Raw genomic sequence first — 288,358 nt, forward strand, 5'->3', positions numbered from 1 at the left:
TGATATCAGTAACAGTATACTAGTTCTACCTTCCCACTAGCAAGGGCTTTATCAGTAATCAGTAACTACAAGGTGCACCAGGTCTAATGATCCCGCCATTAGCTACAGGATTCATCAAGGTCTACTCCCATTTATATTTTTCTTGTAATCAGTAGAAACATTTCAAAATCGAACAGAGCATTTAAATCTTATCAAATCATATCATTTCAAAGTTTAACAATCACTTATCAAAATACTATTTCTCAAATAAGTGTAAAACCTTTTCAATAACAGTAATCATATCTTGTAAGAATAAGATCATCTCAAATAATCTTTTCAGTATCATATCCCGTAAAAGACTTGTCCCACATGCAAGTTCAAAACAGTCGGTAACACATTTACTTTATAAACCATGTAAAAATCATGAAGTTTGTGAAATACAAATTGTGGTAAGATTACTACTCACAGTACTTGTGTTGAGTTACCAAGCTTGCCACTCGATTACTCCGTACGAATTCCTTTGGTCAATCTATAATCACATTCATAACAATTTCGTGTTAACTCCTTCATTTAGGTAATTCATACTACATTTAAAAAACCCAGCCCTAGAGGTTTCATGGCTGATTCGAAATCTGCCCAATCACATAATTAGTGCTTTAATCACACACATTAGTCTCTTCTTGGTCAATTCTCACTGTAAAAAGATCAACCTAACCTTATTGCCCAATTACTCTTATTGCATACAAGCCCAATACCAAAGTTTACAGTTCAAATCATTGACTATATTCACTTGGTTCATAAGAATGAAATAAATTTCCTCTTTTTCTTCTAAACCCATGTTCCTCAACTTCCCAATTCCCAATCTTTTAGTCATGGAGGATACAAATTCAACCTTTAGACTATGTTAAGAAACTTACCTTCTTCTCGTTCTTCTTATTCTTCCACCTCTCTTTAGTTTGAGAACTAAGGCTTTCAATTTAAATTTATTTTCTCCTTCGTTCGTTCGCTCACTCTAGAACAAGAAGAGTCCTTTTTTTTTCTTTTGATGCTGAAGTTGCAGCGTTGCTGCTGCTGCCTGCTTCTGTTAGGGCTTTCAGCCCTTTTTATAAAAAAAAATTCTGATCTTTTCTTTTTTTTTATGAGAGCTAAATGACAAATATGCCCTTATTTTAATATAGGGTATTACATATCCAGATGGGAGAGAGGGGATGGAGGCAAGAGAGATTTGTTATGTATCTCAAATATATGCTAATCCACTTAAATATAAATATACAATTACATTTAATTTTGATCCCATGTATACCGAGATACATGCATATGGACATATCTAAACATATCTGGATGCGCCAAAATCTAGTAAAATACGTAATATTACAAATTGGAGTGTTTTGTAGATTAGCTCCTAAATTGATAGGATATTTATATATATATATAATTGCAGTATGGAAGGTGAATGATGTCTATTGTATATTCATAATTTCCCAACAACTCGTTATCTAGATAGTATACATAAACTTTCTACGTATTAAAATATTTAATATGAATTAGTTTTAAAAGAAATAATATGTGGTTTAGATAGTTTAATTCTTTGTAGGTACAATACAACTAGTTTCAAGTATAATTTGTTTTCTTCAGCAACGTAAAAGAAGTTGGAGAAAAATGACTTCTTGCCTATTTCTTTCATCAAAAATAACCGCCAAATAAGATCTGAACATCAAATGTTATTATGGTGTGTAACAATAACAATCATTCGCTATAGCAGCCAAAAATGTCCGTCGTTATAAAGAGGTCCAACTTTGTCTTTCGCAATTACACTTATAAATCTCAATCCTGAACACTCTCAAAGACAACATAGCAATATTTGCTACTTCACCTTAACTAAGATCTTATGCATAACTTGAAATAACATCATACATACAAAATAAAATTCCATCTGATGCTTCAAACTCGCGCACAACAGAGCAATATCGTGGATGGAAGTATTACCAAAATCGAGCACGACACCATCTGGACATATCAACTTGACCTTGTAACACTGCTGATCTAAATGCAGGTTAAGCATTTCAAGCGTAAGTCATTCTTTGAGCCAGAGAAGCACATTTTAGACATACTGCTGGAAGGAAATCTCGCGGTAAACATGTTTACCTGTTGAAGAAACAAAATGATACAATGGGGATTTGAGCAATTACAGTTTCTCAATTTTGAAGTGCAGCTGGAGCAGTGAAAAAACATCAGAGTTTCATACGCGAAAAACTCCTTGATCAATATTTCCTTCTCAGACTGATGAAAGAAAAAGTGAAATTCGAGAGAAAAGATAAAGTACCTTTCTTCACCTACACTCTGCTGACAGATCACATATGAGCTGATATTTGTCTATTCAGTAGAGAATTTTGGCACAACTGACGAAAGAAAGAAAAAAGATGGTTAAGTTGAGATCAGATAATAAAGTTAAGATTATGTTTAGGCTTTTAGACAGAGGCAGAGCCAGAATTTTCAATAAGGGGGTTCAAAATTTGTAGAAATAGACACATGAAGTAGCCGAAGGGGGTTCAACATCTACTATATATACATATAAAATTATTTTAACCATGTATAAATAATATAATTTTCTGCCGAAGGTGGCTCCGCCCCTGCTTTTAGATGTTAAGTTATGGGAAGACAAGCTTTCTGTCTCGTGTGCGTTTGAACTCTCTCAGTAGAAATATCAAAAATCAAGAGTTAAACATGTTCATTACTCTAAACTCTAAATCATCTCCTCCTTCCTCAACCCACGGGAAGAAGAAGCAATACGTTCTTTGATGAAGTTAGAAGAAAACCTGGATGTAGTCCATTTCAAGTGAACATTTTTAAGCCTGTGAACTTGGTAGAGCAATTGAATGTTAATCAAGGTTGAACTGTACAATACAAAGAACTTGTGTCAGCCTCAGCTATAACAAGCCAAGCTAATATAAAAAAAAAAGGAGATAGGAAAAGAAGACTCAGAGCAAGTTTAAAGATTACATTAGTTGCAATGTATCACCTTATAGTCATCTAAAATTAGAATGAAAATGCTTCGCTCCACACAGTGGCAATAGATGATACACACTGTTCAACACTACTAAGAAAAACAAGAAGAAATAACAAACAAGGAAAAGGAATGTAAACAGGAAAACGGAGATAGGAAACAAACTTTGTGTCTTGTATACCTCTGAATTCTATTAGAGCTATGCATTTATGAGTGACCATGTGCATTACTCTAAACCTCCATTCTCCTTAGTCCTTTGATCAACTAACTCACTGAAAAACGGAAAGAACAAGAATACATGAAGTGCTATCAACTTTCCGAAGCAAATAATTTCAATTCCTACATATACCAGCTTTCGGTTTATCACCTTTTTTGCTGTCATCTAAAATTAAATTCATCAGCTTCACAGTGGCAATAGACGCTTTGTGCTGCTCAAGGATTTAACAAAGGAAAAAAATTAACAAGCAAGAAAAGGGAAGTAATCAGAAAAATAAATGAAAAAATAAAGAATTTTAACTTACAATTTATCAGAGCACCATTTTTTTTTAATCACTACTGGGATTCCAAATCAATATATATGGTGGGAATATGAGCAATTTTTGGCCAGTAATCCCCCTTGTTAAATTCTAAGAGTGGTTTGAGCAATGGGCATTTGGAAATATATAGATTAGAGATAGAAGGGGGCATCCCCGATTCGGGAAGAGATTGGACATTAGAGCAATTCCAAATGCGCAGCTCAGAGAGGGAGGAGGGCAACCCCGATTCGGGAAGAGATTGGAGATTAGAGCAATGTTGGATGGTCAACTTAGAGAGGGAAGAGAGCATCCCTGATTCGGGAAGAGATTGGAGACTATGGCAATCCCGAATCTCTAGATGTTGAAGCCACGTGAGACGCTGAAGACCTTCGGTCGGTAGTGAATGAAGATCATGATTGCTAAATAATTTTAGCTCAGAAAGAGAGGAAGGAAGCCCTTCTTCCAGCAATGACTGCATTTGAGGTAAATTATTAGCAAATAGGTACTCAAGAGAGGTGAGGCTTTTGAGAAGTTGGCTGCTTAATGTTTTCAGATTCCATATGCTAAGCCTTCGAATAGAGCAAGGCAACTCCCATTTTTCATCAGCAAGAACCACTTCGTCGCTACCATCATGGTGAATAGTTAAATCTCTGAGACAGGGGAGTCTCTGTAAATACCACTCTTTTCGGCCATTCACCAATTTCTTACAACAGGAGATCCAAAGTTGTTGTAAATTGAAGGGCAATCCTCCTTCAGGAAAGGACTCTATTTGTGAACAATTAACCAGTTTCAGTTCCTTAAGAGATGGAAGGAGTTGTTGCATATGTTCTGGTAGCGACTTCAGCTTCTTGCAGTTGTAAATATGCAATGATGTCATCTGAGTCCCACATGCCACTGAAAGTATTTCAAGATTATCACAATCTCTAATACTGACTGTTTCAGTGGCAGTAGGAATCAAAAGCCTAGTAATGTTGTTGCAACTTCTTACACTCAAAGAGAGTGCTCTTGGGAGAAACTCAGGTGAATCACATCCTACTAGAGACAATTCCTTCAGACAAATAGCATTGATCGGCGCCTCCAATTTCAGTTCCCTACAACCAGAGATTCTTATTCTCTCAAGGTACTCGGCAGAATGCTAATAGGTAAGGAGGTAAGAGACTTACAATCAGTAATATCTAATTTAACAATCTGTTTCATTCCCTCAAGTTGAGACGTAAACAATTGAGCATCATCAAAAACAACTCCAACCTTAGGAGAATTAGTAACTTCAAACTCTTTTAAATTTGAAAGTTGGATAGGTGTCTCCAAACTGAGTTCAGGGCATTTTGATATCCTCAATCTTCTCAGAGAAGAAAGATTTTCAGGCAACTTCCCAATCAACTTTGGGCAACCATCAATCGAAAGTTCCTCAAGTACAGGGAACTCTCCCTTCCCCAGTACACCCCACTGCTTCCACGCCAGCATCTCTGCGAATTCAAGCTGCTCAAGAGAATTAAATGGCTTTGTGGAGGATGAACTACCATAGAACTCTTCAGTCACCTCTGTTACTTGATGCATCCCTATAATGGTAAGGAATTTTAAACAAGGAAGCTGTCCTAGCGCTGGCAAGGAATCACAGTCGTTGCCGTTGCTAAGAGACAAGTCTATTAGCTTATGAAATGAAGGATCACCTAGCCAATTTGGAAATTTTGTTCCTCTATAGCCAGTGATTCGGAGTTCTTCTATGTTTGTATTTGGTTGTAGCTCATCAAGTATGTCTCTTTCTGTTTGTGAATTGTCAGCATTACTTCCGCTCCACTCCAAAGATAACCTTTCAACATGTTTCTTTTCCCTCATGTTTGCCTTCAGAGATTCCCTTCTATCTACCACATGTTGCAACCCTAGAATTGATAGAGATCCATACAAGTTATGCAGTTTACCCAAATCTTCCATTCTTGAACCACTACGACCACTTAGAAGAAACTTGGCTCCCACTAGCACATCGAGACTTTTCAACTTGCTTAGATGTAGGGGTGTCGTCAAATAAGCTTCGCTAATGTCAAGGTGACGCAAGTTGATCAATTTTTCCATATGCAGAGGTAGCTCCTTAAGATAACTACAATATGACAAGAGAAGTGTCTCTAAGTTGTACAGTACACAAATTGAATCTGGCAACTTTTTTATATTTGTCCAAGAAAAGTCCAAAAACCTTAGGTGCTTTAATTTAATAAACAAGTCATTTGGAAACTCCTCATTCTTATAATGAGACAATGATAGTGCCCTCAAAGATGTTAGTCTTGGCAATATGTCATGCAGCACCCTCTTGCTAAGATGGCACCAACGCAGCTGGATATTGATGGGAAGCAATGTCCTCAATTGCTCCGAATTGTTGAGGGTTTTCAGTTTACCAAAATCACCATCACCCATTGAATATGACAAGTGTCGAGTTTGTTCCAACATATGAGATCCTTGGTTCTCTTCCAACCTGTTACACAGATTTGAAGATGCAATTTGGGCCAAATCATTGATAAGGTCATGCATTAAGAATTCCCCCGGATTCCATTCAGAAGACTCTCGGACCTTTTCAAACAATGATCTCGATCTCAACTCGAGAAAGTATTGGTTAGCTGAATGCAACTGCTGTACAAGACCATTAGCAATCCACAGGTGAATAACTTGTTCTTTGCTAAATAGATGATCTTTTGGATATATTGCACAAAAAGCAAAACATTGCTTCAAATGTGGACGAAGATCATTGTAGCTCAACATCAACGCTGGTAAGATTCCATTCGAACAACTTTGCAGCTCCCATATTTCACTTCTTAAAATGTCTCTCCACTCATCCACCTCTGATTTGGAGCGTAAAATACCAGCAAGTGCCTTTAGAGCTAAAGGCAAACCTTTGCACTTGTGTGCAATTTGTATTCCAATCTCTTCAAGTTCTGGATGTTCCTCAGGATCCCTATTTTCAAATGAATGTCGCTTGAATAGATCCCAAGAAACTTCACTAGACAGAGTCCCCACATTGATTGCTCCACAACCCATCATCAAGGCAACACTCTCCTTACGTGTCGTCACAATGATCTTACTTCCTACATCTCCTTGTACAAAAAGATTTCTCAAGTCATCCCACTCTTTATAGTTTTCATTCCACACATCATCTAGGACAATAAGAAACTTTTTTCCCTTTAAGCCTTCCTTCAATTTGACTTGAAGTTGATTCAGATTGTTATCAACCATTAAGCCAAATTCTTGAAGTAACTCCTTTGTTATTCTGAGAATATCATATGGTTCAGACACACAGATCCAAGCTTTGAAACCAAAATGGTTTTTTACTTTCTCATCATTGTAAACAGCTTTAGCAAGTGTTGTCTTGCCCACACCCCCCATTCCAACAACAGGAACTACAGTCGGATATTTTCCATTTCCATCCTCAGACAACAAACGGTCAATCAATTCCTCTATTTCTTTCTGCCTACCTAAGATATCAGATTCATCAACAACAGAGGTTGAAGATTCCCTTGTTTCTTGTTTACCCGAATCAAGGTATTTTGTTAGATCAAGGCGGCCAATTTGCTTTTCCAACTCCTCCAATGTTTCAATGGTGTCTTCCAGTTTCTCCTTTATGTTAAGAAAAAAATCATCACTCAAGCACAGGTTGCAGTCACTTACCTTTTGATTGCTTGTTTCTCCAAGATTTTGATGCTGACCTTCCACCTTAAGCCTCAACACTTCATAATTAACTTCTTCTATTAAGTTTTCAGCAGAGTCCACAGCATCTCGAAGCTCATTAAGCCAGTCTCTCACTGATGGATTTGATGCCTGCTTATTCTCTGCATCACTTAGCACAATCTGAAGACTACGCAAAGTCATTTTCAGCTTCTTTAAGAGCCGAACATCACACTTGTCCCTCTTAAACATCTTCAGCAGATCACCGTTAGGAGCAAGTCTGTCAAAGAGAACATTCAAAGCTGAAGAGAGAAATGCACAACCAACTGCTAAGCCAATCTCCATTTCTGAAATCTGCAAATCAAAATAGGAAACCACAAAATGATTATAAGAATTTGAAGAAGATTACTGTTTCTTTACTAAAAGCTTTATTTTACCTGTTGAATGATTAAGAGTAATTTGCAAATATGAATGATCACTGATCTCTCTCTCTCTCTTGCTAGTGGTTTTTTCTCTTTTCCAAAAGTATGACTTTTGGATTAATTGAGAACAAGTTATGTTAAAATAAAAAATCATAGGTTAATATTATATAAATTGTTTCAACTGCATGTAGGATGTATATTATGTTATAATAAAAGAATTTGAGTGTATTTCACGTGAATTGTCACGTAAGATGAGTTATTTACTTGTTCGTATGAACTCAATAGCTTTTGTCCAGATCCTACACATACATAGTGTATATTAAGAATCTAGTAAATATATGACCTCAAGTGAACCAAGTTATTATTGTAGTATTAATTTGAGGTCATTGTACGAATCCGTAAACTTCAAATTTTGTGGTTATCTTCTTACTTCATAACGTTTGTGTACATTCTATCCTCTGCAAACTTCACTTTACAGAATTACACAAACTATATTATTGTCGTTAATTATTATTGTCATTCAATTTATGTATACTTCTCGATGAAGTTTGGCTTTAAGCCCCGATCTTGTTGAGACGTCCTAGTTACATACCTAACTTCCTAAGATTTTGAAATCATCACGTGCACTTACGAGCATGCCAACTAACATAAACATGTTTTCTACTTCTAATGTCTGTCTGCTGCATAGGGACATCACTCCTCATACCATGGCATTTATTTTCACAAATTACATCATAGATCATGTGATGGCATACTATATAGTTTTAGCAATCTTTAGATATATACGTGTGGAAAGAATCATAATTTAAGGATCATGTGTTTTTACGGCAATTTGAAGTTAATATATTATTTCTTTCGTTTCAAAATAAGTGATTTAGCTCATTTCGTAGTCTTGGAAATGAATAGAGAAGTGGTGGAATGTGCACAACCACATACTAAATTACTCAAGTGGCAAAGTAAAAAATTTCTTTAAGGGTACTTAAGATTTAAAATATATGTAATTTTTTATCTATAAACTTCGGGGAATCTTAGACGCGCAGTTGATTTGCTACATGAACTCAATCTGATTACCCATATTGTAATCCTCACCCCTTCCCCTACCCTCAATTTTTAAAAATAAAAAATAAATCTATAAACTTCATCTAATTTTCAATACATATATAACATAAATTTTCAACGAAGGGTGTTCAACTGACCACTCTTCACTGCATGTGGCTACGACACTGGATTACTCCAGTGCGGCAGAAATTCGTTGATGCCGAGCAGGCTCCTTTGCCACTAGCTATGCCCTGCTTGGTTCCCCTCCCTCCGGCACGATGGATGTTCTATAGCACGTCATGAGCACCGAACTATGGTGCAATTGAGCTATTCAAGCGACCCACATGCCTTACCATATTCCAACATAGGTACGACGGAAGGGAGAAGGTTGTGAAGGTATTAATGCAAAACACACACACAACACTAATGTCAAAAGTTTACTTAAATCTCATAGCAAGCTTGCTACACTAAAGTAACCAAAACAGCCTCAAAACCAAACTTAGATAGTTTTGGAATTTAATAAATGAAAATACACCACAATGAATACAAGATTTACAATCTGTGTTTTCTTGGGAACAAAATGACATTTAGAAGTATAAACAAAGACTACTAAAACTTACCAAAACATAAAAATACATTTCAAGCTTTACTCTGTTGTGACTCTTTTAGAAGTGTATCCTGCTAGGTTGAGTCTTCTCCATCCTGGTTTCTCCATAAGGCTCATCGTTATCGATCCGTTTGTTGTGCCTAAACGCCGCGATGGCAACCATATACATGATAACAAGGAGGATCAATATGACAATGTTGATAACAGACACCTTTCTCCAACTCTTTTTAAGGCTAGCAAGTACACCAGCTTTGCAAGAGTCACAATTGTAACAGAGTTGTTCTTGATCATTGCTCCATTTAACACAATCTGGATCAGCTCCAACTAGTCCTCCTCCGGGGATCCAAACCGTCTCGTTCTGATAAACGTAGCCACATTCTGTAGGAGGCTTGCAGCAACCAGACTACATTGGACAAAAATTTGAAATTTTGTTAAGAGCGTTGAAATGAACTTATATGTTGCTAGGACCCTTCAAAGACGATGTTATCACACATTTGTCAAAATCTGACATGCGTCCATCGACATTTGTGAAGACTACATCAGAGCAACATAGGCTCAAACTGTATATACAAGCACATAAAGATTTACAATGATTACACTGCTCATTCTAAACCCCCGACTATAGATTCTAGATTCGCCTCTGAGTGCAGTAATAATTTTACCTGTGTAGTAATTCAACGCACAATATGTTGAAGAATGTACTTCAATCTAATATTTTGGAGAAGTTTTGCAAGTAGAACAAACATATTCCCATAACGATACGTGCATTAAGCATGTTGTACCACATGCATGAATGCTTGTACTTTCCCGCGACGAGATATATATTACCCTAGCATTACTAGTTCAGACAAGTCCAACTCAAGAAAGAAAGGGGAGGAGATCTATTAGGGTTAGACTATATCAGGGGTGAAGCCACATGGATGCAACTGGTCAGCAAAAAATTATACTATATATCAAAGATTAGAACTATTTTTTTATTATATATATATAGTAGATATTGAATCTCTACGACTTTTTCATGTGTTTACTTTTTTGTATTCTAAACTCTCTTAACGAAAATTTTGATTCCGCTACTCTCTAAACATATGCTTATAATTATTTAAGTTCAAAAATAGGTATAGAAATATCTAAGACACACATGGCCACGTGACTATCCCATCAAGATGTAAATAATTGGGGGGCCTATTATTGGAGTCTTTTTAAACATGTTTGGCCCCTATCTTTTTCCAATCAAGTATAGTCAAATTCATTCACATCATCATCAAAACAGTAAATACTTTTCTTTATTCATATTATAACAATGAAAGATGCTTTTTTTTTTAACCATAAATTACTAGAAATTGATTGAAGCAATAAATTTTCTCAAGAAATAAAAAAATCCCTTTCTGGAAACAGTATGACTTGCACATGCATGCACTACAAACAATTTTCTTGACATGTTGATCCATGTTACATCAAGAAGATATTGTTTGTACAAATCAAACCGTCGATAAAAAATAATGTTAAAATAACTAATTCAAACATTGCTAATTCAGTATTATCCTTATACACACTAACAAACGAATGGTAAGTTGCTTGTAAACTAGTATAATTGGGTAGGACCACTTTTAACAAATGACAAAAAAAATTGCCCATATGGCCATTTGTTTTCCTAAATAGCAAATTTGCATAATTTAAGTCCACCACCTACCAAGTTTTTGGTCCTGTATTTAAAACTCATCAAAGAAGAGATCATAAATATTTATTTTTTTTAAATGGAGCAATTAATTTTCTTGAATGGTTCATAAATATGAAAGGACAGCCTATCTGCCAATTAAAAATTAATTTAGGTGTGAACTTATATTATGGGATAATATTAATGAGGACCCATATTTTGTCAGGGGAAATTGAAGGAGTAGGGCATGGAAGGTGTTATTGACCATCACTCCAACATATCTAACGGTATGGCCAAACAGTCAATAAAGTGGATAAAAATTATGATAGATCAACGTTCAAATTCTGATTGAAAAAAAAATATCAAATGGTTTTTTTTTATTTGACTAAATTAATTCTAGTGTACAAACTCATGAGATATATGTAATACATGTATCGATGAAAAGTAATAAATATCCGGTGAAATAGTAAGGTGCACAGTCTTAGCGCACAAAGTTACAAAATATATGTACTTGTGAAAAAAAACAACAAATTAAGTACTCGAATAAAATAACTAAGGCGTGTGCAAGTTAAGTCTAGACATCATGATCCTTTCTAATAATTATGGTGTATGCGCTAGCTTGTGTATGATTTTCATGAGATACTAGTTATCCTTTTACTAACTAGTATAGGTATATAGTGATTCTGTCACCTTAGGCTTGAGCATATGAGAAGTAGTACTTTTACCTTTGCTAAAATTTAAACTAGATACTTATAATTCTCAATCCATTACATTGACAACTAGGTTACCAGGTGCAAAACATCAATGTTTTAAAGAAAAAAGGGAAAGCAAGTTAAACCAAAAGGCAAAAAGGCCAAAAGGTTTTTTTCCCCTTAATTGTTAATGAAAAATACATAAATTTTAAAAGGGTATTTAATAAAAAGCAATAAAGCAAAAAATAATAATCTGAATAATAGTCCAAAAGAAGCCAACCTCTCTATTATCACATAAAACACATGCATGGCCTATTGACAAAAATTATTGTTTTGAGCTGTCACCTTTCTTCTATTTCATTAATTATATTAGGCCAAAAATATCACTTTATTGTAAGCAAAATGTTCTACTTTTTAAAAGTGTGGAGGAGGTATTATTTTATTAAACGACAATTGATATATATATTGGTAAATTGTCCCATCATTTGTATAAACTTGTATCACATTTTCACATACATTGAGTATGGTGAATTAATTTGATGTAAATATCGAATATTAATAAATTATTTTGATAGAAACAAACAAGGAATACTTAATTGTAACTCACAAACTACTTATAACTTTACGTCTTTAACTTATGTAAATGTGTTTGACTGATCATTAAGTATAAAAAACTTGTGATTCCAAATAAGTCATAATAAATTATGGTTTACTAAATAACGAAAAACAATGTCACTTAAATTGAAACGAGAAAACGGAGAAACTAATGTAAGCATAGAAAAGTGAAACATTCTTGTACTGTTGCTGTGGCATAACGTTTATTTTCCGTAAAAACAGATCTATATTGGTTTCCAAGGACGTTCCTAATCTTAATTCATAAGTTATGTGAAAATAAAGTTGTCACAAGTGTCATATAATTTCAAGTGCAAATAAAAAAGAAAAATTAAAATTACAAAAGAAAAATGATATCTTTTAATACTATCTTATAATAGATCAAATTTTATTTCCTCTAAAAGTTGTTTATAATAGATACTTTTATTTTATTGATTTAGACATATACATTTAAAATTTACTGATTTAATTAATTTAAATTTACGTCGAATAAATTTACGAGGTAAAATTCCATCTATCTAGATGTACGTTCTTAATTTTTAATGAGTTTAAAGAGTTTAGGCATAATTTTTAGATGACTTTTTCCTCTTAACCTCATTACAATGGACAGAATTATACGATTTTTATATCTAAGTAATGGATACTTAATTAAATAGTTGAAATACACACAAAGTTAATCCAGACATTACTATCATATAATTCCCAACTTTCAAGTCGTTTCTTCTCCCAACAAGAAGGGATTGTTCAACCAGTAACTATCATTTACTTCTACTCTTAAAATTACGAGTTCGAGCCATTATGACTGAACTGCCTTTCCTTTCGAACTGAACTATCACGACTCTCGCTAACTGCATCGGATTTTTAGAAAATTAAAAAAAGACAAACTCATAGTAAAGAGTAAAGAAAACAAGAAAGAAATGACTATTTCTTGAGTACTAATAAAGTCGAGATATGCACAAACTAATGTTTAGCCAAAAAAAAAAAAAAATAGAGTCAAAATATTCCAATTTCTTTTCTATAAGAAGAGATTGCTTAGTCGATAACTATCCTACACTATTAATTCTACAACTATGAATTCGAATAAAAAAAAGTCATTTCTTTCTTATTTACTTAAGTCTATACGTATCTATCTATACTAATAAAGTCGAAACACACACAAATTAACCTCGATAAAAAAAAAAATACAAGAGAGTTTTAGCTTAACGTACCTCGATAGGACTAAGTTTCCTTAGATAAAACATCTCAACACTCTCCGGAATCCCATTATAAATCCTCCTCATCTTACCACAACCACGCGAATCCCTTATACACGAACTTATCTTTTCCCAGTAGCTTTGGCTCGAAACTCTTTCTTCCAACCAACCGGAATAATCATGTAAATAATATTCCGAATATGCCCGATTCATAACGGGTCGACCCGACCCTTTATCAGTAACAGCAAAAGCAAAAACAACAAACCCAATTAAAGCAGCAATGATAAAGAACATTGCCCATAGATAAATGTACATTAAGAAAGTGTTTCTGTAACAAGCACCAACAAATCCAGCTAAAGAAACAACCATTATTGAGACCCCAATTATTATTAATGGCCATTGAAGGAATTTTAAGCAATCTGTGTTGTTTGCTCTGCTGCTTAACCAGATTCCACCGCCTAAAATTGGGATTGATGCTAAGAAAGTGAAGAAGTTTAGTAAACCTATTAAGTGATTACTGGTTCTCATGGTGATTTTTTGAGGTGTTATGGGGGTTTTTTGATGGTTTTTTTGGGTTCTTGAAAACAGGGGAAAACAGAGGAAATGAAGTGATTATGAAGAAGATGATGAAGAAGGGGGAGGGGGTGGGGTGGAGGTGTTTGTTGCATTAAGTTAAAGACAAAGTGTATAGTGAAATTACTAAAGCACCCTTTGTTTTTGTTAGTATTTTATTTTTGGCTTCACACTCGGTGTTCGAAATTCATATTAGAGCTCTAATTAAGTTCAAATCGTGTATTACAGGGTTCATTTGGATATTGGTGCTCCCAATAAGTCTTCATACTTAATGCTTGAATCTGAAACCCCTAGTTAAGAGTGAAACAATTCCACTACTGCAATATTCGAAGATGGTACTCCCAATAAAATTATCTCCATACTTAAGGCTCGAATCTGAAACCTCTGATTAAGAGCGAAGCTACAAAAATTATTTTTGTTAGTATTGATATGACATAGTTGAGAGGATTTTGAGATGAGGATTAAGAATATTTTATATTATATTTTATATTGTCTATATTTGTCTATTCATTTTTCATTATATGTTATATCCTCTTCTTTTTTTTAGTTTGTTTTTAAAAAAACAATTTTAATAATTACTTTATAATAATTGAAAATATTTTTTTGTTGTATCCTTGATTAAAGATTTACACTCATATAAATATTTAAGAATTATTTTAAATTATAAATTTTAAAAGTTTTTTTTTACACTATGTCATGTTAAATAATGTCAAATAAAATAAAATAGGGGATTATTTTCTTTTAGGAATATTAAAATTTATATAAAAAAATAAAGAACTTGAGTCTCACCTAAGATAGTGAGAAGATGACGTACAAACAAATTGCTTTATAATAACATTATTTAACAATAACTATAACATATTGACTATAATTTCACTAAATAAGACATGAAAAGGGTATAAAAACATCTTATTTCTACCTAGATAGAGACTGACTTCAGATAATAATAATATTCACTTTTTTATAGTATTTTTTATTATTATAAAAAAAAAAAAAAATATATATATATATATATATTTAATATAATCTAATAGATATAATTTATTTATTTTTAAAAAAATGTACATCAATCTTATCCTTATATCCTTTATTTGACTTTTAAGGTGAAAAAATTAAACTTGTTTGATTGAGTGAAGTGAAATGATTAATTTAAAGGAATACTTAAATGATAATATTACTCAGTCAGTAATTTATGATGCCACTTATATCTCATCATCTTATTTTGGCTAATTTTAAATCTTGACCAAATTTTCATTTATATATTTCCTTCCTCTGTCTTCTTTTGGAAGTTCATGTAAACAAGTAGCATTAGAAAATATAATAAAAATAAAATTATATGTAATATATAAAACACACAAAAATATTTATTTATTTATTATTATTATCTTATTTTATATATAATTAAGTGATACATTATTGTGCATTTGAGGTGTTTTTACAAATATCATAAATTTTTTGTGTCGTTTGAGAGAGTATATAAGAACAATGTAGAATAAAGTGTATTAGTAATTTTATGTTAGTAATGCTTGTTATTCTAAAATTATTTCTTATATAGTTTATGGTATGGTATATTAAAAATAAATATATACAACAGAACTTCTATAAAAAAAATATTTATTTATATAAATACCTTTCACACCCTTTAGCTTTTAGAAAATGAAAAATGTTTTGAAAGGGATTTGAGGTATGGTTCTGTTATTAATCAATCTAATGCATGTGTTGAAACTCTTTATATTAAAAAACATAGTTAAGTAGTAAAAGAAATATAGTAATATGATCATATGTGCTATTTACCCTAAATTAATACATATTATAAAAAGAAAATCATAGTTAATATAATTATCATTCTAAGGAGGTAAGTGCAAGATGACATCAAATAATCTTTTTAGAAGATCAAGTTGTACACATTATCTCACTATTTTACTGTTTTATTTTTCTTACGATATTGGATTGTATTTCTTAATAAAAATAATTAAAGGCATTAAAAAATAAAAAGGTGGGGGGCATGGATTCCAGTATCTACCTATCAAGGCAAATCTATCTTTCTGACCAAACTACCTCTAGTCAGTACATTAACTATATCCAAGTAATTGTTACTTCCTCTGTCCATAATTACTTGTCTACTTTTGAATTGACACACTTATTAAAAAATCAATTAATGACATAGTGAGTTTACCATTTTACTCCTATTAATTATGAAGTGGATGAAAAGTTCTGCATTTTTCAAAGTAATTAGTCTTTTAATTGAGGGTATAATAGGTAAAAAAAATTGTCCTTTCTTGATTTATCAAAATGGACAAGTAATTAGGGACAACTATAAAAGAAAAAGTGGACAAGTAATTAGGAACAGAGGGAGTATTTTATTGGACTAAAGTTTAAGCTGACGTTTGATCATAGATTTTTAAAATAATTTTTGATTTATTTTGATTTTTACGAAGTTAGAGTTGAATATTTAATTGAAAAACGTTTCTTCTCCTTTAAGTTTACAAAACTTGAGCACAAATTAAATAATTAAACTAAACAAAAATAGACCAAATAATTGACTTAACAAATAACCACACGTGACTTGCACATGAAAACTCTTTTCCACACATTAGAAAACAAATATTTTTGAATTTGACCTCGATGAAGAGTAAGATTCCATCAACTTAGATCTATAATTTAATAATTGTGCCATCTGAATATTTTACATAACTTTAAGTATAAAGATGACAAGGATAATTTGGGGATTCAATTAATTATCAATGCAGTTCAGATTCAATTTTTCATAAAAATAGAAATATCAAAAGATTTATCGTTCTTTGTCTTGACTTTGAAAGTTAAAGCTATTGATGGAAACAGAGGCGGAGCCAGGCGGGGTTTATAAATTCAAACGAATCCACTAGGTTTTTCGTAAACCCTATATTTGTATTAGAAAATTAAAAAAATTATGTATATTACCTTGTGAATTCCCAAATAAATTAATTTAGAACCCCCAAACTTCTAATCTTGACTCCGCCTCTAAATGGAAAATAATAAGAATTCGGTGAGAAAATTGAAGTGTGGTAAGTATATTATTCGATATTTGTACTAATAAAAGATTAGATATGTATAAGTTCCGATCAAATAGTTAATATGTAATTTATTATCATTTGTTTAAATCTTGATAGTCAAATTATATATTGACAGAACATAACGCATATTCAATGAAATAATTAAATATTAATCAATAAAATTACTTCATACTCATATCGATAAAATATTAGGCAAGTGAAATATCATATAAATAGTTAAAGTACACTTTAGGGATAAAGATCTGAAAAATATCTCAATTTTGACCGAATTTGTTGTTACGATATCAAACTTTCATGAGGACCTATTACCCCCTAGACTATTTAATACCATATTTTAAACATATATATGTACCCACGTGAACATAAAAAATATTGCATAATTATAAATACTAATGTGTCCACGTGGGCACATATATATACCTTTAAATACATTATTAAATAGTTCAAGGGGTAAAAAATACACTATTAAATAGTTCAGGGGATAAAAGGTCCTTCATAAAGTTTGGTATCGTAACAGTAAATTCGGCCAAAGTTGGAGTATTTTTCAGACTCTTATCCCTACACTTTAAATGTAGAAAAAAAAATCACTTAATTGATCTGAGAAATCAGCCTTCTAATAAGGTCGGTTTCGCTTAAAAATCGACCTCAAGTAGAGGTCGACGAACATTAACTTATTTATAATTTTTTTAATATATATGTAAAAAAGAAAATGATCAACTAATATGAAATGTAAGACGACCTCAAATGGAGATCGATATAAATTATCTTATTTATATATAAAAAAATAATTAACTAATATAAAACGATGAAATATGGAAGTTCGAATTTGAATTCGAATTAAATAACGTAAAACGTTGTTGAATAGCGTGTGCAGACAAAAGCTTACGTAGAGAAAGATTCCATTTGTGGTCGGTAGTTGGATAGTGCACAGACCACCGCCCTTTTACTAATGTACTACGAAAAATTTACGTATTCAAATTTCGAAAGTTAAATAATTTAAATTTCATAAATTTTGATATAATATTTTTATTTGTTAACATAAAATCTATATATTTATAAATTATGCAGAAGAAGAATAGTATAATCACTAATTTAAATTATTTAAAAGGTATATAAAAATATTACGGTCAATAAAATATGTGTTTGAATTTTGAAAATTAAAAAGTATTACATAAATTTAAACAGAGGAAATAATAAATCTCAAATGATTTTAATTTTTTTTTCCGGTTATTACTTGAATAAATAATAGAGGAAAATAAGTCTACTATTGAAAATTAATTTTTCAAAATATTTAAGCCAATCGAAAATGAGAAAATCAAACTTTTTTCTTATACCAAACACACCCTCAATAAGAGAGGTTCCTACACATTTACATACTTCAAATGAATAATCAATTCATTTAAAAAGGGAAAGTAAATTGAATTGAAAGAATAACCGTAAATTCTACCTACTTTCACTCATGTCTTGCATATGTATACTAACATATTCCTTAATTGAGTATAAGTAAAAATATAGAATCAATAAATCATATGAATTGTGGTTTAATTCCAAAATTAAATTCATAAAATTCAAATCACGAATCCACTTATATCTTAATAAAGAAAAAATTGTATGAAATAACAAACTATTAATTCAAATTAAATGTTATAGCCATAGTTTCTTTTATTTGTAATTCGCAACAAACATTCCATGTTTTTTGTCATCTCATTTGTATACCGAAATATACAAATGGAAGACCCATTTGTATACCGAAATATACAAATGCAGAACTCATTTGTATATCGAAATATACAAATAGACCCAAATACATATTTTTTATGTATATGTATACCGAATTATACAAATTAATAGCAATTATACAAACTATAATTATAACATACAAATATGATTTTTATGTTTACTAAACCTAATATTTACTCAATAATAAAAGCTTTTAATATTTGGGCCGCTAGCCCAATACAAGTGATAAGAGATGCTGAAGTTTTTTGGGCCGGTGTATTTTAGCCCAATAGACATGAAGGAAAAGTTTTATGGGCCCTCATGTAGCCCATGAGGACGTGTGTCCATTTGTTAAGAGTACTCTTCTCGGAATGATTTTCGAGGTAGATATTTTTGAACTTTTGATCTCGTTTGCTCTATGGGTAAAATTCAAGTCAAACATATATATTTTGCGGTTGGACCTTGAAAATTTACCTACGAATAAACAGATGTCAAAGATTCAAGATCACTCATTTTCAAAGTTATTAATGTAATTTCCTGCTCTTCTTGACTCAAAAATATGTAGTATAAAATGATAACATGAAACCATTCATATTATTTTTTAAATAATCATATAGTGTGGATCAACTTTTGCGAACTTTAGCTAATTTTATAAGATACGTGCTACCTTATATCAAAATAAATATCAAGTAACTCTGTCATCAAAGCTTGGACAAATAAAAATATATCATATAGTAGTTGTCGTTTTCTAATTTGAACTTGAAAGCTTATGATCCTTAGATACTTATTATCAACTTTTATACCATGTGGGATTTCAACAAGTCATGTTAGTGCTTAAAATTAAAACCCTAAAATTTAAATAGTTTCCAATATAAATTGGTATCTTTTTTTCCCGAACAAACTAAAAAAAAAAATATTACATAAAAGTACACAACAACAACAGTATATCTGTCCTTCGGGATGACTCAGTTGGTTTGGAGGGTGGTTGGTTATCCACACGGATAACCCGGGATCGATCCCCCCTCAATGCCTTTTGAGTCCTGCCACATAGGATTTGCCTAGTGCAGTTTACATCCCTGTGTGGTTTTCAGGCTATTACACAGTGAAGGATTTACCTGGTTCCAAAAAACAACTACAATATATCTTATACGTATTTTCTTTTTATGAAATATATTTACTTTCTTTATTTTGGATTGTTTAATTGAATACCTACTAAATTTTAAATACAATTGTTCATAGATTCCTTGAGCTTAATTTCAACGCCTTCGAAATTTTTTTATCAATATAGAATGGGGTAGATTACTAAATATTAATTAAAATATATGTGGAGTGCCTAACCAGTAGCCAAAAATCCAAAACAATTATTACTTCTTTAATTTTGTAACTATTCATGGAGTCAATTAAGCATCTTCACTAGTCAACTTAATTATCACATAAAAAGTTATTAGTAAGCCATGTTTAGGCGCAATATGTGGGCATGGATGATAATTAATCTTGAGTTTTTAACTTTTATACAATATAAAAAGTACTCCTATAATATAATTGGGGTCTTTGATTGTTGATTAGAAAAAATAGTTACTTATATAATAAAATTAATATAATCAATATTATGTTTGATATTTTTTTAATTGCTTTATATGAAATTCAACATATTAAATATGATGTTTGATTATTATGAAAGTATATTTGCCATTTTTTTTTTGTCTAATATGATATTATTCATCAAAACTTTGTATTTCTGATATCTGTTATTGAAGTAAAAGGTTTTACGAGATTTTTGTTTTACACGGGATTTAGAGTAAGCCGATCGATGATAAAAAAAAATTTGTCCTTCTATAAATAAGACTTTCATGATTATGCGCCTTTGAGGATTGTTGAATGGTTAATCTTCCTCACAAATTTATTTAAATGTGAGTGATTTTCACTTATTCTACTACATTTAGTGGCGGTACTTAATTGTCATATTCTAAATAATATTATTTGTCTCATTTTTGTGTAACAATTTTTCGAACAAGTTAAAATGGAGAATATGATACATATAGTAGGACAAATGCAATAATATAGGGCTATTCTAAAGTTTTACTAGCCATTAAAAAGCAATCCATTTGTAAATATCTAACTAATACGTAGACAATTTTTAAAGTTATATGAGTAAATTTTATAGACATTAAAATTATTGCTTATTTTTTAATGAATATATATGATGAGACATTTGTATTACCAACTTTAATTAAAAATTTGAATTTTTTTCGTGTGTTTACTTAAAATATGTCTTCTTCTTTTTTTTTGGTTATGCACATTAGTTTTAATGAGTTATAAAGCCTCAATCATATTCCAATTAAGTATGATTTGTATAACTAAAACAATATATTCAAGTGATTAATTTATCTATGTAATAAGCATTTGAAATTATGCACAAAAATAATTTTTAAAATTTGAACTGAAAAAGTCTAATAGAAATAGTTTATTATATTCTATCCATATGGAATTTTCGAACAAATTCAAGGAATTTTGTTAAATATCTACAACTTATTTTAGATAACAAATTTCAGAAGTCTTTTTTTAAAACTCACCATCAAGTCATACTAACTCATGGAGAAAGTATGTACTAAGCAAATATCTTAGTTTGAAAACAAACCTGCAAATCAAAGTGGTTAAATAATGACAAAAATTCCTTAAAATATTAAAGCAGGTAGTGTGAAATCATAATCAAAAGAACACAAGTGTCCAAAAATGGAAATAAAAAAAATAATTGATGAAAAAACATCAAAATAGTACGAGAATTTGCAGAAAAAAGGCCCCCACATTCACCCAAAACAGCATTTCAATTTTTAAAATCAAAATTTTATCCAAAGATAACGTATACTTCCACCAACACTTGTGCTGAAATAGTAAGATCATTCAAAATTTCAAATTCAAAGTTTTGAATAATTAGAAAAATAAAATTTTAACAAAGACTAGTTTTCTTTTAAATAGCTTTATAAAGTGGTATGAATTTAGATTAATTGGTTTCCTATATTGGTATTGAACATCGAATAGAAACAAAATAAAAAAAAATCGTTTACCTATATAATTAAATTAAAAGTAGTCCGCCGATATATACGTTTGACTATTCGTGTATTTATAAATATTGACTAGAAAAAGTAAATAGGAGTAATAAATACGTTTGACTATTCATGTAAAGATTTTTTTTTTTTTTAACTTCTTACATTTTATTTCAACATACTCTTCATTGCTTTCGCAAGATACATAAGACTGTATACACATCATCTTCTTTAAACCCCTTGTAAATTATGTTATTGGTGTATCTTATTTTCAATATATTCAACCTCTTTACTTTTTCAAAATAAATAAAATTGTATACACAGTTTTCTTTAAACGCTACTTGTGATTTGTGAACTATGTTATTGTTATTGTCACGCCCCGAGACTACACCCTAGACGTGGCCGGCACTCGAAGACCATTGCTGGTCCCCAAGCGAACCCTCATCCTGGCTGACTCCAAGCGGAATACTAACTTAAGCATACAAGAGCTTAAAACTGAAAAAAAAGTTTATAAACTCAACTTTACAAATCTTTAACTCAAAAGAAAACTCTGATAATAGAATATATATACAACTCGCCATAAAAGGAAACTTTAGTCTTCAAAACATTTAACAAAATAAATGAAGAGACTTTTGAAACTCTATTGTCTATCTATGAAGCCTCTAACTGATAAAGATGGAAGCCGGGACAAGACCCACGACCTCCTAACAACTGATACAACTGAAAGGTAAATGAAATCCTCCGGAAGCAAAGAGGCTTGTCATAGCTAACTGGAACTCCCGGATGTATCAACGAATCTCCTGTTGATGATCTTGAATACCTGTGTCTGCATCATAAAAAGATGCAGGCCAAATGGCTCAGTACGTGGAATGTACGAGTATGTAAGCTGGAAATCTAAACAACATAGGCTAGAAGAAACACTGGAATAAACTGAATAACTTACCTCTTTTTCAAACTTTCTCAACTCAAGGAATACTCAAAACTACTCAAACTTACTCAACTCAAAAGATAGATACTGGACTCAAAGACAGATACTCAACTCAAAGATATATACTCAACTCAAGATATATACTTAACTCAAAGATACTTAACTCAAGGATACTCGACTCTTGAATAACTGAACTCAACCTGACTGACTTCTTTCAATATAAGGTAATTTAAAACAAGTGCGATATAAAGAAAGACTGTTTAAAACATGCTATAAACTCTGTGTGTATACAAGGATACAATAAGCCTGAGATGTATATAGAAATACAAATGAACTGATGTATATAAAATACAATAATTTCTGTGTATAAAAATACAATAACTGTTGTGGGAGTTTCTCTAACCGACAACCATCACATAAGAGCTATAGTGATGATACAGCGATCGACCTCACGCTGCCAGAGCATCTTATACCCGGCCAAAGGTATAAGACCTGAACTGCCTAATGGATCCACTAGTCTAATCTGAAAAGGATTCATCTAAAAAGTATGATCATTTTCTACCCATGGTGGCTAACATGGTTCTATGGGGGCTGTGGGTTCTTTGAACGCTCCCCCAATTCGGTGCTCAATACTACTCCCAAAAATGTACTGGCTCTTATATTTTTAAAACATATGTTTTCCTGCTGATATGAGATAATTACTCAAAAACTAGCCCGAAGGCTCTTCTGGAAATCTCAGTTTTCAACCTTGTTTAAATGTAAAAACATTTCTTTAAAACTTCTTTGGGAATACATAGTTCCCTAATAACTTTGAGAAAATGAACTCAACTCTTTACTATTTACTTTACTTGAACTCTTGGCTTGATGTGAAATTCTTAACTTAACATGAAACTCTTAACTTTTGACTTGACTTGAAACTCAATACTTTTCACTCGACTTGAAACTCTATACTTAACTTGGAACTCTATACTAACTTGGAACTTAAGCCTTAGAATGAAGTTAAAACGTTCAATGAAGACTCGTGAAAAGTTTGAAGACTTGCTTTGACTTACTTAACTTCTCTAAGCTTAACTTCTAACTTCACTTGACTTGGAAACTAACTTCACTTGACTTGGAAACTAACTTCACTTGAATTGGAATCTAACTTCACTTGAATTGGAAACTAACTTCACTTGAATTGGAATCTAACTTCACTTGAATTGGAAACTAACTTCACTTGAATTGGAATCTAACTTCACTTGAATTAGAAACTAACTTCACTTGAATTGGAATCTAACTTCACTTGAATTGGAAACTAACTTCACTTGAATTTGAAATTTGGATTGATCACATGTTACGGATGAGTTCTTGACTTTTAGAAGTACCTTGGAGTGTTGGAAACAACTAGGAAACATAGGTATAATACCTAGGAACATGTATGAAAAAAATGGTAAATGAAAGGGAAGGATTGGTGTCCTTGGCACTAGGAGAGGTGCGACAGCCCAGCCCCTTTTTCCCCAAAAATCCTTCTTTTTCCCCTTGTTTCTTTCCAATTCTAAACCCTCTCAACCTCAAGGTTTCAGCAGCAATACTTAGAATCATAAAGACCCTTATTATACAATAGATTCAACTCAAAAATCACAGCCAGAAATCTGTACTAAATCAGCAAGAACTTCAACACAACACCACTACAACTTCAACAACCAATAAATCTTCTCTTGGAATTGAAAACGAGTTGGTGTGTGGGGGTATGAACCAACCAACACTAAGGATCATCAATCTCTCAACATACAATAGATCACAACTCAAATACACAGCCCAATCCTGTCCCACAACCAACAATAACTTCAACAACACAACTAACAACATCAACAACAACTAACAACTTCAACAACTTCAACAACAAATCCAATCTCTTCTCAAATCATAAAAACGAGCTTGGTATGTGGGGGGGAAGGATAAACCCACACTAAAGACTCACATACCTGATTAGGGATCACCCCCGATGAAAATCCACGACGATCCTTAGCTTCTTCTTCTCTTTCTCCTCTTCTTTTCCTCTTCTTTCTCTCTTATCTTCCAAGCCCTAACTCTCACTCTTACTCTCACTCTTTAAAATGGGACAAAAATGATCCAAACATCAGTCTAACACCTCAATATAACCCAAAGAAATTATTAGGGAAAAGACCAAAATACCCTTAAAATTTTCGGACTAAACAAACTGCACTGTGCGACTGTGCGACTGTGCCGACAGCCCAACTTCCAAAGGGCATAACTCACTCATACGAACTCAGAATCAAGCAAACTCGGCGGCGTTGGAAAGATCATTCCAAGGGCTTTCCAGAAATAACTGGAAATTCGCCTAAATCATTCTGAGCTAGGAGTTACGACTGCTCAAAGTTGACCAAAAACTCACTTTTTTTCCATAGCCAAATTTTCCAGATTCTTTCCAAAATGACTATTTCCAATTCAACTCTTCTTGGAACTCAATGTGCTACATCTAGGGATCTTAACTTAACACTCAAGAAATTTTATTCCTCGGTAAAATCTCACTCCACATAAAGGACGGCTCGAGTCTTAGTTCGAAAATTCTCTAGGGTGTTACAGTTATCTTATTTTCAACATATCAAACCTCTTTATGTTTGCAAGATAGATATGATTGTATGCGCGCCTCCACCTTCTTTGAACTCCAGTTGTGAAATATGATATTAGTGTATCTTATTTTCAACATATTTAGCCTATTTATTTTTGTAAGATAGATAAGACTGTATATACATCGTCTTCTCTGAACCCCACTTGTAAAATATATTATTAGTGTATTTTAATTTCAATATATCTAGCCTTTCTACTTTCGCAAGTTAGATAAGGTTGTATACACACCATCTTCTCTAAACTACACTTGTGAAATATGTTATTGTTATATCTTATTTTCAACATATCTAGATTTCTATTATCGCAAGATAGATATGACCATATATACATCACCATTCTTTGGACTCCACTTATGGATAATATATGTTATTGATGTATCTTATTCTAATATATCCGACCTCTCTACATTTGTAAGATTGATAAGATTGTATACACATCGTCTTTTCTAAATTCTACTTATGAAATATGTTATTGGTGTAGCTTATTTTCAATCTATCTTACCTCTCTAAGTTTGCAAGATAGATAAGATTGCATACGGTACACCATCTTCTTTAAACTCCAGTGTGAAATATATTATTGATGTATTTTATTTTCAACATATTCAACCTCTCTATGTTCGCTAGATAGATAAAACTAAACACACACCGCATTCGTCTAGACCTATCTTACACATGTGTTTGTTATTGTATCTTATTTTCAATATATCTGACCTCTCTACATTAACAAGATAGATAAGACCGTATACACATCGTATTTTTGTGGACCCCACTTGTAAAACATTTTGTATCTTAATTTCAAAAGTTAGCAAGAAAAGTTTGAGCATATATCCTCTACACTCTCTTTTGTAGTCCACATTACACAGCTAAGAGCCAAACAAATAGAGAGAAAGAAGCCAAAGTCAGAAAAAGATTAGGTACTTCATCAACCAGAGCAGGTGACCTTGAATACTGTGCCATAAACACTAGTTCTACTACTTTTTTTTCTTCTAATTCTTGTTTCTGTAATGAATGAATGGTGGAAAATTTAAATGTTCCAAATTCTAACTCCCTTTTTGTATCTTTTCTTGGTAAGACCAAAACCCCAATTACACATTTTCTCTTTTTTCACTTTTTTTTTCTTCTTTTATGGTTTTTTCTTTTGTGGGGTTTTGAAAAGTTTCATACTTTTGATTTTGTATATGATAGAGTACTACAATGTCATGATGACAACTTTTTTTGAACTTTTTGGAATGTAGCATTATGGTTTTTTAAAACATTTTTTTGGTTTAGAAGAAAGATTCAAGAGTGTTTTGTCTATGTTTTGAGCTTGATGTCTCACTAAAGTTCTCAGCTTTACAGTTTGCAGGGGGGTTTAGCTTAAAAGTAAATAAAATAAGAATCTTGATGAGTTTCAAGAACTCTTTCTGATTGTCTTTTTAAGCTTTTTTTTTTAGTGTCATGTGTGTTTATTCCTTTTTTTAAAAACTTGAATTGCATTGTTTGTTGTTTGTTTTTGAGACATTTTCTTCTTCCTCTTCTGTTTTTCATTTTATTATTTCAGTTTTGAAGCATTCATGTTAAGCTTATCTGGATCTGTCTGACTTTAAAGATTTTGCAGAGAAGCAAGATGGGGTTTTTTTTTTAACACTATTTTTCAGTAATTTTGTTTTTCTTCATATTTAGCTCCTGTTTGACCATAGATTTTGAAGAACTTGAAAATTTGAGTTTTTGATGTTGTGATTTTTGGAATTTAAAGTTGTGTTTGGATGTGTATATTAGTTGGAAAAAAATTTAAGTTATGGTCAAATGCTAGCTTAATTTGTTTCAAGAATCTATATTTGAAGAAGATGATAGTTAGTATACTGTAGCCTGTAGGTGCCCCTTCATTAGGCTAAAATGGAGGATAATTTATGTCTAGTTGAAGACTGCCTTAAATTGAGGAGTATATGTTTTTACCCTTTGTCCCTACTGTCCATAGCCTCATTAAAATAGTCCTATATTTTGAATAGTTTGTGAACTATGAAGGGTAAAAAATCTTATGCAACTTGTCCCATGTACTGTTCACTGTATGGTCCTTGTGACTGCAATTAAAATTTGTACCAAACTCACCTTATTTTTGTTGAGCATTCAATGTGGCTAAGTGAACCAAGACCCCCTTTTCTTTTCTTTAAGTTATTCCCATGTTACGATGATAAGTTTCTGTTCATCTATTTTTGGAGGGTCAATTTTCTTGCCTTAACATAACTCGTAAAGTTGTTGTCACGTGACTAGGAGGTCACGGGTTCGCCCTTCTCTGCACTCACGTATCGCGAAGGAGTCTTAGTGCATTTATTGTTTACTTACATTGGATTCCCTTAATTTCATTCTACTATATGAGTGGTCTTTAGTTAGAGTATAATGTTTATGTAATCTTGCAGTGTTAGTGGGGCAGAGGGCATTGAACAGGAAAAATCTTCTCACCACCAAGATTTTACTTTTGTGGGCCTAAAGGTTGTTGAGATATGCAGACCCCAAAAGCAAGGTAACTTCAGTTGGCATTTATGATTATTTAGTAAATAAAAAAATGGACTTATCCTGGCTGGAATTCATGGAGTTGTTCTTGTAATGGTAATGAACTGGGGCCCCTTTTGAAGCTATAAGTTTTAATGGTGACATATAAACTTTTTTCCTAGGGAAAAAATGACAGCTTTTGTTTTTTGATATTTTCTTGTAAAGTTTCTGTTAAGGGTGTGTTGAAGGTTAAGAATGGCAGGGTGAGTTTATGATTATAAATCTTGAATGTTGTGACTGAAAAAAGGATGTGCTTTAAATGTGTTCATATCATTAAAGAATTCTTGAAACTGATATCTTTTTGCCATTAAATATAGATAAGAATGATATAATGATTTTTCTATTTGTGGTTAAGTGATTTATGATAGTAGTAAATGTTGTGCAAAAATTTTGTACTATTTGAACATTGCAAAGTAGTCTAACCAATATTCTTGTTTCATTTCAGTAGTTGTGTTCTGAACTTTTCTTTTATTTTTTCATTTGGATAACAGAAACAGTTCCTCTGAAGTGCCACAGAAGAAATCTCCGCGAGGCAATTCGTCAGAAGTGCCTCTAAAGATTTCTCCTCGAGCTGTGAGATCTCGAGAAGTGCTTCAAAAGGTATCTCCTCGAGGTGTTCCTCAAGATGTGCCTCATAAAATTTCTCCGAGAGTTGTGCGCCGCCTGAAGACGGGGGCATCGGATTCTGATTCTGCATCTTCTCCTCATGTTAATGGTAGGACACAAAAAGAGAGAAGGGCTAAAGTCACCGAGCAGAAATCGCCGAAAAATTTGGAGTCAAAGGTAAAATTCTACAAATTGACTTGGCTTAAACTGAAACTTTTTGGAGTTGCATCTTTATAATTTAGAGAATAGAATGGAAAGATGTTGAAAAGAAATGATTGTTTATGTTTGAATAATTTTTAGAGTGACAAAAAGGGTAATTGAGAGAAGGGGGAGGGGCTTAATCTCTACTGTGGTGACGAAGTTTTCATTGTGCCAAAATTGCCCTTGCTATTAAGAATGATAGATTATACATTTCTCTCATTTGATGCACTTGAGTCGGCGGTCTTTCGAAAACAGTCTCTCTACCTCCACGAGGTAGTGGTAAGGTATGCGTACATTTTACCCTCTCCAGGTCCCACTTGTGGGATTTCACGGGGTATGTTGTTGTTGTTGATGCACTTGAGTTTAGGGTTTTTCGGAAACAGCCTCTCTACCTACATGTGGTAGGGGTAAGGTCTGCGTACACTCTACCCCTACACTGGGTATGTTGTTGTTGTTAGTGCCAATAATCTTCTTCTATTTATGATATAAAGATTTAGAATTGACAATACTGATGTGCAACTCCTACCATTTTGTTTCCTCTAGATGCTGTAGTTTCTTTTGTCTGTGTTTTATCCTTCTTTTATTAAAAAATCATGACAAAGAAGTTTGAAAATGCATTTCTAGTTCTGTTTGAATTGCCAGAACACAAGTATTGAGTCATTGACCATCAACTTTGTGCTCCAGGGCTGTGTCCATTTGATAAGATAAATTTAGAATCTTAATTCTCATTTGCCTCAGTGTCACCGATAGCTTTTTTGTGCCCTTATTAGGCTTTTCGATATCTTTAATACTTCACAGTTAATATTAAGCGAGATTGCTTCAGTGTAATAGCCTAAAATTGATCCTTGATGGCCATCAAACTGAGTAAAGCTATTACATGTCATCTTTTCTTTATCCTTTTATTACAGATATCATATACTATTGCTACTCTAGACCATGCTCACCAGTTCACAATTCTGGATTTCTTTGAGTGGTATCGAATCTTTTGTATGCTGCAACTTTTTCTTGATGTTGCTGTCCTCATTTGATTTTGAAGGTTCAATTTTTGAATGTATTTACTTGTGGTTGTCTGGTTGACAATGAAGGTTTAGCAGAAGTAATTTGTCACTACTCGATATAAAAATCGTTAAGATTTGTTCTCTCTTCTGCTGATAATGTGCTGCAAGTGTGACCATGTTCAACAACATGGTTTCATATAGTCGGATTGGCATTAACGTTAATCACATTTTATCAAGTTTGTTTTGCTCGATCCTGTGTTGTTTTATAGTTTTTTTTTTACCTATATGTGCATCTATATCCTAAATCATTTTCTTTGTTATTTAAAGAAGAAGGGCTCAAGCAAGGTTACTGAATTGGAGTCCCAAATCACTCAGCTCAAAAATGATCTCAAAGACAAGCTAAACTCCTCAGAAGCATGCAAAAAGCGAAGTGAGGTAGAGGCAAAGGAGTCAAAGGAACAGTGTGCAGTATTGTCCTCCGAACCAGACCAGTCCCCGAAACAGCTTGTGAATCAGCCTTCTTCTGAGAGTACATGTCCGACTGACCACCAAAAGTCTTCCGAGGATCTGACATTGCGTTCAGAACTAGAGACAATCCAGAAACAGCATTCAGCTGACTCAGCTTCATTAGCTTCTGCCTTGAATGAGATAAAGGTACTAAAGACTCAGCTGGAAACTGTTGCTATATCTGAGGCTACCAAAATCAAGAACGCGGAAGCATCCCAAGCGGAACTCCAAAGCTTGAAACAGAACTTGTCGGATACACTTGTGCTTCTGGAAGACATGAAAAAACAACTAAAGGATAGCAAAGATTCCGAAGCTCAGGCTCAAGCACTTGTTACTGAAACTCTGTTGCAACTGGAATCAGCAAAGAAGATTGTGGAGAGCCTAAGGTCTGATGGTAATAAAGTTGTGGAAGCATACAATGCTTTATCTTCCGAGTTGGATCAGTCGAAAACACGTGCAAGTTCACTGGAAGACCTTGTTTGCAAACTCCAATCAGCTACTGGTAATGTTGGTGAAAGTGAAATTGTCGAAATTGATGAAAGTGAGGAAACAATTGAGGCAGAACTGTCTTCTCTGAAATCTGAAGTTCAACGTCTGAGGGCTGATCTGAAAGCAGCTGACATCAAATACAACGAAGAGAAAAATCGAAGCACACTTGAAATAAGAAGTGCCTATGAGTTAGTGGAGCAAATCAAGTCAATGTCGAAGCGTAGGGAAGATGAACTCCAGGGAGAATTACAAAACTTCAAAACACAAATAGAGGAGTTGAAGGCGAATTTGATGGACAAAGAAACTGAATTGCAAGGTATTTGTGAGGAGAATGAGAATCTTATCATGAAACTAGAGAACGCACGATCTGGAAAAGGAGAAAATGTACTCGAAAAGGAGCTTCAAAGATCAAGACTTGATATCGAAACTCTGAAGGCAAATCTGATGGATAAGGAAACCGAACTACAGAATATTTTAGAGGAAAATGAGATCCTGAAGTCGGAAACTGACAAAAAAGAAAGCAATAGAGGAAAAGTGAAGGATGAAGTTGCTGCTGAACTAGAGGCTGCAAACACTGCAGAACGAGAAGCTCTCATGAAGCTCGGGTACATGAATGAGGAGGTTGATAAAAGTAACCGACGGGTGGCTAGAGTAACTGAGCAATTGGATGCAGCTCAAGCTTCCAATGCAGAAATGGAAGCTGAACTAAGAAAGTTAAAGATTCAGTCAGACCAATGGAGGAAGGCTGCAGAAGTAGCAACCGCGATGCTATCAAATGGCAATAATGGGAAGCTCATGGAAAGAACCGGATCAATGGATAGTCCTTTCAGTCCTTGCAAGATTAGCTCACCTTACTTTGAGGACATGGATGAAGATCTAATGAAGAGGAAAAATCCAAATATGCTTAAAAGGATCGGCGAGTTATGGAAGAAGCCACTGAAATAGGAAAAAGTACGCGGAAAAGGTACTTATGTGATGATCCTTGAACTTAACCTCTTAGTTTATGTATTTGAAACAAAATCAACTGAACTTCTTACTTATTGTAATCATATAGAAGCTCTGCTCAGCCTAGAACTGAGTCTAATGATTGTTCAATTCTGTTGCTCTTTCTTTCATGTTTTCTTGAGTATCTATCTAATGCAGTTTGTTAATATTATTTCTAAATGCTCTTTACTGATTTTGAGCTACTGCGATTCATGCTGAATGGTTAGTCATTTTTTAGCATAATACATCGATAGACATCTTAGTTTTTGCCCTTTACAACTGAACACTCCAATTTTGAGAATGCACGTCTAGACATCTCAACTTATCCCACAATGTGTCTTGTGGACACCCGGTGCTGATGGGGCATAAATTTTGGTGGTGTCTAGAAGATCAATATGTAAGTTGGAGGGTTTAACTGACATAATGGAAACAAGTTGAGGTGTCTAGATGTGCATTTTCAAATTTGGAGTGCTTAGTTGTCAGTTGAGGCCCAGTTAAGGTACTTCATCGATTGCAATGTTGCATCTTACTATACAAACATTGAGATGAAGTATCTTCACTTCTATGTTAAATTGCACTTGTAGCGCCCTAAAAACTACAACTGAATGAGTATTGGATTTAACTTATATACCCCGAGAGTGCAAAGAATTTTTACACTTGATCCATGTATTTTCAGGTTATTAATTCCATTTATTATGAACGCTTAGCTCAAATTATTTTCAGGGGATTTTTGTATAACGTTTTGTTTTTAGACTTTTTTTGTATGGAAGTTGAACTAGCTAGGAATTTGTAGTTGAAACACCAAAAGCAACAAGTAGAGTATAACGAAACTAGATCTTACTCGTGGGATTATATTGGGTGTGTTGTCGTTGGTTAAGTTTGTCTCGTGTTCTATCTTGTTTCCTTGACATGCAAGAGTATGGATTAAACAAAACTTTGAGCTAAAAGCACACTTCATGTTAAGCCTAAAATTCGTTTATTAGAAAAACCAATTAAATTTATTTGGAAGATAACGGTGGTTATCGTCTACCCCGGTTATATACGGGGAAAACTACCTTATTAGACATGTATCTATACTAATTCTTTCTATACTTTCAAATAATTACGCTAATTAAGAGTTTCCTACCATATATTGCGTAAGATACATTTAGATACATGTATTTTTGCTATCAAATTCACTAAAATAGGGAGAGAGGCGGGCGAGATGGTCATATATCTCAGATATATTCGAACCACACTAGATACATGTATTTGTACGTATCTGATGTGATTTTCATATGCATTTGGGATACCATATAGATAGGAGAGTGGGGTGAAATAGAAGAGAGGTGAGGAGATTTGTCTTTATATCTCATATACATGCGAATCTACTTGGATATAATGTATCTAGAACAAATCACACCTAGTTTTGACCCAATATATATCGAGATACGTGCATCTAGACGTATCTGGACGCACTAAAATTTGATAAAATTAAAAATATTACAAACTAGAGTGTATCAAAACTAGTAGGATTTCTGTGAGTTTTACAAACTAGAGTGTATCAAAACTAGTAGGATTTCTGTAAGTTTTCCTTGCAGCGAAACACTAAATAATTTACAAGTGTTTGAACACAACTTAAATAGCGGTCCTAAAATGGCTACGTGATGACATTTCTACCATTTTAATGTCATACAGAAGCCCATAAATTGGGGGCCCAAGAACAGAAGCCCAAAAGTTTCTCTTACTTTTAGGATTCAAGGGTTCTTTAATATTTATTTGTAAAAAAATAATTATGGACGCTTTAATTTGATCGCCTCATTTAATTAATATTCGTAGTGTGTTATTTTGCATAAATATTAAAATTTTAGATCATTTTAGGTAAGAATTTTTTTTTTTTTTGCCTTCTACTTTGCATTTATATATACATGATTAAAATTTTAGTCAATTTTAAATATGTGTTTCAGTTATGTATGATGAAACAGATATATACATGAAATTTTTTAAAAAAAATACTAAATGAATTTGTTAGAATATCAACCTTTAAAAATTAAATTTCAGAAACAAAACTCAAAATTCAAGATTCAAGGCATAATACAAGAATTTTTGTTTAAGTTTTTATTTTATTGTTTTAATTATTTTTTTAATAGAAAACAAGTTAGAATTTGCAATTGAGGTACTTTTGAACATGCATGACAAAAATCTGAATTAACTAATTGGGTCAATGAATTTGAAATACCAAATAATTCAAAGTTAAAAAGTAATTATCTTCTTATTTCTAAAATAGACAGTATCTTTCAACAAAAATGACGTTCAGAAATCAATAAATATAATATGTAGTTTACTAAATTATTCTTATTTTTTAATAAATATTTCTTGACAATTTGCGCCAGTAAAAAGATGAAGTATATGCCTATAAAGATAGAGTTGAAAAGGACTCGATATATAATTAATGTATCATTTAACTTAGCTTTACTGATATTTATGTCCTCTAATTTAAACAAGTATACACACGCATAACACAATCTATCAACATAATACATGTAAAATACCACGTAAAATACAAATTACGATATAAAATATTCAATATATTATTTTCTATCTTAAATATTCAGAATACCACTTATTTTGAAACGAAAACAATATACGTATTACAAAAACACAAACAAGAAAGCACTCTTATCTTTCTCAGAACATTCTTTGGAATGTAGTGTTATTGCTAACGGCTCATTTGTATGTACGTATTTATTAATTGAGTTTGTTTCATCAAACTGACCATGACATAAAAACATGTGGCACGTGACTGAACCAGCTTTTGTCACGTGTATATCTATTTTTACGTAAAATATGGAGGTCGAGAATTATGATAGAAGTCTAATAGATAATTGTGTGTTTGTATTTCGATATTAGGAGTAATAGTAATAGTATATTTAATATCTTATTATTTTCGGCATTCTTATGTTTAGTTTTCTGTTTCTACTATTTGTTGTTTCTTGTGCTTCAATTATTTTATTATCTTATTGTTTTTACGCAGTTGGAGGTCTATTTATAATAACATCTCTACCTACACAAGATAGAGTTCAAAATCTACATATATGTTATTCTCCTCAAATTTTATTTGTGAAATTTTATTACATATATTATAATTGTTGTTGTTGTATATGTTTTCGAACGACCATCGCCCATCACATTTTATGTTGTCCACGCTCTATTTGATGGATCCAACTTTGGGAGTGTTGAGGTTGTCACACATCAATTGTGAGAAGGAATTTAGTCTTCTTACGAGATTTTGAACGATTTTCACCTCATGAATTAATTGAAATTGAGTTCAACCTCATTTGTTTGCATTTAGTGAACATTTGAATCTTAATCATTTAAATCTCAACCATTAAATCTATCTATCTTTAGGTCTGATTCTTAGTTATTGAGTTCTTAATCGTTAAATGTATTTATATTTTTTTCTTGTTACAATCATTTGATGAGTCTGAATAGATAGGGATAATCAAAATTTGTAATAAAGTCTTAATGTTATTAAGATGTCTATTCAAGAATTTCTACAAAGATGATAGTTCTGCAATTCAATTTATTCGCCAATCACCACTATTTCCATCACCTATCATTGTGAACTATCCCCCCCCCCCCCTCCCGTTGTTGTTGTTCATTGTCAACTACCACCAACTCCAACTCCAACCCCAATCCAAACCACAATTACTATCTTCAGCTATAACCATCATATATTTGTCAATTCTTACAACCTGTTGTTACAATCACTGGCCATAATATACCATCATCACTATTGATTACTATTATTAATCATCACTATATAAGACTAATCACTGTTATCATTTATCATCGTCAATCACTATTGTTGATCGTTACTGTCATTTACCATTACTTTTAGCTACTATCCATAACATCTACACTATCCAAGACTACCCTAAACAATGCCCATAATTATCACCAGTATTAGACATCAACACTATCAACTGTCCTATATTCTATCAGTCTATCTGTTCTGTTTATATGACTTATTTTCTTTTTTAGTCACAAAAAGTGTTATTTTGTAATAATTAGAAATAATTTAACTTTAAAGTTCCTCTTTTATTCTTGATAAAATGATTTATAACCACACAAATATCTAAGAATTTTTTTAAGCCACAAATTTCAAAAATCTTTCTTTTTTCTTAAACACCGTGTCAAGAATAACGGGGTCACTTAAAATGAGACAGAAGAAATAACAATTTAACTTTAGAATACTTGTTTTACCCTTAATGAAATAATTTATAGCAACACAAATATCTATCACTTATTTTAGACCACAAGTTCTTAAAGTCTTTCTTTCTTTTTAAACTCCATACCAAATCAAACTAACTAATATAAAATGAAACGTTTCGATTCATTTAAATTCAATCCGACCCGCTCATTTCACACTACTTATATGTGTGGGGCCCTTGTTGAAATGGGGAATTATACCTTACTTGAAGAAGGAGAATTAAGGTAGGGCCAAAAATCCACTAAGAGAATGATATTTCATCAGCTAGCCGCATTTTATATGCCACGTGTCTTAATACTCCAAAAACACGTAGGGTCCACAGTTGCCGACCACCCACTAACGTATGTTTAACTTTTTTTTTTTCTTTTTTAGTTTAATGTTCAATATTCATATTAAAACACAATAAAATTTAAATTCATATAGATTATTTTTAAAAAATTTCAATATCTCAAATTCGAAATAAATGATTAAAGTGTGTTTAGTAGTAAGAAAAATATTTTCTTAAATAAGTCAATTGGTTTGTTATTTTCTTGTATTTGTTATGAGTAAAAAATATTATTCTTTAAATATTTATATATAATTCAGATAAATAATATGAGTGAAGGGGTTGGGGTAGGGGATGTAGGGCGGTGGAGATAGACTTATATGGGGGGAGGTTTTATGAAATATGTTGTAGAATATAAAAGACAAAATAAATGTATTTTTCTCATTTTAAAAATAATTCTAGAAAAATATTTTAATTTTTTTTATTAATCAAATATAAACAACAGAAAACATTTTTATGAAATGTTTTCCTCCGTATAAAATACACTCTTAAAGAATTAATAACTTTTATTTATCCCATCAAAACTCGTATTGACCTAGTTCGTTGGCCCGTAAGTTTTAATTTTCCTCGGCTCGTATAAGTAAGGAGTTGAAGATAAATTGATTACTACAAAAATATTTTGAAAATTAAGATATTGTAATTAATTAAACAAACCTTATAAGTAAAACTTATAAGAGTTACCTGTATTAAATAAATATTATTAATGATATTTTGAAATTTTAAATTTAAGTACTATTATTTTATATAGTTGTTTAATACTAAAAGTAGTAAGAAAAAAATTACTTTATTTAATAAAATAGAATATCTATTTTTATAAATAGTATAAGTATAAGAGTTAAAAAGATATGAAACAAATAGAGTATCTTGAATAGTGTAGAACTCTTTTATTATTGTAACTTATCGTAATTGTATTTGTAATAAATTTTGAACGGATGAAATAGAGATTTGATGAATATTTTTTAGTATAATATTATATACGTTATTGATTATATTTTCCTAAATTTAATCTGTAATTTAAAATTGTTGTTTGCATTATTTTCAAACGTAGGATGATGCATATCTACTTATGAGCTCAAGCAACACTTTAATATTTCGAATTGATTTCGATCATTTCGACTTTTAAAAAAAAGTGTAATATTTTTTAACACCATATGTGCCACAAATCAAAACAGCACTGATTAGAAAAACATAATAACATATGATTAGCTAAAAAATACTACACCAATTATATTATAGTATTACCTTGAAACTTTAGAATTAAGTGATGAGACCATAGACAGACAATTTCACTAACCACTAATTATTAGTCAAACACATGTCAAGGAATTGCCTAACATAGTTTCTTCAAATGATCATTGTTTGACAAAAAAACAACCAACATGATAGTGATATTCAGATTTGATTTCTTATTCGGTTTCTGATATCGTTTTTAAGTATCATTAAAGTCGAATTTGTCAGAAAGTCTCACATTAAAGAGTAATACAATTTCAAAAAGAAAAAAGCAACGGCATATATACTCATCGGTCAATAAAATTTGAATTCGAAATCTCTAATTAAGAATGAAGAAATATTATTATTCCACTACAACTCTTAATTGATAGATACCTTATAAATTTGGGATAATTTCATAGACCTCCCTCTACATTTTGATGTGCAACACAAAACAAAGGAGATAGACGTAATATCGTAAACCAAAAAAGAGGTGAGTGTTATAGAGCGAAACCTGAAAGGAATTTTTTGGAATTATTTCTATAAATTACTATTTTTTAATTAATTAGGACAAAAAAGAGGATCATGGTTTAATTTCCTAGTCAGACACTTGATTTGTACTATGATTATCCCATGGATGAGTTGTTATTAATTAGTGCATTACCTAACGTGTGGACAAACTATGATTACATTTTGTCTTTTAACATAAATTTAGTCATACATGTGATTTGTGAAATCATAAATATGATTAATTGGAATATATATAGTTTACTAATTAATCTTAGACACATGCAACATTAGGTTACTTTCTTGTGATGTGAACACAAATAGTATTAATTAATTAAAGATGATATGATGATTTTGTTTGAAAAAAAGGGGTAAAATTTCCAATGCATCCAATTAGATCAATCAATTACAAATGAAGCTTGTCAAATAAGGTTGGAATATTTATATAATAGAATACTTTGTGTTGAAACAACCTACCATGATTTGCTCCTTCAACAAACTATATAATATTGAATAGAAATGACTACTAATAGGATCGAAATGGGGCGGAGCGAAATTTATCTTATATAGAATGAGTTAAAAATGCTAAAAAATATTATACGAGACAGAACAAAACAGGTCAGGATGGTGCATGACGATTTTACTTTTTTAGGGTAAGCTCAACTCGCCTTGCACCTGCCAATGACCACCCTAACTAGGAAGAGAAATATATATATATATATTGAATAGAAATGTTTAAGAAAAAAAATCACTTTAGCCACACATTTAATAACTATGAACGATCATATTTCCCAATAAATGAATTGAGCTTTGATATGTATATCATATTAAAATTATTGAAATATTCTAATATTCAATACACTTCAAATAATTCGAATATTTTAATATTTCTAAAAAAAATTATGAGTATTTAACTGAAGATCAACTATCATTTAAGAATACAAACCACAAACATGGAAACCTAGGGGACCATAGTGAGTTTGTCATAACACCCCAACCAAATTCTTTTTTGTTCTTGAGCGCTATAACGACCTCGGCGATCATGGTACGTGATGGAAAAACTTGTTGAACTTAGAAGAGTTCACTTAATATATATGTCGTACGCGTTGGATGCTAATCTCGGATCTCTCCCACCCCAATTTAGGGGCATCGTGACAAATCCACTCTTGGAATTTGAGAGTTGGTCATTCCTTTCTCATATAGCGGATTATATCATTACATTCACGATAAATCAAAACGTCCTGACCAACCAACTATTAAAAATGAAAGTAGACAAAATTAAAAAATTTAATTAAAACATTCTCAAAGGCCAATGAGCTCAAAGCACAAAGCAAATCCTTTATTTGATTTTCTTATAATGTTTGATTAGAACCTTCTGCCTAATCTGAACATGACATTCTTTTTTTTTTTACACTATAGTTTTTACTAATTTTTATGTGTTTTATCAAAAGAGGAAAATAGGAATGCAAATCCTTGCAGATTCTTTTCTTTGTTAGTACTCCCCTTCTATTATTTAATTTAATTTTATATTTGCAAATTTGAGGCTCAATTTCCTAAACATTCCCACAAGCAGTCCCCACATTTTACTTTCTTTTGTCAGTATTAATGTTTTATTTTGACTGATGGCAAAATATTTGACCAGTCAACTTATTATAAACTTGACTAATCCCTATGGCATAGTGACTTCATCATCCACTATTTGTCTCACTTTAATTTGTCTTCTATATATGTCCATCACTAAAAGTGGAGGTTGTTAATTATTAAAAAAATAAAATATCACCAAGATTAATTTTTGAATTTTTCCTAAGATATTATGGAAATATTCTCAATTAATTTATTGAAATGAGTTAATAATTTGTCTATTGTCAAGTGATTATCATGAGGAAGACTTACGCCTTGTTTGGATGGTTGTTATGATGTGTATTGTATTGTATTGCATTATATTGTGAGTCTAAATATAATGTTTGATTTGATTGTTACTTAAGTTTTATTGTATTGTATTGTTTAAATTCATCGTTAGGTAACGACGAAAAGAACAATTTCTGTAACAATCGATTTGGTGTGCTTGCATCGTTACTTTAGTATTTTCTTCTCATTTTATCTTTCATTATTATTTAATAATTCAATTTTATCATTTACCATACATTTTCATAGTACGTAGCTCTACCCCGTACACCACAATTTCTTATAATTTTGTCATTTCAATTATGGATATGTGATATTATGTAATAATGCAGGACGATATACAATCTAAACATTGTATTCAACAACTTAATACAATACATTATGAAACAAGAAACAAAGTGTTAGGATATGTCTAATACGGACCAAAAAATATTTTTCAATCGTTCGAAAGAAACGTCCTTTATTAAAGATTTTTTATATCGTGAATTCAAAATCGAAACCTAAAGAAAAATAACATCACATCATTTGGTAGTTGAATCATGTAACAACTGATAAATAGTGAGTCATGCATTTTCAGTGTGTTAGTCTTCATATTTTCTTAAATTCAAAGTTTGAGTTCTCATGCACCTTTAGAATACTTTTTCTACACAGTTTCCCATATTTATTTTTTCCTAGTTGTTTTTTTATTATTAGTCCTAAAATAGAGTAGGAACAAAAATATTTAGCCATTTGCATAGGATCCAAAGATAATCAAAGAAAGTGGTGGGATCAATAATTGATTGATCTTTTGATGAAATGATGAATTGTATCATTATGTTATTTGAGAGATAATGAGTGGTTAGAATATTTTTTTGGTTGCTGTAGTTAGGTAACAAATATTACTTCCTCCGTCTCAAATTATTTATCAGAAAATATTTATGATTAATTAGTTATTTTTTCACTTCATTTGTAATAGTAATAGTTCTTGAAAACTGTCAACACTTCAATAGAATAAATATTTAGTGAAGAGAGACTACTCTTTCCATTCAATTTTACTTTTTTTCTATACTAAAAATAGATTATTGTCTACTTTTACTTGTCTAGTTTAAAAAAACAAGAAACGATTTACCATTTTATTTTTATTTTCTAACAAGTGAGATGATTTATAATAATTAGGAGTGACATAGTAAAATAATTATTTCATTTATTATTTCTAAGATGGATATGTCAAGTTAAACATGGATCAAGGGAGTATATATATCTTAAGACATAAATAAATATAAAATAGTCAGAGTTTCCTTCTTCTTTTTTATAAAGAAAAACATTTTTTTAAAAGAGTAAAAAATTCAAATATATCATCGAACTTTGAGAAAAAACTCTATTTGGCTCATCTATGTCATTTCGATCCATTTGAGAAAAGACTCATATGTGCAATTATTTGTTAACTGTAATAACATATATGAGCCAAACTTTTAACGGATGACATATATAAGCCTTTTTCTCAGACAAAAATGACATATATGAGCCAAAATTTTAATGAATGACATAAATGAGCCTTTTTGATTCATTCTCACAATTCAATAACATGTCTGAGATAAATAATTTGAGACGAAGAAAATACTACCGGCTATTGATGACATTGATTTCCCACCACTCCAAGAATCTAGGTTCTAAATTAGGTAATATTGGAAAAAGAGAGGAAAAGGAAAGTTAATTTGGCTAAGTACTAGTCCTCTCTTTATTTGCTTTTAATTGGTTAATTATTCCCTTCTTGTATATTAGTGGATTGCATGTGCTCTTCATTTGCTATCTTAATGGATAAGAAAGTCATTAAAATTAATTCATTTTTATAAAATTCCTTTCAACAACCACCATTAACATTTTCATTGAGCTTAATTAATTTCCATGTAAATCCTCTTCTTAGATTTATATATATTAGCATAATTAATTCAACTGATAAATTTTATATTTCAACAACCACCTCCACTTTATTGTCATTAATTGTGCAAAAAAAAATTTCTTCTTATTTTGCACTCCATTTTCTTTGTTTCTCATTTTATGGTTAATATCTAAATTGAAGTCGACTAATCTGAATTTATATCTAGTAAGGTCCATTAAAGATATTAAGATCGACTAATTTGGATATGTGTTTAGTAAGCTTCGTTAAAGAAAAAGGCCTTTTTAATCACATTTTTCATTCCACGATTCAAATTAAAGATATCTAATTAATTACGTAGAAATCTTATCCATTCAATCATAATTGCATTTCGTAATTTTTTTTAATATTCAAACTATATCACATAAATTGAAAATAAACCGTATTTTCGATTGATGTAGTACTAAATTACCAAAAATATTCACATTAAAAAAAGGTAATAAAAGAAAACTTTGAGAATAAGAAATGTCCATATGAGATAAGGTACCATAATTTGATGATGAAGCAGTGCTTCAAACAGAAGTAGGACAGTAAATAATTAATAATTGTCCATAGATAAGGTAGCACAATTTGATTATGTCCTCCGTCTTAAAATAAGTGTTATTTTCATAAAAATTACATTTATTAAAAAAATAATAAATATAATATATATAAAAAGATGAAAAGGGTATAGTTAAAAAAATATACGACTAGTTTTTAGCTTGAATTCCTAAAGTTACATTTATTTTGAAACCAAAAGAAAAATAACAAAATACTTATTTTGGGACGAAGAAAAATATTCATATAATTTTGTGTCATTTCGTTTTCTTCAAGCACAAACTTGTATAATGCAATGTGGCATTAAATAGAGAGTAAACTTTGTTTGTAAACAATGAGTGGGCAAACATAATAGAACAAATGAATTATGTATGTAGTGCTATAATGACAACACCTTATACCATAAAAAATATTCTAGTGGAATTTAAGTACTCAATTCATTTTTAGTCATAGATTTCAAATTTAAATTTTATAAAGATAGCTATAATATAATGATATTAAATTCATCAAAATTTAGTATTTTTAATATGGATGATTAGGTGTAAAATATTTATTAAAATTATAATAAATAAGTCTAAAATTTTAAAATTACAGTGAATTCAATGATAAGAACCTTAGAGATTGCTCCTCAAAGTGAGACTTCTCTGCTTAGTTTAACTTCAGATTAATTAGGTTTCAAAATAGATATTATTCGAAATGTAAAGTCATTTTTAGGAGAAAGTGTTTTATTCTTTAAAATTATCTTTTCGTTGTAAATTCAAAATTAGTCATTCTGCAAATTGCATATAGATATTAAGTGGGAAAAATATAAAATAAAATATCTTATCATGACATATTTTTTTAATTTATCTAATAGATGGTCGTGTATAATCATTTGGAATCGCACATCATTCTTGTACTCGAATTTTCTATGACTGAGAGGTTACCTACCAATTATAATTAAAAGTTTGAGTAGCATTAAATTAGTGAATTGTTTGAATATTTGTTTTAATTTTGGCGGGAAGTGTTTTTCTCTCTAAACTAGTCTATATTTTAAAATCAGAAGCGAAGCTAAAAATTGACATGAGTTTGGCCAAATCTAGTAACATTGGTTCAAACTTTATATTTATATTTAATTACGACTTTAATAACTGTCACTTAATATCAATATTTAAAATTTAAAATTTATAAAGTTTGAATTCTAATTCCGCGTCTATATCGAATGTGAGTTGCCTGGCCAAATGTGGCCAACTTTGCCTATTTTCATGATCATCATTTGTCCCTTTCATTTACCAATCTTCAAGTACAAACATTATTAACATTCTATTGTTTTCCATGGACCCCATTATTTAGTCAACAGTTTTTTTCTTTTTCTAACTTTTTTTTAGTACCGTTATGGTAAGACTTAAGTTATCGATTCAAATTTAATCATAGTTTGACGATTTTAGAGTTTTACCCTAGAAAATAAACACAAATTGAAATTATTTCAACGTAAAAAATAATTAATTAATTTTTATATTATTTGAAATTGGACTAATTTTATCATTCATTGAACTACTAATTCAAAATTATCGAGATTTTTTCCAATAATTTTTATTGAAATTTCAATCTGAGGGCAATTTTAAATCATATAGACAAAAGTTGAAGGAAAAATCCAGACTTTTTTTTTCTTTTGAAGCGACATGTGGAATCTGTCTATTTAACATCGAAATTAAAAAGGATAAATACAAAATAATTTTATTTATTTTTAAATTAACAACCTCAAAAAAAAAGATTTCTTGGCTTTTTAATTCTTTTCACCTTTTGGGTGAATTTTTAAATTAACAACACCAAAAAATAGAATTCTTTGCTTTTAATTCTTTTTACCTTTTGGGTGATCAATTATTTAGAGCAAAAATGTTGTTCCATCTTTCTGAGAAAAAATATTATTTTCTTTAATTACTTTTTTACTAGAAAAGGAATTCTTGATTGTTAGGTCTTTTTAAACTTTATGATCATCATATCATTTAAATGATAAAATATACTTTCCTTCCTTTGGTAAATAATTGATTAGAAATACTAAATTAAAGTCTTTGGACTGAGAGATTTAATCATATAATAAGTGTACTTAAATGTAATTCTAAAAATTGTAGTAGGATGATAAGTGTCATTTCAAAAAGTATTGGGGTTTGAAATATGAAACAATAGATTGCATGTCATCTTGATTTGCAATAACTTATAATATAAACTTCAGATAGTGGTTAAACATTTTTTCATGACTTTCGATTTTACTCAAAAGAAATCTTTAGATTATAATCTAAGAAATCTTTTAAAATAAATAAAATAATAACATTTACTATTTAATTATCTCAAAAAAGGATAAATGATAAAAAAATAATCACAATAAATATTATCGAGCCCAAAGACTGATGCGCGTCAAGCTATAAAGGGTATCATGATAATTGATACAACCTGAAGCAGAGGAAAAAAAGATAAAGTACGTTATTGTTTAGTCTAATTTTTATGAAAGCTTTAATAATATATGGACTGATTATAGTATGAGTATTTTTATTTATAAATTCATTTATTTAATCTTAGCATAGAAATATATAAAAAAAAATGCATTTATCATATTCTATTTTCTTCGATTTGCCATTTGCTTTTCAAATTCTATAACTAAATATTGAATACTGAATAAAAAAAAGGAGAAAAATGCATAATAATCCAAAACTATATACAACCAAAATTTGTATGATATATATATAGAGAGAAGTAGAGTGCAAGAAAGCTTTGGTAGTTAGCATGCAAATTAAATTTTGCTGTTAAAATTATTCTTAGCCTAACAGAAAAATGACATGAGCAAACATAAGGTCATGGCTCATGACCTTTCAAACAGAACAAAAGAATCACTAAATAATTAACTAAATCATGATGCGATGACTGAAATTTCTCTACTTTAAATTAAAAGTTTTGAAATTAAATAAACCATTAGTCATCGCATTTTTCTTTTATTAAGAGTGTCACTCCGAACTTGACATATAAAATTCAGATTTAATCGGATCTGAATTCAAAAGTGCGAAACTGGTGTATGGAAGGGATCTTTATAGTGTTTAAGTGGGGACCAAAGAATTGGACAAATATAAAGAGGGCCCCACTATATGTATAGTTGCATTTTCACACATGAATGGGTCCTACAAACAGATGGAAATCATTCTCCTAGTTGAATGAATAGTAACGGAAAATATATGCGGAGATCTCGAGTTTAAGTCTTGGATATAAAAAGATTTTTGATAGGGAACGCTTTCCTCTGAATGAGGCCCTACATAATATAAATTCAAATATAGTTGGACTTCAATATAAATATCATACATTGAATAAAAGAAACAAGAAATAATGTAAAAAGTATTTATACAATTACATATTACATAGTAGTAAATAGTAGCAAATCTATCATTACAGACAAATTAAACTATAGTATTATGTAAAAAAGAATAATCTATTCTAGCTTCTTCTTATTTTGGTTAAAGTGTTGCTATCATTATTTCATAAATTGAATTTTTTTCTTTAAATATTAGGAAAAAGGATAAATATACTCCCAAGCTTATATAAATGGTTTGCAAATACCCTTCATCATATTTTTGGGACATTGGTGTCTCTACCGTTGAAAAACTAGAGCATATATGTCCTTCACTCTAACAGAAAACTAGGGACATGTGACACAATCTTATCCATCGATCTAATATTTAATAAATATCGAATCAGTAGATAAGATTACGACACGAGTATGTCCGTTAGTATAAAGGGTATATATGCTCTAGTATTTAGACGGCAGGGGCATCAAAGTTTCAAAAGTATGACGAAGGGTATCTGCATATCATTTACAATGGTTTGGGATATATTTGTCCTTTTTCCCTTAAATATATGTTTGATTCTGAAATTTTATCCGATTTCTAGTTTCAAAAATTGTCTCAGATCAGTTTAGTGTTTTTAGGACTTCAACTCATAAAACTTTGTTAAGAGTGTCACTCCCCACTTCCCTCTTAAATTTAGCAAGTATTATAGACAAATCTAAATTTAATTAAGCTTTAATATGATTGCTCCGCGCTTTGAATAAGAAACCAAACGAAAATTCTTGTTACTATGCACTAGAAATTTCCATTCATCTTTTTTCTGTGTGTATTACTATTAGCTTTGTTTGCGTGCTAAAATGCCTTGATAGATGCACACATTTCTCGTACACCCTTTTGTAATCATTACACCATTCGTTTTTCTCGCTCCTGCACCGCAATCCATACTGTTATCGACTAATGGATACTATACACAACCCCACCCCCCACTCACCTTCTTTCCATCCTTTTATTTTCTTCTATATATACAATTGAACTTAGAGAGAGAGGGCTATAAGTTTTTTTTCTTTTCTTAAAGCTTTTGTATTACTAAAATTCTTCTCTCTATTCATATCATCCAATCTCTTCTACTTTTCTTCAACTTTTATACATTAATTTTGGTTTCAAAATATATCCAGAAACTGAAAATAAAAATAAAAATTGAGTTGCTAGCTACACACAGCTGATTAATGTGCATAATGGATCATCAGCAGCAGGTAAATATAATAGTAAAAGTGTTTGTTATCTTTTGGTTATTTTTATTGGGGTTTTCTGTGTTTTTCGTAAGTAAATTGCTCGTGGTTGTTCAATCATTTGATTTATAGTTATAGAAAAAAAGAGAGATGTAATAAAGTAGTTTTGTTGTTTTGGGGATCTTCTATTCTTTGATTTTTCTTTTTCTTACTCTTTTTTGTGTGTTCATGTTTTTTTTTTTTTCACAATTTTTCATTTTTTTCCCTTTTGCACAAAAAACTATTTGACTGATGTTTTGCTTAAAATACAAGAGATTTTTTTAAAAAAAAAAAGAAGAGAAAGGAAATCTAGAGAGTGTACTATTTAGGTTTAGCAAATTTGGTACATAAATAACATTTAGGTTTAGCAAATTTTGTCAATGATTTTAAGCAACATTGTTTAGGTACTTTGAATTTTATTTACTTTACTCAATGATACTATGAATTAGTACGGCGTATTGTGAAAATTCATCATAAATTGAAAAGTTTTACAGTTCTTTATCTGGATTTGAAACCAACAATGTGAGCGGCTGAGTTAAGTTCTAATCTAAAAAGAACAACTCAGAGCATCATTATACATCCCACGTGTTCCCACTAGGTTCAAAGAAGCCCGCACCCCAATGGATGTGATGCTTAGTATTGTTTTCATAACTCAAACTCCTCATGACTTGATGACAATTTTGGTGTTTGCTTCAAGGCTTGCCCACATTTGAGTTCTAAATCTCACGTTTTCTTAATTTGTGCCCTCCAGGAAATGTCTTCACAAACACTAGAAAGCATGTTGGTTTGCACAAAACCAGATCAAGATCAAAAGAAGCCAAGGCCAGCAGAACAACAACCTCAGAAATGTCCAAGATGTGACTCTGCCAACACAAAATTCTGTTACTACAACAATTACAGCCTCACTCAGCCCAGATATTTCTGCAAATCTTGCAGAAGGTACTGGACTAAAGGAGGTACGCTCAGAAACGTTCCAGTTGGTGGTGGTTGTAGAAAAAACAAAAAATTATCATCAACAACATTAGCAAAGCGATCAAGTCAAGATAACATTAGCCCAAACATCAGTAATCCAATACCTTCCTATGATTCCTCAACTGATTTGAGCTTGGCATTCGCCAGGCTCCAGAAACAGACAAATGCACATTTGGAGATCGATCAAGAACATGACAACAACAACAACAACAACATGTCAATGATGTACAATACTGGCAACAACTGTACTAGTACTGCCTTTCTTGATGCACTAAGAGGTGGATTTCTCGAAAATGCCCCAAATCATCATGGATTGTTTCATCACAACATGTATAATTACGCGAACATGGGGCAATTAGTAGAGAATGGAGAAATGGGGATGAGTTATGATCAAGATCAAATGAGTATTGGTACAAGTACTACAATGATGACAGCGATAGTGAAGCAAGAGATGTGCAACATGGCACGATCAACAGAAGGTCATGACCTGAATAACAGTAATAACAACAACAAAGTCTTGTGTGGATTTCCATGGCAACAAATGAATGGAGATCATCATGTTAACAACATGAATACGAATGATTTTGAATATTCAACTAACAAGCAAAGTTGGAATGGATTTGGAGGTTCTTCTAATTGGCATGGACTTATTAATAGCCCTTTAATGTAGATGTTTAATTAGAAGAAGAAGAAAAAAAAGGTAGTATTTTGATTATTAATTCTTAGATTAGACTGTTTTAATTTTTAAATTAAATATCTAAGAATTTTCTGTTTAGATGTTTTGATTCATCTGAATTATTAATCCCTATGTTGTTTTTTGCTTTTTTTGGTTTCATGGGCTGTGTATCTTTTTAGTTTGTTTGTCTAATATTGATTGACAAATTAATGAAACTTAATTTTTGTTTTCTTATATTCTATTGCAATTCCTTTTTCTTTTACCCTTTTTAAATGACAATATTTCATTTTTAGTTTTTGTTTAAGAAAAAAAAAAACCTTTTAACTTTAAACTTTCCATTTTAGGCTTATTGGAATAATAAGTTTAGGGGTTAATCTGTTATAGAATTTGAGATTAACTTTATTTTGTGTTTTAGATAATTCTAATTATAATCGTAGAATAACATGATTTTGAATCGAACAACCCCTTATAGTCATAGAGATGTCAAAATATATTTAAGATCACAAATTTTAGAATACTTTAAGTATATAACAAAAGTGTGTTATTTTTTTAAAAAATTATTTTTAATTAAGCACTACAATATAAAATGAAACAGAGCAAGTATAACTAACACTCATTTATCTAAGCGATAATTTTATTTTATTTTTGTATTTTATGTTTGATGTTTAACATCCACATTAAAATTCGACTAAGTTGAATTCATATGTTACATGACTTATTTTTTTGAAGACGATGCTACTAGAAAGATTTTTTTAATTTTCAAGACTCGGACTCGAAATCTCCGAACCCATATGAAATTCATGATTCAGAGTTGGATTTATGATTTATGATTTATGATTTATGAACACTATGTTTCACATACAAGCTGGTACTATTGTACTTTGTCTGCAAATAAAATATAAATATTAAAATGAATAGTAGCTTGTTTTCAAGATATTCTATCATGATTATTTATTATTTTAAGGTAAGATCCGATGATTATTTATAACTGAAATAGAATATTATGGAGGAATAATTAAATAATAATCAAAGACACAATTTTCGTAATAGATTTTCCTCTATTTGCCAGACCAAATCTTACTTCAAGATTTGGGCGTGAGAGGTTTTGTAATATTTTATTTTATACTATATGTTATATGGTAGTACTAATTTTTCTTCTATATGTCTGATATTGACAATTGGGAGTTTGCTTTTGGACAACTTGACATATTTTTTTTAATGCCAAACATATCCTTCGATCTTATCGTTTCTGCACCCACCCCACCCCACCCCACCCTTTCAGGTGGTGTTTGGGGGGGGATTTTTTGTCGGAAAATTATACTTTCTCCGTCCCATTTTATATGTCACCTTTTTCATATGCACTTGCATTAAGAAATGAGATAAGTTTACCCTTATGCCCTTATTTAATGTTTTCTTAAGACAATTTTATAATAAATGATGATGAATATGTTAGAGTTCAAAAATATAAATGCATTTGGATGACTATTTAAATTTAAGAGTTTATTTTTGGAGCCAATTTTTTTCACCAATTGATCCAAAAAAATTTAAAAATCAAGTTTTTTCCACCTCAATTTTTCTATATATTTTGTGTAAAATGTTTTTTTATATTTTTATATATAAATTCTTAAAGCAAACATGACAACATCACAAAATTCCTTTGAACTTTTTGAAATGCCATCTTCCTTGATAAAATTTGTTGAAGCTTCAACTTTCAAGACTATTTTTGATTTTTTTTTTCATCTTTTATTTTTAATTTGTTTGTTGATATTTTTTTTTCAAAATCAAATTTTATAGAATAAGTAGTGAATAAAGAAAGTAGTTAATTAATGAATGAAGTACTCTCCCAATGAGATTAACTACTTGTAGATTTCCTAGGTTAGTCAAAGTAAATACATTTTCAAGATTAATTAATTTATTTATCAAGGGTATAATGGGCAAAATATGATAATTTATGCATAAATTTTATAAAATGACAAATATTGTGGTTCAACTATTTTTAGAAAGGGATAACATATAAAATGGGACGGAGGGAGTAATAATACATATAAAGGGTTAAAAATATAAGTATTTTGTTGTCATTATTTTTTAAATATCTTTGATTGTATTTTTTTGAATTGAGTCCATCGAGAATACACATTTATATAGACCACTTTCCGGGAATATATGGAATATATTATTTTGACTTGATATGACATGACATATTATTTTGAACTTATAACATTATTTCTTCGACGTTAAGTTTAATTGAAATATCATGTCATTGAGTATGTGGCATGTCTCAAGAACTTGGAACCTCAAAATAAAGTGGTGGTTGAGCTTATAAAATAAACTTAGTTAATTCATATAATCCGATTTATTGTTCAACCCTAATAACGTTTAGAAAAAAATAAAAATTCCAGCAATTCACTGTACAGTTGAAATATATAGTTTAAGAATGTTATAACTTATAATTATGTTGAAGGTCTCGACTTTCGAGTTCAAGGTATGAAAACAACCTCTTGCTGAAATGTAGAATGAGGTGTCGTATAATAGGTCCTCGTAGTCCGATCCTTACCTGGACCCCGCACTAAACGGAAGATTATGGGATTGAAGCATGCTCTCACGCATTGAAGGAAGATGATATTAATGGCGGATCTACAACTTTAGAAAATTCATAAAATATAGAAGTATATTTGGACAAACCTTATCGACTTCACTTGCATTCATAAATTACCTTATAAATCTACTTGCGATACCAATTTCATGTGTCCTTCAAAATAAGTTTATGCTTGAAGAAAACGAAATGACACAAAAATAGTAATCCATACTCATAGCTTAGACATATTCCATGTTCACATGAAAACAATCATAACAAATTCGAGCATAACATAATTTGAAATTCATCCTGTCTTACATAACATATTGTATATACATATGCATATTATATGTATATATATGTATATTTTATGTATATGTATAGTATATGGATACTTTGGACATTTTTTTGGTAAACTAGATGGCCGAATGGTATATATGATAAGTTTGTCTAGATTGTGGTAGTTCCTTTTGTCTAATTTAGTTTCAAATTTCTTATTATAGCAAAATATGATAAGTTTTCTCTAGATTGTGGTATTCTTGTAACTCTGTTTTATGTATGATATAATCTGCTTTAATATAAATTAACATGATTTCACATTATCTTGTTGGTGCATTTGGCTCCTATGTACTGATAATTGAGAAGTTATATATAATATATTGCACATGATTTAAAATTTATCCTGTTCATTTGATTGGTTTATATTACAATAGTTAGAAGCTCCCCTGCTGAGCTGTATATGGTGGCTTATTTTCAAAGATTTTTTTTTTTTTCTAAAATGTTAAAAGTTTGATTTTCAAAAGAAATTTATTGTCACGCCCTAGATTAAAACAAGAAGTCTCACATCGGTACAAACACAAAAGAGATCGACGTTGAGTATATAGTAAGCATATCTTATTAATTAGTGACACGTTATAAAATCATACTGACCTAGGCCTAGAAATAGACGAAGTATGTGAAAAGAAGAAATGTGTTGGTCTAATTTTAAGCAGTGGCTGAGCCAGAATTTTCAATAAGGGGTTCAAAATCTGAAGAAGTGAACACATGAACTAACCGAAGGGGATTAAACATCTACTATATACTCCCTTTGTCCTTAATTACTTGTCCATTTTTGAATTGACACACCTATTAAGAAAACAATTATTGATATAGTGAGTTTATTAGTTTACCCCCATTAATTATGAAGTGGATGAATTAAAAACTTAAGGTTTTCAAAAAATTTTACATTTTTCAAAGTAATTAATTGAGGGTATAAAAAGTAAAAAAATTTGTCTTTTCTTGATTTGTCAAAATGGACAAGTAATTAGGGACAACTAAAAAAGAAAAAAATGGACAAATAATTAGGAACAAAGGGAATATATATAAAAATAATTTAAATCATATATAAATAATAATATTTTCTGTGGAAGGAGATTCGGATGAACCCCTAACAATATGCTGGCTCCGCCCTGATTTTAAGTTCAATGTTTCTCTCTCTATATATATTTTTTGTTCCCATAGCACAATAAAAGCTCACTAGGTACTCCCTCAGTCCACAATTGTTTGTCAGGGTAAGATCATGCACATCCCTCAAGGAAAATTTAATACAAGGTGTAATTTGACTAATATAACCCTACTATATCAAGAATACCAAAAGTCCACATAACTTTTCAATTGAACTACACAATCATTAAGGGCAGAATTGGAAAAAAAGTGACTAATTATTTCTTGGTTGTTTAAATTGACAATTAATCTTAGACATCTATTTTTAGTATACTTGCCAAACAATTGTGGGGGAGGGAGTAATTAAGATTGAGTCAATTGAAAAGTCAAATACCTATTTTCGAGATAATTAGTAATGCAACTCGAAAGTTGTTAGAAGTTGAAACACCTAGCTTCCTCTCCACCTCTATATATATACACACACTTGATATTATTTTTAAAAATTAAATTTGTATAAACAAAAAATAATATGAATATGAATATAACGAAGATTGGGCCAATAGGAAATCAAAAGGGAATTAATTGGAATGAAGGAAGAAGTGAAATAGCAAAGATTTTTGTTTCTCACATTGAAGACAAGATTTGTTCACTTCAATTCCCCTTCTTTGAGAATCAAGACTTTGTTTTGTCTAACATACATGGTGACACTAATGATTTTTGTCGCAACAAAAACTTCGATATAGTAAGTATCCTTTCTTTACATATATAATTTGGAACATTACGTAGAGTCTGTTTGAATTTACTAATTATAGATAGCAGATAAGTTTAAATATTGAAATAAGTGTTGAAATTGATTTTATAAGTTAGAAGTTACTTCTTTAGATCTTAGTGTTGAAATTGTTTGGTAAAATATGTTGTTAAGTTGTTCTTTTATTAAAATGACTAAAATATCCTTCTTTTTTTTTCTTTCAAGAAAATATTAATTCGAATAGTATTTGTATAAACGAAAGGAGGGATGATAGATATAGAGTGAGGAGGAAGTTAGAAATTTTATTTTGAAAAAATATTTTGAGAATAACTAATCAACATTTTTATTGATTTTGGGGATAATCTATTATTTTTTTTGGTTGATCTTTGCTTATAATCTCTTTGTTGTTAACCTAACATATAGATAAGTTAAAAGGTTCTTAAGTCAGTTCAGTTTGATCAATTTATAGTGAGACATCCTCTTGATTAATTTTGTTGATTGTAATCCATATATATTATATTGAAGGTTGCATTGGATTATCCATCAGAGTTTCTTACGGGTATAAAAGGTTCCTTTGGTGGAGTGCTTTTGAGCTCAATAACATTTAGCACCAACAAGCAGTGGCGAATTTAGAGCAAAAAAATAGGGCACCGGCACCTGTTGGTCTCTTCGTAAAATTAGATATTTTATATATATATTTTTTAAGATTTTATATAATATTATATTCTGGCACCCGTACTACAAGAAGTCTAAATGGTCCACATGGTTAAATGTTGAGCTTTTGACCTTGAGGATTAAGGATCAATTCTTACTTCAATATATTTTACTTGGTGCACCCAATGGCGGAGCCAAAATTTCAACTAAGGAGTGTCGAAATATAAAGAAGTTAAATTGTGTAGAAATCGAGGAGTGTCAAATATGTAATATATATATAAAAAAATATATTTTTATCTAGCTATGCAATATAATTTTCCGACGAAGGGGTGTCGGTCGACGCCCCTCAATTGTATGTGGCTCCGCCACTGGGTGCACCCATGTTCGAAAAATCCTTGATTCGCCTCTGCCAACAAGGGTTCCTATGGACCACATGGCTGCAAGAAAGCATCACATTACATAGAGTTCAATTTTCATATAGGAAATGATCGTTCGTTTGGTGGATTTTATGGCACCAAATATGGTAATTTCATAGAGAGTATTGGACTCTATGTAAAGACCATCACACCCTCCATGATCAAATTCAAAGATTCTCAAGTGAAAGTTAAAAAGGAAGAAGAAAAATGATTCAAGATGCTCAACTATTTATTTTTTTTAATTTGTCGTTAAATTGCTTGTAGATGATAATTTCTTTTTGATATTCTATCCCTAATCGTAATAGAGGGAATCAGAAGGAATGTTTATTCTTCATTTTGTAATGCGATGGATTTAAAAGTTTCAGCATATGCTTCTTGATATATTGTGGTGGATTTTATTAAATTTTTTGAACTTTGATTTGATATTTTTTATTGCAATCTAAATATCAATATAAATATATGGTGTATATCCATATAATTAGTGGCGTACCTATTGAACCAAGGATAATCACTCAAATATTCCTCGTTGCAAAATTATAATGTGCATATAAAATATAATATTATGTATAATGTTTAAAAATAACTTCTTAGAGATATATATTAAAGTTTTAAACATAATCGACAAAATTCATACCTAGTTTCGTCATCGCATATAATAAAGTGGTATTGAGCTTGATATTGTCGATCCAATAGCATAATTAATTGCCAAATTGTTGAATGGTGAGCTTATTCAACATATTTCAAAATTAGGCAACTCGATGATGAGGAAAATTTTGCAAGTGAGTTATGTAAATATTAAATTATGTATAAGTAATATGACGTATCATGTTTGATATTTGTTAGAAGATAAATTCTTCATGTATAAAATCAATATGATATTTGGTTTGCTGTACAAATACATAATTAATATTTGCATAAAATAATACATAAATTCTATCATAACTAATTGTTATATTATTTATATTTACATAATTCTAACTAGCTACCAAACACTTGGACCCTAATTGTGTGATGTGTGGTGGTGTTTTAACGTCATGTTTATGATTATTATTTTTATGCATCTATGTAACACTATAAATAGAGGTCTTAAAGATTGTGTTGTACATACTTGAAGATTTGGAAAACATCTATTTCTAGAAAAGATCATAAGAAAATCATAGATAAATGATATCCAACTTAAATGGTCGATTTTTAGTTTAGAGTTTCATACTCAGACACGAAGGTCACTAGTCCATTAATCCGGGTTAATTTTTATTGCAGAATGAACAATCTAAGTAAAGAACTAGCTCCAGAAAGATAGTTTATTGACCCAGTTCGATGAGACCTAACTTAGCTCTTTGAAGCACATGTTTAAAGAAGTTTCAAAATGTTTGTTCGAGACACCGAAAGAAAACTCTCCTCTCTTGTTTCTCTGTTGTAGTAGTCATTTTTATATTATTCTGAACTTAGTTTTAACACAAATCAAAGTTTGATAAATATCGAAGAACATAGAAGATATTCATTTTTTAATAAATTTAATAGACTAAAGTATTTAGAGAATATTTTGTTTGTCATTTTGTCTTCATTTTTATGAACAAAACTCAAATAGATTGGTATTTTTCTCATTGGATAAAGAATCATAGGTAGAGCTTATTTTCCCCCATTTTCTTCTTTCACTGATAAACTCAAAGGCATTTTCCGGTGAAGCAATTTGAACTGATAAAAATGGCAAACGGAGAAGGTGAAGTTGTGTGTGTTACCGGAGGCAGCGGTTTTATTGGTTCATGGCTTGTTAGTTCTCTACTTGACCGTGGCTACACTGTTCACGCTACTGTTAAAGATCTAAGTTAGTTGCTTCTTCCTTTGATCAATTTCTGGTTCGGATTAAGTATTTTTTCCTAATGTTGTTGATTTTTGTTTTTTTTTAGATGATGAGAAGGAGACGAAGCATTTACTTGCTTTAGAAGGAGCTGAATCTCGTCTTCGTCTTTATCAAATTGATTTGCTTGATTACGATTCAATTGTTTCTGCGATTACTGGTACTGTAGGTGTTTTTCATCTTGCTTCTCCTTGCACTGTTGATGAAGTTAAAGATCCTGAGGTGGGTTCGAGAACCCCTCTTTATTTTTATTTTTTTACTACTATTACTATTGGTCCTATGTGAAGCCAGAATTTGACTTTATTTGTTCTAAATTCTAGGATAGCGATATCGAGTCAAGTGTTTGGTTAAAAAATGTCCATTGTCATTGTATTTTTGGCTCAAAAATACTAAAATGGCTAAAAAGTATCAATCTTTCTAGGGATTGCTCCAAAACAAGAAAAAATGGTTCAATTTTGCTCTTGAACTATTCAAATTGTCCAATTTTGAGTAATTAAAGGTCAAGATTGAACCATTTTTCTTTGTTTTGGAGCAACGTTAAAAAAGAAGATATTTTTGAAGCATTTTGCTAGTTGGAGGATGTTCTTGAGCCAAAAATGTAACATAAGGTATTTTGAGCCAAATAACAGTACGGAGAGTAAAAACTGATCCATTTTGAATGGTTGAGGTATATTTGACTCATTTTTAATACAACTATGGTGTTTGAACTAAAGCTACACCGAACCGGTGGACTTCTAGTCTGGCCTCTGCTATTGCTCATTTACTTGTTCTTCAGATTGATTTGTAGTTTTGGTATTAATTTGCTACTCTGTCTGTTATCTACATGGGGTTGTGGTCGTGTGAGTTATAGAATGATCTTCTGTCACCAGCAATCAAAGGCACTAGTAATGTACTTACAGCATCAAAGGAGCTCGGTGTTAAGCGTGTGGTAGTGACTTCATCTGTATCGTCCATCACCCCAAATCCTAATTGGCCAGCTGATCGTATCATGAATGAGGATTGCTGGACTGATATTGAGTACTGCAAACAGAATGGGGTACATACATTTCCCTTTTTTCTGTTTGAGATTGGCTTTGCCCTGCCTTTGTATCTTAACATTTCGTATAAGTATCCGTTTTTTTGTTTTTGTGAGAAAAAAATAAGACAACGAGAGAAGATTGAGTGAAAACTTAGCTTGAATATTCCCTCGAACTGTTGGGTTTAAATACTAATGTAAATTAAGTTAGGAAGAATCAACTTGACTAATCCTAAATGATACTCACTAGTTTTTACAATATTTTTAACAGTTTCTGTGGCTTTGGATTAGAAAATAGCATGATTTTAATATTGGTATATAACATAATGTGATTTTGAACTTAGTTTGAAAGAATAGATTTTGTGAACATGGTAAGACAAGTCTAGTGTCATGTTATCATATTTGGGCACCATGGCGTTAGTGTGTAAGAGTGCTGCCGCACTGCCTTCTATCATCGTAAATTATCTCCAATTGTCGGGAGAAAGAAAAGATAGAAGAATCAGCTCCATTAGCCACTCATCTTATCACAAGTTCTTTTTTCTCTTATTCTTTTTAAGTTTGTATTGAAATGAAAATGGCCCAAATATCCTAGTATTTAGTTTGGTATGAGGTGTAGTTGACTGATTAATTGATTTGTTATAAAGGAACGTAGTTTTCGTTGGTTTTCTTCACTTGGATTTTGGAGTAAATTATGTACTTGGGTGTGAAATTGAGCCATGCTTGTTCAATCGTACGTAGAGATTTTAGTGATTCCAGGGTTTTGGTTCAAAAGTAAGGACTCAGCTGCTTACAAGAGGTCTGATAATTAATTGAGGTAGAGAACAGAAGCAGGTCCATATTTTCTCGAGTTTCGAACCATGGGTCAACTAGGTTTGGCTGGCTAACTCACAGGAAATTTCTCGGCTTTAACTAGAATTCGTACTATGAGATTTGAGTTTCATATTTGTTTCTATGAATGCCTATGTTATACATAGTGTCTCCATCCATGTATTGTGTGAAGTTGCTTAAAATGAGGTTATGTTTAGTTGTACTTGAGCAAAAAGAAATTAACAAGAAATCAAATTAGAGAAGTTGGTTGATTCATGAATATCAAGTTATTGTTAAGGTATGCCATAATTTTGATTAAGCTACCCGACAGGAACAGTAAAAGGCTTTGTTTGCTACAAATAAGAGAATTCCTTAAGCCCTAAAGCATCTCGGAGTAAAATGAGAATCTACTCTTGAGAATATTCAGGGCTAGGATGATACCATGGATTGTCAAAGATGTGAAGCTTGGTAGTTTAGAAAGAAGAGACAGAGAAAACTCCTTTGGTGCTCATATGGACAATATGGAGGAGTGGAACTGAAGTGCTTTTGAAGAGTGAAAATAACCTTGTAGAAATAAATGGAACTTAATGGTTCCTTTGCACTTTGAAGCTGATGATATGTTCCAATCTGTGTCTACGAATAGGCGTTTAGTGGAGAATAATGCTTGTGTAAAATGCTCTACTCTGGTTTATGTCTTGTATGTGGGATATCCTCATCAAATCAATGAACTATTAGCTTCATAGACAGAAAATATTGGTACGCATACCATTGATTAACCTGCTTTAACCCTTTGACTTTACTATAAAACTAAGTAGACACAACAGCACTGTGAAAGCCATGGAAGATGAAGAAAAAATTACCTTTGTATGCCTTATGGTTAATATCTTATTTGGTACTGATTAAATTAACTCAAGTCTTTAATCAGTTACCTGTTCAAAAAAAAAAAATTAACTCAAGTCTTTAATTCTTAATCAGTAAGTTAGGCTAAAATATCAAAAAGAAAATAGAAGCAAAAGCTCGACTAAATCTGGACTTGCTTGGCTTTTGCATAGACAACAGGCATTTCGTGAAAAAGACGCCTACTCCCTTCTTTTGATTGATGCTGAATTTCTTGTACAGTTAGCATTTCTCATCAGCTCCCTTCAAATGACATTGCTGTCAATCTTATGATTTAGGTATGGTATCCTTTGTCAAAAACACTTGCTGAAAAAGATGCTTGGAAATTTGCCAAGGAAAAAGATTTGGATATTGTTGTGGTGAATCCGGGAACTGTAATGGGCCCTATTATCCCACCAAGCCTTAATGCTAGCATGCAAATGATTCTTCGTCTTCTTCAAGGTAACATTGAGTAATGAGTTCCATTTTCCTCGTGTCTGCAAGGAAAGCCCTAGGATGGGGGTAGATTGTTGTTCTTATTTTTCTTCTGTTCAATTTGAATTCTTGTTGAAAGAATCAGTTCATTAAGTTATATTGCCACCTACTGATCTCTGCTGTACCTTTCTCTCAGAATCATATTTTCTAAAGCTTTTAAATATCTTTGATGGATATTAGTTATGAAACTTTGTTGCTTGTGTCCTCAACATGCCTTGTCACTTTGTTTATACTCAGGCTGCACCGATACATATCAAGATTTCTTTATGGGATTAGTCCATGTCAAGGATGTGGCATTGGCTCATATTCTTGTTTATGAAAACAAATCAGCAAAAGGAAGACACATGTGTGTTGAAGCCATAGCTCACTATGGGGACTTCGCGGCTAAGGTTGCAGAGCTCTACCCTGAATATAACGTTCCTAGGTAATACTCTTTTAATCTGACTTTTTTATGCGTAGTATACTTAAGGAGTGAGTATTTGTATTATCCTAGAGGTGCACTGTTCGGGGTTGTTTGGTAGAGTGTATTAGCAAAAATAATGCATGCATTTGCTCTGGTATTAGTAGTCCCTTGTTTGGTACATTTTTTCATGCTATGTATAACTAATATTACTTAGACACTCTATTGTATTACTAATACCATGGATTTCTAGGAATTAGGAATGCAAAGGGATTTAATACATGCATTAGCATGGTTAAAGACCCAATTACCCCTCAAAAACACTTTTACATCTTTTCCACCATAATTGTGGAGGATATTTTTGTAAAATAAATATTATACAATGCATACTATTTTTAATACACTATACCAAACAATGCATATGAAATAATCTATGCATAACTAATACAAGCATAACTAATACAAACATTACTAATGCAAGCATTACTAATACACACTATTAAGCATTATTTTTATACACTCAACCAAACAACCAGTATTACCAAGCATTCCTTATCCCTCTTCATTACCTTGGCTGTCTCCACCCTCCACAAAAAGAAATTTCTGAAACCTCCTCGGTAAGTAGTCCGTTTTGTTTTCAAATGATCAATCTAAATGCTTTAATAATTGAATGACTTTCTGAATCTAAATTTGTTCGTCTTTCCCACTCGACGTGTTTGTTTCTTTGATGTTCTTCTCATCAAGACTATTATTATCTGGGGATTTCTCTCAAATGAGCTTCCGTCTTCTTGAAGCCACTTGATCTTATTAGAGTTTGAATACCGCCATGACTTGCATAACTTACTGCTTATTGACAACTTAGAGATGTTAAGTAAATAAGTAATTTCTTCGGTATCTGTACTTCTTAGTCCTGCTTCTTCTCTTTCACCTTGTTATTTTTTATGCATGACGACTACAATTATTGCAGATACTCTTTTATCAGTTCGAGTTTCTTGTTTAAAGTATACTATGTAGTATTCATTTTCTCTGTTGTGTTTTACTCATTCGGATCAGGTTGCCAAAAGATACTCAACCTGGACTATTAAGAGCCAAGGATGGAGCTAAGAAGTTGATGGATTTGGGACTGGAGTTTATTGAAATGGAGCAAATAATTAGGGACGCCGTTGAGAGTTTGAAGATCAAGGGATATATTTCTTAGATGTCCATAGTTGCTGTGTAGATAAACTATGTTATCGATCCTTTCAGCGCCTTATTATGTGAAACAGACACACTTCAGGTTCAACTTGATAAGAACTTTCTAATAGAATTATGTTTTTCTCTCTTTGGTTTCTTGTTTTCACAGTTTCCTGTAAGCATAGCATCTAACTGTTGGACAATTTTCGATACCATCAGAAGTTGTAGCAACGAGCTACTAATGAATGACTATGTTGAAGTTTCAAATGTAGAGTTCGATACTTTCCATTTCATGATTGTATTTCAGGCTGAACACAACATCTGTTGGAAAAATATTTTTAATATCTCAAAAATAAAGTTATGTCTGAGAGATATTCCTACAATTGATTAGCATTTATGGCTTTCATTATAAGAAATTGACAGTTACCAAAACTTTGATATTTTTCTTTCTTAAATAATATTATTTAACTATTTTCTAAGTTCCTTTCCAATTTAACAAAGCATATATTTGTGTATTATTCCTATTCATTAACAATGATTTTTCTTAATTAGGTAAAATAGTTCTTTGGCTGTTGAAGTTTTTTAGAAAAAAAGGTTTTTCCTTTTGGGTAAAGATACAAAATGTACATCAATCTATTCTCCTCTTACTTGTTGGTTTTTTAAATCTTTGGTTTGATTTTAACTCCTAATTTTATATAAGAAAAAATGGTTGAATTTTTGGAGTATATCTATACTAGTTGAAATATCTTAAAGAATAATGTCAGAAGCTACGAGAATTTTCGTTATTTTCAATATTTTAATATCTTTATGCACCAATTTCATATCTTATCTTTAGCTTCAATTAGTTAAATTAAAAAGAAAACGATAAAGAATCACAAAATCAAAATAAAACGACTTGAATCAAACCTAAGTATGAAGACAAAAATCAACAAACTCTTTTTATTTTTTTCTATATCATCCTCCATATAGTTAAATCGAAAGAAATTGATAAAAGTCATAACAATGAAATAAAGCAATTAGAATCGAACCAAAACATGTATCATGACATAGAAGAATTCTACTATTAGACCACTTATACTATTTCACCTAATATTTTTTTTTCTCTAAAATTTATGTGAAACTAATCGAGAGACATCTTCTAGTTTTTGTATAAAAAAGATAAATTTTTGTTATTTTTTCATTTATACGAAATTAACCTAGAATGCATTTTAAAAAATTTCTATTGGTATATACATAATTTTTTTCAAAATTTTATACTCGTAAGAATTCCTGTTAATAGGTAATCTCTCAAATGAATGTCTAACATATTCGAAACCTCTTGCCTACCTCCTCAATCTATATAAAGTTTGGTTAGTGTCATTTTCGTTATGACGGACTATTATACTGAAACAAAAATTATTGTATTCGTACCCTTCGGGGTGGCCCAGTGATTTGGGCGTGGGACTTCCATGTTGGAGGTCTCAAGTTCGAAATCCCTTGCCAGCGAAAGCAAGGGGTTTGCCTTCTGGGTCGAGCTCGTCGCACCAGGCTTGCCTAGTGCGGATTACCTCTCCTATGTGATTTGCGAGCTATTGCATAGGAGCGGGAGTTTTACCCTATGCGCACCCAAAGGATAGTGACTGCGGGTTTCCCTTGTCATCAAATTTTTTTTATTGTATTCGAAATAAAAAGAGAGAAGGTTTATAACTTACCTCTTTAATCGCCTACAATTGTGGTAAATTCTACACCAACAAAACAAGGACACAAGAGCTAACACCATCTCTCTCTCTCTCACATGCAAAACACACACAGAAAAGAGTAACAAGTGAACAACCACAACCATGGCGGCCACCATTGTTAGGTCACCCAAGCTCTCCCTCTCCCTTCCTCCACCTGAATCAACCACCTCAAATCTACCATCTCTAAACCAGAGCTTCTTCACTCCGTTACCTAAACGACGTCGTTGTATCTCGATCTACGCATGTACCGCTGGTGATCAAAGCAACAGTGCATTTGGAGGTGAAATTAAGAAAGGACAAGCGATTGAGCTTAATAAAGTTAATGATGAGAATCCTTATGAATTTAATGCTAAGGATTCACCTAATCCCTTGCCTAGTAAGTTGCGGTTTTTTTATAAAGGATTAAATTAGGGGTTTTTTGTGACAATGTGATTGTATTGATTGTTATGTGTTGAAAATTGAAATTGGTGAATTTCAGGGCCATTAACTTCGGCTGATTTGAGCAATATGGCTTCTGAAGGTTCTCGTCTTCGGGTTGCTTATCAGGTATGAGCGGGTTTATGCGTGCATTTCCTTTTTTTGTTTGTACTAGTTGATTAACAGAGGTAGTGGTGGATGTAGAGTTCAGTTATCTGAATCTATAGTTCTGATCCGAAGCATAAATTTATATGTAAAAATATAAGTAGTAGGTCTGACCACTTGATTTTAAAAGTACAGTGGGTTCAATGCTAAGGACTTAAGTATTGAACCCATAAAGTTTAATCTTTATTCCACCCATGAACAGAGGCAGATCCAGAATTGATGGAGTGGGTGTTTTGGGCTCGGATAATTTATTTTTGCTGTCACTAGTTTCAAAATTTGTATGTGTCTCTGCTAATGAGGTTGCTCGTTTTCCTCTTGTTGAGGTTTCTGATTGGTTGATTTTATTGTGTTTTCAGGGTGTGCGTGGTGCTTATAGTGAATCAGCTGCAGAGAAAGCATACCCCAACTGTGAAGCAGTTCCGTGCGAACAATTTGATACTGCTTTTGACGTGAGTTCTCCTTTGTATTCTAGAATGTCCTGGATTTGTTTGTCTTGATGAAGTATGCATATTTTTAAATCCGTGTAGGAGTGGATGACAGTTAAATCATGAACAACCATACCTTTCAAAAGAAAAAGTAAAAAGTTAACATTATCTATATAATAGGACGGGTGAAGTGGAGGAGTGCTATAGGGTTATAAGCAATAGGAAGTTCTAACAAAATGGCAGGTTTTGTGAACGGATGTGAGACAAGCAATGTTATATGAGAGTGAAAATTGGATCTCTAGACCCTACATGTTATGTAATTGAAATATAATGTTGCAATAGATGTGTCATTGGGTATGTTGTTGTTGTATTAGCAATGATCAGACCTTACAGATGGTGCAAGTAGCAGGCAAAAAGGATAAAATAAATTAAGGTTGACTATTTGTCCATGTCATATGTAGACCCCATATATACCTGGTTTGTAGGTGTGTCAATATGATTATATAATGTGTTGAAGGGGAAGAATTTCTTATCCAAAAAAAGAAGAAAAAGAAATGGATAAGTAGACATAAAATAACACGAGGCATCTGTCTAAAAAGATCTATAATCTCATGGAATCATGTGGATTAAGTTAAGAATAGAATGAAATGGAAGCAAAAAGACTCAGTTGTTATAGCACTTACTTTGGTTCTTCTGGTTGTGAAACGTCTCTTCTTCTTTTCTTCAGGTTGGTGACATGTATGTTCGTGTGGGAATAACTTTGACATTTGGAAAATGCATCCTTTTAGAGATCTTCTAATTTCTTATAAGATAAAGTATTTAGTAAACTGTATGTTCTGGCCATGCTGGGTTGCATTACTCTAAACCTGTGCTTGTAGGTGGTCACATACCGCATGGTTGATTAGTTGAGGAGAGGGCAAGTTTGTTAGTACCACATTGTCAGGAAAAGGGGACTGATTGCTTAGTGTTGAAATGACATTGACCTGAATAGAGAGGGATAGATGCAAAGTTTGATACAAAGGATTCATAAGTCTGACATCAACTAATTTGGATTGAGGTATAGTTAGTTGATTGAAAGATAGTTTCGGAAGTGTAAGTATATTGAGCTCATATGTGGCGTTAACCATGAGCTACACACTTGATGTTCTAATTTTAGTTAAAAGCAAGGAGTAGTATGTACCTTGCAGAATCGTTGTTAAATAGCCTTAAATTAAAAGAAGAGCTTAAAAAATTGTCTTTTATAGTAAGATCTTAAGAAATAGCTACTGTTAAATTATTATATTATCTTTAATAGTACATTCCTTTATGACGAGTTTCAAATCCTGTTACTTGTGTTGACATTTGTTCCAATCAGAGGCAAAGGTTCATACTTTTTAACCTCTTGAAGGTACTCAATGACTGATCCGTTCCTTGCATAAGATATTGTTATTATGTCCATGTGACCAAAATGGTTAAGACTACTTATCACAAATAAAAGGTTTAGAGTATCATACCATTTGTTAAACTGTTGACCGACTTTTGTCCTGAAGCAATTTCACTTTAACTATAACTTGCTAGATTCCTAATATATGCCTTAGTCATAGATTATGGACTCTTTTTCTTTTTTCCTTTAATAAATAAATAAATAAATACTGGTGGTCAACAGTTCAATTATAAGCTAATAATTGATTTATGCATTATTGTCAATATGGATATGAACAGATCAGTTAGTTAAACATAGAATGTACCTGTGTAAGAAATTTCTGATATTCAAGAACAAGCTGCCCAAGCTGGGAAAATGCTTATTGCCTTGGAGTGTTATGTGAAAAATGCTGTTATACTCCTCCTGTAGTTTTCTTTTGTTCACCTATAGACTTCATCATACTCCACCCCGCTATGTTCATAATACATCTCTATAATTGAGTTCCTCCATTCCTGTCTCTACCTTTCTTATGCTTTCTGAATGCCTCTATTTTGGGGCTTGGCTTAGACCATGAACTCGATATTGGTTTCTTATTGTATATACCTAGAGGCAGTCAAGTGGTGTTGATGAAAGATATATACTTTTGAAACTAGGAGAGGAAAACACTCTCAGCCATTTATCAGTTTATTATAATATTTGCTTGGCATATCTATCTTGGGTTGGAAATTGGTTGGTTGTAGTGTGCAGGAATAGAAATACTAGTGCATGGGCAGAATATCTGGTTGTAGTCCCAACATTTTGTGGATTGAATACCTTATTTGTTTCTAAAATCTAACACAATGATTTGCGACCTATAGCAACAGAAATTATCTGATCACAAGTACCATCCGCTCACTCTTGATCGGAAGAATGGTACCAATTCCCCTTTAGCTTGTGACTGGCCCAAGCAGCTTTATCTGATCTCTTTAATGTACCAAATCCCAAAATTTATACTGCCTGTTTAGCATTTCTCCTCAAATTGTTTCAGTCATTCTTGGTGAATTAATTTGGTGAGGCGAGACATAATAGCTCGGGCCACAATGATTCTTGAACTAAAATCTTGTGTGATTTAATGTTTCTTGAAGGCTAAGGACAGTAAAGATTCTTTTTCTTTATCAAGTAGGTCACTAAAGATTTTTTTTTTTTTTATCAAGTAGGTCACTAAAGATATATTTTTTTTTTTAATCGAGTAGGTAACTATAGATTCTTAGCAGTAAGTTTTAATTGTAGCAGGAAGTTAGTTTCAATGCCCTTTGCACTTATGTATATAAAAACGGATCATGATTTCACTTTCCTTTCCTGTTTGATAGGCTGTTGAAAGGTGGCTTGTTGATAGAGCAGTTTTACCAATAGAAAACTCTTTAGGGGGGAGTATTCACAGGAATTATGACCTTTTGCTGAGATATCGTTTACATATAGTTGGAGAAGTCAAACTAGCAATTCGACACTGTTTGCTGGCTAACAATGGCGTCAAAATCGAAGACCTGAAAAGAGTTCTTAGCCATCCGCAGGCATGCTTCTTTTGCTTTCTAATTATTTATATGGTTTGAAACATATATTTACACAAAACCTGGTTATACATCAGGCTCTTGCTCAGTGTGAGAACACATTAACGAAGTTGGGATTGGTCAGAGAAGCCGTAGATGATACTGCTGGTGCAGCCAAGGTTAGACGAGATATTCCAACTGTTCCACTTTTGTGATCTAGAAAATTCCACTATTTGCGTGGTAGATTAAAATAGATTCAACAAATTATCTTTAGACTTTTAAATCATTATATGTTTTTGTTTGACTATTTCTGCAGTATGTTGCTTTCAGCAAACTCAAAGATGCAGGAGCAGTTGCAAGTTTAGCTGCATCTAGGATCTATGGTTTGAATGTGCTTGCACAAGATATTCAGGTTTACAAAAATCTGATGTAACAAGCTAGTTGTCTGTCATTATTTAAATCATTCTTCAGTTTCTCATATGTATGTATATTTCAGGATGATTCTGATAACGTCACCCGTTTCCTTATGCTGGCTAGGGAGCCCATTATTCCTCGTACTGATAAACCATTCAAGGTTAGTCCTGCATTTAGATACTTTTTGTCAGTGTAGCAAAACTGTAACTGAATTGGTAGATGTTTTTCTTGGATGTCTTCAAAGTTATTCTCACCTAATTCTGTGGTTTGTGCTTATCTATTGATCATGACAGACAAGTGTAGTCTTTTCACTTGATGAAGGTCCGGGAGTGCTTTTCAAGGCACTAGCCGTTTTTGCCATGCGGAGTATTAACCTTACCAAGGTTAGTTCGACTTTACTGAAAATTTGCTGGTTATTTCTCACGTCACACATTAGATATGCAAACTAAACCTTTTGATTTAAACTCCAAATCTTGGCTCAGATTGAGAGTCGTCCACTGCAAAAGCAGGCTTTGCGGGTGCTTGAGGATAGTGTAGATGGATTTCCAAAGTATGTACCATACAACTCTTCTCTTTGCATTTGCAATTTCAGAATAGAATTAATACATACTCCTGATAATATGTAACCCAAGGGTGTGACTTAGTGGTGAGAACCATGAGGTAGGTTCAAATCAGCAGTAGCAAAATCACTAGGTGATTTCTTCCCATCTATCTAAGCCTTTGGTCTATAGAATTACTCGGTACTTGTACTGGTCGGAGGGTAATAAATACCCCATTAGTCAAGGTGATACATACACACACACAACAATAGCATATCCAATATATTTCCACAAGTGGGGTCTAGGAACTGGGAAGGTGGGGTGCATGCAGATCTTACCCCTTACTTTTGTGGGGTATAAAGGCTGTTTCTGAAAGACCCTCGGCTCAAGAATTTTGTTTTTAGAAAATCGTTTGAAATAAATGTAAGAGTGAAGCACCCAAAGGTGTGGCCTGGTGGTCAATGAAGTGGGTTGAACATCATTTTTGAGGTCTCAAGTTCAATTCCCAGCAGAGACAATATTAGGTGATTTCTTCCCATTTGTTGTTGCCTTGGTTGACAGAGTTTGGTACCTTTTGTTGGTGGAAGGTGCAGGTATCCTGTCGAATTAGTCGAGGTGCACGCAAGCTGGTCCTGATGGCTGAAATAAAAAATGCAAGAGTAAAGAAGAATGATGAAAATATTGAAGAAAGAAAAGTACTGACAATAATAAATATTTAAGATAACCAAAGTAAAGGAAACAACAGTAGTAATAAGATTGAAGCATAAGATAATGCTAGCATAGTAGTAATAGTGCAGTAAGGGAACAAATAGATGCTCCAAATTAGAACCCTGCTCTACCGCTGTGAATTGGGAAAATGCTCTACTGCCTACTTATTGTCTACCCTAATCCTCAATCTCAACCCTCTCCTATTTAATGTTATTTCCTCGATGAGCTAAAGCCTAAAAATGAGCCATGCCCGCTCTATTCGCCTCTCCCCAATTCTTCCTCGGTCTTTTCTTAACCTCTCCAAACCTATCATCGCCAACCTCCTGCACCTCTTCCTTGGGGCATCTGTGTGTTCCTCCTCTTCACATGCCTAAACTATTTCAACCTTGCTTCACGCATCTTGTCTACCACGACAGTTATTCCCACCTTGCTCCATATATCTTCGTTCCCAAATTTTGTCTTTTCTAGTATGTTCACACATCCATCTAAACATTCTCATTTCTGCTACCTTCATCTGTTGAACATACGAGTTCTGGACTGACAAACACTCCACCTCGTACAACATAGTCTGTCTAATAATCACTCTATAAAATTATCTTTAAATCTCAGTGACACATTCTTATCACATAGGACACCGTATGCGAGCCTCTATTTCATCCGCTTTACTCCAATACGATGTGCAACATCCTTGTCGTTCTCCCATTTTCTTGGATTATAGACCCAAGATACTTGAAACTTCCTTTTTTGGGGATGAGTTGTGTATCAATCCTCACTTTCCTATTTGCCTTCTCGGATGCGACACTGAACTTGCACTCCATATACTCTGTTTTAGTCTTGCTTAACGTGAGGCCTTTAGAATCTAGGGCCGATCTCCATATCTCCTGTCTATCGTTAACTCCACCACGTGTTTCGTTGATCAATACTGTCATCTGCGAATAACATAAACCATATACATATACCACAAATTATGTATAAGTGCATCATTCTTACCAAGTATCATCTTATACTCAGAAAAATAGTTTGTCATAATGTCATCTGTGTGCAGGTACTTCCCTTACCTTTTCTATGTTGATTTCGAAGCATCAATGGCTGATCAAAGAGCTCAAAATGCTCTGGGACATCTAAAGGTACTTTTAGACATTTGATGTTTTAGTATTTTATTGGTCTTTCATACAGGGAGGAGCCAAGTAAAACCACTCATAAGGGTTGTCATAGTGGTATAGTTGCTCACAGAATGAGAATTGTTTTGTCCTTGCAGGAATTTGCTACCTTTTTGCGAGTTTTAGGAAGTTACCCTTCAGATAGTGGAATAGCTTGACATTACAAGGTACCACTTATATATTTAAGAGTTTTTCTCAGAGATCCCTTATAGATTTTCCTTGCTCTTCTTAGCAAAATAAATAAATATTTGTTTGCTCAAGGGTCTTATTTGCCTGTGGCCTGAGGTATGAATGTTACTGTATTTTTCCCTTTTCGTGTGGAAGTAAATTACTGTCAATATGGAAAAGAGGAGAACGGGACTCGAGGATAGAGAATCCTCAAATTAAGGATATAACTGAAAGAGGAGACAGATATTCTAGAAAGTAGCAGACTTTTTGTCTCTTAGTTGAGACTGAGCCATTCAATGATAAAAGCACGAATCAGACAACTTGCAAGGGATCTTTACCTGACAACATAAAATCATAAATTAAGCAGTCTCTTTTCTATGCGACACTGGACTTGTACTCCATGAACTTCACAATGGGTTAGATAACATGCTGTAGGGTTGATAACCATTTTTTTTTTCTGTTAAAATGACTTAAATGCCCTTACAATTATTTACAAACAAAGTTGAATTAAATAGTACTTTCTCAAAGAAAAGGAAACAGCCTCTCTACCTCCGAGGTGAAGGGGTTAGTTCAGCGTACACTCTACCTCTCAAGATACCACTTTGTGGGACTAGACTTGGTATGTTGTTGTTTCTCAAAGAAAAAGGAATAATGTCTGAAATGGAGGTAGAAGTTTTGTTTTGGGAAGGGTAGTTAGGGATACAATAGTAAAATTTTTGGTCAAACTGGAGGTGCTTATAAGCCGAAAAGTCATAATTTGGCAGGGACCTACTTGTGGCTTGTAAGCTCATTTTGGCTTATTAACACTTTTAGTGTTTACCAAAAACGTAGATAGTCTTAAGTGCCAAGCTTTGTGCCATACACCTTGTAAGTGGTGATCAGAGATGATTAGCAATGAAAATCTCAGAAATGGTTTTGAGATGTTTTAATTCATTCTAGTATCCTCCTCCTCAGCTGAATGGATGTAGGACTGGTTGTTGCTTTGCGAAGCTCGTATAGGTGAATTTCTTAATAAAATAACTTCGGATTTTGATCAAGCTGTATTTAGCATCTCCAGGCACAAAACTATATGGTTTCTGTGACTTCCAGAAAAGTCGTCCTCCTCTTTGTGAGCTTTATTCCCCTCCTCTCCTCTCCTCTTGTATGTTTTTCCCGGACCTCCCCCTCACCCAACAACCCTATAAAACTTAATGCTGCTAAGGGTTAATTGCTATTGCAGGCAAGCACCTGAAGACGCTCTTATGAAAGATGCACGATGGTGAAATTGGTGGTTCCACTCTCCGATGACTGAAATTCCATTATAGATACCATGCAACACTACGATTTGATACGTGTAATTACTAAGTTCATCTTCTTTTCTTGTGTTCTTTATTTTCTATCCCAGATTTGTTCTCCTGGGTTCACTGGTCCTGGAGCATATTGGTACTGAAGGAGTGAAATGTAGATGATCAGAGTGATACATGTTCTGTAGAATCTTTTGCCTTTTAATTGTTTACTTATGAAGAACAGTGATGATTCTTTATTGCATTTGGCAACTTTGCGATAAATTTAAATTTTAGTTCCGTCTCCTTCTCGCAGAGTTTATGCCCAATGGCTTAATGTAGGAATAAAAACGAAGCATGGGGCTATAGTGGGTTCATCACTCTTTCCGATTCATTTTACTTGTCATGTTTTATTTTGCAATCCCTTAAAAATAACATTAACTAGAGAGTAAAAATATGTGTAATTCAAGAAAGCTATCCTTTTTTTGTTTCCTATGTTCGATATTCGCATTGAGATCTGACTAAATTTAAATTCTAGCATTGCATGACTCATTTTTGTGAGTGACACTATTAACAAGATTCATTTTCGTTTCTTAAAATCCATACTCGAGACTTCTAATTAAGGATACATCGTTATTCTACAATTTGTACATATCTTTGAAATGTGCTATTCCACATTTGATCCAACAAAAACTAGTCAGCATAAAATAACGTGCAAGATAACACTAGAGGTTGCGTTTCCTTTTTAAGTCCAAAATGCACTCACCTTTGAATTATTTTTTCTTTTAAAAAGTTAACATCACTACTTTCGAATTTCCACTACACTTATGCTTCGTATAAAACAAGAAAGAGACTCGATAAAGAAAAAAAAAGACTAATTATCATGATCAAATCCTAGGTACGAATCATTCGTTAACGTACGAACATAAACCGCAAGTTATTTAACATAGCTAGTGATTAAAAAAATATAATTTCAAGAATATTTATATATAATCTAATAAAATATAATCGGAGTGAAATAGAATGGTCAAAGAAATTATAAATATCACTTATAAAACTTATTTTCCATTATAAAAAATTTAAAAATATTTTTTTCCATATCGAATAGATCATTAATTAACTTTTGACTATTTGATAATGACAAGAAGGTAGCTTATATTACACTTTCATGTCTATTTTTTCCCCCTATTTTTACCATTTCATCCCCTTCTTCTTCTCCATACTAAAAAATAATTAATTAAAGCCAAAACAGAATTTCAATTCCATTTCCATGGCAGTTATCGGTTCTCTTCAGTGATGGCTCTACACAGAAAAAAAATTCAATAAATTACAAATGAACTGAAATATCAAAATCGGTGCCGCCATTAATACTAAACAAAAAAATATAATTGCCAGAAAAAAAAGTTGTGTATTTTTGCGTGATTAGATCTGAAGAGATTTGAATTTTGTTTTTCGGTGTATGGAAAATGGAGTACATAGACAACTTGCCTCCAATGGATCTGATGCGTTCGGAGAAGATGACTTTTGTTCAGCTTATTATTCCTGTTGAATCTGCTCATCCTGCTATTACTTACCTTGGACAACTTGGCCTTCTTCAGTTTCGCGATGTACAGATCTATCCCTTTCTCCTTGTTTATTATTTGCTCAATAAGTTTTTTTTTTATGGTGTTGTGATTCACTGAGATTCAGCACTTTGTTGCTTCGAAACATATTCTAATGAGTGATGTTGTAGCAATTTTTGGTAGTGTTAAGCGAGAGTGATTGATTTGTTTTGTGTCGGTTGAGAGGGGACTTGTGATGTCGGTGCAATTTAGTGATAAAAAATTGATCTTTATTTATTTTGAGCTTAAGTGTTGTGATCGCAGTGGGAAATGAGTTGAGTTTGAATTAGTTTTGATCACATTTTGATTTGCAATGGATAGATCACTAGCTACTAGATCTGGTTCATTTTGTGTTTGATAATCTTTTCATATTATTTAGCTAAGTTGCTCGGACTCTCCAAAAATGTTGCCGCATCTGTGTCGAATCCTTCAAAAATGCATTAGTGTTGAAGGGTCCGACACGCACCCGATGACTTTTTTGAAGACTTCGAGCTATATAGTTTTTTAGAGTTGTCTTCTTTACTACAATTTCAGATTTATTTTAGATGACAATTTCCAGTGGACAGTTTTAGATAGTTTGATAGAGAAACTTGAATGGCTTAACTAATTTGAATTCTTGAAAGCTATGAAAGTTCTATAGAAATGAAATGGTGTCATATAAATTAGGATGGAGGAAGGGAGTAGTGTGAAGAAATTAACCTCCGACCTAACTCAACCACCAAATCTAGCTCACGAGGGGAGGATTACCCAAGACCATAACCCATTCCCGAGACCAATGTGGAACTCAACCCTCCTTTACTCCACACTCAAAATTGGACAACTGGAGTGTTGATAACATAACATGGGGGCCCAACATTTAGAAACACTACAACATGATCAATAGGCCAGACTCTAATACCATGTGAAAAAATGGATCTTTGGTCTAACTCAACCTTAAAAGCTAGCTCATATAAGGAGACCACAACCATTCCCTCAACCAGTGTGGGACTTAATAAATGTGGAGCTTAACAAGACTGATGATACGGAGCAGATCTCTCGAGAGTTTTGTCTTTAGTCTTTTGAGGCTGGTACAGTTCTTTAAGTTTACATCCTCCACCCACCAACAACCAGATTGTGATGCTCTCAAAGCCCTAAAATGCTACAAGGCCTCTTCACCCTTGTCATCCTTTCAATCTGCACAAAAACTTTTAATCTTAATAAACATATGACTAATGTTATAATGTTCAAAGTCAGCTAGATGGAAACAGCTGTAAATGGTAAAATAAGGTAGTTCTATCTACCGTGTGCGCTCATTAAAGTTGAGTGATGGCTGATGATAGCATGTTAGAACCTAAACAGATTTTGTTAAAGCACTTCTTTTTCTCTCGCTGCGTACACATGATCATGCTTCCTAAGTGAGGACAGATTGTTAATTCCCAATGTCTTATCTGGGCTCATGAGAAGTTGTCAGCATTCATTTTCCTTTGTTTTATGAATTTGGTTTGAAGAAGTAGCTGATTAAAGCTTATGAACCTTCAAGTTGTGATGATTTCTATAATTCAATAGTCACATTTGGAACAGTGACTATTGATTGGAACGTCATTTGATATATAAGCTTGACAAAACTCATAGCCTTTTAAAAAAAAATCATCCTGATTACCGTAAACACATCTCAAAGGAGATAAATGAGTTCTAAATTTTTGGGGGTTTTGCTTCTGATTATGCTAATGAAAAGAGATACAAGGAATTAATACGTGTTTTCTATCTGACTACTCATTTATAGATATTAGATGCTCTATTTGTACATTTCTGGGATAAAATGTGTGATCAATCCCCTATAAATGAGCCACTTAGCAGCTGAATGATCTGTATGAGACAAAGAGTTGAAGAAATCTGGAGAGCCATTCTAGCATGTGTTTTATGGACAATTTGGAAAGGAAGGAACCAGAGATGCTTAGAACGGAAGGCACCATGAATACATATTCTAAATTATAGATGCTTATGTAGTCTATAGGAAGGCTTCTTTTTTCTTATGCTTATGAATACATGAATTGGCGATGCTTATGTTGTTGGTAGAAGGCGGGCTCCTTTTTTCTTTTGTAGTAGTATTTGAAAGATAGATTCCACTTTAAATCTGTGTGTCCTAGTGAAACAGAGTCCAGTTTACTTCTATCGAGATGGTTTGTTGTTAAGAAATTGCTGACCAAGAAAAGTATATGATAATAGTTTGATCTTGAAGGATCAAAATGAAGTGTGTTCAAAATAAAAAACAACACCTATGCCTCAATCCCAAACAAGTGTATTTAAATAAAGCAGACTTTAATGTCATTGTACTGATTTGTCTTGGTGCAGCTTTTGTACTGATATTTTTGAGAATGAAAGCTTTTGTACTGATTGTATTGATGTTTTAAAGGAAAGATTTTTGTTGTGGCCAATTTATGGCCTTACTTAAGGTGAATGTTTTGTGTATAATACAAATGTTTGTAATTATTTTCTGCTTCACCTTCTTTGATAGTGTTAGGTGGGAATGTACTCACTATCTAACTTTTTCTTTTGACAGTTAAATGCCGATAAAAGTCCTTTCCAAAGAACATTTGTAAACCAGGTATACACTAATAGTATATACAACATCTTTATTTCGAGGATTCTAGATGTGATTACCTCACTGAAATGTGCTTCCATCATTAACTTAATTTGTTGAATTGTTAATCACTTTTAGCTTGTGTTTTTGACCAATCATAATCATTATTAACTTTTTTTCTGGAAACTGTCCCTTGAGAGTTGATGGAAGTCCATTCCTTTAGTCAAGATAAGAAGTAATTTTGTCCAATTTCAGCTTGTAATGGTAATGTGAAGTTACTCGAGGTTAGTAATGGTACTTGTTGAAGTGTGTGAGTAAAAGCTTAAACTATCAAAAGGATCACACTTTTAATTACTTAATTATATTATGTCTAAACCTTCCCCTCACATGCAGACCTGATTCCTTTTCATTGGTCTCGCACACGTAAATTTTCCCCATTTTTTATAATGGCTGGTAGTGAGGAGATTGATTACACTGGGTATGTTGTTGTTGGGTGGTAGTGAGATTTGAATTCAGGATTTCTGCCTACTGTGATACCATCTTGAAATATGTAACCATCTCATCTACAAACTGAAAATATTAAAGAGAACACTTTTAATTACTAATTATATTGTGTCTCAACAGTACCATACGGTGATATAGAGGTTTATTATAAGATATTGGAAGTTTTTGCAGTAAATAACTTTTCTGCTGTTATTTATCTTCTGATTGATCTGATTTAAATGATAGCATTCCATATGTTCCTAGGTTGATGCTAGTGTGGTGATTGGTAATTCATATTTAAAGCAACCTTAGTTTACATGAAACATCTGATTGCTAAACACCGTACGCGCTTTCATCTTTTTGGTTGCATGCTAAATATTTGGTGGCCAGTGGTTTATATTTATCTTTTCATTGTAATCGTGGATGATTTTTCATAGGTAAAAAGATGTGCAGAGATGTCAAGAAAACTACGATTTTTCAAAGATCAGATACAAAAAGCTGGGATGCTGCCTTCTCCGCGTCCTGCTTCACAACCTGATATTGAACTTGAAGAACTGGAGGTGTCTTTATAGTATTTTTCTTCTTGCTGACAGATGAATTCCCTACTATATTGTCCAAATCGGGTTTATGCGTATTTGTTTTCTTGTATACTTCTCGCTCTGAGTAAAGCTCATGCAGACTTATTCTGAATTTCAGATACAACTTGCAGAGCACGAACACGAGTTAATTGAAATGAATGGTAATAGCGAGAAGCTAAGGCAATCATACAATGAGCTGCTTGAGTTTAAGATGGTATTGCAGAAGGTACAGTTTGACTTCTCTTTTTACTATATCATTAATGAGCACTGGTTCACATTTGAGAAATTGGTCCATGCCAGACTTGTACTGTTGTCTGAATATTTCATCAATATGCTTACGTTTGTTATGCATTTGCTTCTCATATGTATATGTGCATGGTATTGGCTTTCATTAATATCCATCTATTATGTTTCTTCTGTCCTTGCACTAAACCATTTTAGTCATGATTACTGGGTAATGCTTTTACAGTAACAAAATCATGTATGTGTCAACCATTACTTGGTTTTCTTGGATGCGAACATAAAGATATCAAATAAATTGAAGGTATACTAAAGACGTGAAAACTACCTTGGAGCACTCAAAGGGAGAACTTATGAGTGAATTCTTATGTTATTCTTCCATAGTGGGTGTCTTTTATTTCGGAATGCTTTATCTCTGATCAATTCATTTATGCGCAAAGCTTTTAATGGCTTCTCAGATGACAGAGTTAGTTGAGAAATTGATTTCTTAGTACTTGATCTGTTGTTATTAATCCTGACATTGGTGGTTGCCAATTAATATTTCTCCATGCATTTGAGACTTCAGACTAACTCAATGGACTTTATGGTCATATTTTTTCTAGTAAATTGTAGCTATTGGACCAAAGTCATCCTTTTTTTTTTGGTCAAGAAATACTTTCCCTTTCAGATCTATTTTTCCCATTTCTGCTAACTGTAACTCTGGAAACTTTAGGCTAGTGACTTCCTTGTCTCAAGTAGAAGTCATACAACAGCTCAGGAGACAGAATTAAGTGAACACGTGTACTCCAATGATAACTATACAGATACAGCATCGTTACTTGAGCAGGTAATTTATTCTTCTTGCTATTAGACTGATACTGTGCAAGATAATTATTGTTTGTATCTGCCATGCATCTGAGATAAGGTTTTTTCCAATCTTCAGGAGATGCAACCAGAACTTTCAAATCAGTCTGGAGTAAGATTTATTAGTGGCATTATCTGCAAGTCCAAAGTTCTACAATTTGAGAGAATGCTATTTCGTGCAACGAGGGGCAATATGCTTTTCCACCAGGGAGTTGCTGATGAGGAAATCTTGGATCCTTCTTCAAATGAAATGGTTACATTCTTTCTTCTAAATTGCTCTTCCGTGAATTTCAGTCAATAGTTTTCTACACTGTTGCACTAAGAATTATTTTCCTAATTAAGGAAAGTCTCCATGAATTATATTTTACTATTTATGCTGTATGGTTTCTTCAATACTCTAATGCGCATGCATATTCTTATTTGTTTTCTCCTTGCTTACAAAATGGCTTAGTTGATAATTTAGTATGTGATTAACACCCAATTTTTGCTTCTGCAGGTTGAGAAAATAGTCTTCGTAGTATTCTTTTCAGGTGAGCAGGCAAGATCGAAAATACTGAAAATTTGTGAGGCGTTTGGTGCCAATTGCTATCCTGTTCCTGAAGACATGACCAAGAGGAGGCAAATAACTCGAGAAGTATGTCAAAATATTAATGCAATTTTTTCTGATTACTGGAAAGGGAGTTTCATAGACATCATTGTTGAACAAGCTTGTATAACTGCACATCAGTCAGTGTACTTTGAAATATACTGCTAGCCGGTCATGGAAACAATTTATTTTTCTTCTTTCTGTGTAGTATGGTTTGTGTTAATTTATATATGAGGTCATGTTATGCTTGGAAGAAAGTAATCATGGAAAGAGGGCTAGTATATTGATTTTTCAATCTCTAGCAAGAGCTCCGTGTGATGTAGCTTTCACATTGCTCCAGTTCGTTGAGTCTAACCGTAGACTCTTTTGTATACTGTTCGTATGTATATTAGCTAGATTGTAATCATTTTCAGTTTCCTGGCCATAAAAGTATAAGACTGACCATTGAGATGAACATCTTGACTGCAGGTTTTGTCGAGGCTATCTGAATTAGAGACCACTCTGGATGTTGGATTACGTCATCGAGATAAAGCTTTGACGTCTATTGGATTTCACCTCACAAAATGGATGAACATGGTAAGAGTGAAGACAAGAGTATAAACTGACATTCTTATAATGTAGTTAAATTAGTGGCTTGTCAGAGCAAGTCTTCCAGTGAGCCTGAAATACAAGTTGAATTCAAACTCTTTTTTCTAGGTTAGAAGGGAAAAGGCTGTATATGACACATTAAATATGCTGAATTTTGATGTCACAAAGAAGTGTCTAGTTGGAGAGGGCTGGTGTCCAATATTTGCAAAGATTAAGGTACTCTTCTTTGATGTTATTTATGTTAACGGTTACTTATTCACTGTTTCCATATCCATTTTTTATAATAGTATCGCCATGTACTTGCTTTTGACACCTTAGATACAAGAGGCTTTGCAACGTGCAACAATGGATAGCAACTCACAAGTGGGAATTATATTTCATGTCATGGATGCTGTAGACTCACCTCCAACATATTTCAGGACAAACTGTTTCACAAATGCATATCAAGAAATTGTAGATGCTTATGGGTAAGTGAATGTGTAGTAGCATGTAGTAATCTAAGAAACTGATCTACAATGTAATGAGTTAGGTAATGCTGTTAGGTCATGGGGATAGAGTGTATGTTGATGATATTATTCTTTCCATGAGTCCTTATCAAAACTAGTTGCAGCAACTGCCTTAATTTGATTTATGTTTGTCTATATGAATCATGATTCAGTCATCATGGGTCACCTCATCTTCTTTAAAGTGTCATAGATTTTCATGATAAAGAGTATGTGTGCTTCGTGGAGTCTTTGTTCCTTGTTTTCCTGTAGTTCATATAGAGGACTTTGTTTGCAGTAAGGTGTTTATTATTCCTGTAGTTTTCTATAGGCAAAATGTGATCTACTTAAAACGTTAAACCTGATAGTCCAGCTTTCTTCCTTTTTATTGTTTTTTTTACGTGTAATGCTGTCAAATTGGGATGCTTCAGCTCTTCGAATAAATTTTCCATTTACATACTATGAAAAGTATGTAAAGTTATATATTATGAAAAGTCAATATCCATCTCTGATACTACTTTTCTTTCCCTTTTGGCTAAGATCAAGTGTAGAATCTATATTTATTTTTATCAAATTGAAATATCCATGACTTCTGTTGCTTTGGCAAAACAAAGTACTTACTACTGTCTACATTGACAGTGTTGCTAAATACCAGGAGGTAAATCCTGCTGTCTACACCATTGTTACATTCCCTTTCCTTTTCGCTGTGATGTTTGGAGATTGGGGTCATGGAATTTGCTTGTTGTTGGGAGCATTAGTTCTTATTTCTAAGGAAAGCAAGCTCAGCTCTCAGGTATGTTGTCCTCCCATTATTTCAGCCTCTCACTCAAAGTACTTAACATCAGAATTATGCAATTTTATAATCCTTTTGTAATCAAATGAAATTTTCTGACAGAAATTGGGCAGCTTTATGGAGATGCTTTTTGGCGGTCGCTATGTACTCCTGTTAATGTCAATATTTTCAATTTACTGTGGCTTGATATATAATGAATTCTTCTCTGTTCCATTTCACATTTTTGGTGGCTCTGCATACAAATGCCGAGATGCTTCATGCAGGTATGGAATTATAACCTTGTTAAATTTCCATATAGAATTACTTAGATTTGTGATTTGTCAAAGTAATGATAATGTAATCTCTTATGTGCTTCTGATCTAGATTGTGGTTTGCATTTTTAAGCTCCCTCTCCCTGGCCTGGCCTTTAGAATTCAAAACCAAACTAAATCAAATACCGGGTTTTTTGATTGCTTTGGTTTGTTTTTTCAACAAACCATGAACACCCCTAATTATGTACTAATGGTGAAGATTGGCCAAGTTTTTATTAGATTTCAACATGATTTCCCATTGCTTTCCTGTCAAGTATAGGAAGTTGTAGTAATGCAATCAAACAGTCACTATCCTCTCCATATTTCTTGGACATATTCAGATCTGCTCTTCCAAATAATGGTCTTGATGGTTCTCTTGACATTCATCTACATTGGCACCTGACTCTTGCCTCCCCATTATTGAATGCACGTAGAGCTTGAGTTAGTATTTAATGCGCAGTTTCCGGCCACCTTTTTTTGTTTGGATTTTTAGCTGGAATTTGATGTTTTTTTTTTTTGCAGTGATGCGCAAACAGTGGGGTTAATAAAATACAGTGATCCTTATCCTTTTGGTGTGGATCCAAGCTGGAGAGGTAGCCGTTCGGAGCTTCCTTTCTTGAACTCCCTTAAGATGAAGATGTCTATTTTGTTGGGTGTGGTACAGATGAACCTTGGAATCATATTAAGTTACTTCAATGCACGTTTCTTCAACAGCTCACTTGATATTAAGTGCGTATTCCTTTTCTTCTGTGTCGTTGATGGTTTTCTTGTTGAGGGTATTTATTTTGTTATTGATTTGTTATCAGGTATCAGTTTGTGCCACAAGTGATCTTTCTCAACAGCCTGTTTGGATACCTGTCTCTCCTCGTTGTTGTTAAATGGTGCACTGGATCTCAGGCAGATCTCTACCATGTTATGATTTATATGTTCCTAAGTCCTTTCGAGCCTCTTGGTGAAAACCAGTTGTTTTGGGGCCAGAGTGTGCTTCAGGTATGTGGCATTGCATCTCTTTCTGTACTTATCTTATAGGTAAAACTGTGATACCACTAGATTACACGGTAGGAAATGATGTAAATAAATGGACTGTGGATAAGATTGTATACACTTGTATCCCATGTTTGGTACAGGGATTTTAGATCTATGTGACAAAAATGTCCTTGGCCTAAATGCATTAAATAATTAATGAAGAATAAGGACTAATTTGAAATGAAGAATCAGTAGAGGAGAGGCTTGGAGCATTCCACCGTAGAATTTTTTTCTTTCTACTTTATTTCATCATTCTTCCTTGTATTATTCATGAATTCTTGTACTTATGCTAGAATCATGAGTGGCTAAACTCATTACTTCTAGGGTTTATAAGGAATACAAAAAACAGAAAATAAAGAAAGGTTGGTGGCAGTGTGTGTGTGGAAGGGGGGAAATGATCTATGGAGTAAAAACACCATTTAATCCCTATCTGGTAACTTTGTTGCTTCTCCCCTAGCAGATAAGTTTATCCAGGATGGGAGGTGGGGTTTTTCATGATTCTGTCCTTTATCGAACTCTACCAGACAGCCAAACAATGGATCATCTTTGTATCTCTAATCCCCCATCCAATAGGCCATAAATTATCTCTGTTTCCTTGTTCTAACAATTATTATTGCAATTTGCAGGTAATATTGCTGCTTTTGGCACTTGTTGCTGTTCCATGGATGCTATTCCCAAAACCTTTTATTTTGAAGAGACTTCACACTGAGGTAGTGCATTTGTCTGCCTTTTTCCTTTTCTCATCCTTCACAATGAATGGAATACTATAATATCTTTATGATTCAGAGAAAAGCATAAAGGAATGGATAATCAAATTTAAAGGAAAGGGGGACACAAAGACTGGAGAGAGCTCTTATGTAGGGAGGTTGGGAATTTTTGAGTGTTAAAACAAGTGAGTCAACAAACTGGTCATGTTACAGTCCTCCAAAAATTTGCTTGCGCAAGACTGGATTGGTTAATTTTGGCTAAATAATAATTTGTTTAATCATCAAAGTTAGTACTGTTTGTTTTTCATTTAAAGAGAAAGAGATGGTGAATAAGTATAAAGAGGAATGCAAATTTAGTTCTATTTTTGACAGTTTTCTTATGGTTATTTTTTGGCTAAATAATAATTTGTTTAATCATCAAAGTTAGTACTGTTTGTTTTTCATTTAAAGAGAAAGAGAGGGTGAATAAGTATAAAGAGGAATGCAAATTTAGTTCTATTTTTGACAGTTTTCTTATGGTTATTTGGGCTACCTTATTGTGATTCTTAGAGATTTCAAGGCGGAACTTATGGCCTTCTTGGAACCTCCGAGGTGGATATTTACGAGGAACCGGACTCTGCCAGGCAACACCATCATGAGGAATTTAATTTTAGTGAGGTTTTTGTGCATCAAATGATACATTCTATTGAGTTTGTTTTGGGTGCTGTCTCTAACACTGCATCATACCTTCGTCTGTGGGCTTTGAGGTGAATCCTTCATTTTACTTGCTTATTCATAATCAACAGCAAACTTGTTTTGTGTTTCAAAATTTTTTACATGTCTTTGATGTTGATGCAGTTTGGCTCATTCTGAACTGTCTACTGTCTTCTACGAGAAAGTTCTCCTCCTTGCTTGGGGGTAAGATTTCATGACTTTTATCTGTCTTGCTGTTCAGATTTTTCTTGTTTTGACATTGCTCAGTGTCTTCACATGGGTGTTCATAGTAGTGAACTTCAAATCTTATTCCTTTTGAAATGTCTGTTGAATTCATTTGGTTCCTGATTTTTTTCTAGCAATGGTAAGTATTTTGAGTTGGAACAAGTATTCCCTCGAAACCAGCTCAGTTTTCTTCTGCAGCTCTGATTTGTTTAGCAACATTTCATCCAAATTGTTTCTGGTCTTATGCTCAAGTATTTTGCGAAGATTATATGCTCTACTGTATTCATTGAAGAAAGACACAGATGACAGGTCAAATTGACATTAAGACTATGCCGAAAAGTGGAAGCATGAAAATTGAACAGTGTGTCATTTGTACCATTAGTAAAGCTAGTGAAATCACCATGGTTTCTGCTCAAGATCTAAATTCATATGTGCTCCCATGTTCCATTACAGATCATAGGGCTTAACTTGTAAAACTGCTTCGGTCTCACTAAACTCCACTCTCTGACTTTAACCCGTTATGTCCTTGATATATCTCCTTCAATTTTGCCTTTTAAAAGCTTTTTAAAATATTATTCCACTCGGAATTATAGCCAATATACATGTCAATTACAAAGATTATCTTAGACAGTATGCACCCTCCTACATTGTGCCATGATTTCTGGTGCTTATAAATTATTATGTTGCACGATGCCTGGACTGATGTCTTAAGGTTCTTTATGGGGCAGGGATTACACCATGTCTTGGTCAAGGGCAATTGATTGCGTCGTTTTAACATTTTGCCCTTGACAACATCATAGCTATCAATTTATCTGAAATGCTAATTACTTAATAATTGCAGGTATGATAGCCTGGTCATACGGCTCATTGGCCTGTCAGTTTTTGCCTTTGCAACAACCTTTATACTACTCATGATGGAGACTCTTAGTGCATTCCTTCATGCATTGCGTCTTCATTGGGTAGAATTTCAAAACAAGTTCTACCATGGCGATGGCTACAAGTTCAACCCATTTTCTTTTGCTTCATTAGCAGACGACGATGATTAGTACATAACCCTTTTCTTTTCCTTCTTTCTGGGGAATTCTGCAGAGAAGAAGAGTTACCATATAACAGGAAAAAAAAAACCCTGTCACAGAGATTTTGAAAAAGGACACAATTTTGGCTGACTACTATTGCTCACTTTCTTTTGATGAAGCAGCTGGTTTTAGCATAGAGTTGTAAAGTTGTGGCACACATAATATTTCACTTATAGTTAGCTGTTAAAGAAGAGATTTGTAAATTTTTTCTTCATAGATTATTTTACATATTTTCCCAAACACAAATGAGTCAATTATTTGTAAAGAGGGAAAGAAATCATTATAGTAGCATTTATCTAAAGTGTGTCATTCTTTTTTGGAGGCAAATTTACACAATCAGCAAATAGATGATTCCTTGTATACATTTTGAGGGTTGAGTCTTATAAAGTGTTTTGCTCCTCATCCTTAATCTCTTTAGAATCACCAAACTTTTGAATTTTGAAATAGTATTCCTACTATCTCAATTTATGTGACACGTTTCGTTTTTCGAGAGCCAAATAGTTTAAGTTTGGTCGAGATTTATTCGTGGAATTTTCAAAGATAAATTTGTTTGAATTTTAAAATTCGAAATGTGTCACATAAATTGGGACAGAGGAAGTATTATCTATGGCCAAAAGATGATTAATAAGTATTATACTTAGTGCCTGTTTGGATCGACTTATTTTAGGTGCTTTTAAGCCAAAATAGCTTTTAAGCAGTTTTGAAGTGTTTCGGTAAAGTTAAAAAGTGTTTATAAGCGCTTATTTTAAAGTCAAAATAACAAAAATAAGTCAAAAGTCATAAGTTATAAATCATAACTTATGGCTTATAAATCATAAGCCAAAAGCCAATCCAAACTGGCCCTTAGTTTCATCTATAATCATATAGCCCCACTAAAAATAGTGTATAACGATTAGACCTTTTTGTCCTCTGAAGAAATTTAAACTAATTTTCCCGTGAAAATATTGAAATGTGAAAGAGAGGGTTTTCATTTTATTCTTTGTTCGAAGAGTGTAAATGATAAAACTCCTTAGGTTTTTTTTTGTCGTTTGACTAGTATATAAATAAAATGGGGAAAAGGACAAATATACCTCGAATTATCGTAAATGGTATGCAGATACCCTCCGTCATACTTTTGGGACATTGGTGCCCCTGCCGTCTAAAAACTAGAGCATATATGCCCTTCACTCTAACGGAAGACTAAATAGGGACACACGATGCAATCTTATCTGTCGATAAATATCGAATCGGTGGATAAGATTACGACACGTGTATGTTCGTTAGTATAAAGGGTATATATGCTCTAGTTTTTAGACGACATGGGCACCAATGTCCCAAAAGTATGACGGAAGATATTTGCATACCATTTACGATAGTTCGGAAGTATATTTATCCTTTTTCCCAAATAAAATTAATAAAATTTTAATTTGTTTTCGTAAAGTATGAGTATGTTATTGTAAATTGGATCAAAACATAATCATTTCCCCCTTTAATACATAAAATTATATATTTAGGAACTATTTTATAAACTATAATTATCTATTAGTAAAAGTTAAAATGGTAAAACTAAGGCAAAAGCCACGTAAATTCCACTAGGAGTCCCACAAAGCCAGTGGATAGAAGGTGTAGATAGTCCACTTTACATATTTCATCTTAAATCTTCGTTTGGTACCACAGATAAAGAATAACTAATCTTGAAAATATTTTCAAGATGAATTTATTTTATATTTAATTGGATAAAATCATAGAATATAATTCAAAATTTATATTTTTGGAAGATGGACATGATTAAGACAAATAGACGAGTAATTCATTATAATGTTGATTTTTGTGATTCACCTCTTTCCAACTAAGCACATAGCAAAGAGTTTAATCTACTATCAATAATATATTCTTATCCATTCCTTCCCGACTCTATGCATAGCGAGAATTTAATGCACTGAATCGTCTTTTTTTATTTATATATTTTTGATTCACCTATTGGTGAAATAAAAAAGAGAGGTAACAAACTCAACTATTATCAAATTGTGTGAGGCATAAAATAATGTAAAAAAAAATGGTAGGTGTCTCTGATAGGTGTGAAGTGTCAATCAACCAGGTGCTTCCCATATTGTTACATCCTTTGCTGTTTCACAAAATTTGTCATCATGCTTTTACTTTACTCTCTGCTAAATCCCACTACTTCAATTTCTATAGTTCATCATCAAGATTGATTAAAGAGGTGTAGCAAATGGAGAAACTGTACAAGGGTGATTTGATGGAGTTTTATAAAAGAGAAATTGGGTTTTCTAAGCCTAGAAATTTCTCTAGAGGAATTTCTGCTTCTGAGGTTTGAATTCTTTTTTTTTTTTACCTAATTTCTTGTAGCTAAATACATATTTCTTTGGATTTGTGATTTTGGGTCTGATTTTCCCTTTTTGGGTTTGAACTTGTTGTGGGGTGTGAAAAAGTATGAATTTTGAGTAGTTTGGAGCTATTTTGTGATGAATTGTTAATGGCCTTGTAATGAATGGATAGAGTTTGATTAAATTTGTGGTCAAGAATCACTTGAACTGTACTGATGTACTACTCTATAACGACAACATGCATAGTATAATCTCACAAGTGGGTGTACGCGGACCTTACCACTATCTTGAGACTTGGGAGGTAGAGAGGTTGTTTCCGACTCGGTTAATGATGTACTACTCTCTCCTTCCCAATTTATGTGATGTGTTTGATTGGATATGAAGTTGAGAATGGAAGTAAAAGGGTGGTTTTTGAAACTCGTGGATTAAAATAAGTCATAGATATTTGTGGGGTTATAATCTTATGAAGGTAAAGTAAGAAGTTTGGAATTAAAAAGGAAGGGAAAGAATGTCACGTGCTTTGAGGAAATAAAAAGTTATACATAGGATTATCGTAGCTGACTCAACTAGCTCGGATTGAGGCTAACTGATATAATCGTGTATCAATTTACTCAAGAAGCTCTTAAAAAGACAAGCACAGAGTTATTGTACCTGGTAAGGTGTGGTCATTTTATGGATGCTTAAAGTCTAACAATCATGATAGAAGGGCACTATCAGCGTGAATACAAAATAGTTGTAAATAATAACAAGAAAATGATGTAGGAAAGCATAAAGGGTCGTATTGATGACAGTGATAAGCTTCGTTAGGTATTAAGCCTTTAGACTTAATACAATAGTAGATTGCTACCCTCTCCGTTTCAATTTATGTGAACCTATTTGATTGGGCATGGAGCTCAAGAAAATGAAGACTTATGAAACTTGTGGTACTAAACAAGTCAATTCTTTTGAAACTTGTAGTCTAAACCTACCATACTATTTGTGTGGCTCTAAAAGCTTCTCATTTGGGAAGGGGTCATTTTTTTAGGTAAAGACTGAAAAGGAAGTAGGTTCAAGCAAAATGGAACGGAAGGAGTAGTAATAAGTCTGAGAAGTAGTAAACAGATAGCATGCAATGAAGTTAAGTATTAGCTGGATGTGAGTGAATCCAATTCATTATCTTGATAATTGGCAACTACTCTTTGATACGTAGGAAATGGTTGCTAGAATCTTAGAGTTTGTTGTGGGATGCGGTGTCGTTGCCATTATACTTGAGCTGATCCAAAATGGACTATGCAAAAGATGTACGATGATCGTAAGTGAGGTACATCCGTTGAGTGATAGTTATGGGCTTGCGGAGGGGGTATTAGTCTACGGATGGAATTAAGTTCCATCAGTTTATTGGCACATATCATATGCCAAGATTAATAAATAATGATGCCTTTGCACCCACAGATGTGGTCTAGTAGTCAATGGAATAGATTGAGAATCACGAGGTCTCAGATTCAAATTCCAGATTCCTAGTAGTGGCAAAAACACTAGGTGAGTTTTTCCAATCTGTCCAACCGTTGGTTGACAGAGTCACCCAATACCTGTGCTGGTGGGAGGTAGCATGTACCTCATGGAATTAGTCGAGGCGGGTGCAAGTTGGTACAAACATGATTATTAAAATAATAATTAAGTTAAATAAATAATTACGAATTTCACATTGTGTAATGGTCAAGTTTCTTTGCTACTTAATTTTCTTTGTAAGTCACACTTTAGTGTGCACAATTTCATTTAAAGTAAAGGTAGTTCAATCTATGTAGGAAATTTGTTCGGTAAATAATGATACTATTTATCTTCAAATAATGTGATTTTTTTTTCAAAATGTATGAAGATAAAGAAATAATGATGTCTTTCATATTCTGTGATGGTTAATAGTATCTGCTGCTACTTATTTTCCTTAGTCATACTTTAGTATGCAGATGTTTCCACACAAGGTGTGACGGTAATTAAAAATCTACGTGGAGTTCTATTTTTCTATATCTAAGATGTTTGACAATTCATGTACCCTAGAATTGTAGAAGCTGATATATTATGAGCTGTTGAAGTTTGCTTTTAGTTACTGCAGTAACTTTTAGCAAAATAAGTTATTTAGTTTGAATAAATTTGAATTTTGAATTTTAGTTAGGTTGTTTAGTTGTTGAGATATTTTAGGATTTTTAAATTTTAAATTATGCAGATTATGTGTTTTATGTTGGCTATTTAAAGCCTCTTAATGCTTAATAAAATTATTGAAAGCTATTAAAAGTCATTTTAATCCATTGAGAGACATTTTCAATCTTTTTGTGCTGTCCCATTTTTAAAAAACACCAACAATGGTATCAAGAGCTTCATTGATCAAGGGATCTGTGAAATCTTCCAAAGAACTACCATACATTTTTAACCCGCAAGGGCTACCTTTTTAACCCGTCAGGGCTACCCATTTTAACCCATTAGGGCTACCTTTTCAACCCGTGCATTTTTCAACGCACAGGCTTTTCTAAATCATTTTTTAACCAAAATAATGGCAAGAAGCCGTCTCTCTTTGAATGCCCAAAAAATTTCATAGACAAACTATCAAATTTGGCCTGTGAGAATAAAGTCATATTTTGAAACCTATGTTATATGTGATGTTGTGATAGAAGAAAAACCCTTACAACCTCTCTCTGCAAATCATGCAAAAGTTCAGATTAAAGCACTTTCAAAAAAACTTCTACACAAGACAATATCATCGCATGTGTTTTTGAAGAACAAAATCAAAAGAAGAAAAAGAAAAAAGAAGAAATTTTGCAAGTTCAATAACAATGAAAAAAATCCAGCATCAACTACCAAAGCAAAAATTGAGGAGGAACATTTTTTTCAATTGCAGTAACTAAAGCAAAGGAGGAGTGTTGAAGTTTGCTTTTAGTTACTGCAGTAACTTTTAGCAAAATAAGTTATTTAGTTTGAATAAATTTGAATTTTGAATTTTAGTTAGGTTGTTTTAGTTGTTGAGATATTTTAGGATTTTTAAATTTTAAATTATGCAGATTATGTGCTTTATGTTGGCTATTTAAAGCCTCTAAATGCTTAATAAAATTATTGAAAGCTATTAAAAGTCATTTCAATCCATGGAGAAACATTTTTAATCTTTTTGTGCTGCCCTATTTTTAAAAAACACCAACATGAGCCACTGAAAGCATTCCTTTTGTGATCTTGTGGGGCAGGCTATGGTCAAGCGTCTTGATTTATATGGCAAGTTAACCGGTCATGAAGGATGTGTAAACACGATAGACTTCAATGCCACTGGTGATGTTCTTGTCTCGGGCTCTGATGACAGAAGGGTAATACTATGGGACTGGGCAACGTCAACCTCAAAATTTTCTTATCCATCAGGTCACATGGACAATATTTTCCAGACCAAGTTCATGCCCTTCACGGATGATCGTAAAATAATAACTGCATCTGCTGATGGCCAGGTGATGTTCTCCCGTCCTATGCGCTATAATATGTGGAATATAGGAGACAAAAGATGTAGAGCAAATGTTTTATTGAAGAGGTCTACTGTCTGTTGCTGTCATGATTTCTACCTAATGGGGGAGTTCTCTTGTTGATAATATAACCAAATTCATGGTCTTAATAACAAAGAATTTGTAGCGAGTGCCAATAAATTGTGGACTTGAATAAAAAAGGAAGGGTCCTGTCATATTGTGGAAGAGGTCATGCATTCTAAAGATATTCAATAGTTACCTACTGGATTCCTTATGGCATCCTCTGTGCTTCTTTTGACTATCCTCTCAACTACATAAACTATGATTTGTGCACTCTGTTCCGAACACTTGGTTGTTTATAATTTTATTTCATTAATATCAGTATTAGTTGATCTGCTCCCTAAACATAGTAACTTCTTTGAATAGTTCTGGCATTAGTCTTTATGTGACATTTTCTTTTGTCCTCGTATTAATTTATAACCATATTTTATCTGCATATATACATGTACATCCATCTGTAGTTTCTGTATTATTAATCAATAGCTTAGACCTCTTGATTTGGTAGTTGAGAGTTATCTAACTTAGTGCCCGTTTGGATTGACTTATTTTAGGTGCTTTTAAGCCAAAATAGCTTTTAAGCAGTTTTGAAGTGTTTGGGTAAAGTTAAAAAGTGCTTATAAGCACTTATTTTAAAGCCAAAATCCATTTTGGCTTATAAGTCATAAGCCAAAAGCCAATCCAAACAGGCCCTTATTCTTCCATAATACTAGTAGTTGTAGTATTATTCTTGTACTTGTTTGTTCTTCGATTTCTGGTACTGTCTATTGTTTCTTTTACTTCGATTTTTGTTACTATTTGTTGTTTCTTGTACTTAGATTATAGTATTATTATGTTGTAGTAATTGTTCCTTTCTTCAGAATGCTTTGTCATGCTATCTTTAGTATTTTGTCGTGGCTTCTTCACTTCTGTTATTTCTTTTCCCCAACTGCTTTGATATGCCTGTCCTTGAGCTGAGAGGTAGTGGTAAGACCTGCGTATACACTACCCTTCCCATTCCTTAGACCCCACTTGTGGGATTGCACTGGGTATGTTGTTGTTGTAGTTGGCCCGCACTCTCTATTCTGTGGATACGCTATTCCTTCCAGCTATGGTATGGGGAAGGGGAGGTGAAATCTGCTCATTGATTTTATATTAGATGAGCGGCCGTACTATGATCGTTTGGGAGACTTAGACCTGCCGAGTTTGCCGCTTGATACTCCTAATTTGTCAAAGGCCAAAGAAGATGATTGTGGCTCTGACTTGTATTTGCTTATTTTTGATGTATTGCAAACACTGCTGCAGGTGAGGCTTGGTTTAGTGCTGGAGAATGGTCGGGTAGAAACAAAAAAAGTAGGTAAGCACCAAGGTCGTGTACATAAGCTTGCTGTTGAACCAGGAAGTCCCTACATACTTTATAGCTGCGGTGAAGATGGTTTTGTTCAACACGTAGGTTGCCACGTGCAGTACCTTGTTACATTGTTCTCTTTTCCCATGTTAATTTTCCATGACTTGCATTATTTTGCAGTATGATCTGCGAAGTAATTCTTCCTCAAAGCTTTTTCGGTGCTCTTCATTCACGGAAAACAATAAGCAGTCGGGCAGCATAAGGTTGAATGGCATAGTGATAGACCCAAGAAATCCAAATTATTTTGCTGTAGGAGGTTCCGATGAATATGCCCGTGTATATGACATCAGAATGTACCAGCTGGATGCAAGAACCAGTGCTGATAGGCCAATCGACACATTTTGTCCCCATCACCTGATTAAGACACACGATGTTCACATCACAGCACTGGCTTACTCAAACACAAGTGAATTGCTGGTCTCATACAACGACGAACTGATATACTTGTTTCAGAAGAACATGGGGTTGGGTCCAGTTCCTTTGTTGTTGCAAGGTGAAGATTTGAACAAGCTAGAAAAGCCACAAGTTTATTCAGGGCATAGAAATTCACAAACAGTTAAAGGAGTGAGTTTCTTTGGTCCCACCGACGAATATGTGCTGACCGGGTCTGATTGTGGGCATATATTTATCTGGAAGAAAAAGGACGCCAAGCTTGTCCGCGTGATGGTTGGTGATCGACACATTGTAAATCAGCTGAAACCCCATCCTTGTATCCCTGTTCTTGCTACATGTGGAATTGAAAAGACCATAAAGCTTTGGGCTCCAACATCTAAGGATGTTACTCCTTTGCCTCCTGATGTTCAAGAGGTGCAAATCTTAGTAGTTCACTTGGAAATTTTCATGTTTGAATATCTATAGTTAAGGTTTGTTCATGTCATCTATAGGGGCAGAGCCAAGTAAGGCCGAGGGGGTTCGGAAAATTACATTGTTTATACATGGTTAAATTTTCTTTTCATGTAGATATAATAGATGTTGAACCCCCTTTGGCGTCTTCCTTTGCTTACTTCTTCATACTTTCAACCCCTCTAGTAAAAATCTTGGCTTCGCCACTGGTTGTCTAATATCTGACCGACTCTTATAATTTCATTGCTTTGTCTTGATGTGAGCAGATAATGGAAGCTAATAGGCGTGGTCGAGAGGACCATTCACGGGTAACACTCACCCCGGACATGATAATGCATGTTTTACGTCTGCACAGGAGGCAAGCACTGGCTTATATTGAGAGACGAGAGAATTTGGGTTATGTCGACAGTGATGATGATGATGATGACGGAGGAGGAGGCGCTTACGTGTTGGGGTTTTCAGATGGTGAGGAGGGGGAAAATTCTGAATGCAGCATTAGCTAGTCATCATACTTCTCTTACCTGCCAGCGCGATTTTCTTCGTTCACTTTGTACCCCTTTGCTGAGGCCTTGTTTACATGATGGTGCTTGCTTCCAATTCTCAACAAACATGGTTAATAAGGTGAGTGGTGTCATCTGTAGCCACTTACCAAATTGAATAGTTCAATATGTAAATTCTTCTATCCTATATGCTGACATGTAAGAAGTAATGGTTTAATCTTTTTGACAAGTTGTTCCCTTTTCTTTGAACTTCATTATCTGGTGTCAATTTAACTTCAAAGCTACTATATAATGATGTGTTCTAACTAACACCAAGTGTTTAGTTACCATGCCCCAAAAGCCCCATGTCTTTCTTGGTTGGATAAACGAACCCAAAGTTAGATTAGCGGAATGCAACTTCTTGACCGATGAGCTTCAATGTGAGCTTCGAGAAAAGCGTGCAAAGCACACTAACCTAACTCAATGATGGACTTTTTATGGGGATTCAAGTTTGCGAAATGCTTTATCATTTTTACTGAAGAGTAAAACTCAACTGGCTTTTGACACAGGTGCAAAGCAAGTCTATACGGAAATGGACTTTGATATAGCCATAATTTCTTGATCAAACTTGAACAAAGTCTTTGTATAAATCGAACCTGATCAAGAGACGACGAAACCTTCAATATTACAATCACCTTTTAATATCGAGTTACTTCAGAATAACCTAATGCAACTCATGTATCATATAAATTTTAACAGAAGAAATAGTAATAATTCACATTACATGTTTGTTCCCTTTTATAAAGAAGGGAAAACCTAAGGAAATAATACATTACATAATCAAAGACAATATAACATATATCTAAGATTATTAAAACCATATACAACCTTTGACATAATAAAAGTAAAAGTAGCCACCATACATCTTTGTCCATAAATATATTCTCAACATTAAGAGTTTGAAAACAACCTAAAACTGTGAATGTTGTTGGAGTGACCTCTGTAGTGTGAACAAGATAAGAGAAGGGAGACTGAGATGATCCAGAAATATGAAGAGAAGATGTATTAATGTCCCAAAATAATAAGGAGGCGTAAGAGGTTGACAGTAATAAATACAAGTAGAAGTAGAAATTAGTCAAATCAAATACATGGAATAGTTTGACCAGATACTACATATCGTCTCATTACAAATAATTAATCAAACCTAATTTTAAGAGATGTGTGTATCTGATAACATCTTCATTAATATATGGTACAAAATTGAAGGAGAATAATTCTTATTAATTCCAATAAAATACATAGATAAAAATGCAACAAATATTGCAAACTACACCCTTTTCACATTACATATTTGTTCCCTTTGAAAAGAAAGGAATAATTAAGGAAATAGTAGACATAATCAAAGACATTATAACATATATCTAAGACTATTAAACCCATATACCACCCAAGACACATTAAAAGAAAAACTAACCACCACACATCTTTGTCCATAAAAATATTCTCAACATTAAGAGCTTGTACACAACCTAAAACTGTGAATGCTGTTGAATAATAAACAGAAATAATGATTGTACAAAACTTGATTGGCAAAGCAATGTAGAAATCATCAGAATCAAATTTTGAGAGTAGTACTGATAACACAGTTCCCATTGTGAAGACTGAATCATAAAGTGCTGCACCTATGAAAAACATCAACATCCATAACTCTGAATATTGTGGTTTTGATAGTAGAATAGGTAGTCCAGATTTGTCATCAAAGCCTCCTGGGATTGTGAAAACCGCAGCGAAGTTGATTGTGCATAGAAGTGTTGATAGAATGAGAGCTGGATTTCCTAAATCTTTGATTGCTTTCTCTGCTTCTATGCATACATTTGAATGATTTTGATCAAATAGCTCTTTTGGAGTCATGTTTTCATCATCCTTCATTGTCCATAAACGTGGATGAACACAATATTTTACACGCTTCATAAAAAAATATTCATTATAAGCCACTATAACCATAAAGATTTAGCGATTATGGATGTAATGACATTAATGATATTTTTACGGCAAAGATAAATCTATTGGCACTAAATGTAATTTCTTGTTGTAGTGAGCTAAGTGACTATGAAGGTGTAATTTGTCTGATTTTTGAATCTTATGGTTATAAACTAAATATATGTAGAATGTAATAACATGCATCTCATTTAATCGTGTGGTCTTAAATACATCACATGGAAAGTTGGAATTTAAAAGTTGTCAAAAAAAGGTAAGACAAACAAATTGAAACGGAGTGAGTATATTTTAGGTATAATACATAAATATGTTCTTTTAACTTGGTTTTAACTAACATACATGTCCTCCAACTTTAAGTGTGCACAAGTAGACACGTAAACTTGTATAAAATGGAACAAGTAGATACACACGTCCTATGTGACATAATACATGTATGACGCCACGTATGACATAATATTGTCATGTAGGATGCCATAGGGCGAATGTGTTTATTTGTTCAATTTTATACAAGTTTAAGTGTCTACTTTTGCACACTCAAAATTGGAGGGCGTCTGTAGAAGTCAAGTTAAAAGGCATATTTATGTATTATGCCTATATTTTATCATTCAATTATATATAAGATCAAGACTTAATAATCAGAAACACACCTAATGTATCTCGATTTAACGAATTTCTTACTTGAACTATCAAGAGTGGGAGTTTTCTACTTGAACTATCACCAATTTATTATCAGAACATATCTCAATATGCAACTATCAATTGTTCACTTTTTCTACCTAAACTATGTTGATATATCATGTAGAAAAAGTAAACAATTGATAGTTAAGATGTGTTTTGATATTAATTCAGATAGAAAAGTCACAAGTATGTAACTCGAAAAATCGAACCTTCCTGCTAAGAGCAAGTTAGAAAATACCTTAAACCATAGTACACCCCATGCCATGAGTATCAATGTTTTATAACCCCTTGTTGTTTTTTCAATTGGTGGTTCCTCTGTAGAAAATTTGAATGGTGATCCAACACTTGCTGCAGAATGCAATATGGTCTTTCCATGATGATCAATATCAACAAGCAACCTATCTATGTGTGATACATTTTTCATAATGTAATCAAATATGAACCTATTTTTTTGTTCTACTACAATATGTAGTATATTTTTTCCCTCTTCATCTATGGTTTCTATTGTTTGAGGGTAATTTTGTATAATTTCAATGATTAACTCATTTATACCAAGTTTTGTTGCTTGTATTAGTGGATTTTCTACACAATTATTTGCATAGAAATTCCAATCTTCTTCCTTAACCAATATTCTTGCTAATGTTAATGCAAGAATATGCTTTTGCTTTTCATCATCCATTACTCCCAACCATGCATTACCTACAAAAGCCAATGGTCAAAAACATATCTCAATATATTATTATGCAAGAATTAGTAATACATAAATTGTAATTCGGGAATTAATAGTCCAGAAAAAACCTTCAGAACGCCAGACATTTATATAGCGGCACTTATATTATAAGTAAAAAATAATTGTCACAATTTTTTTTATTTGTTGTAATGTACCATCCTTGTATGTAGTTTTCATGGAGATACCTTACCTAGTAGGAAATTAACAAATGAAGATCTTTTTCTTTTAATGAGAGCATGATCAATAGTAGTAGTCTGTGGATCCTCCAAGTTGTAATTAGGTTTTGACTCTTCATACATTGCTGGTATGCCTGTTCCATTATCAAAAGAAGAAACAAATTAATTTATATAGTTTAACTTATAGTCTGTTTGATCAAATTTTCAAAAATATATTTTTAAAAACACTTCTCAAAAGTCTCTTATTTCTTTCTCAAGTCAAATGATGTCACGTATATCGAAACGGATAGCATAATAGTTATGAAAATGTACTTATAGAAATATATAAAATAATGTCACATATATCGAGACAGATAGCGTAATAATTATGAAAAAATACTTACAGAAATATATAAAGGTTTCAAGGGTTTGCATAGGAAGAAAAGGGGCAGTCCCCATTTGTTGGAGTGCATAAATGGATCCACTCTTAAAAGACAAATGCTTTGTGGCCAATATATTTAATGCACTCCAACCCTTTTTGTCATGTTTTCTTGCTAATTCTGGATACATTTTCCACAATTGTATTGCAAAGTCTGGTCCTCATGCAAAATAAAATCATAGGTTAAAAATTATCTTTACACGATATCAGAGCTAGAGTTATGAAGTTAAACTTAAATAGTATATCACTTACAGTAACACTCGTGAGCTACGGCTGCATGAAGTACGTTGCTTCCATCGTTGTCATAGTAAATTCATCGCACAAATTATTATCCGCTAGAAAAGTAAACACTTCTTTTTCTCCATGCGCAGCCGCAACATAAATTGGTGTCTCTCCCTTACTATTCCTCTCGAATAAAATTTCGCTATCCAAACTCACCATCACCTTCATAATTTCTAATCGTCCGAACCTAGCAGCTTCGTGCAAAGCCGTGTTTCCATCTTTATTTTGAATCTTTAAATCTTGACCACTTATTGGTCGTTCCTCAATAAGTAATTTTAGCGCACTCACATTGCCATGAATGGCCATAAAATGGAGAATCGTGTCACCACGATTATCGATTGGGGAAACAACTTCTTCTCTCCAAAAATCGCGTAAAAGTTCAATCGATTTTGGATCGTTACACTTAGTTGCAGTGTAAGCTGCAGATTCACGATGACTTATTGAATTGGTGCGATTTCTTCCCATTATAGCTAACTTGCTAGTAGTAAAAAAAATTAACGAGTAATAAATAAAATAGAATATTTGGGTTTAACATAAATAAGTAGTCATTATGGAATAAAATTTTAATTATTTTACAAGTAACATACAGAATATTATTTGCTTAAAATATTAATATCTTCTAATTGAAATTTGGAACAACATTAAGTGTAGTGCAAGACGATTCCCTCCCTGTGATAAACATGGACGACCATGTTTCAATTTACGTGACATATATAAAATTCAAAAGTTAATTAAATTTTTATGCCTTTTAACTATTTTAAATTATTAATTATTGTAATTATAGTGTTTTTTCTTCATTTTCAAATAATATATGTTACTATTTTTTTTTCTCCAATTTGTGCGACTAATAAAATTTTGAGAGAATCATTTTTTTATGTCTTTTCAAATATTTTAAGTTATTTATTATTGTGAGTTTTTGTCACAAGTTTTTTTTATATTGAATGAACTAAGTCTATTTTTCACATCAAAATAGATTTGAATTCATTTCGAGGTGTCTATTACAAAATGCACTCATCTTGTAAGGAGGTTGGTAGAGCAATATAGAGAGAGAAACTTACATATGATGTTCATTAACTTAGAGATACACCGAATGAAACACACTAAATCATGACAGATAGATCATGACAGAAAGATCTCAGATACATGGTAGAAAACAACTCGTATATATTTAATAAAAAATACATATACATTTAATAAATAAATCAGATACATGAAATAATCTGACCAGATACATATATGACATCACCATCTCACATACACTAAATGAAAAATACTACATACCATCTCATTACAAAGCTTTTCTATACTCTTTTTTGTCTTTCCTCACTCTTCACAGAAAAACAATACATTAATTATTTTACAAGCAAGATTCAGAATATTATTTGCTTTAAATATTAATATCTTATCTTTGAAATTTGGAATAAATATTAAAGTATAGTGCAAGCCAACTCCCTCCGGCTGAGACAATGAGGAAAAACATTTATGATACTAACAATTTTAGGGTCATTTTTAACATATGCATGATACGGCATGCTATAATAAAAAAGAGATTGAGGAGGTTCATAAGAAATGAGCTGAAGGTACTCCATTAGAATTTAGTTAATTATGTTCTTGTATGGACGAGATGTTCCACTTTACTTGGGAGTGTTGTTGTTCGAGGCTTTTTGGTCTCTACTTTAATGTCTGATGTAGTTCTTTATAAGTTCTTGGAATTTCGAAAATTTAATTACTTCTGACACACTATTTTCCATGGATATTTGCTTACACTTCTTTTTTATACTTAAAATCTCTCTATGAATCATATTTTTTGTATAACAAAAACGAAAATTTAAAAATATTGCCTTTAAGATTTTAGAGCAACGCTTTGCCTTAAGATAAAATGTTCTTAACAATGTAGTGTATGTATCAAAAATACGAATATTACCAAATGATCATATGTAATCTTAATAAAATAGTTCAATCCCGTGCGAAGTACGGATAATTTACCTAGTTCTTATTAATTCCAACAAAATACATAGATAAAAATGTAACAAATCTTGCAAACTACACCCTTTTCACATTACATATTTGTTCCCTTTAAAAAGAAAGGAATAATTAATGAAATAGTAGACATAGTCAAAGACAATATAACATACATCTAAAACTATTAAACCCATATACCACCCAAGACACATTAAAAGAAAAACTAACCACCACACATCTTTGTCCATGAATATATTCTGAACATTAAGAGCTTGTACACAACCTAAAACTGTGAATGCTGTTGAATAATAAACAGAAATAATGATTGTACAATACTTGATTGGCAAAGCAATGTAGAAATCATCAGATTCAAATTTTGAGAGTAGTACTGATATCACAGTTCCCATTGTGAAGACTGAATCATAAAGTGCTGCACCTATGAAAAACATCAACATCCATAACTCTGAATATTGTGGTTTTGATAAGAGAATAGGTATTCCAGATTTTTCATCAAAGCCTCCTGGGATTGTGAAAACCGCGGCGAAGTTGATTGTGCATAGAAGTGTTGATAGAATGAGAGCTGGATTTCCTAAATCTTTGATTGATTTCTCTGCTTCTTCGCATACATTTGAATGATTTTGATCAAATAGCTCTTTTGGAGTCATGTTTTTATCATCCTTCATTGTCCATAATCGTGGATGAACACAATATTTTACACGCTTCACAAAAAATATTATTCATTGTAAGCCACTATAACCATAAAGATTTAGCGATTCTAGATGTAATGACATTACTGATAGTTTCGCGGCAAAGATAAATCTATTGCCACTAAATGTAATTTCTAGTTGTAGTGAGCTAAGTGATGATGAAGGTGTAATTTGTTTGATTTTGACTTGGCATGAGAAGTTTAAGAAAGTAGAGAAGATTTTTGAATGTTATGATTATAAACTAAACATATGTAGAATGTAATAACATGCATGTCATTTAATCGTATGGTCTTAAATATGTCACATGAAAAGTTGGAATTAAAAAGTTGTCAAAAAAGAAAAGTAAGACAAACAAATTAGAACAACGTGAGTATATTTTAGGTATAATACATACATATGTCCTTTTACCTTGACTTCAACTGATATCCATGTCTTTCAACTTTAGGTGTGTGCAGGTAGAAACTTAAACTTGTATAAAATGGAACAAGTAGATACACACGTCCTACGTATCATAATACATGTATGACGCCACATATGACATAATATTGTCATGTAGGATGCCACGTAGCACGAATGTGTTTATATGTTTAATTTTATACAAGTTTAAGTGTCTGCTTTTGCACACTCAAAGTTGAAGGGCATAAAAGTCTGTTGAAGACAAGTTAAAAGGCATATTTATGTATTATGTCTATATTTTATCATACAATTATATGTAAGAGCAAGACTTAATAATTAGAAACACACCTAATGTATCTTGATTTATCGAATTTCATACTTGAACTACTACCAATTTATTATCAGAACATATCTCAATATGTAACCTTCAATTGTTCACTTTTTCTACCTGAAATATGTTGATATATCAGGTAGAAAAAGTAAACAATTGATAGTTAAAATGTGTTTCGATACTAATTCAGATGGAAAACTCACAAGTATGAAACTCGAAAAATTGAACCTTCATGCTAAGAGCAAGTTAGAAAATACCTTAAACCATAATACACCCCATGCCATGAGTATCAATGTTTTATAACCCCTTGTTGTTTTTTCAATTGGTGGTTCCTCTGTAGAAAATTTGAATGGTGATCCAACACTTGCTGCAAAATGCAATATGGTCTTTCCATGATGATCAATATCAACAAGCAACCTATCTATGTGTGATACATTTTTCATAATGTAATCAAATATGAGCCTATTTTTTTGTTCTACTACAATATGTAGTATATTTTTTCCCTCTTCATCTATGGTTTCCACTGTTTGAGGGTAATTTTGTATAATTTCAATGATTAACTCATTTATACCAAGTTTTGTTGCTTGTATTAGTGGATTTTCCACACAATTATTTGCATAGAAATTCCAATCTTCTTCCTTAATCAATATTCTTGCTAATGTTAATGCAAGAATATGTTTTTGCTTTTCATCATCCATTACTCCCAACCATGCATTACCTACAAAAGCCAATGGTCAAAAACATATTTCAATATATTATTACGCAGGAATTAGCAATACAAGAAATTGTAATTCGTGAATTAATAGTGAAAGATATAGAAGTTTGATTATTACTAAACTCCTTGATCTTCTTTAATACATGGATATTTTTTGTCATATAGTTATTATTTTTTTGGTTTCCCACCCGGTGTTCGGATTCCACATTGGAGCTCTGACTAAATTCAGAGTCATATAATTAATTGTGTAAGTCATGTATTTCTAATACACGTGTATTCTTATTTCACATTCGATAATGCAAAACTTATGCATTCAAAATATATATTTTTTAAAAAAAACTTTATGAGGACATCCATAATAAGTTGTGGAAACATTACGTATAGTCCCATCATTTTAAAGGCATATTTTTGCATTTAGGGACCTCTAAGTTGGCCCCTAAATACAAAAATATGCCTTAAAAATAGTGGGTCTATACGCAATGTTCCCCAACTCATTACGGAGGTCCTCATAAAGTTTTTTTAAAAAAAATAACTTTTGGGTGCCATTAAGCCGCCAACATCCATGGGCTAATACACACGAAAAACCAAGAAATTCGGATAATTCTTAAAGTTGGCCCCTAAATTCAAAAATATGCCTTAAAAATGATGAGATTATACGTAATGCTTCACCAACTCATTACAAATGTCCTCATAAAGTTTTTTTTAAGAAAAACCTTCCGGGCGCCAACATCCATTGCTAATTTATACACATGAAAAACCAAAAAAGTTGGGTAAATATTCTCAAAATTAAAGTTGGCCCTTAAATATAAAAATATGTCTTAAAATGGTGGGACAATACGTAATGCTCCCCCAAATCCAACTCATAATTGTCACAATTTTTTTTTATGTGTTGTAATGTACCATCCTTGTATGTAGTTTTCATGGAGATACCTTACCTAGTAGGAAATTAACAAATGAAGATCTTTTTCTTTTAATGAGAACATGATCAATAGTAGTAGTAGTATGTGGATCCTCCAAGTTGTAATTAGGTTTTGACTCTTCATACATTGCTGGTATGCCTGTTTCATTCTCAAGTCAGATGATGCCACATATATTGACACGAATAGTGTAATAGTTATGAAAAAGTACTTACAGAAATAAATAAAGGTTTCAAGGGCTTGCATAGGAAGAAAAGGGGCAGTCCCCATTTGTTGCAGTGCATAAATGGATCCACTCTTAAAAGACAAATGCTTTGTGGCCAATATATTTAATGCACTCCAACCCTTTTTATCATGTTTACTTGCTAATTCTGGATACATTTTCAATAATTGTATTGCAAAGTCTGGTCCTCATGCAAAATAAAACCATAGGTTAAAAATTATGTTTGCACGGTATCAGAGTTAGATTTATGAAGTTAAACTTAAATAGTATATCACTTACCGTAGAACTCGTGAGTAACGGCTGCATGAAGTACGGTGCTTCCATCGTTCCTCGTCATAGTAAATTCATCACACAAATTATTATCCGCTAGAAAAGTAAACACTTCTTTTTCTCCATGAGCAGCCGCGACATAAATTGGTGTCTCTCCCTTAGTATTCCTCTCGAATAAAATTTCGCTATCCAAACTCACCATCACCTTCACAATTTCTAATCGTCCGAACCTAGCAGCTTCGTGCAAAGCCGCATTTCCATCTTTATTTTGAATCTTTAAATCTTGACCGCTTATTGGTCGTTCCTCGATAAGTAATTTTAGCGCACTCACATTTCCATGAATGGCGATAAAATGGAGAATCGTGTCACCACGATTATCGATTGGGGAAACAACTTCTTCTCTCCAAAAATCGCGTAAAAGTTCAATCGATTTTGGATCGTTGCACTTAGTTGCAGTGTAAGCTGCAGATTCACGATGACTTATTGAATTGGTGCGATTTCTTCCCATTATAGCTAACTTGTTAGTAGGTAAATATTTTAATGAGGAATAAAATACTATATTTGGGTTAAACATAAATAAGTATTGTCACTATGGAATAAAATATTAATTCTTTTACAAGCAAAATTCAGAATATTATTTGCTTTAAATAGTAATATCTTCTAATTGAAATTTGGAACAACATTAAGTGTAGTGCAAGACTACTCCCTCCGTGTGATACGCATCATCCGCTAACTCCTATTTCAATTTACGTGACATATATAAAATTTTAAAAGTCAATTAAATTTTTATGTCTTTCAATTATTTTAACTTGTTAATTATTGTAATTATAGTATTTTTTCGTCATTTTCAAATAATATATGTTATTATTTTTTTCCCCAATTTGTGCGACACTAATAAAATTTTGAGAGAATCATTTTTTTTATGTCTTTTCAAATATTTTAAGTTGTTTATTATTGTGAGTTTTTGCCCAAAGTTTTTTTATATTGAATGAATTGAGTCTATTTTTCACATCAAAATAGATTTGAATTCATTTCGAGGTGTCTATTACAAAATGCACTCATCTTGTAAGGAGGTTGGTAGAGCAATATAGAGAGAAAGAGACTTACATATGATGTTCATTAACTTAGATATACATGGAAGGAAATACACTAAATGACCATAAAGATTTAGCGATTATGGATATAATGACATTAATGATATTTTTACGGCAAACATAAATCTATTGGCACTAAATGTAATTTCTTGTTGTAGTGAGCTAAGTGACGATGAAGGTGTAATTTGTCTGATTTTTGAATCTTATGGTTATAAACTAAATATATGTAGAATGTAATAACATGCATCTCATTTAATCGGGTGGTCTTAAATACGTCACATGGAAAGTTGGAATTAAAAAGTTGTCAAAAAAAGGTAAGACAAACAATTTGAAACGGAGTGAGTATATTTTAGGTATAATACATAAATATGTACTTTTAACTTGGTTTTAACTAACATACATGTCCTCCAACTTTAAGTGTGCACAACTAGACACGTAAACTTGTATAAAATGGAACAAGTAGATACACACGTCCTATGTGACATAGTACATGTATGACACCACGTATGACATAATATTGTCATGTAGGATGCCATAGGGCGAATGTGTTTATTTGTTCAATTTTATACAAGTTTAAGTGTCTACTTTTGCACACTCAAAATTGGAGGGTGTCTGTAGAAGTCAATTAAGTTAAAAGGCATATTTATGTATTATGCCTATATTTTATCATTCAATTATATATAAGATCAAGACTTAATAATCAGAAACACACCTAATGTATCTCGATTTAACGAATTTCATACTTGAACTATCAAGAGTGGGAGTTTTCTACTTGAACTATCACCAATTTATTATCAGAACATATCTCAATATGCAACTATCAATTGTTCACTTTTTCTACCTAAACTATGTTGATATATCATGTAGAAAAAGTAAACAATTGATAGTTAAGATGTGTTTTGATATTAATTCAGATAGAAAAGTCACAAGTATGTAACTCGAAAAATCGAACCTTCATGCTAAGAGCAAGTTAGAAAATACCTTAAACCATAGTACACCCCATGCCATGAGTATCAATGTTTTATAACCCCTTGTTGTTTTTTCAATTGGTGGTTCCTCTGTAGAAAATTTGAATGGTGATCCAACACTTGCTGCAAAATGCAATATGGTCTTTCCATGATGATCAATATCAACAAGCAACCTATCTATGTGTGATACATTTTTCATAGTGTAATCAAATATGAACCTATTTTTTTGTTCTACTACAATATGTAGTATATTTTTTCCCTCTTCATCTATGGTTTCTATTGTTTGAGGGTAATTTTGTATTATTTCAATGATTAACTCATTTATACCAAGTTTTGTTGCTTGTATTAGTGGATTTTCTACACAATTATTTGCATAGAAATTCCAATCTTCTTCCTTAACCAATATTCTTGCTAATGTTAATGCAAGAATATGCTTTTGCTTTTCATCATCCATTACTCCCAACCATGCATTACCTACAAAAGCCAATGGTCAAAAACATATCTCAATATATTATTACACAGGAATTAGTAATACAGAAATTGTAATTCGGGAATTAATAGTCCAGAAAAAACCTTCAGGACGCCAGACATTTATATAGCGGCACTTATATTATAAGTAAAAAATAATTGTCACAATTTTTTTTATTTGTTGTAATGTACCATCCTTGTATGTAGTTTTCATGGAGATACCTTACCTAATAGGAAATTAACAAATGAAGATCTTTTTCTTTTAATGAGAACATGATCAATAGTAGTAGTCTCTAGATCCTCCAAGTTGTAATTAGGTTTTGACTCTTCATACATTGCTGGTATGCCTGTTCCATTCTCAAAAGAAGAAACAAATTAATTTATATAGTTTTACTTATAGTCTGTTTGATCAAACTATTGAAATATATTTTTAGAAATACTTCTCAAAAGTCTGTTATTTCTTTCTTATGAAGTCAAATGATGTCATGTATATCGAGATGCGTAATAGTTATGAAAAAATACTTACAGAAATATATAAAGGTTTCTAGGGCTTGCATAGGAAGAAAAGGGGCAGTTCCCATTTGTTGGAGTGCATAAATGGATCCACTCTTAAAAGACAAATGCTTTGTGGCCAATATATTTAATGCACTCCAACCCTTTTTGTCCTGTTTTCTTGCTAATTCTGGATACATTTTCAACAATTGTATTGCAAAGTCTGGTCCTCATGCAAAATAAAATCATAGGTTAAAAAATTATCTTTACACGGTATCAGAGCCAGATTTATGAAGTTAAACTTAAATAGTATATCACTTACAGTAACACTCGTGAGCTACGGCTGCATGAAGTACGTTGCTTCCATCGTTCCTCGTCATAGTAGATTCATCACACAAATTATTATCCGCTAGAAAAGTAAACACTTCTTTTTCTCCATGCGCAGCCGCAACATAAATTGGTGTCTCTCCCTTACTATTCCTCTCGAATAAAATTTCGCTATCCAAACTCACCATCACCTTCATAATTTCTAATCGTCCGAACCTAGCAGCTTTGTGCAAAGCCGTATTTCCATCTTTATTTTGAATCTTTAAATCTTGACCGCTTATTGGTCGTTCCTCGATAAGTAATTTTAGCGCACTCACATTGCCATGAATGGCGATAAAATGGAGAATCGTATCACCACGATTATCAATTGGGGAAACAACTTCTTCTCTCCAAAAATCGCGTAAAATTTCAATCGATTTTGGATCGTTACACTTAGATGTAGTGTAAGCTGCAGATTCACGATGACTTATTGAATTGGTGCGATTTCTTCCCATTATAGCTAACTTGCTAGTAGTAAAAAAAATTAACGAGGAATAAATAAAATAGAATATTTGGGTTAAACATAAATAAGTAGTCATTATGGAATAAAATTTTAATTATTTTACAAGTAACATACAGAATATTATTTGCTTAAAATATTAATATCTTTTAATTGAAATTTGGAACAACATTAAGTGTAGTGCAAGACGATTCCCTCCCTGTGATAAACATGGACGGCCATGTTTCAATTTACGTGACATATATAAAATTCAAAAGTTAATTAAATTTTTATGTCTTTCAACTATTTTAAATTATTAATTATTGTAATTATAATGTTTTTTCTTCATTTTCAAATAATATATGTTACTATTTTTTTCCCCAATTTGTGCGACACTAATAAAATTTTGGGAGAATCATTTTTTTTATGTCTTTTCAAATATTTTAAGTTGTTTATTATTGTGAGTTTTTGCCACGAGTTTTTTTATATTGAATGAACTAAGTCTATTTTCACATCAAAATAGATTTGAATTTGTTTCGAAGTGTCTATTACAAAATGCACTCATCTCATCTCGTAAGGAGATTGATAGAGCAATATAGAGAGAGAAAGAGACTTACATATGATGTTCATTAACTTAGAGATACACGGAAGAAAACGCACTAGATCATGACAGAAAAATCTCAAATACATAAAATAACATTCTCAGATACATTATGGTAGAAAATAATTCATATATATTTAATATAAAATGCAGATAGATTTAATAAATAAATTAGATACATTTAATAAATAAATTAAATACATGAAATAATCTGACCAGATACATAAATGACATCACCATCTCACATACACTAAATGAAAAATACTACATACCATCTCATTACAAAGCTTTTCTATACTCTCTTTTGTCTTTCCTCACTCTTCACAGGAAAAAACAATACATTAATTATTTTACAAGCAAGATCCAGAATATTATTTGCTTTAAATTATTAATATCTTATCTTTGAAATTTGGAATAAATATTAAAGTATAGTGTAAGATAACTTCCTCCATGTGATACGCATGTCCGGCAAGAGGGGAGCCACTAAGGCCCAGCAAAATTGTTTAGAATCACAACATAATCACATAAGTGAAGACTTAAGTCTAGAAAAATAGAAAAATTTACACAAAACTATTTTCAATCAATTGAACCCAAAAATTATTTATTTTATATGTTGTTTGCATATATAGTAAAATTATTAAATCTATAAACTATGAAAGGAAGTAGTTGAGATGACATTGAGGAGGAGTATGTCTATTTTTGAGAATCGGTTCGAACTCATGTCAAAGTGTTCTACTACAAAAGACATTCATCTTATAAGCAAACCGTGGAGCAATATAAGAAAGGAAAAAGAGACTTACACATGAAATTCATTAACTTAGAGATCGTTTATATGACAAAGTTCCAAGAAAGATTTTATCAGCATACACTAATTAAGGCAATTAATTAAAGATAAAAGCGATATTGATGATCTGAATAATTAAAGAAAGTTGGATGAGACTTATAGCAATTCCAAGTAGTGGTCGGGTTGCACCAGGGAGTAGGAATCAACTCTTAATCTATTTTTATTTATCTTGGTGATCGATGAAATGACGCAAAATCTTATTCGACGAAAGGTGTCATGGTACATATGTTATTTGGGGATGACCTAGTTCTAATTGACGAGATTTATGATGGAGTTAGCGCTATATTGAAAGTGTGAGACAAATCTTAGAGTCTAAATTAGGATTCAGATTGAACATGTGACAACAAGGGTATAAATAGACTCTTTTTTTTAATGTAACATATATTTACTCTAAATCATATAATTTGAACCTTTTCCTTTAAATATTATTTCTGTTAGGATTCTACAAATTTTTTTGTTGAATTAGAGGTTACATAAGTATAATATATATTAGTATTTATATATTAAATGTACCACGTTTTTGCATATTCCAATACTCTATAACAGAAAAAATTGAATGTCGACTACTACTTGGTAGGTTCTCAAATTAAAAAAAATAAATAAAAATTACGCGGTAGGTGACTTAATACTTTAGTTAAAAAAATTTAGGCATTAAAACTCTCAAGAAAATTGAAATTTCCACAAAAAAAAAAAAAAAAAAAAACTTTCACTGATTTAATATTTTGCACAAAAATATTAAATATGAGAATTATACAGTAAATATAAATTGTTTTTAATAAATATTTCCTTCATTTCAATTTATTCAACCTGTTTTTTTTTAGTCCGTTTAAACCATTTTTATAAGTAATTTTTTTCATTTCAACTTTTCACATGATATATGTAACATCACAAAATTAACGATATATTTGTCTTATATCTAGTTTACGAGTTACGACCATAAAATCGATTATATTTAAATATTTTTAAAATTTCGTACTAGATCAAAATAGGCTAAATAAATTAAACCGGAGAAAAGTAAATCAATGTGAAGTTGACCATATTACGTTTCTAGATTCCAATATAGAAAAAATTGAAATGGCAACTACTACTTAATAAAGTTGGTGATTGAAAATAATAGTAATAATAATTAAAAAAAAAAAAAAAAAAACTTGGTTGGTGAACGCGTAAAAAAAGCAAAAATAAAATAAAATAGAGAAAAAAAAAAGGGAATTTGTAAAACATCATATCAAATAAATAGCCCAGAGGATTTGAATACAAAATTGAGTCGCACTATAAGAGTGTGAAAGAGAGTGGTTGAGATAAATTTGAGGAGTGTGTCTTTTTTTGAGAATCAATTAAATTTATGTTAAAATGTTCGTCATTTCATCGATCACATAAAAACGAACTAAGGGTTGATTCCTACTCCCTAGTGCAACCCGACCACTACTTGGAACTACTACAAGTCTCATCTAACTGTCTTTAATTATCTATGTCTTGTCATCAATATCGTTTATGTCTTTAATTATCATAATGTACATCACATGTATATCTCTTTATCTCCAAATATCTTCATAGAACCTTTCTTAAGACGTTGTCATATAAGTGATTTCTAAGTTAATGAACTTTATATATAAGTCTCTCTTCCTCTTTCTATATTACTTCGCCAGTCTCCTTAATTACAAGATGAATGTATCCTAACAAGATAGAATATTTTTTATAGTAGATATTCAACGAATGGTGTCATGGTGCATATGTTATTTGGGGGTGATATAAGTTTAATTAATGAGACTTATGATGGAGTTAGCGTTAGATTGAAGGATATTATAAATAGACTAAGTTTTTTTTTTTTAATGGAGTAACATATATTTACTCTAAATCATGTAATTTGAACCTTTTCCTTTAAATATTATTTCTGTTAGGATTTTATAAATCTTTTTGTTGAATTAGAGTTTACATAATATAAAATATTAGTATATATATATACCACGTTTCCATATTCCAATATTCTATAGCAGAAAAAATTGAAATGTCGACTACTACTTGGTCGGTTCTCAAAAAAAAAAAAAAAATTACGCGATAACCGTTAATTATTATAATTTCTATTATTTTTTACATCATTTTCAAATAATATATATTAATACTAAGTTAATATTTTTAGGCATTAAAACGCTCAAGAAAATTGAAATTACCACAACCAAAAAAATAAAATACTTTCACTGATTTAATATTTTGCACAAAAATAATTAAATATGAGAACAAAAATACAGTAAATATAAGTTGTGCTTAATAAATATTTCCTTCATTTCAATTTATTCAACCTATTTTTTTAATCCGTTTGAATCATTTTTATAATTTTTTAATTTTCAACTTTTCACATGATATATGTAACATCACAAAATTAACGATATATTTGTCGTATATCTAATTTACGAGTTACGATCATAAAATTGATTATATTTAGATATTCTTAAAATTTCGTACTAGATCAAAATAGGCTAAATAAATTGAACCGAAGAAAAGTAAATCAATGTGAAGTCGACCATATTACGTTTCTAGATTCCAATATAGAAAAATTGAAATGGCAACTACTACTTAATAAAGTTGGTGGTTGAAAATAATAATAATAATTATAAAAAAAAAAAAAAAAAAAAACTTGGTTGGTGAACGCGTAAAAAAAGCAAAAATAAAATAAAATAGAGAAAAAAAAATGGGAATTTGTAAAACATCATATCCAATAAATAGCCCAGAGGATTTGGATTCAAAATTGAATATAGAAATTGAAGAAATTGGAGTTTTGAAAATGTCTTGCCCAGCAGTTTTGCCTGTGAAGGAGACTTTTTTCATATCACATGGATCTCCTACACTTTCCATTGATGAATCTTTGCCTGCAAGGACTTTTTTGAAAAGTTTCAAAGAAAGATTTATGATTAATCAAAAACCTAATTCAATTTTGGTGATTTCTGCTCATTGGGAGACTTCAGAACCAACTGTTAATTCTATTCGGGGACGACAGGACACTATTCATGATTTCTATGGATTCCCCAAATCCATGTATCAGGTTCGTGTTTTTTGTTCATAATTTTTAGATGATAATTGTACATACTTCGGATTATACCCAAACTATCGTAAATGATATGCAGATTCAGTCATACTTTTGGATATTTGTGTCTAGTTTTTGAACGGCAGGGCATCAATATTCCAAAAGTATGAAGGATGGTAGCTGCACACTATTTACGATAGTTTGGGTATATTTATCCTTTTTCCCTTTTTTTTATCATTATTATTAGTAGCTCAGTTGATTGGCTTGATGTGATTGCGTTGTTTTACCTGTTATTAATTGATGAATGTTGAGTTTACTAAATCAGAGCTATTTTTAGAGGTGAAGTCAAAAAATTTAGGTTATGGTTTATGAACTGCAATTTTTTTTTGTGTGGGTTTTGAATAGGTGTTTTAGAAATAAAAGAATAAGATTTGAGCCGAAGTTATTGGGTTTTGTAAAACTTGTAAATTGTAACAATAACTGTGGTCCTGCCCTTGGCTCTGTCCCAGTATCTGTACAGTAAAATGACAAAAATGAAATGATAGTATGAGACACCACATTTCCAAGAATTGGAGAATATGGTGATTTTTTTATTTTAATCCGTAGTATCGGAGAATATGATCATGATTTATAACATCTGAGTTATCTCTAGATCCCTATATACCTCTCTAAGCAGAGGCAGAGTCAGAATTAGGAGTTTGGGGTTCTAAATTTTAGGATAAAAGATTGATAAACACTAGTGTGAAAGGCATTTCCACCGCCCCTTTCCTTATCACTAAGTTGTCAATCAATTGTTAGGGGATTCATAAGTTAATATACGTATATATTTATTTAATTTTCTAATGCAAATACAAAGTCTACAGAAAAGTTAGTGGGTTCGGACCCCCACTTAGCTCCGCTTCTGTCTCTAAGATGTAGGGGTTAAAAAGGATTACCTAACAGATTGATTGTAGCTGAAATCATCTTTGATTTACCTGTCTCGTGCCTTGCTTCCTTGTGTCTTGATTAAGTTTCGTTGGTTAGTGGAGCTGGATGGTTTTGTGACATCTCTGTATATGTCGAAGTAAGTTTCTATAGTTAGAGTTTTGAGATCCTACGTTCTTTTATATTCATTACGACCAGTTTGTGGTTGAGTTTACAGATTCTTCTTTCCTTTAACCTTAACAGTTAAGAAATAAAATGAAGCAACTTTTTGGGTGTACTTGCTACAAAACTGTGATAGAGTGTGAGATCGATTAGTTTGTTGCATTATTTTTGTAATCGTGCAAGCGGGATATGTTTATTTTTTTGAAGTACATAACTAGGACTTGCATCCCTTTTAAAAAGTTCCCTGCTTTTCTTGTAATTGTGTGATAAGCATGAAACACGCTAACTCCATATAATCTGGTTGTGAGATAAAAGCTTACCAATTCCTTATGCAATTTCTCTCATTTTCGATCTTCAGCTCAAGTACCCTGCACCAGGATCTCCAGAATTGGCAAAAAGGGTGAAGGACGTTCTCATGGCGTCTGGGTTCCCGATAGTGCACGAGGACAAAAATCGTGGTCTGGATCATGGTGCATGGGTCCCTCTCATGCTCATGTATCCAGAAGCAGACATTCCAGTCTGCCAACTTTCGGTTCAACCCAATAGGGATGGTACTTATCATTACAACTTGGGAAAAGCATTGGCTTCCCTCAAGGATGAAGGTGTCCTCATTATTGGTTCTGGATCTGCCACTCACAACTTAAGGGCTCTCGGTCCATCCAAGAATGTTTCTTCGTGGGCTCTAGAGTTTGATAACTGGCTTAAGGACGCCCTTCTCAGCGGAAGGTACATTCTTATTATCCACTTTTTGTGTCTGATTATTTGGTGAATCGAAAACCAAGGTTTTCAAAAGCTCATTTAATTCAAGTCTGTCATAGTTCGATAAAAGTACTACGTTTAAAGAAGCACTGCAAAGGTCAGTTAAAACGATAGTGTATTTCTATATGTACTTGAATGATGTAGAATGTGAATACAACAATGATAACCTACCTCTCACGAGGCTTGACCTTAACCCTACCTAATGTAGAATGTGAATGTTACTCTAAAATCATCTTTGGAATGCCCAACAGAAATAATCAGGTTTTATTTATCCATTGTAAAGCTTACGGAGATATGCTTTAGTTATTCTTCCTGCTTTCTTTGCTCATCTTTGTCCTTTTCTTTGTGTTCCATGATTCTTGCCTTTTTAAATTTCGTTAGTACTGTACTAATAGTACAAGTTCATGGTTGCAAGCATAAGGATTCTCAAGTAAATAAGAAGTTTCCTATTCTCCTGCTTATACCGGAGTGATTTTATTCATTATTGCGTTAAATTATATGTTATTTTTGAGTAATATACTCTGTTATGCATATTCATTATACTTCAGAAATACGATAATGTCATAATGATAACTAGAAACAGTCTTGCTCTACATTGTTAAATGAAATGTACTATAATACAATTTTCGTTTTTCTCTTTTAATACATATTTAGTGTTTTTTTTAACACATATACAGGGTTTGAGTCAAAGCTACTAGGTTTTTCCGAACCTCAGTATTCAAGCTTACATCTGTCCATGTAGGCATTGTAATTAGTATACAAGTAACTTTGAGAGTTTCAGCTGATGTAGTAGCTATTTCTGTGTAGGCATCAAGATGTCAATAACTATGACATGAAGGCGCCGCATGCAAAAGTTGCACACCCATGGCCCGAGCACATCTATCCGTTACATGTAGCGCTAGGTGCTGCTGGTGAAGGCGTTAACGGAGAACTTATTCACCACAGCTGGGATCTTGGTGCACTTTCGTATGCTTCCTACAGGTTTCCTAGCCTAAATAGGTCTTCATAGATGAATGTTTGTGTGTATTTATAGTTTCTGATGGTGTTGTTATATGTTGTATAAACTTCTCAAAAGTGAATTTGTTATTTTATAGAATAAAATGTAAAGACTAAATTTGATGTGTGATCCAGAAGGAGGAGCTGAAATGTGATGAATGGTTGTTGAGTTAATTGTTACAGTTCTCTAGTTGACAGTTGTGTTTTAGGAGGCGTTTGACGATGATTTTTTTTTTTGGTTTTCCACCTCGTGTCCGGAACCCACATTGGAGCTCCGACTAAATCCAGATCGCGCACTGCAGGGCCTATTTGGGGGTGGTGCCCCCAACAAGATTTTCTCCATACCCAGGGCTCGAACCCGAGACCTCTGGTTAAGGGTGAAACACTCTCACTAGTGCACAACAACCCATGTTGGTGTTTAACCATGATTTTTTCAATGAAAAATAATTTCCCTTTAACAAAACACACCCTTCAATCAAATATTATTTTCTCTACATTTTAAAATGGTAACACTAGGGGTGTACATGGACCGGATTGGTGCCATTTGTGTCGGGTTTTTTTAATTTGGTATGATTTTTGGTTCGATTTTGTTTACCCCTAGGTAACAACACTATTAGTTTTTTCCATATCTTAATATAAATTGTGCAAGAGACTTTGTAAATATCAACTATTAGAGCAAAAACATATTAAAGTTTTTTTATCTAAACTATCACAAATATTTATCGAAATACATCTCAACTTTCCTACCTAAAGGAAACTCCTGATAGTTCAAATATAAATTCAAAACCCAAAATACAAAAAGTCAAAGTTGAACTCTTAAATGTCTTGTGCCACAATAATTCAATGGAATATATAGGCATATTGAACACTAGGTGATCTTTTTCCATCTTTTCAGTTTTAGTGAATGGAATTAACTGATATTTATTGATCGTGGAAAGTGATAGATATTTCATTGAATTAGTACTATGATGGATATACATGCTTCTTATTTCTTAAAAAATTATACACTAACAAGTAGTACATCATTTACTTGGCACATCATTTGGTTTGCTTTCCATATTTTTGTACTTGTAGAAGGAAGCAACAAGAAGGAAATAAATGAAGTTTACTGATCCCAGGGTACAACAAAGCCAGAATACATTGTCCATTCTTCCATCATTGATATTATCAGGCAACCATCCTGTTTCTCTTTGAACAACATCAATCAACACATTCCCTATATAGAACGCGATACCAATAAACAACGATACCATTGCAGTCGAGGTATTCTTCAAGGATGTTGGAAATTCTTGATAATAAAACGTGATATGTCCTGGAAAATGGAATCCTTCTCCAATTCCATTTAGAGCTAGTTGTGGTAGTAGCCAGAAGACAGACATTGGGACGATAGCATCTATTTGTCCTTGGAGATGGTGTGATCTAGCTACCCTCAGTCGTCTAGACTCAACCAACGCGGACACAGCCATGCACGATATAGTTAGTGCATGGCCTATGCCAACGCGTTGAAGAGGGGTGAGAGAAAAGGTTGTGTACTTAGCTAGGAAGGGGTTTAGTATTCTGTCAATGATGGATATGGCTATACAAGTGAATAACAATATGAAGACTAACATAGAACCAGCTGGGATCTCGAAATGAGGTCCAATATGGCGATCCATTTTGAGAGCCTGAAGTGTTAACAAGCTCAACTGCATTACCAGTTGTGTCGATATTAGTAAACCACTAGCCCATAGAGGGAAAAGTTTGATCAAACTTTTCAAATCTTCTACTTGATGCACTGTGCATAATCTCCAAGGATTACTAATCGATCCGTCTGGTTTAGTGTCTCCCTCTGTAATAAAAGCTGCACAATTCAAGAACCTGTACAACCGGATTTGTATATCAGCTAATCAATTGTGACAGAAAGCATATATAAACAGAGCAAACAGGGGAAAAGAGACGTTTAGACGTTTACTTGAAGGATTTCGTAGGATTTGGAGAAGTTGTACTTTTGTCACTTGGATCATGATAGTAGTGTTGAGTTTGATCTGAAAGAGGGGCCCTCCATTTCTGAGTAGCAGCAACTACCACACGTGCTAAGTTAACGAAAGGGCTGCCTCCTTGTTCCTTAACATGGCGATAGAAACGTTTACCAGAAAGGAAAATTGCCAAGCCAAGGATGTTACAAGCCATAGATATACCAAAACCCCATGCCCAACTGATATTGTCTTCCACATAGACGATGAACGCGGTGCTTAAAGCCAAGCACAAGTAAAAGATGAATATGTACCAATCAAAGAACATTGTTTGATGTTTTGGCTTATCAAATTGGTAAGCTCCCATGGGTGCAACTGTAAAACGCGTGCCCCCGACCCCTATAGATGCTAGTGCCAGAGACACATACAAAAATACATATTGGTTTGTTGAAGGACTTGTGCAGAGACTGGATCCATCACCACATGCTAGAGGTCTTAATGCATCAATTACTACTGTCAATAGTAGAAGCAATATACCCTGCAAATGCAAAACAAGAAATCAAAAATATGGTTCTTGGATCCTTACTAAACTTAAGTCTTTGTAACACGAAAGTTAACAAAACACATCTTAAGTATCACTCTTTTTGCTAGTTTCATACCTAAACTATCAGATGTTTGCTTTTTCTACCTGAACTATCACCAACTATTTATCAAAACAGACCTCGAAAACAATCGCCAAAAGGTACATGACAACTTAATTTCCCTATAAAAGACCGTCCACATGACAACTGACTCATTAATTTCGAGGTGTGTTTTGATAAATAGTTGGTGATAGTTCAGGTAAGAAACCAAACACATGATAGTTCAGATATGAAACTCGTAAAAACGTGATACTTCAGATGTGTTCTTGACCATGTATAGTTACTAACAAGAGAGTTGGTTTTCTATACCAGAGCAGAAATAAGTGAAGAAATCCAAATAACAGAAAAACAGCCAAGATAAGAATCAGCAATGATCCCACCAACAATGGGAAAAATTGTTGTCAATCCATTGACAACATTGAAAACTTTAGCAGCAGCAATGCTCTTCATATTGAACTCATTTATCAGAAAAACAATCAGATTGCTAGTCCACCCTCCGGCCGCAAGCGATAACCCCGCCATGGTTGCTGAATTTAGCAATAAAAAATCCAAGATTTGAAGTTTATGAGTTGCTACATCGACATTAAGTTAAATATACAATAATAACTAAGTCCACAGTAACATGTTATAACATTGTGTATAGTTAAACTGAACTCATTGTTTTCTACTCGAATCATGTATACATACGATTTATTTTTGAATGACAGACTTTAAACCCTGAATTCGACTCTTAACGTAAACGTACCTATAATAAATGGGAATGTTATCCAACCACCATTTTTCCTAGTAGAAGAGGACTGCATTGCTACTTCATCAACATGAATTACTGAATTTTCCATTGCTAATTAAGTTGCAAGTCAAGTTGAAAGAAGAAACATATATTATATAGTTTTTACTTGCTATGGTTTCTTATTTTATTTTTTTATTTAAATATATTGAAGGAATTTTTTTATTTTTTATAGTATATATTATTTGGAGAACGTGGCCCTTGTCATATTGTTTCTGGATCTAACTAATTGCACAGAAATTCATAAGCTATGAATATGATTGAACATACTCTCTCTGTTCGATAATAATCATCATGTTTCCGTTCTCGAGAGTCAAACCATAACAACAACAACAAATCAAGTGAAATCTTATACCACTACTTCGTGGAGGTAGAGAGATGATTTCCGAAAGACCTTCGAGAGTCAAATTATGAACTTTTATTAATATTTTAAAATAGATTTTCTTATCACGAGAAAAGTGGTAACTTGTAGCAGTACTTATTGTATAATATACAATATAAAATACTAAATCGATCTTATCCAATTTAGCTTCGAAAATGAATCAAATTGACTTTCAAAAGGAGAAACATAACATAACAACTAATTTGAGACGAAGAAATTGATTTTGTACGTCACTTAAATATTTTTAGTTTTATAACATTTTAATAAAAGATTTCTATTTTTCTCTGAAAAGTGTCATTGTCTTATATTCAATTTGTAAGTAGTTAAAGAACAAGTTGAATTTAATTAAATGAAGTCTACATAAATAAAACGTTAGGCGTACCTAAAGTCTGAATAAATAAAAGGAGTTGAATACGAAAAAAACTATAGAATATAAACGTGTGTCTGCACTCAATAATATTTGGAGGACTTAGCATTAAACTATACAAAAATAAACAGAAAGTCATCTCAGTTTACTAATTTCTTCCTAGTTAATGATTGAAGAATATTTATTAGAAAATTAATAAGTCATTTTCTATGTTTCGTTGTTAGAAAATATTTTTCAAAGACAACTTTTTCACAAGGTGAGGTAAAATCATGACTTTCTGCACTTTTGGACGTAAACTAAATAGTCGGGCAACCCAACACGGGGTCAGAAGTGAATTACGAGTCGGATCAATCTACGAATCGAGCGAACTCCCGTTGCAGGCAATAATGTGATGGTAAACCTCTCATTCTAATTCAGTGCTCTTCGAACTGTGCGAGAAGGTTTCCCATCACACGCTCACCAACTTGATCTTCCGCGAGAGCCATATGTCCGAACAGGCCCTGGAAAAAAAGGTAAGGTCTCGCTTTCCTTTGCCACTCAAGTGTACGGCATCTGCCCCTCTACAATTATCTAAACTCTTAACTTTTTGTTATTTAATTTCATATTCTATTCCATATAAAGTATCAAATGTTGCATTATTATATCGTGATTATCTATTTCTTATGTGTCCAACCAAATATTTGTATTATTTTATGCTAAGATTAATCATGCATTAAAATATATAACAATCAATTATGCCCTAATCAATTTGTTAACTAAGTATCAAATAAGACTTTCGAATCTTGTAGTCTTAAATTAAAGATGTGTATAATCTTTTAAATCGTATAGTCTTAAACTTGTCACATTCTCACATAGCATGTCAGATGAAAAACTTACTAAATACAGAAAGAAAGAAACATGACTATTCTTTCTTCAAAGTGCTTATCAACACTTGTAACTAAAGAAACCTCAATACTTATACCATGATGAATATACATGCTTCTTTGAGATATAAACAATGAGTATCATTTACTAGGCGCGATATTTGGTTTGTTATCGACATTTTTATACATGTACAACGAAGCACACACGACGTAATACATGAAGTTAGCTGATCCCAGGATGCAACAAAGCCAGAAGACATTATCAATTCTCCCCTTGTTGATATTGTCTGGTAACCATCCTGATAGTCGTTGAACAAGATCAATCAAAGTATTCCCCAAATAGTACGCGATACCAATAAACAAAGCAACCATTGCAGTCGATGTACTCTTCAAGGATGTTGGAAATTCTTGGTAATAAAACGCGATATGTCCTGGAAAATGAAATCCTTCTCCAATTCCATTTAGAGCTAGTTGTGGCACCAGCCAAAACACGGACATTGGAACAATGTCATTGTTTTGGCCTTGGAGTTTGTGAGTCCTAACGATCCTCAATCGTCTAGACTCAACCAGGGCGGAAACAGCCATGCTAAAAATAGTTATAACATGGCCTATTCCGATACGTTGAAGAGGGGTAAGAGTAAAGGTAGTGTACTTAGCTAGAAAAGGATACAAAAACCTGTCAATGATGAATATGGCTATACACGTGAATAGCAAAATGAAGACGGACATAGAACCAGCTGGGATCTCGAAATGAGGTCCCATATGGCGATCCATTTTGAGAGCCTGAAGTATTAACAGACTCGTTTGTATGACTAATTGAGTCGATATAAGAAAACCACTAGCCCATAGAGGGAAAAGCTTGATCAGGCTTTTCAAATCTTCTACTTGCTGCACTGTGCATAGTCTCCAGGGGTTACTAATCGAGCCGTCTGGTTTAGTGTCTCCCTCAGTAATAAACGCAGCACAATTCAAGAACCTGTACACGAAGACTTGATCAGGTAACCAATTTTGACAGAGTATGTATATATAAAAGCAGAGCAAACAGGGGAAAAAAGACGTTTACTTGAAGGATTTCGTAGGAATTTGAGTTTTTGTTAGTGTGGTAGTAGTGTCACTTGGATCATGATAGTAGTGTTGAGTTTGTTCTGAAAGAGGGACTCTCCATTTCTGAATGGCAACGACTATAACACGAGCTAAGTAGACGAAAGGGCTACCACCTTGTTCCTTAACATCGCGATAAAAACGTTTCCCAATGAGGAACATTGCCAAGCCAAGGATGTTAAATGTCATAGAGATACCATAACCCCATGACCAACTGACATTGTCCTCTACATAAACAATAGCTGTGGTGCTAATGGCAAAGGACGTGTAAAAGGCGAATATGTACCAATTGAAGAAAATTGCTTGATGTTTTGGTTTATCAAATTGATTAGCTCCCATGGGTGCTATTGTAAAACGTGTACCCGCGACACCTAGTGATGCTAATGCCAGAGCCACATATAATACCGCGTATTGGTGTGTTGACGGGCTCGTGCAGAGACTGGATCCATCATCACATGGTGGAGGTCTTAGTACATCAATTGCTGATGTAAACAATAGAAGCAATATACCCTGCAAGTCCAATTGAAGAAATAAATATGGGGTTCTTGGTTATTTTCCTACTAAGTTGCTCAGACTCTTCACTTTTAGTGTTGCACTCGTGTCGACATGACAAGGGTGTGGTACCCGTATCAGAATTGGATACTTTGACCAAAATCGATGGAGAAATTCAGGAACAAACACATATAATTTCTATAATCAAAACAAAAAAACTAAGGTGAAATTGAAGAAAATGAATAGCTTATATATAGAAAATTCTACGTCAGTCCTTTTCCTTTTGTCTCCTTCTTGAATTCTCCTCTTGGTCAATAATTTCTCCTCGCAATACCTAGTAATTTTTCTACATAATTTAGACATTCAACTCTACTTTTAGTACTTTGAATTATTTTTAACCAAATCTTAAAATTCAGATCATGAAGGATCCGGCCTCTAAATTCACACATGTTATCAGACACCAGCACTCGAGTCCGAGCAACTTAGGATGAAACTAATGAAGGGGGATTGTTACTATACCAAAGCAGAGATAAGAGATGAAAACCAAATGATAGAAAAACTGCCAAGATAAGAGTCAGCTAGGATTCCACCAACAATGGGGAAAAGTGTGGTGCATCCATTGATCACATTGTAAACTTTAGCTGCTTTGATGCTCTTCATGTTGAATTCATCTATCAAATAAACAATCAGGTTGCTCGTCCACCCTCCAGACGCAAGCGATAAGCCCGCCATGGTTGCTGACATTACCAATCAAAACATTCAAGAACGTTAATGAATGCCGTAGTGAGAATAGGGAAAACAAGTTTCATAAGTGACATTCTGAGTTCATTGTCTCCTCGAACCCTCCATTGCCCCCTCCCCCCCCAAAACGCTTACCATCATGCCAAAACATATAGCTGATAGCAAAGACACAACTTCATTTCTTGACTAACCCCATCAAACAAGTAGCAAGTTTGATCATGACTCCAACTCGGACCACCCAGCCCCCTTCGTGGATTTTGTCATAGGCAGGATGTTTGGTGTTGCCCACAGGGGCGAAGCTAGGCGGGGGTTCATAGGTTCGAACGAACCCAATAGCTTTTCCGTAAACCCTATATTTGTACTAGAAAATTAAGTAATAACTTTTGAATTCCTAACAAATCTGATTGACAACTCAATGATAAGGAAGGGGAAGGAAATTTAAAACCCCAAACTCCTAATATCAGCTCCGCCTCTGGACTTGCCCACACCTTGACCACCCTACTAAAACAATATTTTTTTTCTTACACACCAAACATCAAAAATCACTTATTTTCCGGAAAACATTTTCCTTCATACCAAACACATTACAAAATCTTGAATTTGACTCTGAACCAAAGGATGAAAAAACGTACCTATAATGAAGGGGAAGGTTATCCATCCGCCATTCTTTCGATGCGTAGATGACTTCATTATTGCTGCTTCATCAACATCTCTTACTGAACTTTCCATTGCTAACTGCAGGTCAACTTGAAAGCAAGAGATATTTGTGTCAATACTTTGTTATGGAGAGTTTGAAGTTATAATATTATAGTAGCAGGCAAAGTTTATCCAAGACTTGCACGCCATACTTTTATTTGCATTTTATAGAAGTTCAATGATTAGGATTATATTATTTTAATAGCATTGATTGGTCACTTTTCGATCCCATCTTCGATAAAATAATCATTATTTTGAAGTTTTTCTTGTGCTATTTTTTAATTATAAGGATTAAAAAAATTATTCATTTCAATTTATGTGATATAATTTGATGTGACACAAGTTTAAGAAATATAAGAAGATTTTACAATATTTAAAACTATATTTTAATAGACTTTTTGCTAATTAAATAAGACCTAACATGGATAAAATGTTAGAATTCATAAGTAGTTTTCTTTGTTAGTTACCTTTAATTTACCTAATTTATATGATACTCTTTTAATTTTGATATGTTTAAAAGTGTTTGATGTCATTTTATTTTTTAAAACTTCCACACCTTTGGGATTCTTACATATGTAGTTAATAATAATAAACTATCCAACTTTTGACTTCTGAATTTTGATGTGATGTTTTCTCTACCAAATTATTATTCACTTCATTTGAATCGATGTGGTATCGTTGAAATTATGAAAGTTTATTAATTTTTTTAAATTAAAATTTATTTATTTTTTAAAAATATTTTAAGTTGTTAAGTATTATGATCATTTATAATACTTTTTAATGTAGTTTTCAAAAAAATATAAAATTTGTTTTAAAAAAAACTTACAATTTCTATATTTGAATTCATGATCAAAGGTTAGAACTTTTAATCTCAAATTTAAATTGGGCAAAGCTACTTTAGTTATTGCCTTAATAATATATTTCTTTCATCGTTAACAATATAATATGTAAGACAAACTCTCTTAAGTAAAATCTATTTTTATTTTCTCATACTCTATTTAAAATTATACTTAATAAATTGTTGTTGTAAGTTAAATTCATTTGTTTAACTTTACCATTTTGGACAAATCCCACCATTTTGAAAAGAAAAAAGTGTTATAAACTTTTGATACAATAACTTGCATAGTCATAAATAAATTATAGTACTAGAAGTACAAATTACTGTAAATTTGCATTTATGTAAAAAGTCAACATGTTTGTCTTTTGCGACAAGAAAGTCAACAATATTGTCCAATTTTCAATCAAAAATCATACATAGGTCATATATATTTTATTTTATTTTATTTATTTATTTAAATAGCATAGTCTATGAAATGATTAGAGAGATTAAAGCACCAGATATATTTTATTTATATGAGCACAAACCAAATTTAAAAAATGATAGGTTCACCTAAAATAAGAATAAATAAAAGGAGGGTGAATGCGAAATGTTATCGAACATCAATCAAGTTGCATAACATTTTGTTTTTTTTTAATAATCAGAGTTAATTTATACGCATTTCAATTAATTCTATGAGTATTGTAACAGATAAAATTTTTAACAATAATAATATAATTGTTGCTAATAAAATATAATTAATGAGGCTAGTAAGATTGGGAACACATGACCTCAAGGAGTTTTTGCAACGCATTAACCACTAGACTAAACCTTTAACTTATGTCAAGAGGTGTCATAATTTAACTTATTTATTAAAATCAAAATTTGACTTCTATATTCAATGTAATTTAATTTTCTCGACACCCCTTCACTAACACTCTATTTGGATCATTGTTACCCATTGTATTGTATTGTATCGTTATTATACCTACAATGTTTGTTTTGATTGTTACATAAAATGTATTGTATTGTTAAATTTCGTTGTTTCGTAACAATGAAAACCCCTATTTTATGGAATAACCGATTTGGTGTGTTCTCATTTTTACTTAATTGCTTTTTCCAATTATATCTTTACATAATATTTCAAAATGCTATTTTACCCCTTACCTTATATTATTTAATTCTAGTCAAACCTCCTACCCTAGAATAATTAAGGATATTTTAGTAAATTTATAAATTACAATACAATATGATACAATCAAACCAAACAATTAAAATGTTATTAAACAACAATAAACAATACAATCTAGCCAAACATTGTATCTACCATACAATAGAGTACAATAGAGTACAATACAATACAATACATTATGAAACAATGGGTAACAATGATCCAAATAGAGTGTAAGGGTGGATCCGCCCCTGTTTATAAGCAACACTCTATATAAGTGCCGCTAAAAACTTTAGCAACTCTGATTATAATGACATTAACTCAATTACCACTAAATATTTTGACGGCAATATATTACCTCTCACTAGTCACCAACAATATTATCAGGTAATTAGTTCTATCTACTTATGCTAGAATAGATGAAAAGAAATTATCTAAGTATCTTTATCAAGTTGTATAGTATAATAACACGTTCTCAATAATTTTTGGAGGACTCGTATATTAAATTATTATATTATATAATTAGAAGAAATCAAGTAGGATATTTTCCACCTAATCCAAGTTTATAAAATGCTGGCACCTACCCTGATGATCGGAACTTATGTATAAGAAATTCTAGATAATTTAACCATATATTCTAAATATTTTTCTAAAGCAATAATCAGTGGCAGATCTATAATGTACTGAGGATGTTTGAAAAATTATATCGTATATATAAATAAAATGCTACTTGAAATGGTTAAATTTAATATTTTGGATACTCTTAACTCAATAAGTTGTTGCGGCGCAATGGTGTTAAGTTCTCCTGCTCACAATGCAGGTGCGGGTTTGAATCCCCGCAATTTTGTTTTTTATTCATTTTTAATTGAACTCTCCTTTTTTTTATTACTCTAAGTTATTAACTTGCACCTTTAATTGTCTAAGCTAATTAAATTACTTTCAAAATAATAATTGTTATTTTTGAACAAATTCAAATATTATTCATCAAAACGATTTTTAATTAGAATCAATTGAATTTTCAATGAATTTGACTTTTTATTTCTTTTCATTAAAATTTGAAATAAAACCTAAATGTAATTATTTAATTTAAAGTTAATAAACAAATTCCAAACTATTTTTATAAAGCTGCTAAAAGCAAATAAAAGAACACCTCGTTTGATTCTACTTCTATTATTCATGTCTTGTTATTGTCGTCCTCGCTAGAGATTAATGGAAGCTTGAAACATAAAAATGATTTCATTTTAAGCTTAATCCCCACCCCCCACCCTTTTTTGTTTTGCTTTGTTCGTTCACTTCATATTAAATTAAACATAAAAATTAAAGCTAAATATTATGCAGTTTGATTTTCAAAACATAAATATTAAAGCTAAAGATTTGAGTTTGTGTTTTAATATTCTTTTTACATATGTAAAAGGTAGTGAGTTCAAAACTTAAGTTAACGATAGGAATACATAAACTTCAAATCTTGAATTTGTTTCTGTCTCTACCTAACAATTTTGATTGTTGAATTCAGCAACCATGGGAGGATTATCGCTCGCGTCTGGAGGGTGGACGAGCAATCTGATTGTTTTTCTGATAAATGAATTCAACATGAAGAGCATTGATGCTGCTAAAGTTTTCAATGTTGTTAGTGGATTGACAACAATTTTACCCATTGTTGGTGGGATCATTGCTGACTCTTATCTTGCCTGTTTTACTGTCATTTCGATTTCTTCATTTATATCTGCTCTGGTATGGAAAACCAACTCTCTTGTTAGTTGAGTTGATTTCTCCGATGATCACTAACTTATTAAGTTATTTTTGTTACAAACACTAAGCTTAGTGAGTGACTAACGGTGAAATCAACACTCGTGAAAATAGAAAAAGGATCGAAAAACCACATTTTTGATTTCTTTGTTTTGCATTTTCAGGGTATATTGCTTTTATTGTTGACAATAACAATTGATGCATTAAGACCTCAAGCATGTGGTGATGGATCCAATCTCTGCACAAGCCCTTCAACAAACCAATATGTATTTTTGTACGTGTCTCTAGCACTAGCATCTATAGGGATCGCGGGCACACGTTTTACAATTGCACCCAGCAATTTGATAAGACAAAACATCAAGCAATGTTCTTTGATTGGTATATATTCATTTATTACTTCTGTTGGGCTTTAAGCACCGCGTTCATCGTCTATGTGGAGGACAATATCAGTTGGGCATGGGGTTTAGGTATATCCATGGCTTAGTATTTTAAACATATATATTTGCCCACGTGGACATAAAAAATAATGCAAAATTATAAATAGTAATGTGTCCACGTGGGCACATATATACCTTTAAAATACTCTATTAAATAGTTCAGGGTGTAAAAAATACCCTATTAAATAGTATAGGGAGGTAATAGGTCCTCATGAAAGTTTAGTATCGCAACAACAAATTCGACCAAAGTTGGGATATTTTCAGACCCTTATCTCTTTATTAAATTACCCCTATTTATTCGATGTTTTTGAGAATTAAGCTCTATTAAAAAATGATTTTTTTATGAAAATATAATTGAAAATAATGTACTAATTATTATCTTAAATTCCTAAAGCAATAATTATTTTAGAAGAATATTTTTACTAAAGCAACACTTAGACGAAGGGATTAGTTATCAATAAGTACTATGAGGGGAATTACATTACAATATCCTAATCCAATTTCAATAAGAAATTAAAAAGTATCCTACTCAACACATTCTAATTCGTTCAAATAAATAAGTTAATAATAAGAAAAGAAAAAAAAAAACATCTTATTCGATGTGATCAAATGATTTTTTTTCCCCTTAGCGTACTTAGATTTAGAATATTTTGAGTTCTCTCATAACGTTTTTTCAGATTCGAATTTTCAAAACCGACCCTTCAAGTTGAGTCATATAGACTATAGTCAACCTTCATAAAAATACATCTACAATTGCATGATGATATTAGTATCACATGGATTCCAATTTTTGTGCATGATAGGTGGAGGCGTATTTTCATTTCAATAAATTTTTACATATAAATTTATTTTCTTCGTTGAAAATATTGAATTCTGATGAACTTATTAAAGCATATCATATTATATGAAAATGGGTTGGGTGGTTTTCTTAGATGACTTTGGACAATCTTTTTTAGCTTTTGAAGTTGAGTTAGGGGCCAAATTAAAATTTGTTTCTTAATTATATGGTATTATAGCAAGGCACATACCAATTATTATTATCGATGTTGGACCCTTATATTAAATAGTTTATGCTTTAGATGTCCAACTTTGGGCGTGAGTTGGAGTATTGAAAAATCTCACCTCAAATGAAAAAGAAATGAATTTTAAATCATAATTCTATCGTGAAAGTGGTTAATTACAAATATTCATATTGACTCTTCAACTATATTGAGGCAAAAAAATCTTAACTAACCTGATTTTAAACATTTTCATTTGCCCAAAATAATAATGTTTCTTGTTGTAGGTATTTATTCCTTTTCATTCACTTTCTCTTCCTAATTGATCCACCCTTCATAAAAATAAATGATAAGGATGGAGGCCACGAGAGTCGATATAATATATATTGTAATATTTTTTGATAAAGGGGTGTTTATCGACACCCTTTAAATATATGTGATTCCACCACTTCTGGGAGGGACTCTTGGGGTAAGTACTTGAAAGTTTTGGCTTAATAAATGTTTGAGATCACAAGTACGTACAAATAGTTCAAATCATTTTATTAAAAAAATTGGCTTAATAAATGTGCGTATGAAACGATCGTCGAAGGTTGATTTTGTCAAAAATTAATAATAAATAGTATTTAATTTGAAATTGATCTTTGGGGGTTCAATCGGAGATCTATTTTTTTGAGGCCGATTTTAAAATTTAAAAAAAAAAAAAAAAAAGCATGTCTCTAACAGGGCCATGCAGTAGCTGAAGAGTCAACATGTGTATTTGTAATTAATACTAACTCATAGAGAGTCATAATTTGAAATTTATGAATTTTAAATTCATATGAATAATAATTAAGTTCATTGACAATATACAAATCATTAAAGTAAATACAAAAAGAAAAGGAAAAATGTAGAGTAACATTAAAGAGATATAAGCTCTTTGTGATTTAGATATTGCAGAGTAACATTTTATTCTTTTATTATATTGGTATAAAAGTGATATTTCATTCAATTTCTATTACAAATAACATAGACAACCATATGCAAGAGGCTTCTTTCTTTCTTTTTTGGTTTTCCATTCGGTGTCCAGAGCCCACATTAGAGCTCCGACTAAATCCGGATCACGCACTACAGGGCCCATTTGGAGGTGGCGCTCCAAACAGTATTTTCTCAATACCCAGGGCTCGAACTCGAGACCTCTGGTTAAGGGTGAAACACTTCCACCAGTGCACCATAACCCATGTTGGTATGCAAAAGGCTTCATTAATTCATAAGGACATTTTAACAAATGAGAAGGAAACATATTTTTGAAGTATGTAACAGTAAAGACCTAGAAACCTTAACCAAGCGTGTCGTGGACAAGTTAACACTATATATAGAGGAAAATAAAAGTTTTTTTTTTATATGTTAACTAATGAAAATAATCGGTTATTACATGTGGTTATATGATGAAGAAGACGACGGAATGAAAATTGTTAATCTACTTTCTGTCGTGATATTGCTTTCACAAGTTTCTTCACTTGTGATAGCCTACAAATTCCTGCAGTGTATCGATGGATAAAAAGGTCATGTCTCCAGCATCTTCCTCGCAAGAAAAGGCACGTCAATATTCATAGGGCATTATTAATAACATGCAACGCAATATATATAAACAATTCTCATCGAATAAAAAAGAAGCACTTCTTCTGCAATGACGGACAAGATATAAGGAAGGAATTGAGCAACCAAAATCTCATGGGTGGTTCTCTCACTCCACTACCTAAGGCTCATCTTCGACCCGCTGGGCAGTAATAGTGCATATCGATGATATGCTCATCTTCGACCCGCTGGACAGAAATGTGTTACCATTATAGAGATATCGCATATAGATGATTCATGATGTGTTAGGTTCAAAGGAAACCGACATGTGTCGGTTAGATATAAAGATTTGGGATTTGGACCAATGAAATTGTTGAAATAACATTTAGGAAGAGTTTAATTAGGGTTGCTAATAATGTCATAATAGGAAAAAATAAAAGAAAAAAATAATGATGAGTGAAAAATGGATGGGATATACCAAACATTAGTGGGGCCAACTTAAGCAATCTTCTGAATCAAATATTAATTTAATGTTATCCAATGGTTTGGACAATCAAAATCACTAATTTGTTGAACTTGGATAATAGAATTCATCGGTTTCTTGAACCTAATTTATTGCAAAAGTAAATATCTCGTCTAATCCATTGTCTTTTTGTTTTCATATTAAAATATAGTTTTTACCCTCACAATTAACATATGATAGTAGCAATACTTATAATAGTATGCACTATTTCAAAATAATAAAATATAAATCATGTGTTGAGATTCACTACCTTAGATATCTTGTTCTAAAAAATCTTATTGGCAATTATGAAGTTTTGAGTAATTCAATTCAAAGATCTAAAAAATTAGAAAAAAGTTTTTATAAAGTTATATTCTCCCATAGTTGGAGTGAAAATTGAAGAAAACAAATTAAACATCAAATTTTTACGTGAAAACCCCCTCAAATAGTAATACCAATTATCATGAAAATAATTCTCAAAGTTTATTTATAGATATAATGAATGACTATTTTAATTTTCTTAAAGTTAAAATCAATTTTTAAAAAAAATCAAAACCTAACCAAAATAAGATTAAACCATCTAACCTTTGGCTAGAAAACATGGGCAATGCTCCAACAGTGCCTTTATTGAAGACATTAGTTAGTAAAGAAATAGTTAACTCTCGACTAGAAGACTACATAAATTAAGGATGTGTTCGGTACGAAGAAAAATGTTTTTTTGCTTTTTATTTTTTCATGTTCGTTTGATCAACGTTTTCAAGAAAAAAAAACATTTTATCTAGGAATATAAGTTTTTTTTTAAATTAGAAAAATGACTTTATTTTTTTTAATGAAACTAGGAAAAACAAGATATCTACAAAGTGATGTAACAATCATTGTGCCCTATCCATCCTCCAATACGCTTCATCTTCATTCTCACCCCCTTTAGCTCCGATTCCCACCACCCCACACATCTACCTTGCTACTCTCTCTATTCACTTTTGTCAATAATTTACGTCAGATTTAAAAGTGTTTTCAATACTTCTCAATTTATTTATTTTTATACAAGTGGAAGCATCATTGGTCAAGACTTTGCTTTGAAATATTCTCAGAATTTGCAGACAAATGATTAATGCTTTTTCTTTTCAGTGCGTTTTCAAATTGTTTTGCCCATTAATGATTAAAATCTCTGAATGCTTGCATTCGACGTTCCAGAGAAATCATAAAATACACTTGCAATCGCACTATGATTTTCCTTTTATATAATCATACACTTTCGCAGATCTATTTTACTTGTCATCTTTTCTTTTTTTCCGCGTGTTTTTTAAGAAATATTAATTAAAAGGGTGATTTAATCATATTATCTTTATTTTTATTTTTTTATTTCAATTTAATATTACTTTTCTTGTCACAATAATCTTAACTTTAAATATATTAATTCGAGTAATTCAAATTCGCATTATATATGTAAGATTTATTAAAGAAGGAAGCATTTCCTGTTTATAAAAATTATATTAAGAGCAAATGGATCTCATCCGTCCCACCCTGAGCCTTTTGAGAGAAAAGGAAGGTTGTGATTCTTTTGAGAAACGGAAGTGATAAGAAAATGGATATCGAATTTAACTCAACCCTATTTAGCATCAAGTATTGTGTATATGTATAGAACTCAAGTAATATTACAAAAGCGTAGGCGATATATGCGTGCTAAAAGATTAAATACACAACCTAATTATTACAGAGTGGATTTTCATACAAACTTTGAAAGAACAAGATAACAAAAATCAAACCGAACAAATACACATACTTGCCATAGAGATTGAACATTTTTACATGTACAAAAAAACAAGTATATATAACTCGGACTCCAAATCAATTAAAATTCTGAATTCGCCACTGCATACTCGATCGAGCCATGCTAGCTAGAATCACTTTTTGAAAGCATTAGATGCACCATGATCAACCACTTTGTTCCCAACTTTTCTCTTGTAAAACCAAACACATAGTAAATAATACCCAAAATTCACCACTCCAACCACAGCAAACACCCAATAAAACTTGTCAATTCTCCCCTGATTTATGTCATTTGGCAACCAACTAGTCGTCCTTCGAACAAGATCAATCAACGCGGTACTCACATAAAATGAAACCGCGATAACTAGCCATGTTAGGGCAGTTGAAACACTCTTCAACGACGTTGGAAATTCTTGATAGTACAATGATACTTGTCCTGGAAAATGAAATGCCTCACCTATCCCAATAAGAACTAAATGTGGCACGAGCCACAAGACAGAAATTCTGAATCCGTCTTTGTCTCTGACTTCATTAAGTCTTTTAGACTCTACTAAAGCTGCCACTCCCAAGCCAATAAAAGTAAGCACATGGCCAACTCCAATTCGTTTGAAAGGCGTAACATTGTGGCCAATCAATTTTTCCCAAGCGGGGAAGAGAAATCTATCGAATATTGTAAGAAAAATCGAGGTGGTGACGAGTACAATGACAGGTATTGAACCAGCTGGAATTTGAAAATGAGGTCCTAAATGTCTGTCCATGGCTAAGGCTTGAAGTACAGACAAACTAATTAGGACCGCGATAGGAGTCGAAAGAAATATGCTTGATGAACACAATGGCAGAGTTCTCATTAGACTTTTAAAGTCTTCTACTTCACTTACTGTACAGAGTCTCCATGGTTTCGCGATTGAGTCGTCCTGTTTAACATCTCCTTCACATATTAACGCTGCACGATTCAAAAACCTGCATCACAAGTGACTCACTTCGCTCATTTGTCACCTCTGAAATGATAACACAGAAAAAACATAACAAATAATGGTCAAAAATTCAACTGAACTATTGTTTTTTCACTAGTTTCACACTTCAACTATCAGTTATTCCCATTCCCACATGACACCTCAACTATCAGTTGTTTCCTTTTCCTACCTGAACGATGGGCATAGTTCAGATAGGAAAAAGGAACAACTGGTAGTTAGAGTGTGAAACTAGAGAAAATGTGATAGTTCAAATGTGTTTTTGACTATTAACTCGAAAGATAAAGTGAACTCACCCAAAACTTTTTGAAGGTGCTATTGACATGGTTTGATCAACATTGGCATGTGGTCCATTATACCAATTATTCTCATCTAAAATTGGAAGTTTCCTTTTTCTAATAGTTGCCACAATCACATGAGCCAAACTAGTAAAAGGACTACCTTCAAGTTTAGCATAATGGTAAAATCTACTTCCACTTAAGAAAACAACTAAACCAACAAAATTGACAGCTACACATACAAAATACCCAAATTTCCAGCTCACATTGTCTTCAATGTACACAATAACAGTTGCACCAATAACTGTCCCAATGTACATGGTGAAGAAGAACCAATTGAAGAACATGTTTTGGTACTTTGAGTCGCGAAATTGGTTCGCGCCAATTGTTGCTATGTTGGTTCTCATTCCACCTAATCCAATGGATGCCAACGCGATTCCTCCGTATAAGAAGGCAAATTGAAGTTTTGTTGGTGACATACAAATGCCTGAACCATTTGTGCATAGTTGTTGAGGTCTCAATGTGTCAATTGTTGATGTTAAAGCTAAGAGAACTATGCCCTGTATGAGTTAAAAGTTAGAAGATAACAACTAATTTAATGATGCATTATAAAAAAAGGGCATTTTGTAAAATTAGAGTTAATTTTACCGATAGTCATTCAACTTTTAGTTTATTCCATCAAAACTATAAAGTCATACTTTTTGTGATACAAAAAAAATTGAACTATGTCTATGTATCATAGGAGAAAAAACACAAAACTCCGAAAATTGATAAATTCGATCCTCAAAAAAAGGCATTTTTTTGTAAAATTAGAGTTAATTTTGTTTGATAGTCATTCAACTTTCAGTTTATTGCACCAAAACTATAAAATTATACTTATTGTGACACAAAAATAATTGAACTATGTTTATTTATGTCATACGAAAAAGGAGAACCCCCCCCCCCCAAAATAAAATAAAATAAAATAACAAATTTGATGTATGAATAATCTATCAAACCACCTACACCAGCCGAGGAAAGCATGATGCACAAAACAATCCACGTAAGTAGGATACATGAAAGGGCCCGTATTCAGATGATAATTTTAAAGTCATAGGTGCACCCTCCTCTAAAGGAAAAAAATGTATGAAGTAAGAATTGATCCCCTAAAAGTAAATAACTCAACAGTCAACACTCAACCAAGTGCACCACTTAAATTAGTCAATGACCGCACTCAAAAGAGATATGATGTAAACAATTTATCATAATGTAAGTCGATAAAAGGAAAAAAAAATGTATGAAATAGAAATTGATCACCTAAAAGTACATAACTCAACAGTCAACACTCAACCAAGTGCACCACTTAAATTAGTCACTAACCACACTCAAAAAGAGACGTGATATAAGCAATTCATCCTAATGTAAGTCGATAAAAGAAAAAAAAAAGGAAAAAATGCATGAAGTAGGAATTGAACTCCGAAAAGTAAATAACTCAACAATCAACACTCAACCAAGTGCACCACTTAAATTAGTCAGTGACCGCACTCAACAAGAAACGTGATGTAAACAGTTTATCCTAATGTAAGTCGATAAAATCAACAAGAAAAGTAGGGGATCAGATTATATACCAGTAGAGAGATAAAACAAGAACTCCATACAACAGAGAAACAACCAAAGAATGAATCAGCAAGAATAGCAGCAACAACAGGAACAAAATTGACAGAGCCATTCATAATATTAGAAACTTGAGCAGCATCAATACTATTCATTCCAAATTCCTCAATTAAGTAAACTGTCAAGTTATTCATCCAACCTGCTGCTGCTATGTTCAATCCCGCTGTTGTTGCTACAAATTATTCAAAAACATAATTAAGTAAATGAAATAACAATAACGTTCTCTCTAACAGATTAAACTTATTAAACTTTTTTGAGACGTTCGAGAAAAGAAACCTATTGTAAAAGGGAATGTAATCCATCCTCCTCGTTTTCCGTGTCCAGCTGAGCTCTTCAAGATTTGTGATTCTCCATCCATATTTGAAAAATGAAAAAATGTGAGATGATTTTTTATAAATACTCTGTTTCAGTTTATATATAGAGCTTTTATAGAAAGCTTGAAAGGTTTGTTTTTGTTATTTTTTTATTTTTTTTACAAACAATCTTTCCCTTCAAGCAATAAACAAAAAAAAAAAAATAGTTTACTTTCTCCGTTTATTTTTACTTGTCTATTAAAATAGATGTTTATTTTTACTTATTCAGTGTAAACCGTTTAGAGATAATTGGAGCAGCTCATCTGGCTTTACGGGACTTGGAAGGCATCAACTCGTTATCCTTCTACCGAAAAGAGCGAGAGTTGTTTGTTGCTCTATGAAACCATCTTTATGTGGTCTGTTATTATTAATTAGTCATTTTCAATAGTAAAATTGTTATTTTATTTAGGGAATAAGAACAAATATACCCCAGACTATCGTAAATGGTATGTAGATACCCTCCATCATACTTTTGGGACATTGGTGCCCCTACCGTCTAAAAACTAGAGCATATATGTCCTTCACTCTAACTGAAGACTAAATAGGGACACGTGGCACAATCTTACACGTCCATCTGATATTTAATAAATGTCGGATCGGTGGATAAGATTATGACACGTGTATGTCCGCTAGTATAAAGGGTATATATGCTCTAGTTTTTGGACGACAGGGGCACCAATGTCCCAAAAGTATGATGAAGAGTGTCTGCATACCATTTATTATAGTTCGGGATATATTTGTTTTTTTTCCCTTTTATTTATTGATTCTGAAGAAATGTGTTAAGGTAATACTAGACCGGTAAAAATAAATGGAGGGAGTATATATAAATATAGAGTAGAGGTAGATAATAGAGGAAATTATATCTTAACTACCTTGATTTTAAAAATATTTTAATTTCATTTGCCCAAAATAATAATGATTCTTGTTGTAGGTATTTATTCATTTTCATTCGCTTTCTCTTCCTTGGTCCACCATTAATAAAAATAATTGAACAGGTGGGAGGCAGTGGAAGCCAATAATATATATAAAAGAATATTACCTATTTATATATTATAATTTTTTAATAAAAAGATGTCTATTAACACTTCTTGAATACATGTGTGGGAAGCCAAAAAAAAAAAGGAATACATATGACTCCATCACTTGTGGGAGGAAGCCTTACGGTAAGTAGTTACTTATAAGTTATGGCTCGATAAATATTTGAAATCACCAGTACTAATTGTTCAAATCATTTTATTAAAAGTTTTGACTCGACAAACATGCATATGAAAAAATCAATTAAAAATATTGAGTATAATCGAATTCATGATCCACAATACTATAGCTCCACCCTAATTTTTTTAAAATATAAGAGTGAATGCATGTGAAATGTTAGCAAAAGCATCACATCATAATGTTAAATAAGAACTTGCATTATCAATTATTGATGAGATCATATTAGCAATTTTGAAGTTGATTCACATGGCAATAGGATAATCATCTAAGTGGGATAATATACATATCTCTAAATGGACTCAATTAATAGAGAAAAGGGGTAGGTGGGAGCAGAGGAGGAGATAAAAGTTAGATTACGAATTCAGCTAAATATTAAATTTAAACTCAGTTATTAACATTTAAAGTTATTATTTTAAAACTCAAAATTATAAAATGAAAATTTTGATTTTGCCTTTAGTAGGTGGGATGGACCAAAAAAAAATGTGGATAACTTTTTGCCAAAATTACAATCATTAACATGAACTCAATCGACATTTTCTCTTGTCAACTAGATATAATTAATGTTTTTCAATCAAAGATTTATCAAAAAAAATTCTACCTTATAAAAATAAAAATAAGATCCGCGTACCTTCTATTATTTCTCGATCCTATTTATAAAAATTTGATAATTATTGAGTGGAATCCACTAATCATCCATACAGATAGTGGTGCAATATTATATAATTTGTTGGAGTGTTATAATGATCTAAATTATTTTTGGTATTAGCATCTTTGTAAATAGTATATATTTAGTTTGTATTTTGTAAGCCTAAGATTTATGTACTCCTTTGTGTGATTAGTGATTTTTGGTATATATACAAATTGAGATTACATTTGAAAGTGTGGTTAATAACAAAAGTTTCTAAATAATTTATGTCAGCAATAATTAATCAAGAAGGGGAATCAAATTATGTTGAAAAATTAAAGAAAATCCCATGGTCAACGTTGAATAACCTTTTCTTATGATCTTCATTTATTTATCAAAAAAGTTAAAGATCTTTTTTAAGATGCTCAGATGGTCCGGTAAAAAAATGATATTTAGATATTTCAGTGAGGAGGTGTGAAAGATTGATTATAGTAGACTTAAAGAGAGATAGTGATAGGCCGAAGAAGTATTCAAAATAAGTGATTAGACAATATATGACACATTTGCAGCTTATCGATGACATGATTTTAGACAAGAGGATATGAAGGTCAAAGATTGGGGTAGATCATTAGTAGATAGTAAAACATTATCTAGTTTTCAATATCAGTATATTATTATTATTATTATTATTATTATTATTATTATTATCCAACTATATATCTTATTCTTCAATTTACTTTTTCTTTTGCTTAGGTTATCATCTTATATATTTGTTATTGATATTGTTCTTTTCTTCATTATTTTCAGCTGACTTTTTCATTATTGTATTTTCTTTTCATATGTGTTATATACTACCTTCTTCAAATTTCACTAGAATTACATTGAATATATTATTGTTATTATATCCTCGATGAATTCTATTTATTTAATTATTTCATTTTGTTCCTTTGTTAAAAAAAAAATTAATTATGCTTGACGACTTTCATTATGCTTCCATTATGAGCAACAATGGAAATGTTAGTCTTTAATTGCTTTGATTAACCCGCTGGAAGACGCTTTAATTAGAGGAGATGAATTTATGATCATGCATGCAGGATCATTTGCACTTTTTCCCCTATGTGCAAATAATTTTTTTGGGGATATAAGTTTATATTTTGTATCATAATATTTCATGAGCTATGTTCTTTATTCTTGAAGAACCTACTTATGTCCTGCTAGGCATAAGTTTGAATTTTTAAGGACATAAATTAAAGATCGACTCATTTAAAGGGTAAATTGTGCAATTAAATGCATGATTAGAGGTGTTAAATAGACGAGTTGGACGGAATGTGAGTGGATCAAAATAGTTAATAAATGGATGAGTTATTGACCACTCAGAGATTACTTGGATTGAAATGAATTGAACTGCAATGGACTAAAACATAGATCAAAATATTTTAAGTTAATTTTATTTGCATTATGAAGTAAGAGCAATTAGTACTAAACATTTACGTTTGATATCACAAATATGATTTTCCTCCATTGCTTTGAATTATTGTTTGACCAACTTATATAGAAAAAAATTGAACTATTTGAAAAAAGATTATATTTACTTTATTTACTTAATTACGTTTTATTACACCTCCACATGACCACATGATGTGTGAGATGACTTGATTTATTTATATTTATGATGAATCAATAACGTAGAAATTTTTCTTTGAAGGGTTGGTGACACTCAATTTAATTATATGAAACCACTTAATCAGAAAAATATTAGGAGTAACTATTAAAGAAAGCAACCGCCATATTTATTTAATTCAATAATCAACAAATTATTGGACTAATTTCTCACTTAAGTTTGAAAATAATTAACATAACACTCATGCTATTAATTAAAATCAAATTTTAAGTTGTATATTACACTCTTCACTTTTTGGTTTATCCCAAGACCCAAAAGTATCAACCTCAATTTTAGATTTTGAGAGTCTTTAAGTTTAATCGTTCCTTTTAAAAAAAAAAAAAACTTTTTACGTTTGGTGCCCAATAGCTTGTTTGGATGATGTAATATATTTGTATTGTATTATTATTTTAAATATAATATTTATTTTGATTGTTGCTTAGAATTTTTGTATCATAAACGGTTCTCTCAATTTATAAACGTGGATGGATGCAATATTTTATTTCAAACGCTTCAAAAATAAATTCAGCCGATTTCGTGTTAAGTATTAGTGAAGCTATAATTTAATAGGCATAATACATAAATAAACACTCAAATTTGGTAAAACAAGTAAATACTTCAATTTTGAGTGTGCATGTTTAGATACCTCAACTTTTCTCCATTATGTTAGTTGAACACTCCAACTTACAAAATGATCATCTAGACACCTCCCAAATTTATGTTTCACGTCAATCACGTGTCAACTAGATAGGTAGAAAACGCAAACATTAAGTACATGTAAAAAAAGCTCGTAAATAATTTATATATGCACACATGTGTATTTGTGTATGTATATTTGATCAACTGCTTTAGGTCTTAATTGATTCTTCAAGGTCGTTTGGTTATTAGTTAGAGTTATGCGGGTATTAGTTAGTTATGACTTATGTCGATTTTGTTATGTATATATTAATTATGCACATGATCCCCAAAATATGAGAAATATGTCATATTTTTGCTTTAAGTCAAAGTTAAAATTACTAGTCAACCAGAATTAACAATTGTAAGCCTTCAACAAAGAAAAAGGAATGAAAGATGAAATTGAATTGACAAATCTGATTTTATACAAAGAAAAAAAAAGAAATCTTGACAAATTTTATAGAGAACCAATTATCCATAAAGACAATCAAGACCAAAAAAAAAATTAAAAATTGGCACTTGAATGGGTCATCAATTTGGGCCAAAGTAATGGGCTAATTTGTGCTTCTTAGAGTAAAGGACAAATTACTTAAGTACACAACATTATTTTACCTATTCTCAATATTTCCCTACTCTTTTATTAAAATACAAAAATTCCTTAATTTTCTCCCAATTTAACTTAATCGGATATTTTATTTTTTGGAAGCCAAATTGACCTTTCCCATTCCCTAATTTTCGCCCTCAATCTCTCCTCAGATTTTCCCACAACACACGATTCCATCTCCAAATTTTCTCCCCCATTATTCTCAACAGATTCATTATTCCAATTTTGAAATTCAAACTAATTCTCTCTCCATTCAATCAATTTCAGAGTTTGAAATAGGTAGTCTATTCATCTTCAACTTTTTTTTTCATTTTTTAAATATTTTCTTATACTTTATGGATCATCCGTCTTTTAGTATTGGGATTATCCAAATACTCACAACCAACACTAATCAAATCTTTGATTATGAAGATCCTATAACAATGGCTAAGCAAAGTTCTAAGAAGTCAAAAGCTAAAAAGGAGGCACATGAACACCCAAGAAAAGTGGTAGACCCCCGGCCATATCCAGATCTGCAATACCAACAGTATGTATTTTTTTTCCTGTAATTTTATGTATTCACATGTTACTATTGGATCCACAACATTCGTTTGAGGTGGAATTTGTTCAAGATATTATGCAACAAGAAAGCGACAGTCTGTAACTATTGAATCATTTTTTCTTTACTTACACATTTGATCTTTTTTTATAATGTACTTCTTCTTTTTTATAGTGACTGCGGAATGTTTTTTGTTGATTTTGTTGAATTTCTAAGCAGTGAAATCAACACCCATCTAATGATTTTCAAAGTGACTATCTTCACACAAGATATGCAACATTGTTATGAAAGTATGGTCTCAACAAGGCCAAGACGAAATATGTTAGCGAGAATGATGATCTACAAGGCCGAAGAGTGACTACACTCCACCAACAGAAGATGATCTTGTTAATGTAGAATAGATTTTTATATATCGATTCACCGACAATTATTGATGATCTATTGTTTTAAGATACATTACGTGTTTTTATACAATTATCAAGTATATGATACAAAATTGTTTTCACAAATAACAAAATTTTATTCTTCACACAACATGATACAAATTATATCTTATAAGATTGGTACAAATCACAACAAATGATACTAAATCATTATCATTTACATAAAACTATGTATATCATACTTAGGTGCTTTAAACATCTCAAATTGATACGCTTTTATTATTTCATGCCAAAGTTACAAAGATATTAAGTTTCAAATACACGAAATTGATACCAAAATTACTTTAACTTTTTTTAAGCTGATATAAATTTCCAGAAAATTATTATGTACATGAAACACAATTGCGTCCACAAATATCAAAATTGTATGTATATGATATATAATATTGGTAAAAAATACAACATCCGATACTTTATTATTAGTAGATACAAAATTTAGAAGAAGATATTATGTATATGATATATCATTGCTTCAAATGATACCTTTTTTACATGTTGTCTCTTTTAACTTTGGAACACATCGTTACAAAGATAATAAGTATCAAATACACAAAATTGATACTAAAATAACTCTAACTTTTTTTTAAGCTAATATTAAATTTTCAGAAAATTATTATGTACATGAAATACAATTGCGTCCACAAATATCAAAATTGTATGTATATGATATATAATATTGGTAAAAAAAATACAACTTTCGATTCTCTATTATTAGTAGATACAAAATTTAGAACAAGATCTTATGAATATGATATATCATTGATTCAAATGATACCTTTTTTTACATGTTGTCTCTTTTAACTTTGGCACACATCGTTACAAAGATATTAAGTATCAGATACACAAAATTAGTTCTAAAATTACTCTAACTTTTTTTAAGCTGATATCAAATTTTCAGAAAATTATTATGTACATGAAACACAATTGCATCCACAAATATTAAAATTGTATGTATATGATACATAATATTGGTAAAAAAAATACAACTTTCGATACTCTATTATTAGTAGATACAAATTTTAGAAGAAAATATTATGTATATGATATATAATTGATTCAATTGATACCTTTTTTATATGTTGTCTCTTTTAACTTTGGCACACATCACAACTATTGATACTATTATTCTATCCAATACAAAGTTTACAAACATTTAAGTATCAAAAACACATCAACGTATACCAAACTAACTTTATCAGAAATTAACAATAAAAAAATGTAGCCAGAATTCAAAATATAACATTTTTTCATATATTGCTTCACAAAATAGTAACCTAAAAGTACTTAATTAAGTATCAAATTTGAGAATTATTAGACATGAAGCATAAAAGTACTTCTAAAAAGCAAGCATCAAGAATCTTTCCACCCTCAACACACACGATTGCACATGTTGTTGCATCGAAGTTTTGTATCTCTTCATAACTTTTTTCCGACGTATCAATGCATAGAGGATATATACTGAATTTCACCTCATGTTTCTTAATTTCTATGTACAATTTATCATTCCGAATACACAATGGAGACGAATTACCTTCAACAACGTATCTGATCTCGATGTTTTTTTTCAATTCATCGATATCCAATTCATCTGCAATTGCTGAAATAAGATAAACGAACGAAATATTTCAGATACCACTATCCCATTATTTATGTATCGCTCGTATCTAACATTACTTTTCCACAATCCATAATATCTTAACAAGATCGAAATATTCATTACGAAATTTCACAAAATTGCGTTCCAAAATTTTTTGAATCAAATTTCTACTGAATTTTCGAAGAACAGGGAGAAGGTTTCACAATTTGAAATTTAAAATTCACAAAATTGTGTTCCAAATACTTTTTGAATCACACTTCTACTGAATTTTCGAAGAACATGGAGAAAGTTTCACAATTTAAAATTTAAAATTTCTAATTCAGTTAGAGGTTTATGAAAGACTGATTGGTTGAAGGAAGAAACGTACGCGTTAATAGTGGGAGTCAATTATAATTTCAGTTTTTAATCCCTTATTTAACGCGTTAAACTGACAAGAACAACTTATTAATTTAAGTATCCGTCTGTTATTAATTAAAGTATCCGCCTGCAATATTATGTATCCGAAAGACACTAAAAATAGGAATTTTTGGTAATTTATGAAAGAGTAGGGATATGAAGTAATTTCTTTCTTATACTATGTGATTTGCATAATTTTTACTAGAGTAATGAACTGTGTCCAAACTTAGCCCATGTCCAATCCATTAAAATCTAGTGGATTGGGTGGGTCTAGGTTTGGATTGTGGAGTAAATTCTTGTAAATTTCATGTATGTTGAGTCGGTCTACATGAACTATCCATGAGTTATGACCCAAATTCAAAATCTTAACACTATGGATGTTGATGTTTTTCTTAGGTGCAACTCTTTGTGATTCAGTATTTTTTTCTTTTTCACCCCTTTATGATTCGATATTCATCATGGGAACTTTGTTTTCAGTAGTGAAGTTTTGCACTGTCTTTTATTTCTGTGCATTACGTCATAACATTTACTATTTTGAGTTGCGTTTTATGTTGGATTGTTTGATAGCTAATAAGAGTTATGCATGCATTAATAAGTGACATAACACCCCTTCTTTGCTTAGTAGATCCACCCCTAATATAATGTTGAAGTGAAGATTAAATATCGTTAATTATATGATTATGAAGTATTATTATTTATGTAGTTGAGTCTTAAGAATGACCTTATCATGTGAAAATGAGATAAGAAAAATATCACATATACCTAATTAAACTATGATTTTGTATTTTTATAGCAAATAAATCACTATATCAAAGATCTATATCGATCATTCACAAAAACTTACATTACTCTTTCATGTATAATTATATATTCAGGTTTTTTAGTCATAATATCAATATTATTTTACACAAAAATATATTTAGAACTTCGATGTACACATGCAATGCACGGATCGAAAGACTAGTAAAAAAATCAACAAAATAAAGAGAAAAAAAAGAAAAAAGGGAGAACATATCTCACGCAACACATCCCTCTCTCCTTAGTAAATTCGCCCTTGATTTACAGTTGTGAGACTGCTCCACCTTTAATTAGAGGTCTCAAATTTAAGCCCTCGACCTAGAGAAAAATCTTGTTGAAAACGTCACCCCGAAATAAGCCATGCAGTGCGTGATTTGAATTTAGTCGGTACTCCAATGTAGACTTTAGGCATCAAACAAGAAACCAAAAAACTAGATAAAGAAGTTCGCCCCTAATTTAATACTGAAACAAAGATTAAATATTACAAACTGTACAGATAAAGAAGCAGTAAAAGTAGACATAAGTAATTTAATTACAGTCAAACTTATTAATAAATATAACACGTCAAACTTATAATAAATATAACGCGCTACATCATACGTTTAAATTTATTATAAAAAATTATAGATATCCAATGAAATCCAACAAATCAATATTGTACATATCTAAGTGAAGACCAATCAATATATCAAATTTTGAACAAATAAAAGAATACTATTCAAAAAAAACTTTGATACTTTACAATAATATATACTTTAAGACTTTGCTTATCTTAACAATATAATAATAATTTAGGTGTAAATTTTTTTATAAATAAAATAAAATTTTAATCAAACTTTTTTATGACTTGTGAAATATATTTTAGTTAGTAGGAAGTTTCCACTACATAACCCACACTAGATCTCCGTCAATCAGACTCAACATGAATAACTCTCAACCGTCCGATCAATTCTTTAATCACTAACGTGTCAATCATCCGTGCAAAGCCACTACTCCATTACTTTCGACCCGACCCGTTTTTCATACAAATAATTAGGTGACCCGAAATCCAATCACTCCAAAAATAGCGACCCCTTTTTCACTCTCTCTCTCATCAAAACTCCAAAAAGCAGCTCTGTGTGGTTCTCTCACTTTCTCTCTCTATCGTTGTATCGTTTGGCGTCTCATCCGTTTAGCGATTTTGCCCTTCTTTCTCTTCTTCTATTGATCCAGTTCATCACTGTAAGTCGATAATCAAACTCTAGTTTTTTGTACCTTTTTTGGGATTTTTTAATCAGATCTCTAATTGTTTTTTAGTCGATTTGTGTTTGTGATTTTGTTTTTTGGGGTTTTGGAGATATGGGTTTTTGATTTTGAATTATGGGTTGGTGTAAAGTTGGAATCTTTTTTGATTTTGAGGGAAAAAAGAGATTTTTTTTATGGGTTGGTGTGTTTGCATTGGATCGATGGGTTTGATTGATTAGAGAAATGAAGGAAATTGATTTTTTTTTAATTTTTTTGTGGGTATTAGAGTTTGACTTTGTTGGTAGTTGTTTTTAGTTTTGACTTTGATATATGTGTATTATTTTTCTATATGGTTCTTTATGGATTTGGTAGAGGTGTTTGTATGTGAGGTGAATTTTTGTTTTGACTGACTTGAGGGGAATTAGTTTGCGAGTGAAGGGGTTGTGTGATTTGACTGGTTTTGTTTAGAATTAATTTATTGCGTTTTGAAGGTAACCATGAGTGACCAAGGAGAAAAGACATGTCCTCTCTGTGCTGAAGAGATGGATATGACAGATCAGCAGTTGAGGCCTTGCAAGTGTGGCTATCAGGTTTGTAAATCTTCAAGTTCTAGAATAATATTCTTATGATTTTGACTATGTTTTGCATGAGTAATTTGAAACCATGTTGTTTTTGTGAAACTGGGTCATTAGAAGACTAGTCATTGCTATTGGCATGTTGTTTCTATCAAGACATGCTTATTAGGGTTGAAGTGGAGTTGCTTTGCTGGTATTCTGGTGATAGCTCTTTATTATTAGACATCTAATTTTGTATTGAAAGTGATAGGAGAGTGGAAATGGACCTTAAGCGTATATTGCACTGTGCAGTTATTAATGGAACTGCAAAATTAAGAAAATTATTAAAAATTATTTGTGTAATCTAAGAAGAAAAATTGTAAATACAAATCACAATTATATGGAGAAAAGAATTGGAAAAGAACTACCATAGCAGCAGTAGTTTTGGTTAATGCAACTTCCTTTTAGTGCCTGCGCTGAAGTGTCCGCTAGGCAAGTTGAAATAACCTCTTTTGCACCTAGCTTCAGACCTTAAGTGCATCTCAAACGAGTCTATGATAACAACTCTATCTGTAATTTTCGAAACATTTTTGTGAAATTGTCTTCATGGTTATTGGAGCTCAGCCTTTTAATGTTGCTTCTGAAAAAGTTCTTTTATGCAATCCTGGCTTTCTTTAACGAGGAATTGTATAAATCAACCTTGGGAGCTACCTTGGAGGGGTTTGAGAGGTGGGGGTGAGAAATGGATTAATCATGCAACAGGTTTCTACTGTGCATATGCTCTGCTAGGCTGATATTTTCATCTCTAGAGTACTTATGCGAGTGAGTTTCATATTCATTTATCTCTTTTAGGTTTGTAATCCACGTGCTTTAGGTGGAAATTGTTGTGCATATCCACTCTGACTTGGGCAAGAGAGGTTGCGAGAGGGGGGAGTTAGTGCCTGATAGAGTACTTGCTTGTCCTTATTTGAACTCCATTATGCATTTAATTTCCGAATACCTACTTAGATGTTCCTATTGGATATGTTTTTTTTTGGTAGTTTTTCTATGTAGAAATATCCAATTTTTCAGTTTTCGTTTCCTTTTATCTTGGGAGCCTAAATAAATGATAAGAATGCCTACAGCCCTCCTGCCAAGTTGGCTGGGTTTAATGTTTCCTTTTCATGGTAAGTTTTGGATTAATTACATAAAAGAACCTTGTCTATGTAAAAATTTAAACAAACCATGAAGCTAACTGTTGTTTGACACAATTTCTTCTTATTTTAACAAAAAAAGGGCATCTTTCCCTATTTATGAATAATTTAATGGTAAGCTTACCATTTTACCTTTAATGTGATATCTATTGTCACAAATGTTTATGGTTTGTTTTGGATTACAAGTTTCAAAAGTCTTTTTTTTCTTTCTTAAATTTCATACTCAATCAAACAATCACATAAATTGTGATAGAGGGAATAGTAGCTTATAAGAATGTGATAGTCTAGACAAAAGGAAGCTATACAATATACGAAGACCTATGAATAAGAGAAAATTCATATCTGACTATAACTTATAAAACAAATTGTGTTTCGCTACATAACATAAAGGTTATCAACAGACAAAATATAAATGTTTAGGAATAACTAGTGCCTAGGGGTGTCGAAGAGAAGTTGGAAACCTGTAATAGTTTCTTGGGAACCATAGTATAAACATCAATGAGGTTGCATCCAAGGGCGTGGGTGGTAGTCAATAAAATTGGAATCAAGACCATGGTAGAGATAGGTATTCAGCAAAAAAGATTAGAGGATTTCTGTCGGTTTGCCTAAACCTTTAGGCTAAGTTACTAGGTTGTACCTGTACTAGTGGGAGGATGCAAATATTCAATCGGATAGTCTGCAAGCTAGTCAGGTACCACCTTTATCTTTTAAAACCTACAATGCATTTGTTTTTTGCTTGGTCATAAAGAACACAAATTTTGTGCAGGGATTGGTGGATACTTTTGATAACTTCAATCTAGCTGGTTGAATAGATTAGAAACTCAGTTTTTTTGGGGAAAATATCACAAAACATTTCGTTTTGCTGATGGAATTTGGACCAACACCATCTTATATTTGGCTCATCCATTTAATTTTACCCCAGGAGAAAAAGACTTTCATCCATTAACATTTGGGAAATCTGCACCACTATGCATGTCTATGCTACTTATTCACTTGTTAGAAGTATGACTCATTGTTTAGTCTCTTAGATCACTGAGATAAACTTGCAGCTATTGTGCCCTACGATGGTGTATGTTGCCACCAGTTGTGTAACAGACATTTGGATATCCCTTTAAAGGTTAAGCTAGGAAGACATTTCTTCTCTATGCCAATGCTTCTGAGAGTTATAGGCTTGCTTATAGTTGATGCATATGATGTATTGTAACCTGGTACTGTTTGTATTTTCTTCGGCAGTGATGTAGAACTCTTTGTTTTTGGTGCAGAGAGTTGTAAGCTGAAGCTATATCTTAAATGATTCATATATGTTCTTTGTAGTACAATTTATAGTTAAAATTTAAGGTGACTTTCTTTTTTTTGATGTGTGTTGGGCCACTCAATTAATGCCTGATAAGAGCAAGATAGCCACTCAATTAATTCCCCTAATTGCTGGTCATTCAACACAATTATGAGATTGTAATAGCAGTCTCTTTTTCGTTTTTTGATAACTAGATTGTTATGTTTTCCTCGGCTTTTACTTGGATTTGATGTACTTGAGCTGAGGGTCTCTCGGAAACAGCCTCCTACCTCTACGAGGTAGTGGCAAGGTCTGCGTACACTCTACCCTCCCCAGACCCCACCTAGTGGGATTTCACTGGGTATGTTGTTGTTGTTGTTGTTGATAACTAGATTGTTACAACAGTCTCCTTTTCTTTTGATAACCAGATTGTAACAACAGTCTCTTCATTTGTTCACCATCTCAAATTACTCAAACTTAGTGTTTGTAAAGATTATCTTGGATTTGCAGAGCATAATAATGATAGGAAATTGAAGAGGCTTAGCACCATTATCATGATACATTTTATTATTTGTTACGTTAGATTATTCATAGTTTCCTTGTATTCTTCATGTTCCAAGAGAAATAAAGAGAAGTATTGTTAATGCATTTAGTTTTGAATGAACAACATAGTTTTGAAGGGTATAAATGCCGTTCAACATTACAGGGTTAATATTGTCTGTCAACAATTTTGTTTAGAGCTTCTGACTTTTATATTAGTTTAAAATTGATTTGTGTTCATTTTTGGAACCCCTTTCACTGTAGGTATGCGTATGGTGTTGGCATCACATAATGGAAATGGCTGAGAAGGATGAGACAGAAGGGCGGTGTCCTGCTTGCCGCAGTCCATATAATAAGGAAAAGATTGTTGGCACGGCAGCAAATTGTGAAAAGTAAAATATGAATTAATATCCTTGTTCTCACGGACAAACTCCATTAACAGATTAGTAGGACCTATGTTTTCTGCATTCTTCATAGTTTTTTTGTCATCTAACAGGATGGTGAGCTCGGAGAAGAAATTGACATCTCGAAAGGGTAAAAGTAAAACAGCTGATTCGAGAAAGCAACTTAGCAGTGTGCGCGTTGTTCAAAGGAATCTTGTCTACATTGTTGGTTTGCCTCTCAGTTTAGCTGATGAAGATGTACGTACACTTCAATTTTGGAATCTTTAACACCTCCCTTTAAGATATTATTTGTTTCAGTTTATTTTAAACTTTTAACTTAGGGATGTCCTAGTCCTAGATGCTTGACACTTCTTTATTTATAGAATATTATCTAACAAACTGAACAAATTTATCCCCATTAAAGCAGCTTCTGCAGCGGAAAGAATATTTCGCGCAGTATGGGAAGGTTCTGAAGGTGTCTATGTCTCGAACAGCTGCTGGTGCCATTCAACAGTTCACAAATAATACATGCAGTGTGTAAGTATGCTTCTTGATTTAAATTCGTACTGGCTCTGAAGATGCTTCATGTAAAGCAGTAATATTAAGATGCTGTTAAAGTGACATAGGAAAGATTAGTCAAGGCTTTCTAAGCCTCGCAAACAAGCATTAATGGATGCATAGAGTTGTTTTTGTTCCAAAACACGTCTCTCAATTCTAGAAAAGCCTTTTCTACATCATAGGGTTATATATGAAGATGCTCTTAACATGCTGTCCAAAAGAATTTTGCAAGGCTCATTTCACAAAAATAACTAGGCAATCTATACCCCGAGTTGTGTTCTTTTACCAAAAAAAGATGAAAGTGTTGAGTTATCTGTGTTCAAAACCTGTTCCTAATCCTGGAAAACCCTTTCTACATCATTTTATGTGATTTCTTATGTTTAAATTTTGTGTGCAATCATACGTCATGTTTATGACTACATTGATATTCATGTGTTTACCTTTGGGCTTAGCCATGTAAGTTAATATACACAACTCTCTTCTGCTTCATAGGATTTTTGGCAAGTATTTTAGTGGCACAGTCTTGAAGAGTGTACTTCTCCTTTCCTGGTGTTTCGAAGGGATAAATAAGAAGATAATTTTGATTACCTTATTTTTTTAAAAAGAAAATTATTGTGTATGAGCCTTCGGTTTACCCAATGCCCACTTCGTTGGATCCTCTTGTTTCTTGGTACTGTGCCAGTCCGCTGGCAATTCCCCAATTCAGCAAAGAATACAATACAACCAGCCCCTCTCCATACTGTCCTTTTTGATACTTGTACTTCGAAGTTCTTATTTCTCTCATCTGAGAAAGCTTGCAATAAGACATGTTTCAAGCAGTTTCCCATGGAAATATTCAACAATTTTTTTTCAGGATTTGCCTTTTTACGACTGTTGGACTTCATGATGTTTATTAGGACATTTAGCTAGCGTTTGACCATAGATTCCCAAATATTTTTAGGAAACCAGATTTGAGTGAAGTTTGGATTGAAGATTCAGAATGTGTTTGGCTATAGTTTTTGGAAACATATTTCACTTTTTTTTTTAATAACATAAACCTGACTTGTACCCAAAAGTTTTGAAAAACTAGCAAAGATACCCATAAGCTTGGCACAAAATTATCATTTTTACAATGAACTTAGATAATACATTATCCTAAAATATAACACGATATTTTATTAAAAACTACTAATAACACGATTCACTGGGTATGTTGTATACTAATAACACAAGTAACTACTACAATTCGTCAAATTATAATTAGTTATAATTCGTCAAATTACAATTAGTTATGAAGATTCATTAGTGAAAAAATAAATAGTAACGACGGCACTAACTAGCTATGCTTTACTATAATCTTCCCACATTCTACGAACAATCTCTTCACAGCGTGCATGCATGCATTTCCTGATCAGATGACCAAAAAAAGGGTAGATTGGAATTAGTTGGGGTTATTAATAGATGGGATTTTTTATAAAATATAAAAGTTTGGGTAAGTTTTAAAATTTAAAAAGATTTTGCCAAAAAATTGGCCCAAAAAACAATTTTTGAGTAGATTTTGGAATTTGGTTTTTAAAATTCACAAAAAGTAGACAAATTCTATGGGCCAACCGGGTCCTTAAAATCCTCAAAAAAGTGTTCTTTTCTTTACATTCAAAAGAAAATCAGTTAGCTATTAAATTTATAAACAAAAGGTCAGTTATCTATTTAGCTATCTTTTTTCACTTTTCTGTTGGGTACAGATATATTACCTATTCAAAGGAGGAGGAAGCAGTCCGTTGTATTCAGGCCGTACATGGATTTAATTTGGACGGTCGACCTCTAAGGTGTGTGCCTCATCTTTAATGATATGCAGCGCGGGCTGTTATTTTTTAGTAATCATTTTTACTTTATTGCTGGCAGAGCGTGCTTTGGAACAACAAAATACTGTCATGCTTGGTTGAGGAGTGTGGTATGATTTCTCAATTACTTAGATTTCCATCAGAACATTGATTAGGGGTCATCTTTTGTTTTTTTCTGGAACCACAATAGATTTAATGTCTCTAAAGGAAGAGTTACCTTTTGGTCCAGCCCTGCACCAATCCTGATTGTTTATACTTGCACGAGATTGGATCGCAAGAAGATAGCTTTACTAAGGATGAAGTAATATCGGCTTACACAAGGTACCGGGATTTATTTAGTTGGTGGTTTTGTTGTTATTGTGGTATTTAAGACTTAAGAGCATAGTTTATGGAACCCGTCTCGTTAAAATGTTCTAGAATTTTCATCATTGGAATATCAAGTCCTTAAAGTTTAGGAGTATGACTGAGGAAAGAGCAACCATACTTTTGCATCTACTTTGTCCCAATTTTATTTTTGTAAAAACAATAGGTGGTTAGTAAGTAAGTCAATGCTACTTTTAAAAAATTAAGTAAACAGGTGCATTTCCAGGCTGTTGCAGGATATGCTTTAACTCTTACTCTGTACACTGATCAGTTGAAAGCAGTTTTTTTCAGTGGTCTTGTAATATGTTACTGTAGTATATAGCTGTGTCTGGACCAGTGGGACAACCTTGTATTGTCACTCTCCGTGTTATCTGTTCGTTGTATATGGACATTCATTGGATAAATAATTAACTTACATAGTTATTTTAAAGGAGTAGGGTTCAACAAATTACTGGTGCCATTACTAGTATGCAACGGAGATCAGGGAGTGTTTTACCACCAGCGGCAGACGATTACTGCAATGACAGCTCTGTTTCTGCAGGAAAACCTTTTAGTAAAACTGCTACAAATGTAAGATTTTCTCTTGTTTGATTTTTTTGTTTTTTTCCATGTCTTTTTCATTTTCCCCTTTCGCACTTCCTACCGTTTTGGGAAGGAGGGAATGAAAAATCTCTATTTGGAGGTCGAATGGGGAAGTCAGCATCTCAAGAGAGGGATATGAAGCTCTATTCTTATGATCAACCTCTCGACATTTCCTTACTTATGATTACATTATCGAGATTTTAGGTAGAAAATTGCTGAAGTCTTAAATTTTTTAATCTCACTGGAAATGATGCCAGAAGTGTGCCCGTCTTGCATACTGAATATCTGAAATTTTTAATCTTGTCATATGCCTTGCAGAATTCAGCAACCAATGCGAGAGGCTCTCCACCAAATAGCAGCCCTGGTAGATCAGCTGCTCTTCCTGCTGGCGCTTTGTGGTATGCAATTAGAAAACTCACTGTTCTCAGTTATATATGGTTCATAAAATTTCACAATACAATATATTTTTTTATTTTTTCTAGGGGAACGCGTGCATTAAATAACCAACTGCCACCTGCCAGTGCACCAAGTTCTAATGGACTGCCGCCTGCCAGTGCACCAAGTTCTAATGGACTGCCGCCTGCCAGCGCACCAAGTTCTAATGGACTGCCGCCTGCCAGTGCACCAAGTTCTAATGGACTGCCGCCTGCCAGTGCACCAAGTTCTAGTGGACCTCTTAAACAGAAGGCTGAAATATGTAGCCCACTTACATGCTCCACAGTTGTTGCCAATAATAGTCAGGTCTTGTCATTGCCTGCCGAAGCAGGAAAGAAAGCTATTCATAGCAAAGAAAGTGGCATTAGTCAAGAGAAACGTAAAATAGACATGTTAGAACCTGTTAAACAGTCTGTAGGAGCAGATGATGCAACCTATAGTTCTGAAAAACCCGATATAGCCATACGTCCTGCTTCTTCATTTATGAACAGTCAGTTTGATATCACCCCGTCTTTGAAGGACACAGATATACATTTGATCACATCATCCAGTGCTACAAATACCTTTGATCTTCCTTTGATGTCCAATGTACCTAGTTTACCAAAAGATCCCTATGATGCCACAGATGTTGAGGAGAATGTATGCTCAGATTTTTCATCATTTAGCATTGATAAACAACAAAAGTCACATGCTACCTATGAGAAATCAAGGGAGCTGTCGCCTTCTCAGACGAATGGGAAATCTGTGATTTCTGCAGATGATGTTATTATCTCAAGACAAACGTCTGATTTGAGACTGGAAACACAGGATCAAGGAATACAAGACACAACTCCTGAAATGGAGGATGATTTGCTATCTTTCAATGCACAGAGACATAGGGACCCTGAAGTAATTTTAGAGAAAAGCCACTCATCAAGTCCTTCCATCTCTTTACACTCTTCAGGGCAGCTCAAGGGTTATTCTTCGCAGTTTGCCAATGGGGTTGGACCTATTAGAGCCAACATGCAAACTTTTGATCAGAGAGTTGATTCAGTATTACAGCCTTCTAGTATTGGAGAACTTCCTAATGGATACCCTGAAAATCCATTCAGTTGTGCAGGTAAATATTTGGGAAGCACTGATGACACTTATTATTTGTCTAATGAAAGTAAGAGGATGCACTTGAATAGGTTTGAAGGTGAAACTGCTACTGCGGATCATAGTACTAATGCAGATAGGGGAGAGAACAATATAATATCTAATATTTTGTCTATGGATTTCGACCCATGGAATGAGTCATTAGCCTCTCAGAACTTGGTTAAGTTGTTGGGAGAAACTGATAACCAACAAGGGTCTAGAGTATCAAACTCAAGAAAAGTACAGAGCAGCAATCAATCAAGGTTCTCTTTTGCAAGGGAGGAAGAACCCATGAATGCATCTACTGATTCTCGTCCATCTTTAAGTTACATTGACAGAAGTTATAGTCATCGCCCTCTTGATCAAGATTTTCAAAATAGCAGAAGTTATCAGCTTGATGGTTTTGGTACTCGCAATGGTTTCTCACTATTTAATAATCAGGAATCTAATGGTTTTACCAACAATTATTCTCACCTCTCCTCTAATAAGCAATCAGGTTAGTGTATCACTTGTTCTTTTTAATTCTATCCCCCTTATCTGTTCCTTTTAGTGTTTCAGATTTAGTTTGAGTGCAATTATCCACAAGGAACAGAAGGTTTGAAGTGCCTAACTTACTCATTTTCTGGTTATTTCTCCAGTGTCGAGATCTCAGATGACTGCGCCTCCAGGGTTTTCAGCACCAAATAGGGCCCCACCCCCAGGCTTTGCATATGAGAAAATGGAACATAATTTTGCTTCTCTCTCTGGTTAGTAATTTTGAACTGTTGGTTGGTTTCTCTACATTATTGGACGTAATCTTGGATGTGTCTCAAATCAGTTATTTTGCAGGTACCCACATGCTTGATACCACCTCCTTACTGCGCAATGAATATCCATCAATTGGCAATGTCAACAATGGGGACATTGAGTTTATGGATCCTGCAATCTTGGCAGTTGGTAAAGGCAGGGTTCAAAATGGCCTTAATGGCTCAAGTCTAGACATGTCTCCAAGTTTTCCTCCACAGCCAAGTGGTTTTGAAAATGAGGCAAGACTTCAGTTTCTCATGCAAAGATCTCTCTCTCTGCATCAGAATCAGAGATACACTGATAATAGGGATAACTTTTTCAATGATGCTTATGGAATTTCTTCGAGGGTTGTGGAACAAACTCTGGCCAACAATCTTTCCCCATTTTCACAACTGAATCTTCCCCAGGGTAGGAATTCTGTGATGTCAAATGGCCAGTGGGATGGCTGGAATGGTGGGGTCCCAAGCGGAAATGACATGGGCATGGCTGAACTCCTCCGAAATGAAAGGCTGGGCTATAACAAGCTCTTTAATGGATATGAGGAACCAAAGTTCCGCATGTCCAATTCAGGCGAACTGTATAACAGAACATTCGGGATATAGATGTGCGTCTGGGATTTGTTCAGCTTGTTGAGCACAGTTGTGGGAGAAACAATGAATTAGAAAAATCATGTGTGACTAGCAGACGTGCTTGAGATGATCAAAGATACAATGATGCTCAAATTGTGGTAATAACTCAAGGATAGCTGTGAGGGAATATGATCGATTTGCCTTTCTAGAAGGAAGCTTGATCATGACTGTCTGAATACTGCTTTCTGATTGGTGAAGGATGAAATCCTCGAAAACAGGATGTCCATAAACCAACAGGTTAGTGTTTTTCAACCAAACTTCTCATTAGTATGCATATCTGGAGGTTTATATTTATATCGTAGCACAGGTAACCTCACAAAATTAAAGTTTCTTCTTTATCACATCGGAGACGAACATGGAGAAAACAATCAGTTAATGGAGTATTTGATTAAGAAGAAACCTTTCACAAATTTTACTACTAATAGCTTATATAAGCTTTAAATGATGCAACTAGCTTGCTTTTAATTTAAGATACGCTTGGAATCATTGTCTGAAAACTATTGTTCCTGGTCTTTCCTTCAGCCCTTCCTGAAAACTATTGTTTTCCAAGTTTTTTGTGATTCCTGTTTGACTATCTTTTAGTTTGCACTAATGCCTGTTTATGACGACAATTCCAGGTGAAAGCTGCTGAGTTCTTCGGGGCTCCACAATTGTTTAGACAGGAAACCTTGCATGATTTAGTTGGCAGGCGACGTGGGAGTGGAGAATCAGGTTATCACACACATTACTGGAGGCGTTGAGACACACAGCTCGTTTTTCTGAGCTTGCCTGCAATAATGCAAATAGTAAAAGCTGATACAAGTTATAGAAATATATATCTGTTTATACCGAACTTTCTCCTAATTATTTTTGGAAAAAATGAAATTGCTGCGTTAGCGGTGAAACATCATGGACAAGATTAGTTGTGTTGTGTGGAGCCTGATATCTTGTTTCTTGACAAAACTGGGTGCTATGAAAGAAACTATGGTGTGCTTTTTCCGATTACGTGCAAGTAGAGCCGTCAAAATGGGCTCGACCCTTCTAAATACATTAGAACACTAAGTTAAAAGAAAGACTATTTAAATGCTTTAATTTTCAATCATACTAATCAGTTTCCTAGATAGTAATCGCGCTAAGTTAAATCAATAACCTATTCAAATAATACTAATTAATACCATTATATATATTGCATACCTTCACATTGTAAGTTGTAACATGCATATTTCTAATTGACAAAAGTAAGTTGAATCAATATGGTTAATTATTCTATTTGCAATTACGTTAATATATTTTCGATTTCAAATAACTTCAATGTCAATTCGATTTATATTCCTATTTGTATAGGACTTTGAAGAATTCTCCAAACCTGTTCTCTTTTCTTGAAGTTGATAATTCCTCCTTTTTTTGAAAACTTTGATAGCTTCAAATTAAAGATGTTCTAGACAAATAGTTCATTCATCTTTTAGTTTGATTTTTCTTCTTTTAGACATGTTATTTTATTTTTTTTTGTTGAGAAATTGTATGTGATAATTAAATTTTATTCTTTTTCTTTATTCGTTTATTAAAAATTATGCGTACGCTACTAATAATACATGAAAATTTTATCCTTTTATCTTGTGGGCCAAAGATATTTGTTCATCCAATGAGAAAAAAACATAAAATAAAAGTAGTCTATTTTGTAGCTTAAAATGTGGAAACTATTAAAAAACAGTGGAATCATGGAAAACAGATGGCTTTACTATTAACAAATAGTAGATGTCTTCATCTTCACTTATTCTTCTGGACAACTTTTTGGTCTCCTTAAAGGCCATCCCTTCAAAATCCTACTTAGTCCAACACCCCAACACCCCCTCTTAAATTTAGGATTAATAAGTGATAATATTAATTAGTTTTTTTTTTATGTTTAAGATGTTAATTTGATTTGCATAATCTACAAGTAAAGTAAGTAAAAGATGTATATAATATTAGATTGCAAGAGATGTAAATAAGTGATATAGATAGTAAGGGTTCATATAGTCGACTTTTCATTTGCTTAGGATTGGGGGTGGGGGTGGGGGGTATAGTATTTGTTGTTAGTTGCTAATTTTATATTAGTGATAGCTAAAAATGATAAGACTACATATATATAACATACATGGGAGGGAGTACAAATACAACACAAGAAGATGGAAGGCATACAATAGTTTGATTTCAACTTAAAAAAGTGTCAAAAACATATATAAATTATCTTAGTCTTTTGAGTTTCATATCTGAACTATTGAGAGTGTGAGTTTTCTACCTTAACTATCACCCAATAGTAAGCATAATACACGATTAATTTCAGATGATGCTTGTACACTCTCTCTTTTGTTTCATAATTATGTCACGTGGAATAATAATTTCACTATGGTAAATCTTAGTGAATTTGTACTAGGTTAAAAGTTAAGATTAAATGTTAAAACTATCATGCATACAAATAAATTTATTCCAACTGCAACATCCACCATCTTATTCTCCACTTTCTTAGTTGTGGACTCGTTTCTATCGTGGCATCAATACCTTCAATTTGAAATGGGAGAGTTTAAGATTTTAAAGAAGTCAATAAAAATATTGTACCAACAAATAGAATCTTTGTATATGTCAGGTCAATGAAGATTTTATGAACAAACGCAACGCTAATCTTAAAATGATAGTTCAGATATAAAACTATTTAAACTAAATGACCAAATTTTGGAGTACAAAGGGGACTATTCTCCCCATCCCCCTCCGCACACCTCAACAATGGGGTGTCTAATTTAGTGCCACAAATTTTAATATTAATCTATTACAGGTAGAAGAAAAATATCTACAATGTAAGGCCCACACCAAAAACATAAAACCCCCTAGCTTTAGCAATACAAAATCTGACCCAAATCCAACAAAAAGTGAGTAAAAGGACCCATGGATATGAGCAATTAAAATCCACCAAACTTATGGACCTACCATGTGTATGAAAAGCCATATATAGGTCATAGTTCTTTGTCCTACTATTAATTCAATCATCATAGGTGTGTAGCAAAAAAAAAGGTCTATGTTTGAGGAATATAACATAGGACAAAAGAACTTCTCAAACCTAAGTGGAGTAAATTAAGAAATTGAAAAATAGCATAAAGGAAAGGTAAAAGGAAAGAGCAATTGATAATGTGAGAATAGTAACCAACAAGGGTCATAGTGGAGTGGTAAATACTTCTTTATTCTTAACCAGATGTCTCGAGTTTGAATTCCTCTGAGTATGGAGTCACCTTTGTTAGGGATAGTTTCACCTCAATGTAGGACTTCCCGATGCAAATACAAATTTAATCAAACTCTAATGTGAGCACTGAATAGCGAATGAAAAAAAGGAAGATTATGTGAGAATAGTGTAAAGTACATATGCATTGCATTTCACATGTAAAGTTGAGAAATAACCAAATTTATATGGTACATGCTAGGAGGATCTTTTCACTTTGAACCACTTGTAATGTACTTGCTACTAATATTTATTTGCTCCTTTAATTCAAATCATACACTATTTGTCATGCTGAAAAAGTTATTCATAGCCACTATTTTACACTAAATCAATGAATACATGAAAGACGTTGATGATAACAAGTAAATCTTAGAAAATAAAGGCATAAATACCTTTGAACTATGATTGTTTTTATGTGTTATCGGTTCGTGGAGACTGAAAATTACAACTTTTTTTATTAAAAAAGGATAGAGATAAAATCTACGTCGTATTCATGGAGTTTTTTTTTTTGGTTAAAGATTGAAGGAGTTGTTGATATATGTATGATGGTGGGGGAAGGTTGTTAAAGGAAAGAGAATTATTCATTGTATTTCGAAACTTGCACTACTGACATTAAGAGATTTCTCAATTATAGAAGATGAATAAAAAAGAACTTATTTTCGAAGACATGAATCAAACATAATAAAATAAAATAATTTAATTTTGAAAACCTAGCTCATAATGGTCGACAACACAAAAAAAGAAATAAGTATACATAGAGGAGAAAATAATTAAAATTTAAGTTGAAGATAAACATACTATTTATTTTCTACCATTTAAGGCCTCGTTTATCAAAATATTTATTTCAAATTATAATTTAAAATATTATTTTTTTAAAATAATTTCTTTAAAATGTCAAGAGGGGCTATAATAAAGAAATTAAAAGAAATAAGAAGACAAGAATTGAGATAAGGGAAAAGGCAGATTTATTATGTCCCCTTCAATCATTTGTATTATATTTAATTTTATGATAAATATACGTGGCATCTCCCTCTCCAATTCTTTTTCTTTTTCTATCTTTTTCTTTTTTTCAGAAATTAGTTTTGGTTGTTGACAATATACTTTTAAAATGTCCTATCTGATGACATGTACAACTTTTAACCTAGTGTAATTGTTTTTTTTTGCATGCATATATTATAATAAGTATACAATATGCTTTGGATACCTTACTAAAGAAAAGTACAACACTAAAATAAAATTAGGCTTACAATGAAAATATATAGCATCACATTATATAGTCACAAAATTGCTTGCTAGATCATAAGGAATTTAACTTAAACTTGAGCCAAAGGTCTATCAGAAATAACGTCTTTATTTTCTTAAAATAGGAGTAAGATTGTGTACATATGACCTTTCTCAAATCTTACGATGTGAGATTACATTGGATGTGCTATTATTGTTAGATATATATTCTCCTTTTTATAAGCATGTGTTTGGTACGGAAAAAAATATTTTTAATTTTTTTGTGTTTGATTGGTAAAAAATATATTTTCTCAAGGAAAACAAGTTCCTCAAAAATGAGAAAATGACTTTAATTCCTAATAAAAGCAAAGAAAACAAGTTTCGTATATGACATTCTAAGTTTATTGTCACTTTTTTCCACACACCCAATACCCCCAACCCCGAACCACCACTCTCCGTCCCATCTCAACATCATAGTCTTTTAATAGATTACATATAAATGTTTTTGGATTATATTTTTCGCTTAGTTATTCAACACTTTAAAAAAAAGTAAAAAAATCACCTATTATTAAAAAAAACATTTTTGATCAAAAACATTTTCTATCATACCAAACACATGACTAGGGAACTTAAACTGTACAGTTTCTAAGAACAGTAAGTTTTAGGTTGAAAACAGGAATGACCAAAATTGTGGTGGAGTGATACATTGCTCCATTGTTAATCAGATATTTTACGTTCGAGTCTTTTGTAAGTAGTTTTCTCTAGTAGAGAGTGTTTTACGTTCCTAAGTGAATTTTTTTGATACAAATTTAAATTAATCAAATAACAAGCAGGGTACTAAATACAAGTGGAAAAATTAATAAAAGAAGATACTACCATGTACCCACCAAGCGGTTTATGAGATGGATGGAATCCTCCATCCTTAGGTTTCGAAATAGAGCCCCGGGAATAGAAAAGCTCCTCGTGAGGAGCGCTTCCTCTTAAATAGATACTATACATTATAAATTTGAATTAATCAGATTAGTATATTTGGAATATATATACTAGATAATTATATATAAAAAACATGTGGCATTTGTGTTTGGAAAGATACTAAACATGTCAAGACAATGAAAGTAGTCCCTAGGAATATAGGTTACTGTTATGTTGTCATTTCGTAGACAATTAAAGTAGGTCATATAATGAAGAAAGTGGGACACTTGAGATTTTTCTGGAAAATAAATAAATAATTATGTGCAAAGTATATGCTTTGGGAAAATATTTGGTTGAAGCTAAAAAAAGAGAGGAAAAAAGACAAATATGCCCCGGAACTATCGTAAATGGTATGTCAATACCATCCGTCATACTTTTGGGATTTGATGCCCCTGCCGTCCAAAAACTAGAACGTATATACCCTTGATACTAAAGAACATACACGTGTCATAATCTTATCCACCGAACCGACATTTATTAAATATCGATCGACGAATAAGATTGTGTCAAAGTGTCTCTATTTAGTCTTCTGTTAGAGTGAAGGACATATATGCTCTAGTTTTTGGACGGAAGGGGTACCAATGTCTCAAAAGTATGACGAATGGTATATATATATACCATTTACGATAGTTTGAGGGTATATTTGTCCTTTTTCCCCCAAAAAAGAAGCTATTTGAAGTTAAGAGTTAAAATTTGTGAGTGAATATTTGTTCAAATAATTTTTTTTTGAAATTTGAAGTTATATGCAAATATAAACTTTTCTTTTCTCTTTATTTATAATATAATAGGCAATGAAAAGACTCAACCAAGGAAAAACAGGCTAGAAGCATTTAATGGAAGATTTGAGTGACAACTCTCAATAATTGCCTAAAAAGACAAATACCATGATGTGAAATAATAATTTTGATAGCCAAAACAATTATATTTTCAATTTTTATTTAAGTGTGTGGGGGTAGATTAGGCCCCAGCATGAACGATTGTGTTGCTCTGCTCTAGTAATTGTGAAAAAAGTCGTTTGGTTAGCAAACGAAATTATCCGAAGATTATAGTCTTGAGATTATAAGGTGAGAAATCGAGAATTAAACTTGAGGTAAAGTTCATACTTCATAATGTGTTCAGTTAACAATATAAATTTATCTTGGGGTGCTCCTATGTTATTTGTAAAGAAGAAAGACGATACTCCATAAATGTATATAGACAATCGACAATTGAACAAGGTCACTATGTATAGTTGAGCTTCTTTTGCTCCCAAGATCACAACAATAAGCAAGGAAAAGCTCAAAATGTGATGGAAATTTGAATCTTCACATTCCAATTCTTACAAGTTGTGACTTAAAATCAACATGTAAATGAATTGATAACAAACAATTCTTACAAATGGAATCAGTTTTGAGTTATATGTAAATGTATTAATAGTAATGCTGGGGAAAATACATGTTATGGAGGTGGTAATTGTGGCCTGATCTGGTAATAGTATTGAGTTGTATTCGTTGATGGTGTCGAATATGAAGCAAAGGAAAGATTGAGAGTGTTCGCATTGTTGGGACCAGACATTTGAGAGGCCGAAGCAGTGGTAGCCGGAGTTGAGAATCCTGATGATGCTGCAGCAGAGAACATTGACATTGGCGTTGTTCCGACCTGACTATGCATTTGCATTGCCCAGTTTGGGTGTCCGTGGGAGGTACCTACGTCTATTCTCTTCCCGGATACTCTTTCCTGCAAAGTCCATTTAGTTACTTAGCTCGAGCATCGAGTAGCAAATAGTAAGTAACATGTTATAACAAGTTAAGCTATACTGATGAAGAGCACTGTCATTATATATAACTTAACCTGTACAGTAAAATGCTTTAGCCACAAGATTAGTACTTCGTATTTTTACCATCCGAAAACAATCCAATACTTACGAAAAGCATATGCACATCTTTTTTTTCCCACCCCATCCCTAGGAGGATCAATAGTGTTCTGACTCATCCTCCAGTGTGACTCGAACACTCAACCTACGGGTATTACTGCAGAAAACTATAAAACAGGATGAACATTTTTGTACCTCATAGTTGGGAATTAAATTGGAATATACTCCATTCCACAAGTGAGCTTGTTCAGATGTCACTGCAGGTAATGCCTTGTAATGTGAACTACCAACTATCGGTGAACCAGATTTGTCCATCTGTGGAATCAAGAAAACACGATGGAAAACCGATTATCATTTCAATCTAAGAGAAAGTCATGTTGCTTCAACTCTTCAAACGTGTTAGACGGTCCGTGTAACCGTGTTAGATCCTCCAAAGTAGTGTATTTTTAGAGGATCTGACACGGGTGAGGCAACATTTTTGAAGAGCGAGCAACATAGATACAACGAAACAAAAGGGATAATTCATACTTGGAAAGTAGAAGACTATCAAATTCAATCTGTTGCAGCATTTCTTTGTAAACAACTCTGTTTTATACCTGTGATTTAGTTGCTTCTTGCATATCATAAGGATGATACTGGAAACTCGAAGACCTTTCAATTTCCTTCGGAGAAGAAGTCGCGATCCCCAAGTTTAGATCAAGATCCTGTTGGCTACCTGCATTATACGCATACTATAAATGAAACAACAACAACATTGAGCGACATTATTTATGAATATAGCAAGCGTTTATGAACGAACCTTCACTCTGAGGGTTAGAGTTTGTTTCCCCTTCATATGTACTTGGCTCGAAATTGGTAACAGCCTCCCTTCCATTACATTTGATCGCGGCCTTATCATACGCCCTAATTTGCATAAAATAAAAAGGGAGATACCGGTTGGTTGATTATTGTTGAGATATTAAGGGTAGTAAATTCATATTACGAAGATAAAATTCGTGATTATTAGGACCTTGCAGCTTCTACTTCACTGTCGAATAGCCCAAGATATATATACCTGCAATGTAAGCAGTGGAATCCCCACCATGAATATTATAGTCCCACTGATTTCTTCTTCAAATACGCATTCTTAAGATACATGATACTCGGATCCTCCAAAAATGTTGCCACAACTATATCAGATCCTTCAAACGTAATACACTTTTGGAGGATCCGAAGCAGGTACAATGGCATTTTGGGTGGATACGATCAAAAACATAAAATTGAGACTACTGCTACAACGATATCAACGAAAAAAGTATCCACTCCGATAAGATTGTTAATGAATAAAGTTTCTACTTCTACAACAACTTCAATAAGTATAGTATCTTACTTTTTTCCAAGGAATTGCCCCATCCGAGCCTCCCATCTCCCACATTTATGCAACGTTACTCCTCGATATTTCGAGCTCCCTCTCGAAAAACCAGTACTCTGGCGTCGCAGCACGTGTACGAATTCTTCCTTGCTCAAGTTCTTCATCTACATTAGTTCACAAACAATACAAAATCCATGGTTAGAAACATTGAGCTTAACATGTTTAAGTACTAACACAAATTTTTAACATTTCTAACCTGCTTCATATCTTCCTCATAATCACTAAGGTTAAAGTTTATATCAGCATCAACACCCCGAAACTTAATTGCAGCTCTATCATATGCTCTGATACCATGAAGAAAAAATCGAAAAACTTCATCAATCCATCTGAAATGATATGACAAACTATCTACATAACAAAAATTATTTAATCATTTACCTAGCAGCTGCATGAGCAGTGTCAAATCCACCTATACACAAACCAACAACAAAAAATCCCAAAACAGAATTAGAATAGGCATAATCAAAACTCCAAAAAATCATAAATCAATTAGATAATAATAAAAATAACAATTACATAGTACATACCCAAATATACTTGTTTTCCACAGTCCCTACACAAAGTAAATTAACCAAATTACTCAAACAATATAACAAAAAAAAAAAATAAAAAAAAAAAATAAAGTAACACAAACCATATATGTGATTCCCATCTACCAGTTCTTCTATAAAAAGTAACACCTCTGTACTGTGAGCTTCTGGACCTAGGTCCCCTCCTACTTTTTTTAACTGGCTGTTGTTGCTGTTGTAGGCGTCCCATTTGCTGCACCTCTCGGAAACTAACAGTATTGGGTGGATCCGTCTGTGGATCCACCCAATCAGGTGTTCGAGAGGTGTGGGTCCGATTCAACTCAGCATTGTTGTCCACTGGGAACAACTGCTGAGTCACGAACTCGGACCTTGTTACTACATATCCCTCTTCATCATCATTGTTACTACAGCTCCGGCTATTTTCACCTCCACCACCACCACCAACTTTAAGTATGTCGAAATTGAAAGCGAACATATCGCCGCTGCCGGCAGCGGCGCGTGTGGAGCACGTCTCGTCATCTCCGGCACTACTACTAGCCTCTACATTCCTAGCCGATGAATTGGAGCTTCCCGATTCATCGGCTAACGAATGTTTCCCATCATAAATTGCACTTAGATTGAGATCCAACATCATTCCTTTTAACAAATTCAAAATTCTCACTTTTTTTAATCAACTTTTTTGTTTTTTCAAACTTATATTATATATGTTTCAAACATTTACGAAGAAAAATTGAATCATGAAAAGTCGAGAACACAAATTGGAGAAGCTCAACAAAAACAGAGCAATGAAAGTGAGAAGCTCAACAAAAACAAAACAATGAAAGTGATTCTTACATATTTTATTTTGTAAATTGAGAAAAATAAATAGAGAGAAGTAGAAGAAAGAGTGATTGTTAAGATATATGAAGTGGTGGGTGTATATATATATATAGGTGAAAAAATGGAGGAAAAGTGAAGCTATAGAAGAAGAAGAATAATGGTGGACTGTATAAAATGTATAAAATTCATGAAATTTTATTATTATTTTTGTATGTATTTGTTGAATTATTTTATTTTTAGAAAGATAAAAGGGCAGATATTATGAATTGTTTAGTGCGAGGTATAATGTATAATAATCTCATAAATAAAAAGTAGGATTGTTTTATCATGCGTTTGATTAAATGTATTAGATAATATTGGAATTATATATGATGAAATAATTTATCTCACAATAATTAATTTTGAGATAACTTATTTCCGACTAAACGACCGGAGTGTTATATGGAAAGAGTATTTTGTTTGTTTTATTTAAAGAAAGTACAGAGAGAGAAAGAGGAAAGATGGGACGTGTGACTGAAGGACATTTGGCTGGTTATTCCTATTTTTGGGAAAAACTAATATTTATTTATTTTATTTTTTATTTTTCTCTCTTCAAGAATGGAAGGGTTGTTGTTGTGTCGTCATCTACTCTTTTCGTCTCATTTTATACGAATTAGTTTGACTTGACACGAAATTTAAGAAAGAAAGAAAAATTTGTGAAACTTGTGATTTGGAATAATTGATAGAAATGTGTATGACTATAAATTATTTCATTAAGACTAAAATAAGCATATTAAAAATAGAAATGTGTTGGGTTTTGTTTGGATTGATTTAAAAGGAAAGTGAGTCATATATAGTGGGATAGAGGGAGTATTATTTTCTTCGTCAATTATAGGGTTGCTTGGTACAAACATTGATAATGCAGGGATTAGTAATGCAGAGATTAGTAACACATGAATTAGTAACGCAGGGATTAATAATGCAGGGATTAGTAGTGCATGAATTATTTTTTGTCAAGTGTTTGGTTCATTACTTTCCACTTAATCTTGTGTTTGATTTAAAACTCTACAAAAAATGTTTTTCCTATTATACCCTTGTGTTATTATGAGATTGCTAATTTCATGTAATTGGGTCAAGGTAGATAACCGCCGGACAATATATTTTTTTGTAGGATTTTCTATTCCATTTAACAAGTTAATTCAAATATGTGTGTATATATATATATATATATATATATATATATATATATAAATATAAAAATTGTTATTAATTTTAATGTGTGATGTACCACTAAGGAGATCATTAATGGCACGGTGTATTTCTAATTTTTGTTGATCAAGTATATCTTAAACTTAACATAGATTTAAGACTAGTTAAATTGTTCAATACCTAAAGCTTGTTTTTTTTTAAAAAAATAAAAAAAAATAGTTCAAGTGGTTAATCGACAAACTATCTTGAATTAAAAAAAATGGAGAATTTTTTTTAGTGAAATCATTAAATTACACAAAACGAATTTGGAGAATTAAAAGAGAACATTTATAACCATTCAATATAAATAAGAAGGAAATTAAATTACAAAAGAAATTTAGGAAAAGGAATAAGGGGATAGTTTAGTCATTTAGGGATCTTATCCAAGGTTTGTTAAACCTTGGATTAGTTATCCCTCCATTTTCTAGGGATAAGATAAGACCACATATGGTGGATAAGCAATCCATAGATTAAATTAAATAAAGTAACCAAACAATGTATTAGATTGACTAAATTTTAATCCATGGATTATTTATCTAATATCGCCTACCAAACGGGTCCTATATGTTATAGTTTGACTGAATATGAAGTTTAAGAAAAAAAAACTTTTATAATTTGTGGCCTAATCACATTAAGAATTAAATAAATATTTTAAAATTAGATAATTATTAAATATAAAAATATGCCATTTTTCAAGGACTAACTAAAAGAAAGTGTTATATAAATTTAAAAAATAATTCCTTTTCTTATTTCTTTTTATTAACAATTAATAAATGTTTGAGTCAATTTACTCACATATTGGTGGGGTAGGGGGATTTGATATATAAATAGTTTGTCATTAAAATAATACTTAGTTAATAAATATACTCCATATATTTGTATTTTTTAATTAAAAATGGAAATAGAAAAACGATGAGATAGAAAATTACAAGATATAAAATCAAACTTTACTTAAAAGGTAAACTTTAGATAGTCAATTGACTGAATATCTAGTTAAATATTATAATTATTTTTCGTAAACGTTTAAATAGGTTAAAACTTTTTTCATTCTTTTTATATTTTTGAAATTTAAACATGTGACGACTTCGTGAATAACGATTTCCCTCCGGCCACACCTTTTAGTGCCTTTCTCTTTGAGATTTATACATTTTTAATGCTTGGTTAAAATTTAATTTCATCCTTCTATCATAATAATTTATAATTATCATGGATGAAAAGTGTAATACATTAAATTATAAAAATAATAAATAAAATAAAAAGTTAGCTATTAAATGCAACCATCTGTCCCATTTTATCTTCTTTTGAAAAAATCAAGCAAGGAACCTATGCTATTTAATTAAATAATTACTCCCCTTCGTTTCGTTTGACAGTTTTTATTATAAATATTTATTTTTATTAAACTAATTCTATTATTTATATTTTGAAAATTTAAGTCTGATTTCTATACATTATATTTTTACGCAATAATAGAGTTAACATAAGAAGAAAGTAATAAATTTCACTTAGTTTGATAAATGTCCAAATAAAATTTTTTATAAAGGATAAGTAAAAAAATAAATTAATTTATTAATTTCTACAAAAGGAGTATTTGTTCTTATAAATTAATAATTATTTTTTAAAAAAAACTTCTTGAGCTGTACATTTTGCAACTTTAAATTTAACGTTGATTATCACGTGTTTATTGGAATTTTCTTTATTTTATTTTATTGTATTGTATTCTTTTGTCTTTACTTTTACCTTGTTTCTTTCAGACTGTGAAAGCTCCATTTTGCTTGTATTTCACATGCATAAATATTTACTTTGGTTGATTGATTAGCCCTTGAAATCTTTTTTTTTTTTTAAATATCTGCAAATATAAAATCATAGAATATAGTTTTTTTTATTTCGTGTGAAATGATTTTTGGTAACGAATTTTGAATCTAGAATCAGTAAAGTTGTTTTGAATAAATATTGTTATATACTTTTAATTTGATTTTTTTGACATGGTATATTATAATATAAGTTATTTGAGTAAGAAAATAGTTGTAGTTACCTCTTTATCTTGTACTTCGATATATACTTTTTTTTTTAATCTCAAATTATCTTTCCTAATTTTTAAAAGTAATTGTTTCAAATTATTGTTTGTTATTTTAGAAGTTCTAAGTCCAAATTAATCACGTATTTAATTTCATTTTGTCTTGATAGTTATTGTACTTAAAGACTATAAATATTTAATGAAAAGAGTCTATATCTTACAACTTAAAAAGAGGATAAAATAATAAATATCTTTCTTGATTAATACTATTTTTTTAGAAGCGTATAAAAAAAATACGATAGATAATTTGAGATGAGAAATATTTTCTTTTTTACTTTCTGGGATCTATCATAATTATAATTTGTCGACTACATTACTTTATGAATAAATATCCAAATTTATGTTGAGATGTTGATTATATACTTCCTATTTCACTTTTATTTATTCATTTTAATTTTGCACCCTTTTTAAAAAAAAAATACTTACTAATATGAGTATTCCACCCACAACAAATTTTTAACATGGAAAAGGAATCACATTTATCAATTTTGTCGTTGCCGACCATACATTTGTCACCAATACTGGATAATTATTACGTATTATTTCATTGTCTATTATATTATATTGTATATTTAAATAAATATAACATTAGATTTGTTGTATCATTTTTCATCATTATATAATGTTATAAATCAATAATATAAAAAATAAACCTATAGAAAAATAGAATTCGAAATAGATAAAGGATAAAATAAAATTATTAAATAATTACTTAAAACAAAATGAAAGGGAAAAAAGAGAGGAAATTAATAGATATGTTCATGATCTATGAGTCAACCACTAAAGATAGCTTGTAATGAGATGATTATCCAAATTCATATATTATATATATAAAAAGAGACCAACGGACTCATTCCTCATCGATGTGGGAGACTTAACAGCCCCTTCAAACAAGGATTGAAAGCTTGGTGCGTGTATCAAGAACAACAAAGGCGAAGCGCAGGAATTGTGATAATCAATTTGATTTTGATACCATGATAGATATAAAATTATGGTCTAACTGAATCTCAAAAGCTAGCATATAAATGAAGGATTGTTTAAATTCATACAAGAAGACCAAAAAACTCATCCTTCAAAGATATGGAGACTTAACAGTAACAATGCGATCACATTAAAATATCAATCGTTACACAAGATGAAATTTTTCTCATTTCTTTTTATCTTGAGAAACAAAATAAATTAAAGAATCTTACCAAAAACTCCACTTGGCATGAATCCAACTTATGAAAATTATAAAAGTCAAAGTAATTATTTTTATGCAAGATGTAGACATGGAGTAGATGTGAATACTAAACCTCCCCCCTCCCCCCACATGTCACACATCCTACCCCAAATAAAGTAAAATTTTATAACATGTGCTAATTTATCTCCTCAAAATATAAAACCTTACTTTATAAATATAAATTCACATGTGCTTGATTTTCTGGAGGTGTAGGTCGGCATGCTAAGTAATTTTTGGTACTCAAGTGTATATTCACAAAGATATGGGCATGTTTGGTAGTATGGAAAAGTTCAATGATGACATAAAATAACTCAAAAGATAAAGAAGTATCATTAATCTCTTCGTGTTATCGAAAAAAAAAAATAATAAGACAAAAGATAAAAAGGATTAAATTTGCAAAGAATTTTTATGAAGTACTTTAATTTGTTATGTACCTTACTTACTATGTTAATCTGACTTATTCTAAAATCTAAAATAGTTATAATAGTTCCTTTTAAAATTCAAAAGCAACAAACTGGGAAAATAGAGGTTGTAGCTCATTATTTATTATCCTCTCTTGGCTTTATTTATTTTGTGCTTATACTCTCTCCGTCTTAAAATATTTATCGTGTTTTTTCATTTATATATCTCCAAAGAAAATATTAATAAAGAGGGGTGTTTGCCTTTTTTATCCTTATATATATTTTAAAATAGGGAAAAAGGACAAATATATCCCCGAACTAGAGTAAATGGTATGCAGATACCCTCTGTCATGTTCGTTAGTATAAAGGGTATATATGATCTAGTTTTTGGACGGCAAGGACACCAATGTCCCAAAAGTACGACGGAGGGTATTTGCATACCATTTACGATAGTTCAATGGTATATTTCCTTTTTTCTTGTAAAATATAATCTTTCTTAATTGAATATTTACTTTATTTATAGAGATAAGTGTCAAAAACACACCTAAACTATCCAATTTTTTTGAGTTTCATACCTAAACTACTGAGAGTGTGAGTTTCATACCTAAATTATTATTTTTTAGTTTGAGAAACATACCTATGAGGTGTGTGTAATGCACTCTCTCTTTTATTTGAAAAAACCTTGACACATGGCATTCCACATAGATAAAATATTCCACCTTGACAAATAATAAAAAAATAAATTATTAATATTAATAAAAAAATTAAAGTATTACTATCCCCAAAAAATTAAAAAAAAATAATTTTTTTTAAAAAAATAAAAATAATAATAATAATAAATAAATATATATATATAATTTTAAATTAAATTATTTATCTTACCCCATTCCACCACCTCCTCCCGTACCCCCCCCCCCCCCACAATCCCCGTCCTTTTTTTAGAAAAAAACCACTCACTCATTCCCCCCAAAAAAATATATTATTTTATTTTTAAAAAAAATTCTACCCATCCTATTTAACCCTCCACTTCTAATTTATTTATTTATTTTACATTTTTTTCGTTTTGTGTTATATATGTACATATATTTCTAGGATTTTTTTTACTTGTGTACCGTATATAACATAAATAAAAAAATTATTTTAAAAAAGTCTTGCGGCGGCAAGTAACAAATATTTTTGATATATATATATATATATAATACAAAACGAGAAAAGAAATTGGAAGCGGAGGGTTATGTGACTAGTGAATAGAATTATTTTTTTAAAAATAAAATAATATCTAAACTAGAATTGGAAGGGGGGATGAAGTAAAAAAAAATATTTATAAAAGAAATTTAAACAAAAAATGGGTCGGGGGGGGGGGTGTGGAGGGAGAGGAAGTGATGGAGTGGGCTAAGAAAAATATTTTACTTTTTTATTTTACAAAAAAAATATTATTTTTTTTGGATAATAATTTTAATCTTTAATTTTAACTAATACTAATAATTTATTTAATTTTTATCAAAGTGAAATATTTTGTCCATGTGGAGTGTGATGTGACAATTTTTAAAATAAAAGAGAGAGGTGTGTTTCTCAAACTAACAAGTGATAGAGTTTATGTATGAAACTCACACTCTCAATAGTTTAGGTATGAAACTCAAAAAAGAGATATAGTTTAGGTGTGTTTTTGAAACTTATCTCTTATTTATATGTCATAATTGAGGTGTTGATAGTTTTAGAGAATGATTACTACTAAAAGTAAAATAAAAAAAAGTTAACTAATTTTATCTTAAATTTATGATAAAGTAAAGACGACAAGTATACGACATAGGGGTAACCTAACGTGAAATTAATAAGGCACCTACCTCTTTGTTTTCCAGTACCTAAAGTCTTTCTGATGTGCAATTATTACTAATAATAATTAAGATATGGAAGACTTTCACCAAAAATAAATAAATATGGAAGACTTAAATATTAGTCCCAAACAATATAAAGAAAAGGTACGGCAATTAAGATTGGATAACGTATCACCATTCTAGCAATGTTAAAATTTATTTGAAGTAATATAACATAATTAAATTTAGATTTACGTATTATATAGAGCTCATTTATTAGAATGACACTTCCGATACAATAGGAGTATCAAACTGAAATTAAAACCTCTGATTAAAAGTGAAGAAATCTCAACCCTTCTACCACAATTTATAGTATTAAAACTACGATAACTTAGTACTACTACTTGCCACTTGGAGTAATTTAAGATAAGCTTTTCGATTTCCATATATCTTCCTATCTTTAAATCTTTTATTAACCAAATGTAGTAGTAGTACTACTAATTAATTATACGGAAACTATTGATTAAGCACTAAGCAATGTGAATAATGTGATCCAAAATTTAATGAATATTTATGTTCATTATAGAAATTAAGCATATTTCATGTGGAATCAAGTGGCTTTAACCGTGTTTAACTTTTCAACTAATTGCATAATCGTATAGCTATAAATATGTCATATTATATTCAAGATCATAGGTTAAAAATACATTTTTCAGCTGTTATAAGATAATTTTTTTCTTAATTTCTTAAATTAAATGCTTAGTTGAACACAACCACATAAATCATACTCCCTCCGTCTCATTTTATGTGACACCTTTTCCTTTTTAATCCGTCACAAAAAAATGGCACCTTATTATAATTAGAAACAATTTAACTTTAAAATTCTTTTACCCTTAATGAAATAATTTGCAACCACACAAGTATCTAAGATTTGTTTTAGACCACAAATTCCAAAAGTCTTCATTTTTTCTTAAATATCATGTCAAATCAAATTGTGTCACGTAAAATAAGACGGAGAGAGTAATATTTGTAAAGTTTTGTATTTTATAATAATACCAATAATAATTGACCTATTTAATGAAGGGTTGAAATATGAGGTTTTTGTTGGACATGTAACCCCATGTTCATAAAACATAAGCCTAAATTCAAACCTTTTTTTTCATTAATAAATGTCTTCCTATTAAACAATAGTATATCCTAGGACAACAAGTTACCACGTTGCTTGACCTTAAAAAAAACAAAAAAAACTTGTCACAAGTTTCAACAGACTTGGATTTCATGGACCAATAAAATCTTATCTACTCTATTACTCATTGTTTCATTTTTAATTGTTTTTAATAAAAAAAATAAAAAAAACATTTTTTTTGGGGGTGGGGGAGGGGATGGGGGCAAGAGGGAGGTCATTACATGATATGAAATTACTCATCATCAACAGAATGAAATTCGCTAATCAGCTGAGCTATTAAAATTTTCTTTTCTTTTTAATTGTCGATTTATCACTTTTAAATTATTTTATTATCAAACTAAAAACTCTTTAACTTTTTAAATAGTTTCTGTAATATTATTTTCTGAAAATAATAAGTATCTGCAATATTTTTATTTTTAATGAAAGTAGTTACATCTTAACTCAATATATCACTATATAGAATCTAAAATGGATGAAAAATATGAAATACCTATTAGCTGGCAATCATAACTAAGATAGTGTTGCTTTCACCTTTTTCTTTCCTTTTATTGGATGCAATCCATTTATTTCTATGTGTCCTAAAGTTCTATCTTAGCTTAAAGGATTATAAAGAGCTAGGGACCATGAATTTGGACCAAGATATAATTATATTACCTCTTGATAGATTATTTCTTTTTAGCATATTTATCACATGTATATATATCTTTGTACAAGAAAAATATCTCACCTAAAGATTACAACAATAGTAACATGTTCTGGTTTCATAAATGGAGTTATACACAAATTTTATTCCTATTTTATGTAAGATAGAAATATCATTTTCAATATACCCTCAATTTAAGAAAAACATTTAAATTTAATAAATATGATATTATAAGTAGAAGGTTATGAGTTATTCATGAATTTTGGCAGGTTCATCCATCAAAAACCCATAGTAATATCTACTAGGATATTCTTGTACAAAACTTTTGCTAATCTATTATGAATTATTGTAACAATTCTGAAGGTCATTTTGTGATTTTTGTTTCTTTTACTTTGTTTGACCGTCTTCATTGCTATAAAATGATATTTTTGAGTTGTGGGAATGAGTGATTCGATTTATCAGATGATCGGATGTATTTTGAATGAGTTTGTGAGTTTTTGAAAGTTTGAAACGTAAGAGGGTTGATCAAAGTCAACATTTAGGTTTAAGAGGTCCCATTCAGATTTTGATGATTACACTATTTCGAAGGGTATTTTAGTTAGGTGGATGGGACGCAAGGTTCCGATACACTCGGGAGTTATTTCAACCCTTGATTGAAATTTTTGAGTTCTAAAGTTTGGAATTGATTATGAAAAATATTATGTTTAGACAGACATCTAATAAGTGATCTAGTGATTCCATTGAAAAGTAATTTTACTAATTTATCAAACGTCTTCATTTTTCAAATTAAGTGTTTTCTTTTCTCAAAATAAATATTTTGACTTTCCAACAATAATATCAAACAAACTCTTTTAATTGATTCAAAAAATATATCAGCATCCTCAAAGTCAGAGCCCAACAGTTGTGAAATTGTTGAAATTATCCCATTTATATTCCCCAAAATTGTTTCACATATTTATTTTTTTATTGTACTTCCAATATCTTTTCCTCTATCAAAAGATGATGAACATTGGTTTACTACTTACTTTCAACCTAATTAAAGGAATTAACTCATAAATTAAGGAGATGTTTATTAGTAAATTATCTTCAAGAATAAATTAATTAAATTTACACAAATATCTAAAAAATTATTTAGACTTGAAGTTTCAAAAGTCTTTATTTTTAAAAAAAATATTATGTTCAAATTATATCACATAAAATAAGACAGAATAGAAAGTACAAAATATCATGATTTTTATTGGTCCTTCCTATTAAGGCAAATATCTTACGTTGATAAACACTTGTTTTTCCCAAAATTAAATTTTCCAAATTTGGTAAATCTTTCAACTTGTCACCTTTTGTCCCCCATATATATTACTATTCCCACAAGCTTCACGATACCTTTTGATTATGACTCGTGGCCACCGGCTACAGCCGGTTGTCGGTGGTTCCAACCATTTTTATAATTTTCCGTTCGATGTTTGTTATTTGTATTGAAATCCGATTTAATTTATATTTGTGTGGAAAGTCTCATATTAGAAGGTAAGTATTTTCTAATTAAGGCGACTTCGTATTCAGGGAGATTCAAGTACGAGATCTTTGATTAAAAATGAAGAAATACTTGTCACTCTATCACAATCTTTATTCGTGCTTCCAACTATATTATTAAAGATATCTTTCATGGGATATTTAACCAATCATCACCTGACACGTGTTTTTTTGACCTACGAGCAATTGTATGTTGTATTCTTTTGGTATTGATTTTTTTCTATTTAATTTTCTCAAAGAGTTGGTCGATGATTTTGTCCACAAATTTAAAATTTAGAGTGATGAATATGCTAACTTGCATATTTGAGCTATAATGTGACATTCTAATTATTAATATCAAATGATTTAAATTTCACAATTTATAAAAGAGTAACTTTCACATATAGCAAACAAAAAAATCATATTTGTATGCTATAGCAAAGTTTGCATAATTGCGCTCCATAGCAAACATATATATGTATAATTCGCTATACATATACAATTAAAAGCTGTCTATTTCGCTATACATATATACAAAAAGAGCAATTGTATAATTCGTTGGCTCCTCTTCAGAATTGTATAATTTCATTATACAAACATAAAACTAGGCAGGGGAATATTTTTATTGTATAATTATAAGTGTATAGGACGAATATATATGTATTTGCATGTGTATATACAATTTTCTCTCACTTTATACAAACATAAACGCAATTTATACACTTCTGTTGTATAAAACGAGAAAGAGAGAAAGGCACAAGAGAACTGGGCAGGAGAATATTTTTATTGTATAATTATAAGTGTATAGGACGAATATATATGTATTTGCATGTGTATATACAATTTTCTCTCGCTTTATACAAACAGAAACGCAATTTATACACTTCTGTGTATAAAGCGAGAGAGGAGAACACAGAGGGAGTGAGCGAGAGAGGAGAGTGGCGAGCGAGAGTTTGAGGGAGAGAGACGCTGGCAAACAGTTTGCTACAGGACACAATTAAATCAAAGTGTGGTTATACCATTTAATTTGAATTATTAGTTTGCCATTATATACAATTTTCCCTTTATAAAATAATACAAATTTTAATGTGATTAAGCAAATAAGATTATAGTAATTTTATGATTATTATTTGCTAACAATTTTGGTGCTTTGGTCCGGATACCATACTATATATATATATATTTATACAACGCCCAAGTACTATAGTTTCATGCACCAAAATGATTAACTTTCTATATGACCTTAAAATTCGAAATTTTGAAACTATAGTTAGGGAGCGCTTTAAACCCTTCGTCAATGTGGGATTTTTTCGCGCAAATTCAAATTTAATTGGACTCCAATCAAGATTGGATACCAGACAGTGAGATTTTTGAATTAATTCTTTATAATCCTACAAAGTAGGATCTTGGGAGGATACTACTACCTTAGAAATAGTGAAGTTGTTTTCAATATACTCTCAATTCAAATGTGTTATTAACATCAAATTAATTCAACTATTATTGAAAATACTATTAACTACTCATAATTATAACAAAGCCTAACATATGGCATAATAAATATATCGAATAACAAATACGAATTATTCATTGAATATAATTCTTCACTGATTTATGTTTATTATGATAAGAAGAAAAAAAAAATTATAATGACAAAACTATAATGAATTTAAGATAGCATGCTAATCACTTTTTTCTTATCAAATCAAAGAGGAAGAAGTGAAAAAGAAACATTGTACAACTTTTCATTATTTGACCTAGCCATGATATTAGTTGTTCCTAGGAAAAGATGCCTAGTTGTGATTATAATCCAATTGGAAAATTTAGGAGAAAATAAGTGGTCACCACCCTATCAATAGATCTATAAGTCTATATCATTAAAGGCAAATAGAGAAATATTCTTTTAAGTAAAATATGCAAATTTGGTATGTCAGTAAAAAATATTTTCTTAAAAGTATTTGTATATAATCTAAGATAAAAATTATAGGAGGTTGGGATGTGGGCTACGGGGTAGGGGTAAAAATGAGATGTGTTGGAGGGTGATGAAGACTCAATCAATGTGAAACGCAACTCGTGAAACTTATTTTTTCACTTTCACAAGAAAAAGACAATTTTATCATTTTTAAGGAACTTATTTTTCTAAAAAATTATTGTTAAAAATTATTTTTTTATCAATCAAATACCAAGATTTTTTTTAAAATATTTTCTGAAAAATATTTTTCTCTTTATCGAACACACCCAAAGCTAAACAAGTTTATTTGACTCAATTATATTTCTTGGTCTAGGCTATGCATGGTATTTGTTTTGAACGGGTTACCCATATTTGAGGTCATTTTGACTGGCCTAAGTATAACCATCTGATATCAATTAATTAGCAATTGAACTAAATACTTTGTATTAATCTAAATTTATGTCGTATAATATCATTAAAGAAAAAACGCTCCATATATATGAAGTCTTTCTTCATTCTTGGTCACCTAAGGTATAATTAAGTTATACTATGTTATGATGGAGTAGTAAATAATAAGTATTTTTATTCTTAATCAAATATCTCGAATTCGAGTTCAAGGTACAAAATTTCCTTAACTTAAGGAGCATTTTTATCTTTAATGTGAGTTTTTTCAATGATAATTCAAATTTAATCGTGTTTTAATATGAATATCAAATATATATCAAATGAATTTTTTTATTTTTTATTAGAAAACGTTTAGTACTAGCTAGTAGCATCTTTTAAAAGATCTATGTGGCTACCTAACTTTTTTTTCCATCTGATCTCCTGCACTCACATTAGAGCTCGATTAAATCCAAATTCACACTAAAATTCTGAAAATCCTATATTGAAGGGTAAAACGTTCCTTAACAAAAACAATGCTATATCCTAGAGGACTCGGATCCGACATAAAAGCTACATGGTTTATTTGGCTACCTAACTTCACTTTGCATCAACCTACGACATAAAAGCTACATGGTTTATTTTGTATTTTTCTTTTTCATGATAGTGATCTTACTAAATAAGTATTCCCTATGTCCCAATTTATGTGACACTTTTCATTTTTTGAGAGTTAAACAGTTTAAGTTTGACCAAGAATTTGCGCATGGAATCTTCAATTTTTTTGAAATGAAATTTATATATTTGTAAACTATGTAAAAAGTACTATAATTCACAATAATTTATAATTCAAAATGTTTAAAAGATCTATGAAAAATTTACGGTTAAAAATAAATTTATTTGAACTTCAAAATTTGAAAAGTGTCACATAAAATAGAACGGAGGGAGTAATACTTAGTAATAATAATAAAAGATGAGATGACAAAAAATGAGAAATTTGTTGATACGATTGAAATTTTGTACCTTTAGTTATTAAAGTGAATAATCACTATTACTGCAACTTCATTTCTTGGTCGGATGGTTCGAAAAAGATGAAGTAGCAATGATGGTTAGAAAAAGATGAAGTAGTAATGATGGTTCACCAATTTTTTTTAATTTCTTTTTTAGACTAGTTTTTGTCGGCAAGGAGGGTATTATAAGTAAATAATTTATTTGTATTATTACTATATCAATAATAATATATTCAGTGTAATTGAATGTACACATAATTTTATCTATATTTCAGAAGTAAATATACTCAATTATCAAATTAAATAATTTAATTTTAAAAAATGAAAAGTAATAATTTGTAATATTTTAAATATAATTAAATAAAATAATATCTATGAAAAATACATCTCTTAGGCATGGAAGAGTAATTACGTTGGAAGAGTAACCAGCTAGGATTAATTAGGGGCGATAAAATCAACCCATAAAATTATGATCTGATTAATTCATTTAGGCTTGACACTACATAAAAAAAAAACATTTTGTGGTAAGAAAATTTCTTTTAACGGTAATATTAAGTTAATGTCAATATATTCAAAATCGCAAAAGTTAGTAACTACGTACAAGTCTACAATGAAAACCTATAGGAAGGACAAGTTGGCCACAACTTGTCATTAACACCAAATAAGAAATGGTAACAGTTATGTATAAAGTAATATTCGTGATTGTCGTAAAATTTAATTCGTACTATATAATATATATTATATATTATAAAATATTTAAATAATTAAAGTTGAGAAAACTTCGATTAAGGTTAAGAGGGTACTCTAATTTCATTATGAATTTGAAACATTGATCCAAATGATTAGTTTAATCAATCATAATCTCAAATTAAATTTTATAAATACAAATTTTATTATGTTTTATTGAATTCAAAATTTGTTAATATTTATATTTCTATATAAATTTATTTATTTGATTTTAGCTTGGTATGAAGTTTAAGAAAACAATATATTTTTTAAATCTTGCAATATTAAACTAACGATAAAATGTACCAATATATTTTTTTTAGTTTTGTAATATATAATAAATATATCACATGAAAACATAAAACTAAAGAATTATCAAAATGATAAAAAAAAAAATATCTTTTTAAAAAATAGACATAAAAAAAGGTAATGCAACAAGAAGTCAACAAGTAAACAAATAATAACCTGTTTTCTAACCAATTAGTTAGACAGTCGATTATATGAATCATTGCCACTAAAGATTGTAATAGAGTGATTAGTGCTTAGTATATTGGTAATTAATATTAAATTAAATATTTTGAATTTAAATTTTAAAAATAAAATTATTTTTTAAAATGGAAATTTACGACGTGTATTTAGATTAGTCACTATCAAAACAAATGTCGAATATTCAATAAAAAATCAAAAACAGATTATATGAACCATTTATATACTTACAATATATCTATCTTTTTTTTTTTTTTTATCTTACTTGATTTTATTATATTTTACTTGAATTGAGGATTATATTGTACACATCACTCAAACTTATATATTGAGTATGTTATTATTATTTATTTGCCTTCTGAGAAAATGATCAAGGATTTATAACACTAATTTTTCTAAATCTCACACTTATCCCTATATAGTATATACTAACTAAATAATTTTTATTCGTTTAAAGATAGATGTTAAGGAATATTTCTTCTTTTCCAAGGTTCTTACAAATTATTATTATATAGATTCACACATGGTATTGAATTATATTAAAGAATACCACTACATTTTAAGTAGTGCCTTAAAGATTAGGTCGATTTACATATGCAATGCCAACCTATAAGATATATGCAGTTTGTCTCCTCTTAATGGACACAAACATATAGTATATAATATAATCATCAACATGATTTGCCGTGGAATGATCTGATTTATTCACATTCATTACTAGAGATATCGGATTTGAGTTCTAAATATAGAATATATCTTATTGAAAGTGTTGCCTCTAGCAATAAGCTCTCTAATACGTAAATCTGAATTAGTCGAACTTCAATATTGGTATCAAACATGTGTCGGGGAAGGGGAAAAAAGCTACATATAATATAATGAACAACTTGGTGCCAATAGCCTGGAAATATCTTATACTACAATCAATTTGGATGAACAATTTGAGATAATTCATCTTTATTACTATATATATATATATATATATATTAAAAGTGGCCTTCAGAATAATTTAAAGTTGCTAGCCTTTTTCTTTGCATTGTGTGACTTAAAATCTAGTAAAATATATACGAGTTGTAGAGAGTAATTAAATTAGATGCAAAGCAATTTGTTTCTTATTTAATTGCTAAAAATGTAAAGTTGCACTTAGATCACTTAAAAGCAGAAAACATTTACATATTCTTTCTTTTGTTCTTATAGTAGTTGTTTGAGGCGAACGAGAGTTTTGACGTAATTGATAAAATTGATGTTATATGATTAAAAAATCACGAATTTAGAGTTATGAAAAATAGAAATAACCTCTTACAAAAATATAAAATAAAACTACGTACAATAGACCTTATAATCCACTTCTTTAATAGATGCTCCAAGTAGCCAAGTTGTCATGTGATTAAACATAGGAAAAGTCAAAAGAAAAGAATAAAATAAAAATGTGCCCTTTTAATGTTTAATTTAATCTTTTGATTCTATATTTCCTATACGTCCTCGAAGTTTTATCAACTATTTCTAAAAATACTCTATTTAAGGTATTCATTATCTTACTTTACATTTATTGTTTTCTTATTTATTACTATGAAAAATATATACTAGTACTATTTTGTTCTTTATTATTTTCAGTATAAATTCTTCAAATATGGTATTTATTTTGTATACTTATTTTTTTAAAATGCCTTACTTAAATTCATTATTTGTTAAAATTACTTTCTCTTTCTTCATAAAGTAGAAATTTTGTTTAAACTCGTGAGATTATATTAAATATATTATTATTATTATTATATTTTTTATTACTATAATGTTACCAACATTGTAAGCCATGTGGCCAACTTGACACAATATTGACATTATTTTATTTTATGTTTGTTTGTACTTTCTATATAAAAAAATAAAAACTTAACTTTTCTTTTTTCCCATGAATGATTTATATTTCCTGTAGGGGTAAGTGGTTATCTAGGTTTCACCGAACTTTCAAATAATTTATTTAATTTCATGCACTCCCACATAATATAATATACTTTAATTTAAAAAAAAGAATAAAATCAAAATGTACCATAGTGTGACCATTATATTAATCTAAAATAATCAGATCACAAAGAAAATCCAAGATTCTTTTAGAGGGACAAATTGTATAGATACGGAGTTAGAAATTTATATAAAAATTTTCAAATGTAAATCAAAAGCTATTGAGTTTGGCTGAATTCACATCTGACTTCGTTCATTACAAAAAAAATAAAAAATTTACTGACAATAGATTTTTTTAGTGGAAGTTGAGTTAATGTTATTGCATTCAAAGTTGCTAAAGTCTTTAGCGTTATTTATATAGAATATTGCCTATGAATATTTATTGCCATAAAAAATATAATACAATGAAAATTTTATTATTATTGTTAAATTCTTTATTTGTTATAGTGATTGCCTGTTTGATTTAGATGACTACAATTCTATCACCATTATAATTTTTTTTCTTCAGATAATCAGCAAATGTGAACTGTACATGCATTATGTTAGCAACTCATATTTGACTCCACAGGAACAAAACAAAAATTTTTTGTCATGCATATAATGTATGTTTTTATAATTTATATTAATTTAAAAAGTTTAAGCTTTGTTTATTGAATTTGCTCTTCTAGGAGATTTCTTGATGCTCATTCACATGAGAAAGATGTATCGAATTTTTCAATGAGATAGTATTTTTTCAACTCTTATGAATTAAAATAATACGTCATGACTTTGACTAGATATAATTATTTAAATTTGATAATCAATTTTTTTTATGCTTTTCAACAAGCAAAGTCCAAGATTTTGGACTTTCCTTAATATTTTTGAGAAAATCAAGATTGATTTTTTTTACCAATCCACTTGACATTAGTTATTGTTGAAGTCGTAGGTAATCTATGTATTATTACGGCCATGCTTTTTTGAAAAATTGATGTTTGTTATAAATATTATAAAAGGATTAAAACCATAAGTTGGTACGAGGAAAAAGATTAAAATATTGCAAATTAAACTTATTCTTATTCGTACTTGAGATTGTTATAAATAAATTAGAGTACACACCAATCAGGATCGTGGTGGAGTGGTAAATAATCCTTCATCTTTAACAAGAGATTTCGGGTTTTGGGTTTCCCTGATACGGAGTTGCTTTTGTTAGGCAACGCTTTACCCTCAATGTGAGATATTCTGACATAAATTCAAATTTAATCGGATTTTAATATGGATACCGAAAATCAAATGAAAACCAAATAAATAAATTAGACACAATTCAGTTTCGAGGAGTATAATGTGGCTAAAAGGTCAAAAAATCACAAAAACATTGCTTCAAGCTTCAACAACTCTTGTCATTTGTTTGACTTTAAAAAGTAGTACAAAAGAAAAAGGATGTTCATCTTATGTAATTTTAAGATTATAAACTTTATCCATCTTTTATTTGGTGTATAAAAGATCATTTAGTCTTTAATCATGCTTATTCATTTACTATTGATAATTTTTGTATTGCTAATATCATGATTTTTCATATATTAGTTACACACCCTAATCGAATGACAGAAAATCCCGCTAAACAAATATATATAATATCTAGATATTATTCTCTTGTCAAGTGGAATAATAAACAAAAAAAATAGAAACAAGTCAATTATGAAAAAAGAAATAGAATTGTTGACTGACTATAAACGGATGGGAAGCGTCCACGTCTCCTCATAAAACCTCGTATATATTTTATTTATTTATTTATTTTTATTATTGTATTTTATTGTACTATATATATTATAACTTCCTTGCCGACAAAAGTATAGTATCAATCTACTTGTAAATAATTGTTTTAAGAAAAGAAAATTACTCTCCTCATTTCAATTTTTTTTTATTGTTTAAAAATAATGTCTCTTTTCTATTTTGATAATTTTTTAGTTTCTCATATGACATATTTTAATATAGTAAGATTAAAACCTATTTTGGTACATTTTATATATTTCTATTTTAAAATTATAAAGATTTAAAAATCTTTTTTATTTTTAAAAATTAAATTACAAATCAAAATCAGATAAGCAAATTAAAAGGAAAAAATTATATATATAAAATAACAATTGTTTCACACCCAAATTGATGTAAAGCAAAAGATAGATACAACTCGTATTAACTTATACCATGTGGGTATTAAGAAGTACTTAGATTTTGATGTTAAATAATTATACTTTAATTAAAGGTTAGTGGATTCATTTCTTAGGGTAGATGAAACCTAATTACTTTTCATAATTATTCCATTTGATGGATAATTCCAACTACTAGACACATCTATTCAAACTTGGATTATTATATAGACCTATGATATTACTTTTTTCGTCTCAATTTCAATTTATGTAATACAGTTTGATAAGATATTAAATTTAAAAAATTGAAAAAGATTTTGCAATGTTTTAAATTACCTTACTCCTTCGTGGACCTTTTGTCAAGTAATAAGTAGAACCTAGTATGGATAATTGTTAGTATTATCAAATATTTTATCAAATAAGAAAATACGTTTTTTATATATGATTGATTAAAAAGAAAAATGTATCATCTTAACTGAAATAAATAAAACATATATTTAGGACGACATTGTTAGTTAAAGTCACTTGTAAAATAAAATAAATAAATAATCAAGGTATAAATTAAGATAACAAAAAGATTATTTGTGTCCCTAATAGGCATCTTGAGTAATAAACACTACATAATAAACTAAGAAAAGAGGAATAAAATTTTAATTTTGGTCTCTGGAAATCCTTATACGACCTTTATATTGTTTGGATACCAATTAAACTATTTTCTAATATTTCTTCTGTTATCAATTTATGTGTCTTATTTAATTCCTTTTTATTTATTTTTTATAAAAAAATTATCACTTTTTTATTTGTATTTTGTAACTCTTTAATTGAACACCAACCCAATCTCGAAATTATTTTCCTTTCACCATAAGATTTATGTAATTTCAGCCTGACGTTGATTTGACTTGTAAATATTGGAAAAAATATGGACGGTTGGATTTGAAGACACGTGGAAAGTTATGATTGGATATAAAATGACCAATAAAGATAGAATTGTTGATATGTTTAAGATTACCGGCAACCGGTTATAGCCGGGTCAACGAATCATCATTAAAAGGTGGTCCAAAGGTTGTGGGGGCCAGAAGGAATAAGTAGAAGGTTACCACATTTGGAAAATTTAAGGAAAAAAATGTTTTTAAGGTTTTAAGGATTATATATGACTTATATTTTTTTTTTACTCGCAGTCTGATATTTGTTTTGAGATTTAATTAAATTTAAATTTTGTGTGCGTTCGCAAAACTTCATAAGATAGTGGTAAGATCTATGTACGCTCTATTTTCGCTAGACTTTCAATCATACCTTGTTTGGATGGTTGTTACATATTATATTGTATTGTATTGTTAGTTTAAATTCTATTATATCATATTGTTTAAATCCATCATTATGTATCGACGAAAAGACCTATTTTATGTGATGACAGATTTGGTGTGATCACGTTGTTACCTTAATATTTCTTCTCATTTTATCTTTATTTATTATTTAATAATTATATTTTATCTTTTACCCTTACTTTTCATAATAGCTCTATCCATTATTCTATTTTTCTTATAGGTTTATCATTCAAGTTATGAATGTGTGACATTATGTAACGATGAAGAACGATACAATCTATTCAAACACTGTATTCATTAAAACAATACAATACAATACAATACAATACAACACAACACAACACAACACAACACAACACAACACAATACAATACAATACAATACATACAATACGATACATACATTATGGAACAATACGTAGCAACCATCTAAAAAAAGTGTAGAAATTTCATTGAGTATGTTGTTGTTGTACTAAACTCTCGTTATATGTGGAATTTGTAAAAAAGTAATTAGATCACAAGAATTATACACAATCTTCTCCTGCATTTGTGCAAGAACTGTTTCCGCAACTTGAATATGTAAGGCATGAGTTTCAAGTCACGTGACAATAACTTCACCGATTATTCTAAGATTCCTCTTAACAACTTTTCTATATTTATCCACATAAAAATACTTTTGGTACTCAATATTAATTATTTTATATTAATTATTAGACCCTATTCACATATGCCACGTATTCTTTCTAGCTCCTTCTCTAGCCATCCACGAATATTTGTCCAATATATGTCCAAGTCATTTTTTTAATTATCCAATCCAACGAATATGATTCCTATTTTATAATTAAATAATATTTCTGATCGAGAACTAGTTTTCCCAGGATTAACTATCCTAGGGTTAGTTATCCTGGGATAATTTATCCCACCATGTATATTAGATAACTTATCCCATTACTATGCTATAAATGGTGAGATAAGTTATCCCAAACATGTCAACCAAACAAGACATCTAAATTTTATCCCAGGACTATTTATGCTTATTCTTCACACCAAACGAGCCCTAAAAGAAAAAAGATGATATGGTATATGGTTGATATTCTAGACAAATACATTATCCAAAAATTCTAATAATATTTGTCCCTCTGTAGTAGTATATAATATAGTTTAGGAAACAATATAATTTGACACCCTAACCATTTGTCATATATCATAAGTCAAGGATTTCTTTAAGTAACAATTAAGAAAAATAAAAATAAATTAAGGTGTACATGATTGCAACATTTGAATTTTTGATTGATATAATATAGAAGGAAAAGAAATTTCAAACTAGAAGACAATTCATTTTTAAAGAAATAAATCAAATGGTGAAATTGCCTTGGCTCTTTTCGTTTTTTTTTCCTGCTTGGTTTTGAAAAAAGATGGGGTAAGGTCGTATCAAATGATTAAACCAACGACATAAAATAGAGGAAACATATTATCAATAAAAAGACATAAAAATTAATTACTCTGAAAGGACACGAAATGACTAGAAAAAAAACGTTTAAAATCAACAAATGGTGAATCCTATGAAATGGGGGCCGGCCGGGGGGGGGGGGGGACTGAGAGGGTATAGTAAATGCAGATCTTTACCTCATGAAGATAGAAATAATGACAAAGTCAGAAATTTCGTTAAGAATATCAAAGATTTAATATATATTTATGAAAAATAATTTTTGACCTATATAGTTCATACAATTTTTTATATAGATAGTATAATTTTTCGACAAAAGGTATCCGATTGACCACCCTGAGCTATATGTGGCTACACCATTGAATAGAGAAATTATTTTCAAAAAATCCCTGACTTAAGTAATATATATTAATGTTTTTCATTTATATGTTACTCCATATTTCAAAGATGATATAATTCTATTGCTAGTTTGAATATCACATATTTTCTATATAAAAGGGTCAAAATATATTTTAACTAATTGAACGTTAAATTAAATGTGTTTAACCAAATAGTAAATGGATTAAAATTTAAATTTATCAATAATTGGATGAATAAAATATGAATACCATAAAAAGTATTGTCGGCAAGAGGAGACAATGTACTAAAAAAAAATTATTATTATTATTATTTTTAGTTTAATAGTAAAAAAAAAATTAGGGGAGACAATGTACGAGGTTTGAGGGGCAACCTAGGAGGACGTGGACGATTTTTCTCCATTCATAATAAGTTTTTAAATTAATTTCTTACTCTTAATTTAATAAATTAATAATCTATCTACTCCTCCTTTTGTCAACCTTTCCTCTTTCATCAATCATTTTGCTTATTCTATCCGTTTTTATTTATATATCCTCCTCGTTAAAAATAGATATTTTTTAATACTTAATATTTCACAAAATCAATCATAAATTTTTCTATTTTATGTTTTGAAAGTTATTAAACTTGAAAGTATATATTTGTCTAACATAAAAAAATTAAATAATTAATTCATGTTCATCAGTCAAATTAGTTAATCAAAGTAAATTAAATCATGCTCATTTATTTAAAACTTGACTTCACGAGAACATTAAATAAAAGTACAGTGATAAACTTATCTAGTTTCTTGAGGAGTGTGAAACGTAAAATTGTGACAATTGAATAGGAACATAGATAGTATAATTTTATAAGTGAATTTGAAGAGGGTAGATAATATATAAACATTATAACTACCGTTAATAAAGTAAAAAAATAAATTAGTTTTAATAGACCATCAACATAATAAGAATATTTTAGCAAGATTAGAAGAAAAAATGTGTTGATTAATTATTATCAAGATATAAGTATTAGTTTAAAATATTTTTAAAAATCAAGATATAATTAATTATTAATTTCCATCTTTATTTTTACTTAATAAACATTGAAGGAGATTAATATAAGTAAAAATAAGAATAATATTAAATTAAAATTAAAAATAAATAAATTAAATTAGCCGTTTAGTAATACTATTTTTTTAAGGAATATAAAAATACATTACAAATAAAATGGATCGAATGAAATATTTGTTTAATAATTTTTTTCATCAATAATTGGTGCTCAATTGTGAAATTTACAGCAAATGCCCCTCTGACGTTCGACTCTATCTACTCACTCCCATATATTTAAAATTCCATTAAAAAACCAACCAACAATATAGATCATAAGTAATAATTTCATCCATTATTGCCACGTCATCTTTTGATCTTAGAATTAATGGTGAAAAAACATATTTAAAATTTTTATGAGTTTTACAACTATTTACTGTTTCTTTTATCTACTCAAAATTATCACACAATAGTGAGGTATGTTTCCATGTAAAAACATTAATATTTAGAAATAAAATAATGTACAATTGAGGTATGAAATTCGTGAGAAAATGATAATTTTATGTGTCTTTTGATCATTAACTATTTTTATATATGATATTCGATATTTGCATTAGAGTCTTGATTAAATTTGAATTTACGCATTAATGTAGGGCTCATATCTTGAGGCTGAGGTTCCCAATAGACTATTTTCCATTCTCAAAGAATTTGAAATCCGAGACACCTAAAATTTAATTAAGAATAGTGAAATCTCGAACTGTTCCACAACGATTCACGGGAAACATTAGACTCCTTGGTCCTTAGGGCATTAGATACATTTAATTCTTTGATAAACATTTGACTTTGGAATCATCAGACATAAATATCACTAGTACAAAGTACAAACAATAAATCAAGGGTGAGTGAATTGACTTGGTCTAGTAGATTTAATTATTTGACAAACGTTGTTTTTGTGTTTATACTATTTATTTATAGAGAATGAATTATTGAAATGTTGAATAAAAGATGACAAGGACAACTAATTCATTGAAAATATTTTGGTTACGAACTTTGTTGTTAATCTATTGCTAAATTATTTGTAATTAACATAATTTTTCAATAATTCATCGATAAATAGAATTAATGATAAAATTTGATAGTAAAATTTATCATCGTTAATTTTTTTTTCTAGTTGTTGACTATTATTATGAGGATGAGGCTTGCTAGCACTTCCACTGCCAATTGTTTGAAGGTAAAGTGAGGACACTGTTAATTTTATTGAGATAAAATGGAAGAATAATAAAAAATAAAAAATAAAATGGTACAACAATTATTATTCTTGTGAAAAGAAAATACATGTTGGTTAGAATAATTTCAAATGTTTTGCATTTTTTCCTTTTTTCCCTTTTTTTCAGCTACAAATATTATATTTTAAAAATTGCTGATAAAGTCCACTTCACATGAATCACGCAAAAACGTATCTATCAGAGGGGAAAGACACTGTTCAAAACAAAAGAAAATAAATTGCACTACAACCCATATTTAATCCACCATATATTTCGATTGAATATCTAAATATATGATCAACATATTTTTATTAAATATTTTGACTCCATCTTTTTCTTCTAAAATGTGACTTTATTCAGATATTCGTTACATAGATAAGTTAATCACATAAAATATGTATATTTATTCTTCGAGAAATTCCACGTTGAGGGTAAAACACATTTTTATATAGACGACTCCATAACCGGGGGACTCAAACCCGAACCTCTGATTAAGGATAAAAGAGTACTTACCACTCCACGACAACCCTTATTGATTATCTCCTCCTTTAATTATATATGTGTGCATAATATACTATGTAATATAATATATATTAATAATATTATATTATAGTTAAAATAATGTCAAGTAGTGAAAGTGACGTAGCAAATTATGTCAAGATATCCACTTGCTACTACAGGAAAGATGTATCATACATAGGATTAAGGAAAGTATTAAATATAAATAAATAATCTCAAGTTGCCCACATTTTAAAATGTAACTTGCATGATATTTAATAAGGTATGGTACCTAATTACCATATGCTTTTGTACTTGAGAATTTGAGTATTATATTTTAAAGAAGATTTTAAAGATCCACGTACTATAATTCATCCTAATTTAAATAAAAAAGATTAATTTAATCATAACCTTAAATACATATTTCAAAGTTCAACCACATGCCAAAAGTCAGGCAAATTGGCTCCTTGTTGGTTAAATACCTATGACTATATGAATTTGGACACATAGAGAAAAAGAAACCTTAAAAAAAATTGTTTCATTTTTAATGATTAATTTTTGGTTGGTCTAATTATTGGAAGTATTAAATTAATTACTATACTTAGTAAGAAAGAATAAAAACGAAGGAATCATTAATATACAGAGTGCATGTTAAGGTATTATTATTGTTCCAAAATCAGCTCGATGTACAAAGTATTTCACATTCATGGAAATTCGAAAAAAAAACTGCACTCCTTAAGACTAGCTAGGTTTATTGTCACATGCAATGCCAGTGTACCGTGTACGCCTTAAGACTAGCTAGCTAGGTAAACCAACTGCACTGTCTTCTAGAAATTGATTCAGAATTTAAATTTAGTGAATTCAGAATGTAACTAAACATATATATTCGGAATTTAAAAAAACTTATTTGCACTAAATCAAACCATAAGTCCTATATAAAAGCCAAACTTATATGCTCAAATTATTTTCTTTTCTTTCTCGCCAAGGATCCATCCGGAGAAGCCTCTCTATCCTATAAAAGTAGTTTTAAAATCTACATACATTCTATATATCCTTTCCAGACTCTATTCAAGAGATTATATTGAGTACGTTATTGTATATAAAAGGGGATAATCCACCAGCTTAGTGGTGTCTTAATTCATTGGGCACTTATGCCAAGTTGCAATCTTTCTCCCGGCCCAAGTCAGCCCACTAACTAAATGTATGGAAAAAAAGCAAAAGACATTTGCACCAAAAGAAAAAAAAAAAAAAGAGAAAAGAGAGGATAATTTAAAGGCAATGTCCATGTAGCTAAAGTATTTACCTAATTAGTTACCTAATTAGCTCAGTTTTTATGGATATTCACAATTACTTTTTTCATAAATATAACATTTGGATAAATTTTGCTATATCATTTTTCATCATTATATATTATATGTAAGCCCAAGATTATTTTGATGATATGTATTTCACACGATTTTTTTGAAAAATCTTTACGGGAGCCTCTGTAATAAGTTGGAGGAGGAATACATATAGTCTAACCATGATCCACGTCATACTTGAACATTTAGGGGTCATTTAAAAGAAAATATGCGATTTTCTTATTTTTTTTCGTGAATGCTAACCAATAATATTTTAATAATATGACTTTCAGTCAATCTTTTTGAATTTTTTTATAGGACCCTCACTATAACTTTATTAGGACCTCTGTAATGAGTTGGGGAAGTATTGCGTATAATTCCACCATTTTAAGACATATTTTACACTTACAAGCCAATTTTTAGGAATTAACCGATTTTCTTGATTTTTCGTGTGTATTAGCCCATAATCTGGTGCCTTGGAGCACCAAATTTTTTTTTTCTGAAAAAACTTTATGAGGACCTTCGTAATGAGTTGGGAAAGCATTGCATATAGTCCCACTCTTTTTTTAGACATATTTTTGTATTTACGAGCCAACTTTCAGGAATACGCCGACAATGGTGATTTTTGTGTGTATGAGCCCATGGATCTGACGCCTTCGAGCACCCAATTTTTTTTTCTGAAAAAAACTTTATGAGGACCTCCGTAATGAGTTGGGGAAGAATTGTGTATAGTTCCACCATTTTAAATGCATATTTTCGCATTTACGAACAAACTCTTAGCAATTGGTCGACTTTCTTTGTTTTTCGTGTGTATTAGCGCATGAATCGGCGCCCAAAATATTTTTGAAAAAACTTTATGAGGACCCTGTAATGAGTTGGGGAAACATTGCGTGAAGTCCTAGCTTTATCTTAAGACATATTTTTACATTTACGAGCCAACTTTTAGGAATTAGATGACTTTCTTGGTTTTTCGTGTGTATTAGCCCATGAATCTGGCGCTTTGGAGCACCCAAATTTTTTTCCTGTAAAAACTTTATAAGGACCTTCGTAATGAGTTGGGGAAGCAATGCGTATTGTCCTACTCTTTTTAAGGCATATTTTCGCATTTATGAGCCAACTTTTAGGAACTAGCCGACTTTCTTAGTTTTTCGTGTGTATTAGCCCATGGATCTAGCGCCTTGAAATACCAAAAAAAATTATGAAAAAACTTTATAAGGACCTCGGTAATGATTTGGGGAAGTATTGCGTACATTTACAAATCAACTTTTAGAAAATAGCCGACTTTCTTCATATTTCATATGTATTAGTCCACTGTCAAGGCTTTCAAACCAAGACTGAGAAAGCTCAATCAATAAAGAGTATTTTAGTGAAATGGCTTAGGCAAGCCTTTCTTCCTTTGTTAACTTAAAGGCTATGTAGATTCCTAGGTTTCGCTTTATCTGACACCTTGGAGCACCGAAACTATTTTCTGAAAAAACTTTATGAGGACCTCAGTAATGAGTTGGAGAAGTACTGCATGTAGTCCCACCATTTTCTTAAGGCATATTTTTGCATTTATAAATCAATTTTTAGGAGTTAGCCGACTTTCTTGATTTTTCGTGTGTCTTAGCCAATGAATCTAGCCAGTTGGAGCACCCAAATATTTTTTTCTGAAAAAACTTAACGAGGACCACCATAATGAGTCGGGGAAGTGTTGTGTATAGTTCCACCAATTTTTAAGGCATAATTTCGCATTAACTAGCCAACTTTTAGGAATTAACCGACTTTCATGATTTTTCGTGTGTATAAACCCACGGATCTAGCGCCTTGGAGTACTAAAAAAAAATTCTGAAAAAATTTTATGAGGACCTCCGTAATGAATTGGGTAAGCATTCTGTATAGTCCATCCATTTTAAAGATATATTTTTGCATTTACAAACCAAATTTTAGGAATTAACCGACTTTCTTATTTTTTCATGTGTTAATATCTGGTACCTTGCAACACCTAAAATATTTTTCTAAAATAACTTAATGAGCACCTCCATAATTAGTTGGGGAAGCATTGCATATAATCCTAAAATTTTCTGAAGAAATATTTTCGCATTTATGAGCCAACTTTTAGAAAATAATCGACTTTCATGGGTTTTCATGTGTATTAGCCCGTGGATCTGGTGTCTTGGAGAACCCATTTTTTTCTGAAATAAATTTATGAGGACCTTTGTAATGAGTTGGAAAGCATTGCGTATAGTCCCACTCTTTTAAAGGTATATTTTCGCATTTATGAGACAACTTTTAGAAATTAGCCGACTTTATTGGTTTTTCGTGTGTATTAATAGATCTAGTGCATGGAGCACCCACACATTTTTAAAAAAAAAAACTTTATGAGGACCTTCGTAATGAGTTGGGGAAGCATTGCGTATAGTCCCACCATTTTAAGATAATTTTTTGCATTTACGAGCCAACCTTTAGGAATTGGCCTTTTTTTTGTTTTCGTGTGTATTGGTCCATAGATCTGGCGCCTTGAAGCCCCAAATGTTTTTCCAGAAAAACTTTATAAGGACCTCCGTAATGAGTCGGGGAATCATTGCGTATAGTCCCACCATTTTAAGACATATTTTCACATTTACAAATCAACTTTTAGAAATTAGCCGACTTTCTTCATTTTTCGTGTGTATTAGTCCACATATTTGACGCATTAGAGCACCCAAACTATTTTTCTGAAAAATAAACTTTATGAGGACCTCCGTAATGAGTTGGGGAAGTTTTGTGTGTAGTCCCACCATTTTCTTAACGCATATTTTCACATTTACGAGCCAACTTTTAGGAAATAGTCGACTTTCTTGATTTTTCACGTGTTTTAGCGAATGGATCTAGCGCCTTGGAGCACCCAAAATATTTTTCTGAAAAAACTTAATGAGGACCACCATATTGAGTAGGGGAAGCATTGTGTATATTCCCACAATTTTGAGGTATATTTTCGCATTTACGAGCAAACTTTTAGAAATTCGGCAATTTTCTTATTTTTTTCCATGTGTATTTAGCCTATGGATCTAGCACTTTGGAGCACCCAAAATGTTTTTTTTGAAAAATCTTAATGAGAACCTCTATTATGAGTTGGGGATACATTGATATAGTTCCACAATTTCTAAGACATATTTTTGCATTTACAAAAAATAGCCAACTTTCTTGGTTTTTCGTGTGTAATAACTCATAGATCTGGAGCCTTGGGGAATCTAAGAAAATCTTCTGCCAAAAAAACTTTATGAGAACCTCCTGTATCACCAAAAATCAATGGACTATAACACACGAAAAATGGTAAAATCTGGTTTTTTCCACTTTAGAGCTTGTTTGAACTTGAATATGCGCCTGTTTTCCCCTCAAGACCAACTCACGTCATTAATAAGGTCGTAATGGATGTCCATGAAAAACTTCGGCAAAAAACAAGACGGAATCTTGTATAACCAAAATCTCGGAGATCCCAATTTTTTTTTCTCAAAAAACTTAATGAGTACCTTCGTATTGAGTTTGGGAACCATCAAGTATACGTACATCATTTTTTCTACTCCCATTTTCGCATCTACTGGCCCTTTTTTAGAAATCCTGCAACTTGCTCTATTTTTCGTGTGTATTAGCCCATGGATCTAGTACTCAGAGCACCCAAAAAAAATTTCTCAAAAAACTTTATGAGGACATCCGTATTGAGTTGGGGAACCATCACGTATAGTCACACAATTTTTTCCACGCCCATTTCCACATCTACATGCCTTTTTATAGATATCGCGCAAATTCCTCTATTTTTCGTGTGTATAAGCACATGAATATGGCGCCCAGAGCACCCAAAAAATTTTCTCAAAAATTTTTATGAGAACCTCCGTATTGAGTTAAGGAACCATCACGTATACTCACAACATTTTTTTCACGCCCTTTTTCGTAACTATAAGCCTTATTTTAATAATCACGCAAATTTCTCTATTTTCGTGTGTATTAACCCATGGATTTGGCACCGAAAGCACCAAAAATATTTTATTTAAAAACTTTATGAGTACCTCTGTATTGAGTTAGGGAACCATCATTTATACTCACACCATTTTTCTCACGCCCATTGCCGCATCTTCAGACCTTGTTTTAGGAATCGCGCAAATTCCTCTATTTTTCGTGTATCATGGATCTGGCGCCCGGAGCACCGAATCTTTTTCTCAAAAAACTTTATGAGGACCTTTGTATTGAGTTGGGAATCATCACGTATACTCACACAATTATTTTTTACGCCCATTTTCGCATCTACATGCCCTTGTTTTTTAGGAATCGCGTAAATTCCTTTATTTTTCGTGTGTATTAGCCCATGGATTTGGCTCCCGGTGCACCCAAAAAATATTTCTCAAAAAACTTTATGAGGACCTCTGTATTGAGTTGGAGAACCATCACGTATACTCACACCATTTTTTTCACGTCCATTTCCGTATCTACAGGCCCTTTTTTAGGAATCGCGCAAATTCCTCTATTTCGTGTATGTTAGCCCATGGATCTGGCTCCTGGAGTATCCAAAAAAAATTTCTCAAAAAACTTTATAAGGACCTCCGTATTGAGTTTGGAAAACATCACGTATATTCACACCATTTTTTTCACGCCCATTTCCGAATCTACAAGCCTTTTTTTAAGAATCGCTCAAATTGCTATATTTTTCGTGTTTATTAGCTCATGGATCTGGCTCCTGGAGTCTCCAAAATTTTTTATCAAAAAACTTTATGAGGACCTCCGTATTGAGTTTGGGAACCATCACGTATACTCACACCATATTTTTTTCACTCCCATTTCCGCACATACAGTCCTTTTTTTAGAAATAGCGCAAATTGCTCTAATTTTCATGTGTAGTAGCCCATTATCTAGCACCCAGAGCACCAAAACTTTTTTTCTCAAAAAACTTTATGAGGACATCCGTATTGAGTTAGGGAACCATCATGTATACTCACACCATTTTTATCACACCCATTTCTGCATCTACAGACCCTTTGTGAGAAATCACACAAATTTCTCTATTTTTCATGTGTATAAGCCCATGGATCTGTCGCCAAGAGAACCCAAAATATTTTTCTCAAAAATCTTTATGATGACCTCCGTATTGAGTTGGTGAACCATGACATATACTCAATATATTTTTCATGCCCATTTTCGCACCTACAAGCCCTTTTTTAGGAATCACACAAATTCCCTATGTTCATTTGCATTAGCCCATAGATATGGTGTCTGGAGCACCCAATTTTTTTTTAATCAAAAACTTAATGATTACCTCCATATTGAGTTGGAGAACCATAACATATACTCACACTATTTTTTTCACCCCCATTTTCGCATCTACATGTAGGGGTGGGCATAAATACCGGAAAGCCAAAAAAACGAACAGAACCAAACTAATTTGTTCTTCGATTTTTTGATTCGGTATCATGGAAGTTCGGTTCTTCGGTCCAGTGTTCGGTTTAAGTGTCTCAAAACTTCAGTGCACCGAAAAACCAAACTTTTATTTAAAAAATTTTAAAAATTAATATATATATATGGCATCTCTTAACTAAAAATTAAAAATTCAATCAACAATTAAATCATACATGAACAAATCAAAGTAACACCAAATGTACAATTCAATAGTTAACTTGAAATATTAATTTCCAAGAGAAACTCAAACATATTTCTACCAATGTACAATATGTAAAGGAGCCATCTTCATACTTGTTTTCTCAATAAATTGTTGGAGACACAATGTTCTTGATAAAGACAAATATAGTCTTTTAGTTAGCACAAAAAGTGTTCCACGGTAATACGCATCATTCCTTAACATAATTTTAAATATTTAAGTATCTTATACTTTATCCTTATTTTATTTAAAAACACCGAACTAAATCGAATTAGTTTGGTTTAATATACGGTGCACACTTTTCTAAAATCGAAAACTGGAAAACCGAATCGAAGTTTGATAAAACCAAACAGAATAACCGAACGCCCACCCCTATCTACAAGGCTGTTTTATAGGAATCGCGCAATTTGCTCTATTAATCGTGTGTATTAGCCCATAGATTTGGTACCCGGAGCACCAATTTTTTTTTTATCAAAATACTTTATGAGAACCTCTGTATTGAGTTAGGGAACCATCAAGTATATTCACACCAATTTTTTCACGCCAATAATCCGCATCTACAAGCGCTTTTTTAGGAATTGCACAAATTACATTATTTTTCATGTGTATTAGCCCATGGATCTAGCGCCTAGAGCACCCAAATTTTAGTTTTTCAAATGATTATGAGGACATCTGTATTGAGTTTGGGAACCATTATGTATAATCACACAATTTTTTTCACGCCAATCTCCACATCTACTGACCCTTTTTTAGAAATCGCGCAAATTGCTCTATTTTACGTGTGTATTAGCCCATCGATCTAACGGCCGAAGCACCCAAAAAAATTAAAAAACTCTATGAGGACATCTGTATTAAGTTGGGGAACTATCACGTATACTCACATCATTTTTTCACTCCCATTTCTTCATAGGGATCGCGTAAATTTGTTTATTTTTCGTGTGTATTAGCCCATGGATCTGGCGCCCGGATTACCCAAATATTTTTCTCAAAAAAACTTTTATGAGTTCGTCTGTATTGAGTTGGGAAACCATCACGTATATTCACACCATTTTTTTCACTTCAATTTCCGCATGTACAACCCCTTTTTTAGGAATCGCGCAAATTCCTTATTTTCGTGTGAATTAGCCCATAGATATGACTCCCGATCACCCAATTTTTTTTATTAAAAACTTTATGAGGACCTCTGTATTGAGTTGGAGAACTATTATGTATACTCACACCATTTTTTCCACCCCCATTTTCGCATCTACACGGCCCTTTATAGGAATCGCGCAATTTGCTCTATTAATCGTGTGTACTATCCCATTGATCTGGCGCCCGGAGTACCAAACATTTTTATATCAAAAAACTTTATGAGAACCTCCGTATTGAATTGGGGAACCATCACGTATACTTACACTATTTTTCTCACGCCCATTTCCGCAGCTACATACCCTTTTTTAGGAATCGGGTAAATTGCACTATTTTTTATGTATATTAACCCATGGATATGGCACTCGGACCACTATTAAAACTTTTTCTGAATTTTTTTTTTAAGACCTCTGTACTGAGTTGGGAACCATCACATACACTCATACAATTGTTTTCACAAATTTCCGAATCTACATGCCCTTTTTAAGGAATCGCGCAAATTGCTCTATTTTACCTGTGTATTAGCCCATGGATCTGGCGACTAGAGCACCCAAAAATATTTTCTCAAAAAACTATATGAGGACATACGTATTGATTTGGGAACCATCACGTATACTGAGACCATTTTTTTCACGCCCATTTTTGCATTTACGAGGTATTTTTTTAAGAATCGCGCAAATTGATCTATTTTTTGTGTGTAATAGCCCATTTATCTGGCGACTGGAGAACGCAACATATTTTCATCAAAAAACTTTATTAGGACCTCAGTATTGAGTTGGGGAACAATCACGTATACTCACACCATTTCTCTCATGTCATTTTCGCATTTATAGGCCTTTTTTTAGAAATCTTGCAAAATTCCTCTATTTTTCGTGTTTATTAGTACATGTATCAGGCACTTGGAGCACCCAATTTTTTTTTCTCAAAAACCTTTATTAGAACCTTCGTAATGAGTTGAGGAACCATCACATATATTTACACCATTTTTTTCACGCTCATTTTCGCAACTACAGATTCTTTTTTAGAAATCGCACAAATTGCTCTATTTTTCGTGTGTATAATCCCATGGATCTGGCGCCCAGAGCACCTAAATTTTTTTTTTCTCAAAAAACTTTATGAGGTCATCCGTGTTGAGTTTGGGAACCATCACGTATACTCAGACCAATTTTTCACGTCCATTTTTGCATCTACAGGCCCATTTTTAGGAATCGCACAAATTATTCTATTTTTCGTATGTATTAGCCCATGGATCTGGCGCCCAGAGCACCCAAAAAAAAGTCAAATTTTTTTATAAGGGCTTCTACATTGAGTTGGGAAACCATCATGTATATTCTGTCACACCCCGAGCCTACACCCCGGACGTGGCTGGCACTCCAGAACTATTGTTGGCCCCAAGCGAACCCTTGGCTTGGCTTACTTAACTCAGCGGAAGACTCTATGAATATTTATAATGATCAAAAGCACTATACTCACTTGAATAATAAAATACTGAGAATGCTTAAAAGTCAAACATTCTACTTGGCCAAAATGACAACTCAAGTCTTAACATATGAAATGATAAAGTCAATGAAAAGACTAAAGAATTAACATGCGACTGTCTATGAAGCCTCTAAAACAATTGAGATGGATGTCGGGACAAACCCCACGACATCCTAATGAACTAAAAAGGTAACTAAAAACAATAAAAGGAGTCCTTCGAAATGCAAGGAGGCTCACCAACTGACTCTGGAGTGCTCACTGGATCAACGATGCGCCGGATGCCGATCCTAGTTAAATGTGTCTGCATCATAATAAGATGCAAGCCAACTGGCATCAGTACATTGAATGTACGAGTATGCGAGTTGGAATGCTGAACACATTTTAGGCTTGAAAAGAATCTGAAGAACTTACCTGGCTCAACTCAACTCAACATAATTGAACTCATTTCAATATAAAGCAGTTTAAAACAAATGCAATATAAAGAAAAGTTATTTAAAACATGATGTCAACTCTGTGTGTATGCAAAGATACATATAACTCTGAAATGTATGTAAAAATACAATAAACTGTGTATTTAAGAATACAATTACTTTTGTGGGAGTTTCTCCAACCGACAACCATCACATAATAGCTATTGTGATGATACAACTTTTGCCTCACGCTGTCAAGGCCGTCCTATACCTTGCCGAGGGCATATAACTTGAACTACTAAGTGGATCCACTAGTCTATACTAAAAAGCACTAAATAAATCATCTAAAAATATGACCATTTTCTACCCATGATGGCTACATGGTTTATGGGGGATGTGAGTTGTCTGAACTCTCTCCCATATCGGTGCTCAATACTACTCCCAAAAAATATAATATTAGCTATTATGTTTAAAAACATACTTCTTTCTATTATTTGAGATTGGTGCTCAAAAACTTAGCTCAAAGGCCATCTAGGAAATCAAAGTCTCCTCTATTGCTTCATTTAGAAAGCGATTACTCTTTTCTGAAAACTAGCCCGAAGGCACTTTGGAAATCGAGGTTTCCTTTCTTGTAAGATGTGAAAACATTTTAAACCCTTTGGGAATACATAGTCCCCATATACTTTTGAAGAAATGAATTTCAAACTTTACTATTTAATCTTTACTCAACTTGAACTTTAAGTCTTAAAACAAAGTTAAAACATTTGGAAAACTCCAAGAACTTCTCTTGACTTTGATCTTAACTTTCCTTGAATTGGATTATGGATTCAAGGTTCATGATCTCATGTTTATGGATGATTTCATTATGTTTAGATGTACCTAAGAGTGTTGGAATCAACTAAAAAACATAGGTACATTGCTAAGAAACTAGTACGAAAATATGGGGGACAAATGGGAAGAACTGGCGTCCCTGGAGCTTTGAGAGGCGCAGGGCCAGCCTTGAAACTTCAGAGAGCTGGGTGGGGCACTTTGGCTGGCGCGGCTCCCCAAGTCCCAAACTTTAGAGACTGTTTTGGGGGGCGCTGAGAGGCGCAGCGCCCTAACCCCCTTACCCAGAATTTTTACAAATTTCCTCCTTCGTTTTTCAACTCTAAACCCTCTAAACTCGATTGGCTCTTTCCCCAAACACTTAGAATCATCAATACCCTTAATATACATCAGATTCTACTCGAAAAACACAACTAATAACATGAATCAATCTCAAGAAAACTCCAATCAACACAACCCACAAGAATTCAATTAATTTCATCAAGAAGTCATGGATTTACTTTCAAATCTAATAACTTCGCTGAAATTGAATCATGATTGGCGCGTGGGTGAACTAACCCAATGCTATGTGATCTCATATACCTTGTAAGGATCACTCCCGACGAAATCCTCAAGCTAAACTCGACGATCTTGACAAATCTTGTTTCTCTTCTCTTTTCTCCTCTTCTTTTCTCTTTTCTCCAATCCCTAGCGTATTTTGGTAACAGCGTAAACTGATTTAATTTTGATTAGACCCTAACTTAATTACCAAAAATGAAATAAAATAATTGGCAAGGAAAAGACCAAACTACCCTTTCAAAATCCGAGTTGGACTTTCTTTATTCCAACAACCCAACTTACAAAGGACATAACTCACTCATACGAAATCGAAATCGCGTAAACCCAGCAGCGTTGGAAATATCATTCCAAGAGCTTTCCTACCATATCTGGAAGTACCTCTAACTCATCCTGAGCTAGAAGTTATGGCCGTTTGAAGTTGGTCAAAACTCAATTTATTCTAACTTAACAAAAATTTTAAATTTTCATTCTTTCCAAACATGACTATTTCCAATTATTCACACTAATTTTTTCAAGCCAATTTCCGCATCTACAAGCGTTTTTTTAGGAATTGTGCAAATTACTTTATTTTTCGTATATTAGCCCATTGATCTGGCGCCTGGAGCACCCATCACATATACTCACACCATTTTTTGCATGCCCATTTCCGCATCTACATGCCCTTTTTTAGAAATCACGCAAATCGCTCTATTCTTCGTGTGTATTAGCCCATGGATATGACGCCCGGAGCACCCAAATATTTTTTCTCAAAAAATTATTGAGGACATCTGTATTGAGTTGGAGAACCATCATGTATACTCACACCATTTTTTTCACTCACATTTCTGCATCTACTGACCATTTATTAGGAATTGCGCAAATTCCTCTATTTTTCGTGTGTATTAGCCTCATGGATCTGGCGCCCAGAGCAGCCAAATTTTTTTTCTCAAAAAACTTTGTGAGGACCTCCGTATTGAGTTGGGGAACCATCACGTATATTCACACCATTTTTTTCACGCTCATTACTGCATCTACAGGCCATTTTTTAGGAATCGCGCAAATTTCTCTATTTTTATGAGTATTAACCCATGATATGGCGCCCGAATCACCCAAAAATATCTTTCTTAAAATTTTTTATGAGAACCTCCGTATTGAGGTTGGGAACCATCATGTATATTCACACCATTTTTTTCAAGCCTATTTCCGCATCTACATGGCCCTTTTTTAGGAATCGCAAAAATTCATCTATTTTTAGTGTGTATTTTGCCCATCGATCAGGTGCCAGAGTACCCAAAAAAAATTCTCAAAAATCTATATGAGGATATCTATATTGAGTTGGAGAACCATCACATATACTCACACCATTTTTTTCACGCCCATTTTCGCATATACAGTCCTTTATTAAGAAATCGCGCAAATTGCTCTATTTTTCATGTGTATTAGCCCATGGATCTGGCACCCGAAGCACCAAAAAACAATTCGAAAAAAAACTTTATGAGGACATTTTTATTGAGTTGGGAAACCATCACGTATAGTCACACCATTTTTTTCAATCCCATTTTTTCATCTATAGGCCCTTTTTTAGGAATCACACAAATTCCTCTATTTTTCGTGTGTATTAGCCCATAGATTTGGCGTCCGGAGCACCCAATTTTTTTTTCTCAAAAACGTTATCAAGACATCCATATTGAGTTGGGGAACCATCACGTATACTCACACTATTTTTTTCACGCCCATTTCCTCATCTATAAGCCTTTTTTAGAAATCATGCAAATTCCTCTATTTTCATGTGTATTATGACTATTAGACCATTGATTTGACGCTCATTGCACACAAATTTTTTTATCAAGTAACTTTATGAGGACCTCTGTATTGAGTGGGGAACCATCACGTATACTAACACCATTTTTCTCATACCCATTTTCGCATCTACAGGCCTTTTTTTAGGAATCACGCAAATTGCTTTATATTTTATGTGTATTAGACCATGCATCTGGCCTCGGAACACCCAAAATTCTTATCTCAAAAAACTTTATGAGGACCTCACGCGATTAATATGGAATATTTTGGCCAAAAACAAGTCGAAATCACGTATCACCAAAAATTTATGAACTATAGCACACGAGAAACGGTAAATTCAGTATGAAGCGCTTTGGGGATCGTTTGATGTTGAAAATGCGTTTGTTTTCCCCTCGGGACATAGTCCCGCCATTAATAAGGTTGTAACGGAGGTCAATGAAAACTTTCGGCCAAAAACAATTCAGAATCACGTATCACCAAAAATTCATAGGCTATAGTAAATGAAAAATGACAAATTCAATCATAAGCGCTTTGGGGTCGTTTGAACTTGAAAATGCATATGTTTGCCCCCGGAGTTCAACTTATGTCCCTAATAGGGTCTTAACGGACGTGTATGCAAAAATTTCAGCCAAAAACAAGTATGTATCACGTATCACAAAAATTCATGGACTATTGCACACAAAAACAGTAAATTTGATGTTTCCCGCATTGGGCTCGTTTGAACTTGAAAATGCATCAGTTTGCAATTTTCCCCTTGGGTCTACCTCACGCCATAAATAAAGTCGTAACTCGTAACGAACGTCTATGAAAAATTTTGGTCAAAAACAAGTCTGGATCATGTATCACCAACGTTCATGGATTATACCACACGAAAAATGGTAAATTTGATCTTTCCAGCATTAGGGCTCGTTTGAATCTGAAAATGTGTTTGTTTGCCCCTCGAGACCAACACTCGACATTAATTAGGTCATAACGGATGTTCATGAAAAATTTTGACCAAAAACAAGTCAAGATCATGTATCACCAAAAATCCATGGACTATAGCACACGAAAAATGGTAAATTTCGTCTTTCCCGCATTAGGGGTTGTTTGAACTAGAAACTACGTCGGTTTACCCTTCGAGACCAACTCACGCCATTAATAATACCGTAACGGACGTCCATGAAATTTTTTTGGCCAAAAACAAGTCAGAATGATGTATCACCAAAATTAGATGAACTATAGCACATGAAAAACGGTAAATTTAGTCTTAAGACCTTTAGGGATCGTTTGAAATTTAAAATGCGAATGTTTTCCCCTCGGGAACAAATAATGCCATTAATAAGGTCGTATCATACATTCATGAAAAATTTTGGCAAAAAAGCAAGTTGGGATCACGTATCACCAAAAATCCATGGACTATAGCATACGAAAAGTGGTAAATTTGGTCTTCAGCGTTGTGTGGCTTGTTTGAACTTGAAAAAACGTATATTTGCCCCTTAGGACAAACTCATGCCATTAATAAAGTCGTAACAGACGTCCTTAAAAAATTTCAAAAAAAAATATGTCGAGATTTCGTACAACCAAAAATACATGGACTATAGCACAAGAAAAACGATAAATTTGATCAAAAGCGCTTTGGGCTCATTTGAACTTGAAAATGCATTCATTTACCCTTAGGACAAACTCACACCATTAATAAGGTCGTAACGGACGTCCATGAAAATTTTTGGCCAAAAACAAGTCGGGATCACGTATCATCAAAAATCCATGGACATAGCACACCAAAAATGGTAAATCAGTCTTAAGCACTTTGGAGCTAGTTTGAAATTGAAAATGTGTTTGTTTGTCCTTCGGGACCAACACACGTCATTAAGTCATAACAGACGTCCATGAAAAATTTTGACCAAAAAATAATTCGGATCAATTATCACCAAAAATTCATGGACTATAGCATACGAAAAATGGTAAATTTGGTCTTTCCCATATTGGGTTCGTTTGAACTAGAAAATGCATATGTTTTCCCTTTAGGAGAATTCACACCAGTAATAAGGGCATAACGGACATTCATGAAAAGTTTCGCCCAAAAACAAATTTGAATCATGTATCACCAACCATCTATGGACTTTATCATACAAAAAAGGAAAATTCGATCATAAGCGCTTTGAGGCTCGTATGAAGTTGAAAATTCATCTTTTTTCCCTTCGGGACCAACTCACGCCATTAATCAGGTCATAACGGACGTTCATAAAAAATTTCAGCCAAAAACAAGTCAAGATCACGTTTCACCAAAAATTCATGGACTATAGCACACAAAAAATAATAAATTTAGTCTTTCCCGTATTGGGGCTCGTTTGAACTTGAATATGCATTTGTTTACCCCTCGGACCAACTCACGCCATTAATAAGGTCATACCGAACGTCCATGAAAAATTTCATTCAAAAATAAGTCGGGATCACATATCACCAATAATCCATGAATTATAGCACAAGAAAAATGGTAAATTCGATCTTTTCCCGTATTAGGGCTCGTTTGATGCATCTATTTGTCTCTCGAAACCAATTGACGCCGTTAATAAGGTCATAACGGACGTCCATGAAAAATTTCAGCCAAAAACAAGTCGAGATCACGTATCACCGAAAATTCATGAACTATAACATATGAAAAATGGTAAATTCAATCTTTCCCGTATTGAGGCTTGTTTGAACTTGAAAATGTGTATGTTTGCCCTTCGGACCAACTCACACCATTCATAACGTCGTAACTGACATCCATGAAAAATTTTGGTGAAAAACAAGTCGGGATCACATATCACCAAAAATTCATGGATTATAGCACCAGAAAAATAGTAAATTCATTTTTTGCGCATTAATGCTCGTTTGAACTTGAAAATGCATCTAGTTGCCCATCGGGACCAACTCACGTCATTAATAAGGTCGTAATAGACATCCATGATTTAGTCAAAAACAAGTCGGGATCACGTATCACCAAAACTCCATGGACTATAGCACACGAAAAATAGTAAATTCGGTCTTTAGCGCTTTGGTGCTCGTTTGAACTTGAAAATTCGTTTGTTTGTGCCTCCGGACCAACTCACGCCATTAATAAGGTCGTAACGGACGTCCATGAAAAATTTCTATCAAAAACAAGTTGGGATAACATATTAATAAAAATCCATGGACTATAGCACACGAAAAGTGGTAAATTTGGTTTTTCCCGTGTTGAGGCTCGTTTGAACAAGAAAATGTGTTTGTTTGCCCCTCGAGACCGATTCACGCCATTATTAAGGAAGTAACGGACGTCCATGAAAAATTTCTCCCAGAAACAAGTCGGGATCACGTATCACCAAAAATCTATGGACTATAGCTCATTAAAGATGATAAATTCGGTCTTAAGCACTTTGGGACTCTTTTGAAGTTGAAAATGCATCGGTTTGTCCCTTGTGAAAAAACTCATGCCATTAATAAGGTTGTAACGGAGGTCCATGAAAAATTTAGGCCAAAAACAAGTTGGAATCACGTATCACCAAAAATCCATGGTCTATAGCAAACGAAAATGGTAAATTCGATCATAAGCGCTTTGAGCTTATTTGAACTTGAAAATGTGTTTGTTTGCCCCTCGAGACAAACTCACACCATTAATAAGGTCTTAACAGACGTCCATGAAATTTTTTGGCCAAAAAAAGTCGAGATCACTTATCACCGAAAATTCATGGACTATAGCACACGAAAAAATAGTAAATTCAGTCTTTCCCACGTTAGGCTCGTTTGAACTTGAAAATGCATCTATTAACCTCTCGAGACAAACTCACGCCATTAATAAGGTCGTAACGGACGTCCTCGAAAAATTTTGGCCAAAAATAAGTCGGATCACATATCATCAAAAATTCATGGACTATAGCACACGAAAAATGGTAAATTCGGTCCTAAGCGCTTTGGGACTCGTTTAAACTTTAAAATGTGTTTGTTTACCCATCGGGATCAATTCACGCCTTTAATAAGGTCGTAACGGATGTCAATGAAAAATTTCAATCAAAAACAAGTTGGGATCACGTATCACCAAAAATTCATGGGCTCTAACACACGAAAATGGTAAATTCGATCTTTCCCGCATTGGGGCTCATTTGAACTAGAAAATGCGTCTGTTTGACCATCAGGACCAACTCAGGCCATTAATAAGGTCGTTACGAGTGTCCATGAAAAATTTCGGCCCAAAACAAATTGGGATCACGTATCACCAAAAATTCATGGACTATAGCACACAAAAAATGGTAAATTCGGTCTTAAGCTCTTTGGGGCTCGTTTGAAGTTGAAAATGCGTCCGATTTTCCCTCAGGACCAACTCACACCATTAATAAGGTCGTAACAGACATCCGTGAAAATTTCGGCCAAAAACAAGACGAGATCACGTATCACCAAAAATTCATGGACTAAAAATGATAAATTCAGTCTTAAGCGCTTTGGGGCTAGTTTGAATTTGAAAATACATTTGTTTTCCCCTCGGGACCAACTCACGCCATTAATAAGGTTGTAATGGACATCCATGAAAAATTTCGGCCAATAACAAGTCGGGATCACGTTTCACCAAAGAACTCATGGACTATAGCACATGAAAAATGGTAAATTTGGTCTTTCTTGCATTGGGGATCGATTGAACTTGAAAATGTGTATGTTTGCCCTTCGAAACCAACTCACGTCATTAATAAGTTAGCCCATAAATGTTAAAATATGTCTTAAAATGGTGGGACTATACAAAATGCTCCACCAACTCATTACGAGGTCCTTATAAAGTTTTTTTGAAAAAACCTTTTGGGTGCCCCAAAGCACCAAATCCATGAGCTTAACACACGAAAAAATAAGAAAGTCGCGTAATTTCTAAAAGCTGGCCCCTAAATGCCAAAATGTTGCTTAAAATAGTGAGACTATACATAATGCTCCCCCAAATCATTACTAAGGTCCTCGTGAAGTTTTTTTTAGAAAAACTTTTGGTAAGTCTTCCATGCATTCTAGAGGATTCCACTTTTGTCTTTCAGTTTAATAGTTTTGAGGTGTTGCGAGTCTTATCCCAACATTCATATTGAACTATAAACACTTCATAGATAGTTAGTGTTGAGTTTTTTTTAATATTTCCTCTGAACTATTATGGCAAACTTATTATTTTCAAAGTATGTTCAGATCGTTTGAGTATACTATTTTGAGATAGTTTGAATTTTGAAGTTAAATTTTAAGCTTAAATATGCTTGAGTTAATCTTCCGCTAAGTAGTCAGGCCAAGAGTTCACCTGGAGATCAACATTGGTATGTGAGTGTCGGACACATTCGGGCGGGGTGTCGGCTCGAGCCGTGATGGAATATTTTGGTGATATAGATTTCAATCGATTTTTTTGAAAAAAACTTTATGGGAACCCTACGTATAGCCTCACCGTGAACATTGTTGAGCTACTTCGAAAAAAACTTACCCCACCCTAGGCCTATTAAGTCTTGATCCATCTTCAGCTTTGATTCATTACGCTCAAAAGTCACTTGTAAAGCTCTTTCATCGAGTGTGCGATGCTCTGACAACTTTGTCCTTGAATTGATCATTTTAATAGAGCGGTGAAGAAAGTGGACAAACAGATTTACATTTCTCATCAAACAAATACAGCACAATTACACTAGACAAATCATTCCATAAAATATATTTTTTAACCATTATATAGTAATAAACTTGACAATACGACACAATACATAAGGCATCAATCTTCCAAGCAAGGACTTAAAGGGATGTGAGTTTACCTTACTCATCATAAGGTAACGAATCCATCACAGTGGATTCATTTATAAATCAATCATATTTACATCGTCTACTCATAGAATTTACACCTATAATAGATATGACTGAGGGATTTAAGATTGAACGATGAAGTTCAGTCTGAGGATTCGGATAAAAAAAGAATGTGTTAGTGCTAGTATAAGAAGAAGAATTTACCAGCACGCCTATGGGGCTACACATTAGATAAGGTATCTTTGCTTCTGGACCTCAATGCATCATTTCACTACCGAAATTAATAACATCGTTGTGACCTGCATTATGTATAGAGGTTGGTGAGGATTTTAAGTAATAAAAACCAGCAAGCAACAAATGACCAAATGACGTTTTTGGAACAGTGCGCTAAACATAGAGCTCTTGCTAATTGTCATCAAGACGGCATTCTTAAAGTTTCTTTTCCATGTGAACTAAAATTGAATCGCATACAGTGCTTGAACTTTTTCTAAGCAATCATTTGTTTCTACCTTTCGCCTTTTGAGATTGTTGTGTCTTCTTTTTTATACTACAGATACGTCATTGAAACGCTCCACCAAATTGAAATAATGTCACTACCTCAGAAACTCCCACCTCCCACAAATGAAAGAGGCAGTATACTAAATCATACCTTGACAACTTATTGAATGTATCTCTGGCCCTGGCATTACCACTCCATCATCATTGAGCAATGAAATCCCAGAAGAAGTTATGTTGAAAGGGAATGCAAGAGGCGGAGATACTGGAGATTTTGCTAATTTTATGAACCTTTGACCTGAAAGACGGAAGAGAGCATCAGCAACTCCTTCATTCATCTATGTTAATCTACTCTACTCAAGAATCAGAAGGCTAAAGTCAGAAAAAAAAAAACACTATAAGCTCTATTTAGACACTCCAAATGTATCATTCTTAGAACCTATGAACCACCGCAATGATCATCAGTTCAAGTAGGGAAACCAAATATTAAGGATACTAAGTAAGAAATATGAAGATTGAGAGCACAAATGAGCATGAGATTACTTCAAACAGAGCTTAGTAAGCACGAATCCCTAGAAAAAATATTTTCCTATTACTCAGAATCCTAATTGTCGAGCAAAGTTATCTCAACTCTAATAAATACTAGTATAAGATGACTTGAAAAAAAAAATACAAAAAGAAATGGTAATGGAAGCATTTGCCCTATATGTACAAATCCAAATGAAGCTAGTGGATCTTTACCTGGAGTAGAGCAAAAACCTAAAAAGATGAAATTGACCCATCCAGTGCAAGATAGGACCTATCGTAAGGTAAATAGTAACAACAACAACAACATACCCAGTGAAATCCCACAAAGTGGGGTCTGGGGAGGGTAAAGTGTACGCAGACCTTACCACTACCTCGTGGAGGTAGAGAGGCTGTTTCCGGTGGACCCTCGGCTCAAGTACATCCAAACCAAGCAAGAGGAGAGGAAACATTATATATAACATAACATCCATTAAGAGAAAAAGGTGCATAATCAACAACGGAGACAATAACATCAAGCAAGTACTGTGAGAGGCGAAGCGCAGTAAACAACATATGACTATAGGATCACAGACAAGAACTACAAGTGCCAGGCTAGGACTACTACAAACCCTACCAACCCCTACCCTCACAGGGAAAGACAACCCGCTAACCCTACTAACCTTCAACCTTAATACGCGACCTCCACTCCTTCCTATCTAGAGTCATGTCCTCGGTGATGTGAAGCTGAGCCAAGTCCTGTCTAATCACCTCTCCCCAATACTTCCTAGGCCTACCTCTACCCCTCCGCGTACCCTCTACCCCCAGCCCCTCGCACCTCCTCACTGGAGCGTCTGCGCTCCGGCTCTTCACATGCCCAAACCATCTCAGTCTCGCTTCCCTCAGCTTGTCCACCACAGGAGCCACTCCCACCTTCTCCCGGATAACCTCATTCCTAATCTTATCGCTCCTAGTGTGCCCACACATCCATCTCAACATCCTCATCTCCGCAACATGCAATTTTTGAACATGTGAGTTCTTGACTGGCCAACACTCCGCTCCATACAACAAGGCCGGTCTAACTACCACTCTGTAGAACTTACCTTTAAGTTTAGGTGGAACTTTCTTATCACACAAGACTCCAGAAGCAAGCCTCCATTTCATCCAAGCAGCCCCTATGCGATGTGTGACATCATCGTCAATGTCACCGCTTCCTTGGATTACAACCCCAAGATACTTAAAACTTTCTTTCTTAGGAATGATCTGTGTGTCAAGTTTTACTTCCCCATCTGCCTCATCCAACGCATCACTGAATTTGCACCCCAAATATTCCGTTTTGGTTCGTCTCCACACCTCCAGCCTCGCATTAACTCTGTCCCGTGTCTCATCGATCAGTACTATGTCATCCGCAAATAACATACACCATGGGACCTTCTCCTGAATAGACCGCGTCAACTCATCCATTACCAAAGCAAATAGAAAAGGGCTAAGGACTGATCCCTGATGCAGCCCCATCTCAACTGGGAAATGCTCCGAGTCTCCTCCAACCGTTCTAACCTGAGTCTTGGCTCCGCCGTACATGTCCTTTATCGCCTTAATATAAATCATCGGGACACCTTTAGCCTCCAAGCACCTCCAGAGGACATTCCTCGGTACTTTGTCATAGGCCTTTTCAAGGTCAATGAACACCATATGTAGGTCTCTCTTCCTCCCTCTATATTTTTCTACCATTCTTTGCATAAGATGAATGGCTTCGGTAGTCGATCGTCCCGGCATGAATCCAAACTGGTTCTCTTTGCCAAATATCATTGCTTCCAAATCTTCCATTTTCTTCTCCAAAAGTTCCATGGGTAGGAAATAATGATACAAGCAGTGTTTTGAAAGTTGCTCCTCAATTTTTTGCGACTGTTGCTCAGCTCTGGTACGTATTTTTTTTTATTTTTTTTTTCTTCTTCTTCTCTTCTTCTTCTCTACTCTATTTTTCAGTTGTAGTGAGTGGCTGAGTGCTCTGTTTTCAGTGGTAGTGAGTGCTATGTTTTTCTTTTTATGTCGGAGGCTTGGAGCTACTGAACATTGAACAGTGCTCACTGCATATATTTTTTTTTAAAAAAAATTAATCCTTTTATATTTATTTCTTCCCTACTTAATTTAGTTTTATTTTAATTAATATAGTATTTATTTGTGCGTAGATAGTGAATTCAATGGACTTTTAGAGTTCTAGTACTGTTTGTCAATTGCCTTATGAATTATTGAGTCATTCAAGTTCTAGACTTTTAGTATCTACTATTAGCTTTTGAATTGAAATATTTGCTAATATTTGTTATTGCTATTAAGATTTTGGATATTTATATATGCAATTAAAATTTTAAAATTTTGGTATTAATTGGCACCTCAATTCAAAAAGGCGAGCAGCGAGCCGCTCACCTCGCCACAAAGCGAGGCAGGCCCTTGCCACCTTTCACCGTCCAAAACACTGGATACAAGTCACACATTATGTACAGGTTGACAATAAAGAAGATTCTTCCCATTACATATCCATGGGTTGTTATCTGTATTACAAATAAATTCAGGTAAATCAGCTGGCTTTAGCCTAATTATAAGGTGTTGTCTTTTGGCCTAAGCTTGGAGTAACAATTTCCTAGAGAATACAATGATATAAAGTTTGTCGAAAAGACTGATTCTGACCACCATCCAATAGTACACCAATCAACTCCTCTCCCTTGCATAATCCTTCTACAGTACTCGTCCAGACCACAGATCTAGAAGAGTATGTATCAGTTGAAGACCGAAAAAAATAAAATGTAATAACAGTATTTTCTTACTCTAGCTACTTTTATGCATTACGACATAAGCAGATTGGTGACACATCAGAACCAAAGGTGAGCACAAATGTGAATTTCAAGTTTCAACACCACAAAAGCACAATTTTCCTTAACAAAAATCCAGGATCACCAATTCGAAGAAAAGAAGAAGATCTAACCTGATTTTGATTCAAATATAAGACGAATACTAACAGCATGAGCCCAGTGGATCCCTAAAGCAGCAACAAGATGAGAATCAAGTTTTGTGGCAGCTTCTGGACTTTCACCTCTGCCTTGCTCTGAAGAGGAAGTTCTACATCATCTTTTGTGCAACAATACTTCATATTTCAACAAGTAATAGTATCCCATGTCCCACAGACTGTTAATTGTAAAGCTTTTTAATTCTGAAAACTTAGTCTAATTACATAATCTACTGCCTTCCTGCATGCCTAGGGATTGATATTTGGACCATAGACAACATAACATGGACACGCAACATTTGGTCAACCAAGAATATGAATAGAAATCTCTCTGCCTCTGATACCATATTAAGAAAATACTCAAACAGCATAAGCTTAGCTCATAAGGTGATGATTTCCCGAGATTATATAAGGAGACAAGAACTCATTTCTCAATCAAGGTGAGACACTCTGAACAGTGTCCAAAGTTTTATGGGCCGTATGAAGTAAAAAGGGTAGAGCATGTTGCTTATAGAGTATAATTCCCCAAAGACTCTCAGTTACCCTGTATTATATATTTCGTTGATGAAAAGAAAGATTGGACAGAGAAGATGGACAGATTTTGGTCAACCTTTTGCAATACTACCAAGGAACGTGGTGATATAAAATAATGGAGGGTCAGTGAAGATACTTGTACAGTGGGAATATTTAGCTCCAGCGGAATCAATATGGAAGATTGGAAGGTAACTAAATCTTAGTTTCCGGAGTCTATCGCGCAACAGCATACTCGAGGTCGATCATGATTCCAAAGGCAGAAGGAATGTAGTGAGCTGGGAGTAGACTTTCTAAAGGAAAAATAAATTTCAATTGGGAAGTTATGAGATGACACCATTTAGCTAAGAATACATTAACTTCATTTTAGACGGGCAGATATTAGTAGGGGTGACTTGGTGAGCTAGAAGAAGATCAATGTCTGGGATAAATCAAATTGAGGGCTCAGATTGTTCAGCTTATTCCATATAATGCGGATAAACAAGAGAGGAATCATTTGTGGAATTTGGTAAATACCAAACCGGAAATTCAATATCTCCTATCTTTGTTCACCACTCTTCTCCCCTTTCTCTTACTCTCTTTACTTCTTTTACCGGGTTCTATGAGGTTGTTATTGGTGGAAGCTCAAGGATGGATTATCAATATCTAGTCTTTCTAAACTCCAGTTTTTCATAAAAATTTTAAGCTTATGTCTATTGCAAATCTAGTTTCATTCTGGAGATTAATCAAATCTAAATTAAAAGAATTACCCATTAATTTCAGGGAGGAATCTGCAAGCAAACATGCTTTAGTGAAATGGAACCAAGTATTATGATAGCAATGATCCTTTCCGTCGTTCAAAATATATTTCTTTGTTTTAGAAAAGAAAAAAAAACTTCCGTCATTATTAATATTAGCAAAGACTGATACTACCACAGTACCTTGGAAAGAATAGTGAGAAGTTCCATCACGACTTTGAGATCTCACTTGATTGGTCACTACTACAGGAATTCGTGAAAATTCTGCAACTGATCTGAAAATGGCAAACAAACAGCATCTGATTAGGCAAAACACAGATCAATAGCTTGGTACATGGGAAGAAGAAAGAGATACTTCCTAGGTACTCATTCAAAAACACAATGTTCTTACTTAATAAATGATATATGCCAACTCAATGAGTGTTGTCTCTGAGGTCCTTGTACACCTTCACTGGAAAGAGTGAAAAGTTCACGAGTATCACTATGGTGAAAAAGACAATGTGGAGAGCAGTATAAAGATACTGAGTTTTCAAAAAATTATTATCCAATGTTGCACATGACATGAAATCACACCAACTGCAAAGAGAGGGTTCTGAGTATTATGTGCCAAAGATCTGTTTTTGCATGATCAAAGAAATTATAAAATATAACCCCCAAAGCAGCCTACCATGAATTCCAGACACAGTGATGTACTGAGACCTAAAATTTCACATTGAGAATGGTTATATAAATTTGCATAGAATCTGATACCATTAACACATTATTCTTTTATATAACTTAAGAGCACAAATTGTAAAGTACTCAGACAGCTAAAAATCAGCATGGATAAGCTCAAATGTTTTCTGGACTATCAAGATATTCACATTTTTTTAGTGGATACTAGGTGAAAATCTTACAACTCCAGCAGATTTCAAAAGGAAACACAAGTTGAAGTTGAACAATTACACAGTAAAAGTGAAAAAAGGAATTACCCTGAAAGAAGAGCAGCCATGCTGTCAATGATCAGCAATTTCACACCGTGCTGAAATAGTGAAACTTTGATTTTCTGCAAACTGACAGAAACACATAGACAATAATTCATAAAAACTAAAAAAGTTCAATACTTACACAACTTGGAGAAGTGTCAAAATGAAAGATAAATTTGATTGAAAGGAAATAAGACGCTGTTACGGAGAGCAGTCAATGCCGGCCACAATTAAGGATGTGATGTTGAGCTGGGCTTTCAGAAGCAGGAAAAGAATATATAGAAGGTGGAATATGGATACTTTGGCTCTTATGTGGGTACTTGGAGGGAAGGAATGGGAGAGCTTTTGAAGGAGCAGAAAATGATTTTGTACAGATGAGGGCTTGTCTTTGTTCCAGTCAATATAGTGCATTATGTGTCATTATAAAGAACCATACTTTTGCATTGGCTTTCTACTCTTTCTATACCGGAATTTTCTCAACGCGTAAACGAATTATCACTTTATTGAAGAAGGAGCTGTTTTGAACAACAGTAAGATCAAATAAGAGGAAAAAAGAGATTATAATACAGGAACTGAATGGAATATATGCATTATGAACTTAAAGGGAAAAAGAGATTATAATACAGGAACTAAATTAAATATGTGCATTATGAACTTAATATATATTGGCTGTCGGGTGTTTTGTTGGTTTTGTAAAATTGGAGATACACAGGCTTTAAAACAACATTATATCTGACTTCCATTGGATTTACCTTTTGATTCCAACATTATCTTGGATTGAATCCCTCACATAATAAGCAAGAGATTTTACATTATTCACTGCTTTATAATGCTGAGTTTGTGGAACTGTTAATACAGGATGACATACAGAGTACTGAATAGCCAACATATCTGACACATAATGTGGCCTCATAAGAGAAGATAATGTTAAAAGCATAAAATGGACTGTCAGCACTTCTATCTTTGATCAAACATATTCATCCTTCTATTTCAGAAAAAAATGCATCTTATTTTATTTTTATTTCCTCCTATTTCAGAAAAAAAATTGAAAAACTAATATCAACTCACATCATCAATTGATTTTTTTATTTTTCATTTTTATTTAATCGTTATGCATTTCCCCACTTGTGCGATTACACTGGCCACTGGGTAAGAGTTGAGTTGTGCATTTGCTGTCTTAACAAAACTATGTATGTTCGTTCTCCAGTGATGACATCCAGCAGCAGCTTCTTTCTTCGCTATTTTTTGTGGATATCTAGTTGCATCCCTTTAAGATAAATTTATGAGAATATGGATTTTTAGTTTGACCAGTAAGGTATACATGGTCATGAACATCATTCACCAAACAAATTATATTCCAACAAAGATAATTTCTTCCAACCATCTAATCAATAGTATTAACCTATGTAACTCCTTTGGACCTTTCATCTTAATCGTCAATTGAAGTGATTGAAATGCAAAGGCCATTCTTCAAAGTAGAAGAATACGAACAAAAATATATTTCAACTCCATTAATTAACCAATACTCCCTCCAACATTATAATCCATAATCTAAATATTCATCAATTCAGTATTGCATCAACTCAGAATAACAGTTCATAGGTAAAGCTGCAACAGACCTCTCAGTAAATTCAGAAAGTGATGTTGGCCTTAGAACCAGGATCCTTCCAGCCATCTGCAACATCAAGGGGAACATCCTCACTAAGCTCTTCAATCCAATGCATTAAAGAGAAAACACTAATGGGTGCATGCATTAGCATCAAGATAAGCCAAGGGTTTTACTATACTAACAGCTCTGACATAGTTAATTTGCAAAACTAAGAAAATGTTCAGCTCTTCAACTTTTTGCCCTTTACTCATCATTTTATTTTAGAGACACAGTGAGTGAAGACATCCATATATACTTGAACATGGAAGAAAGGTGTTGATAGAAATCTTCAAGCCACAAGGAAAAAAGTCAACTTAGAAATGGGCATGATATCGGTGAACCAATTGTAGAAGATAAAGGAGCTAGAGCTTGCATCCTACCATGACCATTTCATAGTTCACTTTCAGTATGATGTTACTCAAAGGGGAGAATAAAATTAGTTGGGAAAGGGAATCCATTTGCAAGTGATTAATCATAGACTTGCTAATAATATAAAACAGCTTTGACGAGATTCATAGACTTCATTGAACCAACAACAATGCCAACAACAAAGATCTCAGTCCCAAACAAGTTGGGGTTGATGAATCCTCATAATATAAACTTCATTGAAAATTGATTTTAAAACTTCACTCTCTTGTTCAATGTTGTTGTTCCAGAGTAGTTAGTTAGTCATAGGTGCAGCAAGTGGTCCCTCTGCATTTAAGGAAATATGAAAAAAAAGCACTAGACAATATGTTACATACCTCCTGTGCCATCCCTTCGGTCTGAAATACTTCTGGGAAGCTATTAAATCCTATTTCTATCATCCTGGGAAGACACTTCAGAAACAGAAAGGTCACTATTTCCACTAAACATAGCAACCTTAATACCAAAAGCCTGAAAGTTACCTCCGTGAACTAAATTTGGATTCTGTATCGATATAAATTACAGAGCCATCTAAGCCGCCATAACTCGAAGGAAGAGAAGCTAGTAATGAAAGCTTCAAGCAGAACTGCAATTAACAACAGAATAAGCTCAGCGAAAAAAACATACCAACGGCAAAACAAGCAATTTAAAAGCAAGGAAACACATAGCACTATTTATTTTTTTATGAAAAGGAAACACATAGCACTATTATGGGAAGATAAACTAGTTGCTGATAAAAAATATGAAAATGTCTCAATAGATACACTTGCAAACACAACAGATAGAATTGAAGAAACCCAAAGTTCCAACAGCCACCAAATACGAAAGAAGTCCAGAAAACACGTTTTCTTTTAAGTTAGAAGCAGATAATCATGCCTGGGTTTTACCAATGCCTGCTGGACCCACTAGCTCTGTCACAACACCAAAAGGAATTCCCCCACACAGAGCATTATCGAGTCCTTTTAGAGAAGTTGGAAGATGGCCAGCCATGTTCTCATTTTGACCACGCTGTTCCAACAATGACAGTGCCTAAAGTCACAGAAAAGCAAGGGGTAAGTGAATTTGATCTCTTCTTGAAAAACTCAACTACATAGTCTGCCTTTATACACGTACAGTTTGGTACGGAGGGCATGTAATTTCACTGATGTGTGCCACTGCTGATGTTACTACAGCCAAATCCACATCTAGCAATTCCATCAACTCAAATTCTGTCAGTGAAAATACGTCCTGAGACAATATAACAAATATAAATTAATGGGGATGCATTGAAAGCAATGTGTCAGGAAGTTAATAAGGTTCAAAACATGAAACATAAAATTGATTCCCTCACTTCTCTGTTCCAGGTGGGATCTTTGTTGCACTTAAACCGGAGTACTAAATTATAAGGGAAAAACAGACACATATGCACACTTGAAAGATGAAAACAACAATCAGTAATCTATCTGAAGATCAATTTCCAGCATTCACGATGATCAATGTTTCTCCTCACCCTGCTCAGGTGTCTATTGATACAGAAACAAGAACTTGCAGAAAACAAAGAAAGAAAAGGTGCACTGTAAATAAACTTTTCCTTTGTTTGATATCATCCTGCGACCTGCGCACTCAGCACAGACAGTTCCACACATGCTTGAGATAACTTCTCAGTGCTTGTAAGGGCATTGAACAGATTCATAAAGATTTCATTTGGTTTAGCATAAAAAATTAGGAAAGCATTTTCTTGCTTCATAGCTATTAATTCCCTAAGACTTAAAGAGTGCATAAAATGTTTTCCACTTGACATCTCTAACAACTCAGCTACCACAACAAACATCATCAGTAGTTTTTCACTTCAATTGCCTCTACCAATAGTGAATACCATTCCCCTGCACCTTCATCTAATATAGTATTCCCATTTCCCATATTTCACTACTTATTTCCATAACAACCCCTACATTCCCCCTCAACTTTACAATCCAAAATGTTGAATTTCTATCTTTTCTTCATTGTGATTTCAAGTGAAACATAACTTCTAGTTTGTTTCTTGTTTTTTGTTTTTTAATAAATGTGGTATCCAGGACAACTTACATGCACCCCAACTAATTCCACCAGATACTTCCCACCCGCAATAGATACAAGGTAACTCTATCCATCAAGATTAAAACAAATGAAAAGAAATCACCTAAATTTTTGTCTCTGCTGATTGAATTTACACCTCATAGTGCTCATGCCACTTCGCCACACACTTGTGTGCACATAAATTAACGCAAAAACTACTCATTGGGTGTTATAGTTGCTCCTCAACATGTGTTAATAGACTTTCTACACTTAGAAATATCAATCAATCTTTAAACATAATTGCCCTTCACAGTAGGATCAAAATTAGGGCTGGAACTGTACATTTCTTCCAAAAATTTGAAGAACCCAAGTACTAAAACAGACACAGATAATGGAAATGCTAAAGTTTGAAGAATTCAGAAACGAATAATGATTCTTACATTTGAAAAACGTGCAATACATTTGCATTAGGTCAAATAAATAAAGGGGAAAAAGGTTTAAAAGAAACCTTGGCAGTAATAAGGTTACGAGCAGCAAAAATGTTGGCTACGGAGTTGGGAAGACCCATTTCGCTGAGGAGCTTGTTCGCCATCAATGGCTTCCTTTTCTCTACTCTCCAAAGCTAACTTATTGCCATTACTATCACCTTATCAACCTCGAGTAAAAAATATTCAAATTTTACGACTTATTAAGACGGATACGCTTAATTAAAAGATGTTATATTTTATATAATTAACCTAACTACTTAATAATAGGAATATAAGAAGAAAAGAAATTAAAATTTGAATTGAAAATGTCTAATTAAAATTTGAAGTGATCTATTGAAATGTAATTTAGGTTGAGAATTTTTTTGGATATACCTAACAAGTTTAAGGGATTAATTATGTATTAATTCTTCTTTTTTCCTTCTATAAAACTTAAACATGTTATACTTTCTGCTAACAAGTTTTAAGGCAAATTTTTTATCATAATTTTGAATAATATACTTCTTTTATTGTTAGGTAACATCAACAATCTGCTTATGGCAAGGCTCATAAGGGAATTGGGCTAGTCTAAATCAGGATCATGATCAAATGTGATATTTATTCAATGGACTTAATTAAGAAATAAAATTCTAATGTTTATGAAATAAATTATTTTCTTTGTTTTAAAAAGGATGACATTCTTTTCTTTTTAGTTTATTTAAAAAAGAATGACTTTTTTTTTTTTGATAACATTTTACTTTTAACTTTTCACGTGTCATGTTTAAGACCATAAGATTAAAAGTAATTTTGTACATTTAACATACTTATAATTTAGAATCACAAGATATAAAAGTCTTCTTTAATTTCTTAAACTTCATGTCAAATCAAATCAGATCACTTTTTTTTAAACGGTGAGAGTACTAGTTTTCATATGAATTGATGTACGTGTCAATTAAAACCACATCTTGTCCAGTGACGTATGTAGACAAGAAGGGCTATGTGTGTCAGTGTGTGGACAGGATATACATGAGACTTATAACTTTGGTCAAGTGAAAATTGATTCTCAACCAAGAGTTGTGGCACTGTGATAAGTCGTCATTCATTCTTATAGTATATAGAAATTTCAAGTTTGAGTCTTTCTTGATATAGAGTCATGTTTGTTAGAAAACATTTTATCCCTTAATATAGGATCTTCTGATATAAATTTAGATTTAATTGAGCTCTAATATAAAAATCAAAAATCGAGTGTGGGAAAATATTGATTCTCAAATCTTTGGACTTCTTTGCTAGAAATTTCTTAATTAATTTAAGTTGGATTTGACTGGCCAAAATGAGTACACAGCAACCAAAGTACATTGCCTATTAGGTCTCCTATAATGCATGCTCTAGCTAATTGATTAATTTCTTTTTTTCGTTTCCAAGGGCGGCTCAACGTAATCGGAGGCCTAAAGCGAAATCTTAATTAGAGGCTTAAAATCTAAATAAACTTCACATGCATTTATTTAAAATTTATTTCTCTTACATTTTTAAATGCAAAGTATTACCTAATATTTTTTATATATATAAATGATTTATTCGATTTATTTTTCAATTATTAGTTTTAAATAAGATTTTATTAATTCAACGTTGAAAAATATTATTTTACTCGGGCAATCATTATATGAATTGTTAACATAGTTCTACAAGTAATAAGTTGACAAATTTCAAATAAATATAAGAGTTAGAACCATAGCTTTGATGAAGTTGATAATTTGGTTACCCCATATTTTACTATGGTTGTTGTAATGCTTGAAAATCTAAGAAGAAATGGAAAAAGAATTTACAATTTAATTTGTTCAACACTTTTCAACTATTAATTGATATTTTTGACAGAATATTACTCTAACTTATCAACAATTTAAAGAAGAGAGTGTAAAAGGAGTTAAAAAGAAAATAATGTGAGTATTAGTTGAGAGAGTGTAAGAAAATAAAACAATATTTTCTTGATTTCTTCTATTTGAATGGGGTTGAAGAGAATAAAATAATAATTTTAAATATATATTTTTTATCATAAATAAATAATATTTTTCTTTAAAAAATTAACATATAATTTATTCTTGGTAAAAAATTGAGGCCCCTAAAATTGGGGGCCTAAGGCCAATGCCTTATTTTTGTATACATAGAGCCGGCCCTGCTCGTTTCACATTGAATTTTGAAAGGTAGATTCACTTGACGATGCATGAACCATAGCTTTTGTTACAATTAGGTCAATTAGGTAGTGAATACTATTGTATCGTGAGTTTCAAGCGTTTAAGCTCACTTAATTATGATTACGAAAATTGGTTGCAATTTGAGTAGTATCACTCTTCCGACTCCATTACCTATTAAGAGTGTACATTATGGACGTCCGAAAATAGAACTATGGAAATTTTGAATAGGAATATCCTTTTAACAATAAATTTAAATTTTAAACCTTCATGAAAATATCATAGTGTAAATCTTGACTATGTAATTAGATTCATTGACAATTTAAATTATTCTTTTACGTTATCAAATCTATTGATTATCCTCCTTAAAAATGGATTTGTAATAATGAAAATAAAGTAAGCTATCTACTCTAAGTGGATGTGACTTGATAGTGTCAATTTTTTAATACCATCGGTGTATATTATTTTATTATATATAAAAGTCAAACTAATAAAACAGCATCTATTGGGTCTTCTAGAATGCATACTTTAGTAAACTGACTACTTTATTTTTTCTTGTTTTACATTGCATTTTGAAAGGTATATCGTCCTGAACCTTTGATGGTTTTTGTAACAAGAAGGCAGTGGAAATTATTGCATTTTGAGTTTCACGCACTCTAAGTACGTCTGAAATGTAGTTACAAAAATTTGAATCTGAGCAAATACCATTAATTCGACTCTATGACTTATCAACGATCTTCTGAAAAGGAACTACGGTAATTTTGAATGAGAATATCTTTCAATGATGAATCTAATTTTCATTATAAAAATATCACTAGATTGAGCTTTTGTTTGATCAAAATCTTGGGTAGCTCAATTACAACCATTGATGATGTAAAGAAATTTAAAAAAACTATAATACCATCTTGAAAATATATACAAATTATCCTCTAATAATGAAAATAAGATAAGTTATTTACTTACTCCAATAAGTAAATGTGACTTGATAGTATAAATTTTCTAACATCATGTATGTTATATTATTATATATAAAAGTCAAACTAGTATTGGGGGAAAAGGAATGTTAGAAAGAGCAAAGATTATTAGTGAATTGTCTATACATTTGCCAGGAAATTACTTCGAATCACACTTTGGTTAAGTTTAGTGATTTATAGAAATTTTACTATGTTAAAGACCTCAAAGTTTTAAATATGTTCAAATCCCCCCTTTTTGAGACTATATAATCTCACCAAAATCCCTACTTTCCTATTATCTTCTTTTCCTTGAATAACCCCAACTCACTTTAGTCTCCCACTTTGTCAATATTTTCTCTTTTTTTCGCTCTCTAAGCTTATTATCAATTAAATTATATTGATAGTATAAAAAGTTGCTTACACTATCGGTGTATAGAACTTAAATTTTTTTATTTTTTTCTATTCTATACATTTCTTGACGATCGCATAATCAATTAACGACTATTGCTTCTCCAAAGAACCAAAAGAACAAGAGGACTATGCTTCCACCAAAAAGGGGCCAAATTAAAACTCAAATTTTTGAGAATTTGAGCAAAACTATGTTTTTTATTGCTTCAAAAGCTTGGAAAATGTTGGAATTTTGCTTCTATAAGTTTACCATCAAAAAATCATATAGCACTTTTTGATGGTCACTCTTAACATTCATGAAATTGAATGAATCGCATGATCAAATTCGATATATATTGATTGATCATATATCTCAATGATGGTTGTCACTTGGTCACATGTGACATTTTGTGTATGTTTTTTTATTAGTTTTTAATAGGAGATGATACTATAAAATACAAACAAGAATGGTCCATGGCTTTGGATTATCCTATGCTTCTTTAATTTGTGTAATTCCTTAATGATTGTAAGATAGTACGGCCAAGGACTTTGGTTTATTTATTTTAATGAAAGTATGCTATAATAATTCGTTCATTTAATCGTCCCGTCATTTTAAGAAAATTGGAATCAATTATATAAATTCTCATTTAATGATTTGTTATATCAATCCCTTTTTATCGGTTGAAACTTTTTGTAAGTTTGATTGAGTTTTATCAACATGGGTTGTGGTGCATTAGTGGGAGTATTTCATTCTTAACCAGAGGTCTGAGGTTCGAGCTCTGGGTATGGAGAAAATTATGTTGGGAGCGTTACCCTTGAATGGGCACTGCGATTTGAATTTAGTCGGGGCTCCAATGTAGGTGTATACGATATATGAAAGAACAAATATCAAAAAAAAAAAAATTAAAAAAAAAAGGTTTGAAAATTTTAAGAATTAACTACAGATAAAGTTATTAAGAAATATTAAATTAGTAACATAATAAAATGATAATTAACCTCTAGATATTATATTCACCATCAATATAAAAATATCTTGACACCGTTAGCAAATAGAGTATAACTTAAATCAACCCCCCGGGCCCCCGGCCGCCTCTCTCTTTCTCTCTCTATTGTAATTTTGATCCTTGTGTTATATGACTTAATATATTTGACCTTCAATTATCAACAATGGTTGTGGTGGAATGGTAAGTACTCTTTCATCTTTAATCAAGAGGTCTCGGGTTCGCGCCCCCTTGGGTACGGAGTCGCCTTTGTTAGGGAGTAGGGAGCGCTTTACCCCCAATGTGGGACTTTCCGGTGCAAATCCGAATTTAGTCGGGCTCCAATGTGAATATCGGGTGGGTGGTAACCAAAAAAAAAAATTGAACTTCAATTAATTAAAATGAGAATTATTATTAAAAGTAACATATACATTTATTTCCGTGTATCATTTTTCATCTATTTGACACCCAATCGTTATCATTTTTTGGTGATTGGCAAGGCCCTAACATATGTACTTTCCCTATTTATTGCTTTTGCTATATCTTACATCATCATTACGATAATATATCACTTCATTTAACAATATTAATACCTAAAAAATTATTATATTTTAAAATTAATTATTTATTATTCTTCGTACCAAACTAGCATAATAGTCGTAATTAACATGTCATGATAACGATTTCAGTCAAATGTCAGCTGGTAGGGAGGAAGACCGTTTCTTGTCTTTGTTGAATCAAAGTTACCTTTTGAATTATTTAGATAAGCATTGGCTCCACATCACTCTAGTTTTTCTTTTTTATTTGTTTTTCATCTGGAGTTCGGTATACGTATTGGAGTTCTACTAAATTTAAATTTGTATAGGAAAATTTTGTGTTGGTAAGTAAAGAGATCTCTAATACATACGACTTTGTATCCAAAAGGAACTCTAACTCAAGACATCTTATTAAAAATGAAGAAGTACTTGCCACTTAGCATCTCCACTGCAACTTTTATTGGTCTATCACTCTAGCTTTGAGGTGATAAATATTTTAGTTTTTTTTTTTCTTTTAATGGAAAATAAAATGGATTTAACTTTCTTTAAGAAGATTTTTCTCTTCTTTTAACCCTTTTATGGTAAGTATTTTGGTTATTCAACAATATTCTTGAGATTCAAGACAACTTTTTCCTTTAATTCTTGAGAATCTAATATTCTTACTAAATTGGTCAAGTATTAGCAGTCCATCTGCTTAGTTGTTTCCAACTTAGGTACTTTACGTAACACTGCAAAGAAAGTACGTGAAAAAAGTGAACTTATTTTATTTAAAGCACTAAAATATTGAAAATTTATTTTGATTTAAAAATAATTGAAATAAAAATTTATTTAAATTTATAATATGATAATAAGATTATTATGAAGTTGAAATTTTTATTTTTAAAATTGTATTTTTCCAATTTTCTTATAAGTATAAAAAATCCACAAATTATTAAAATTCCATAAATATTCGTAATTTCATATAGCATATCCAAACGAAATTTCCAAAGGTCTATATTAAATTGAATTTTTGGTCGGCCAACATGCCAACTCACTATTCCAGAGTGCATCGAGAAAACTAGATAATCATAATGATATATTCCTTCCGTTCAATTCAACGCTTAAGAATTACTTTCTTCATTTTAATTTATTTATTATATTTTTTATTATTTATAATTTTAAAAAAATTGGCGCATGCTAGTTTTATATTAAGTATACTTTTATCTAGTTTTGGTCTAAATGTAGGAGACTTTTTTTAAAAAGGAAGTTTGAGACTTTTAAAAAAAAGGAAGTTTCTTTGAAAAATCCCATCAAATTTTTCCACAATTGTGATAATACAAAATGAGCACTTTAATTAAGCACAAATATTTCTCAAATGGGGAAGTTTCCGCCATCATAATTTTTTTAGTTTGGTGATTTTCAATGGTGGAGTGAATATTTTTATTGAGAAGTTCGAAATATAGGGAAGTAAATATATGAAGAAAAAAATTAAAGGAATTTTAATAATTATAATATATATATATTAGTCCTTTCGGGGACATTCGATAAAATTGGAACAATATAGATAAATTAGCATGATCCATGCGCAAGGATGACACGCATAAATCGAGAAATGGTCCAAGTAGTATATTCTCATCACTGTACTTCTGTGTTTACCTTTTCCCTTCTTTGTGGGGTTTGTATTACTTTTGTTGAGAGTTTATTTTTATTTTTTTTAGTTTATATTTGGTGTTTGACATTTCATTAGAGTTTAATTATTTTAAATTTGCGTTTTATAAGGCTAAGACCCCATTAGGGAGTTTAATGTAGCTACTTCAAATTCCAAATTAAAAGTATTATGATTAGCTAGGTAGTTGGAGATTAAACGGCAAACAAAATATTATAAGCAAATAAATAGTGAAAGCTACGTTTACTATAATATGATTGTTGCAATTAATATTGGGATAATATTTTATGATAAGGATTAAATTCGAAACTTTTAGTAAAGAGTAAAGTAGTTTAATGTTGCACCACAATTTATGTGATTTCTTGATATAGTTTTCTCCATATTAAAAATCAAACTCGAGATCTTTAGTTAAGAATAAAATAGTTCAACACGACATTACAACTCATATTGGTCTTTACTGGAAATTACTCCATTTAATATGATTCAATCAAAGGAAAAAGGACAGATATACTCCTGAACTATCGTAAATGGTATGCAGATACCCTCCGTCATACTTTTGGGACATTGGTTCCCCTGCCGTATAAAAACTAGAGCATATATACTCCCTCCGTTTCAAAAAGAATGACATCCTTTCCTTTTTAGTTTGTTTAAAAAAGAATGACCTCTTTTTTTTTTGGTAACATTTTAATTTCAACTTTCCACGTGGCATGTTTAAGGCCACAAGATTAAATGACAATTTTGCACATTTGACATAACTTTAATTTAGAACCTCAATATTCAAAAGTCTTCTTTATTTTCTTAAATTTCGTATCAAGTCAAACTAGATCATTTTTTGTGAAACGGAAGGAGTACCATTTATACTAATGGACATACACGTGCCATAATCTTATCCAAAGATCCGACATTTATTAAATATCAAGATTGCGCCACGTGTCCCTATTTAGTCTTCCGTTAGAGTAAAAGGCATATGTGCTCTAGTTTTTGAAATGAGTACGAGTGTATAACATGATATCTACACACCATTTACGATAATGTAGAGATATATTTATTTATTTTTCCTTTAATCAATAATGTATTAAATATAATATATAAATACAATTGAGATTATTTTTATTTACTATTATTTGCTTCGATAATACATAAAATAATAGATAAGTAAAAATAAACACTTAAAAATTATAAAAAATTCTTCGAAAGTGGGATCCAAATTTTCCACAAAGTGCGTGTATAAGTAGTTTCCACCTCCAACTATATTTCTTCTACCTTCTTCATCTCTCACGTTCTCTTCTTCAATGGGGCTTTTTTCGCCCTAATAATTTTCAGTTTTTTCCCCTTAAATTTCTCCTTCTTCTTCTTTAATTTTCTGATGGCTGCAGCTAAAATACCGAATTCCGAACAGAAACAAAAAAACAGAGGAGTTGTTCCGAAAAGAGGTCAGATCAAAGCTCAAATTTTTGAGAGCTTAGTCGAAACCGTAACCTCTTTGTTTTCCCCTAAAATACTATTAGGGGAAACTTCCGGCGGCGGTGGAGATGAATCTGACGGTAATTCTACCGTCACCACTTCGGTGGGCTCCATCAGTCCTCCACCGCCGCCGCCGCCAACGGCATGAATAAGTTCAGACGAACTTATTCATGGCTTGAAGTTTGTTCAAATTTGTGTGAATTTGTGATTGCCTTTTTTAATCAGATGTAAGATAAAAGAAGAAAAAAAGAGGCAATTAGTGTTTGCTTGATTTTTAATTTGGAGTTGTGAGATTCTGTAATTTTTAAAGTCAGATCTGAACTTCTGTATAATTATTGTTATGTGTGGATTTACTCTTTTTGAGTTGTAATTCTCTCTAATTATGTAATAATCTCCTACGTTTTAGATGGAGAAAAAAAATATGAGAGGATCATATGTAAGTGTTTTGTTTGGTGAGTATATTTAAGTTTGAGGATTTTGTTTTATCTCAATTCTCAAATTATGTTATGCCTGATTTTTTATTGTTATTACTCCCTCCGTCCCTATTTAGTTGTTCACTTTAGAATTGACACACAGATTAAGGCAATAATGATTAGCATAGTGAAGTTACAATTTTACCCTTGTAGTATAATTTACAATTTCAAAATAAATTCACTCAAGATAACTAATCAATGTTAAGAAGTTCATAAGTTTATTTACTTTATTTATGATAATTTTATTTAAATAAGGGTATAATAGGAAAAAAATTGTTATCCTTTCTTGATTTGTCAAAATGAACAATTAAATAGAGATAACTAAAAGAGAAAATATGGACAACTAAATAGGACGGAGGGAGTAGTATGTTCGGTGTACTAAATATCTCGAGTTTCCAGGATCAATCGTGAGTGACTCATTGTGATTTAACATTAATTTGATGATTCTCTTTATCCAAAAAAGTATATCCTCAAAACCTTGTTTCTGCCTTTTTCTTTTTCTTTTTGCCTTTTGTGTGGGGTTGTTTTCTTGGTGATGGTGTCCTTTTTCCTTCCTTTTTGGATTTTGAGAAGAGCAACAATATATACTCCATGAATCTCATTTCATGTGAAGTAATTTAATTCGACACGGAGTTTAAGAATGAAATGAAAACTTTGATAGAAATTAGTGTGACTGTAAATCATTTCATTAAGGATAAAATAGATATTTTATAGTCAAATTATTACTTAATATAGAAATATGTCATTCTTTTTTGGACTGACTAAAAAGGAAAGTAAATCACATAAACTGAAACAGAGGGAGTAGTATTTTTCGTTTTTTCTTTAGAGGCAGAGCTACGTGGGATTTTTGGTTCGGATTAATCCACTAATTTTTTCTTTATATTTGTCTCAAAAGGCATTGGAAATGTGTTGTGGGTTAAAAAAAATTAGAAGGGTAGGTGTGCTAATTATAGCAAAATTATTTTTAAAAAATTAGAAAATGACAATATAGATGTTATGTGTAGGTTCAAACTAAGTTAAATAAACTCGACTTTAAATATTTTATTAAAATATTGGATGGAAACTTAAAAAGTGTTAATTGATTAAAACTACTTAAACACATATTTTATGCAACTACTTTTGAACCTAATACCTTCAATAACAAAATGAGGTACATGTTTACCAACTTCAAATTCTCAAATTAATAAAGTATTATGGTTAGCTAGCTAGGTGGAAAGATTAAACGGCAAACAAAATAGTATATAGTATATGCAAATAAATGGTGAGACGTTTACTAGCTATAGCTAAGATGCCAACAACCAACATACTCCGTAGAGTTTTATATTTCCGATAGATTTTCGATCCAAAGAAATAAATCTTATAACTTTTCTAACAGAAATGTTGTATATATCATGATATAGAACATAATGGAAAATAAGAATTTGGAGTCAAAATGATCACTTTTTTCCTTCAAAATACATATAGGATCTTTGAATTTTTTTGTCATTTAATCGGACATCTTGTTGCCCCAGTAACGAGATCCTTAATTTTAACGCCATTAGGGGCATGTAAAATTAGATCTTTCTCGCTGCAGGGGCAACGATTTAGTTGGAAATTTTATGTTGTTTTATTGCTTAATATATGTAACTTGCTTCAAATGTACTTCCTCCATATTTCGTAAGAGTTATCAATTTTTGTAATACGACCCGTTAAGAAATTATAAATAAGAAGGATTATTTTACTAATTTACATTTTCTATTGTATATTAAGTGAATTGTTAGGACTTTTCTTATAGTTCAGAATAAGCAAATTGTTTAAAGTTTTAATAAAATTTGTTAGCCATGTTTAATGAGATTTTTAACTACTTTATATTTATTAGGAACATAGTTTGAGAATTGTGTTTGTTCATACTCTTGAACTTGATACAATTGAATTCGATACAATTATATTCAAATACAAATTGCATTGGTTAATATAATTATATCTATTGATACATATACATACTAGTTACATATATATAGTTATCCAACATATATACAAATATAATTCACCTCTTTCCTGATCTTTAAAAAAGAAAAAGACAACATACAAGTTTGAAAATGGCGACGTGTACAAAGATTTTAATTCTATTTTAAATGTAAAGAGTTTGTTTTCAATAAATACTAAGGTCGAGAAAAACACAATTCAAAACACTATAGAGTATAAAATAACGAAAATGAAGAAGTCGAGACAAATACTACAGATAACCTTACAATTATTCTAAACAATAGGCATAAAAAATAAAGCAATAATCAAAATATAAAAAATTACAAATAATACTTAAGTTTGACACTTTGTTTGGATCATTATTACCCATTGTTTCATAATGTATTGTATTATATTGTACTGTATTGTATGGTAGATACAATGTTTGGCTAGACTGTATTGTTTGTTGTTGTTTAATAACATTTTAATTGTTTGATTTGATTGTATCGTACTGTATTGTAATTTATAAATTTACTAAGATATCCTTAATTATTCTAGGGTAGGAGGTTTGACTAGAATTAAATAATATAAGGTAAAGGGTAAAATAGTATTTTGAAATATTATATAAAAATATAATTGGAAAAAGAGATTAAGTATCAATAGTAACACACCAAATTGATTGTTCCATAAAATAGAGGTTTTCATTGTTATGTAACAACGGAATTTAACAATACAATAGAATACAATACATTTTAAATAACAATCAAAACAAACACTGCAAGTATAATAACGATACAATACAATACAATGGGTAACAATGATCCAAAATAGAGTGTAAAAAACACAAAACTACAAAAATAATATACAACTAATAACACAACTAGTAGAGTCGTAGAATAGAAAAATAAAAAAGATAATTCTTAACTATCTAACTAATTTTCTACCTTCGTAAATGGTAACCAACAAGGATATTTTTAGATAAAAATCAGATGAAATATTTAATTTATTATTTCCAAATATAGTTATGTAAAATCTTATGTACTCATTGTGGCAGACAATTGAACTATCATGACAACAGAATCTGACAACTAACTGTGACTATAAATAAAATATACTAGTAATTTAATAAAATAAACAACTAGACGCGATTAATCTTTTGTTTATTTATGTGAATTATACTCCTTTTTTAAGTGTTAATTTACAAAATTATATCTTAGTATATTTTATTAATATTTTTAAACAAAAAATTAGTTATTTAAAACTGTAAATTAAGTACTGTACGTTAGTATGGATCTTTTGATATTAATATAATAAAATTACAATTTACAATATTAAACTTATAAAGTTTAAATTTGAATTTGTGATGAATTTGGTCCCAAAAAGTTCGTAACAAATATTAAATGTAAATCTTAGTGGAGTTAGATTTAAAGAATTCCAAAATAGCCGCCATTGGTTTTGTCCATTCATCTTTAATGTGATAAAAAGAGAGAAGTAATAAAACTGAAATTAATAAATAAAAATTATTCAATTTTATTTAATTACTCTTTTGCTTAATGTATATTTTAAAATATGTAAAAAAAATAAATTAAGACAAATACAATCGGAAAAATAAATATTTTAATTAATTTGGTCGGCAGAGGCAGTTCAAATGTTTCTAGTAGGAAAGACTTTTTCATATTCTTTTCCTCACTGTTTATGTCTCTTTCTAATAATAATAATTGATTTATTATATATTAGAAAAATAATAGCACGATAAGATTTCACTTTATTTTTGTTATTTGTTTGTTCTTTTGGATAATCATGAATCTTTTAGTATCATTTTTTTGTTCTAATCTAGAATTTTGGTGCATGGATTTTTTTTGGTTTTCAAGTCGGAAAGTCTCACGTTAGAGGATAAAATATTTTTTAATAAAGACGATTTCATATTCAAGACTTTTGATTAAGGATAAAAAGATAATATTTACTATTTTATCACAGATATTAATAATACACAGAGTTAATATATGCATTATTTATCGAGCGATTGTTAAAACATTGATCACGTAAGCAATACGTTTTATTGATGACGATAGTACCATGAGGTTGTGCTACTTTATAATTTTTTTATTTTTGTCTGTTTCTTTTTTTCTTAATTAATAAAATTGTCTAGAATAATTCATGTAAACAAATACCTTTTCACACAAGCATATCGATATTAGCTGTAAAATTTTTATTTCATTTTATTTTCACATTTAATATAAGATCATTAGCTGGCTTCCAATTTTAAAAATATATAGACGTGTCTTACTCCTCCTTCTAATGCCAATTCCCCAAATATTCCTTCCAATATTCACGTTGTGTATAGTACTTGTTATCAATGAATAGAAGATATTTTCCGTAATACTTATCAATGTTGTTTAATTTGACAAAATAAAAATCAATTAAAATTTATAATCTAAAATAAGTCATAAATAATTTTATAACTAAAAATTATCTCATTTAAAATAAAATAAATATTTTAAAATTACGTTTCATATTTAGCCAATATTAAATAAAATGTCTGCTTCACGCCCTCGTCTTTCAAAACCGATAGAATTGATAAGTGCTCCGTTGTCTGTTTATCAATTTGAAGTTATATTTGTTGTGGACTTTTGGTTCACATGAAAGAAAATATAAGCTAAAAAATTGACTACATTCCATGAATGAATTAAACAGAAACAAAAGGGGATTTGGTTTCTGTAATGTATACGTCAACTTGTACATATTATAAATATTTATATTACATTGAATAATTCAGTTATTTTAAATAATAAAAAAATTCAAAAATTTACTTAATATAAAATAACGAGAACATTAGTTTATGTTTTATTGTGTTTTAGTCTCAAAAGATTAAATCTTGATGGAGTCAAGCAGCCATTGGGTTTGAGTTTGACCATTTATTCTTAGTCCGGATATGTTCTTTAGAAGATCTATATCGTAGAATGTGTTTGATAATATTGATTTTACTTCAAAAGAATTTTGAGTTAGATCATGTTTGATTATAAATATATTTGAGAAAAAATTAGGAACTTGTGTGTGCCATATAATTACTCATGTTCGATCATAATTATATTTGAGAAAAAATTAGGAACTTGTGTGGCCATATAATTATAATTATTTGGTAAACATCACAAATTTTCAAATTTTAGAAAAAAAACTATAATTAATAGGTCGAATTCTAATATTTGAGAATGTTTAAAAATTTAAAAATAACCCTAAATTTTATTATTTTATAAAAACACTCATATTGATAGTTTTGACTTAAATCTTATTCGAGTTTGTTGTATGAAATTTATACCGTTGTATATATATTTTATATAGTTTTTATCCAAACTTACTCTTCGAAATCACTTCGAATTACAAATGAGTAATAGTAATTTTTCGTATATAAATTAATGGTATTTTCTTTTGTTTGCTTCCTCTTTTTTTAAAATTCATATTAATTATGTTTCTTGTAATGACTTTTCACGAATATTTTTATTATAAAATGATAATACAAACTTATAATAAATTTATTGTTCTTTCACTTCCCTTGAACTGAATTGAGTCCTTCCTTTCACTTAAATACAACAGTGTGAACAAGACCAACCAAACTTAGTCCATTATTCTGTTCACACACTGTGTTTGTCTTTTAACGTTGTGGTAGGTACCAAGGTAAAAAATAATTCACCAGAAATTATTTTTAAAATTTATTCTTTGTTATTTGAATTATAAAAGAAAATATTATCATAAGGACATTATGACTCCACAAAAGGTAACAATGCAATGCGAGTAGTATCCCAAAATATTACGTAATTATAAAAATTTGTCTAATAAAGAAAATTATATTTTACATATCAACTTTAGATTTTTATTTTCTAAAGTTTTTCGTGAATGAATAGATTTTTGTGAAACTAACATATGAACGGCATGAATACTTTTTATTTTTTAATTTCAAGGGAACTAGTAATTTTGGTCCTCAAGTATAGCCTTGTTGTAATTTTGATCCTTATGTTATATGACTTAGGATATTTAACCTTTAACTAATTAAAATGTGTCATTTTGGTCTCTAAAGTTAACAGATTTGAAAATTATTATTTTAAGCAATATATATATTTATTTTCGGGTATCCTGTTACTTCTATTGACACCCAATTATTATCTTCTTTTATGAGTGAATATCTAATCTACTGTCAATCATTTTTTTAGCGATGGTCGACGCCTTATTGTACATACTTTGCCTATTTTTTGCTTATGGTATATCTTACATCTTCATTGTGATGATATATTACTCAATTTCATGGTATTAATGTCTAAATAAAATTTCATCTGCCCCACAATTGATTTTGCATCCATCATTGACTCATACTTTACCATCAAAAGTTGAAAAAAATAATTTACACACACTTCTATTTAACAAATTACAATATGATATGGTGTTCTTTTACATCTAACTCTGTTATACGCTTTGCGTTCTTAATAAAAAAAAATTGACATTCATTAGTTTTAGGGACTAAAATAACATATTTTAATTAATTAAATATCAAATATGCTAAGTCATATAACACAAAGACCAAATTACAATAAACCAATAACACAAGGACCAAAATTACTGTTTAACCTTAGAAGAATACGTATGTTAAAAATTACCACTTATTACACATATTTTCAATTTTAACCCCCCAAAGAAAGAATGTTTAGTGATTTTTTAATTTTTAATTTTATTTTATGGGGTTAATTTTTACATTTGATAAATAACTAAAATTTAAAATTGAGTGATTTTGTTGATTTTTTTAAACATAATTCTATTATATAAATTCTTCTAATTAAATAACGTTTCAAAATAAACTAAATCAAATAATTTGTTAGCGAAGTTAATTGGTCCCCAACTCTACCCTTCACCCCAAAAATTCATCTCCCACCCTTCATGTCCTTATTCTTTACCGTTTTCAATAACCTTTTGAGATATCAATTAAATGCAACGCAATAAATAATACCTAAACCTTTCTATTAGTAAAAAATAAATAAAAATCCAAACTTCTGCAAAGTAATTAACCCCCCAATTCCACCCTTCACCCCAAAATTCATCTCTAGTCCTTCATATTCTTATTCTTTACGTTGAATGACCTTTTGAGATATCAACGAAATACAACGAAACAAGTGATACCTAAATCTGGCTCTTAACCGAAAAAATAAAATAATAAAATTTAATGACAAACTTGTAGGCAAAGTAATTGCCCCCACACCCCACCCAAACCCACCCCAAAACTCCATCTCCCGCCCTTATATCATTATATTCCCATAAATTCACTGCTCTGCTTCTACTTCACTTCCATTACCACTTACCTCTTTCTAATTATTATTCCTTCCAAATAACAAATCCATCTCATCGGAAAATGCAGAACCCGCCGGCGATGATGAATAATCGTGTCACAAGGTGGCCGCCGAGAAGAGGACAAGTAAAACGTATGATTTTTAAAAAATTGCTGAAATCGGTGGATCGCATGATCGGCAGTTGCTTCCGTCCGAAACCAATTGCTCCTGATGATTGACCAGAAAGAGGTATTTGCTCTGCAAATCGTTAATTTCTTACACGGCAGGCTGGATCTGATTCAGAATTTGAAATTTATAGATTTTTATGATAATCTCAAATTGCATCTACCGTCAAATATATATATATATATATATAACAAATTTAGTTGATTTTCTCAATTCATATACATACTCTGTATTCCCCTGCTGTTTCCCAGCTACAAACAGAGCTACATAATTATTATTTTTTATTATTATTGATATTTTTTTTGGGAGGGGGAATTGGTTCCGATAGGCAGGACAAAGCGCTTTCATTTATCATGTAGCAAGAGCTTAGCATACTGGATTGTTTTTTTTTTTTTAATGTCAGTGTAATGTACTTGTTTCTTTTACAAGTTTTCTGTACTGATGATATATAAAATATGTACTTTCAATTAATTATTCTTCTAGTCTAAATTTGTCAACTGGTGATTGAGAGTGTAATTTTTGTGAAGATTTGTATGGAGTAGTATATTAAGAAAAGTTTGTAATATAATTTTAGTTTTATGTTTTCTTAAAATTGTTGTTGATTTTTGGTATGTAAATACGTTGTTTGTGGAAATCAGCATCTAAATTCAAGTGGAGATAAACTTCTAATATTATTATTATTAATTTATTTATAATAATGATGATTTAATGGAAAGATTAGAAACCACGTAGTGGATGTTAACTTATTTAAAATTAATTTAAAACATAGTGATTAGTTGATTTTGGTCAAAGGAAAAAAAGATAAGGTTGGTGTAGGAAACGTGAGTGTGAAATAAGTTGAAATTCATTATTTATTAAAAAAATGTGATATAGAAAATTCGTAATATTCATGAGATGAGCTGGCATTTTGGAGATACCGTGATATAGAAAATTCGTGTAGTTGCTATTCTTTGGGTTCGCATATGATAAAACTCACAGTCCTATATAATAACTCGTAAATCACACAGGGATAATTCACCTTAGACAAGTTCGATGCAACGAGCTCGATCTGCTAGCAAGAAATTTCAAATTTAAGACCTCCAATATGAAATTTCAAGCCCAAATCATTGGATCACCCCGAAGGTTGAATCTCTAGCAATCTTATTGAATGTCGTTCATTTACTATCATGAAAAAATTACAAAATTAATACTAGGTTCAATAACACTAGGCATCAAGTGATGTAAAATCTTTTATTTGCCTTCAAATATTAACAATAATTAATATTAAGTCCACCCACCACTCACCACCCCCACCCCCACCCCATCTTGATGATATCTATGATTGGGAACAAAAAATTGGATTTGACTTTTTAGTACGTCAGCGTTTTACTGTTAATTATTAAAAAAATGAAGAATAGTCTTGAGACGTATTCGTCGTCTGATATTTATACCCAAGTTTGATTAAATTTAAATATTATAAAATTTATTTTTAAAGACGTAAAGGATAAAATACTTCTAACAAAAGCAATTTTATAACAAAAAAAAATTGAAACTAAAACATTTAATTAAAAATGAACCACAACCTTGGGTGATCAACACAACTCATATTGTTTACACCAAACTAATTACTAGCTGGCACTTAGCCCTTAGGACACATCTTATATGGACCTTTCATTGTTTTTTTATTTTGTTTTTTCTTAAAACAAAGAAAGAAGACATATTAGTGATAATGATATAAGACCATTCTATTCCTCAATAATTAGAGGTATCATATTCGAGCTTTAGATATGAAAAAATTCTTGATAAAAAGCTTTATCTTTTGAATGTAGTCATATTCAATTAGTTCGGTTCAATGCAGATATCAAGTACCGAATAAAAAAATATAACACCATCCTCCACGTGACAATCACTGTCTGAATTACACATGGCAACAATTTAACTTCTTCTGCCCCACTCCAATTAAAAACATACTTCAAAGTCGGGAGATTCGAGTGTAAATATTTAATTATACTTATATTAATTTGATATATGAACAAGTAAAAATGAACTACGAAAGCATTAATATACTGAAAAATTGTGACTCCGACTCGTAAAAAAAATAGTGTGCAGGATCAATTTTTTATTATTCAAATCGTAAAAAGGTTATGTTATTTCCATTTTTTTAAAGTAATAATCTTTTTTGTCCTTTTTTTTAAAAACTATTTCATACACTTACAAAAACAACCCAAAAGAAAAACTATTCTTTGGTCAAAAGAAGAAAAAAAAAAAGGTTGCGTAGGAGATGAAGTGTGTGAAATAAGTTGAATTAAATTGATACAAAATGTGAATGCAACTTTTCAATAAATTTTCTAAATTCCAACTTATTAGCTGTATACATCATAGTTATTATCAGATGTATATATTTTCTTTGTTTCTTCATATATTTGCTTCATTATATTTTGAGCTACTTAGAAATAATTCTAATGTTCCGCTACTAAATATATGCAAATCTTACTTTTATATTTATAAGACAGATAGATTATTTTCGAAATATACATATAATGACATTGACATCAACTAATTCTTTAATTAAGAAGAGAATATTACTGGGGAGAACTAATTTAATTTGTGGGTCGCTTAATAAAAAAATTACAAAAAAATTATGCTAAATTACCACATGTACGAATTGTAGCACCAACTGTTTACTCAAATATAAAAAGGATTAGTAAGTTTTTTAGTAGGAAACTTAGGAGCAAAGATTCAAGTAATGACAATTTTAATATTTGTGTCTATTATAAATTCTATTATGGGTCAAATTAAATTTTAACGTTTTTCGAATTAGCTACTCCCACGGTTCAATAATAGATCTCCATTATATTAAAAATAGTTGTTCAACAATATTTGTCCAATTAAAAAATTACTCTCTTTGTCCCAAGTTATGTGACACTTTTCGTTTTTCAAGAGTCAAACAGTTCAAGTTTGACCGAGAATTTGCGCATGAAATCTTCAATTTTTTTGAAATGAAATTTATATATTTGTAAACTACGTAAAAAGTACTATAAGTCACAATAATTAATAATTCAAAATGTTTAAAAGATCTATAAAAAATTAACGGTCAAAGATAAACTTGTTTGAATCTCAAAATCCGAAAAGTGCCAAATAAAATGGGATGGAGGGAGTAAAAGATAATTTATATTTTGTGTCTATTTTACCCTTGCTATTAAGTAATATTTATTATTTAACACATATTTCAAAACATTAAATCTAATAAAGTCAAATATTATTCTTATAATTTATTGTTTCTTAAGAGATATGTCAAGTCAATAGTGGACAACTATTATTGAACAGAGAGTGTAATAATTAGACCTTCTAGAAGGATCTATAGCAACATCTTGAATAAAATTAAAAAAATTACTCAAAATTCATCTAGGACTAAGTTCATCCCCTACCATTTGACTTTATATTTATCTTCAAAAGGAAAAAGTCTTTGAAAATCCAAATTGCAATGTGCAGTTTCATGTTCATAGCTGGAGCCTGGAAAGATGATATTTTTACTTTCAAATTTTCTAAGTTTCCTTCTTATTCAATGAACTTTTAAAAGTGGGTGGATTTAATTTTTAAATCGAATAAACAGAGGATATTTGTGAATCATTTTTCATACATTAGGGACATTTTTTGATCATTTTAGTAATTAAAATAATATTCATGATCAAATAAGGTAAGTTAAATTATTTTTTTTATAGTTAATTTTTTTAATCAAAATGTCTCATAGAGTTGTTTTTTAAATAATTTATCTTTATTATTTGATTTATCGCTATTATGATTTACAATTGGTATCTTTTACGTGATGTTCTAATAGTTTGATCCAAACAAAACCCGCAATTGATAACATTTGTTTGCTCATTGGATAAATTTATTCTTGTGTAATAATTAATATAAGTGATTTATATTGCACTAGACAAGTCTAATACGATAAACTCGAAAAAAAAGTGTGATAAAGAGAATCGATTTTCTGACTTCTCTTTATAAAATACGATTTGTTGGACCAACTCAATTAACTGTAAGGGTCCCTCCACATATGTTCAACACTTGACTGTCAGTCAATTCGTATTCACACTTGCTGATTCAGTGAAATTTATAATATTAAAAAATATGTCTTTATGGAATTATTATTAATTATTAAAAAGTACTCCATTAATATTATTTATATGTATATTTTTATTTTTTTAAAAGGCACCTACTAGGAGTACTTTTTATATTAAAAGGCACCTAAAAAGTAGTCTTTCTTCGGTAAAACTTATATCATTCTTAAAAAAAAAAAAAAAAAAACCCACTTTCTTGACTCTAGACACCAACTTCTAGTTTTACATTACTCTTTTCTTAGTCTCAAATTATATATAGTGATATTATTTTAAAATAATTATCTTAATTATTTATTATTTTAAGAAACTAAAAGAAATTTGATTATTATTTTTTTAGTTTTGTCCATAATAGTTATTTCTTCTAATTTATATTAAGTAAATTATTAAGTGAACCACTTTAATAATGATAATAACAATAACAATATGAACTTTTTTAAAAAATGAGAAGTAACTTATTGTATATTTAGTTTCTTTTTATTTTATGATTAGCTAATTATTAAAGCTTCTAGAAGGAATTGTAGTAACATCTAGAATGAAGTAAAAAATACTCAAAATTAATCTAGGACTAGGTTCATCCCCCTTCCCATTAACTTGATCCTCATATATCTTCAAAAACAAAAAATTCTATGAAAATACTAATTGCAATGTGTAATCTAGGACAAATCGTTATGAAAAGATTAGTTAATTATTACTCCTTCCGTCCACTATTAATTGTCATGATTTCTATTTTTAGAGTTAAACTATAAGGGGTCGTTTGGTGTGATGGATAGGGATAGTTAATCCCGGGACAAACCTTTTATTTCCTTGTTTGGTTGGAAAGCTTGGGATAACTTATCCCAGGATTAGGAATTAGTACCGGGATAAGTTATCCCTTCCATTTGGTGGTATAGTAATCCCGGGAAATTTATCCCGGGATAGAATAGGAAAATGACAACTATATCCCTTTAAACCCTTTGTATACATCATTTTTCACATTTATGTATATTTACATTATTTTTAATATCATGTATACTAATATTCATTACTTCTTATTTTTAGAATAATTATTTATATTTTTCTATTAAAAAATTATAAATCTAATTTTTATTTATGATTTTATTTGACTAATTATGTTTATTTATATTTTGATTTCCCATAAATCTTCTTTCACTTTAATAAAACTTAAAGAGGGAAATTCTATTTTTAAGCTAAATAAGAAAAAACTTTTATTTTTAAATACGTATGGTAATTACCATGAGAATGCATAAACAAAAATATTTAAGCTAAATAAAATAAATGTTTTATTTTTAAAAATAAATAATTAAAGTTTGCAAAGAAAATATTAAAAACTAAATAAAACGAAGGGTAATTTTGTAAACAAACAACTTGTTCTTAAAATTTATGCAATATATATTGATTTAATACAACAAACTAAACACTCAGTAAGAAATAATCTTAACACAAATTTATAGCTGCTTGCTCTAGTTTTGGCAGGTGTTTTAGGAGTAATTTCCCTAGATAGTCACCCATGTTTGGGAAGTTACCTAGTAATATCCCTAGATAGTCACCCATAAGTGATATTACTAGGTAATTTCCCAAACATGGGTGACTATCTAGGGAAATTACTCGGTGTTTTAGTGCAATTTTGGTCAAATTTTTGGAGTTTTTGCTGTTATTTTTATTTTCAAGTCTTAATAGACGTTTTAATGCGGTTTTTGCTACTGATTTGGTGGATTTTTTGCTACTGTCTGAATTCAGATTTGGTTAAATTTTTGTGGTTATTTTTATGCAAATTTTGTCCAGTTTTAGCTGTTTTAGTGCAGGTTTTGCAGCTGGTTTGGTGTATTTTGGTCACTTTATTACTGTTTTCTTGAAGCATTTTTGGAGTTTTGATCCAATATTTTTGGTTATTTTGATATAGTTTTTACTTCAAATTATGATTGATTTGTTTTTAATTAATATTTTACTTATGATAGTGAAGAGGAGAGGCTTCCCACGGGCCTATTTCAATTTATATGAAATACAAATTTAAACATATTCACGTAATTTATTTTTAAAAGTGAATAAATAAAGCTCCATAAAAAATATATATAAAAAGCCTAAATAAGATGAAGGGTATTTTTGTAAACAAACAACTTATTCTTAAAAAGTATGTCATGCATATTAGTTTTAATACAACAAATCAAACAGAAAATAAAAAACAATCTCAGCATAACTAATCCCAGCATTACTAATCCCATCATAACTTGTATTCAAACCAAACGACCCCTAAGAACTTTGACTAATGTTTTAAGATGTATTTTCAAATTATATTGATATACAAAAAATTGCAATTTATAGTACTTTTCATATAGTTTTTGAATATCTATTTTTTTTTTGTTTAAAATATCAAATTAATGTGAATTTTGTACATTCTTAATCTAATTGAGTAAAAAAATTGCATACCTTCTCAAAAATTTTGATTTTGTCACTTGTAATTAGGTGTATTGGGAGGGGTAGAGTCGAGTAAGATCGAGAGGTTCATTGACCCCCTGAGAAAAGTGTACACTCTTGAATTTATACATAACTGAAGTTACTTTTATGTATATATAATAGATGATGTAATAATAACTTCTATATTTTTTGAAACCCTTTGAAAATTATCTTGATCTTGCCATTAAATATATGTTAATCTTACTCTTTCATCAACTGTATTTTCTTTATTAAAAGGATTAGTTAGTTTTTTTAGTAGAAAACTTAGGAGCAAAGACTCAAGTAATATGACAAATGACAATAATAATATTTGAGTCTATTATAAATATAAATTCTATTATGGATCAAATTAAATCTTGCCGTAATGCTGATGGATTGATGACTCCTTTTATTTTTGACAAGATTTATTAGAACTTTGGAATATTCTGGGATTATTAAACTATAGTCAATAATAATAAGTCTTATGATTTTAAAGTTCTTTTGGAAAAAATCATCAAGTTTAGAATGCTATACTAGTTAGAGGATTTTTTTTTGGAGAAGATAATAATAATAAATAGATTAGGTAGATTGATAGATAAACAGAGGTTATTTTTGAATTATTTCTCACACATTATAGGTATTTTAGGCTATGTTCTCTGATTAAAATAATGTTCATGATTAAATGCATTTAACTATAATTTTAAAAGTGAAAATGTAAGTAGGAGAACTTTTATAAATATTTTTTTATCAAATTATATCATAAAGTTAGTTTTTAAATAACTATTCTTTGTGATTGATTTATCGCTAATATAATTTGTAATCGTTATCTTTCACAAAACCCACGATAGATATCCTTTGTATGCGCATTAAATAAATCCATTCTTATACTAACACTAGTCATTTACATTGAAGTTTCGTACTCACACTTGCTAAAAAATGTGATAGAAGAATTTCGCATTCACACTTGCTGATTCAGTGAAATTTGACCATTGAATTTGTTTGCAATAATTAATACTAATAATTATAATAATAATAAAAAGTAGTACAAATCTTTATAGTACTAATTTAAAAGTACGCTATTAATATTATTTATATGTATATTTTTTTTAAAAAAAGAGACACCTACTAGGAGTACTTTTTCTATTATTAAAAAGTAGTCTTTTTTCAGTAAAAATCTTACCAATCATAAAATTTAAAACATACTCTAGTGATTGATTGATTTTAGTCAAAAGAAAAAGATAAGGTTGGTGTAGGAAACGTGAGTGAAATAAGTTGAAATTCATTATTTTATTTATAAAAAAAATGTGAAAGTTGCTTCTCAATTTTTATTTTTATTATTAAAACGTGCAGCTTATAAAAGAATTTTATTTCCAACTGATTAGCTGTAAATCATATTCAGACAGTATTATGTGAATGATTGAGATTTTTTCATAATAAAAAAAGTGAATTGCTTAAGAATTTTAAAAATTATTGGTACTTTTTTGTGTGTTTACTTTTTATTAATGGAATTTTTAATTACTTTATTTTCTGATAGAAGGATAATAATTGAAAAGTACTCTTTAATTTATATTAAATATTTTTTAAGTACCTCAGTAATTTGCTTGAGAAGTACCTAATTTATATAACTTACTTTCATTTCAATTTATTTTAGAAAAAGAATGACATAGTTCTATGTTTAGTAATACTTAAACTTTAAAATATCTATTTTATCATAATGAAATGATTCCTAGACATACAATCTAACATATTATAGATCACAATTTTTTAAATTTCATATTAACTCAAACCAACTCATACAACTTTGAATAGAGAAAATAGTATTTAGTAAGTGCATATAAAAGTCAATATTCCTTCCATACTAATTAGCCGGCATTTTGGAGATACATCTCATTGAATGTTCATTTATTTTCATGATAAAATTACAAAATTAATACTATGTTCAATAACACTAGGCATCAAGTGAGGTAAAATCTATTATTTGCCTTTAAATATTAACGATAAGAAATTAAAAAGCATTGCCACATGTAAAAAAGAGTGTGTACTCATTATGACAAGATTAGTTAGTTATTACTCCCTCTGTTCCTAATTACTTGTCATTTTTGAATTGACATACTTATGAAAATAATAATTGAGGGTATGACACATAATTTTTTTTTGTCCTTTCTTAATTTGTCAAAATGAACAAGTAATTAGGAACAACTAAAAAAGAAAAAATGGACAAGTAATTAGGGACGGAGAGAGTAGTAAGAAACTTAGGATAAAAGGTACGAGTGATTTTTGGTATATATTTGTCCAACTTGAAATGGACTTGCTCCATTTGCATAAGCAAAAGAAATGGCAATTCATACTCATATTAATAGAAACTTTGCTCGTTTGAATATTATAAAATTCATTTTGAAAGATGTGGGGTAAATCGCTTCCAACAAAAGCGATTTTGTATCGAATGAAACTCAAAATTGAAATTTTTAATTAAGGATGAATGAATATTTATCACTCTACCAGAATCCTTGTTGATAACCATAACTCATACTAGCCGGCACTTATGAGACATCTTAATGGACCTTTCATTATTTTTTTGTTTTTTCTTAAAAACAAAAAAGAAGACATCCTAGTGATACTGATATAAGACCAGTTTTGAATTCGAGTCTTAGGTATGAAAAATTTCTTGATAGAAAATGTTACCTTTTAAAGGCTTCAATGTGAATATTGAATACCGAATAAAAAAAATATAAGACCACCCTCCACTTGACAATCACTGTCTGAATTACACGTGGCAGTTATTTGACTTCTTCTAACCCCACTCCAATTAAAAACATACTTCAAAATCGACAGATAGCCAGATTCCAGGGTTACACTTACACTGTTGACTTTAATTTGTCGATTTACAGTACATTTTTTATAAACAATAATTATAAATATTTTATTATACTTATATACATTGATATATAATTTTGTTGAAAAATGAAAATTTTTCTTTGATATATTAAAAACAAAACTTTTATTTTTTTAAATATTAAAAAAGTAAAAGTGAACGATGGAGTATTTTCATACAAAAAATAGTGACTCCGAGTCGTTCTTTGGTTCTTGATCCCCAATTTAATTCTATAATAAATAGTTAAAATGTTTTATTCAAAAAAATAACATGATGGATATAATACAAAAAAGAATGATATAAAGTGTTATTTTCAATTTTAGTGTGTAGGATCAATTTTTTATTATTCAAATCGTAAAGGATTATGTTTTTTCATTTCCTTTAAAGTTATATATTTATTTATTTATTTTGCCTTTTTCTATTTGGACACTGGTCTATTTCATATACTTACAAAAGAAATTGTTCTTTGGTCAAAAGAAAGAAAAAAAAATTGTGTAGGAGACGACAAAATGTGAATGCAACTTTTTCAAGAAAAAATTGTGTAGGAGCTGTACATCATATTTATGACCTGAGAGTGCATATTGCAAATTCAATACTTTCTTATTATTCTCTGTCTCATATTATACGATACTTAAAAAAATCATATAAGATAATTAATTTAATTAATTTACTTTTTATTCATATTGATGGATATCAAGATAATTTATGATGACACAAGGCATACAAAAGATATTATTAGAATTTATGCATATTTATTTTAATATCAATACATGGTGAAACACTTCTTTTCTTTCCAAAATTTAGCAGATTAACTATATTTGTCACTCCATTATTTTCTATGATATTCGTGTTAAATTGATGTTTTCGCTTTATAATCTATTTTTGATTGTTCACATGTACACTTATTCTTAAACAATTTTATTATAAGTACTACAAAATCGGTGAGAGCAAGAGTACAAAAAAATAATTAAGTATTTAATGAACTCTTTGAAAAAATAAAATTGTTTGGAAACTTTAATTTTGTTTAAACTTCCAAAGAGAAATTATGGGAACATAAAACATGATGATGAATATTAATTATAGGGGTAAAATAGAACTTTTTAATTAATTTTATCTTGATTTAGTAAGTGATCAAGTAATTTAAGACATACTTCCTCTGTCCCTAATTACTTGTCAACTTTTGAATTAACACACCTATGAAAAAAACAATGATTGACATAGTGAGATTACCATTTTACCATATTAATTACTCCCTCCGTCCCTTTTTTAGTTGTCCACTTTAGAAATGGCACACAGATTAAGGCAACAATGATTAGCACAGTTAAGTTACAATTTTACCCTTATGACAACTTTTCACTTCAAAATTACAACCACTTATTTGAATTAAAGTGAAATAAATTGGAGGGAAACAACAAACACTTTTACAATTTTCAAGAAGTGTAAATAAGGGTATAATAGGAAAAAAATTGTTGTTCTTTCTTGATTTGTCAAAATGGACAACTAAATAGGGACAACTAAAAAAGGAAATATGGACGGAGGGAGTATGAATTAGATGAATTAAATATTTAAGATTTTCAAAAAGTTTTACTTTTTCAAGTAATTAATTGAGGGTATAATAGGTAAAAAAAAAAATTGTCCTTTCTTGATTTGTTGAAATTGACAAATAATTAGGGGATAACTAAAAAACAAAAAATGGACAAGTAATTAGAGACAAATGAAATATTTATTTTCTTTTTATTCTATGATTAGCTAATTATTAAAGCTTCTCGAAGGAATTGTAGTAACATCTAGAATGAAGTAAAAATACTTAAAATTAATCTAGGACTAGGTTCATCCCCCCTCCCATTAACTTGACCCACCAATATTAAAAGTAAATTAAAAGTAACGAACCACCAATTGAAGAAAGAAATGGTTCTCTTTGGGTGGTAATGGTTTGTCAACTTTATAAAATGCCCCAAAAGCTAAAAGGACTATCAGAAATGATATAGCAATCATTGATTCATGAAGAAAAAGTGTCATATAGTAATGTCCCAATAGTTGAAACTGTAGGGGTGTGTACTATTCTTATTAAACCGAATAATCAAACCAAATTAAATCAAATTTTTATTTGGATTGATTTTTTGGTTTTTCAAATTGATTTTGAATTAATAAATTACTTTGTTTGATTTTTTGGTTTGATTTCGGATTTTAAAAAATAAAAACTAAAAAACCAAAAAAACCAAATTATATTTATATATATATATAAATGCTTAGGTTTAGAATTAAGTTGGAGTTAACCACTTTTGTTTCTTTTTGTTTATTGTCTTTAATCATGATTACATTTATATTTTATATTTGAATATCTATAATAGGTATAATTATAAGTATTGTGTTTTAAGTTTTACTTAAGGGCATCTCCAACCTATCCTCTATTTTACTCTCAAAATATAGAATTCTCTATTTTCTCAGACAACCAACTCTAACCCAATTCTCTATTTTACTCTCAAAATATAGAATTCTCTATTTTCTCAGACAACCAACTCTAACCCAATTCTCTATTTTACTCTCTAAAAATGAATTTTTTTCTCTCTCCTCAATATTATATTATTATTTCTATTTCATTCTTATTTTCTTATTTCATAATATAAATCCTTTATTTCTTTTTCCCAAATAATTACTTTATATAATTTTTAATGTGATATAAAATTATTTTTTATTCTAAATTTTTAAATAACATAAATTGCAAGAAAATATAATATAATACATAAATTAGGGGACAAATTCAAATAAAAATGACATACAATTACATAAACACTAAATTTTCAAAATTATTACGTTGCTCCCATAAATGCTATATTAATTAATGCATTGCGGAGTTCAAAATGAGCATTTTTGTCCTTAATTTTTTTATGTCTAGCTAAAAATTGTTCAAACCGGAGATTTTCATCTACCACCATTTCTACAGTTGGAGTTGGAGCCTCTACGACATCTTGAATTAGTGCATTGAGATCTCATTCATCCTCAATTATCATGTTGTGCAGTATAATATTTATATATATTTACTTACACAATTTTGATTCATATTTTTGCAGATTAATCAAGCAAAAATGCTACTTATGCAAGAACCAACTTATAAAAAAGGTTTTAAGTTTGATCATGTATGGAATCTAATGAAAGATTTTGAAAAGTTTAAGGATATCGACACCGGAAAGAAAAAAGTTCGAGGACAAGGCTCTACCTTGCAATCATCGGAGTCCGAGGCTCCTAGTCCTACATCACCTATAGTATCATCTCCTAACTTATCATATTTTTCACTTAATTTAAATGAGAATTTTTCAGGTCATTACACTTCATCTGAACGGCCTATTGGGGTGAAGAAATCAAAATTAAAGAGATCAAAAGATGGAGGTCTTTCATCATCTATGAAACTTTTCGAAACCAAAAATAATTGACTTGGGAAGATGTTATCAGAATCTGCTACATCTAAACAACAGGATGGCGAAAGGCTAGATAGATATATCAAAGCCAAGGAATTTAGAGGCGAAACTAAAATTTTAATGAAAAATTTAGAAACTATTAGTGATCCAAATATTCATGATTACCTGCAACGAGAACAACAACGAATACTTGAAAAAATAAATCAACAATCACTACCGCAGTCACAACCGCAATCACAACTACAATCGCAACAATTCTCGGAATCATATCCTAATTTTTTCCCGAATAGTGCTAAATCTGGAAACGACCTACCGGATTTCTAAATTATTGTTGTGATCAATTAATTATTATGTTATGTAATGTATTTTATCTTGTATTTAAATTATTATGTTATGTATTGTATTGTTATCTTGTATTTAAATTATCATATCATGTATTGTATTTTTAAATTAAATTTTTTCATCTTGCCATTTTAATTTTGCATATTCTTTATAATGAAAATTAATAATAAAATAAAATTTTTATTATTCACGAAAATTAGAAAAAAAAATTAAAATACTATTAATTTGAAATTAAAATAGTATATATTAAATAATATTTTTTAAAAATATTATATTACATTTAAAAAAGAATTATGAATATTAGATATTTAATTAATGGAATTATATGTAAAATAATATGTTAATTAGAAAGTAATAGAAATAATAATAAAATAATGAAAAAGTGAAATAGAGAGTGTGAATAGTAGTTCTCCAAATTTGGAGAACTACTATTCAACTCTCTAAATTTGAAGAATAGACGGTGATTTGGAGGTGGGTTGGAGTGCCCATTCTCCATTTTACTCTCCAAATATAGAGAATGGAGAGTAAAATAGAGGTGGGTTGGAGGTGGTCTTATGATTTATATTAGAAAATATATTTAAGAGATTCAATATTATTAATTTGGTTATGTTATTAATTATTGATATAATGGAATAACCAAATCGAATAGACGAAAATCAAACCAAACCAAATTTATTTTGGATCGGATTGGGTACACTTTTACAAAATCAAAAACTGAAAAATCCAAACCGAATAGTGTAAAACCAAACTGAAAAACCGAATGCACACCCCTAGAAGGCATGAAGGCAGGAATGATTTCAGTTATCCATATAGATGATCACCCTCCAAACCAACGCATATTTCCTATAATTAACTTGATTATCTAATAAACGAAATGAGAACATAGAAAAAAATCAAAAATTAAATTAAAAATATTTAATTAAAACACTTAATTAGAAATTGAGGTAATCGATTAAAACTTAACTTAATTTAAAGTGTCTAAATAAAATATTACAACAAATTTAAGAGATTAATTATGTATTAATTCTCTTCTCTTTGCAATAATCGGTATATTTTACTTTAACACGTGCGGCTCTTAAAATGATAAAAGAAAAAATAATTTTCCTATTTTATTTTGTTTCTTTTTGTAAACAAGACTAAATTTTCAACCAAAATCACTTGTTTGAATTAATTAATTTACGTATAAAATGAATTAATTTTCATGTGAATTCATGAGGAAATACGTGTCAATTAAAACAACAACTTGTACTGTGATGTATGTAGACAAGAAGGGCCATGTGTGTCGGTGTGTGGATAGGATATCCATAAGAACTATAATTTTGGTGCAAATATATATATTGATATGTGTGGCAGTATTGTTCGCAAAATAAAGTTGCATTTTTTCTATCAATTATAGTTTTTAGCATGATGGTAAACATTTAATTCCAACAAGTAGTATTCATGTTGCACAAGGCACATGTTGGTTAGGTTAACAATAGCACCAACATCTTGCATATGTCAAGGTCTACGATGGGTCTGATGCGATACGGACCGAAGTCATAATCAAACATGCATGGTGTCTATTTGGTGAATTTTGTTAAGAAGTAAAATTGCATCATTACCTCAGCTATAATATTTGACATGATGATAAGCGCTTGATAAGGATATAAGGTCCCACAACTTGTATTGTGATGCATGTGGACAAAAGGGACATGTGTGTGGCATTGGTCTAAGTGAAAATTGATTCTCACACCAAACCAAAGAACATTGTCTAGTGGGTCTTCTAGAATGCAAACACTAGTAAATATTGAGTACCTTTCAATGATGAATCTAATTTTCATTATAAAAATATCAATGATCAAAATCTTGGCTAATTGATCTCGAGGAGTAGCTCAATTACAATCATTGATGATGTAAATATATTTTTAAAAAACTATAACACCATCTTGAAGATATATACAAATTATCCTCCTCAAAATAGAATTTGTAATAATGAAAATAAGATAAAAGTTATATACCTACTCCAATAAGTATATGTGACTTGATAGTATAAATTTTCTAACATCATGTATGTTATATTATATATAAAAGTCAAACTAGTATTGGAGAAAAAGGGAAGTTAGAGCAAAGAATTTTAGTGAAATTGGAACTTCACAACTAGAAATAAAGCAAGTAAAGAGAAAAGACATAAAGTAACACCTGAAGTTGTCCTGAATTTTCAAAAAGACACATTAACTATGCGGATGTCTTCTTACCCCTTAAACAATTTCAAACTAATATTATTGTATCATGATCAAACGCTCACACAATACTTCCATATCCTGCATTTTTTAACATGACAAGGATTACCTAACTGCATAACCGACCATCAATTGAACCAAAGTCAACAAGTATGAATTGTCTATTTATTTGCCAAGAAATTACTTCCAATTACTACTTTATGGACACTTTGGTTAAGTTTAGTGATTTATAGAAATTTTAATATGTTAATTAATTTGCTTAAAAGGACCTCAAAGTTTTAAATATGTTCAAATCCCCCCTTTTTGAGACTACATATAATCTCACCAAAATCCCTACTTTTCTATTTTCTTCTTTTCCTTGAATAACCCCAACTCACTTTAGTCTCCCACTTTGCCAATATTTTCTCTTTTTTTCGCTCTCTAAGTTTATTATCGATTAAATTATATTGATAGTATAAAAAGTTACTTACACTATCGATGTATAAAACTTAAATCTTTTCATTTTTTCTATTCTATACATTTCTTGACGATCGCATAATCAATTAACGACTATTGCTTCTCCAAAGAACCAAAAGAACAAGAGGACTATGCTTCCACCAAAAAGGGGCCAAATTAGAACTCATTTTTTCGAGAATTTGAGCAAAACTATGTTTTTTATTGCTTCAAAAGCTTGGAAAATGTTGGAATTTTGCTTCTATAAGTTTACCATCAAAAAATCGTATAGCACTTTTTGATGGTTACTCTTAACATTCATGAAATTGAATAAATATCATGATCAAATTCGATATATATTGATTGATCCAATGATGGTTGTCACTTGGTCACATGTGACATTTTGTGTAATGTTTTTTTACTAGTTTTTAATAGGAGATGATACTATAAAATTACAAAAAAGAATGGTCCATGGCTTTGGATTATTCTATGCTTCTTTAATTTGTGTAATTCCTTAATGATTGTACGATAGTACGGCCAAAGATTTTGGTTTATTTATTTTAAAATAATGGAAGTATGCTATAATAATTGGTTGATTTAATCGTCCCGTCATTTCGAGAAAATTGGAATCAATTATATTAATTCTCAATTAACGATTTGTTCTATTAATCCCTTTTTATTAGTTGAAACTTTTTGTAAGTTTGATTGATTTTTATCAACATGGGTTGTGGTGTACTGGTGAAAGTATTTCACCATTAACCAGAGGTCTCGGGTGCTCTGGGTATGAAGAAAATCATGTTGGGAGCACTACCCTTGAAGGGCCTACAGTGTGCGATCGGGATTTAATCGAAGCTTCAATGTGTGCTCCGAATACCGAATGAAAAAAAAAAAAAGTAAGTTTGATTGATTTTTATGACTCGCAAATATAAATGACATGGACTTCAAAAAAATCGGGTGTATACGGTATATGAAAGAACAAATATCAAAATTATAAAAAGATGTTTGAAAAGTTTAAGAATTAATTACAGATAAAGTTATTAAGAAATATTAAATTAGTAACACAATAAAATGATAATTAACCTCTAGATAATATATTATATCTTGACACCGTTAGCAAATATAACTTAAATCAACCCCCCCCCCCCTCTTCCTCGCTCTATTGTAATTTGATCCTTGTGTTATATGACTTAATATATTTAACCTTTAATTAATTAAAATATGTTATTTTAATCCCTAAAGTTAACAGATTTGATAATTATTATTAAAAGTAACATATACATTTATTTTTGTGTATCATTTTACGTCTATTTGACACCCAATTGTTATCTTTTTTTACATATGTACTTTCCCAATTTTTTGCATCTGTTATATCTTACATCTTCATTACGATAATATATCACTTCATTTCACGATATTAATACCTAAAAAAATTATTATATTCTAAAATTAATTATTTAGTATTCTTCGTACCAAACGATCATTCGTAATTAACATGTCATGATAACGATTTCAGAGTCAAATGTCAGCTTGTAGGGAGGAAGACCGTTTCTTGTCTTTGTTGAATCAAAGTTACCTTTTGCATTATTTAGATAAGCATTGGCTCCACATCACTCTAGTTTTTCTTTTTTATTTGTTTTTCAAATATTGGCAGTCCATATGCTTAGTTGTTTCCAACTCAGGCACTTTACGTAACACTGCAAAGAAAGTACGTGAAAAGTGAACTTATTTTATTTTAAAGCACTATAAAAATATTTAAAAATTATTTTGATTTAAAAATATCCAAAATAGTTTTTATTTATATTTATAATATGAAATAAGATTACAATGAAGTTGAAATTTATACTTTTAAAACTTTTTAAATTGTATTTTCTAGTTTTCTTACCAATATTAAAAATCCACAAATTATAAAAATTTCATAAACTTTCATAATTTCATATAGCATATCTAAACTAAATTTCCAAAGGTCTATATTAAATTGAATTTTTGGTCGGCCAACATGCCACTCACTATTCCATGTAGAATTTTCAGTATATACTCCTTCCGTTCAATTCAAGGTATTTCTTTCTTCATTTTAATTTATTTATTATATATTTTTATTATTTAATTTTGATTTTTTTTTACATGATGATATAAAATTACAAGATTAAAAAATATTTTTATATCAAGTAAGCTATAACAAGTTAAGTCAGAGGGGATGAAATAAATAGAAATACTGAGTTTAAAAGAAAAAGTCATTATTTGTTCAAATAGATTAAAAAATAAAATAGGTCAAACAAAATTAAAACGGAAAGAGTTTTTTTTTTTTTTTGGCATGCTAATTTTATATTATTGGAAAAAAAGAAAAAAGTGTAGACTTTAATCTAGTTTTGGTGTAAATGTAGGAGACTTTTTAAAAAAGAGAAGTTTCTTTGAAAAATCCCATCAAAATTTTCCACAATTGTAATAATATAAAATGAGCACTTTAATTAAGCACAAATATTTCTCAAATGGGGCTGTTTCCGCCATCATAATTTTTTTAGTTTGGTGATTTTCAATGGTGGAGTGAATATTTTTATTAAGGAGTTCGAAATATAAGGAAGTTAATATATGAAGAAAAAAATTTAAAGGAATTTTAATAATTATAATATATATATATATATATATTAGTCTGTTCGGGGACGTCCGATAAAATTGGAACAATACAGAGAAGATTAGCATGATCCTTGCGCAAGGATGACACGCACAAATCGAAAAAATTCAATTTTTTGTTACCAATATATATATATATTAATTATGTATAAACAATAAAATTTGGAATACACGAATGATCCTTTCTAGCTCCGCCCCTAAATCTATGCTTCTATTTATTCAAGTAGTATATTCTCATCACTCTACTTCTGTGTTTCCCTTTTCCCTTCTTTGTGGGGTTTGTATTACTTTTGTTGAGAGTTCATTTTTATTTTTTTTAGTTTATATTGTTTGATATTTCATTAGAGTTTAATTACTTTAAATTCGCGTTTTATAGGGCTAAGACCCCATTAGGGAGTTCTATGATTAGCTAGGTAGTGGAGATTAAACCGCAAACAAAATATTATATGCAAATAAATATTGAGAGCTACGTTTACTATAATATGATTGTTGCACTTAATATTTTATGATAAGGATTAAATTTGAAACTTTTATTTAAGAGTAAAGTAGTTTAATGTTGAACCACAATTTATGTGTTTTCTTGATATAGTTTTTTCAATACTAAAAATCAAATTTGAGATCTTTAGTTAAGAGTAAAATAGTTCAACACGATATTACAACTCATGTTGGTCATTATTGAAAATTATTTAATCGGATTTAATCAAAAGAAAAAGGACAAATATACTCCGAACTATTGTAAATGATATGCAGATACCCTCCGTCATACTTTTGGGATATTTGTGTCCCTGCCTACTAAAAACTAGAACATATATACCCTTTTTACTAACGGACATACATGTGTCATAATTTTATCCAAAGATCCGACATTTATTAAATATCAAGATTGTGCCACGTGTTCCTATTTAGTCTTTCGTTAGAGAAAGGGCATATGTGCTCTAGTTTTTGAACGGCAGAGACACTAATGTTTCAAAAGTATGACTATGAGTGTATAACGAGGTATCTGCATACCATTTACGATAATATATAAATATATTTATTTATTTATTCCTTTAATCAATAGTGTATTAAATATAATCTATAAATACTATTAAGATTATTTTTATTTACTATTATTTGCTTCGATAATACATAAAATAATAGATAAGTAAAAATGAACACTTAAAAATTATAAAAATTTCTTCGAAAGCGGGATCCAAATTTTCCACAAAGTGTATTGAATTAACTATTAAGTATAAGTAGTTCCACCTCAACTAATATTTCTTCTACCTTCTCCAACTCTCACTTTCTCTTCTTCAATGGGGCTTTTTTCGCCCTAATAATTTTTCAGTTTTTTTTCCTTAAATTTCTCCTTCTTCTTCTTTAATTTTCCGATGGCTGCAGCTAAACTACCGAATTCCGAACAGAAACAAAAAAACAGAGGAGTTATTCCGAAAAGAGGTCAGATCAAAGCTCAAATTTTTGAGAGCTTAGTCGAAACCGTAACCTCTTTGTTTTCCCCTAAAATACTATTTGGGGAAACTTCCGGCGGCGGTGGAGGAGATGAATCTGACGGTAATTCTACCGTCACCACTTCGGTGGGCTCCATCAGTCCTCCACCGCCGCCGCCAACGGCATGAATAAGTTGGTCTGAACTTATTCATGGCTTGAAGTTTGTTCTAATTTGTGTGAATTGTGATTGCCTTTTTTAATCAGATGTAAGATAAAAGAAGAAAAAAAAAGCAATTAGTGTTTGCTTGATTTTTAATTTGGAGTTGTGAGATTCTGTAATTTTTAAAGTCAGATCTGAACTTCTGTATAGTTATTATGTGTGGATTTACTCCTTTTGAGTTGTAATTCTCTCTAATTACTCTATGTAATTATCTCCTAAGTTTTAGATGGAGAAAAAAAATATGAGAGAATCATATGTAAGTGTTTTGTTTGGTGAGTTTATTCAACTTTGGGGATTTTGTTTTATCTCAGTTCTCAACTTTTATTGTTATTACTCCCTCCGTCCCTTTTTAGTTGTCCACTTTAGAAATGACACACAGATTAAGGCAACAATGATTAGCACAGTGAAGTTATAATTTTACCCTTATGACAACTTTTCACTTCAAAATTACAACCACTTATTTGAATTAAAGTGAAATAAATTGGAGGGAAACAACATACACTTTTACAATTTTCAAGAAGTGTAAATAAGGGTATAATAGGAAAAAATTTGTTGTCCTTTCTTGATTTGTCAAAATGGACAACTAAATAGGAACAACTAAAAAAGGAAATATGGACAAGTAAATAGGGACGGAGGGAGTAGTATATTCGCTGCACTAAACGTCTCACGTTCCCCAATGCAATCGTGGATAATTGATTCATTGTAATTTAATCATTAATTTGATGATTCTCTTTATACAAAAAAGTATATCCTCGAAACCCCCTTTTCTGCCTTTTTCTTTTTGTCTTTGCCTTTTTGTGTGGTTGTTTATTGTGTCCTTTTTACTCCCTTTCTGGATTTTGATAAGAACAACAATATTTATACTAGTATATTTTAGTTTTTGGGTTTTATGATTTCGGATTAATTCACTATTTTTTCGTTTATCTTGTACTCTCTCTGTTTCTAATTATTTGTCCATTTTTAAATTGACATCTATTAAGAAAATTGATATATTGAGTTTATCATTTTACCCCTATTAATTAATGAAGTGGATGAATTAAAAATTTAAGATTTTTAAAAGATTCTACCTTTTGAGGGTATAAGAGGTAAAAACAAAATTGTTATTTCTTGATTTGTTAAAATAGACAAGTAATTAGAGATAACTAAAAATGAAAAAATTGATAAATAATTAAGGACAAAGAGAATATTTGTTTTAAAAAGATAGTATTGAAAAGGGAAAATTGTATATAATAGCAAACTATTAATTCAAATTAAATGCTATAAATATAGTTTGATTTAATTGTACCTCATAGCAAACTGTTGCTATTTCACCTCTCTCTTGGTGAATCTCGCTCGCCACTCTCGTTCTCTCCCTCGCCTCTCTCGTTTTTTGTACAAACGCAAGTGTATAAAGTGCGTTTGTGTTTGTATAAATACATATATTTTCGTTCCCCTCTCTCCCCTCTCCCAGATCTCGCTCGCCACTCTCCTAGATCTCGCTCTCTCACTCGCCTCTCTCACTTTATACAAAAAACGCAAATTGAATAAAATGTGTTTGTTTGTATAAAGCGAGAGAAAATTGTATATATACATATATTTTCGTTCCCCTCTCCCAGATCTCGCTCTCTCACTCGCCTCTCTCACTTTATACAAAAAACGCAAATTGAATAAAATGTGTTTGTATTTGTATAAAACGAGAGAAAATTGTATATATACATATATTTTCGTTCCCCTCTCTCCCCTCTCCCAGATCTCTCTCTCTCACTCGCCTCTCTCACTTTATACAAAAACGCAAATGTATAAAATGCGTGAAAATTGTATATATACAGATATTTTTGTTCCCCTCTCTCCCCTCTCCCAGATCTCGCTCACTCACTCGCCTCTCTCACTTTATACAATTGATCTTTTTGTATATGTATATCAAAACAGATTATACAACTGCTTTATTTTGTATATGTATAGCGAAATATACGTATTTATGTTTGCTATGGAGCACAATTATGTAAACTTTGCTATAACATACAAATATAAATTTTGTGTTTGCTATATGTGAGTTTCTCTATTGAAAATGTCTTTTACATTTTGTGATGTGGATACAAAAATAAGAAGGGGAGGTGTGTTAAGTATAGAAAAATTATTTTTTAAAAAATAGATTTTTATGTGTAGGTTCAAACTAAGTTAAATAAAGTCGACTTTAAATATTTATTAAAATATTGGATGGAAACTTAAAAGTGTTAATTGATTAAAACTACTTAAGCATATATTTTAGTGTAAATTTCATATATGACATATATTATAGTACTATTTTCAAGTTATAACAGTAGATTTAGACTTTCAAGCTATAACATTAAAAATTTCAGATTTATAACAAGTTAAAAAAAAAAGGAATGTTTTTATTTATTGGAAAAAACTTAAAAAATAAATAAAAAGATAAACGAATTTTTTTTTTAAAAAAAAACGGAATTAGAAATAATAAAGTAAAAAACTGAAATTGTGGGCTGTAATTTAATTTGAATTTATTGTAGATATTTAATGATTAGCATGAAATAAGGGATCCAAACTAATTAAGAATATTCAGTTTCCTTAATTCACTCTAATTTGTTAAAATTAATTCAAAAATCTGATTTTAAAAATCAATTTCCATCTATATAATAAATGATTAATCTATTTATGATTTTTTATTATTAATTAATAATATGTAATTAATAAGGAAAAAATGAAAAAAAAAACGGAAATAGGGGTGTCAATTAAATTTGAATTAATTTAAGATAATTATTAATTAGCATGAATTAAGGAATCTCAAACTAATTAAGAATATTCAGTTTCCTTAATTCACTCTAATTTGTTAAAATTAATTCAAAAATATGATTTTATCCATTTTTCTTCCACGTTTCTCTCTCTTCAATTTTCTTCTAGAAATTTTGTCGCTGGCGACTAATTGAAGTTTGTTTTTTTTGTTTGAAAAATCCTATTTTTTTTGTGATGGACAACTACGTATCAATATTAATTAAACATGGCGGAAGATGGGATCCTTCAGGTTAGTATTTTTAATTGTTTACTATTTGTATTTGGATTTCAGTGAAATGAAAAAAAAATGATACTGTAAATCATATTTTGTGATTTTGTTTTTTGTACATCGTCACTATATTGAATGTGATATATTTTTTTGTATAAACAATACGTTTTGTTCATAATACGTATTAACTGTTGTGAAATGTATAATATTAGTGATTTTCTGTTTTTGTGATTGTTTTGTGTATTTGTTTTTCTTAAAGTATAAAGTAATTGTATATTTATTAATGAATTTAATAGAATTATTGGAAGGAAATTTGTAAGAAAATGTGTTTCGTAAGATGTAAAAAAAGTTATTTGGATTTTTGATGAATTGTATAACAAGTGTTTTAAGTTAGTATTAAATTATAAATTTTAGTGTGTTATATTAGATGTTGTCATTTCTAAAGTAATTAGTGAGTTAGAAATGAATTATTTGGTACGATAAGATATAGATATTTGTAATGTATGATTATTGTTGTATGAAATGTATATTAAGAAAGTATGTTTGTATGAAAGCGTGTCCAGTAATCTGGAAAAAAAAAAGTTACTTGAAATTTTGACGAATTGTATGATAAGTGTTTTAAGGTTGTATTAATTTTGAAATTTTATTGTTGACATTTTTGTATAAATTTGTGTGACATTAATGAAGTATTTTCGTAAAAAAAATGCACATATTTGTTGTATGAAATTTGTATTAAAATAGTATGAAGGTGTTTGGAATGTACTATTTGAATGATATTTGTATGAAATGTTTTTTGATTGAATATAAAAAATGTTTTGTAATGTTCTGTCTGTCTGAATGATATTTGTATTTCGAATTGTTTGTTTATAATGTGAAACTAATTTATATATTTTTTTTTAATGAAACAGGGAATTATGTCGATTTTCAAATGGAGGGGGTTTGCTGATGTGAAATTCAAAAGGTCAAAAGGTACATGTAGTAGATGTCGTCAAGTTGGACATAACAGGAAAACATATTCAAATTATCCTATGCAAAAATAATGAATGTTCATTTGTTAAGACTATATATAATTTTTATTTTATTTTTTGTTGGTTATATTAATGTTTTGGTTTGATATAACACATAATAATTTTGTGTTTAGCGTACTGGTTATTATTTATATATTGTTCATTCAGTTATCATACAGAATGCATACTGTTATAAATTTAGTGCTTGATATTGTCTTTTAATTTATACACGATTAATTCATTAAGTCCACAAAATTCATACATTTGTTACTGAAAATTGTTCCAGATTAAGTATATTGTATATATTAGTATTAATTATAAAAAGTTAATTATGTAATTCATTCCAACACTAGTTTAAGGGTTGGTCATACATCTATTAATCATATTTAATTCATGAGAAAATAAGACAAATGTGAAAACACAATTCATAACATTTGTATATAAAAATCATACCACGATTAAATACAATGTCCAAATATTTAATATTAAAATCATATAGAATGCATACTGATACAAATTTATTGTTAGATGTAGTATTTATTATTTATACACTATTCATTCATTAATGACACATCTTGCATATCGGTAATGATAAAATTTGTTCCATATTAAAGATACTGTATATATTAGTGACTAATTTAAGTTGTAGTCAGACATATATAAATCATATTTAATTCAAACGAAAATAAGACAAAATACAACTATAAAAATTATACCATGACTAAATACAAATATCCAACATTTAATATTGAAATCATAGACATATGCATATAAAATGTATTTCATACACGTTTCATCCATTTGTTATACAAATTAAAAACACAGTGCTACTTTAAAAAATAGTGTATCAGAATTGTATGAAATTTGTATAATGTTTTTGTCCTGAACTTATAATATCCAAACATAATAGGTTAGTGCATGCCAGTCACCATGTGTACAATTAACAACACAGTGTTACAATTTTTAGAACATTCAAAAGAGAATCAAAAGGTGCAATCAACTATTTTGATAACATATTGTAGTATATATCATCAAATACTTAAACAAAAAAGAATTATCCAAAAGTTAAACAGAAAAAAATTATCCAAAAGTTAAAAAAAATAATATGTAATTCTTAACCAGTGAAATTTGTCACTAATATTGACAAGAATAATTACATCGTCAACAATGTCCCATGGAATGTTGGCAAGCAATTTGAAGCCTCTAATGCACTTTCCAACATTGTGGTTGGGGGAGATGGATCTCATGCCGCAATTTGACTCTCTCCACTGTTTCTCAATGTTATTGACCCACGACATAAACTAACAATCAACAGTGTTGTATGATAATGGACTTGAAGAGAAATTAGCCTTCTTTCGCAGATAATACATAATGCTATTGACATGCTGTTACCAACAAAATTCGAATCCTAGTCGGAATCAGAATCTGGAGGGGTTTCAACAAGTTTTTTCTCGTTCCTCTGAGGATTGCTCAAGGGATCTCAGTCTGTTGTAGTCCGATGATCTGATGAAAGATGAGCCTTTTCACTGGAATAGGCTTGTTGAGATACTAGTTCAAGACCTTCTTTAATCTGTAAAAGAACATGAGAAATAAGAAATCCATCATGAATTTGAAAGGAAATTCCTTCCAACATATAATGTCATTTAACATTAGACTTGCCCCAACAGACTGGGTAATCAATTTTGATGTTGGACTAGATGAGAAAGAATGGAGAACGTTTGATAGTGGGTTGTGAGTTGAGTCGTGTGGGAGTGAAGAAACGTGTGGGATGGTGGTGTGATCAATGATTGGGGATGGTAACGGTAAACAAGGAAAGGAAATCCCTAAAATTGGGTAACTGAAAATCTTAGTTTTTAAAAAAAGGAAGTAAAATAAAATTAATGATCTATTATTAATAAATAATAAAAAACTATAAATAGATTAATAATTTATTAAATAAATATAATTTAATTTTAAAATAAAATAAAATTTAACTGATATGTCATAGCCTGTAAATAATCTGTTATAAGCAAGAAATTTTTAAAAGTAAGTTTAAAATTCGTAATATTTACTCTTAAATGTGTATATGGGGTGATTTTTCCTATATTTTATGCAACTACTTTTGAACCTAATACCTTCAAATCACAAAATGAGGTACATGTTTACCTACTTCAAATTCTAAAATTAATAAACGGCAAACAAAATAGTATATAGTATATGCAAATAAATAGTGAGACGTTTACTAACATACTCTGTAGAGTTTTATATTTTCGATCAAAAAAATGTGTCTGTCTTATAACTTTTCTAATAGAAATGTTGTGTATTGCATGATATATAATGGTAACATGCAAATAGATCTATCTCTATTTTGAAGATAAAAAACTGATAGATACTTAATTTAAGAAAAAAATAATACAATAGTAGTATAGAGTAACAACTAACGAAAAAATGAAGCAGTCAGAACGACATATTACCAATAACCTAGCAATTATCCTAAATAATAAATGATAATTAAAATATAAATAAAACATAAATAATACCTAAATTTAGAAGACAAAAAACTACAGAAGTAATTTATACACGACTATTAACACAACTTGTAGATTGTAGTATAGAAAAATAAAAAAGGCAATTCTTAACTATCTAACTACCCTTCGACCTTCAAAAATTATGTTAACCAACAAGGATATTTTTGGGTAAAATCAGATTAAAGATATTTTTACTCTATTTTTAATAGTTTATGATGATTTTAGCCTTTTTCATATTATTTAATTCAGGATATGTTACATTTGTTTTTTATTTCCATATATAGTTATGAAATTTTTTATCGTCCTCATTGTGGCAGACAACTGAACTATGATGACAACTGAATCTGACAACAACTAACTATGACTAACTATATAGTATAACTATTGTTAATAAGACGAACAAGAGGATAATTATACGATTAATTTTCTGTTTATTTATGTGAATTGTACTTTTTTTTCCAAGTATTATTCTTACTTTTTCAGAGTTAATTTAAATAATTTATAAATTATGTCATATTATATTAATTTAATATTTTTAAATAAAAAATTAGATATTAAATATTATAAACAAAGTACTATAAGTTAGTATAGACCTTTTGATATTAATATGATAAAAATTGTAATTTACAATATTAAACTTATAAAACTTATAAAGTTTAATGATGAATTTGTGTGTTTGTGTTTCCGTGAATTTGATCCCAAAAGATAATTTTTTCATCAATTTTTAATTGTCATAATTTCCTTTTTTTTTAGAGTCAAACAATAAGAACTTTGATTAATATTTTACGATGTATTTTCATCATAATATGCAATAAAACTATATTTTATAGTATTTTTTCATATAATTTTTTAATATCTAAATTTTTAGTTTAAAATATCAAATTAATGTAATTTAATTTAATATTAAAAATTAGTCAAATTGACTTTCGAAAATAACAACATGACAACTAAAAGAGGACGGAAAAATATTAACAAAAATTAAATGCAAATCTTAGTGGAGATAGATTTAACGAATTCCAAAAAAGCCGCCATTGGTATTTGTCTATTTGTTCATCTTTAATTTTACTTAAAATAAAAATAAATGGATGAGAGATTAATGTGATAAAAAGAGAGAAGTAATAAAACTGAAATTAATAGATAAATAAAATAAATTAATTTAATCTATTTACTCTTTTACTTGATGTATTTTTTAAACGCGTTAAAAAAAATATGGCAAGTAAAAAAAAACGAAAAAAAAAACACTTTAATTAATTTGGTCGGCAGGAGGCTCAATATTTCTAGTAGGAAAGACTTTTTCATATTGTTTTCCTCACTCTTTATGTCTCTTTCTAATAATAATAATTGATTTCTATATTGGAAAAAAATTAAAGCACGATAAGTTTACATTTTTTCTTTTTTATTTCTTTGTTGTTTTGGATAATCATGAATCTTTTAGTATCTTTTTTTTTTTGTTTCTAATCTAGAAGTTTGGAGCATAGATTTTCTTAGTTTTCCGGAAATTTTTATATAAGTGCTCTTGTGCTGTTGGTCAAGCAGAGTCTGAATCCATCTAGAGCATTATTTTATTATTTTTATTTTAAGTTTAGCTTAGATATCATATGAATATCAGGAACTTTTTAAGAAATAATTGTACTTTTAATCATGTTAAGAGTAATACTTATCAAATAACAAAATCAAATATTACTAATAATACACAAAATTAATGCATGTATTATTTATCGAGCGATTCTTCGAAGCATTGATCACGTAGGCAAGATGACGATATACCATGAGTTGGTGCTCCTTTCCATTTTTTTGTCTGTTTCTTTTTCTTAATTAATTAAATTGTCTAGAATAATTCACGTAAACATATACCTTTTCACACAAGCATATTGGCATTAGCTGTAAATTTTATTTTATTTTCCCATTTAGCTGGCTTCCATTTTTTAAAATATTTAGACGTGTCTTACTTCTCCTTCTAATCCCATTACCCCAAATATTCCTTCCAATATCCACTTTATGTACTCCCTTTGTTTCAATTAATATGACACATTTTAAATTTTTAGATTTAAATAAATCTATTTTTGAACTGTAATTTTTTTTATGTCTTTTAAATATTTCTATAACATTATCTTAATTCTTATTTATGATAAAAATGAATTATTTTAAAATTATGTTCCATATATCGAGGCTTATACCTTACTCAATACTAAATAAAAGGTCTGTTTCACGCCCTCGTCTTTCGAAACACCGGTAGAATATAATTTATATAGCTCTCCGTCGTCTCTTCATCAATTTGAAGTAATGTTTGTGTTGTGGACTTTTGGTTCAAATGAAAACAAATATAAGGTAGAAAAATGACTACATTCCATGAATGAATTAAACAAATAAACAAAAGGGGATTTGGTTTGTTATAATGTATACATCTACTAACTACTTGTACATTATATGGCCAACAATCTATGTTGAATGATACTCCCTCTTTACTATACTATCGAATATTATTAAAATTTAAAGGAATAGACAAATATAAAAAATAATTCACGTATGAACTTTAAACAATTCAGTTATTTCGATATAAAATAATGAGAGTATTACTTTATGTTTTATTGTGTACAACAATTTGGCCCCAAAAGATAAAATCTTGGTGAAGTCAAGCAGCCATTGGATTTGAATTTGACCATTTATTCTTGGTCCTACTAGTTGAAGATATGTTCTTTAGAAGATCTATCTGATGGATTGTTTTTGATAATGTTGATTCCACTTTAAAAGAATTTTGAGTTAGATCACGTTCGTTGTAAATATATTTGGGAAAAATTTGGGGGAAATGTGGGAACTTGTGTGTGGCTATATAATTATCATTATTTGGCAAACATCACAACTTTTCAAATTTTAGATTTGGATTGATTTCTTAATAGGTGTGTCAATTCAAAAGTCGACAGGTAATTAGGGATAGAGGGAGTAGTATTTAAGAATTTTAAAAAAATTGAAAAATAACCCCCAAATTTTAATATTTTATAAACACTCATATTGATAGTTTTGAACTAAATCTTTTTACTAGTTTGTTGTACAAAATTTATATCCGAGCATAATCTCCAAAGCCACTTCGAATTACAAATAGTAATAGTAATTTTTCGTATAGTGTTTTGTTCCTCTTTTTCCAAATTCATACTCATATTTGTTGTCATGACTTTCCACGGAACATTTTTCTTATAAAATGATAATACAAACTTATTGATATTTTACATAATATTTAAAACTTATGGTTATAAATTATATTTTTTCAAAATTTATGACCAAACATATGGTGAAACTTCATTAAAAAATGACTTGTCAAAAATATGTGAAAATTTGTAGCTAAACGCTAGTTTAACTTCGTGAAGTTCATGAATTTCTTCGTCACTTACCCTGAAATGACTTAGATCAATAGAATAAAAAATACTATTGAAAGATTGAACACTTATGATGTCTCGTACATCTTATAACAATTGATCAAGCAAATAAGTTAACTCCATAATAAATTTATTGTTCTTTCACTTCGTTTGAACTGAATTATATCCTTCCTTTCACCTAAATACAAGTGTGAACAAGAGGGTAGTCCATTATTCTGTTCACACAACTGTAGTGTTTACTGTGTGTGTCTTTTAAGGTTGTGTTAGGTACCAAGGTAAAAAATAATAATTAATTTTACTTTTTGGTATTAGAATGGGATTTTTTTTTTTTATCACAAGGGCATTATAACTTCACAAAAGGTAATAATGCAATGCAAGTAGTATCTCAAAATATTACATAGTTATAAGAATTTATCTAACAAAATTATTGAACTTTGTTTACATGACCCTTAACGTGACGTCAGTTGATAACTATGACCTTTAATTTTTGATATGCACAAGTAGACACTTAAACTTGTATAAAATTGAACAAATAGACACATTCATCTTATATGGTAACCGACATTGCAATTTTGTGTCTTACGTGACGTCTTACGTGTATTATGCCATGTAAAACATGTGTGTTTACTTGTTTAATTTTATATAAGTTTAAATTCCTACTTGTGCATATTCAAAGTCGGAGACCATAATTATCCGTTGAAACTAATTTAAGGATCATGTTTATGTATTATCTTCCAAAATCATTCCAACTCAAAAAATGACTAACTTGCTTGCAAAGTAATTGGTCCCCCGCACCCCACCCCCACCACAAAAATACATCTCCCGCCCTTACATCATTATTCCATTTCATAAATTCACTGCTCTGCTGCTACTTCACTTCCATTCGCTACTTACCTATTTCTTCACCTCTTCCTCATTATTATTCCTTCCAAGTTACAAATCCATCTCATCGGAAAAATGCAGAACCCGCCGGCGATGATGAATAATCAGGTCACAAGGTGGCCGCCGAGAAGAGGACAAGTAAAACGTATGATTTTCAACAAATTGCTCAAATCAATGGATCGCCTGATCAGCAGTTGCTTCCGTCCGAAACCAATTGCTCCTGATAATTGACCAGAAAGAGGTATTTGCTCTGCAAATCATTAATTTCTTACACGGCAGGCGGAATCTGATTCAGAATTTGAAATTTATAGATTTTTATGATAATCTCAATTTGCATCTACAGTCAAATATATACATAACAAATTAGTTGATTTTCTCAATTCATGTACATACTCTGTATTCCCCTGCTGTTTCCCTGCTAACAAAGAGAGCTACATAATTATTATTTTTATTATTATTGAATTATTTTTGGGTGGGGGAATTGGTTCCGATAGGCGGGACAAAGCGCTTTCAATTGGGATGGGAGGGTGTTTGAGGGCTGGGGCAACTTGCTCCTTTCATTTATCATGTAGCGAGAGCTTAGCTTATTAGATTGTTTTTTTTTTTTAATGTCAGTGTAATGTACTTGTTTCTTTTACAAGTTTTCTGTACGGATGATAAATAAAATATGTACTTTCAATTAATTATTCTTCTAGTCTAAATTTGTCCAACTGGTGATTGAGAGTGTAATTTTTTTTTATTTTTGTAATGATTTGTATGGAGTAATATAGTAGGAAAAGTTTGTAATCAAGTTTTATTTTTATGTTTTCTTAAATTTGTTGTCGATTTTTGGTATGTAAATACGTTGTTTGTGGAAATCAGCATCTAAATTCAAGTGAAGATAAACTTCTAATATTATTATTATTAATTTATTATTATAATAATAATAATTTTATGGAAAGATCAGAATCCACGTTGCCAATTTCAATTTATTTAGAATTAATTAAAATTAAAACATACTCTAGTGATTAGTTGATTTTGGTCAAAAGAAAAAAGATAAGGTTGGTGTAGGAAACGTGAGTGTGAAATAAGTTGAAATTCATTATTTTATTTACAGTATAAAAAAATGTAAAAGTTGCTTCTCAATTTTTATTTTTATTATTTAAACGTGCAGCTTTTAAAAGATTTTTATTTCCAACTGATTAGCTGTAAATCATATTCAGACACTATTATCTGGAAATCTTGGTTTAGTAGTAACGATATAATTTTAAACTGAAAACGGAGGAGGAAACACGTAATATTCATGAGATGAGCTGGCATTTTGGAGATACCGTGATATAGAAAATCCGTGCAATTGCTATTTTTTGTGTGCGCATATGGTAAAACTCACAGTCCTATATAATAACTCGTAAATCACACAGGAGAGATAACCCACGTTAGACAAGTCTGATGCAACGAACTCGATCCGCTAGCAAGGAATTTCAAACTTGAGACCTTTAACATGAAAATTTCAAGCCCAAACCATTGAATCACCCTGTAGGTTGAATCTCTAGCAATCTTATGAAATGTCGTTCATTTAGTATCGTGAAAAAATTACAAAATTAATACTAGGTTCAATAACAGTAGGCATCAAGTGATGTAAAATCTTTTATTTGCCTTTAAATATTAAAAATAATTAATATTAAGTCCCCCACCACCCACGACCAACCACCCCCACCCCATCTTGATGATATCTATGATTGGGAACAAAAATTTGGATTTGACTTTTTAGTACAACAGCATTTTACTGTTAATTATTAAAAAATGAAGAAAAGAAAAAAAGAAAAAAGGTTTGCTTAATTAGGAGACGTCAGAGTGTGAAATAGCTTGAATTCTTTGATATTGATTAGCTGTAAATCATATAGTCTTGAGAAGTATTAGTCGTCTGATATTTATATTGAAATTTGATTAAATTTAAATATTATAAAATTTATTTTTAAAGACGTATAGGATAAAATACTTCTAACAAAAGCAATTTCATAACTAAAAAAAAATTGAAATCAAAACATTTAATTAAAAATGAACCACAATCTTGGTTGATCAACACAACTCATATTGTTTACACCAAACTAATTACTAGCTGGCACTTAGGACACATCTTATATGGACCTTTCATTATTATTTTTGTTTTTTCTTAAAAAAAAGAAGAAGACATATTAGTGATAATGATATAAGACCATTCTATCCCTCAATAATTAGAGGTATCAAATTCGAGTTTTAGATATGAAAAAATTCTTGATAAAAAACTTTATCTTTCGAATGTAGCCATATTCAATGCACATACAATTAGTTTGGTTCAATATGGATATCAAGTACCGAATAAAAAAATATAACACCATCCTCCACATGACAATCACTGTCTGAATTACACATGGCAATAATTTAACTTCTTCTGCCCCACTCCAATTAAAAACATACTTCAAAGTCGGGAGATTCGAGTGTAAATATTTAATTATACTTATATTAATTTGATATATGAACAAGTAACAATGAACTACGAAAGCATTAATATACTGAAAAATTGTGACTCCGACTCGTAAAAAAAATAGTGTGCAGGATCAATTTTTTATTATTCAAATCGTAAAAAGGTTATGTTATTTCCATTTTTTTAAAGTAATAATCTTTTTTGTCCTTTTTTTAAAAAACTATTTCCTACACTTACAAAAACAACCCAAAAGAAAAACTATTCTTTGGTCAAAAGAAGAAAAAAAAAAGGTTGCGTACGAGATGAGGTGTGTGAAATAAGTTGAATTAAATCGATACAAAATGTGAATGCAACTTTTCAATAAATTTTCTAAATTCCAACTTATTAGCTGTATACATCATAGTTATTATCAGATGTATATATATTAAATGCTAATTTCTTTGTTTCTTCGGATATTTGCTTCATATATTTTGAGCTACTTAGAAATAACTCTAGTGTTCCGCTACTAAATATATGCAAATCTTATTTTTGTATTTGTAAGACAGATAGATTATTTTCGAAATATACATATAATGACACTTGACATCAACTGATTCTTTAATTAAGAAGAGAATATTATTGGGGAGAACTAATTTAATTTGCGGTCGCTTAATAAAAAAATGACAAAAAAATTATGCTATATTGCCACATGTACGAATTGTAGCACCAAGTGTTTACTCAAATATAAAAAGGATTAGTAAGTTTTTTAGTAGGAAACTTAGGAGCAAAGATTCACGTAATGACAATTTTAATATTTGTGTCTATTATAAATTCTATTATGGGTCAAATTAAATTTTAACGTTTTTTGAATTAGCAACTCCCACCATTCAATAATAGATCTCCATTATATTAAAAATAGTTATCCAACAATATTTGTCCAATTTAAAAAATTAAAAGATAATTTATCTTTTGTGTCTATTTTACCCTTGCTTTTAAGTAATATTTATTACTCCATCTAACACATTTTTCAAAACATTAAATTTAATAAAGTCAAATATTATTCTTATAATTTATTATTTCTTAAGGGATATGTCAAGTCAATAGTGGACAACTATAATTGAGCAGAGAGTAATAATTAGACCTTCTAGAATGATTTATAGCAACATCTAGAATAAAATTTAAAAAATTACTCAAAATTCATCTAGGACTAGGTTCATCCCCTTCCATTTGACTTTATAGTTGTCTTCAAAAGGAAAAAATCTTTAAAAATCCAAATTGCAATGTGCAGTTTTATGTTCATCGCTGGATGATCTTCCCTTTCCGTGAGTATAATTGCCCCTTCCTCTAGCCTTGGTTATCCAAGCAGGATACATCCTGCAAACATAGCATTTAATTTTAATCATCTAAAAGGTCATAAATTTTATAACAATAAAATCTTTTATAAAGCTCTTGTTCAATCATGTAATCAGTGACGCTATCCATCACCATTCCGTGTATAATTTTCCATAAAATATGTTCCTGTAAATCTCTATTAAGAGGAACTGCTTTCAAAATCGTAACCAATTTTTCATCAGGAAAGAAGTCAAGAAAGCCCATTGTTTAAGAAGAAAGATATTCTCTAGATAAGAAGTCTAGGAGGGAATTATCACTTCCCTTTTTATAATGAATTTCGAAATCAAAAGGGGCTAATTGTGCCTGCCACCTAGCAAATATTAATTTAGACACATCATGTTTAAAATCTTTATCAAACATATACTTCACAGATTGAGCATCAGTTTTTATTAAAAACTTTTGATTATATAAATCATCTTAAAATTTTAAAACGCATTTAACAATCGTTAACATTTCATGCGCCACCGTAGCATATTTCTTCTGGTCATCTCTCCACTTCCTAGAATGAAATCTAATCAAATATTCAATTTTATCATGGGGGTTAATCTATTTTAAAATTCCACCATAACCAATGTTAGATGCTTCTGTCTCTACAATCTTTTGCTAAGCTGGGTTAGCAAGGGTTAAACATGGCAAAGATTTAACACAATTTTTAATATTTTTTACCAAATTGGTGAGACTATTAGTCCAAGGAGTTTTATGATTTTTCTTTAGCCTGTCATATAAAGGGGCTAAATCTCGAGATAATTTTTTGTAAAAGGGGAAAATATAATTTAAGCTTCCCAAGAATCTCTGCAATTGCGTCCTATCTGTAATGATATCATGAAACTTAGAAGCAAAATCAATTGATCTTTGAATAGGGGTAACTTTACCCTGACAAATAAGATGTCCTAAAAATCTGATTTTAGTTTGAAATAAACTCATTTTTGGCTTAGAAATCACCAAACCGTTTTGTCTAACTATTTTCTTGAAAATGTCCAAATATTTTATGTGTGTTTTAAGAGTTTTTGAATAAACTAAGATATCATCAATATAGACAATGATAAAATCCAAATATGGGTTAAAAATATCATTCATAATTTTTTGAAATTCAGAAGGAGCATTTTTTAAACCAAATGGCATAACATTCCATTCGTATTGTCCAAACGGGACATTAAAAGCAGTTCTATAAGAGTGCTCTTTAAATATTTGGATCTGCCAATATCCTGATTTTAAATCAAATTTAGAAAATATATTGGCGTCATATAATCTTTGACAATAAATCCCTTTTATTTGGGATAGGATACCTAATCCATTTCAAATATTTGTTTAAAGGTTTATAATTTATAACTAACTTGGGAACACCACGTTCTTTTTCAGCTGCATTATTGACATAAAATGCAGTACAAGACCAAGGAGATTTAGAAGGTTTTATCAAACCCTTTTGTAATAAATTGTCAATTTCTTTCTTGCAGAATTCAACCAATTTGGCTTTCATTTGGCAAAGGCGTGATTTAGTAGGAATATCATTTTCAGAGAAATTATCTTAATCTGGAAGGGTCACAATATGCTTTTTTCGATTCCAGAAAGCACTAGAATGATCAGCACAAATATCAATGGCCATTTGTTCAGAGATTAATTTAATTTTTTCCCTATAATTTAGTAGATTTTAAAGTGTTGAATATATTCATACTAAATATTTCAAGTTGTAAAGAATCAACATGCTTTTGCTTCATATTAATCAAAGCATTAATATCACGGGAAATATGATCAGTGACAAAAGTATAACTAATGTTTTGGTCCTTATTAGTAGCAGAAAATCCTTTAGCATTTATGCTGGTAAAAGGATAAATAGCATTTATAAACGGGGTGCCAAGTATAATTAGAGGGTATAACTGATTTTTAACCAAGAAAAAGAAGTGCGGAATGCAACCTTTATTCTGGCAAATACGAGTATTAGGCAATTTATACCTTATATCTAAAGCATGTCCAGAAGCAGATTTGACCATATGAGTAGTTTTCTCAAAATATTTTGTAGGTACAACACCTTTCTGAATACAACTCACATCGGCTCCATTGTCAATCATGACAATATTAGTTATAGAGAAAGCATTATCAATCAGTATGGTGCATTTAACATACCATTTATGAGCAGTAACAATTTACATCATTCCTAAAAACATATCTTGTCTAGGGTCAAGTTTAATAGGTTTTGCAAGAGTTTTACCATTTTCTTTAGCAATATTTTTACCTTTATTATTAGCAGACTCAATCTGAGTAAGGCGGTGATCACAAATAATCTGATTTTGTTTAAGAGATTTGATCTCTTGTTTCAATTGTTCAATTTCTCCTTTCAAATCATCAAAAGAAGTATCATGAATAATAACATGCTGTTTAGAAAGTCTATTATTAACTTCAGATAAAGAGTATGGAGCATAATATTCAAACTCATTTTTTGTTTTTTCAACAACATTAGAAGAGCTAGAAGAGCTAGCCTTGTTATTAACAGCAAACTGAAGAATTTTTTCACGTAACGTATTATCAATAACTTCTTTTAGAAGTTCTATCACATTATCGAAAGTAATAGTATTGATATTCATATCTTCAAATTGTGATTGTAACTTACAAAATTCATCATGTTCACAGGGGCAAATATCACCTCTACATTTACAAGCATCTATAGTCGTTGGCTGAGTATTACTAGAAGTTTCAGGTTTATCAGTTTCGGAACCTGATTCAGAATAATCATCATCATCGTAATCGGACTCAGAACCAGAGGTGTACAAGAAACTATAGATCTTTTTGTGCATATCTTCCTCTAATTCTAGAGCTTTAAGCTTTTCAAGCTTACAATTGGGTGCTATGTGACCAAATTTACCACACTTGTAACACTTAATTTTTGCGAGATCTCTTCTAGATCTTTTTTTTGTAAATCTATTAGATTTATGACGAGCCCTACGATCTTCACGTTGTTGTTGTTATTATTATTATTATTATTATTATTATTATTATTATATATGAGCCATGTAAAGTTGATCATATTACTTAATTGATATTAATAAAAGTCATAATTTGCATAACAAAAGAGAATATGTGAAGTTGTTCTCTGCGAGAATAGGGTGTGGAAAGAAAAGGAGAAGTAAAGAGATAAAGAGAACAATGAGATAATTTTAGTTATTAATTATGCTATGGACATTAATAAAATTAACATAAAAAAATTCTTTTAGGATAATTTCAGAGACCTTCCTTCAGGTTTTGCTCTATTACACTAATTTCCCTTGTGATTTATAATATTATGTTTACCTCCCTTATTTTAATTTTCTTGTAACCATTCTTTAAATTTATATTAAATAAATATAGATAAAAGATAATATGAGTAAATTACCCCTTTTAAAATGTTACTTTTAATTATCTAATCATATCAATATCTTATTTATCAAAACTTTATGAATGAGAAAGCCAACTCACATGATTTAAAAAAAAAATTCAAAATCTCTGGTCTCAAAAGTTAGAGATTTAATTAACTTGGAGAAATATGTAAAAAAAAAAGATTTTAATTAGTAGAAAATGTGTTCCAGTATGTTCTTGCACTTTCTTTTTTATTTTTTATTTTCCTTGCAAGAACACATACTAATTAAAGTGATTAAATTACATCAAAATTAATCTGGGAGGAAGAAGTTCATCAAATTTTAATTACAGAGTGGTTGAATATCCAAATGATCAAGATCCATTTATGTGAGTTCATGTGGGATTAGAATGAAGAAGTCATCAATATGAAAAAAAGATGAAAAGAAAAGAATAATTGCAAACATTCTCTTTAGTGGGTACAAAAATAATGTTATAAAAATTTTACGAGGGCTCAGTTATGCAGTATCACAGTTCCAAACTCAAAGGACTAGAAAGTGTTTAAATTTATAATTGTTTTCCTTTATTAAAAAAGATATTCATAAATTAAATAAAAAATAATTTAACATTAGATAAAGGATAAATTAGTCATATTCTATTTTATTTATGTTTTTTTCAAATAGATTTAAAAATGGTTACAAGAAAATCATAACAAGGGTGATAAAGGTAATAACTTAAACCACAAGGGAAGTTAGCGTAATAGAGCAAAGTGGGAGGTCTCTAAATTATCTCTTTCTTTTATGAATAATTTTTTTTTTCTTACTCCACTCATACGCTGACCCTCTAACCCTCGCCCCCCCCCCCCCAACCCAACCAATAAGAAAATATAAATTTTAAAATATATTTTTTTAAATACTTCAAATTTTAATTTTCAGTTTTTGTTTACCCATCCAATCCCTTACCAACCCCCCCCCCCCCCCCCCCCCAATTTTTCAAAAAAATTTAGTTGTAAGCAGATATTTTAAATATTAAAATTTTCATTTTTTACCCTATCCGTACCCCCAAACACCCCTCTACCAGCCCCCCCCCCCCCCCAAAATAAAATTAACGTTTGTTTTTGAAAACGTTTTTAAAATTTAAAATTTTCGCTTTTTTTTTATCCATTACTACCCCGACCCTCCTACCAGCCCCCCTCTATTATTATTATTTTTAAAAAAAAATCACAAATCCCAATTTGAAAGTTAGATTCCGAGTTGAGTGAGGTCGGGTTTCGGTTAGAAAGTTGGGATCAAATTCTGATTTGAAAGTCGAATCTTGGTTCTGCATCGGTTGTTGGTTGTCGAGATCAGGTCCTAGTTTGGAAGTTGGGTCTCGATACAAGTGTCGGGATCGAATTTCGAATTGGTGGATCGTGTCCAAGTTCGAGTGTCAAGATCAGGGATCAGGTCAATGGGTCATATATCTGATTATCTGGTTTTCAGTTAAGTTTCAAGGTCGAATTTCGGATCAATCGTCGAGGTGGTGTCCTAGTTCGAGTGTCAGGGGTCGTTCCTAAAACGATTATCGGGATTGATTTTTGGATCAAAATTATTTTTCTAAAAGTATTTCCTACTTTCTAGCCTAAAATAAAAATATTTTCTGAAAAAAAAATGTTTTTCATTCACTAACCAAACTCTATAAAATATTTTCTACTCACCAACCAATCATGAAAGAATAAGTCAAAAATCCACTTGTTTTCCAAGAAAACCTTTTCTAGAAAAATGTTTTCCAAATATTTTTTTTGTGAAAAATATGTTCCTTCCTACCAAATACACCCTTTGAGTTTAATATGCAGATGAATCATGAATGCATAAGGCAAACGTGATTTTCAAGGAATGACGTAGCTTTTTAAGACGTTCGCAAATTGTTTCAAGTATCGATTGCTCAGATTGAATCACAAAATTTTTGGTGCCTAATTTCACAGTTGACTATAGAAAGAACCTTAAGAATTGTTGATTTGGTAAACACTACAATCTCCAACAAGTAAATAGTCTGTTATGGAAAAAAAAAATTGAAATTTGAACCTAAGAGCTAAGGAATAATATTAGTCGAATACAAGAACCACAAACTAAAACTGCAGAAGTACAAATATCCAAGGCTAACATGACGTTGAAGCTAAATAATACAGGATCCTCTACACAAGAATGAAGATGATGAGAGAGAGGGTCCCCAGCCTAATTTTTTTTATTGTTCACATCTATTTGCAATTTAGGAGATGCCCGAGGAAACCCCATCAACTCTTTTGAGGATTTGCTTTCATGAACACTTTCTGCATCTTCACTAAGGACGGTTTTCAGGAGTAAAGGTGCAGAGGCAAATATAAACCTTACAAAGAACATTTCAGTTGTTGAACCATGGAAGTTTTTTATTATCAATCTTTGAAGCTTGTGGAGTAGTCCTAGTGTCCTGTAGGCTGGTCCTTCAAAATGGTTTACATTTACTTCGATGCCACCTTTCTTCTTCGAGCTCAACCTAAAAACAAGGTTATCCAAATTGGGAGAAATTCTAAGCATTCGTAGAAGAGCAAATATATGATCTACATCATCAAAATCAAACTCAAATAACAAGAGAGTCCTCAAGTTGTTGAGGTATGTGGGGAACCTCTCTGCTTCAGTAGCAACAGACTTGAGGTAGTAAGTGTGCAGACCAAAATTACGAACTTCAGGCCAGCACTTGAGAAGATAGGTCATGTTTATCGGTTTATCTTGATTTGTTCCTGATGATGCAAGTATAACTGTTTTCAGCATCCGACAATCCATGTAATGACCCAACTCAAGGGTTTTGGTTCTGTTGGTAAAGAATAATATTTGGGAAAGTTTTGGAGCATATATTTTCGAGTTAGGAAAACCAATACACAACTTAACTTGCAGAAACACAAGGTCTGGCATCCACAAGAAAGAAGTTGCAACGTCTAAATGTAAGACGACTTTAAGTAGTGAAAGGTTTTTGAGCATGTGGAAACCCGTAAAGCTGCATGTTGGCCTGAAAATGCAGTTGGACAGCCTCAAACTTTCTAGTTTATTTATGCCGTACAGGCAGGAAGGCAATTTATAAGGAGCATTGTTGAGAATCAGACGATCCTTGTCTAGATTCTCAAGGGTGAGATCCATGATACCATTTCTTGACAACAAAAGCAACCATTCATCAATAACTGAGTGCTGAGAAGAAGGTATTGATGAGATATTGATGAGGAATGTCTTAATGGCTCCACAATGTTGCAACAGAATTGTGTTAATGACGTCTATTATTAATGGCTTGTTGTGGCAAAAGTCAGCAGAAAATACAAGCTTGGGAATTGAAACCCAAATATGTTTCCACGGTCTTGATAAAACACTCATTCTTGCCGCTTCTTCCACAGATAAGTGCTCCTGAATCTGGTGTTTAACATTAATAGGGAGATCTGTAAGTCTATCAAGTTCGTCCCTTTCAACTTTAAGTTTCTTAAAGCAGCTACTGATCATTGCCACTTCGAATTCTGAATAGCTGGAAAGAAAAAAAAAAGGTCAGAATATAAGATTATAAACATGCTTCAACCTCATGTCTACCACAATAATACCATGGGGCAATGAATCTAAGAGCCTGTTTGGATCAACTTGTTTTAAGTGTTTTAAGCCAAAAAGTTTGTTATGCACTTTTAAAGTGTTTGACTAAAATTAAAAGAAGTGTTTTTAAGCACTTGTTTTTAAGACAAAAATAGAAAAATAAGCAAAATCTAACTTGTGGATTTAGCTTATAAACCAAAAGCTGAATAATTGTTAAACAACAGAGGCGGACTTCAGACTTGGTATTTATTGAAATTTTAGTAGTTTTCACATAGTCGCAAAAAGGAACGCTGATGGACCACCGACGCTGGCATCACTACAGAAACCCAACCAAGATCCCGCCACTGTTACCACCAGATCCCCTGTCTTAATCCCCAAGCTTTTCCACCTCTTCCAACTGCTGACACCGCTGAATTGGGCAAAACCCACCCTCACAATAATTCCACAATCACCACCGTTCTAGCTCCAATTGCAGAATCTTCAACAAATTTTACAAAAGTCCTAGCTGGTTCCAATCATGGAGGTGGGCTAACAAGAGTCAAACTACCTCACCGACCATAGGCAATTATTTCAGGAAAACCTACAGTGAGCTTCACAAAAGAAGAGGATGACCAACTTGCTGCTACATGTTGATTGACAAGTTTCCCAGAACTAGACCTGCTATAGATAGAATTCGAACAGATTTCAAACGATCTAATACCACTCGAGGAAAAGTGTGGATTGGAGCCTATAATTTACGGCATGTCTTCACTGATTTTGACCTAGAGGACTATAGAAGTGTCTATAGTAGGAACTTCCTTACTATTTGTAACATACAAATGAAATTACTCACTTGGACAAAAGACTTCAAACCAGCGGTGGAAACTACCCTTGCGCCAATTTGGATAAATCTACCGAATCTCAAATGGCACTACTTCGAATGTGATGCCCTTTGTAGGATAGTAGAGCCCATAGGAATCTCAATAATCGCTGATAAGGCTACACTCTCAAAGAGTAGACCAACTACTGCCAAGGTGAAAGTTGAGATCGATGTCACAAAACCACTCCGTAATGAAGTTGTGATGAAATTAAAACTACTTCGGGCAAGCTGAAAAATATTATACGGAAGACTGAGTATGAAACTATTCCGGAGTACTGCAAACATTGTAAAATTCAGGAACATAGTGATCTGAAGTGTAGGATGGCACATCCTGAACTTAGGAAGTTACATGATGTTGTAGAAAAGGGGAACAAGGAAGTTGTAGCTCGAAATCCTCGAGAAGATAGAAACACCGCAAAAAATGCTATGCAAATAGATTCCAGTGGCGAGAAAGAGGATAAAAGTGCAAAAGGGAAGGAAGGCAAATAAGGCAGGACACTCACAAACCATGGAAATTGAAACACATGAAGATACAGAAGGTTGGCAAACAGTGCCGAAAGGAAGAGGCAGAAACAGAACAAACAAGAGTACTAATGTATTTACTGACCAGCAGACTAGTAATAATGAGACAATGCATATGAAAGACGACCAGACAAAAGTGACAGCAATGTGTGAAGAAAGTACAGCTAAAGCAACAATCCCCAAACACAAAGGGACGCCAGCAAACAATGGACAATTGACTCTATCCAGGTTCACAAAAACAAAATTCCCCATGCGGAGAGCAAAAATGACTCTGGATACGACAAAAAGTGGAAGAACAAAGCTCATAGAAAACATTCACACTTTGGAAAGTCTAATCCACCATATGAAAGGAAGGTTAAAGGAGGGAAACACCAAGAGGAAAACAACAGTATTAAAAGTGGCGATCTCACCCATAATAATTCAAATGACTATCTCAATTTGATTGGTAAAGTTGTAGATATGAGTATGGATTTGGGTGAAACAGCCCACCAGGGCAGACCACCACAAGTGGCACCAAACATGGAAGAGGGACACCTCAAGATATTGATAAGTCTCAGGAAAAGATGAAACATCCACACCCTAGAGAGAGCCCCAACACTTCTAATATTATTGCAGCTGATCCGTTAGACTTTCCTGACAGAGAACTTCATTCTACAACCACTGATACCACAAATCAAAAAGAAAAGGGTGACGTTAATGAGTACGAGCACTTTGAGACAGATTCTGATGAAGAAGTGGAAGACACTCAATCCTTGATTGACTATAACTCAGCTTCAGATGGAGATAACCTCGCCATGACCAATCTGTACCTCTCAGGAGATATGGACATGGCTATACCTAGGGACATACAAAACTTTGATGGGCTTACTCCTTCCGGGACGTGTAAGTCTAAAAACAAAAAGAACAACATAGATTTCACGCCTATAGTTTCCAATGATTAACACCATATTTTGGAACATCAGGAGCATTAGGGCACAGTGTGCCTATGAAAGGATCAAAACTCTTACCAACCAACACAAAGTCTCTTTTATCAGTCTCCAAGAACCTTTTGGAAATAAGAATGAGATGACTACCTATATGCCACTCAAACATTAACAACAAAATATGGATTTTCTGGAAATCAGATTTCGGGGTTGATATTATAGAGCATACTGATCAACAAGTGTCATGTAATATCACTCAGCTCACCACCTCTACGGTTTTCTACCTCACATCTGTGTATGCTAAATGTAGAACTTCCTTAAGAAGACCTTTATGGGAACAAATTCAGACCTTGGCGAACAGTTCTCAGGGGCATTGCAAAAGTTTCTATTTCTACAATAGAAAACAGACATCCAAAAGGGGACTGAAAATGCTCTCAGGCATGAAAACCAAAAACCTTCCCTCTCCTGCTTCCTAGGAGGGAGAAACATCTTCTCTTGACACTTCTCTGGCACTCCTTACCAGAAAACCTCTCTCTCACCTCCCTGAGTTATCACCTTCTGTGGTTACTCTCTTACTTTTCCCCTCCTTTGAGCATTTCTCTCAACCAGAAACCCTATTTTTAAGGATGGAGGACAATAGGATCTATTTCAACGCAGGGTTTAGGTCATTCGATATTGCAAGGTGGGAAATGGCAAGTCTGAATGGGTAGAAAGGAGTGGGAAGATGATGTGAAGGTCCACTGTGAGCAGAAAAGCTACGGATTGGATATGCTTTTGTATGAAAGAAGCATCGAAAGATCAGAAGGAGATCAAGAGATTAGGAGATGGAGATTTTCAGAAAAGGAGTCAGACCTTTTTGCAGTAGAAAGAGCAATCAACATGGGACATTTATAAGCATAATCTCACTAAATGGAGGGGGAAGGTCTGGCTTAATTGGTCCAGAGCTAACATTGAATGTTGGGTGGATGGATATTGCATTAAAGATAGAAAGGTTCATTAAATGGCAGAGGAGAAAGGTAAAGATTCCTCCCCAAGAGTGACGGATGTCAGGTACCCTTTTGCAGCAGTTGTACAAGAGAGTAAATGACAGTCAAAGTATCCGTACTGCTGAGATAAAGAGTAGGAATGGAAACATAAAAGTGACTGATAGAATGGACGATCAGCAAGATAGCCTACTCAAGAGATGTCTAGTTGGTTATTGCGGAGAGGAGTTGAAGGAAAAGCCAACACTTTCTGACATTAGAAGGTGGTCCTCAACAAACAGGAAGAAAGCATTTGGTGTCAACATCTACAATTTGTTGGCGACTCATTTCTGCTTGAGTTTCCAAACAGACGCATGGCGGAACAAACCTTAGAAGGGCAATGGAGATGGAAGAATTGCAGCTCCCATCTGGAATGGTGGAACCCCTTAATAGGAAGCATCCCAAACTCCTTAACATGCAAAGAAACTGGGATCAGAGTGGTTGGCATTCTCCTGCACTTGTGGTCTCAGAAAGTTTTCCAAGAATTTGGAGAAGTCTGTGGAGAACAGATTGCAATTGAGGAAGAAACATAACTAAAAAATCACATGAAGTGGGCAAGGATTCTGGTGGCCAGCGACAGTAGAAAAATACCCAAAGAGGTCTCCATAGAATGGAACAGAATTACTTACCACAATATTTGCAACATCAAATGAGCTACTACAATATTTTGTTGATGACGTAACAGTGTTTTGCATTCTTTAACCAGACTCAGCTCATTCTAAGTTGTCGGAAGTGTAGATTTCTATATCTATTACTAACATAATTTACTACTACTGAAACATAATTAGGAATTAATTGAAGACGCAAAGCAAATAGAGAGTTGACAAGTTGAAACTTGAAATGAAGAACGGAAATTTAAGTAGCCGGGGAACCGTTTTTCTCATGGCCACCCAGTGCTATTACTAAAGACAAAAATGCTATTTGTTTGAGTTGTTGCTAGCAGGAACTTTTTGGATGGAAAGGAGTGCAACTTAATACTTGTGTAGTCTATCGTCCTCAGTTCGATAACCAGACAGAGGTACTAAACAGATCGTACAAACTTAGTTAAGGTGCAACTGTAATGAGTATGCTTCTAACTGATACATATGTTTGCTTATGACCAAGTGTTGGTATAATAGCCTATATGGTAGACCACTTTCATTGCACCTCTCTTATGTGCTTGGTGAATTAGCTTCAACAACTTCAATGTATTGGTTCAAAATTTCAGTCGTATACAGAGTTTTTTAGTGTTAATCCACCAAAATTTGATTGTTGATCTAGTAAACCTCACTCAGCAACATTAAGCACACGAAGAGAACTCCAAATCAAAGTAAAAGAAAACTCACAAATGACAAATGCAAAACTATGAGGAAGTGTATATCTTCAGATAGACCAATTGCAAAAAAATAGCTCGAGCAGAAGAAGAGAGACAACAAAATCCCAACCCTTTGAAAAGTGATAGGCATAGACATACGAAACAAGACCATCCAAACCCAGATGGAAATATGTCTAAATCATTACCCTGCAAATAGGGAAAGTGGATAGACCTTTTATGAGCATTATCAAATTTCTATGTACGAAGATCACTTTATTTGAATAGTATACCACAATACAACCACGTTAATGTACATAATAAACGTAAAGAACGAAGAGACTACAAATACGGCCAATTGATAACCAAATTCGCGCAAAAGTCAACATGAATAGTTGATGAGGTTTAGAAGGAGCAAACCTTAAATACGGCAATCCACGTACAATACCGTCAGGAGGATTAGAAAGAACTACAGTGAAGAAGAGGAGAACCCATTGATCTATGGCTTGAATGAACCAATAGAAGGCAAGAAATCAAAATCAAAGCTCACCTGAAATCTAGTAAAGTGCAAAGGAAGAGAGAGTAAACGTTTGGAGAAGGAGGTGTGGCGGTGGGCATACTTTTTCAGAATAAAGGATCAGTGCGAAGAAGCTGAAAATGACACAAATACCCTCCAATTCAATGTTTATTCCACAAATTTTCAGTATTTTACATAATTTTAAATATATAATAGGATAGGAAAAAAGTGACACATGTCATCACCATAGAATTTGTGAATTTGAGTTTTTTAAATAATTTAATTTTGTATTAGTTAGTTATTTTCAATTTAAATTTAAAATTTAAAAATGTTTAAACAATCTATAAACTTTCCAAACGTATTCTTTTTTTTAAATTAGAAATAATTGTTTTCTGTAATAATAATAATAATATAATAATAATAATAAATAATAATAAAATCTACTGTTACAAAATTTGTTATTTCAAAAATGAATTAATCTTCATTTTATTATGACAATTAATTAGATAATTTAGCTATTATTTAAAAAAAAAACTCAAACTGAATGCCAAATAAATCCAATATGAAATCCGTAGTTAAAAAAAATACAAATAGCTTAGTCATTAATTAAAATTTTAAAACTGATTGCCAAAACAATTAAAAAAGAAATATAAATTTTATCCCACTTTTACACATTGCTAAAAAATCTACTGTTACAAAATTTGTTATTTCAAAAATGAATTAATCTTCATTTTATTATGACAATTAATTAGATAATTTAGCTATTATTTTAAAAAAACTCAAACTGAATGCCAAATAAATCCAATATGAAATCTGTAGTTAAAAAAATACAAATAGCTTAGTCATTAATTAAACTTTTAAAACTGATTGCCAAAAACAATTAAAAAAGAAAGAAATATAAATTTTATCCCACTTTTCCACATTGCTAAAAAAGTAACACATGTCATCATCATAGAATTTGTGAATTTGAGTTTTTATAAATAATTTAATTTTGTATTAGTTATTTATTTTCAATTTAAATTTAAAATTTAAAATTGTTTAAACAATCTATAAACTTTTCAAACGTATTCTTTTTTTAAAATTAGAAATAACTGTTTTCTATAATAATACTAATAATATAATTATTAATAATAATAATAATAATAATAAATAATACAAAAATCTACTGTTACAAAATTTGTTGTTTCAAAAATGATTTAATCTTCATTTTATTATGACAATCAATTAGATAATTTAGCTATTATTTTAAAAAATTCAAACTGAATGCCAAATAAATCCAATATGAAATCCGTAGTTAAAAAAAATTATACAAATAGCTTAGTCATTAATTAAAATTTTAAAACTGATTGCCAAAACAATTAAAAAAGAAATATAAATTTTATCCCACTTTTACACATTGCTAAAAAATAGGATCCAATTACCTACTAACCAATTCATTTTGAATTTTGAATTTTATGCAGTCCAATTAAATAAATAACTGTCAGATGTATCAGTTATCCAAATATTATATAAAGCCCTAACTTAAATAAAAATTACCACTACAAAATTTCAAACAACTTTAAAATCTTCTGCTTGCAATTGTTGAAAGGAATTTAATTTTCATTAGGCAAAGAACTCCTAAACATCATTTTGTCCAAGTAAGTTGCCAAATATTTTTATACTTTTCTTTGTTCATCAAAATTGAATTATAACTAACCTTCATTTGTCTGTGATTCTACTTCAATTTGTGTTTGAAATTATGATAGCAAAGAGCAATATTAGAGCAAAATTATGACTCCAAAATGATGCTCATAACTTGGATTCCCATGAAATGTTTGAATTTTCCTTACACGAAGAACTTGGCCGATGACTTCAAAAAATGGTGTAATTTACCAAACATATGTGGCTCGATATTTCTTTGACATTAAATCTTTATTACCTATGCTTCCTATGAATATATTTGTAGAATGTAAAAAATTTCAAATAAACACTAATTAAGAATTTTTGTTCCATATATATTTTTAAAAGGCCGAAATAAATGTGTAAGTTAGTTGTGATGTATGCGTAAATGTCGTTAAAAGTAAAATGTTCATTTTCACACACACGAAGGATGATGAATAAGTATGTTAAATATATCACGATCTGCAAATATACATTGGTGAGTTATATTCGATGAAAATGCTAATGTCATTAATAATGAGTAATCATGATGACACATCCGTAGGTTGAAATTTGATTTGCTCTATGAGGCTAATAATTGTTTTCCTCCCTTTACATATTTTATTTATAAAAGAGAATCAACACTTATGCAATTATCCTTTTTAATCTCAATTTTTATTTTATTTTAGAAATAAAGGAATTTGTAAATATCTTATTAATCTCAAAATCAAATTCTTTATAAAAATTATATAAACAAATAATTTTGAAATTAGCAAAAAATATATCTGTAGACAATAAAATTCGCGTCGAGAAAACAATAATCAAGAACGGAAAATTATAGCAACAATCGTTTTATTGATTTAAGTGCGAGTGTTACAATCTCTATTATTCCTCTGAATTCGCCTTTTCAAATATAATTCAAGGGCTCTTGAGCTTGATCTTGAACTTGAGATTTATCTCGATCTTGATCTCTATCTTGATCTTGATCTTAAACTTGGACTTGATTTTGAACTTTATCTTGATCTTGAACTTGAACTTGAACTTTATCTTGATCTTGACTTCTAGTTGAATCCAAGGGCTTCGAGCTTGATCTTGAATCCTGCGGTCTTGATCTTGATCGTTCTTGATCTTTATCGTTCTTGATCTTGATCGTTCTTGAGACTTGAATGTTCTTGAAACTTGAATGCTTGAATTCTTGAACTCTTGAACTTGTAGAGAAATCTGCAGCTTTTGATCCACGAGCTTTCTCTAGCTTCTTGTTAAAATTCTTGGTCCCCCTTTTCTGATTTATGAAGACCCCTATATGTAGTTTTAAAATAGAGGATTTGTGATTAGAAGAGGACTCCTTTCGGCCAATTAGATTTAAGTGACATGGCATATGGGCTTTATGAAGCGGGCCTTAATTAAATTCATATTTATTGAATTTAAATAATTAACTCAATTATATTAATCCATAATATTTATTTGGACTAATATATTAATGAATTTAATATAATTCCAATCATTTTATAAATTTATATTTAATAAATTTTTAAATGATTACAAATGCCCCCTGCTTTAAGTCTTGTCGAGATATTTTATCTTTTGAAGACTAGACTTGAAGTATTAGTTAACTAGTAATTTATTTACCATACCCATGCAATGTTCTAATTTATTGTCCGGCTTCAATACATGTAATTGGAGTGGGCATGTGACCTCTTTAATCTTACGTGGCAAACATGCCACTAGCAATAGGAAAACCAATTTGGTCAGGAGAGTATCTATGACAATTACTTTAGCATAACCCAAAAAAGAAGAATTGCTATTGGTCTAGGAGAAGGACTCATGTCATGTTGTCGTGGCAGGTGCGCATATTAAGTATGCATCTTATATTATGATGCAAATTTTATCCCAAATTGGAGTTGTAGTAGGATAAATCGCCGCCTCAAAATCTTATTTTATGACGCCATTTAAGTTCAAATTGTAGTTGAACTAGGAATTGTAATTTCACTCAATTTCAAATTCATGTTCTTTTCTATTGTCCTAATCAAAAAAGAATTGTAATTGAACTAGGAGAAAGATTTTATTCCCACCACATGACATCTATAAATAGACACATTGTATTCATAATTTTGTCTTCAATTGCAGATTGTGAGCTACGAGCCTGTGACGAAAGAGGCATAATTCAAGGTAGTTTCCCTCCCTTTTTCTGATTTTCGTCACCCTTTTTACAGCTTGACATGTTTGTCGTAGAAAATTCATATCTCATTGTAGAAAAATCGAAATCAAGAACGGTTTGATTTTTCAGAAACTAGACTTCTCGATCTCTAACATATCCAGAATTCGGAATTTAATACCTTCAGAATATTTCTAGATGATTTTTTGAAGTCAGCTTTAAATTCCGTCATGCTGAAAATTGCAGACTTGTGTGGCTTTACTAAAACTCTTGTGTCTTGATGTAGGAACGACGAAATCACAAGCCGTTTGATTATTTAGAATCTATACACAAAGGTCTACAACATATCCGAAATTCAGGGCTTAATACCTTCAGAATTTTTCTAGGTGATTTTTTGAAGTTAACTTTAAATTCTGTCATGCAGCTGACATTCTTAAGGCGAAAGAGGATAGATACACATCCCCGCCCTAAGAAGGGTAATATAAATGTATTCTTTAAGGCGAAAAGAGGATGGAGACGCATCCCCTCCCTAAGAAAGGTAATCTAAATGTATTCTTTAAGGTGAAAAGAGGATGGATACGCATCCCCGCCCTAAGAAAGGTAATCTAAAGGTATTCTTTAAGGCGAAAAGAGGATGGATACGCATCCCCGCCCTAAGAAAGGTAATCTAAAGGTACTCTCTTAAGGCGAAAAGAGGATGGATACTCATCCCCGCCCTAAAAAAGGTAATCTAAAGGTATTCTTTAAGGCGAAAAGAGGATGGATACGCATCCCCGCCCTAAGAAAGGTAATCTAAAGGTATTCTTTAAGGCGAAAAGAGGATGGATACTCATCCCCGCCCTAAGAAAGGTAATCTAAAGGTATTCTTTAAGGCGAAAAGAGGATGGATACGCATACCCGCCCTAAGAAAGGTAATCTAAATGTATTCTTTAAAGGCGAAAAGAGGATAGATACGCATCCCCGCCCTAAGGAAAGGTAACTTTATGGTACCCTTAATGTGAAAAGAGAATGGATACGCATCCTCACCTTAAGGAAGGTAATTTAGAGGTCAAGACTTGAAAACTTCAACTTTCAAACTTCGAATAATTTGAAGACTTCAACTTGCAGACTTAAAGAATTTGAAGACCTTAACTTGCAGACTTGAAGAATTTGAAGACATCAACTTGCAGACTTGAAGAATTTGAAGACATCAACTTGCAGACTTTGAAGAATTTGAAGACATCAACTTGCAGACTTTGAAGAATTTGAAGACTTTAACTTGCATACTTGGGAGACTTGAAAACCTTCAGCTTGTATACTTGGAGGATTTGAAGATTTCAACTTGCATACTTAGAAGACTTTGAAGACATCAACTTGCAGACTTGAAGAATTTGAATACATCAACTTGCAGACTTTGAAGAATTTGAAGACTTCAACTTGCATACTTGGAAGACTTGAAGACCTTCAGCCTGTATACTTGGAGGATTTGAAGACTTCAACTTGCATACTTGGAAGACCTTCAGCCTATATACTTGGAGGATTTGAAGACTTCAACTTGCATACTTGGAAGACTTGAAGACCTTCAGCCTGTATACGTGGAGGATTTGAAGACTTCAACTTGCATACTTAGAAGACTTGAAGACTTTCAGCCTGTATACTTGGAGGATTTGAAGAATTCAACTTGCATACTTGGAAGACTTGAAGACCTTCAGCCTGTATACTTGGAGGATTTGAAGACTTCAACTTGCATACTTAGAAGACTTGAAGACTTCAATTTTAAAGAAACTTCAAGCATGTTGTTAACCGAACTCATTTTTTTTTTAAGGTTTGCCCCCATCTATTGACCAATGAATACTTCGTACAAGTCTAAAGTTTGATGGGACAAAAGATAAAACAAAATACTTACCGCTTTGATTGTCATGTGACAAATCAAGTGGGAACATGTGGTTTTTTGACACTCATGCAACTGAACTTAGGATATATTCTAAGCGCCTACGTACCTCAATGAAGAGGATCAAGTCACAACGTAGTTCTAGGGGATTGAGTGAATTTTTTTTATTTTTTTTTGTGCCGTACACAGTTTATACTCTTGCGGGCCAGGAGTAACATGCAGTTTAGGCTCGTACCTTAAGGAGCATCATCTTACTTCAAGGGTAGTACCTCTTTAGGAATTTTGCATTAATAGGACCGATCCTTACACCATCTGCATCAACAAGTTTGTAAGCACCATGTGAATATGCTTCTTGTACGACATATGGTCCATCCCACTTTGAGGTAAATTTGCCCCCAGACTTGTGCGAAGTAATGATAGGTCTTCTTACTGCGAGAACTTGGTCTCCAACTTGGAAGCACCTCAAGCGAACCTTCTTATTGAAAGCACGAGATAGACGAGCTTGATAACATTCAAGGTTTTGTTGGGCTTCTAGCCTCTTTTCATCAAGTGCTTCTAACTCAGCAAGACGAAGTCGAGCATTTTCTTCTTCAGTGAGCCCTTCTTGAATAGTAAGTCTCAAGGAAGGTATTTGACGCTCAAGTGGCAAGACTGCTTCAACTCCAAAAACAAGTGAATATGGTGTTGCTTTAGTTGGAGTGCGGTATGTCGTTCTATATGCCCACAAAGTTTCTTCCATTCTTTCATGCCAATCTCGTTTGGACTTGGAGACAACTTTCTTGAGGAGGTTGCATAGAGTTTTATTAAATGCTTCAGCAAGACCATTGGCGGCAACATGATACATAGAAGATTTACGCTGCTTGAAGTTAAAGAGATCACAAATTTTGTTCATTAACTTATTATCGAATGGCTTGCCATTGTCTGTTATAATGTAGCGAGGGATGCCAAAGCGATATATGATATTTACTTGGATAAAATTTGCAACATTCTCTTTCTTCACTTCTTTAAGAGCAACAGCTTCAGCCCATTTTGAGAAGTAATCTGTTGCATCCAAGATGTACAAGTGTCCACCAGAAGATTTTGGTAGTGGTCCCACAACATCCAATCCCCAAGCGTCAAATGGCCAAGATGCAATAGTTGGGTGCAATACTTCGGGCGGCTGATGTATAAAATTCGCATGAAATTGACAAGCATCGCACCTCCGAGCATAATCTAAGCAATCATTCACCATGGTTGGCCAATAATACCCCATCCTCTTTATGTGAAAGTAGAGTTTTGGTCCAGATTGATGTGATCCACACACTCCCGAGTGTGCTTCTTGCAAAGCTTGAATTGCTTCTTCCTCTCCCAAACATCGTAATAGTACACCCTCAAATGATCTTCTATATAATGTGTCCTTGTAATAAAGGAAGCGAGGTGCACGACGACGAATGTCAGTCCTTTTCCTTGGATCTTCTGGTAGTATCCCATAACACATGTAGTCAATAATGGGTTGTCTCCACTCTTCCTTCGCGGCTTCAGAAGCTGCGACGAAATGATTAAACTCATTTTCTATACATTCTTCCTCATTTGGCGGTGGTACTATCCATTTTTTACAAATAGTCACTTGCGTCTGATCAGGAAGGGTTAGCGTTGAAGCTAGAGCAGCCAATGCATCAGCTTTCTTATTCTCCGTTCTACGCACATGTTGAAGGGTTACATCTCCAAGCCATCCTATCAACTTTTGAGCATAATCATGATAAGGACGCAATTCAGGCTTCTTCACCTCATAACTTCCCAAGAGTTGGTTGATCACCAACTGAGAGTCACCAAAGACTTGTAAGTTTAATTGCTTCATGTCAACGGCCATCTCAAGTCCAAGTATCAACGCTTGGTATTCAGCGACATTATTGGAGCAACATTGCTTCAAAGAAAATGAGAATGGTAGGATCTCTTCTTGTGAAGTAATGAACACTACACCAGCACCAGCTCCGCCACGATGTGCAGCTCCATTAAAGTACATTTTCCAAGGAGGTAGAACTTCAATTAACATTGCATCTTCATCAGGAAGCTCATCAGTTAACTCCCAATCATTCGGTATCGGATGGTCTGCCAAGAAATCCGTCAATGCTTGTCCTTTCACAGCTTTTTGAGGGATGTACACGATCTCAAACTGTTGGAATTTGAGGTACCATCCTGCTAGTCGGTCACTAAGGACAGGTTTCGGCATAACAAACTTGATGGGATTTACTCTAGAAATAAGACAA

At 31.5% G+C, this 288,358-nt stretch overlaps 19 protein-coding genes, 2 non-coding genes and 3 pseudogenes across 31 annotated transcripts; 11 read left to right on the forward strand and 13 right to left on the reverse strand.

The window, feature by feature from the left end:
• Positions 1–3,535: 3,535 nt before the first annotated feature.
• Positions 3,536–7,623, reverse strand: LOC125832018 (putative disease resistance RPP13-like protein 1; annotated as a pseudogene).
• A 1,470-nt stretch (positions 7,624–9,093) lies between these two features.
• Positions 9,094–13,987, reverse strand: LOC125832025 (tetraspanin-3-like). The gene is made up of 2 exons (XM_049511147.1): positions 13,380–13,987; positions 9,094–9,616 (listed from the first exon to the last, which is right to left on the reverse strand). The coding sequence occupies exons 1-2, from the start codon at positions 13,890–13,892 to the stop codon at positions 9,272–9,274; spliced, it is 858 nt and encodes a 285-aa protein (XP_049367104.1). The 5' UTR covers positions 13,893–13,987; the 3' UTR covers positions 9,094–9,271.
• A 12,140-nt stretch (positions 13,988–26,127) lies between these two features.
• LOC125831972 (interactor of constitutive active ROPs 3-like) lies at positions 26,128–31,778 on the forward strand. Of its 5 annotated transcripts, none has more exons than XM_049511095.1 (4): positions 26,128–26,246; positions 27,708–27,811; positions 28,332–28,623; positions 29,973–31,778. In XM_049511095.1, the coding sequence occupies exons 2-4, from the start codon at positions 27,792–27,794 to the stop codon at positions 31,584–31,586; spliced, it is 1,926 nt and encodes a 641-aa protein (XP_049367052.1). In that variant the 5' UTR covers positions 26,128–26,246; positions 27,708–27,791; the 3' UTR covers positions 31,587–31,778. The 5 variants fall into 5 exon arrangements, with proteins under 5 accessions (XP_049367052.1, XP_049367055.1, XP_049367053.1 ...); XM_049511098.1 differs by having other exon boundaries at positions 29,976–31,778; XM_049511096.1 differs by having other exon boundaries at positions 26,128–26,225.
• Positions 31,779–46,639: 14,861 nt separating this feature from the next.
• On the forward strand, positions 46,640–48,587 carry LOC125831980 (dof zinc finger protein DOF2.1-like). The gene is made up of 2 exons (XM_049511110.1): positions 46,640–46,836; positions 47,603–48,587. Exons 1-2 carry the CDS (start codon positions 46,810–46,812, stop codon positions 48,491–48,493), a joined length of 918 nt encoding a protein of 305 aa, XP_049367067.1. The 5' UTR covers positions 46,640–46,809; the 3' UTR covers positions 48,494–48,587.
• A 7,308-nt stretch (positions 48,588–55,895) lies between these two features.
• On the forward strand, positions 55,896–61,205 carry LOC125832009 (phenylacetaldehyde reductase). Its single transcript, XM_049511133.1, has 6 exons — positions 55,896–56,139; positions 56,222–56,394; positions 57,023–57,208; positions 59,170–59,332; positions 59,603–59,789; positions 60,819–61,205. The coding sequence occupies exons 1-6, from the start codon at positions 56,019–56,021 to the stop codon at positions 60,961–60,963; spliced, it is 975 nt and encodes a 324-aa protein (XP_049367090.1). The 5' UTR covers positions 55,896–56,018; the 3' UTR covers positions 60,964–61,205.
• Positions 61,206–62,608: 1,403 nt separating this feature from the next.
• On the forward strand, positions 62,609–71,138 carry LOC125832008 (arogenate dehydratase 2). Its single transcript, XM_049511132.1, has 12 exons — positions 62,609–63,032; positions 63,135–63,202; positions 63,595–63,687; positions 66,415–66,615; positions 66,690–66,770; positions 66,908–67,003; positions 67,088–67,165; positions 67,299–67,388; positions 67,488–67,555; positions 69,298–69,379; positions 69,511–69,579; positions 70,800–71,138. The coding sequence occupies exons 1-11, from the start codon at positions 62,759–62,761 to the stop codon at positions 69,568–69,570; spliced, it is 1,191 nt and encodes a 396-aa protein (XP_049367089.1). The 5' UTR covers positions 62,609–62,758; the 3' UTR covers positions 69,571–69,579; positions 70,800–71,138.
• A 973-nt stretch (positions 71,139–72,111) lies between these two features.
• Positions 72,112–83,928, forward strand: LOC125831974 (V-type proton ATPase subunit a1-like). Its single transcript, XM_049511102.1, has 18 exons — positions 72,112–72,449; positions 74,983–75,027; positions 75,924–76,046; positions 76,183–76,290; positions 77,017–77,130; positions 77,227–77,400; positions 77,644–77,781; positions 78,202–78,309; positions 78,430–78,537; positions 78,640–78,788; positions 79,443–79,596; positions 79,699–79,859; positions 80,409–80,615; positions 80,693–80,876; positions 81,539–81,622; positions 82,169–82,365; positions 82,457–82,516; positions 83,379–83,928. The coding sequence occupies exons 1-18, from the start codon at positions 72,309–72,311 to the stop codon at positions 83,581–83,583; spliced, it is 2,460 nt and encodes an 819-aa protein (XP_049367059.1). The 5' UTR covers positions 72,112–72,308; the 3' UTR covers positions 83,584–83,928.
• Positions 83,929–85,641: 1,713 nt separating this feature from the next.
• On the forward strand, positions 85,642–92,443 carry LOC125831979 (uncharacterized). 2 transcript variants are annotated; one of them, XM_049511108.1, is made up of 5 exons: positions 85,642–85,921; positions 89,144–89,395; positions 90,749–90,892; positions 90,972–91,658; positions 91,958–92,443. In XM_049511108.1, exons 1-5 carry the CDS (start codon positions 85,823–85,825, stop codon positions 92,195–92,197), a joined length of 1,422 nt encoding a protein of 473 aa, XP_049367065.1. In that variant the 5' UTR covers positions 85,642–85,822; the 3' UTR covers positions 92,198–92,443. The 2 variants fall into 2 exon arrangements, with proteins under 2 accessions (XP_049367065.1, XP_049367066.1); XM_049511109.1 differs by having other exon boundaries at positions 85,739–85,921; positions 91,961–92,443.
• Positions 92,444–93,702: 1,259 nt separating this feature from the next.
• On the reverse strand, positions 93,703–95,551 carry LOC125831984 (uncharacterized). Its single transcript, XM_049511112.1, has 3 exons — positions 95,088–95,551; positions 93,809–94,138; positions 93,703–93,717 (listed from the first exon to the last, which is right to left on the reverse strand). Exons 1-3 carry the CDS (start codon positions 95,526–95,528, stop codon positions 93,703–93,705), a joined length of 786 nt encoding a protein of 261 aa, XP_049367069.1. The 5' UTR covers positions 95,529–95,551.
• A 201-nt stretch (positions 95,552–95,752) lies between these two features.
• LOC125832003 (ankyrin repeat-containing protein NPR4-like) lies at positions 95,753–96,920 on the reverse strand (annotated as a pseudogene).
• A 962-nt stretch (positions 96,921–97,882) lies between these two features.
• On the reverse strand, positions 97,883–99,082 carry LOC125831985 (uncharacterized). Its single transcript, XM_049511113.1, has 2 exons — positions 98,646–99,082; positions 97,883–97,913 (listed from the first exon to the last, which is right to left on the reverse strand). The coding sequence occupies exons 1-2, from the start codon at positions 99,080–99,082 to the stop codon at positions 97,883–97,885; spliced, it is 468 nt and encodes a 155-aa protein (XP_049367070.1).
• A 2,402-nt stretch (positions 99,083–101,484) lies between these two features.
• Positions 101,485–102,484, reverse strand: LOC125832002 (uncharacterized). Its single transcript, XM_049511127.1, has 3 exons — positions 101,986–102,484; positions 101,699–101,893; positions 101,485–101,624 (listed from the first exon to the last, which is right to left on the reverse strand). Exons 1-3 carry the CDS (start codon positions 102,482–102,484, stop codon positions 101,485–101,487), a joined length of 834 nt encoding a protein of 277 aa, XP_049367084.1.
• Positions 102,485–104,716: 2,232 nt separating this feature from the next.
• Positions 104,717–105,819, reverse strand: LOC125832027 (ankyrin repeat-containing protein NPR4-like; annotated as a pseudogene).
• Positions 105,820–109,878: 4,059 nt separating this feature from the next.
• LOC125832014 (extradiol ring-cleavage dioxygenase-like) lies at positions 109,879–113,277 on the forward strand. Its single transcript, XM_049511139.1, has 3 exons — positions 109,879–110,285; positions 111,712–112,079; positions 112,920–113,277. Exons 1-3 carry the CDS (start codon positions 109,935–109,937, stop codon positions 113,119–113,121), a joined length of 921 nt encoding a protein of 306 aa, XP_049367096.1. The 5' UTR covers positions 109,879–109,934; the 3' UTR covers positions 113,122–113,277.
• Positions 113,278–114,130: 853 nt separating this feature from the next.
• On the reverse strand, positions 114,131–116,540 carry LOC125832013 (protein NRT1/ PTR FAMILY 2.7-like). The gene is made up of 4 exons (XM_049511138.1): positions 116,447–116,540; positions 116,011–116,228; positions 115,060–115,598; positions 114,131–114,965 (listed from the first exon to the last, which is right to left on the reverse strand). The coding sequence occupies exons 1-4, from the start codon at positions 116,538–116,540 to the stop codon at positions 114,131–114,133; spliced, it is 1,686 nt and encodes a 561-aa protein (XP_049367095.1).
• Positions 116,541–118,241: 1,701 nt separating this feature from the next.
• On the reverse strand, positions 118,242–121,163 carry LOC125832015 (protein NRT1/ PTR FAMILY 2.7-like). Its single transcript, XM_049511141.1, has 4 exons — positions 121,067–121,163; positions 120,213–120,430; positions 119,164–119,711; positions 118,242–119,076 (listed from the first exon to the last, which is right to left on the reverse strand). Exons 1-4 carry the CDS (start codon positions 121,161–121,163, stop codon positions 118,242–118,244), a joined length of 1,698 nt encoding a protein of 565 aa, XP_049367098.1.
• Positions 121,164–130,259: 9,096 nt separating this feature from the next.
• On the reverse strand, positions 130,260–133,397 carry LOC125831986 (protein NRT1/ PTR FAMILY 2.7-like). The gene is made up of 4 exons (XM_049511115.1): positions 133,304–133,397; positions 132,982–133,199; positions 131,393–131,934; positions 130,260–131,085 (listed from the first exon to the last, which is right to left on the reverse strand). Exons 1-4 carry the CDS (start codon positions 133,383–133,385, stop codon positions 130,260–130,262), a joined length of 1,668 nt encoding a protein of 555 aa, XP_049367072.1. The 5' UTR covers positions 133,386–133,397.
• Positions 133,398–143,004: 9,607 nt separating this feature from the next.
• On the forward strand, positions 143,005–154,348 carry LOC125831925 (general negative regulator of transcription subunit 4-like). Of its 4 annotated transcripts, none has more exons than XM_049511044.1 (14): positions 143,005–143,152; positions 143,647–143,745; positions 146,980–147,107; positions 147,212–147,356; positions 147,523–147,635; positions 149,378–149,461; positions 149,538–149,586; positions 149,706–149,797; positions 150,271–150,409; positions 150,740–150,819; positions 150,904–152,468; positions 152,611–152,718; positions 152,801–153,624; positions 154,005–154,348. In XM_049511044.1, the coding sequence occupies exons 2-13, from the start codon at positions 143,653–143,655 to the stop codon at positions 153,358–153,360; spliced, it is 3,156 nt and encodes a 1,051-aa protein (XP_049367001.1). In that variant the 5' UTR covers positions 143,005–143,152; positions 143,647–143,652; the 3' UTR covers positions 153,361–153,624; positions 154,005–154,348. The 4 variants fall into 4 exon arrangements, with proteins under 4 accessions (XP_049367001.1, XP_049367002.1, XP_049366999.1 ...); XM_049511045.1 differs by having other exon boundaries at positions 147,526–147,635; XM_049511042.1 differs by having other exon boundaries at positions 143,009–143,152; positions 150,277–150,409.
• A 5,666-nt stretch (positions 154,349–160,014) lies between these two features.
• Positions 160,015–163,451, reverse strand: LOC125832010 (ethylene-responsive transcription factor RAP2-7-like). 3 transcript variants are annotated; one of them, XM_049511134.1, is made up of 10 exons: positions 162,704–163,451; positions 162,597–162,622; positions 162,448–162,478; positions 162,266–162,353; positions 162,028–162,173; positions 161,668–161,712; positions 161,458–161,561; positions 161,255–161,373; positions 160,854–160,973; positions 160,015–160,522 (listed from the first exon to the last, which is right to left on the reverse strand). In XM_049511134.1, exons 1-10 carry the CDS (start codon positions 163,231–163,233, stop codon positions 160,244–160,246), a joined length of 1,488 nt encoding a protein of 495 aa, XP_049367091.1. In that variant the 5' UTR covers positions 163,234–163,451; the 3' UTR covers positions 160,015–160,243. The 3 variants fall into 3 exon arrangements, with proteins under 3 accessions (XP_049367091.1, XP_049367092.1, XP_049367093.1); XM_049511135.1 differs by having other exon boundaries at positions 161,255–161,369; positions 161,454–161,561; XM_049511136.1 differs by lacking the exon at positions 161,668–161,712.
• Positions 163,452–206,922: 43,471 nt separating this feature from the next.
• On the reverse strand, positions 206,923–217,879 carry LOC125831975 (DNA repair protein RAD51 homolog 2). Its single transcript, XM_049511103.1, has 12 exons — positions 217,729–217,879; positions 216,300–216,413; positions 216,063–216,215; positions 215,669–215,772; positions 215,525–215,588; positions 214,753–214,808; positions 213,140–213,220; positions 212,560–212,619; positions 212,352–212,443; positions 210,880–210,999; positions 207,550–207,693; positions 206,923–207,199 (listed from the first exon to the last, which is right to left on the reverse strand). Exons 1-12 carry the CDS (start codon positions 217,810–217,812, stop codon positions 207,156–207,158), a joined length of 1,116 nt encoding a protein of 371 aa, XP_049367060.1. The 5' UTR covers positions 217,813–217,879; the 3' UTR covers positions 206,923–207,155.
• Positions 217,880–224,230: 6,351 nt separating this feature from the next.
• LOC125832038 (U6 spliceosomal RNA) lies at positions 224,231–224,332 on the forward strand. The gene has a single exon (XR_007443215.1). It is a non-coding gene; the product is annotated as a U6 spliceosomal RNA (small nuclear RNA).
• Positions 224,333–246,226: 21,894 nt separating this feature from the next.
• LOC125831987 (uncharacterized) lies at positions 246,227–246,889 on the forward strand. The gene is made up of 2 exons (XM_049511116.1): positions 246,227–246,536; positions 246,600–246,889. Exons 1-2 carry the CDS (start codon positions 246,236–246,238, stop codon positions 246,887–246,889), a joined length of 591 nt encoding a protein of 196 aa, XP_049367073.1. The 5' UTR covers positions 246,227–246,235.
• Positions 246,890–252,203: 5,314 nt separating this feature from the next.
• LOC125832036 (U6 spliceosomal RNA) lies at positions 252,204–252,304 on the forward strand. The gene has a single exon (XR_007443214.1). It is a non-coding gene; the product is annotated as a U6 spliceosomal RNA (small nuclear RNA).
• Positions 252,305–273,947: 21,643 nt separating this feature from the next.
• On the reverse strand, positions 273,948–276,058 carry LOC125831988 (F-box/FBD/LRR-repeat protein At1g13570-like). Its single transcript, XM_049511117.1, has 4 exons — positions 276,054–276,058; positions 275,900–275,972; positions 275,587–275,774; positions 273,948–275,256 (listed from the first exon to the last, which is right to left on the reverse strand). Exons 1-4 carry the CDS (start codon positions 276,056–276,058, stop codon positions 273,948–273,950), a joined length of 1,575 nt encoding a protein of 524 aa, XP_049367074.1.
• Between the last annotated feature and the right edge of the window lie 12,300 nt (positions 276,059–288,358).

This window comes from Solanum verrucosum, unplaced genomic scaffold (assembly GCF_900185275.1).
Source record: "Solanum verrucosum unplaced genomic scaffold, falcon-dt-bn FXZP01000042.1, whole genome shotgun sequence".
NCBI lineage: Eukaryota > Viridiplantae > Streptophyta > Magnoliopsida > Solanales > Solanaceae > Solanum > Solanum verrucosum.

Excerpts from the sequence above, each read along its gene's own strand:
- LOC125831925 (XM_049511044.1), top strand. The coding sequence starts at position 143,653 with ATGAGTGACCAAGGAGAAAAGACATGTCCTCTCTGTGCTGAAGAGATG. Across the intron at positions 149,462-149,537 it reads TTGGACGGTCGACCTCTAAG|AGCGTGCTTTGGAACAACAA; the intron begins GTGTGTGCCTCA and ends TATTGCTGGCAG. Across the intron at positions 152,469-152,610 it reads CTCCTCTAATAAGCAATCAG|TGTCGAGATCTCAGATGACT; the intron begins GTTAGTGTATCA and ends TTATTTCTCCAG.
- LOC125831979 (XM_049511108.1), top strand. The coding sequence starts at position 85,823 with ATGGAGAAACTGTACAAGGGTGATTTGATGGAGTTTTATAAAAGAGAA. Across the intron at positions 85,922-89,143 it reads GAGGAATTTCTGCTTCTGAG|GCTATGGTCAAGCGTCTTGA; the intron begins GTTTGAATTCTT and ends CTTGTGGGGCAG. Across the intron at positions 90,893-90,971 it reads AAGATGGTTTTGTTCAACAC|TATGATCTGCGAAGTAATTC; the intron begins GTAGGTTGCCAC and ends ATTATTTTGCAG.
- LOC125832002 (XM_049511127.1), bottom strand. The coding sequence starts at position 102,484 with ATGGGAAGAAATCGCACCAATTCAATAAGTCATCGTGAATCTGCAGCT. Across the intron at positions 101,894-101,985 it reads CGTTACTCACGAGTTCTACG|GACCAGACTTTGCAATACAA; the intron begins GTAAGTGATATA and ends ATTTTGCATGAG. Across the intron at positions 101,625-101,698 it reads TGAAACCTTTATTTATTTCT|GCATACCAGCAATGTATGAA; the intron begins GTAAGTACTTTT and ends AGAATGAAACAG.
- LOC125832025 (XM_049511147.1), bottom strand. The coding sequence starts at position 13,892 with ATGAGAACCAGTAATCACTTAATAGGTTTACTAAACTTCTTCACTTTC. Across the intron at positions 9,617-13,379 it reads GGAAACTTAGTCCTATCGAG|TCTGGTTGCTGCAAGCCTCC; the intron begins GTACGTTAAGCT and ends TGTCCAATGTAG.
- LOC125831988 (XM_049511117.1), bottom strand. Across the intron at positions 275,775-275,899 it reads CTTCTTTTGTGAAGCTCACT|AACGGTGGTGATTGTGGAAT; the intron begins GTAGGTTTTCCT and ends AATTGGAGCTAG. Across the intron at positions 275,257-275,586 it reads GCGTTCCTTTTTGCGACTAT|CTATTCAGAATTCGAAGTGG; the intron begins GTGAAAACTACT and ends TTTTCTTTCCAG.
- LOC125832013 (XM_049511138.1), bottom strand. The coding sequence starts at position 116,540 with ATGGAAAATTCAGTAATTCATGTTGATGAAGTAGCAATGCAGTCCTCT. Across the intron at positions 116,229-116,446 it reads AACATTCCCATTTATTATAG|CAACCATGGCGGGGTTATCG; the intron begins GTACGTTTACGT and ends TGCTAAATTCAG. Across the intron at positions 115,599-116,010 it reads CTTCACTTATTTCTGCTCTG|GGTATATTGCTTCTACTATT; the intron begins GTATAGAAAACC and ends TTGCATTTGCAG.
- LOC125831975 (XM_049511103.1), bottom strand. The coding sequence starts at position 217,812 with ATGGCGAACAAGCTCCTCAGCGAAATGGGTCTTCCCAACTCCGTAGCC. Across the intron at positions 216,216-216,299 it reads CATGCCCTCCGTACCAAACT|GCACTGTCATTGTTGGAACA; the intron begins GTACGTGTATAA and ends CTGTGACTTTAG. Across the intron at positions 207,200-207,549 it reads ACATTCAATAAGTTGTCAAG|GTCACAACGATGTTATTAAT; the intron begins GTATGATTTAGT and ends TACATAATGCAG.
- LOC125831984 (XM_049511112.1), bottom strand. The coding sequence starts at position 95,528 with ATGGATGATGAAAAGCAAAAGCATATTCTTGCATTAACATTAGCAAGA. Across the intron at positions 94,139-95,087 it reads GGGGTGTACTATGGTTTAAG|CGTGTAAAATATTGTGTTCA; the intron begins GTATTTTCTAAC and ends TTTTTTATGAAG.
- LOC125831986 (XM_049511115.1), bottom strand. The coding sequence starts at position 133,385 with ATGGATGGAGAATCACAAATCTTGAAGAGCTCAGCTGGACACGGAAAA. Across the intron at positions 131,935-132,981 it reads CTTGTTTTATCTCTCTACTG|GGCATAGTTCTCTTAGCTTT; the intron begins GTATATAATCTG and ends TAACTCATACAG. Across the intron at positions 131,086-131,392 it reads GCACCTTCAAAAAGTTTTGG|GTTTTTGAATCGTGCAGCGT; the intron begins GTGAGTTCACTT and ends CTTGTGATGCAG.
- LOC125832015 (XM_049511141.1), bottom strand. The coding sequence starts at position 121,163 with ATGGAAAGTTCAGTAAGAGATGTTGATGAAGCAGCAATAATGAAGTCA. Across the intron at positions 119,712-120,212 it reads CATCTCTTATCTCTGCTTTG|GGTATATTGCTTCTATTGTT; the intron begins GTATAGTAACAA and ends TTGGACTTGCAG. Across the intron at positions 119,077-119,163 it reads ATTCCTACGAAATCCTTCAA|GTTCTTGAATTGTGCTGCGT; the intron begins GTAAACGTCTTT and ends CTTCGTGTACAG.
- LOC125831974 (XM_049511102.1), top strand. The coding sequence starts at position 72,309 with ATGGAGTACATAGACAACTTGCCTCCAATGGATCTGATGCGTTCGGAG. Across the intron at positions 75,028-75,923 it reads AAAGAACATTTGTAAACCAG|GTAAAAAGATGTGCAGAGAT; the intron begins GTATACACTAAT and ends GATTTTTCATAG. Across the intron at positions 79,860-80,408 it reads TGCCGAGATGCTTCATGCAG|TGATGCGCAAACAGTGGGGT; the intron begins GTATGGAATTAT and ends TTTTTTTTGCAG.
- LOC125832009 (XM_049511133.1), top strand. The coding sequence starts at position 56,019 with ATGGCAAACGGAGAAGGTGAAGTTGTGTGTGTTACCGGAGGCAGCGGT. Across the intron at positions 56,140-56,221 it reads CGCTACTGTTAAAGATCTAA|ATGATGAGAAGGAGACGAAG; the intron begins GTTAGTTGCTTC and ends GTTTTTTTTTAG. Across the intron at positions 59,333-59,602 it reads GATTCTTCGTCTTCTTCAAG|GCTGCACCGATACATATCAA; the intron begins GTAACATTGAGT and ends GTTTATACTCAG.
- LOC125831985 (XM_049511113.1), bottom strand. The coding sequence starts at position 99,082 with ATGACTCCAAAAGAGCTATTTGATCAAAATCATTCAAATGTATGCGAA. Across the intron at positions 97,914-98,645 it reads ATGGACAAAGATGTGTGGTG|CCGGAGGGAGTTGGCTTGCA; the intron begins GTTAGTTTTTCT and ends TCATTGTCTCAG.
- LOC125832010 (XM_049511134.1), bottom strand. The coding sequence starts at position 163,233 with ATGATGTTGGATCTCAATCTAAGTGCAATTTATGATGGGAAACATTCG. Across the intron at positions 162,623-162,703 it reads AGATGGGAATCACATATATG|GGACTGTGGAAAACAAGTAT; the intron begins GTTTGTGTTACT and ends TACTTTGTGTAG. Across the intron at positions 161,374-161,457 it reads CTCTAACCCTCAGAGTGAAG|GTAGCCAACAGGATCTTGAT; the intron begins GTTCGTTCATAA and ends CGTATAATGCAG.
- LOC125832014 (XM_049511139.1), top strand. The coding sequence starts at position 109,935 with ATGGGAATTTGTAAAACATCATATCCAATAAATAGCCCAGAGGATTTG. Across the intron at positions 110,286-111,711 it reads TCCCCAAATCCATGTATCAG|CTCAAGTACCCTGCACCAGG; the intron begins GTTCGTGTTTTT and ends TTCGATCTTCAG. Across the intron at positions 112,080-112,919 it reads GACGCCCTTCTCAGCGGAAG|GCATCAAGATGTCAATAACT; the intron begins GTACATTCTTAT and ends ATTTCTGTGTAG.
- LOC125831972 (XM_049511095.1), top strand. The coding sequence starts at position 27,792 with ATGCAGACCCCAAAAGCAAG. Across the intron at positions 27,812-28,331 it reads ATGCAGACCCCAAAAGCAAG|AAACAGTTCCTCTGAAGTGC; the intron begins GTAACTTCAGTT and ends TTTGGATAACAG. Across the intron at positions 28,624-29,972 it reads CGAAAAATTTGGAGTCAAAG|AAGAAGGGCTCAAGCAAGGT; the intron begins GTAAAATTCTAC and ends TGTTATTTAAAG.
- LOC125831987 (XM_049511116.1), top strand. The coding sequence starts at position 246,236 with ATGCTACTTATGCAAGAACCAACTTATAAAAAAGGTTTTAAGTTTGAT. Across the intron at positions 246,537-246,599 it reads AAAGAGATCAAAAGATGGAG|AATCTGCTACATCTAAACAA; the intron begins GTCTTTCATCAT and ends AGATGTTATCAG.
- LOC125831980 (XM_049511110.1), top strand. The coding sequence starts at position 46,810 with ATGTGCATAATGGATCATCAGCAGCAG. Across the intron at positions 46,837-47,602 it reads TAATGGATCATCAGCAGCAG|GAAATGTCTTCACAAACACT; the intron begins GTAAATATAATA and ends TGTGCCCTCCAG.
- LOC125832008 (XM_049511132.1), top strand. The coding sequence starts at position 62,759 with ATGGCGGCCACCATTGTTAGGTCACCCAAGCTCTCCCTCTCCCTTCCT. Across the intron at positions 63,203-63,594 it reads GTCTTCGGGTTGCTTATCAG|GGTGTGCGTGGTGCTTATAG; the intron begins GTATGAGCGGGT and ends TTGTGTTTTCAG. Across the intron at positions 66,771-66,907 it reads ATACTGCTGGTGCAGCCAAG|TATGTTGCTTTCAGCAAACT; the intron begins GTTAGACGAGAT and ends CTATTTCTGCAG.